At 31.0% G+C, this 288,358-nt stretch overlaps 9 protein-coding genes across 13 annotated transcripts; 2 read left to right on the top strand and 7 right to left on the bottom strand.

Annotated features, from left to right (window-relative positions):
• Nucleotides 1–59,805: 59,805 nt before the first annotated feature.
• Nucleotides 59,806–62,273, bottom strand: LOC148234405 (E3 ubiquitin-protein ligase Siah1-like). Of its 2 annotated transcripts, XM_088187721.1 has the most exons (7): nucleotides 61,799–62,273; nucleotides 61,035–61,714; nucleotides 60,809–60,931; nucleotides 60,592–60,705; nucleotides 60,325–60,517; nucleotides 60,178–60,249; nucleotides 59,806–60,108 (listed from the first exon to the last, which is right to left on the bottom strand). In XM_088187721.1, the coding sequence occupies exons 2-7, from the start codon at nucleotides 61,067–61,069 to the stop codon at nucleotides 60,106–60,108; spliced, it is 540 nt and encodes a 179-aa protein (XP_088043847.1). In that variant the 5' UTR covers nucleotides 61,070–61,714; nucleotides 61,799–62,273; the 3' UTR covers nucleotides 59,806–60,105. The 2 variants fall into 2 exon arrangements, with proteins under 2 accessions (XP_088043847.1, XP_088043848.1); XM_088187722.1 differs by lacking the exon at nucleotides 61,799–62,273 and having other exon boundaries at nucleotides 60,809–60,927; nucleotides 61,035–61,259.
• A 155-nt stretch (nucleotides 62,274–62,428) lies between these two features.
• LOC148234404 (uncharacterized) lies at nucleotides 62,429–65,427 on the bottom strand. Of its 2 annotated transcripts, none has more exons than XM_088187706.1 (8): nucleotides 64,175–65,427; nucleotides 63,949–64,071; nucleotides 63,732–63,845; nucleotides 63,465–63,657; nucleotides 63,326–63,389; nucleotides 62,985–63,266; nucleotides 62,800–62,913; nucleotides 62,429–62,730 (listed from the first exon to the last, which is right to left on the bottom strand). In XM_088187706.1, the coding sequence occupies exons 1-8, from the start codon at nucleotides 64,207–64,209 to the stop codon at nucleotides 62,600–62,602; spliced, it is 1,056 nt and encodes a 351-aa protein (XP_088043832.1). In that variant the 5' UTR covers nucleotides 64,210–65,427; the 3' UTR covers nucleotides 62,429–62,599. The 2 variants fall into 2 exon arrangements, with proteins under 2 accessions (XP_088043832.1, XP_088043833.1); XM_088187707.1 differs by having other exon boundaries at nucleotides 63,949–64,067.
• A 412-nt stretch (nucleotides 65,428–65,839) lies between these two features.
• LOC148234403 (uncharacterized) lies at nucleotides 65,840–67,868 on the bottom strand. The gene is made up of 8 exons (XM_088188402.1): nucleotides 67,691–67,868; nucleotides 67,465–67,587; nucleotides 67,248–67,361; nucleotides 66,981–67,173; nucleotides 66,842–66,905; nucleotides 66,501–66,782; nucleotides 66,316–66,429; nucleotides 65,840–66,246 (listed from the first exon to the last, which is right to left on the bottom strand). Exons 1-8 carry the CDS (start codon nucleotides 67,723–67,725, stop codon nucleotides 66,116–66,118), a joined length of 1,056 nt encoding a protein of 351 aa, XP_088044528.1. The 5' UTR covers nucleotides 67,726–67,868; the 3' UTR covers nucleotides 65,840–66,115.
• Nucleotides 67,869–69,460: 1,592 nt separating this feature from the next.
• LOC148234402 (uncharacterized) lies at nucleotides 69,461–72,199 on the bottom strand. Its single transcript, XM_088188490.1, has 8 exons — nucleotides 71,207–72,199; nucleotides 70,981–71,103; nucleotides 70,764–70,877; nucleotides 70,497–70,689; nucleotides 70,358–70,421; nucleotides 70,017–70,298; nucleotides 69,832–69,945; nucleotides 69,461–69,762 (listed from the first exon to the last, which is right to left on the bottom strand). Exons 1-8 carry the CDS (start codon nucleotides 71,239–71,241, stop codon nucleotides 69,632–69,634), a joined length of 1,056 nt encoding a protein of 351 aa, XP_088044616.1. The 5' UTR covers nucleotides 71,242–72,199; the 3' UTR covers nucleotides 69,461–69,631.
• A 777-nt stretch (nucleotides 72,200–72,976) lies between these two features.
• On the bottom strand, nucleotides 72,977–75,715 carry LOC148234401 (uncharacterized). Its single transcript, XM_088188488.1, has 8 exons — nucleotides 74,723–75,715; nucleotides 74,497–74,619; nucleotides 74,280–74,393; nucleotides 74,013–74,205; nucleotides 73,874–73,937; nucleotides 73,533–73,814; nucleotides 73,348–73,461; nucleotides 72,977–73,278 (listed from the first exon to the last, which is right to left on the bottom strand). The coding sequence occupies exons 1-8, from the start codon at nucleotides 74,755–74,757 to the stop codon at nucleotides 73,148–73,150; spliced, it is 1,056 nt and encodes a 351-aa protein (XP_088044614.1). The 5' UTR covers nucleotides 74,758–75,715; the 3' UTR covers nucleotides 72,977–73,147.
• Nucleotides 75,716–76,492: 777 nt separating this feature from the next.
• On the bottom strand, nucleotides 76,493–79,231 carry LOC148234400 (uncharacterized). Its single transcript, XM_088188489.1, has 8 exons — nucleotides 78,239–79,231; nucleotides 78,013–78,135; nucleotides 77,796–77,909; nucleotides 77,529–77,721; nucleotides 77,390–77,453; nucleotides 77,049–77,330; nucleotides 76,864–76,977; nucleotides 76,493–76,794 (listed from the first exon to the last, which is right to left on the bottom strand). The coding sequence occupies exons 1-8, from the start codon at nucleotides 78,271–78,273 to the stop codon at nucleotides 76,664–76,666; spliced, it is 1,056 nt and encodes a 351-aa protein (XP_088044615.1). The 5' UTR covers nucleotides 78,274–79,231; the 3' UTR covers nucleotides 76,493–76,663.
• Nucleotides 79,232–80,008: 777 nt separating this feature from the next.
• Nucleotides 80,009–82,135, bottom strand: LOC148234399 (uncharacterized). Its single transcript, XM_088188491.1, has 8 exons — nucleotides 81,755–82,135; nucleotides 81,529–81,651; nucleotides 81,312–81,425; nucleotides 81,045–81,237; nucleotides 80,906–80,969; nucleotides 80,565–80,846; nucleotides 80,380–80,493; nucleotides 80,009–80,310 (listed from the first exon to the last, which is right to left on the bottom strand). Exons 1-8 carry the CDS (start codon nucleotides 81,787–81,789, stop codon nucleotides 80,180–80,182), a joined length of 1,056 nt encoding a protein of 351 aa, XP_088044617.1. The 5' UTR covers nucleotides 81,790–82,135; the 3' UTR covers nucleotides 80,009–80,179.
• A 1,256-nt stretch (nucleotides 82,136–83,391) lies between these two features.
• On the top strand, nucleotides 83,392–104,956 carry Pink1 (PTEN-induced putative kinase 1). The gene is made up of 10 exons (XM_088187654.1): nucleotides 83,392–83,690; nucleotides 89,596–89,707; nucleotides 90,231–90,589; nucleotides 91,003–91,182; nucleotides 100,507–100,626; nucleotides 102,841–102,992; nucleotides 103,066–103,209; nucleotides 103,277–103,392; nucleotides 103,831–103,926; nucleotides 104,001–104,956. The coding sequence occupies exons 1-10, from the start codon at nucleotides 83,449–83,451 to the stop codon at nucleotides 104,184–104,186; spliced, it is 1,707 nt and encodes a 568-aa protein (XP_088043780.1). The 5' UTR covers nucleotides 83,392–83,448; the 3' UTR covers nucleotides 104,187–104,956.
• A 1,209-nt stretch (nucleotides 104,957–106,165) lies between these two features.
• On the top strand, nucleotides 106,166–287,279 carry Rdl (Resistant to dieldrin). Of its 3 annotated transcripts, none has more exons than XM_088187698.1 (10): nucleotides 106,166–106,414; nucleotides 209,218–209,315; nucleotides 219,941–220,008; nucleotides 235,433–235,659; nucleotides 264,830–264,912; nucleotides 276,332–276,469; nucleotides 278,988–279,272; nucleotides 281,129–281,301; nucleotides 282,708–282,839; nucleotides 286,409–287,279. In XM_088187698.1, the coding sequence occupies exons 1-10, from the start codon at nucleotides 106,332–106,334 to the stop codon at nucleotides 286,571–286,573; spliced, it is 1,452 nt and encodes a 483-aa protein (XP_088043824.1). In that variant the 5' UTR covers nucleotides 106,166–106,331; the 3' UTR covers nucleotides 286,574–287,279. The 3 variants fall into 3 exon arrangements, with proteins under 3 accessions (XP_088043824.1, XP_088043822.1, XP_088043823.1); XM_088187696.1 differs by having other exon boundaries at nucleotides 106,176–106,414; nucleotides 282,705–282,839; XM_088187697.1 differs by lacking the exon at nucleotides 276,332–276,469 and adding an exon at nucleotides 273,305–273,442 and having other exon boundaries at nucleotides 106,176–106,414; nucleotides 282,705–282,839.
• The last annotated feature ends 1,079 nt before the right edge of the window (nucleotides 287,280–288,358 follow it).

The raw sequence follows: 288,358 nt of genomic DNA, 5'->3' as shown, positions 1-288,358 counted from the left end.
TTTTCTGCGAACGCCAATTTTTGCTATATACAAACCTAAATTGCAAAATCTTTAAATCAGGTTTTGTTGCCAATTGTTCAATCTTGCATAATTCGTCATTTTTAACGCTCCATCTAGCACACGAACCGAGATACAGCTGAAAACGTAAGTAATTTTTTTGGCAAAATTACGATAAAATTTTTTTATTTTTTTTAGGTTAACTCAAAATTTAAACGAGTTGAAAGTTTAAAATTTATAAATTTATATTTTTTTCCGATAGTACTTTAACTAGGCTTCCATATGCGAAAAAAATTGCAATGTTGCAAAAATCACCATTCGGTTTTTATGGCCACACCTTTAAACATTTATAGTTAATAATATTTTATAGCGTTATTTTTCAGCTGTTTTTTTCTGCGAACGCCAATTTTTGCTATATACAAACCCAAATTGCAAAATCTTTGAATCAGGTTTTGTTGCCAATTGTTCAATCTTGCAGAATTCCCCATTTCTAACGATCCATCTAGCACACGAACCGAGATACAGTTGAAAACGTAAGTGATTTTTTTCGCAAAATTACGATAAAATTTTTTTATTTTTTTTAGGTTGTCAAAATTTAAACGAGTTGAAAGTTTAAAATTTATAAATTTATATTTTTTTCCGATAGTACTTTAACTAGGCTTCCATATGCGAAAAAAAGTGCAATGTTGCAAAAATCACCATTCGGTTTTTATGGCCACACCTTTAAACATTTATAGTTAATAATATTTTATAGCGTTATTTTTCAGCTGTTTTTTTCTGCGAACGCCAATTTTTGCTATATACAAACCCAAATTGCAAAATCTTTGAATCAGGTTTTGTTGCCAATTGTTCAATCTTGCAGAATTGCCTATTTTTAACGCTCCATCTAGCACACGAACCGAGATACAGCTAAAAACGTAAGTGATTTTTTTCGCAAAATTACGATAAATTTTTTTAATTTTTTTAGGTTAAGTCAAAATTTAAACGAGTTGAAAGTTTAAAATTTATAAATTTATATTTTTTTCCGATAGTACTTTAACTAGGCTTCCAAACGCAAAAAAATTGCCATGTTGCAAAAATCACCATTCGGTTTTTATGGCCCCACCTTTAAACATTTATAGTTAATAATATTTTATAGCGTTATTTTTCAGCTGTTTTTTTCTGCGAACGCCAATTTTTGCTATATACAAACCTAAATTGCAAAATCTTTAAATCAGGTTTTGTTGCCAATTGTTCAATCTTGCATAATTCGTCATTTCTAACGCTCCATCTAGCACACGAACCGAGATACAGCTGAAAACGTAAGTAATTTTTTTCGCAAAATTACGATAAAATTTTTTTATTTTTTTTAGGTTAAGTCAAAATTTAAACGAGTTGAAAGTTTAAAATTTATAAATTTTTTTTTTTTTTCGATAGTACTTTAACTAGGCTTCCATATGCAAAAAAAAGTGCAATGTTGCAAAAATCACCATTCGGTTTTTATGGCCACACCTTTAAACATTTATAGTTAATAATATTTTATAGCGTTATTTTTCAGCTGTTTTTTTCTGCGAACGCCAATTTTTGCTATATACAAACCTAAATTGCAAAATCTTTAAATCAGGTTTTGTTGCCAATTGTTCAATCTTGCATAATTCGTCATTTCTAACGCTCCATCTAGCACACGAACCGAGATACAGCTGAAAACGTAAGTAATTTTTTTGGCAAAATTACGATAAAATTTTTTTATTTTTTTTAGGTTAACTCAAAATTTAAACGAGTTGAAAGTTTAAAATTTATAAATTTATATTTTTTTCCGATAGTACTTTAACTAGGCTTCCATATGCGAAAAAAATTGCAATGTTGCAAAAATCACCATTCGGTATTTATGGCCACACCTTTAAACATTTATAGTTAATAATATTTTATAGCGTTATTTTTCAGCTGTTTTTTTCTGCGAACGCCAATTTTTGCTATATACAAACCTTAATTGCAAAATCTTTGAATCAGGTTTTGTTGTCAATTGTTCAATCTTGCAGAATTCTTCATTTTTAACGCTCCATCTAGCACACGAACCGAGATACAGCTGAAAACGTAAGTGATTTTTCTCGCAAAATTACGATAAAATTTTTTTATTTTTTTTTTGTTAAGTCAAAATTTAAACGAGTTGAAAGTTTGAAATTTATAAATTTATATTTTTTTCCGATAGTACTTTAACTAGGCTTTCATATGCGAAAAAAATTGCAATGTTGCAAAAATCACCATTCGGTTTTTATGGCCACACCTTTAAACATTTATAGTTAATAATATTTTATAGCGTTATTTTTCAGCTGTTTTTTTCTGCGAACGCCAATTTTTGCTATATACAAACCCAAATTGCAAAATCTTTGAATCAGGTTTTGTTGCCAATTGTTCAATCTTGCAGAATTCCCCATTTCTAACGCTCCATCTAGCACACGAACCGAGAGACAGCTGAAAACGTAAGTGATTTTTTTCGCAAAATTACGATAAAATTTTTTTATTTTTTTTAGGTTAAGTCAAAATTTAAACGAGTTGAAAGTTTAAAATTTATAAATTTATATTTTTTTACGATAGTACTTTAACTAGGCTTCCATATGCAAAAAAATTGCAATGTTGCAAAAATCACCATTCGGTTTTTATGGCTACACCTTTAAACATTTATAGTTAATAATATTTTATAGCGTTATTTTTCAGCTGTTTTTTTCTGCGAACGCCAATTTTTGCTATATACAAACCTAAATTGCAAAATCTTTAAATAAGGTTTTGTTGCGAATTGTAGAATCTTGCATAATTCGTCATTTCTAACGCTCCATCTAGCACACGAACCGAGATACAGCAGAAAACGTAAGTAATTTTTTTGGCAAAATTACGATAAAATTTTTTTATTTTTTTTAGGTTAACTCAAAATTTAAACGAGTTGAAAGTTTAAAATTTATAAATTTATATTTTTTTCCGATAGTACTTTAACTAGGCTTCCATATGCGAAAAAAATTTCAATGTTGCAAAAATCACCATTCGGTTTTTATGGCCACACCTTTAAACATTTATAGTTAATAATATTTTATAGCGTTATTTTTCAGCTGTTTTTTTCTGCGAACGCCAATTTTTGCTATATACAAACCCAAATTGCAAAATCTTTGAATCAGGTTTTGTTGCCAATTGTTTAATCTTGCAGAATTCCCCATTTCTAACGCTCCATCTAGCACACGAACCAAAAGACAGCTGAAAACGTAAGTGATTTTTTTCGCAAAATTACGATAAAATTTTTTTATTTTTTTTAGGTTAAGTCAAAATTTAAACGAGTTGAAAGTTTAAAATTTATAAATTTATATTTTTTTCCGATAGTACTTTAACTAGGCTTCCATATGCGAAAAAAAGTGCAATGTTGCAAAAATCACCATTCGGTTTTTATGGCCACACCTTTAAACATTTATAGTTAATAATATTTTATAGCGTTATTTTTCAGCTGTTTTTTTCTGCGAACGCCAATTTTTGCTATATACAAACCTAAATTGCAAAATCTTTAAATCAGGTTTTGTTGCCAATTGTTCAATCTTGCATAATTCGTCATTTCTAACGCTCCATCTAGCACACGAACCATGATACAGCTGAAAACGTAAGTAATTTTTTTGGCAAAATTACGATAAAATTTTTTTATTTTTTTTAGGTTAACTCAAAATTTAAACGAGTTGAAAGTTTAAAATTTATAAATTTATATTTTTTTCCGATAGTACTTTAACTAGGCTTCCATATGCGAAAAAAATTGCAATGTTGCAAAAATCACCATTCGGTTTTTATGGCCACACCTTTAAACATTTATAGTTAATAATATTTTATAGCGTTATTTTTCAGCTGTTTTTTTCTGCGAACGCCAATTTTTGCTATATACAAACCCAAATTGCAAAATCTTTGAATCAGGTTTTGTTGCCAATTGTTCAATCTTGCAGAATTCCCCATTTCTAACGCTCCATCTAGCACACAAACCGAGAGACAGCTGAAAACGTAAGTGATTTTTTTCGCAAAATTACGATAAAATTTTTTTATTTTTTTTAGGTTAAGTCAAAATTTAAACGAGTTGAAAGTTTAAAATTTATAAATATATATTTTTTTCCGATAGTACTTTAACTAGGCTTCCATATGCGAAAAAAAGTGCAATGTTGCAAAAATCACCATTCGGTTTTTATGGCCACACCTTTAAACATTTATAGTTAATAATATTTTATAGCGTTATTTTTCAGCTGTTTTTTTCTGCGAACGCCAATTTTTGCTATATACAAACCTAAATTGCAAAATCTTTAAATCAGGTTTTGTTGCCAATTGTTCAATCTTGCAGAATTGCCTATTTTTAACGCTCCATCTAGCACACGAACCGAGATACAGCTAAAAACGTAAGTGATTTTTTTCGCAAAATTACGATAAATTTTTTTAATTTTTTTAGGTTAAGTCAAAATTTAAACGAGTTGAAAGTTTAAAATTTATAAATTTATATTTTTTTCCGATAGTACATTAACTAGGCTTCCAAACGCAAAAAAATTGCCATGTTGCAAAAATCACCATTCGGTTTTTATGGCCCCACCTTTAAACATTTATAGTTAATAATATTTTATAGCGTTATTTTTCAGCTGTTTTTTTCTGCGAACGCCAATTTTTGCTATATACAAACCTAAATTGCAAAATCTTTAAATCAGGTTTTGTTGCCAATTGTACAATTTTGCAGAATTCCCCATTTCTAACGCTCCATCTAGCACACGAACCGAGAGACAGCTGAAAACGTAAGTGATTTTTTTCGCAAAATTTCGATAAAATTTTTTAATTTTTTTTAGGTTAAGTCAAAATTTAAACGAGTTGAAAGTTTAAAATTTATAAATTTATATTTTTTTACGATAGTACTTTAACTAGGCTTCCATATGCAAAAAAATTGCAATGTTGCAAAAATCACCATTCGGTTTTTATGGCCACACCTTTAAACATTTATAGTTAATAATATTTTATAGCGTTATTTTTCAGCTGTTTTTTTCTGCGAACGCCAATTTTTGCTATATACAAACCTAAATTACAAAATCTTTAAATCAGGTTTTGTTGCGAATTGTTTAATCTTGCAAAATTCGCCATTTTTAACGCTCCATCTAGCACACGAACCGAGATACAGCTGAAAACGTAAGTGATTTTTTTCGCAAAATTACGATAAAATTTTTTTATTTTTTTTAGGTTAAGTCAAAATTTAAACGAGTTGAAAGTTTAAAATTTATAAATTTATATTTTTTTCCGATAGTACTTTAACTAGGCTTCCATATGCGAAAAAAAGTGCAATGTTGCAAAAATCACCATTCGGTTTTTATGGCCACACCTTTAAACATTTATAGTTAATAATATTTTATAGCGTTATTTTTCAGCTGTTTTTTTCTGCGAACGCCAATTTTTGCTATATACAAACCTAAATTGCAAAATCTTTTAAACAGGTTTTGTTGCCAATTGTTCAATCTTGGAGAATTTCCCATTTCTAACGCTCCATCTAGCACACGAACCGAGATACAGCTGAAAACGTAAGTGATTTTTTTCGCAAAATTACGATAAATTTTTTTTATTTTTTTTAGGTTAAGTCTAAATTTAAACGAGTTGAAAGTTTAAAATTTATAAATTTATATTTTTTTCCGATAGTACTTTAACTAGGCTTCCATATGCAAAAAAAATTGCAATGTTGCAAAAATCACCATTCGGTATTTATGGCCACACCTTTAAACATTTATAGTTAATAATATTTTATAGCGTTATTTTTCAGCTGTTTTTTTCTGCGAACGCCAATTTTTGCTATATACAAACCTTAATTGCAAAATTTTAAAATAAGGTTTTGTTGCCAATTGTTCAATCTTGCAGATTTCCCTATTTCTAACGCTCCATCTAGCACACGAACCGAGATACAGCTGAAAACGTAAGTGATTTTTTGCGCAAAATTACGATAAATTTTTTTTATTTTTTTTAGGTTAAGTCAAAATTTAAACGAGTTGAAAGTTTAAAATTTATAAATTTATATTTTTTTCCGATAGTACTTTAACTAGGCTTTCATATGCGAAAAAAATTGCAATGTTGCAAAAATCACCATTCGGTTTTTATGGCCACACCTTTAAACATTTATAGTTAATAATATTTTATAGCGTTATTTTTCAGCTGTTTTTTTCTGCGAACGCCAATTTTTGCTATATACAAACCTAAATTGCAAAATCTTTAAATCAGGTTTTGTTGCCAATTGTTCAATCTTGCATAATTCGTCATTTCTAACGCTCCATCTAGCACACGAACCGAGATACAGCTGAAAACGTAAGTAATTTTTTTGGCAAAATTACGATAAAATTTTTTTATTTTTTTTAGGTTAACTCAAAATTTAAACGAGTTGAAAGTTTAAAATTTATAAATTTATATTTTTTTCCGATAGTACTTTAACTAGGCTTCCATATGCGAAAAAAATTGCAATGTTGCAAAAATCACCATTCGGTTTTTATGGCCACACCTTTAAACATTTATAGTTAATAATATTTTATAGCGTTATTTTTCAGCTGTTTTTTTCTGCGAACGCCAATTTTTGCTATATACAAACCCAAATTGCAAAATCTTTGAATCAGGTTTTGTTGCCAATTGTTCAATCTTGCAGAATTCCCCATTTCTAACGATCCATCTAGCACACGAACCGAGATACAGTTGAAAACGTAAGTGATTTTTTTCGCAAAATTACGATAAAATTTTTTTATTTTTTTAGGTTAAGTCAAAATTTAAACGAGTTGAAAGTTTAAAATTTATAAATTTATATTTTTTTCCGATAGTACTTTAACTAGGCTTCCATATGCGAAAAAAAGTGCAATGTTGCAAAAATCACCATTCGGTTTTTATGGCCACACCTTTAAACATTTATAGTTAATAATATTTTATAGCGTTATTTTTCAGCTGTTTTTTTCTGCGAACGCCAATTTTTGCTATATACAAACCCAAATTGCAAAATCTTTGAATCAGGTTTTGTTGCCAATTGTTCAATCTTGTAGAATTCCATATTTCTAACGCTCCATCTAGCACACGAACCGAGAGACAGCTGAAAACGTAAGTGATTTTTTTCGCAAAATTACGATAAAATTTTTTTATTTTTTTTAGGTTAAGTCAAAATTTAAACGAGTTGAAAGTTTAAAATTTATAAATTTATATTTTTTTCCGATAGTACTTTAACTAGGCTTCCATATGCGAAAAAAAGTGCAATGTTGCAAAAATCACCATTCGGTTTTTATGGCCACACCTTTAAACATTTATAGTTAATAATATTTTATAGCGTTATTTTTCAGCTGTTTTTTTCTGCGAACGCCAATTTTTGCTATATACAAACCTAAATTGCAAAATCTTTAAATCAGGTTTTGTTGCCAATTGTTCAATCTTGCAGAATTGCCTATTTTTAACGCTCCATCTAGCACACGAACCGAGATACAGCTAAAAACGTAAGTGATTTTTTTCGCAAAATTACGATAAATTTTTTTAATTTTTTTAGGTTAAGTCAAAATTTAAACGAGTTGAAAGTTTAAAATTTATAAATTTATATTTTTTTCCGATAGTACTTTAACTAGGCTTCCAAACGCAAAAAAATTGCCATGTTGCAAAAATCACCATTCGGTTTTTATGGCCCCACCTTTAAACATTTATAGTTAATAATATTTTATAGCGTTATTTTTCAGCTGTTTTTTTCTGCGAACGCCAATTTTTGCTATATACAAACCTAAATTGCAAAATCTTTAAATCAGGTTTTGTTGCCAATTGTTCAATCTTGCATAATTCGTCATTTCTAACGCTCCATCTAGCACACGAACCGAGATACAGCTGAAAACGTAAGTAATTTTTTTGGCAAAATTACGATAAAATTTTTTTATTTTTTTTAGGTTAACTCAAAATTTAAACGAGTTGAAAGTTTAAAATTTATAAATTTATATTTTTTTCCGATAGTACTTTAACTAGGCTTCCATATGCGAAAAAAATTGCAATGTTGCAAAAATCACCATTCGGTTTTTATGGCCACACCTTTAAACATTTATAGTTAATAATATTTTATAGCGTTATTTTTCAGCTGTTTTTTTCTGCGAACGCCAATTTTTGCTATATACAAACCCAAATTGCAAAATCTTTGAATCAGGTTTTGTTGCCAATTGTTCAATCTTGCAGAATTCCCCATTTCTAACGCTCCATCTAGCACACGAACCGAGAGACAGCTGAAAACGTAAGTGATTTTTTTCGCAAAATTACGATAAAATTTTTTTATTTTTTTTAGGTTAAGTCAAAATTTAAACGAGTTGAAAGTTTAAAATTTATAAATTTATATTTTTTTACGATAGTACTTTAACTAGGCTTCCATATGCAAAAAAATTGCAATGTTGCAAAAATCACCATTCGGTTTTTATGGCCACACCTTTAAACATTTATAGTTAATAATATTTTATAGCGTTATTTTTCAGCTGTTTTTTTCTGCGAACGCCAATTTTTGCTATATACAAACCTAAATTGCAAAATCTTTAAATCAGGTTTTGTTGCGAATTGTTCAATCTTGCATAATTCGTCATTTCTAACGCTCCATCTAGCACACGAACCGAGATACAGCAGAAAACGTAAGTAATTTTTTTGGCAAAATTACGATAAAATTTTTTTATTTTTTTTAGGTTAACTCAAAATTTAAACGAGTTGAAAGTTTAAAATTTATAAATTTATATTTTTTTCCGATAGTACTTTAACTAGGCTTCCATATGCGAAAAAAATTGCAATGTTGCAAAAATCACCATTCGGTTTTTATGGCCACACCTTTAAACATTTATAGTTAATAATATTTTATAGCGTTATTTTTCAGCTGTTTTTTTCTGCGAACGCCAATTTTTGCTATATACAAACCCAAATTGCAAAATCTTTGAATCAGGTTTTGTTGCCAATTGTTCAATCTTGCAGAATTCCCCATTTCTAACGCTCCATCTAGCACACGAACCAAAAGACAGCTGAAAACGTAAGTGATTTTTTTCGCAAAATTTCGATAAAATTTTTTTATTTTTTTTAGGTTAAGTCAAAATTTAAACGAGTTGAAAGTTTAAAATTTATAAATTTATATTTTTTTACGATAGTACTTTAACTAGGCTTCCATATGCAAAAAAATTGCAATGTTGCAAAAATCACCATTCGGTTTTTATGGCCACACCTTTAAACATTTATAGTTAATAATATTTTATAGCGTTATTTTTCAGCTGTTTTTTTCTGCGAACGCCAATTTTTGCTATATACAAACCTAAATTACAAAATCTTTAAATCAGGTTTTGTTGCGAATTGTTTAATCTTGCAAAATTCGCCATTTTTAACGCTCCATCTAGCACACGAACCGAGATACAGCTGAAAACGTAAGTGATTTTTTTCGCAAAATCACGATAAAATTTTTTTATTTTTTTTAGGTTAAGTCAAAATTTAAACGAGTTGAAAGTTTAAAATTTATAAATTTATATTTTTTTCCGATAGTACTTGAACTAGGCTTCCATATGCGAAAAAAAGTGCAATGTTGCAAAAATCACCATTCGGTTTTTATGGCCACACCTTTAAACATTTATAGTTAATAATATTTTATAGCGTTATTTTTCAGCTGTTTTTTTCTGCGAACGCCAATTTTTGCTATATACAAACCTAAATTGCAAAATCTTTTAAACAGGTTTTGTTGCCAATTGTTCAATCTTGCAGAATTCCCCATTTCTAACGCTCCATCTAGCACACGAACCGAGATACAGCTGAAAACGTAAGTGATTTTTTTCGCAAAATTACGATAAATTTTTTTTATTTTTTTTAGGTTAAGTCTAAATTTAAACGAGTTGAAAGTTTAAAATTTATAAATTTATATTTTTTTCCGATAGTACTTTAACTAGGCTTCCATATGCGAAAAAAATTGCAATGTTGCAAAAATCACCATTCGGTATTTATGGCCACACCTTTAAACATTTATAGTTAATAATATTTTATAGCGTTATTTTTCAGCTGTTTTTTTCTGCGAACGCCAATTTTTGCTATATACAAACCTTAATTGCAAAATCTTTAAATCAGGTTTTGTTGCCAATTGTTTAATCTTGCAGAATTCCCTATTTCTAACGCTCCATCTAGCACACGAACCGAGATACAGCTGAAAACGTAAGTGATTTTTTTCGCAAAATTACGATAAATTTTTTTTATTTTTTTTAGGTTAAGTCTAAATTTAAACGAGTTGAAAGTTTAAAATTTATAAATTTATATTTTTTTCCGATAGTACTTTAACTAGGCTTCCATATGCGAAAAAAATTGCAATGTTGCAAAAATCACCATTCGGTATTTATGGCCACACCTTTAAACATTTATAGTTAATAATATTTTATAGCGTTATTTTTCAGCTGTTTTTTTCTGCGAACGCCAATTTTTGCTATATACAAACCTAAATTGCAAAATCTTTAAATCAGGTTTTGTTGCCAATTGTTCAATCTTGCAGAATTCCCTATTTCTAACGCTCCATCTAGCACACGAACCGAGATACAGCTGAAAACGTAATTGATTTTTTGCGCAAAATTACGATAAATTTTTTTTATTTTTTTTAGGTTAAGTCAAAATTTAAACGAGTTGAAAGTTTAAAATTTATAAATTTATATTTTTTTCCGATAGTACTTTAACTAGGCTTTCATATGCGAAAAATTTTGCAATGTTGCAAAAATCACCATTCGGTTTTTATGGCCACACCTTTAAACATTTATAGTTAATAATATTTTATAGCGTTATTTTTCAGCTGTTTTTTTCTGCGAACGCTAATTTTTGCTATATACAAACCCAAATTGCAAAATCTTTTAAACAGGTTTTGTTGCCAATTGTTCAATCTTGCAGAATTCCCCATTTCTAACGCTCCATCTAGCACACGAACCGAGATACAGCTGAAAACGTAAGTGATTTTTTTCGCAAAATTACGATAAATTTTTTTTATTTTTTTTAGGTTAAGTCTAAATTTAAACGAGTTGAAAGTTTAAAATTTATAAATTTATATTTTTTTCCGATAGTACTTTAACTAGGCTTCCATATGCGAAAAAAATTGCAATGTTGCAAAAATCACCATTCGGTATTTATGGCCACACCTTTAAACATTTATAGTTAATAATATTTTATAGCGTTATTTTTCAGCTGTTTTTTTCTGCGAACGCCAATTTTTGCTATATACAAACCTTAATTGCAAAATCTTTGAATCAGGTTTTGTTGTCAATTGTTCAATCTTGCAGAATTCTTCATTTTTAACGCTCCATCTAGCACACGAACCGAGATACAGCTGAAAACGTAAGTGATTTTTTTCGCAAAATTACGATAAAATTTTTTTATTTTTTTTTTGTTAAGTCAAAATTTAAACGAGTTGAAAGTTTGAAATTTATAAATTTATATTTTTTTCCGATAGTACTTTAACTAGGCTTTCATATGCGAAAAAAATTGCAATGTTGCAAAAATCACCATTCGGTTTTTATGGCCACACCTTTAAACATTTATAGTTAATAATATTTTATAGCGTTATTTTTCAGCTGTTTTTTTCTGCGAACGCCAATTTTTGCTATATACAAACCTAAATTGCAAAATCTTTAAATCAGGTTTTGTTGCCAATTGTTTAATCTTGCATAATTCGTCATTTCTAACGCTCCATCTAGCACACGAACCGAGATACAGCTGAAAACGTAAGTAATTTTTTTGGCAAAATTACGATAAAATTTTTTTATTTTTTTTAGGTTAACTCAAAATTTAAACGAGTTGAAAGTTTAAAATTTATAAATTTATATTTTTTTCCGATAGTACTTTAACTAGGCTTCCATATGCGAAAAAAATTGCAATGTTGCAAAAATCACCATTCGGTTTTTATGGCCACACCTTTAAACATTTATAGTTAATAATATTTTATAGCGTTATTTTTCAGCTGTTTTTTTCTGCGAACGCCAATTTTTGCTATATACAAACCCAAATTGCAAAATCTTTGAATCAGGTTTTGTTGCCAATTGTTCAATCTTGCAGAATTCCCCATTTCTAACGATCCATCTAGCACACGAACCGAGATACAGTTGAAAACGTAAGTGATTTTTTTCGCAAAATTACGATAAAATTTTTTTATTTTTTTTAGGTTAAGTCAAAATTTAAACGAGTTGAAAGTTTAAAATTTATAAATTTATATTTTTTTCCGATAGTACTTTAACTAGGCTTCCATATGCGAAAAAAAGTGCAATGTTGCAAAAATCACCATTCGGTTTTTATGGCCACACCTTTAAACATTTATAGTTAATAATATTTTATAGCGTTATTTTTCAGCTGTTTTTTTCTGCGAACGCCAATTTTTGCTATATACAAACCTAAATTGCAAAATCTTTAAATCAGGTTTTGTTGCCAATTGTTCAATCTTGCAGAATTGCCTATTTTTAACGCTCCATCTAGCACACGAACCGAGATACAGCTAAAAACGTAAGTGATTTTTTTCGCAAAATTACGATTAATTTTTTTAATTTTTTTAGGTTAAGTCAAAATTTAAACGAGTTGAAAGTTTAAAATTTATAAATTTATATTTTTTTCCGATAGTACTTTAACTAGGCTTCCAAACGCAAAAAAATTGCCATGTTGCAAAAATCACCATTCGGTTTTTATGGCCCCACCTTTAAACATTTATAGTTAATAATATTTTATAGCGTTATTTTTCAGCTGTTTTTTTCTGCGAACGCCAATTTTTGCTATATACAAACCTAAATTGCAAAATCTTTAAATCAGGTTTTGTTGCCAATTGTTCAATCTTGCATAATTCGTCATTTCTAACGCTCCATCTAGCACACGAACCGAGATACAGCTGAAAACGTAAGTAATTTTTTTGGCAAAATTACGATAAAATTTTTTTATTTTTTTTAGGTTAACTCAAAATTTAAACGAGTTGAAAGTTTAAAATTTATAAATTTATATTTTTTTCCGATAGTACTTTAACTAGGCTTCCATATGCGAAAAAAATTGCAATGTTGCAAAAATCACCATTCGGTTTTTATGGCCACACCTTTAAACATTTATAGTTAATAATATTTTATAGCGTTATTTTTCAGCTGTTTTTTTCTGCGAACGCCAATTTTTGCTATATACAAACCCAAATTGCAAAATCTTTGAATCAGGTTTTGTTGCCAATTGTTCAATCTTGCAGAATTCCCCATTTCTAACGCTCCATCTAGCACACGAACCAAAAGACAGCTGAAAACGTAAGTGATTTTTTTCGCAAAATTTCGATAAAATTTTTTTATTTTTTTTAGGTTAAGTCAAAATTTAAACGAGTTGAAAGTTTAAAATTTATAAATTTATATTTTTTTACGATAGTACTTTAACTAGGCTTCCATATGCAAAAAAATTGCAATGTTGCAAAAATCACCATTCGGTTTTTATGGCCACACCTTTAAACATTTATAGTTAATAATATTTTATAGCGTTATTTTTCAGCTGTTTTTTTCTGCGAACGCCAATTTTTGCTATATACAAACCTAAATTACAAAATCTTTAAATCAGGTTTTGTTGCGAATTGTTTAATCTTGCAAAATTCGCCATTTTTAACGCTCCATCTAGCACACGAACCGAGATACAGCTGAAAACGTAAGTGATTTTTTTCGCAAAATCACGATAAAATTTTTTTATTTTTTTTAGGTTAAGTCAAAATTTAAACGAGTTGAAAGTTTAAAATTTATAAATTTATATTTTTTTCCGATAGTACTTGAACTAGGCTTCCATATGCGAAAAAAAGTGCAATGTTGCAAAAATCACCATTCGGTTTTTATGGCCACACCTTTAAACATTTATAGTTAATAATATTTTATAGCGTTATTTTTCAGCTGTTTTTTTCTGCGAACGCCAATTTTTGCTATATACAAACCTAAATTGCAAAATCTTTTAAACAGGTTTTGTTGCCAATTGTTCAATCTTGCAGAATTCCCCATTTCTAACGCTCCATCTAGCACACGAACCGAGATACAGCTGAAAACGTAAGTGATTTTTTTCGCAAAATTACGATAAATTTTTTTTATTTTTTTTAGGTTAAGTCTAAATTTAAACGAGTTGAAAGTTTAAAATTTATAAATTTATATTTTTTTCCGATAGTACTTTAACTAGGCTTCCATATGCGAAAAAAATTGCAATGTTGCAAAAATCACCATTCGGTATTTATGGCCACACCTTTAAACATTTATAGTTAATAATATTTTATAGCGTTATTTTTCAGCTGTTTTTTTCTGCGAACGCCAATTTTTGCTATATACAAACCTTAATTGCAAAATCTTTAAATCAGGTTTTGTTGCCAATTGTTTAATCTTGCAGAATTCCCTATTTCTAACGCTCCATCTAGCACACGAACCGAGATACAGCTGAAAACGTAAGTGATTTTTTTCGCAAAATTACGATAAATTTTTTTTATTTTTTTTAGGTTAAGTCTAAATTTAAACGAGTTGAAAGTTTAAAATTTATAAATTTATATTTTTTTCCGATAGTACTTTAACTAGGCTTCCATATGCGAAAAAAATTGCAATGTTGCAAAAATCACCATTCGGTATTTATGGCCACACCTTTAAACATTTATAGTTAATAATATTTTATAGCGTTATTTTTCAGCTGTTTTTTTCTGCGAACGCCAATTTTTGCTATATACAAACCTTAATTGCAAAATCTTTAAATCAGGTTTTGTTGCCAATTGTTCAATCTTGCAGAATTCCCTATTTCTAACGCTCCATCTAGCACACGAACCGAGATACAGCTGAAAACGTAATTGATTTTTTGCGCAAAATTACGATAAATTTTTTTTATTTTTTTTAGGTTAAGTCAAAATTTAAACGAGTTGAAAGTTTAAAATTTATAAATTTATATTTTTTTCCGATAGTACTTTAACTAGGCTTTCATATGCGAAAAATTTTGCAATGTTGCAAAAATCACCATTCGGTTTTTATGGCCACACCTTTAAACATTTATAGTTAATAATATTTTATAGCGTTATTTTTCAGCTGTTTTTTTCTGCGAACGCTAATTTTTGCTATATACAAACCCAAATTGCAAAATCTTTTAAACAGGTTTTGTTGCCAATTGTTCAATCTTGCAGAATTCCCCATTTCTAACGCTCCATCTAGCACACGAACCGAGATACAGCTGAAAACGTAAGTGATTTTTTTCGCAAAATTACGATAAATTTTTTTTATTTTTTTTAGGTTAAGTCTAAATTTAAACGAGTTGAAAGTTTAAAATTTATAAATTTATATTTTTTTCCGATAGTACTTTAACTAGGCTTCCATATGCGAAAAAAATTGCAATGTTGCAAAAATCACCATTCGGTATTTATGGCCACACCTTTAAACATTTATAGTTAATAATATTTTATAGCGTTATTTTTCAGCTGTTTTTTTCTGCGAACGCCAATTTTTGCTATATACAAACCTTAATTGCAAAATCTTTGAATCAGGTTTTGTTGTCAATTGTTCAATCTTGCAGAATTCTTCATTTTTAACGCTCCATCTAGCACACGAACCGAGATACAGCTGAAAACGTAAGTGATTTTTTTCGCAAAATTACGATAAAATTTTTTTATTTTTTTTTTGTTAAGTCAAAATTTAAACGAGTTGAAAGTTTGAAATTTATAAATTTATATTTTTTTCCGATAGTACTTTAACTAGGCTTTCATATGCGAAAAAAATTGCAATGTTGCAAAAATCACCATTCGGTTTTTATGGCCACACCTTTAAACATTTATAGTTAATAATATTTTATAGCGTTATTTTTCAGCTGTTTTTTTCTGCGAACGCCAATTTTTGCTATATACAAACCTAAATTGCAAAATCTTTAAATCAGGTTTTGTTGCCAATTGTTTAATCTTGCATAATTCGTCATTTCTAACGCTCCATCTAGCACACGAACCGAGATACAGCTGAAAACGTAAGTAATTTTTTTGGCAAAATTACGATAAAATTTTTTTATTTTTTTTAGGTTAACTCAAAATTTAAACGAGTTGAAAGTTTAAAATTTATAAATTTATATTTTTTTCCGATAGTACTTTAACTAGGCTTCCATATGCGAAAAAAATTGCAATGTTGCAAAAATCACCATTCGGTTTTTATGGCCACACCTTTAAACATTTATAGTTAATAATATTTTATAGCGTTATTTTTCAGCTGTTTTTTTCTGCGAACGCCAATTTTTGCTATATACAAACCCAAATTGCAAAATCTTTGAATCAGGTTTTGTTGCCAATTGTTCAATCTTGCAGAATTCCCCATTTCTAACGATCCATCTAGCACACGAACCGAGATACAGTTGAAAACGTAAGTGATTTTTTTCGCAAAATTACGATAAAATTTTTTTATTTTTTTTAGGTTAAGTCAAAATTTAAACGAGTTGAAAGTTTAAAATTTATAAATTTATATTTTTTTCCGATAGTACTTTAACTAGGCTTCCATATGCGAAAAAAAGTGCAATGTTGCAAAAATCACCATTCGGTTTTTATGGCCACACCTTTAAACATTTATAGTTAATAATATTTTATAGCGTTATTTTTCAGCTGTTTTTTTCTGCGAACGCCAATTTTTGCTATATACAAACCTAAATTGCAAAATCTTTAAATCAGGTTTTGTTGCCAATTGTTCAATCTTGCAGAATTGCCTATTTTTAACGCTCCATCTAGCACACGAACCGAGATACAGCTAAAAACGTAAGTGATTTTTTTCGCAAAATTACGATTAATTTTTTTAATTTTTTTAGGTTAAGTCAAAATTTAAACGAGTTGAAAGTTTAAAATTTATAAATTTATATTTTTTTCCGATAGTACTTTAACTAGGCTTCCAAACGCAAAAAAATTGCCATGTTGCAAAAATCACCATTCGGTTTTTATGGCCCCACCTTTAAACATTTATAGTTAATAATATTTTATAGCGTTATTTTTCAGCTGTTTTTTTCTGCGAACGCCAATTTTTGCTATATACAAACCTAAATTGCAAAATCTTTAAATCAGGTTTTGTTGCCAATTGTTCAATCTTGCATAATTCGTCATTTCTAACGCTCCATCTAGCACACGAACCGAGATACAGCTGAAAACGTAAGTAATTTTTTTGGCAAAATTACGATAAAATTTTTTTATTTTTTTTAGGTTAACTCAAAATTTAAACGAGTTGAAAGTTTAAAATTTATAAATTTATATTTTTTTCCGATAGTACTTTAACTAGGCTTCCATATGCGAAAAAAATTGCAATGTTGCAAAAATCACCATTCGGTTTTTATGGCCACACCTTTAAACATTTATAGTTAATAATATTTTATAGCGTTATTTTTCAGCTGTTTTTTTCTGCGAACGCCAATTTTTGCTATATACAAACCCAAATTGCAAAATCTTTGAATCAGGTTTTGTTGCCAATTGTTCAATCTTGCAGAATTCCCCATTTCTAACGCTCCATCTAGCACACGAACCGAGAGACAGCTGAAAACGTAAGTGATTTTTTTCGCAAAATTACGATAAAATTTTTTTATTTTTTTTAGGTTAAGTCAAAATTTAAACGAGTTGAAAGTTTAAAATTTATAAATTTATATTTTTTTACGATAGTACTTTAACTAGGCTTCCATATGCAAAAAAATTGCAATGTTGCAAAAATCACCATTCGGTTTTTATGGCCACACCTTTAAACATTTATAGTTAATAATATTTTATAGCGTTATTTTTCAGCTGTTTTTTTCTGCGAACGCCAATTTTTGCTATATACAAACCTAAATTGCAAAATCTTTAAATCAGGTTTTGTTGCGAATTGTTCAATCTTGCATAATTCGTCATTTCTAACGCTCCATCTAGCACACGAACCGAGATACAGCAGAAAACGTAAGTAATTTTTTTGGCAAAATTACGATAAAATTTTTTTATTTTTTTTAGGTTAACTCAAAATTTAAACGAGTTGAAAGTTTAAAATTTATAAATTTATATTTTTTTCCGATAGTACTTTAACTAGGCTTCCATATGCGAAAAAAATTGCAATGTTGCAAAAATCACCATTCGGTTTTTATGGCCACACCTTTAAACATTTATAGTTAATAATATTTTATAGCGTTATTTTTCAGCTGTTTTTTTCTGCGAACGCCAATTTTTGCTATATACAAACCCAAATTGCAAAATCTTTGAATCAGGTTTTGTTGCCAATTGTTCAATCTTGCAGAATTCCCCATTTCTAACGCTCCATCTAGCACACGAACCAAAAGACAGCTGAAAACGTAAGTGATTTTTTTCGCAAAATTTCGATAAAATTTTTTTATTTTTTTTAGGTTAAGTCAAAATTTAAACGAGTTGAAAGTTTAAAATTTATAAATTTATATTTTTTTACGATAGTACTTTAACTAGGCTTCCATATGCAAAAAAATTGCAATGTTGCAAAAATCACCATTCGGTTTTTATGGCCACACCTTTAAACATTTATAGTTAATAATATTTTATAGCGTTATTTTTCAGCTGTTTTTTTCTGCGAACGCCAATTTTTGCTATATACAAACCTAAATTACAAAATCTTTAAATCAGGTTTTGTTGCGAATTGTTTAATCTTGCAAAATTCGCCATTTTTAACGCTCCATCTAGCACACGAACCGAGATACAGCTGAAAACGTAAGTGATTTTTTTCGCAAAATTACGATAAAATTTTTTTATTTTTTTTAGGTTAAGTCAAAATTTAAACGAGTTGAAAGTTTAAAATTTATAAATTTATATTTTTTTCCGATAGTACTTTAACTAGGCTTCCATATGCGAAAAAAAGTGCAATGTTGCAAAAATCACCATTCGGTTTTTATGGCCACACCTTTAAACATTTATAGTTAATAATATTTTATAGCGTTATTTTTCAGCTGTTTTTTTCTGCGAACGCCAATTTTTGCTATATACAAACCTAAATTGCAAAATCTTTTAAACAAGTTTTGTTGCCAATTGTTCAATCTTGCAGAATTCCCCATTTCTAACGCTCCATCTAGCACACGAACCGAGATACAGCTGAAAACGTAAGTGATTTTTTTCGCAAAATTACGATAAATTTTTTTTATTTTTTTTAGGTTAAGTCTAAATTTAAACGAGTTGAAAGTTAAAAATTTATAAATTTATATTTTTTTCCGATAGTACTTTAACTAGGCTTCCATATGCGAAAAAAATTGCAATGTTGCAAAAATCACCATTCGGTATTTATGGCCACACCTTTAAACATTTATAGTTAATAATATTTTATAGCGTTATTTTTCAGCTGTTTTTTTCTGCGAACGCCAATTTTTGCTATATACAAACCTTAATTGCAAAATCTTTAAATCAGGTTTTGTTGCCAATTGTTCAATCTTGCAGAATTCCCTATTTCTAACGCTCCATCTAGCACACGAACCGAGATACAGCTGAAAACGTAAGTGATTTTTTGCGCAAAATTACGATAATTTTTTTTTATTTTTTTTAGGTTAACTCAAAATTTAAACGAGTTGAAAGTTTAAAATTTATAAATTTATATTTTTTTCCGATAGTACTTTAACTAGGCTTCCATATGCGAAAAAAATTGCAATGTTGCAAAAATCACCATTCGGTTTTTATGGCCACACCTTTAAACATTTATAGTTAATAATATTTTATAGCGTTATTTTTCAGCTGTTTTTTTCTGCGAACGCCAATTTTTGCTATATACAAACCCAAATTGCAAAATCTTTGAATCAGGTTTTGTTGCCAATTGTTCAATCTTGCAGAATTCCTCATTTCTAACGCTCCATCTAGCACACAAACCGAGAGACAGCTGAAAACGTAAGTGATTTTTTTCGCAAAATTACGATAAAATTTTTTTATTTTTTTTAGGTTAAGTCAAAATTTAAACGAGTTGAAAGTTTAAAATTTATAAATTTATATTTTTTTCCGATAGTACTTTAACTAGGCTTCCATATGCGAAAAAAATTGCAATGTTGCAAAAATCACCATTCGGTATTTATGGCCACACCTTTAAACATTTATAGTTAATAATATTTTATAGCGTTATTTTTCAGCTGTTTTTTTCTGCGAACGCCAATTTTTGCTATATACAAACCTTAATTGCAAAATCTTTAAATCAGGTTTTGTTGCCAATTGTTTAATCTTGCAGAATTCCCTATTTCTAACGCTCCATCTAGCACACGAACCGAGATACAGCTGAAAACGTAAGTGATTTTTTTCGCAAAATTACGATAAATTTTTTTTATTTTTTTTAGGTTAAGTCTAAATTTAAACGAGTTGAAAGTTTAAAATTTATAAATTTATATTTTTTTCCGATAGTACTTTAACTAGGCTTCCATATGCGAAAAAAATTGCAATGTTGCAAAAATCACCATTCGGTATTTATGGCCACACCTTTAAACATTTATAGTTAATAATATTTTATAGCGTTATTTTTCAGCTGTTTTTTTCTGCGAACGCCAATTTTTGCTATATACAAACCTTAATTGCAAAATCTTTAAATCAGGTTTTGTTGCCAATTGTTCAATCTTGCAGAATTCCCTATTTCTAACGCTCCATCTAGCACACGAACCGAGATACAGCTGAAAACGTAATTGATTTTTTGCGCAAAATTACGATAAATTTTTTTTATTTTTTTTAGGTTAAGTCAAAATTTAAACGAGTTGAAAGTTTAAAATTTATAAATTTATATTTTTTTCCGATAGTACTTTAACTAGGCTTTCATATGCGAAAAATTTTGCAATGTTGCAAAAATCACCATTCGGTTTTTATGGCCACACCTTTAAACATTTATAGTTAATAATATTTTATAGCGTTATTTTTCAGCTGTTTTTTTCTGCGAACGCTAATTTTTGCTATATACAAACCCAAATTGCAAAATCTTTTAAACAGGTTTTGTTGCCAATTGTTCAATCTTGCAGAATTCCCCATTTCTAACGCTCCATCTAGCACACGAACCGAGATACAGCTGAAAACGTAAGTGATTTTTTTCGCAAAATTACGATAAATTTTTTTTATTTTTTTTAGGTTAAGTCTAAATTTAAACGAGTTGAAAGTTTAAAATTTATAAATTTATATTTTTTTCCGATAGTACTTTAACTAGGCTTCCATATGCGAAAAAAATTGCAATGTTGCAAAAATCACCATTCGGTATTTATGGCCACACCTTTAAACATTTATAGTTAATAATATTTTATAGCGTTATTTTTCAGCTGTTTTTTTCTGCGAACGCCAATTTTTGCTATATACAAACCTTAATTGCAAAATCTTTGAATCAGGTTTTGTTGTCAATTGTTCAATCTTGCAGAATTCTTCATTTTTAACGCTCCATCTAGCACACGAACCGAGATACAGCTGAAAACGTAAGTGATTTTTTTCGCAAAATTACGATAAAATTTTTTTATTTTTTTTTTGTTAAGTCAAAATTTAAACGAGTTGAAAGTTTGAAATTTATAAATTTATATTTTTTTCCGATAGTACTTTAACTAGGCTTTCATATGCGAAAAAAATTGCAATGTTGCAAAAATCACCATTCGGTTTTTATGGCCACACCTTTAAACATTTATAGTTAATAATATTTTATAGCGTTATTTTTCAGCTGTTTTTTTCTGCGAACGCCAATTTTTGCTATATACAAACCTAAATTGCAAAATCTTTAAATCAGGTTTTGTTGCCAATTGTTTAATCTTGCATAATTCGTCATTTCTAACGCTCCATCTAGCACACGAACCGAGATACAGCTGAAAACGTAAGTAATTTTTTTGGCAAAATTACGATAAAATTTTTTTATTTTTTTTAGGTTAACTCAAAATTTAAACGAGTTGAAAGTTTAAAATTTATAAATTTATATTTTTTTCCGATAGTACTTTAACTAGGCTTCCATATGCGAAAAAAATTGCAATGTTGCAAAAATCACCATTCGGTTTTTATGGCCACACCTTTAAACATTTATAGTTAATAATATTTTATAGCGTTATTTTTCAGCTGTTTTTTTCTGCGAACGCCAATTTTTGCTATATACAAACCCAAATTGCAAAATCTTTGAATCAGGTTTTGTTGCCAATTGTTCAATCTTGCAGAATTCCCCATTTCTAACGATCCATCTAGCACACGAACCGAGATACAGTTGAAAACGTAAGTGATTTTTTTCGCAAAATTACGATAAAATTTTTTTATTTTTTTTAGGTTAAGTCAAAATTTAAACGAGTTGAAAGTTTAAAATTTATAAATTTATATTTTTTTCCGATAGTACTTTAACTAGGCTTCCATATGCGAAAAAAAGTGCAATGTTGCAAAAATCACCATTCGGTTTTTATGGCCACACCTTTAAACATTTATAGTTAATAATATTTTATAGCGTTATTTTTCAGCTGTTTTTTTCTGCGAACGCCAATTTTTGCTATATACAAACCTAAATTGCAAAATCTTTAAATCAGGTTTTGTTGCCAATTGTTCAATCTTGCAGAATTGCCTATTTTTAACGCTCCATCTAGCACACGAACCGAGATACAGCTAAAAACGTAAGTGATTTTTTTCGCAAAATTACGATTAATTTTTTTAATTTTTTTAGGTTAAGTCAAAATTTAAACGAGTTGAAAGTTTAAAATTTATAAATTTATATTTTTTTCCGATAGTACTTTAACTAGGCTTCCAAACGCAAAAAAATTGCCATGTTGCAAAAATCACCATTCGGTTTTTATGGCCCCACCTTTAAACATTTATAGTTAATAATATTTTATAGCGTTATTTTTCAGCTGTTTTTTTCTGCGAACGCCAATTTTTGCTATATACAAACCTAAATTGCAAAATCTTTAAATCAGGTTTTGTTGCCAATTGTTCAATCTTGCATAATTCGTCATTTCTAACGCTCCATCTAGCACACGAACCGAGATACAGCTGAAAACGTAAGTAATTTTTTTGGCAAAATTACGATAAAATTTTTTTATTTTTTTTAGGTTAACTCAAAATTTAAACGAGTTGAAAGTTTAAAATTTATAAATTTATATTTTTTTCCGATAGTACTTTAACTAGGCTTCCATATGCGAAAAAAATTGCAATGTTGCAAAAATCACCATTCGGTTTTTATGGCCACACCTTTAAACATTTATAGTTAATAATATTTTATAGCGTTATTTTTCAGCTGTTTTTTTCTGCGAACGCCAATTTTTGCTATATACAAACCCAAATTGCAAAATCTTTGAATCAGGTTTTGTTGCCAATTGTTCAATCTTGCAGAATTCCCCATTTCTAACGCTCCATCTAGCACACGAACCGAGAGACAGCTGAAAACGTAAGTGATTTTTTTCGCAAAATTACGATAAAATTTTTTTATTTTTTTTAGGTTAAGTCAAAATTTAAACGAGTTGAAAGTTTAAAATTTATAAATTTATATTTTTTTACGATAGTACTTTAACTAGGCTTCCATATGCAAAAAAATTGCAATGTTGCAAAAATCACCATTCGGTTTTTATGGCCACACCTTTAAACATTTATAGTTAATAATATTTTATAGCGTTATTTTTCAGCTGTTTTTTTCTGCGAACGCCAATTTTTGCTATATACAAACCTAAATTGCAAAATCTTTAAATCAGGTTTTGTTGCGAATTGTTCAATCTTGCATAATTCGTCATTTCTAACGCTCCATCTAGCACACGAACCGAGATACAGCAGAAAACGTAAGTAATTTTTTTGGCAAAATTACGATAAAATTTTTTTATTTTTTTTAGGTTAACTCAAAATTTAAACGAGTTGAAAGTTTAAAATTTATAAATTTATATTTTTTTCCGATAGTACTTTAACTAGGCTTCCATATGCGAAAAAAATTGCAATGTTGCAAAAATCACCATTCGGTTTTTATGGCCACACCTTTAAACATTTATAGTTAATAATATTTTATAGCGTTATTTTTCAGCTGTTTTTTTCTGCGAACGCCAATTTTTGCTATATACAAACCCAAATTGCAAAATCTTTGAATCAGGTTTTGTTGCCAATTGTTCAATCTTGCAGAATTCCCCATTTCTAACGCTCCATCTAGCACACGAACCAAAAGACAGCTGAAAACGTAAGTGATTTTTTTCGCAAAATTTCGATAAAATTTTTTTATTTTTTTTAGGTTAAGTCAAAATTTAAACGAGTTGAAAGTTTAAAATTTATAAATTTATATTTTTTTACGATAGTACTTTAACTAGGCTTCCATATGCAAAAAAATTGCAATGTTGCAAAAATCACCATTCGGTTTTTATGGCCACACCTTTAAACATTTATAGTTAATAATATTTTATAGCGTTATTTTTCAGCTGTTTTTTTCTGCGAACGCCAATTTTTGCTATATACAAACCTAAATTACAAAATCTTTAAATCAGGTTTTGTTGCGAATTGTTTAATCTTGCAAAATTCGCCATTTTTAACGCTCCATCTAGCACACGAACCGAGATACAGCTGAAAACGTAAGTGATTTTTTTCGCAAAATTACGATAAAATTTTTTTATTTTTTTTAGGTTAAGTCAAAATTTAAACGAGTTGAAAGTTTAAAATTTATAAATTTATATTTTTTTCCGATAGTACTTTAACTAGGCTTCCATATGCGAAAAAAAGTGCAATGTTGCAAAAATCACCATTCGGTTTTTATGGCCACACCTTTAAACATTTATAGTTAATAATATTTTATAGCGTTATTTTTCAGCTGTTTTTTTCTGCGAACGCCAATTTTTGCTATATACAAACCTAAATTGCAAAATCTTTTAAACAAGTTTTGTTGCCAATTGTTCAATCTTGCAGAATTCCCCATTTCTAACGCTCCATCTAGCACACGAACCGAGATACAGCTGAAAACGTAAGTGATTTTTTTCGCAAAATTACGATAAATTTTTTTTATTTTTTTTAGGTTAAGTCTAAATTTAAACGAGTTGAAAGTTAAAAATTTATAAATTTATATTTTTTTCCGATAGTACTTTAACTAGGCTTCCATATGCGAAAAAAATTGCAATGTTGCAAAAATCACCATTCGGTATTTATGGCCACACCTTTAAACATTTATAGTTAATAATATTTTATAGCGTTATTTTTCAGCTGTTTTTTTCTGCGAACGCCAATTTTTGCTATATACAAACCTTAATTGCAAAATCTTTAAATCAGGTTTTGTTGCCAATTGTTCAATCTTGCAGAATTCCCTATTTCTAACGCTCCATCTAGCACACGAACCGAGATACAGCTGAAAACGTAAGTGATTTTTTGCGCAAAATTACGATAATTTTTTTTTATTTTTTTTAGGTTAACTCAAAATTTAAACGAGTTGAAAGTTTAAAATTTATAAATTTATATTTTTTTCCGATAGTACTTTAACTAGGCTTCCATATGCGAAAAAAATTGCAATGTTGCAAAAATCACCATTCGGTTTTTATGGCCACACCTTTAAACATTTATAGTTAATAATATTTTATAGCGTTATTTTTCAGCTGTTTTTTTCTGCGAACGCCAATTTTTGCTATATACAAACCCAAATTGCAAAATCTTTGAATCAGGTTTTGTTGCCAATTGTTCAATCTTGCAGAATTCCTCATTTCTAACGCTCCATCTAGCACACAAACCGAGAGACAGCTGAAAACGTAAGTGATTTTTTTCGCAAAATTACGATAAAATTTTTTTATTTTTTTTAGGTTAAGTCAAAATTTAAACGAGTTGAAAGTTTAAAATTTATAAATTTATATTTTTTTCCGATAGTACTTTAACTAGGCTTCCATATGCGAAAAAAAGTGCAATGTTGCAAAAATCACCATTCGGTTTTTATGGCCACACTTTTAAACATTTATAGTTAATAATATTTTATAGCGTTATTTTTCAGCTGTTTTTTTCTGCGAACGCCAATTTTTGCTATATACAAACCTAAATTGCAAAATCTTTAAATCAGGTTTTGTTGCCAATTGTTTAATCTTGCAGAATTGCCTATTTTTAACGCTCCATCTAGCACACGAACCGAGATACAGCTAAAAACGTAAGTGATTTTTTTCGCAAAATTACGATAAATTTTTTTAATTTTTTTAGGTTAAGTCAAAATTTAAACGAGTTGAAAGTTTAAAATTTATAAATTTATATTTTTTTCCGATAGTACTTTAACTAGGCTTCCAAACGCAAAAAAATTGCCATGTTGCAAAAATCACCATTCGGTTTTTATGGCCCCACCTTTAAACATTTATAGTTAATAATATTTTATAGCGTTATTTTTCAGCTGTTTTTTTCTGCGAACGCCAATTTTTGCTATATACAAACCTAAATTGCAAAATCTTTAAATCAGGTTTTGTTGCCAATTGTACAATTTTGCAGAATTCCCCATTTCTAACGCTCCATCTAGCACACGAACCGAGATACAGCTGAAAACGTAAGTGATTTTTTTCGCAAAATTTCGATAAAATTTTTTAATTTTTTTTAGGTTAAGTCAAAATTTAAACGAGTTGAAAGTTTAAAATTTATAAATTTATATTTTTTTACGATAGTACTTTAACTAGGCTTCCATATGCAAAAAAATTGCAATGTTGCAAAAATCACCATTCGGTTTTTATGGCCACACCTTTAAACATTTATAGTTAATAATATTTTATAGCGTTATTTTTCAGCTGTTTTTTTCTGCGAACGCCAATTTTTGCTATATACAAACCTAAATTACAAAATCTTTAAATCAGGTTTTGTTGCGAATTGTTTAATCTTGCAAAATTCGCCATTTTTAACGCTCCATCTAGCACACAAACCGAGATACAGCTGAAAACGTAAGTGATTTTTTTCGCAAAATTACGATAAAATTTTTTTATTTTTTTTTAGGTTAAGTCAAAATTTAAACGAGTTGAAAGTTTAAAATTTATAAATTTATATTTTTTTCCGATAGTACTTTAACTAGGCTTCCATATGCGAAAAAAAGTGCAATGTTGCAAAAATCACCATTCGGTTTTTATGGCCACACCTTTAAACATTTATAGTTAATAATATTTTATAGCGTTATTTTTCAGCTGTTTTTTTCTGCGAACGCCAATTTTTGCTATATACAAACCTAAATTACAAAATCTTTAAATCAGGTTTTGTTGCGAATTGTTTAATCTTGCAAAATTCGCCATTTTTAACGCTCCATCTAGCACACAAACCGAGATACAGCTGAAAACGTAAGTGATTTTTTTCGCAAAATTACGATAAAATTTTTTTATTTTTTTTAGGTTAAGTCAAAATTTAAACGAGTTGAAAGTTTAAAATTTATAAATTTATATTTTTTTCCGATAGTACTTTAACTAGGCTTCCATATGCGAAAAAAAGTGCAATGTTGCAAAAATCACCATTCGGTTTTTATGGCCACACCTTTAAACATTTATAGTTAATAATATTTTATAGCGTTATTTTTCAGCTGTTTTTTTCTGCGAACGCCAATTTTTGCTATATACAAACCTAAATTGCAAAATCTTTTAAACAGGTTTTGTTGCCAATTGTTCAATCTTGTAGAATTCCCCATTTCTAACGCTCCATCTAGCACACGAACCGAGAGACAGCTGAAAACGTAAGTGATTTTTTTCGCAAAATTACGATAAAATTTTTTTATTTTTTTTAGGTTAAGTCAAAATTTAAACGAGTTGAAAGTTTAAAATTTATAAATTTATATTTTTTTCCGATAGTACTTTAACTAGGCTTCCATATGCGAAAAAAAGTGCAATGTTGCAAAAATCACCATTCGGTTTTTATGGCCACACCTTTAAACATTTATAGTTAATAATATTTTATAGCGTTATTTTTCAGCTGTTTTTTTCTGCGAACGCCAATTTTTGCTATATACAAACCTAAATTGCAAAATCTTTAAATCAGGTTTTGTTGCCAATTGTTCAATCTTGCATAATTCGTCATTTCTAACGCTCCATCTAGCACACGAACCGAGATACAGCTGAAAACGTAAGTGATTTTTCTCGCAAAATTACGATAAATTTTTTTAATTTTTTTAGGTTAAGTCAAAATTTAAACGAGTTGAAAGTTTAAAATTTATAAATTTATATTTTTTTCCGATAGTACTTTAACTAGGCTTCCAAACGCAAAAAAATTGCCATGTTGCAAAAATCACCATTCGGTTTTTATGGCCCCACCTTTAAACATTTATAGTTAATAATATTTTATAGCGTTATTTTTCAGCTGTTTTTTTCTGCGAACGCCAATTTTTGCTATATACAAACCTAAATTGCAAAATCTTTAAATCAGGTTTTGTTGCCAATTGTTCAATCTTGCATAATTCGTCATTTCTAACGCTCCATCTAGCACACGAACCGAGATACAGCTGAAAACGTAAGTAATTTTTTTGGCAAAATTACGATAAAATTTTTTTATTTTTTTTAGGTTAACTCAAAATTTAAACGAGTTGAAAGTTTAAAATTTATAAATTTATATTTTTTTCCGATAGTACTTTAACTAGGCTTCCATATGCAAAAAAAATTGCAATGTTGCAAAAATCACCATTCGGTTTTTATGGCCACACCTTTAAACATTTATAGTTAATAATATTTTATAGCGTTATTTTTCAGCTGTTTTTTTCTGCGAACGCCAATTTTTGCTATATACAAACCCAAATTGCAAAATCTTTGAATCAGGTTTTGTTGCCAATTGTTCAATCTTGCAGAATTCCCCATTTCTAACGCTCCATCTAGCACACGAACCGAGAGACAGCTGAAAACGTAAGTGATTTTTTTCGCAAAATTACGATAAAATTTTTTTATTTTTTTTAGGTTAAGTCAAAATTTAAACGAGTTGAAAGTTTAAAATTTATAAATTTATATTTTTTTACGATAGTACTTTAACTAGGCTTCCATATGCAAAAAAATTGCAATGTTGCAAAAATCACCATTCGGTTTTTATGGCCACACCTTTAAACATTTATAGTTAATAATATTTTATAGCGTTATTTTTCAGCTGTTTTTTTCTGCGAACGCCAATTTTTGCTATATACAAACCTAAATTGCAAAATCTTTAAATTAGGTTTTGTTGCGAATTGTTCAATCTTGCATAATTCGTCATTTCTAACGCTCCATCTAGCACACGAACCGAGATACAGCAGAAAACGTAAGTAATTTTTTTGGCAAAATTACGATAAAATTTTTTTATTTTTTTTAGGTTAACTCAAAATTTAAACGAGTTGAAAGTTTAAAATTTATAAATTTATATTTTTTTCCGATAGTACTTTAACTAGGCTTCCATATGCGAAAAAAATTGCAATGTTGCAAAAATCACCATTCGGTTTTTATGGCCACACCTTTAAACATTTATAGTTAATAATATTTTATAGCGTTATTTTTCAGCTGTTTTTTTCTGCGAACGCCAATTTTTGCTATATACAAACCTAAATTACAAAATCTTTAAATCAGGTTTTGTTGCGAATTGTTTAATCTTGCAAAATTCGCCATTTTTAACGCTCCATCTAGCACACAAACCGAGATACAGCTGAAAACGTAAGTGATTTTTTTCGCAAAATTACGATAAAATTTTTTTATTTTTTTTAGGTTAAGTCAAAATTTAAACGAGTTGAAAGTTTAAAATTTATAAATTTATATTTTTTTCCGATAGTACTTTAACTAGGCTTCCATATGCGAAAAAAAGTGCAATGTTGCAAAAATCACCATTCGGTTTTTATGGCCACACCTTTAAACATTTATAGTTAATAATATTTTATAGCGTTATTTTTCAGCTGTTTTTTTCTGCGAACGCCAATTTTTGCTATATACAAACCTAAATTGCAAAATCTTTTAAACAGGTTTTGTTGCCAATTGTTCAATCTTGGAGAATTTCCCATTTCTAACGCTCCATCTAGCACACGAACCGAGATACAGCTGAAAACGTAAGTGATTTTTTTCGCAAAATTACGATAAATTTTTTTTATTTTTTTTAGGTTAAGTCTAAATTTAAACGAGTTGAAAGTTTAAAATTTATAAATTTATATTTTTTTCCGATAGTACTTTAACTAGGCTTCCATATGCAAAAAAAATTGCAATGTTGCAAAAATCACCATTCGGTATTTATGGCCACACCTTTAAACATTTATAGTTAATAATATTTTATAGCGTTATTTTTCAGCTGTTTTTTTCTGCGAACGCCAATTTTTGCTATATACAAACCTTAATTGCAAAATCTTAAAATAAGGTTTTGTTGCCAATTGTTCAATCTTGCAGAATTCCCTATTTCTAACGCTCCATCTAGCACACGAACCGAGATACAGCTGAAAACGTAAGTGATTTTTTTCGCAAAATTACGATAAATTTTTTTAATTTTTTTAGGTTAAGTCAAAATTTAAACGAGTTGAAAGTTTAAAATTTATAAATTTATATTTTTTTCCGATAGTACTTTAACTAGGCTTCCAAACGCAAAAAAATTGCCATGTTGCAAAAATCACCATTCGGTTTTTATGGCCCCACCTTTAAACATTTATAGTTAATAATATTTTATAGCGTTATTTTTCAGCTGTTTTTTTCTGCGAACGCCAATTTTTGCTATATACAAACCTAAATTGCAAAATCTTTAAATCAGGTTTTGTTGCCAATTGTTCAATCTTGCATAATTCGTCATTTCTAACGCTCCATCTAGCACACGAACCGAGATACAGCTGAAAACGTAAGTAATTTTTTTGGCAAAATTACGATAAAATTTTTTTATTTTTTTTAGGTTAACTCAAAATTTAAACGAGTTGAAAGTTTAAAATTTATAAATTTATATTTTTTTCCGATAGTACTTTAACTAGGCTTCCATATGCGAAAAAAATTGCAATGTTGCAAAAATCACCATTCGGTTTTTATGGCCACACCTTTAAACATTTATAGTTAATAATATTTTATAGCGTTATTTTTCAGCTGTTTTTTTCTGCGAACGCCAATTTTTGCTATATACAAACCCAAATTGCAAAATCTTTGAATCAGGTTTTGTTGCCAATTGTTCAATCTTGCAGAATTCCCCATTTCTAACGCTCCATCTAGCACACGAACCGAGAGACAGCTGAAAACGTAAGTGATTTTTTTCGCAAAATTACGATAAAATTTTTTTATTTTTTTTAGGTTAAGTCAAAATTTAAACGAGTTGAAAGTTTAAAATTTATAAATTTATATTTTTTTCCGATAGTACTTGAACTAGGCTTCCATATGCGAAAAAAAGTGCAATGTTGCAAAAATCACCATTCGGTATTTATGGCCACACCTTTAAACATTTATAGTTAATAATATTTTATAGCGTTATTTTTCAGCTGTTTTTTTCTGCGAACGCCAATTTTTGCTATATACAAACCTAAATTGCAAAATCTTTTAAACAGGTTTTGTTGCCAATTGTTCAATCTTGCAGAATTCCCCATTTCTAACGCTTTATCTAGCACACGAACCGAGATACAGCTGAAAACGTAAGTGATTTTTTTCGCAAAATTACGATAAATTTTTTTTATTTTTTTTAGGTTAAGTCTAAATTTAAACGAGTTGAAAGTTTAAAATTTATAAATTTATATTTTTTTCCGATAGTACTTTAACTAGGCTTCCATATGCGAAAAAAATTGCAATGTTGCAAAAATCACCATTCGGTATTTATGGCCACACCTTTAAACATTTATAGTTAATAATATTTTATAGCGTTATTTTTCAGCTGTTTTTTTCTGCGAACGCCAATTTTTGCTATATACAAACCTTAATTGCAAAATCTTTAAATCAGGTTTTGTTGCCAATTGTTCAATCTTGCAGAATTCCCTATTTCTAACGCTCCATCTAGCACACGAACCGAGATACAGCTGAAAACGTAAGTGATTTTTTGCGCAAAATTACGATAAATTTTTTTTATTTTTTTTAGGTTAAGTCAAAATTTAAACGAGTTGAAAGTTTAAAATTTATAAATTAATATTTTTTTCCGATAGTACTTTAACTAGGCTTTCATATGCGAAAAATTTTGCAATGTTGCAAAAATCACCATTCGGTTTTTATGGCCACACCTTTAAACATTTATAGTTAATAATATTTTATAGCGTTATTTTTCAGCTGTTTTTTTCTGCGAACGCCAATTTTTGCTATATACAAACCTAAATTGCAAAATCTTTAAATCAGGTTTTGTTGCTAATTGTTCAATCTTGCATAATTCGTCATTTTTAACGCTCCATCTAGCACACGAACCGAGATACAGCTGAAAACGTAAGTAATTTTTTTGGCAAAATTACGATAAAATTTTTTTATTTTTTTTAGGTTAACTCAAAATTTAAACGAGTTGAAAGTTTAAAATTTATAAATTTATATTTTTTTCCGATAGATCTTTAACTAGGCTTCCATATGCAAAAAAAATTGCAATGTTGCAAAAATCACCATTCGGTTTTTATGGCCACACCTTTAAACATTTATAGTTAATAATATTTTATAGCGTTATTTTTCAGCTGTTTTTTTCTGCGAACGACAATTTTTGCTATATACAAACCCAAATTGCAAAATCTTTTAAACAGGTTTTGTTGCCAATTGTTCAATCTTGCAGAATTCCCCATTTCTAACGCTCCATCTAGCACACGAACCGAGATACAGCTGAAAACGTAAGTGATTTTTTTCGCAAAATTACGATAAAATTTTTTTATTTTTTTTTTGTTAAGTCAAAATTTAAACGAGTTGAAAGTTTGAAATTTATAAATTTATATTTTTTTCCGATAGTACTTTAACTAGGCTTTCATATGCGAAAAAAATTGCAATGTTGCAAAAATCACCATTCGGTTTTTATGGCCACACCTTTAAACATTTATAGTTAATAATATTTTATAGCGTTATTTTTCAGCTGTTTTTTTCTGCGAACGCCAATTTTTGCTATATACAAACCTAAATTGCAAAATCTTTAAATCAGGTTTTGTTGCCAATTGTTCAATCTTGCATAATTCGTCATTTCTAACGCTCCATCTAGCACACGAACCGAGATACAGCTGAAAACGTAAGTAATTTTTTTGGCAAAATTACGATAAAATTTTTTTATTTTTTTTAGGTTAACTCAAAATTTAAACGAGTTGAAAGTTTAAAATTTATAAATTTATATTTTTTTCCGATAGTACTTTAACTAGGCTTCCATATGCGAAAAAAATTGCAATGTTGCAAAAATCACCATTCGGTTTTTATGGCCACACCTTTAAACATTTATAGTTAATAATATTTTATAGCGTTATTTTTCAGCTGTTTTTTTCTGCGAACGCCAATTTTTGCTATATACAAACCCAAATTGCAAAATCTTTGAATCAGGTTTTGTTGCCAATTGTTCAATCTTGCAGAATTGCCCATTTCTAACGATCCATCTAGCACACGAACCGAGATACAGTTGAAAACGTAAGTGATTTTTTTCGCAAAATTACGATAAAATTTTTTTATTTTTTTTAGGTTAAGTCAAAATTTAAACGAGTTGAAAGTTTAAAATTCATAAATTTATATTTTTTCCGATAGAACTTTAACTAAACTTCCATATGCGAAAAAAATTGCAATGTTGCAAAAATCACCATTCGGTTTTTATGACCACACCTTTAAACATTTATAGTTAATAATATTTTATAGCGTTATTTTTAAGCTGTTTTTTACTGCGAACGATAATTTTTGCTATATAAAAACCTTAAATGCAAAATCTTTGAATCAGGTTTTGTTGCTAATTGTTTCATCTTGCAGAATTCGCCATTTTTAACGCTTCATCTAGCACACGAACGGAGATACAGCTGAAAACGTAAGTGATTTTTTTCGCAAAATTACGATAAAATTTTTTTATTTTTTTTAGGTTAAGTCAAAATTTAAACGAGTTGAAAGTTTAAAATTTATAAATTTATATTTTTTTTGATAGTAATTTAACTAGGCTTTCATATGCAAAAAAAATTGCAATGTTGCAAAAATCACCATTCGGTTTTTATGGCCACACCTTTAAACATTTATAGTTAATAATATTTTATAGCGTTATTTTTCAGCTGGTTTTTTCTGCGAACGCCAATTTTTGCTATATACAAACCTAAATTGCAACATCTTTAAATAAGGTTTTGTTGCCAATTGTTTAATCTTGCAGAATTCGCCATTTCTAACGCTCCATCTAGCACACGAACCGAGATACAGCTGAAAACGTAAGTGATTTTTTTCGCAAAATTACGATAAAATTTTTTTATTTTTTTTAGGTTAAGTCAAAATTTAAACGAGTTGAAAGTTTAAAATTAATAAATTTATATTTTTTTCCGATAGTACTTTAACTAGGCTTCCATATGCGAACAAAAGTGCAATGTTGCAAAAATCACCATTCGGTTTTTATGGCCACACCTTTAAACATTTATAGTTAATAATATTTTATAGCGTTATTTTTCAGCTGTTTTTTTCTGCGAACGCCAATTTTTGCTATATACAAACCTAAATTGCAAAATCTTTTAAACAGGTTTTGTTGCCAATTGTTCAATCTTGCAGAATTCCCCATTTCTAACGCTCCATCTAGCACACGAACCGAGATACAGCTGAAAACGTAAGTGATTTTTTTCGCAAAATTACGATAAATTTTTTTTATTTTTTTTAGGTTAGGTCTAAATTTAAACGAGTTGAAAGTTTAAAATTTATAAATTTATATTTTTTTCCGATAGTACTTTAACTAGGCTTCCATATGCGAAAAAATTTGCAATGTTGCAAAAATCACCATTCGGTATTTATGGCCACACCTTTAAACATTTATAGTTAATAATATTTTATAGCGTTATTTTTCAGCTGTTTTTTTCTGCGAACGCCAATTTTTGCTATATACAAACCTTAATTGCAAAATCTTTAAATCAGGTTTTGTTGCCAATTGTTTTTTCTTGCAGAATTCCCTATTTCTAACGCTCCATCTAGCACACGAACCGAGATACAGCTGAAAACGTAAGTGATTTTTTGCGCAAAATTACGATAAATTTTTTTTATTTTTTTTAGGTTAAGTCAAAATTTAAACGAGTTGAAAGTTTAAAATTTATAAATTTATATTTTTTTCCGATAGTACTTTAACTAGGCTTTCATATGCGAAAAATTTTGCAATGTTGCAAAAATCACCATTCGGTTTTTATGGCCACACCTTTAAACATTTATAGTTAATAATATTTTATAGCGTTATTTTTCAGCTGTTTTTTTCTGCGAACGCCAATTTTTGCTATATACAAACCTAAATTGCAAAATCTTTAAATCAGGTTTTGTTGCCAATTGTTTAATCTTGCATAATTCGTCATTTCTAACGCTCCATCTAGCACACGAACCGAGATACAGCTGAAAACGTAAGTAATTTTTTTGGCAAAATTACGATAAAATTTTTTTATTTTTTTTAGGTTAACTCAAAATTTAAACGAGTTGAAAGTTTAAAATTTATAAATTTATATTTTTTTCCGATAGTACTTTAACTAGGCTTCCATATGCGAAAAAAATTGCAATGTTGCAAGAATCACCATTCGGTTTTTATGGCCACACCTTTAAACATTTATAGTTAATAATATTTTATAGCGTTATTTTTCAGCTGTTTTTTTCTGCGAACGCCAATTTTTGCTATATACAAACCCAAATTGCAAAATCTTTGAATCAGGTTTTGTTGCCAATTGTTCAATCTTGCAGAATTCCCCATTTCTAACGCTCCATCTAGCACACGAACCGAGAGACAGCTGAAAACGTAAGTGATTTTTTTCGCAAAATTACGATAAAATTTTTTTATTTTTTTTAGGTTAAGTCAAAATTTAAACGAGTTGAAAGTTTAAAATTTATAAATTTATATTTTTTTACGATAGTACTTTAACTAGGCTTCCATATGCAAAAAAATTGCAATGTTGCAAAAATCACCATTCGGTTTTTATGGCCACACCTTTAAACATTTATAATTAATAATATTTTATAGCGTTATTTTTCAGCTGTTTTTTTCTGCGAACGCCAATTTTTGCTATATACAAACCTAAATTACAAAATCTTTAAATCAGGTTTTGTTGCGAATTGTTTAATCTTGCAAAATTCGCCATTTTTAACGCTCCATCTAGCACACGAACCGAGATACAGCTAAAAACGTAAGTGATTTTTTTCGCAAAATTACGATAAAATTTTTTTATTTTTTTTAGGTTAAGTCAAAATTTAAACGAGTTGAAAGTTTAAAATTTATAAATTTATATTTTTTTCCGATAGTACTTTAACTAGGCTTCCATATGCAAAAAAAATTGCAATGTTGCAAAAATCACCATACGGTTTTTATGGCCACACCTTTAAACATTTATAGTTAATAATATTTTATAGCGTTATTTTTCAGCTGGTTTTTTCTGCGAACGCCAATTTTTGCTATATACAAACCTAAATTGCAACATCTTTAAATCAGGTTTTGTTGCCAATTGTTTAATCTTGCAGAATTCGCCATTTCTAACGCTCCATCTAGCACACGAACGGAGATACAGCTGAAAACGTAAGTGATTTTTTTTGCAAAATTACGATAAAATTTTTTTATTTTTTTTAGGTTAAGTCAAAATTTAAACGAGTTGAAAGTTTAAAATTTATAAATTTATATTTTTTTCCGATAGTACTTTAACTAGGCTTCCATATGCAAAAAAAATTGCAATGTTGCAAAAATCACCATTCGGTGTTTATGGCCACACCTTTAAACATTTATAGTTAATAATATTTTATAGCGTTATTTTTCAGCTGTTTTTTTCTGCGAACGCCAATTTTTGCTATACACAAACCTAAATTGCAACATCTTTAAATCAGGTTTTGTTGCCAATTGTTAAATCTTGCAGAATTCGCCATTTCTAACGCTCCATCTAGCACACGAACCGAGATACAGCTGAAAACGTAAGTGATTTTTTTCGCAAAATTACGATAAAATTTTTTTATTTTTTTTAGGTTAAGTCAAAATTTAAACGATTTGAAAGTTTAAAATTTATAAATTTATATTTTTTTCCGATAGTACTTTAACTAGGCTTTCATATGCAAAAAAAATTGCAATGTTGCAAAAATCACCATTCGGTTTTTATGGCCACACCTTTAAACATTTATAGTTAATAATATTTTATAGCGTTATTTTTCAGCTGTTTTTTTCTGCAAACGCCAATTTTTGCTATATACAAACCTAAATTGCAAAATCTTTAAATCAGGTTTTGTTGCGAATTGTTAAATCTTGCAGAATTCGCCATTTTTAACGCTCCATCTAGCACACGAACCGAGATACAGCTGAAAACGTAAGTGATTTTTTTCGCAAAATTACGATAAAATTTTTTTATTTTTTTTAGGTTAAGTCAAAATTTAAACGAGTTGAAAGTTTAAAATTTATAAATTTATATTTTTTTCCGATAGTACTGTAACTAGGCTTTTATATGCAAAAAAAATTGCAATGTTGCAAAAATCACCATTCGGTTTTTATGGCCACACCTTTAAACATTTATAGTTAATAATATTTTATAGCGTTATTTTTCAGCTGTTTTTTTCTGCGAACGCCAATTTTTGCTATATACAAACCTAAATTGCAACATCTTTAAATCAGGTTTTGTTGCCAATTGTTCAATCTTGCAGAATTCGATATTTCAAACGCTCTATCTAGCACATGAACCGAGATACAGCTGAAAACGTAAGTGATTTTTTTCGCAAAATTACGATAAATTTTTTTTTTTTTTTTTTAGGTAAGGTCAAAATTTAAACGAGTTGAAAGTTTAAAATTTATAAATTTATATTTTTTTCCGATAGTACTTTAACTAGGCTTCCATATGCAAAAAAAATTGCAATGTTGCAAAAATCACCATACGGTTTTTATGGCCACACCTTTAAACATTTATAGTTAATAATATTTTATAGCGTTATTTTTCAGCTGGTTTTTTCTGCGAAAGCCAATTTTTGCTATATACAAACCTAAATTGCAACATCTTTAAATCAGTTTTTGTTTCCAATTGTTCAATCTTGCAGAATTCGCCATTTCTAACGCTATATCTAGCACACGAACCAAGATACAGCTGAAAACGTAAGTGATTTTTTTCGCAAAATTACGATAAAATTTTTTTATTTTTTTTAGGTTAAGTCAAAATTTAAACGAGTTGAAAGTTTAAAATTTATAAATTTATATTTTTTTCCGATAGTACTTTAACTAGGCTTCCATATGCAAAAAAAATTGCAATGTTGCAAAAATCACCATTCGGTTTTTATGGCCACACCTTTAAACATTTATAGTTAATAATATTTTATAGCGTTATTTTTCAGCTGTTTTTTTCTGCGAACGCTAATTTTTGCTATATACAAACCTAAATTGCAACATCTTTAAATCAGGTTTTGTTGCCAATTGTTCAATCTTGCAGAATTCGCTATTTCTAACGCTCCATCTAGCACAGAAACCGAGATACAGCTGAAAACGTAAGTGATTTTTTTCGCAAAATTACGATAAAATTTTTTTATTTTTTTTAGGTTAAGTCAAAAGTTAAACGAGTTGAAAGTTTAAAATTTATAAATTTATATTATTTTCCGATAGTACTTTAACTAGGCTTCCATATGCAAAAAAAATTGCAATGTTGCAAAAATCACCATTCGGTGTTTATGGCCACACCTTTAAACATTTATAGTTAATAATATTTTATAGCGTTATTTTTCAGCTGTTTTTTTCTGCGAACGCCAATTTTTGCTATACACAAACCTAAATTGCAACATCTTTAAATCAGGTTTTGTTGCCAATTGTTCAATCTTGCAGAATTCGCCATTTCTAACGCTCTATCTAGCACACAAACCGAGATACAGCTGAAAACGTAAGTGATTTTTTTCGCAAAATTACGATAAAATTTTTTTATTTTTTTTAGGTTAAGTCAAAATTTAAACGAGTTGAAAGTTTAAAATTTATAAATTTATATTTTTTTCCATTAGTACTTTAACTAACCTTCCATATGCGAAAAAAATTGCAATGTTGCAAAAATCACCATTCGGTTTTTATGGCCACACCTTTAAACATTTATAGTTATTAATATTTTATAGCGTTATTTTTCAGCTGTTTTTTTCTGCGAACGCCAATTTTTGCTATATACAAACTTAAATTGCAAAATCTTTAAATTAGGTTTTGTTGCCAATTGTTCAATCTTGCAGAATTTGCCATTTCTAACGCTCCATCTAGCACACGAACCGAGATACAGCTGAAAAGGTAAGTGATTTTTTTCGCAAAATTACGATAAAATTTTTTTATTTTTTTTAGGTTAAGTCAAAATTTAAACGAGTTGAAAGTTTAAAATTTATAAATTTATATTTTTTTCCGATAGTACTTTAACTAGGCTTCCATATGCAAAAAAAATTGCAATGTTGCAAAAATCACCATACGGTTTTTATGGCCACACCTTTAAACATTTATAGTTAATAATATTTTATAGCGTTATTTTTCAGCTGGTTTTTTCTGCGAACGCTAATTTTTGCTATATACAAACCTAAATTGCAACATCTTTAAATTAGGTTTTGTTGCCAATTGTTTAGTCTTGCAGAATTCGCTATTTCTAACGCTTCATCTAGCACACGAACTGAGATACAGCTGAAAACGTAAGTGATTTTTTTCGCAAAATTACGATAAAATTTTTTTATTTTTTTTAGGTTAAGTCAAAATTTAAACGAGTTGAAAGTTTAAAATTTATAAATTTATATTTTTTTCCGATAGTACTTCAACTAGGCTTTCATATGCAAAAAAAATTGCAATGTTGCAAAAATCACCATTCGGTTTTTATGGCCACACCTTTAAACATTTATAGTTAATAATATTTTATAGCGTTATTTTTCAGCTGTTTTTTTCTGCAAACGCCAATTTTTGCTATATACAAACCTAAATTGCAAAATCTTTAAATCAGATTTTGTTGCGAATTGTTAAATCTTGCAGAATTCGCCATTTTTAACGCTCCATCTAGCACACGAACCGAGATACAGCTGAAAACGTAAGTGATTTTTTTCGCAAAATTACGATAAAATTTTTTTATTTTTTTTAGGTTAAGTCAAAATTTAAACGAGTTGAAAGTTTAAAATTTATAAATTTATATTTTTTTCCGATAGTACTTTAACTAGGCTTTTATATGCAAAAAAAATTGCAATGTTGCAAAAATCACCATTCGGTTTTTATGGCCACACCTTTAAACATTTATAGTTAATAATATTTTATAGCGTTATTTTTTAGCTGTTTTTTTCTGCGAACGCCAATTTTTGCTATATTCAAACCTAAATTGCAACATCTTTAAATCAGGTTTTGTTGATAATTGTTCAATCTTGCAGAATTCGCTATTTTTAACGCTCCATCTAGCACACGAACCGAGATACAGCTGAAAACGTAAGTGATTTTTTTCGCAAAATTACGATAAATTTTTTTTATTTTTTTTAGGTTAAGTCAAAATTTAAACGAGTTGAAAGTTTAAAATTTATAAATTTATATTTTTTTCCGATAGTACTTTAACTAGGCTTCCATATGCAAAAAAAATTGCAATGTTGCAAAAATCACCATACGGTTTTTATGGCCACACCTTTAAACATTTATAGTTAATAATATTTTATAGCGTTATTTTTCAGCTGGTTTTTTCTGCGAACGCCAATTTTTGCTATATACAAACCTAAATTGCAACATCTTAAAATCAGGTTTTGTTGCCAATTGTTTAATCTTGCAGAATTCGCCATTTCTAACGCTCCATCTAGCACACGAACGGAGATACAGCTGAAAACGTAAGTGATTTTTTTCGCAAAATTACGATAAAATTTTTTTATTTTTTTTAGGTTAAGTCAAAATTTAAACGAGTTGAAAGTTTAAAATTTATAAATTTATATTTTTTTCCGATAGTACTTTAACTAGGCTTCCATATGCAAAAAAAATTGCAATGTTGCAAAAATCACCATTCGGTGTTTATGGCCACACCTTTAAACATTTATAGTTAATAATATTTTATAGCGTTATTTATCAGCTGTTTTTTTCTGCGAACGCCAATTTTTGCTATACACAAACCTAAATTGCAACATCTTTAAATCAGGTTTTGTTGCCAATTGTTAAATCTTGCAGAATTCGCCATTTCTAACTTTCCATCTAGCACACGAACCGAGATACAGCTGAAAACGTAAGTGATTTTTTTCGCAAAATTACGATAAAATTTTTTTATTTTTTTTAGGTTAAGTCAAAATTTAAACGATTTGAAAGTTTAAAATTTATAAATTTATATTTTTTTCCGATAGTACTTTAACTAGGCTTTCATATGCAAAAAAAATTGCAATGTTTTAAAAATCACCATTCGGTTTTTATGGCCACACCTTTAAACATTTATAGTTAATAATATTTTATAGCGTTATTTTTCAGCTGTTTTTTTCTGCAAACGCCAATTTTTGCTATATACAAACCTAAATTGCAAAATCTTTAAATCAGATTTTGTTGCGAATTGTTAAATCTTGCAGAATTCGCCATTTTTAACGCTCCATCTAGCACACGAACCGAGATACAGCTGAAAACGTAAGTGATTTTTTTCGCAAAATTACGATAAAATTTTTTTATTTTTTTTAGGTTAAGTCAAAATTTAAACGAGTTGAAAGTTTAAAATTTATAAATTTATATTTTTTTCCGATAGTACTTTAACTAGGCTTTTATATGCAAAAAAAATTGCAATGTTGCAAAAATCACCATTCGGTTTTTATGGCCACACCTTTAAACATTTATAGTTAATAATATTTTATAGCGTTATTTTTCAGCTGTTTTTTTCTGCGAACGCCAATTTTTGCTATATACAAACCTAAATTGCAACATCTTTAAATCAGGTTTTGTTGCCAATTGTTCAATCTTGCAGAATTCGCTATTTCAAACGCTCCATCTAGCACACGAACCGAGATACAGCTGAAAACGTAAGTGATTTTTTTCGCAAAATTACGATAAATTTTTTTTATTTTTTTTAGGTTAAGTCAAAATTTAAACGAGTTGAAAGTTTAAAATTTATAAATTTATATTTTTTTCCGATAGTACTTTAACTAGGCTTCCATATGCAAAAAAAATTGCAATGTTGCAAAAATCACCATACGGTTTTTATGGCCACACCTTTAAACATTTATAGTTAATAATATTTTATAGCGTTATTTTTCAGCTGGTTTTTTCTGCGAACGCCAATTTTTGCTATATACAAACCTAAATTGCAACATCTTTAAATCAGTTTTTGTTGCCAATTGTTTAATCTTGCAGAATTCGCCATTTCTAACGCTATATCTAGCACACGAACCAAGATACAGCTGAAAACGTAAGTGATTTTTTTCGCAAAATTACGATAAAATTTTTTTATTTTTTTTAGGTTAAGTCAAAATTTAAACGAGTTGAAAGTTTAAAATTTATAAATTTATATTTTTTTCCGATAGTACTTTAACTAGGCTTCCATATGCAAAAAAAATTGCAATGTTGCAAAAATCACCATTCGGTGTTTATGGCCACACCTTTAAACATTTATAGTTAATAATATTTTATAGCGTTATTTTTAAGCTGTTTTTTTCTGCGAACGCCAATTTTTGCTATACACAAACCTAAATTGCAACATCTTTAAATCAGGATTTGTTGCCAATTGTTCAATCTTGCAGAATTCGCCATTTCTAACGCTCCATCTAGCACACGAACCGAGATACAGCTGAAAACGTAAGTGATTTTTTTCGCAAAATTACGATAAAATTTTTTTATTTTTTTTAGGTTAAGTCAAAATTTAAACGAGTTGAAAGTTTAAAATTTACAAATTTATATTTTTTTCCGATAGTACTTCAACTAGGCTTTCATATGCAAAAAAATTGCAATGTTGCAAAAATCACCATTCGGTTTTTATGGCCACACCTTTAAACATTTATAGTTAATAATATTTTATAGCTTTTTTTTTCAGCTGTTTTTTTCTGCAAACGCCAATTTTTGCTATATATAAACCTAAATTGCAAAATCTTTAAATCAGGTTTTGTTGCGAATTGTTAAATCTTGCAGAATTCGCCATTTTTAACGCTCCATCTAGCACACGAACCGAGATACAGCTGAAAACGTAAGTGATTTTTTTCGCAAAATTACGATAAAATTTTTTTTTTTTTTAGGTTAAGTCAAAATTTAAACGAGTTGAAAGTTTAAAATTTATAAATTTATATTTTTTTCCGATAGTACTTTAACTAGGCTTCCATATGCAAAAAAAATTGCAATGTTGCAAAAATCACCATTCGGTGTTTATGGCCACACCTTTAAACATTTATAGTTAATAATATTTTATAGCGTTATTTATCAGCTGTTTTTTTCTGCGAACGCCAATTTTTGCTATACACAAACCTAAATTGCAACATCTTTAAATCAGGTTTTGTTGCCAATTGTTAAATCTTGCAGAATTCGCCATTTCTAACTTTCCATCTAGCACACGAACCGAGATACAGCTGAAAACGTAAGTGATTTTTTTCGCAAAATTACGATAAAATTTTTTTATTTTTTTTAGGTTAAGTCAAAATTTAAACGATTTGAAAGTTTAAAATTTATAAATTTATATTTTTTTCCGATAGTACTTTAACTAGGCTTTCATATGCAAAAAAAATTGCAATGTTGCAAAAATCACCATTCGGTTTTTATGGCCACACCTTTAAACATTTATAGTTAATAATATTTTATAGCGTTATTTTTCAGCTGTTTTTTTCTGCAAACGCCAATTTTTGCTATATACAAACCTAAATTGCAAAATCTTTAAATCAGGTTTTGTTGCGAATTGTTAAATCTTGCAGAATTCGCCATTTTTAACGCTCCATCTAGCACACAAACCGAGATACAGCTGAAAACGTAGGTGATTTTTTTCGCAAAATTACGATAAAATTTTTTTATTTTTTTTAGGTTAAGTCAAAATTTAAACGAGTTGAAAGTTTAAAATTTATAAATTTATATTTTTTTCCGATAGTACTTTAACTAGGCTTTTATATGCAAAAAAAATTGCAATGTTGCAAAAATCACCATTCGGTTTTTATGGCCACACCTTTAAACATTTATAGTTAATAATATTTTATAGCGTTATTTTTCAGCTGTTTTTTTCTGCGAACGCCAATTTTTGCTATATTCAAACCTAAATTGCAACATCTTTAAATCAGGTTTTGTTGCCAATTGTTAAATCTTGCAGAATTCGCCATTTTTAACGCTCCATCTAGCACACGAACCGAGATACAGCTGAAAACGTAAGTGATTTTTTTCGCAAAATTACGATAAAATTTTTTTATTTTTTTTAGGTTAAGTCAAAATTTAAACGAGTTGAAAGTTTAAAATATATAAATTTATATTTTTTTCCGATAGTACTTTAACTAGGCTTCCATATGCAAAAAAAATTGCAATGTTGCAAAAATCACCATTCGGTGTTTATGGCCACACCTTTAAACATTTATAGTTAATAATATTTTATAGCGTTATTTTTCAGCTGTTTTTTTCTGCGAACGCCAATTTTTGCTATACACAAACCTAAATTGCAACATCTTAAAATCAGGTTTTGTTGCCAATTGTTAAATCTTGCAGAATTCGCCATTTCTAACGCTCCATCTAGCACACGAACCGAGATACAGCTGAAAACGTAAGTGATTTTTTTCGCAAAATTACGATAAAATTTTTTTATTTTTTTTAGGTTAAGTCAAAATTTAAACGATTTGAAAGTTTAAAATTTATAAATTTATATTTTTTTCCGATAGTACTTTAACTAGGCTTTCATATGCAAAAAAAATTGCAATGTTGCAAAAATCACCATTCGGTTTTTATGGCCACACCTTTAAACATTTATAGTTAATAATATTTTATAGCGTTATTTTTCAGCTGTTTTTTTCTGCAAACGCCAATTTTTGCTATATACAAACTTAAATTGCAAAATCTTTAAATCAGGTTTTGTTGCGAATTGTTAAATCTTGCAGAATTCGCCATTTTTAACGCTCCATCTAGCACACGAACCGAGATACAGCTGAAAACGTAAGTGATTTTTTTCGCAAAATTACGATAAAATTTTTTTATTTTTTTTAGGTTAAGTCAAAATTTAAACGAGTTGAAAGTTTAAAATTTATAAATTTATATTTTTTTCCGATAGTACTTTAACTAAGCTTTTATATGCAAAAAAAATTGCAATGTTGCAAAAATCACCATTCGGTTTTTATGGCCACACCTTTAAACATTTATAGTTAATAATATTTTATAGCGTTATTTTTCAGCTGTTTTTTTCTGCGAACGCCAATTTTTGCTATATACAAACCTAAATTGCAACATCTTAATATTAGGTTTTGTTGCCAATTGTTCAATCTTGCAGAATTCGCTATTTCAAACGCTCCATCTAGCACACGAACCGAGATACAGCTGAAAACGTAAGTAATTTTTTTCGCAAAATTACGATAAATTTTTTTTATTTTTTTTAGGTTAAGTCAAAATTTAAACGAGTTGAAAGTTTAAAATTTATAAATTTATATTTTTTTCCGATAGTACTTTAACTAGGCTTCCATATGCAAAAAAAATTGCAATGTTGCAAAAATCACCATACGGTTTTTATGGCCACACCTTTAAACATTTATAGTTAATAATATTTTATAGCGTTATTTTTCAGCTGGTTTTTTCTGCGAAAGCCAATTTTTGCTATATACAAACCTAAATTGCAACATCTTTAAATAAGTTTTTGTTGCCAATTGTTTAATCTTGCAGAATTCGCCATTTCTAACGCTATATCTAGCACACGAACCAAGATACAGCTGAAAACGTAAGTGATTTTTTTCGCAAAATTACGATAAAATTTTTTTATTTTTTTTAGGTTAAGTCAAAATTTAAACGAGTTGAAAGTTTAAAATTTATAAATTTATATTTTTTTCCGATAGTACTTTAACTAGGCTTCCATATGCAAAAAAAATTGCAATGTTGCAAAAATCACCATTCGGTGTTTATGGCCACACCTTTAAACATTTATAGTTAATAATATTTTATAGCGTTATTTTTCAGCTGTTTTTTTCTGCGAACGCCAATTTTTGCTATACACAAACCTAAATTGCAACATCTTTAAATCAGGTTTTGTTGCCAATTATTCAATCTTGCAGAATTTGCCATTTCTAACGCTCCATCTAGCACACGAACCGAGATACAGCTGAAAAGGTAAGTGATTTTTTTCGCAAAATTACGATAAAATTTTTTTATTTTTTTTAGGTTAAGTCAAAATTTAAACGAGTTGAAAGTTTAAAATTTATAAATTTATATTTTTTTCCGATAGTACTTTAACTAGGCTTCCATATGCAAAAAAAATTGCAATGTTGCAAAAATCACCATACGGTTTTTATGGCCACACCTTTAAACATTTATAGTTAATAATATTTTATAGCGTTATTTTTCAGCTGGTTTTTTCTGCGAACGCTAATTTTTGCTATATACAAACCTAAATTGCAACATCTTTAAATTAGGTTTTGTTGCCAATTGTTTAGTCTTGCAGAATTCGCCATTTCTAACGCTCCATCTAGCACACGAACTGAGATACAGCTGAAAACGTAAGTGATTTTTTTCGCAAAATTACGATAAAATTTTTTTATTTTTTTTAGGTTAAGTCAAAATTTAAACGAGTTGAAAGTTTAAAATTTATAAATTTATATTTTTTTCAGATTGTACTTTAACTAGGCTTTCATATGCAAAAAAAAGTGCAATGTTGCAAAAATCACCATTCGGTTTTTATGGCCACACCTTTAAACATTTATAGTTAATAATATTTTATAGCGTTATATTTCAGCTGTTTTTTTCTGCGAACGCCAATTTTTGCTATATACAAACCTAAATTGCAAAATCTTTGAATCAGGTTTTGTTGCCAATTGTTTAATCTTGCAGAATTCGCTATTTTTAACGCTTCATATAGCACACGAACCGAGATACAGCTTAAAACGTAAGTAATTTTTTTGGCAAAATTACGATAAAATTTTTTTATTTTTTTTAGGTTAAGTCAAAATTTAAACGAGTTGAAAGTTTAAAATTCATAAATTTATTTTTTTTTCCGATAGTACTTTAACTAGGCTTTCATATGCAAAAAAATTGCAATGTTGAAAAATCACCATTCGGTTTTTATGGCCACACCTTTAAACATTTATAGTTAATAATATTTTATAGCGTTATATTTCAGCTGTTTTTTTCTGCGAACGCCAATTTTTGCTATATACAAACCTAAATTGCAACATCTTTGAATCAGGTTTTGTTGCCAATTGTTCAATCTTGCAGAATTGGCTATTTCTAACGCTCCATCTAGCACACGAACCGAGATACAGGTGAAAAGGTAAGTGATTTTTTTCGCAAAATTACGATAAAATTTTTTTATTTTTTTTAGGTTAAGTCAAAATTTAAACGAGTTGAAAGTTTAAAATTTATAAATTTATATTTTTTTCCGATAGTACTTTAACTAGGCTTCCATATGCAAAAAAAATTGCAATGTTGCAAAAATCACCATTCGGTGTTTATGGCCACACCTTTAAACATTTATAGTTAATAATATTTTATAGCGTTATTTTTCAGCTGTTTTTTTCTGCGAACGCCAATTTTTGCTATACACAAACCTAAATTGCAACATCTTTAAATCAGGATTTGTTGCCAATTGTTCAATCTTGCAGAATTCGCCATTTCTAACGCTCCATCTAGCACACGAACTGAGATACAGCTGAAAACGTAAGTGATTTTTTTCGCAAAATTACGATAAAATTTTTTTATTTTTTTTAGGTTAAGTCAAAATTTAAATGAGTTGAAAGTTTAAAATTTATAAATTTATATTTTTTTCCGATTGTACTTTAACTAGGCTTCCATATGCAAAAAAAAGTGCAATGTTGCAAAAATCACCATTCGGTTTTTATGGCCACACCTTTAAACATTTATAGTTAATAATATTTTATAGCGTTATATTTCAGCTGTTTTTTTCTGCGAACGCCAATTTTTGCTATATTCAAACCTAAATTGCAAAATCTTTGAATCAGGTTTTGTTGCCAATTGTTTAATCTTGCAGAATTCGCTATTTTTAACGCTCCATATAGCACACGAACCGAGATACAGCTTAAAACGTAAGTAATTTTTTTGGCAAAATTACGATAAAATTTTTTTATTTTTTTTAGGTTAAGTCAAAATTTAAACGAGTTGAAAGTTTAAAATTCATAAATTTATATTTTTTTCCGATAGTACTTTAACTAGGCTTTCATATGCAAAAAAATTGCAATGTTGAAAAATCACCATTCGGTTTTTATGGCCACACCTTTAAACATTTATAGTTAATAATATTTTATAGCGTTATATTTCAGCTCTTTTTTTCTGCGAACGCCAATTTTTGCTATATACAAACCTAAATTGCAAAATCTTTGAATCAGGTTTTGTTGCCAATTGTTTAATCTTGCAGAATTCGCTATTTTTAACGCTCCATATAGCACACAAACCGGTCCACACATCTGGTCCAGGGGCTTTGCCAATTTTTGTGCGCGCTATATACGAGCTTATCTCCGTCTGATTAGTCTGCTCCAGCCTTTCTTCGGTCGGGGCACTTAGGGCTATTCTGGTCTCGTCGGTCAGTTTGTCGATCAAGGCGATGTCCGCGTATCTGTCGGTGGGGCTGAACTGTTCCTCGAGTCCGTCGGCGAACGCCTCCGCCTTATCTGCCGGCGAAACGGCGGAAGAGCCGTCAGGCCTTTTGATGGGCGGGATCGATTCGCGTTTGACTCGAAGGGATTTGGCCAGTTTCCATATGGAGTTGTCCATTGTGGTCAGGGAGACGATTTTGTCTGTCCACTGTTCGTTGCGAAGCTCAGCCAGTCTCCGCTTCACCTCTCGGTCCAGCCGGTTTGCTTCCTTTTTGTCTGACGGGTTGCCGAGTCTCTGCCAGTATCTCTTCGCTCTGTTCCTCTCTCGGATCAGCTGCCTGATGGCGCGCGGGACGAACGGCTCTGTGCTAGGGGCGATGGGCGTCGAATTTGTGGCCATCGCTTCTCGAATCTCGTTTGTGAACCTATCAACAGCCGCCTCGAGCTCCTCGGGCCCAAAGAGTCCAACAGGGATAGTGATGGTCGTCTCCAGGGTTTTCCTGAATTTTTCCCAGTCCGTGCGATATCTGACGGGTGCCGAGAGAGGAGATTTGGTGAGGTTCAACGCCATCAGAATAGGGATAAATGTGCACTTTTGGTCCCGCCTTATATTCCCGGTCGGGTGCGCTAAGGTATCCCCACTCCGCGCGTTGCTTGCGGCTGCGGGGATGCGGCGTCATTGTATGACGCCGCTTAGTTCGGGTGCAAGACTCAGCGGGAGTTTACTTTCGCGTATGCTGCGTCCCGGACGGTCGTCTCGGGATCGCCATAGTACTCCCCCTCTTAGCAATTTACAGTTGCGAAATTCAACCAAGAGGAGAAATTATGGCTCGTTCTAACTGATGTGGTCTTCGTGCGCAGCGTGGGTCGGCGCAGATGAAGCAGAACCAGTTGGTTGATGATTGTGTGGACGTATGTACAGCGAACTGTACAAAGTGGCCCTTACGAAACTCTCAGCTAACGAAAAAGTAGGGGTTCGGGGTCCGTTTGTCACTTGCGCATGACATGGTCCTCCAATGGTGTCCTAATGTGCATAGTTCTACCTTAAAATATAAAGAATAATATTATTACTGTAATTAAAAAATATATTTCAAGATACTGCCTGCGTCGTTGTCTGTATTTGTGTAGAGCTCGTCTGTCGTTTTGTTGAAGCTGTTGCTGGATGATCAGTCTTCCAAGCGTTTTGGGAATTTCACTGTTCTTCCGCATCTTGTCTGATTGATTACGCGTTCAGGCGGCTTCTCGTTCCGTGGAGTAGATTCCGCTGGTAATTCTTGAATAGGCGCCGTATCTTGATCCGTTGTCTGGATGTAAGCCGGTTTCAAGCGGTCGATTGAAACGGTTTTCGGCTTTCCTCGAATATTCACTGTTACGCATTTGTCCGTTCTGCTAATAACAGCGAATGGTCCGTCGTATGGTGGCTGTAGTGAGCCTCGTGCTGCGTCATGCCTCACGAAAACGTGAGAGGTCGTGTGCAGGTCCTTGAAGACGAAGGTATAACGTGGTTCATGCTGCTTGGGCGGTGTCGGTGTCAGTTCGGCCATCCGTTGTCGTAGTCGTTCGGCATAATCAGGAGTCGGTGACGTGTAATTATGCGTGCGTGGAGCCAAAAATTCTCCTGGTAATCGGAGAGGTAGTCCGAATACTAATTCTGCTGAAGTCGCTTTTAGATCCTCTCGCCAAGCGGCGCGGATTCCCATCAAGACTGTGGGTAATGCCTCAGTCCATTGCTCGTCTTGATGGCACATGAGGGCGGCTTTCAGCTGTCTGTGGAGCCGTTCGACCATCTCATTTGCCGCGGGATGATACGCCGTCGTCCTTATGTGTGTAGATCCGGTTGAGCGGGCCAATTCTTTAAGCAGGGCGCTTTCGAATTGCCGGCCTTGATCGGTGGTTATGCGAAGAGGTGTTCCGTAGCGGGAAATCCAGTCGCTGAAAAGCTCCTTAGCGACGGTTTCTGCAGTGATGTCGTCGATAGGAAAAGCTTCAGGCCAGCGGGTGAATCTGTCGACGCACGTTAACATGTACGTTTTTCTCTCCGATTGTGGAAGAGGGCCGACTAGGTCGATATGGATGTGTTCGAATCGTCCCTCCGGGGGCGGAAAACTGCCGATCGGCGTGGAAACATGGCGAGAAATTTTCGATCGCTGGCATTGTTCACACTCTCTAGCCCATCGCTTGCAATCGGTGCGCATACAGGGCCAGAATAATTTCTCTGCGACGAGTTTGGTTGTTGGTCGTCCTCCAGGATGCGATAGGTTGTGGCACAATTCGAAAGCTTGTTTTCTAAATTGGAGCGGTAGATATGGTCGCTCGTTGCCGGTAGAGCTATCGCACAAAATTGTCGCATCGGATCCAGGAATGTTGACGGTCCGCAAATTGGTATATTTTTCAATTTCCGGATCTGCAGATTGTTGGCGCGACAGATCTTCATAATTTAAAGACTGCACACTTTCTATTCTGGATAATGCATCCGCCACGACGTTATCGCTACCCGAAATGTGTCGGACGTCAGTTGAGAACTGCGCGATGTAATCGGTGTGACGGAATTGTCGAGGGGAAGCTTTGTCGGGCTTCTGTCTAAATACATACGTCAGTGGTTTGTGATCGGTATGTATTGAAAATTCTCGTCCTTCGATCATGTGACGAAAATGTCTCACTGCTCGATATATGGCTAGCAACTCTCGATCGTAAATGCTGTATCGAGTCTCCGTTGGTGAGATTTTCTTCGAGTAAAAGGCAAGTGGGTGCCATCCATCCGGTGTTTGTTGTTGAAGCACTGCGCCGATAGTTCTGTCCGAGGCGTCAGTGAAAAGTCCGAGTGGTAAACTTGGGTCTGGATGCACTAAGCAGGAGGCGTCTGACAAACCTTGTTTACATGCCGTGAAGGCTTTTTCCAAATCTTCACTCCACGGCACCGGGTCGTTGTTGGATTTACTTCCCTTCAGTTGATCCGTGAGGAGTTGTCGATTCGCGGACGCACTAGAGATAAACCTTCGGTAGAAATTTAACATCCCTAGGAAACGTCGTAGTTTCTGCATGGTGTCCGGGCGGGGAAAATCTGCAATGGCTGCAACCTTTTCCGGCAGTGGCCTGATGCCTTCGTGGGAAACGCGATATCCCAGGAAATCAACTTCTGCTTTTCCGAAAACACTCTTCGCTGAATTGATTAGCACTCCGTATTCCTTGAGTCGGCCGAATAGCTGCCGAAGGTGTTCCTCGTGCTGTTGGTGGTTTTCGGATGCGACGAGTATATCGTCGATGTAGACGAAGCAGAAGTCGAGTCCTCGAAGTGCTGAGTGCATAAATCGCTGGAACGTTTGTGCTGCGTTGCGTAGGCCAAACGACATAAAGGGGAACTCATAAAGTCCGAACGGTGTAGATATTGCAGTCTTCTTAATGTCCTCCGGAGCCACAGGTATTTGATGGTACGCCCGTACCAAATCGATTGTGCTGAAGATTTTCTGGTTCGCCAGTGCGTGGGCGAAATCCTCAATATGTGGCACGGGATAGCTGTCGGGTATTGTTCTTGCATTCAGTGCTCTATAATCTCCGCAGGGTCGCCACTCGCCAGGAGTTTTCTTCGCGACCAGGTGAAGAGGCGATGACCATGGGCTGTCAGATGGTCGAACGATTCCGTCGTTGATCATTATCCGGAATTCCTCTTTGGCGATGTGGTACTTCTCCGGAGCTAGTCGTCGAGGGCGATTTGAAACTGGAGGGCCTGAACTGGTCCGGATGTGATGCACTGCTGTATGTTTCGGCTGAGGTCGCAGCGATGTCAATCCAGCTGATTGCGTAATTTCCGGAAAACGTTTCAAAATGTCGTGATACGTCGTCGTTCCGGAAATAGCTTTGATCTGCGGCAAACTATCTGTGCCTTGTACAATGCATTGAATGTTGAATGCAGTTGTACCGTCGACCAGGCGAGCACGTTTTAAATCTACAAGTAGATTAAAATGGTGCAAAAAATCAGCTCCAATGATGGGTTTCGTTACGTCGGCAATGATAAAACGCCACTGGAAATCTCGACGAAGTCCTAAATCGACGAAGAGTTATTTCCATCCAAAAGTTTGGATGATGGAACCGTTAGCTGCGAAAAGGTCGTACGGAATAGCTGGAGTACGAAGTCCTAATTTGCTTCTCGGATACACGGACAGGTCCGAGCCGGTATCGATCAAAAACTTATCTTTTGTTACTTTGTCGGTAACAAACAGGCGGCTTGACTTCGGCCTGACATCGTCCGCTGCCATTGACGAATGCCGAATTAGTTTTCCGACCTTTTCGAGCATGGATCCTTGCAACGGCGTGCCTTGTCCCCGAAAGTCTCGTGGTAGTAGCACAGTCCTGAATCGTTGCTTGGGCGTTTTCGCGAAGAGGAGCGACTTCTCGGGCTGTTGTTGTAAGCTCGGCTCTGGCTCGAGCTTCTTTGACGGTCTGCGCTGACGACCATCTTCTCCAAAATTGCAGTCATCCGGGACAGCTTTTCCTCGAGCATGTCCAATCTTGACGGAGTGGTTGGTGGAGGCGGTGCACTGACGGCGGCAGTCGTGTTATATCCGCAAGGTTCAGCGTCCATTAGCTTGTCGGCGATGGCGGCGAGTTTATCGATGCTCGTGTCGTCCAAAATCAGCATCATCTGACGCACGTGTGAAGGAAGACGGGCCATCCACACCGTGCGTAGGCCTAGCACGGAAAACTCTGAATCGGCGAGTCCTTCCAAGGGCCGTAAAAACTGAGATGGTTTCCTGTCGCCCATCTCCTCGCGCTCAAGGCATTGCCTCAACTTCGTTTCGCGTGATGATGAAAGGCGGCTGATCAGAGCAGCCTTTAACGTGTCGTACGCGTGCGCGGCCGGTTTATTAGTGATTATGTCACGTACCTCTTGGATGGTGCGAGGCGGCAACGAAGTCAACACCTTGTAGTACTTCGTTTCGTCTGCCGTAATTCGAGCATGGGCCAGTTGTTCTTCGAGCATGATGAACCACAGGATAGGGTCATCGCTTGTGAAGGGCGGAGGCGTCACGGACACAGCATCGGAGTTGGCGGTTGGAGCACTGGTGTTGGTTGGAGCACTGGTGTTGGTCGGAGCATTGGTGTAGGCTGGAGCTTCCATCGTCACGTTTTGAGAAAAATACGCTTCTCGGAAAAAATATTATTATGCGTTGGTTCAAACACTGCCGTTAACTATACGTATTTAAAAATACGGATTACGCAACAGAAGGGTGCGTTAAAAATCACGTCGGGGTCACCAATGAAGCGGTCGTGGTTACGCTTCTATTTTTGTAGTCTTCGGCGGGTCCGGTTGACGATCTGTGACAGGACGTTTGTACAGCGAACTGTACAAAGTGGCCCTTGCGAAATCTTCCAGAAAGTTCTTGACGCATTTTGACGGTGATCCTTCGACAGTCGTCGATGTTAATCCTCGAGCGCGTGTCCTGGAGAAGGTTGCTCAGACAGGAGGCGAGGTGTAGAATCAGAGTTCAAAAGTTGAGCGAAGATGAGTTCTGAGCGGCGAGTTGTAGTCCAGTTGAGTTGCTGTAGAGTCGGGTGTCCAGAGTCGAATGATAAATGTGCAAGTCAAAGTATTGGTGGTGTGTGTTCTGCGCATAGCGCGTCGTTCACAGTCGAATGTATTTGTGTCTGAAAATGAAAGTAGAATTAATCCGGCCTTTCAGCCTTCATGTCAATTTACATAAGTGTGTGTATAATTAAAAGAATAATGGTGTGCTAATGGAGTGTGCGCTGCTTTAAGGCGGCTTGTATCTGAGGATGTCTCTCGGCTGGGGGTGTCCGTATGGGTCGTCTCTGCTGCTCAGGTTCCTGATCGTGTCGTTTGGGATCGTCGGCAGGGTCTTATGGAACCTTGTGGAGAGTTCCTTCATGAACTCCATGATTAGCCTGGTGTTGGTATCCTTGCGGATATCAACGTTCCTGACGAACCACGGAGCGTCTGTGGCCTCCCGCAGCATCCTGTTCTGGACAACTTGAAGCCTGTCGATTAGTTTTGCACGTGCATAGCCCCAAACAGGCGCCGCGTATGTCATGACCGGTCTTATCATCATCTTATATAGGAGGACTTTATTTTTCACGTTGAGCTTACTGCGTCTGCCCGTAATCGGGCGGACGGCAGCAAGCCCTCCGAGTGCTTTTGTTCTGACGTGCTCGACGTGGGGTTTCCACGTCAGTCTACCGAGTCTCGCTGACCCACGGGATGTCCTCTCCGAACATGGTGATGGGTTTCAATGTACCGGTTTTCTTTTTAGGCCTCCTGGTGAACATTACGGCTGCGCTCTTTTTGGGGTTTATGGAAATCCTCCACTTTGCGAACCATCGTTCGAGGATCTCACATATGCCTTGCAGTTTGTGAGATCCTCGGATGGGGATGTCGGCCATGTAGCAGGTGAAGAGAAGCGGTCCCAAGATCGAGCCCTGCGGCACTCCGGCTTCAATCGGTCGGGAACCCGACAGCGTCCCCTCGTTTCTCACTCGAAAAGATCTGTTTTTCAAGTACGAATCCAGAAGTTGACAGAGCGGCAGAGGGATACCGCCCTCCAGCAGCTTGTGCAGCAGTCCGGCGTGCCAGACTTTGTCGAAAGCTTTTGCGACGTCTAGGAAGATTGCGCCCGTGGAGAGTTTCAACGAGAATCCTTTGTTGATCTTCTCCACGACCCTCATCAGTTGATGGACCGACGAGTGTTTCGGACGGAATCCGTGCTGCACCGCCGGGATGATATCCCTCTTATCCGCAGCGTCACGCAGTCTGGACTCAATGACTCGTTCGCAGATCTTCCCCGCGATCGAGAGGAGACTGATCGGCCTGTAGTCGGAGGTCTTCGTGCCGCCCGTTTTCGGCTTCCTGATGAGAACCACCTGCGCCTCCTTCCATTTCTGTGGAAAGTGTTTCAGTGTTAGTGTTGTGTTGATTATGTAGGTGAGAGCGAGGATGCCTTTGTCCGGGAGAGACTTGAGCGCCCTCGCTGATACCTGATCTGGCCCCGAGGCCTTTCCAATCTTCGTGCGGCTGATGTAGGCGCAGACTTCAGTCGCGTTTGTGGGCTCCAGTCGTTCGTCTGTGCTGGCTCGTAGGGCGTTCTGCGTTTCCTCCTTCAGCTCAGCGTTGAAGTTCGGGTCGCAATGGTTTTCCGTGGACGTGAACTGGACCCTCAGCCCGTCCGCGAACGCCTCCGCTTTCTCTTCGGGCGAGACGGCGGTCGAGCCGTCCGGCCTTTTGATAGGCGGAATCGCTGCGCGTTCGGTTCGGAGAGACTTTGCTAACTTCCAGATAGAGTTGTCCTCCGTGGATAGGCTCTCTATCTTCTTGGTCCACCTGTCGTTCCGTAGCTCCGCTAGCTGGGCTTTCACCTCGCGGTCCAGTCTGTTTCTTTCACGTTTGTCAGAGGGGTTGCCGAATCTTTGCCAGTTTCTTTTGGAACGGTTCCTTTCTCGGATCAGCTGCCTGATGTGGAGCGGTACCGGCGGTTCCTTTGTGGGGTCAATCGGTGAAGAGTTGGACGTGACCGCCTCCATGATCTCTTCCGTGAATCGGACCACCGCAGCGTCCAGTTCCTCTCCGCTTTGCATCCCCGCCGGGACTGTGACGATGTTCTCGAATGTCTCCCTGAATTTGGCCCAGTTGGTTCGCATTCTCGGCGATGCCGTCAGTAGGGCGTTCGACAGGACCATCGTCAACAGGACGGGATTGTGATCGGACGAGAGCTCGTACAGGCTGGTCATGGTGTAAGTTCCGAGAAAGTTTTGAAACATGGCAATGTCCAGAACGTCAGCGACCCCCGGAACGATGTGACTGTAGAACGTGGGCGTGTCCGGCGCGTCTACGGTGATCGTGTACGGCCTGCGCTGAATGAAGTCACGTTGCGATTCGTTTTGAGCGAGTTCCATTGGGCGTGCTTCGAGTTGAAGTCTCCGGCGATGACGGTCGGGATCGACGAGTCTGAAAGAAGGAGAAGGTCGTTCGTGAGTAGTAATCTGTTTGGGGGGTTGTAGATGGATACTAGCCTCAATTTTTCTCCTTGCTCCATTTCGAGGACCACAATTGTGGCCTCCGCATGTAGCAAGTCCGGAGTCAGCTCCTTGTGGTGCTTGAGACCTATCCTGACGTAGACGGCTGTGCCTCCTCCCTTCCTGTCGGTGCGGTCGTCTCGGTGGAGTACGTAGCCGGGGATGTTGACGCGGTAGCCTGCCCTCAAGTGGGTCTCGTTCACCAGGATCACGTCTAGGTCGTGGTGCTTCACGAAAAGCTCCACGTCGTTGCGCTTGTTCAGCAGCCCGTTCGCGTTCCAGAAAACGAGTCTGAGTTGATCGGCTGGGGCTAACGCGTCCATCTATTTTTTGCCAAAGATGGCCATCAGCTGCGTAAGTAGAGGGAGAACCTCCACCAGCATCGGGAGCGCGCTCTCCAGTGTGGGAGCTAGCTTCGTCAGGTTTTCGAGGGGCTTAGCTGGCGGCGAAGCTCCTCCTGTTCCTACAACAGATGGTTTAGCGGTCTGGGGTGCTGCACCCTTCGCGATGTTCGCGTAGGACGCAGCATGCGGGGCTTTTGCGCACCTCCTGTAATTAGCAGGATGGTCGCCTCCGCAGTTGACGCATTTCGGGTGCTGTTCCTGCGTCTTTTTGCAGTCCCTCGTTAGGTGAGGGCCTGCACATTTGACGCAAGCCGGGGCCACGTTGCAGAAACTGGCACCGTGTCCAAACTTCTGGCACCGGTGACACTGCCCGATGTGCCCTAGTCTTCTTTTAAGCTCCTCGGCCCTGATGCTGAGGCCGAGCAGGTGAGTGATATTAAAAATTGACTTACCTGCTTCAGTCCTCTCCGCTTGGACTAGGATCATTGGGGCGTCTTTGCCTCGGACCTTCATTCGGTGAACTGACTTCACCGGATGTGTCAGCTTTAGCGCCTTAAGTAGTTCGTGATAAATGTGCACTTTTAGCCCCGCCTTATATTCCCGGTCGGGTGCGCTAAGGTATCCCCACTCCGCGCGTTGCTTGCGGCTGCGGGGATGCGGCGTCATTGTACGACGCCGCTTAGTTCGGGTGCAAGGCTCAGCGGGAGTTTACTTTCGCGTATGCTGCGTCCCGGACGGTCGTCTCGGGATCGCCATAAAACAAAGCCTCAAGTACATCATTCGAGCCCCCCTGCATCGTTGCATTCATTTAAGTTGGCACCGGTAACGCACAGGCAGATCGATACTGTTACAAATCATGTGCAGACAATCGAAGAAGATTGTTTCCTTGCTCACAAACAAACGGCTTCCCAAAAACCTGATCCTTGTAGGGATACGCGTGCTGGTTAGTTCTTAGGTCTGAATCCAAAAACACGTGTGCTTGTGTAAAAGCTTTATTGAGCTCGGTGTGGTCCGACCGCTTCGTAACGACGATCGGAGCCGACTGGTATCAAAATTTGAGGCTTTCCCGAACGCTGTATGACGGCGTTCGCGAACGCGTACAAACGACGAAACGGGCGTCAACAAGCGTGTTATAATTTGTAAACACCATTGATCAAAAACAAACAGTTTGGTTATTAGGGTTCTTTTTGTGTACGATATATGTGATTTTCTATACATCTAAGAAATGTTGTCGATTTATACATTTTTATAACAGGATGTAGGTCAGATGACGAAAAAATGCGTTGCAGATTTATATATTAAAAATGTCTCAGTGTGGACGCACGTGCATGTGTGTGTACGTGTGAGCACGTGGGCCAAAACGCGGGCCGGCCAATTGTTTTAAGTGCATTATAAGTTTTGTTTACTTCATATTACCAACAATACGATGAAAAATGTTTGTTTATTGATATAATTAGAATGTTTAAATCATGTTAATCTAATCATACATATATAATTTTAAAATATAAAAATTCAGGCTGTAATGATGTGTTAAACAGAGTAAGTAGCCAAAAAATGATATCGCTAAAAACACATGGCGTACAGCGAGTATTTAAGAATTTACCGGTAGGTGGTCTAAGGGTTAACTATATTTCAATGTTGCAAAAATCACCATTAGGTTTTTTCAAGCTCACCTGTAAGTAATTTTAGTTAATATTATTTAAAAATAATTAATATTTTTTCTGAGTTTACCTTAAAAATTAGGAAATGTAAAATTTTAACTTTGTATATTAATTAAATTTTTTGGTAATACTTGAAATTTGCTTAAATTAGCGAAAAAACATTTTTAGGGGAATTTAATAATAATAAGAAAAATGTTTTACAACTTTAGGTTTATAACAAACATATGTCTTTTATTTGTTTATGGCCGACTTTCTTTCAGTTTATGACGTGCGTCAAACGAGACGATACATAATTTTGACAGATGTCGAATATATGCAGACATAATATCGACCAAATCGACGCAGAGGATTTTACCCCTGAGTAGCGTAGCTAGAGTTTGTGCCCCTGAATTTTTCGCCCTCAAACACATCAAGCATACTCGGGAACAAACAGAAAAGGACGTGAAGGCAAAATGTTTGTTAGGTTTACCGACCACTTCTTCAATCAATTTCGGCAAGTTTTGCTGCGTGGTTTTCAGCCCGCCTGTTTCACTGCTACTAACCTGTCTCACCTAAACGGTGACAACATTCTCGATGCGGAAATGCAATTTGACAAGTAGTAGTCAACGATTGAAAATTAAATCCAAATAAAAAAATAATTTACACTAAAGTAGTAGTGCAAATAAATAATAAAAACGCTATAATGTCCACTGCTCTAAAATAAAAATTCCATCTTTTTAGATATATTTATTATGTAACAAGTAAACATGTAATAAATAATGTTTAATTATACTTGTACAAACAAATACTCTGTAGGCAAAAAAGAAAACAACTATACCTTTCCGTTTCCCAAGAAAATGTGCAATATATGTCTCGACGTTCGAGTCGCTATCAGCAGTGAATTAGAAAAATAATTATGATCAACGATTATACTCAGAGCTACGTACTAAAAGTTTTTCGTTTCAAATTAAACATTTTAAAAATTAAATTAAACATTTAGATATTTTTCTTATAAATTGATTTCATTGTACTCACATGTACATTATCACAATAAATTTATAAAGCTTCTTTTGCAGCAGCTGCGTGTTATTTCATACTTATATTAATATATTATTTATTACGATTTACCTAAGTAAAAGTGGCTGCAGAATCGATTGCATATAAATAACGTCCAGCAATCGATTTGATGGATCCACCTGCAGATTCGTAAGAGCAAATGCCGATCTTCAGGGGCATTGTGCTAAAATTTACACGTTTACATTGATTTTTAAAAGGTTTAATTTGAAATAAATAAGGTTTAGTTTGAAATGAAAAAGGTATCATTTTAAAATAAAATCGTTTAATCTGTGCGTATAGTGGCTGAAAAGCAGCTACATTTAATATTTTTTCAGTGGTCACGTTGTATTACATATTTTTTTTTTAAATCGACGATTTAAATAAATAATTTGAATAAACAATTGTTTGCAGAGCTTTTCGGTTTATAACAGAGTATTGTCATAGGGTCTTCTTCGAACACGTTGGGCCGTACAAATTTAGTTTCGGGTGATAGAAGATACACATCATCTTAATGCAATGCAGATGAAATTTACACACTGTACAATTATTACTACTTGCAAACCTTGTCACTAAAACCGAAAGAAATTTGAAGTTAGATGCAATTTATGCGTAAAATAAATTGGTAGGTTGGCACTCACCTGAGGTTTTCTGTTTATGCAGAAAATGGCACTGTGTTTGGCACAGTTGGCATCGGAAGACATCTTATTGACCTACGAATGATAGATAGTACATATAGCGTTGAACGTTGGGAATATCGAGACGGAGTCGTTTTAAGTGCTCGTTACCAAGTCGGAGACACCTTCCACACTAAAGTTCCTCCGGCTGGTCAAAGGCATCTGACATCGAGGACATTTGCTCCCGGGAATGGAATTCTTACAGGCAGCGCATACGCTGTGGCCCGTCGTGCAAATAAATATGGGCCGGCTCATGATTTCAAAGCACGCGGGGCATTCGAGAGACTTGCGCACCTCCTTTATTCTGTCTCAACCAATTAGTCGATAAGTTTAATATATGGTTAGAAATAACAAATTACCGAAACTAATCGGAAGCACCTCAAGTTGTTTCCACAGTGGTACGGCAAGGAAGCGGATTTTGTCTGTTTGGGCTTTAAGGGCTTCATTTTAGCACACGGAAACTTGCGAGGAGGCTTCTGGGGGGTACACTCTCTACGAATTAGTTAATAATAAGTTTAATATGTAGTTTTGTCTTTACAAATTAGTTAATAAGTTGAATATTCAGTCAGAGAATGAGAGAAACTATGTAACCCACCGTGAGTGAGCAAGGTCGTTCCCGTCGAGGTCCAGCACGGAAGTGGTTTTAATCTGCTCGGTCTTCGGTAGCTTTATTTTGGCACACGGGGACTTGTTCAAAGGCTTCTGGGAGGCACTCTTTCTACGAATTAGTTAATAATAGGTTTAAAAAGTAGTTTTGTCTTTCCAAAACAGTTAATAAGTTTAATATTCAGTCAAAGATTGAGAGAAACCATGTAGCTCACCGGGAGTTGCCCAAGTTGTTCTCGTCGAGGTTCATCACGGAAGTGGATTCCTTCCTGCTTTGCCTCTGGGAGCACTTGTATCTTGGAACTTTGGTAATTTCTCAGATGCTTCTGTTCTGGGGCGTATTGGGTCTGTTGGAAATCTCGAAAGCAAATTTCACAAGTCTAGCGAGCGCAGTTTGCTCAAAGTACGCGACGATCTAATTTTACACATTGTCAGTCAGTAGCGGCGTGAGGCTAGTCGTTTGACAGGGGCGGATTGGCGCCGCGTAAGTTTGTATTACCGATTTATGCGCTTGAATGAATAATATAAATAAATTGTCTTACAAAGGCAGCCATCGCGCTTTAGGAATTTTATATTCTTTTGCATTTTTACCATCCACTGGAATATATAAGTGTTTGTTTTATTATTTTGCTAACCAAAGTATATTATCAAACATATGCCATTTATTTGTTTATGGTCGACTTTCTGTCAGTTTATGACGTGTGTCAAACGTGACGTTTCCTAATTTGACAGATGCCGAATATATGCCAACAAAATAACGACTAAATCGACGCATGGGATCTCACCCCCTAGTGGCGTAGTGTTATAATGGTATTCGAGGAATTGTTGCAATCACTGCCGCCTGGCACGGGACGCGCTGCCGATATAAAAAGAGGGGCACGTTCGGCAGAATTCACTCTCTCCCCGGCGACCGTCGGAACGACTCTCCCCGGCGACCATCGGACAACCACACTCTCTCCCCGGTGACCGACGGACACACAGACTCTCTCCCCGGCGACCGACGGACACACTCATTCCCCGGCGACCATGACGAGAGGAACACTCCGGAACACCAACCAAGGAGCCCGATCCAGCAACTCGACCGATGGAGAACGCAAGCCAGGAGGAGTCCAGACAAAATGTTTGTTAGATTCTCCGACCACTTCGTCAATCAATTTCGGCAAGTTTTGCCGAACCAACAGCGTGGTTTTCGGCCCGCCCGTTTCACTGCTACTAACCTGTCTTTCACCAAAACGGTGACAACATCTCTCGATGCTGAAATTCAATTTGACAAGTAGTAGTCAACGGTTGAAAATTAAATCCAAATAAAAATATAATGTACACTAAAAGTAGTATTGCAAATAGATAATAAAAACGCTATAATGCCCACTGCTCTAAAATAAAAATTCCATCTTTTTAGATATATTTATTATGTAACAAGTAAACATGTAATAAATACATATTAACACGAGTTACTAGTGTTTAATTATACTTATATAAACAAATAATCTGTAGGCGAAAAAGAAAACCACTTCACCTTTCCGTTTCCCAAGAAAACGTGCATTGTATGTCTCGACGTTCGAGTCGCTATCGGCAGTGAATGAGAAAAATAATTATGAAAAAGGTTTAATTTTAAATTAAAATCGTTTAATCTGTGCGTATATTGGCTGAAGAGCAGCTACATTAAATATTTTTTCAGTTGTCACGTTGTATTACATATTTTTTTTTAAATCGACGATTTAAATAAATAATTTGAATGAACAATTGTTTGCGGAGCTTTTCGGTTGATAACAGTGTATTGTCATTGGGTCTTCTTCGAGCACGTTGGGCCGTACAAGTTTAGTTTCGGGTGATAGAAGATACACATCATCTTGATGCAATGCGGGTGAAATTTACACACTGTACGATTATTACTACTTGCGAACCTAGTCACTGAAACCGAAAGTAATTTAAAGTTAGATGCAATTTATGCGTAAAATAAATAGGTATGTTGGCACTCACCCGAGGTTTTCTGTTTATGCAGAAAATGACACTGTGTTTTAGTGCAATTTATTCCAAACTTGCACGCGGGGATAGGCTTAATATTACGACTGCTAAAAGCGTCAACAGATGATGCTAAAATCGAAAGAATTCTTCTGTAACATACTAGCCTTATTTGTAAAATAAATTCATGAAACGATCTTAACTCGAGGATGCCGAAGGTTTGTTTGTAGACTTTCGTCTGTGAAGATATGTACAATCCAATTTGAGGCAGGCCGTTCCAAAACGGCATAAAGTGGAAGATTTAGCTACCGCTGCAGGTTGTGTGTCCGAAAAGTCCATAGGTCCTATTGCATCCAGTTGTTTGTGAAGAAATGGACATTCTAATTTGATGCAGGCAACTCCAAACCAGCATGGCTGGAGACTTTCGCCTGGCACTGCTGTTGGTGTCGTATCGGATTTACCACTAGAAGTGGCTTTGATGTATCCTAAAACGATTACATATCAGTTTCATAATAGTGGCAGTATCAGACACAGCGATCCTTACCATCTACTTTATTAGGTGATAAAGTCTTCTTCGAACAGTTGGCGTTGGAAGTCATCTTATTGACCTACGAACGATAGATAGTACATGTAGCGTTGAGCGTTGGGAATGCAAAGACGGAGTCGTTTAAAGTGTACGTTACCAAGTCAGAGACAACCTCTAGACTAAAGTTCCTCCCGCTGGTCAAAGGCTCCTGACATTGAGGACATTTGCTCCCGGGAATGGAATTCTTACAGGCAGCGCATACGCTGTGGCCCGTCGTGCAAATAAATATGGGCCGGCTCATGATTTCAAAGCACGCGGGGCATTCGAGAGACTTGCGCACCTCCTTTATTCTGTCTCAACCAATTAGTCGATAAGTTTAATATATGGTTAGAAATAACAAATTACCGAAACTAATCGGAAGCACCTCAAGTTGTTTCCACAGTGGTACGGCAAGGAAGCGGATTTTGTCTGTTTGGGCTTTAAGGGCTTCATTTTAGCACACGGAAACTTGCGAGGAGGCTTCTGGGGGGTACACTCTCTACGAATTAGTTAATAATAAGTTTAATATGTAGTTTTGTCTTTACAAATTAGTTAATAAGTTGAATATTCAGTCAGAGAATGAGAGAAACTATGTAACCCACCGTGAGTGAGCAAGGTCGTTCCCGTCGAGGTCCAGCACGGAAGTGGTTTTAATCTGCTCGGTCTTCGGTAGCTTTATTTTGGCACACGGGGACTTGTTCAAAGGCTTCTGGGAGGCACTCTTTCTACGAATTAGTTAATAATAGGTTTAAAAAGTAGTTTTGTCTTTCCAAAACAGTTAATAAGTTTAATATTCAGTCAAAGATTGAGAGAAACCATGTAGCTCACCGGGAGTTGCCCAAGTTGTTCTCGTCGAGGTTCATCACGGAAGTGGATTCCTTCCTGCTTTGCCTCTGGGAGCACTTGTATCTTGGAACTTTGGTAATTTCTCAGATGCTTCTGTTCTGGGGCGTATTGGGTCTGTTGGAAATCTCGAAAGCAAATTTCACAAGTCTAGCGAGCGCAGTTTGCTCAAAGTACGCGACGATCTAATTTTACACATTGTCAGTCAGTAGCGGCGTGAGGCTAGTCGTTTGACAGGGGCGGATTGGCGCCGCGTAAGTTTGTATTACCGATTTATGCGCTTGAATGAATAATATAAATAAATTGTCTTACAAAGGCAGCCATCGCGCTTTAGGAATTTTATATTCTTTTGCATTTTTACCATCCACTGGAATATATAAGTGTTTGTTTTATTATTTTGCTAACCAAAGTATATTATCAAACATATGCCATTTATTTGTTTATGGTCGACTTTCTGTCAGTTTATGACGTGTGTCAAACGTGACGTTTCCTAATTTGACAGATGCCGAATATATGCCAACAAAATAACGACTAAATCGACGCATGGGATCTCACCCCCTAGTGGCGTAGTGTTATAATGGTATTCGAGGAATTGTTGCAATCACTGCCGCCTGGCACGGGACGCGCTGCCGATATAAAAAGAGGGGCACGTTCGGCAGAATTCACTCTCTCCCCGGCGACCGTCGGAACGACTCTCCCCGGCGACCATCGGACAACCACACTCTCTCCCCGGTGACCGACGGACACACAGACTCTCTCCCCGGCGACCGACGGACACACTCATTCCCCGGCGACCATGACGAGAGGAACACTCCGGAACACCAACCAAGGAGCCCGATCCAGCAACTCGACCGATGGAGAACGCAAGCCAGGAGGAGTCCAGACAAAATGTTTGTTAGATTCTCCGACCACTTCGTCAATCAATTTCGGCAAGTTTTGCCGAACCAACAGCGTGGTTTTCGGCCCGCCCGTTTCACTGCTACTAACCTGTCTTTCACCAAAACGGTGACAACATCTCTCGATGCTGAAATTCAATTTGACAAGTAGTAGTCAACGGTTGAAAATTAAATCCAAATAAAAATATAATGTACACTAAAAGTAGTATTGCAAATAGATAATAAAAACGCTATAATGCCCACTGCTCTAAAATAAAAATTCCATCTTTTTAGATATATTTATTATGTAACAAGTAAACATGTAATAAATACATATTAACACGAGTTACTAGTGTTTAATTATACTTATATAAACAAATAATCTGTAGGCGAAAAAGAAAACCACTTCACCTTTCCGTTTCCCAAGAAAACGTGCATTGTATGTCTCGACGTTCGAGTCGCTATCGGCAGTGAATGAGAAAAATAATTATGAACAACGATTATACTCATAGCTACGTATGTACAAGTTTTTCGTTTCAAATTAAACCTTTTAAAAATTAAAATAAACAATTAGATATTTTTTTATGAATTCATTTTATTGTACTCACGTGTACATGATGAAAATAAATTTATAAAGCTTCTTTTGCAGCAGCTGCGTGTTAATTCATACACATATTAATATAATATTTATTACAATTTGCCTAAGTAACAGTGGCTGCAGACTCGTTTACATATAAATAACGTCCAGCAAATTGAATCGATTTGACGAATCCACCGACAAATTCATAACAGAAAATGCCGTTCTTCTGGGGCATTGTGCTAAAATTTACACGTTTACATTGATTTTTAAAAGATATAATTTGAAATGAAAAAGGTTTAATTTTAAATTAAAATCGTTTAATCTGTGCGTATATTGGCTGAAGAGCAGCTACATTAAATATTTTTTCAGTTGTCACGTTGTATTACATATTTTTTTTTAAATCGACGATTTAAATAAATAATTTGAATGAACAATTGTTTGCGGAGCTTTTCGGTTGATAACAGTGTATTGTCATTGGGTCTTCTTCGAGCACGTTGGGCCGTACAAGTTTAGTTTCGGGTGATAGAAGATACACATCATCTTGATGCAATGCGGGTGAAATTTACACACTGTACGATTATTACTACTTGCGAACCTAGTCACTGAAACCGAAAGTAATTTAAAGTTAGATGCAATTTATGCGTAAAATAAATAGGTATGTTGGCACTCACCCGAGGTTTTCTGTTTATGCAGAAAATGACACTGTGTTTTAGTGCAATTTATTCCAAACTTGCACGCGGGGATAGGCTTAATATTACGACTGCTAAAAGCGTCAACAGATGATGCTAAAATCGAAAGAATTCTTCTGTAACATACTAGCCTTATTTGTAAAATAAATTCATGAAACGATCTTAACTCGAGGATGCCGAAGGTTTGTTTGTAGACTTTCGTCTGTGAAGATATGTACAATCCAATTTGAGGCAGGCCGTTCCAAAACGGCATAAAGTGGAAGATTTAGCTACCGCTGCAGGTTGTGTGTCCGAAAAGTCCATAGGTCCTATTGCATCCAGTTGTTTGTGAAGAAATGGACATTCTAATTTGATGCAGGCAACTCCAAACCAGCATGGCTGGAGACTTTCGCCTGGCACTGCTGTTGGTGTCGTATCGGATTTACCACTAGAAGTGGCTTTGATGTATCCTAAAACGATTACATATCAGTTTCATAATAGTGGCAGTATCAGACACAGCGATCCTTACCATCTACTTTATTAGGTGATAAAGTCTTCTTCGAACAGTTGGCGTTGGAAGTCATCTTATTAACCTACGAACGATAGATAGTACATGTAGCGTTGAGCGTTGGGAATGCAAAGACGGAGTCGTTTAAAGTGTACGTTACCAAGTCAGAGACAACCTCTAGACTAAAGTTCCTCCCGCTGGTCAAAGGCTCCTGACATTGAGGACATTTGCTCCCGGGAATGGAATTCTTACAGGCAGCGCATACGCTGTGGCCCGTCGTGCAAATAAATATGGGCCGGCTCATGATTTCAAAGCACGCGGGGCATTCGAGAGACTTGCGCACCTCCTTTATTCTGTCTCAACCAATTAGTCGATAAGTTTAATATATGGTTAGAAATAACAAATTACCGAAACTAATCGGAAGCACCTCAAGTTGTTTCCACAGTGGTACGGCAAGGAAGCGGATTTTGTCTGTTTGGGCTTTAAGGGCTTCATTTTAGCACACGGAAACTTGCGAGGAGGCTTCTGGGGGGTACACTCTCTACGAATTAGTTAATAATAAGTTTAATATGTAGTTTTGTCTTTACAAATTAGTTAATAAGTTGAATATTCAGTCAGAGAATGAGAGAAACTATGTAACCCACCGTGAGTGAGCAAGGTCGTTCCCGTCGAGGTCCAGCACGGAAGTGGTTTTAATCTGCTCGGTCTTCGGTAGCTTTATTTTGGCACACGGGGACTTGTTCAAAGGCTTCTGGGAGGCACTCTTTCTACGAATTAGTTAATAATAGGTTTAAAAAGTAGTTTTGTCTTTCCAAAACAGTTAATAAGTTTAATATTCAGTCAAAGATTGAGAGAAACCATGTAGCTCACCGGGAGTTGCCCAAGTTGTTCTCGTCGAGGTTCATCACGGAAGTGGATTCCTTCCTGCTTTGCCTCTGGGAGCACTTGTATCTTGGAACTTTGGTAATTTCTCAGATGCTTCTGTTCTGGGGCGTATTGGGTCTGTTGGAAATCTCGAAAGCAAATTTCACAAGTCTAGCGAGCGCAGTTTGCTCAAAGTACGCGACGATCTAATTTTACACATTGTCAGTCAGTAGCGGCGTGAGGCTAGTCGTTTGACAGGGGCGGATTGGCGCCGCGTAAGTTTGTATTACCGATTTATGCGCTTGAATGAATAATATAAATAAATTGTCTTACAAAGGCAGCCATCGCGCTTTAGGAATTTTATATTCTTTTGCATTTTTACCATCCACTGGAATATATAAGTGTTTGTTTTATTATTTTGCTAACCAAAGTATATTATCAAACATATGCCATTTATTTGTTTATGGTCGACTTTCTGTCAGTTTATGACGTGTGTCAAACGTGACGTTTCCTAATTTGACAGATGCCGAATATATGCCAACAAAATAACGACTAAATCGACGCATGGGATCTCACCCCCTAGTGGCGTAGTGTTATAATGGTATTCGAGGAATTGTTGCAATCACTGCCGCCTGGCACGGGACGCGCTGCCGATATAAAAAGAGGGGCACGTTCGGCAGAATTCACTCTCTCCCCGGCGACCGTCGGAACGACTCTCCCCGGCGACCATCGGACAACCACACTCTCTCCCCGGTGACCGACGGACACACAGACTCTCTCCCCGGCGACCGACGGACACACTCATTCCCCGGCGACCATGACGAGAGGAACACTCCGGAACACCAACCAAGGAGCCCGATCCAGCAACTCGACCGATGGAGAACGCAAGCCAGGAGGAGTCCAGACAAAATGTTTGTTAGATTCTCCGACCACTTCGTCAATCAATTTCGGCAAGTTTTGCCGAACCAACAGCGTGGTTTTCGGCCCGCCCGTTTCACTGCTACTAACCTGTCTTTCACCAAAACGGTGACAACATCTCTCGATGCTGAAATTCAATTTGACAAGTAGTAGTCAACGGTTGAAAATTAAATCCAAATAAAAATATAATGTACACTAAAAGTAGTATTGCAAATAGATAATAAAAACGCTATAATGCCCACTGCTCTAAAATAAAAATTCCATCTTTTTAGATATATTTATTATGTAACAAGTAAACATGTAATAAATACATATTAACACGAGTTACTAGTGTTTAATTATACTTATATAAACAAATAATCTGTAGGCGAAAAAGAAAACCACTTCACCTTTCCGTTTCCCAAGAAAACGTGCATTGTATGTCTCGACGTTCGAGTCGCTATCGGCAGTGAATGAGAAAAATAATTATGAACAACGATTATACTCATAGCTACGTATGTACAAGTTTTTCGTTTCAAATTAAACCTTTTAAAAATTAAAATAAACAATTAGATATTTTTTTATGAATTCATTTTATTGTACTCACGTGTACATGATGAAAATAAATTTATAAAGCTTCTTTTGCAGCAGCTGCGTGTTAATTCATACACATATTAATATAATATTTATTACAATTTGCCTAAGTAACAGTGGCTGCAGACTCGTTTACATATAAATAACGTCCAGCAAATTGAATCGATTTGACGAATCCACCGACAAATTCATAACAGAAAATGCCGTTCTTCTGGGGCATTGTGCTAAAATTTACACGTTTACATTGATTTTTAAAAGATATAATTTGAAATGAAAAAGGTTTAATTTTAAATTAAAATCGTTTAATCTGTGCGTATATTGGCTGAAGAGCAGCTACATTAAATATTTTTTCAGTTGTCACGTTGTATTACATATTTTTTTTTAAATCGACGATTTAAATAAATAATTTGAATGAACAATTGTTTGCGGAGCTTTTCGGTTGATAACAGTGTATTGTCATTGGGTCTTCTTCGAGCACGTTGGGCCGTACAAGTTTAGTTTCGGGTGATAGAAGATACACATCATCTTGATGCAATGCGGGTGAAATTTACACACTGTACGATTATTACTACTTGCGAACCTAGTCACTGAAACCGAAAGTAATTTAAAGTTAGATGCAATTTATGCGTAAAATAAATAGGTATGTTGGCACTCACCCGAGGTTTTCTGTTTATGCAGAAAATGACACTGTGTTTTAGTGCAATTTATTCCAAACTTGCACGCGGGGATAGGCTTAATATTACGACTGCTAAAAGCGTCAACAGATGATGCTAAAATCGAAAGAATTCTTCTGTAACATACTAGCCTTATTTGTAAAATAAATTCATGAAACGATCTTAACTCGAGGATGCCGAAGGTTTGTTTGTAGACTTTCGTCTGTGAAGATATGTACAATCCAATTTGAGGCAGGCCGTTCCAAAACGGCATAAAGTGGAAGATTTAGCTACCGCTGCAGGTTGTGTGTCCGAAAAGTCCATAGGTCCTATTGCATCCAGTTGTTTGTGAAGAAATGGACATTCTAATTTGATGCAGGCAACTCCAAACCAGCATGGCTGGAGACTTTCGCCTGGCACTGCTGTTGGTGTCGTATCGGATTTACCACTAGAAGTGGCTTTGATGTATCCTAAAACGATTACATATCAGTTTCATAATAGTGGCAGTATCAGACACAGCGATCCTTACCATCTACTTTATTAGGTGATAAAGTCTTCTTCGAACAGTTGGCGTTGGAAGTCATCTTATTGACCTACGAACGATAGATAGTACATGTAGCGTTGAGCGTTGGGAATGCAAAGACGGAGTCGTTTAAAGTGTACGTTACCAAGTCAGAGACAACCTCTAGACTAAAGTTCCTCCCGCTGGTCAAAGGCTCCTGACATTGAGGACATTTGCTCCCGGGAATGGAATTCTTACAGGCAGCGCATACGCTGTGGCCCGTCGTGCAAATAAATATGGGCCGGCTCATGATTTCAAAGCACGCGGGGCATTCGAGAGACTTGCGCACCTCCTTTATTCTGTCTCAACCAATTAGTCGATAAGTTTAATATATGGTTAGAAATAACAAATTACCGAAACTAATCGGAAGCACCTCAAGTTGTTTCCACAGTGGTACGGCAAGGAAGCGGATTTTGTCTGTTTGGGCTTTAAGGGCTTCATTTTAGCACACGGAAACTTGCGAGGAGGCTTCTGGGGGGTACACTCTCTACGAATTAGTTAATAATAAGTTTAATATGTAGTTTTGTCTTTACAAATTAGTTAATAAGTTGAATATTCAGTCAGAGAATGAGAGAAACTATGTAACCCACCGTGAGTGAGCAAGGTCGTTCCCGTCGAGGTCCAGCACGGAAGTGGTTTTAATCTGCTCGGTCTTCGGTAGCTTTATTTTGGCACACGGGGACTTGTTCAAAGGCTTCTGGGAGGCACTCTTTCTACGAATTAGTTAATAATAGGTTTAAAAAGTAGTTTTGTCTTTCCAAAACAGTTAATAAGTTTAATATTCAGTCAAAGATTGAGAGAAACCATGTAGCTCACCGGGAGTTGCCCAAGTTGTTCTCGTCGAGGTTCATCACGGAAGTGGATTCCTTCCTGCTTTGCCTCTGGGAGCACTTGTATCTTGGAACTTTGGTAATTTCTCAGATGCTTCTGTTCTGGGGCGTATTGGGTCTGTTGGAAATCTCGAAAGCAAATTTCACAAGTCTAGCGAGCGCAGTTTGCTCAAAGTACGCGACGATCTAATTTTACACATTGTCAGTCAGTAGCGGCGTGAGGCTAGTCGTTTGACAGGGGCGGATTGGCGCCGCGTAAGTTTGTATTACCGATTTATGCGCTTGAATGAATAATATAAATAAATTGTCTTACAAAGGCAGCCATCGCGCTTTAGGAATTTTATATTCTTTTGCATTTTTACCATCCACTGGAATATATAAGTGTTTGTTTTATTATTTTGCTAACCAAAGTATATTATCAAACATATGCCATTTATTTGTTTATGGTCGACTTTCTGTCAGTTTATGACGTGTGTCAAACGTGACGTTTCCTAATTTGACAGATGCCGAATATATGCCAACAAAATAACGACTAAATCGACGCATGGGATCTCACCCCCTAGTGGCGTAGTGTTATAATGGTATTCGAGGAATTGTTGCAATCACTGCCGCCTGGCACGGGACGCGCTGCCGATATAAAAAGAGGGGCACGTTCGGCAGAATTCACTCTCTCCCCGGCGACCGTCGGAACGACTCTCCCCGGCGACCATCGGACAACCACACTCTCTCCCCGGTGACCGACGGACACACAGACTCTCTCCCCGGCGACCGACGGACACACTCATTCCCCGGCGACCATGACGAGAGGAACACTCCGGAACACCAACCAAGGAGCCCGATCCAGCAACTCGACCGATGGAGAACGCAAGCCAGGAGGAGTCCAGACAAAATGTTTGTTAGATTCTCCGACCACTTCGTCAATCAATTTCGGCAAGTTTTGCCGAACCAACAGCGTGGTTTTCGGCCCGCCCGTTTCACTGCTACTAACCTGTCTTTCACCAAAACGGTGACAACATCTCTCGATGCTGAAATTCAATTTGACAAGTAGTAGTCAACGGTTGAAAATTAAATCCAAATAAAAATATAATGTACACTAAAAGTAGTATTGCAAATAGATAATAAAAACGCTATAATGCCCACTGCTCTAAAATAAAAATTCCATCTTTTTAGATATATTTATTATGTAACAAGTAAACATGTAATAAATACATATTAACACGAGTTACTAGTGTTTAATTATACTTATATAAACAAATAATCTGTAGGCGAAAAAGAAAACCACTTCACCTTTCCGTTTCCCAAGAAAACGTGCATTGTATGTCTCGACGTTCGAGTCGCTATCGGCAGTGAATGAGAAAAATAATTATGAACAACGATTATACTCATAGCTACGTATGTACAAGTTTTTCGTTTCAAATTAAACCTTTTAAAAATTAAAATAAACAATTAGATATTTTTTTATGAATTCATTTTATTGTACTCACGTGTACATGATGAAAATAAATTTATAAAGCTTCTTTTGCAGCAGCTGCGTGTTAATTCATACACATATTAATATAATATTTATTACAATTTGCCTAAGTAACAGTGGCTGCAGACTCGTTTACATATAAATAACGTCCAGCAAATTGAATCGATTTGACGAATCCACCGACAAATTCATAACAGAAAATGCCGTTCTTCTGGGGCATTGTGCTAAAATTTACACGTTTACATTGATTTTTAAAAGATATAATTTGAAATGAAAAAGGTTTAATTTTAAATTAAAATCGTTTAATCTGTGCGTATATTGGCTGAAGAGCAGCTACATTAAATATTTTTTCAGTTGTCACGTTGTATTACATATTTTTTTTTAAATCGACGATTTAAATAAATAATTTGAATGAACAATTGTTTGCGGAGCTTTTCGGTTGATAACAGTGTATTGTCATTGGGTCTTCTTCGAGCACGTTGGGCCGTACAAGTTTAGTTTCGGGTGATAGAAGATACACATCATCTTGATGCAATGCGGGTGAAATTTACACACTGTACGATTATTACTACTTGCGAACCTAGTCACTGAAACCGAAAGTAATTTAAAGTTAGATGCAATTTATGCGTAAAATAAATAGGTATGTTGGCACTCACCCGAGGTTTTCTGTTTATGCAGAAAATGACACTGTGTTTTAGTGCAATTTATTCCAAACTTGCACGCGGGGATAGGCTTAATATTACGACTGCTAAAAGCGTCAACAGATGATGCTAAAATCGAAAGAATTCTTCTGTAACATACTAGCCTTATTTGTAAAATAAATTCATGAAACGATCTTAACTCGAGGATGCCGAAGGTTTGTTTGTAGACTTTCGTCTGTGAAGATATGTACAATCCAATTTGAGGCAGGCCGTTCCAAAACGGCATAAAGTGGAAGATTTAGCTACCGCTGCAGGTTGTGTGTCCGAAAAGTCCATAGGTCCTATTGCATCCAGTTGTTTGTGAAGAAATGGACATTCTAATTTGATGCAGGCAACTCCAAACCAGCATGGCTGGAGACTTTCGCCTGGCACTGCTGTTGGTGTCGTATCGGATTTACCACTAGAAGTGGCTTTGATGTATCCTAAAACGATTACATATCAGTTTCATAATAGTGGCAGTATCAGACACAGCGATCCTTACCATCTACTTTATTAGGTGATAAAGTCTTCTTCGAACAGTTGGCGTTGGAAGTCATCTTATTGACCTACGAACGATAGATAGTACATGTAGCGTTGAGCGTTGGGAATGCAAAGACGGAGTCGTTTAAAGTGTACGTTACCAAGTCAGAGACAACCTCTAGACTAAAGTTCCTCCCGCTGGTCAAAGGCTCCTGACATTGAGGACATTTGCTCCCGGGAATGGAATTCTTACAGGCAGCGCATACGCTGTGGCCCGTCGTGCAAATAAATATGGGCCGGCTCATGATTTCAAAGCACGCGGGGCATTCGAGAGACTTGCGCACCTCCTTTATTCTGTCTCAACCAATTAGTCGATAAGTTTAATATATGGTTAGAAATAACAAATTACCGAAACTAATCGGAAGCACCTCAAGTTGTTTCCACAGTGGTACGGCAAGGAAGCGGATTTTGTCTGTTTGGGCTTTAAGGGCTTCATTTTAGCACACGGAAACTTGCGAGGAGGCTTCTGGGGGGTACACTCTCTACGAATTAGTTAATAATAAGTTTAATATGTAGTTTTGTCTTTACAAATTAGTTAATAAGTTGAATATTCAGTCAGAGAATGAGAGAAACTATGTAACCCACCGTGAGTGAGCAAGGTCGTTCCCGTCGAGGTCCAGCACGGAAGTGGTTTTAATCTGCTCGGTCTTCGGTAGCTTTATTTTGGCACACGGGGACTTGTTCAAAGGCTTCTGGGAGGCACTCTTTCTACGAATTAGTTAATAATAGGTTTAAAAAGTAGTTTTGTCTTTCCAAAACAGTTAATAAGTTTAATATTCAGTCAAAGATTGAGAGAAACCATGTAGCTCACCGGGAGTTGCCCAAGTTGTTCTCGTCGAGGTTCATCACGGAAGTGGATTCCTTCCTGCTTTGCCTCTGGGAGCACTTGTATCTTGGAACTTTGGTAATTTCTCAGATGCTTCTGTTCTGGGGCGTATTGGGTCTGTTGGAAATCTCGAAAGCAAATTTCACAAGTCTAGCGAGCGCAGTTTGCTCAAAGTACGCGACGATCTAATTTTACACATTGTCAGTCAGTAGCGGCGTGAGGCTAGTCGTTTGACAGGGGCGGATTGGCGCCGCGTAAGTTTGTATTACCGATTTATGCGCTTGAATGAATAATATAAATAAATTGTCTTACAAAGGCAGCCATCGCGCTTTAGGAATTTTATATTCTTTTGCATTTTTACCATCCACTGGAATATATAAGTGTTTGTTTTATTATTTTGCTAACCAAAGTATATTATCAAACATATGCCATTTATTTGTTTATGGTCGACTTTCTGTCAGTTTATGACGTGTGTCAAACGTGACGTTTCCTAATTTGACAGATGCCGAATATATGCCAACAAAATAACGACTAAATCGACGCATGGGATCTCACCCCCTAGTGGCGTAGTGTTATAATGGTATTCGAGGAATTGTTGCAATCACTGCCGCCTGGCACGGGACGCGCTGCCGATATAAAAAGAGGGGCACGTTCGGCAGAATTCACTCTCTCCCCGGCGACCGTCGGAACGACTCTCCCCGGCGACCATCGGACAACCACACTCTCTCCCCGGTGACCGACGGACACACAGACTCTCTCCCCGGCGACCGACGGACACACTCATTCCCCGGCGACCATGACGAGAGGAACACTCCGGAACACCAACCAAGGAGCCCGATCCAGCAACTCGACCGATGGAGAACGCAAGCCAGGAGGAGTCCAGACAAAATGTTTGTTAGATTCTCCGACCACTTCGTCAATCAATTTCGGCAAGTTTTGCCGAACCAACAGCGTGGTTTTCGGCCCGCCCGTTTCACTGCTACTAACCTGTCTTTCACCAAAACGGTGACAACATCTCTCGATGCTGAAATTCAATTTGACAAGTAGTAGTCAACGGTTGAAAATTAAATCCAAATAAAAATATAATGTACACTAAAAGTAGTATTGCAAATAGATAATAAAAACGCTATAATGCCCACTGCTCTAAAATAAAAATTCCATCTTTTTAGATATATTTATTATGTAACAAGTAAACATGTAATAAATACATATTAACACGAGTTACTAGTGTTTAATTATACTTATATAAACAAATAATCTGTAGGCGAAAAAGAAAACCACTTCACCTTTCCGTTTCCCAAGAAAACGTGCATTGTATGTCTCGACGTTCGAGTCGCTATCGGCAGTGAATGAGAAAAATAATTATGAACAACGATTATACTCATAGCTACGTATGTACAAGTTTTTCGTTTCAAATTAAACCTTTTAAAAATTAAAATAAACAATTAGATATTTTTTTATGAATTCATTTTATTGTACTCACGTGTACATGATGAAAATAAATTTATAAAGCTTCTTTTGCAGCAGCTGCGTGTTAATTCATACACATATTAATATAATATTTATTACAATTTGCCTAAGTAACAGTGGCTGCAGACTCGTTTACATATAAATAACGTCCAGCAAATTGAATCGATTTGACGAATCCACCGACAAATTCATAACAGAAAATGCCGTTCTTCTGGGGCATTGTGCTAAAATTTACACGTTTACATTGATTTTTAAAAGATATAATTTGAAATGAAAAAGGTTTAATTTTAAATTAAAATCGTTTAATCTGTGCGTATATTGGCTGAAGAGCAGCTACATTAAATATTTTTTCAGTTGTCACGTTGTATTACATATTTTTTTTTAAATCGACGATTTAAATAAATAATTTGAATGAACAATTGTTTGCGGAGCTTTTCGGTTGATAACAGTGTATTGTCATTGGGTCTTCTTCGAGCACGTTGGGCCGTACAAGTTTAGTTTCGGGTGATAGAAGATACACATCATCTTGATGCAATGCGGGTGAAATTTACACACTGTACGATTATTACTACTTGCGAACCTAGTCACTGAAACCGAAAGTAATTTAAAGTTAGATGCAATTTATGCGTAAAATAAATAGGTATGTTGGCACTCACCCGAGGTTTTCTGTTTATGCAGAAAATGACACTGTGTTTTAGTGCAATTTATTCCAAACTTGCACGCGGGGATAGGCTTAATATTACGACTGCTAAAAGCGTCAACAGATGATGCTAAAATCGAAAGAATTCTTCTGTAACATACTAGCCTTATTTGTAAAATAAATTCATGAAACGATCTTAACTCGAGGATGCCGAAGGTTTGTTTGTAGACTTTCGTCTGTGAAGATATGTACAATCCAATTTGAGGCAGGCCGTTCCAAAACGGCATAAAGTGGAAGATTTAGCTACCGCTGCAGGTTGTGTGTCCGAAAAGTCCATAGGTCCTATTGCATCCAGTTGTTTGTGAAGAAATGGACATTCTAATTTGATGCAGGCAACTCCAAACCAGCATGGCTGGAGACTTTCGCCTGGCACTGCTGTTGGTGTCGTATCGGATTTACCACTAGAAGTGGCTTTGATGTATCCTAAAACGATTACATATCAGTTTCATAATAGTGGCAGTATCAGACACAGCGATCCTTACCATCTACTTTATTAGGTGATAAAGTCTTCTTCGAACAGTTGGCGTTGGAAGTCATCTTATTGACCTACGAACGATAGATAGTACATGTAGCGTTGAGCGTTGGGAATGCAAAGACGGAGTCGTTTAAAGTGTACGTTACCAAGTCAGAGACAACCTCTAGACTAAAGTTCCTCCCGCTGGTCAAAGGCTCCTGACATTGAGGACATTTGCTCCCGGGAATGGAATTCTTACAGGCAGCGCATACGCTGTGGCCCGTCGTGCAAATAAATATGGGCCGGCTCATGATTTCAAAGCACGCGGGGCATTCGAGAGACTTGCGCACCTCCTTTATTCTGTCTCAACCAATTAGTCGATAAGTTTAATATATGGTTAGAAATAACAAATTACCGAAACTAATCGGAAGCACCTCAAGTTGTTTCCACAGTGGTACGGCAAGGAAGCGGATTTTGTCTGTTTGGGCTTTAAGGGCTTCATTTTAGCACACGGAAACTTGCGAGGAGGCTTCTGGGGGGTACACTCTCTACGAATTAGTTAATAATAAGTTTAATATGTAGTTTTGTCTTTACAAATTAGTTAATAAGTTGAATATTCAGTCAGAGAATGAGAGAAACTATGTAACCCACCGTGAGTGAGCAAGGTCGTTCCCGTCGAGGTCCAGCACGGAAGTGGTTTTAATCTGCTCGGTCTTCGGTAGCTTTATTTTGGCACACGGGGACTTGTTCAAAGGCTTCTGGGAGGCACTCTTTCTACGAATTAGTTAATAATAGGTTTAAAAAGTAGTTTTGTCTTTCCAAAACAGTTAATAAGTTTAATATTCAGTCAAAGATTGAGAGAAACCATGTAGCTCACCGGGAGTTGCCCAAGTTGTTCTCGTCGAGGTTCATCACGGAAGTGGATTCCTTCCTGCTTTGCCTCTGGGAGCACTTGTATCTTGGAACTTTGGTAATTTCTCAGATGCTTCTGTTCTGGGGCGTATTGGGTCTGTTGGAAATCTCGAAAGCAAATTTCACAAGTCTAGCGAGCGCAGTTTGCTCAAAGTACGCGACGATCTAATTTTACACATTGTCAGTCAGTAGCGGCGTGAGGCTAGTCGTTTGACAGGGGCGGATTGGCGCCGCGTAAGTTTGTATTACCGATTTATGCGCTTGAATGAATAATATAAATAAATTGTCTTACAAAGGCAGCCATCGCGCTTTAGGAATTTTATATTCTTTTGCATTTTTACCATCCACTGGAATATATAAGTGTTTGTTTTATTATTTTGCTAACCAAAGTATATTATCAAACATATGCCATTTATTTGTTTATGGTCGACTTTCTGTCAGTTTATGACGTGTGTCAAACGTGACGTTTCCTAATTTGACAGATGCCGAATATATGCCAACAAAATAACGACTAAATCGACGCATGGGATCTCACCCCCTAGTGGCGTAGTGTTATAATGGTATTCGAGGAATTGTTGCAATCACTGCCGCCTGGCACGGGACGCGCTGCCGATATAAAAAGAGGGGCACGTTCGGCAGAATTCACTCTCTCCCCGGCGACCGTCGGAACGACTCTCCCCGGCGACCATCGGACAACCACACTCTCTCCCCGGTGACCGACGGACACACAGACTCTCTCCCCGGCGACCGACGGACACACTCATTCCCCGGCGACCATGACGAGAGGAACACTCCGGAACACCAACCAAGGAGCCCGATCCAGCAACTCGACCGATGGAGAACGCAAGCCAGGAGGAGTCCAGACAAAATGTTTGTTAGATTCTCCGACCACTTCGTCAATCAATTTCGGCAAGTTTTGCCGAACCAACAGCGTGGTTTTCGGCCCGCCCGTTTCACTGCTACTAACCTGTCTTTCACCAAAACGGTGACAACATCTCTCGATGCTGAAATTCAATTTGACAAGTAGTAGTCAACGGTTGAAAATTAAATCCAAATAAAAATATAATGTACACTAAAAGTAGTATTGCAAATAGATAATAAAAACGCTATAATGCCCACTGCTCTAAAATAAAAATTCCATCTTTTTAGATATATTTATTATGTAACAAGTAAACATGTAATAAATACATATTAACACGAGTTACTAGTGTTTAATTATACTTATATAAACAAATAATCTGTAGGCGAAAAAGAAAACCACTTCACCTTTCCGTTTCCCAAGAAAACGTGCATTGTATGTCTCGACGTTCGAGTCGCTATCGGCAGTGAATGAGAAAAATAATTATGAACAACGATTATACTCATAGCTACGTATGTACAAGTTTTTCGTTTCAAATTAAACCTTTTAAAAATTAAAATAAACAATTAGATATTTTTTTATGAATTCATTTTATTGTACTCACGTGTACATGATGAAAATAAATTTATAAAGCTTCTTTTGCAGCAGCTGCGTGTTAATTCATACACATATTAATATAATATTTATTACAATTTGCCTAAGTAACAGTGGCTGCAGACTCGTTTACATATAAATAACGTCCAGCAAATTGAATCGATTTGACGAATCCACCGACAAATTCATAACAGAAAATGCCGTTCTTCTGGGGCATTGTGCTAAAATTTACACGTTTACATTGATTTTTAAAAGATATAATTTGAAATGAAAAAGGTTTAATTTTAAATTAAAATCGTTTAATCTGTGCGTATATTGGCTGAAGAGCAGCTACATTAAATATTTTTTCAGTTGTCACGTTGTATTACATATTTTTTTTTAAATCGACGATTTAAATAAATAATTTGAATGAACAATTGTTTGCGGAGCTTTTCGGTTGATAACAGTGTATTGTCATTGGGTCTTCTTCGAGCACGTTGGGCCGTACAAGTTTAGTTTCGGGTGATAGAAGATACACATCATCTTGATGCAATGCGGGTGAAATTTACACACTGTACGATTATTACTACTTGCGAACCTAGTCACTGAAACCGAAAGTAATTTAAAGTTAGATGCAATTTATGCGTAAAATAAATAGGTATGTTGGCACTCACCCGAGGTTTTCTGTTTATGCAGAAAATGACACTGTGTTTTAGTGCAATTTATTCCAAACTTGCACGCGGGGATAGGCTTAATATTACGACTGCTAAAAGCGTCAACAGATGATGCTAAAATCGAAAGAATTCTTCTGTAACATACTAGCCTTATTTGTAAAATAAATTCATGAAACGATCTTAACTCGAGGATGCCGAAGGTTTGTTTGTAGACTTTCGTCTGTGAAGATATGTACAATCCAATTTGAGGCAGGCCGTTCCAAAACGGCATAAAGTGGAAGATTTAGCTACCGCTGCAGGTTGTGTGTCCGAAAAGTCCATAGGTCCTATTGCATCCAGTTGTTTGTGAAGAAATGGACATTCTAATTTGATGCAGGCAACTCCAAACCAGCATGGCTGGAGACTTTCGCCTGGCACTGCTGTTGGTGTCGTATCGGATTTACCACTAGAAGTGGCTTTGATGTATCCTAAAACGATTACATATCAGTTTCATAATAGTGGCAGTATCAGACACAGCGATCCTTACCATCTACTTTATTAGGTGATAAAGTCTTCTTCGAACAGTTGGCGTTGGAAGTCATCTTATTGACCTACGAACGATAGATAGTACATGTAGCGTTGAGCGTTGGGAATGCAAAGACGGAGTCGTTTAAAGTGTACGTTACCAAGTCAGAGACAACCTCTAGACTAAAGTTCCTCCCGCTGGTCAAAGGCTCCTGACATTGAGGACATTTGCTCCCGGGAATGGAATTCTTACAGGCAGCGCATACGCTGTGGCCCGTCGTGCAAATAAATATGGGCCGGCTCATGATTTCAAAGCACGCGGGGCATTCGAGAGACTTGCGCACCTCCTTTATTCTGTCTCAACCAATTAGTCGATAAGTTTAATATATGGTTAGAAATAACAAATTACCGAAACTAATCGGAAGCACCTCAAGTTGTTTCCACAGTGGTACGGCAAGGAAGCGGATTTTGTCTGTTTGGGCTTTAAGGGCTTCATTTTAGCACACGGAAACTTGCGAGGAGGCTTCTGGGGGGTACACTCTCTACGAATTAGTTAATAATAAGTTTAATATGTAGTTTTGTCTTTACAAATTAGTTAATAAGTTGAATATTCAGTCAGAGAATGAGAGAAACTATGTAACCCACCGTGAGTGAGCAAGGTCGTTCCCGTCGAGGTCCAGCACGGAAGTGGTTTTAATCTGCTCGGTCTTCGGTAGCTTTATTTTGGCACACGGGGACTTGTTCAAAGGCTTCTGGGAGGCACTCTTTCTACGAATTAGTTAATAATAGGTTTAAAAAGTAGTTTTGTCTTTCCAAAACAGTTAATAAGTTTAATATTCAGTCAAAGATTGAGAGAAACCATGTAGCTCACCGGGAGTTGCCCAAGTTGTTCTCGTCGAGGTTCATCACGGAAGTGGATTCCTTCCTGCTTTGCCTCTGGGAGCACTTGTATCTTGGAACTTTGGTAATTTCTCAGATGCTTCTGTTCTGGGGCGTATTGGGTCTGTTGGAAATCTCGAAAGCAAATTTCACAAGTCTAGCGAGCGCAGTTTGCTCAAAGTACGCGACGATCTAATTTTACACATTGTCAGTCAGTAGCGGCGTGAGGCTAGTCGTTTGACAGGGGCGGATTGGCGCCGCGTAAGTTTGTATTACCGATTTATGCGCTTGAATGAATAATATAAATAAATTGTCTTACAAAGGCAGCCATCGCGCTTTAGGAATTTTATATTCTTTTGCATTTTTACCATCCACTGGAATATATAAGTTTTACCGTATTTCATTTCAAATAAAAAAAACTATTGAATTTATTTTCGACAAATTTAAAATTTTCATCTTTTTAATTTCGCGGTATGTGTGATTAAAAAACCGCAATTTCCTTTGTACTGCTAAGCAGTACCATCAGCGCTCTCTGTCTGGTCTGTCCTGCCGTTTTTATTTCGCTTCATTATTAATAAGCAAAATGTTTTACATTCAAACAGTACGTATTAAAATGCTTTCAATTTACAAATTTACATGTCATGCTCAAGGATCAAGGAGCGGGACTTTACTTTCGCGTATGCTGCGTCCCGGACGGTCGTCTCGGGTTCGCCATAACAGTTTCGAATAATGGTAGCGATTGACGCTGTGTCAATCGCTATACTTAACTCATTCGTTTTTTTGCACCGTCGAAGGAAGTCGCATCGAATCTGTCAATTTTTTTGATACAAACTCTGGATATCCGGGTCAGTTTATAACCCTTATACTAGGTAGTACCTGCCCATCTGTTAAGATGATTTCGAACGCAGATATGGCATTTCTTGCAATTAGTCTTGCGGTTTCTACATGAAACTGAGCCCGATGATTATAGAAAGACTTCGAATTTATATAAATAACATGTAATATAATATAAATCGTAATTTATATAAATAACATGTAATTTTAAATCTTAAATAGAATACTACTGCAGCGGCTCAATTTGTGTCTAATTGCCATCCGTCACCTCCCGTTGCCAAAACAGTAATGTACATTATTGACACATTAAATATTCAACTATTTCAATAAGGAATAATTAAAATACAGTAACAAGCTTAATCTAGTCAATTTAAATTAGCAAAAAGTTTTAATCCTTATTATTTGCGAAAGATAATTAAAAGTGAAGTAGTATGTTATTATTATATTTTAATCTATACTAGTCTGCTTATTTTTGCCTGGGGCGTTAAATAAGTTAGAACCGGCATTGCGGCATTAATTTATGCACGTTGTCGCAAATTTGAGTGCAAATAGTTAAATAGTGACCTTATATTGTATACTGCTATATGATTCAAATGCACGTCACATAATCGAGTTACATAAATTAAATTATATAATTTATTTTAAAATAAAGTTTTTTTTTTAATATTATTGTATGGTTGCTATTACAGAGTTTGTGTTAAATATTGTTAGGTATTATATTTAAATCAAATTTTGAATTATGAATTTAATTTGAATTATGTAGAATTATGTGCAATGGCAACCCCTGTACCATTTACTGTCAGATCGGTTGCGCCGCGCAGTATGTGAAGTCTCACAAGCACTGCCGCCGTCATGTCTGTCAGATGCCTGATCCGTTCTTGGAACAATGCGTGTTGGTTGTTAAGGCACTTAACGAAGGGGCGCAAATACAACACCATTGCAACAGTTTTGCCGCAGCAGAGTCTAGCGCGCAATGTCCCCGGAGCACAGCAGGCTGCGTCGTTGAGCTCCTTTGGATCAGTCGCCAAGAGGATACTCATTGATGATGGATTGCTGAAGGCGTCGGCAGATTGGAAGAAGCGCTTTACGACCAGGTATAACTAATTGTCATAATAGGTTATTGCTAGAGTTGCCAGTAGAATTTTCTTATTTGTAATTATTTTTCTCGTTAACTATGAATCGTAACTTGAACACTGAGGCATACAAGTATTTTTGGGACACGGATAGATGTAATGATTTTCCATAGCTTTGTACACCAAATGTTTTGATAGGATATGTGGAAGAGATGAGGCATTTATGTGACACTTGCACATGTCCACAATTGAAACTTTAATTTATTTATTAGAATTTTGATCATCATCTCTTGATAGGTTTCCTTAATGTGCTATGAAGACTTTTACATAATATTTACACATCACTACTGTGCAAAAGTTTAGGATCACATGTTACTGTAACCGGAGACTAATTTTAGCCAACAGATGTTTCTTTGGTGTGCATAGACACAAAAAGCTAGGTATGAAAACATCCACCTCGATCTGTTAGAATTAAGGAGTCCAAATTTACTGTAATTTTCATTTACCGGTAATCTGGTAATTTTTTTACCATTTACGATTTTTTCATAATTTTTCAGTAAGACGTTACGTTAGGCAAGTTTTTAGGTTAAATAACGTTTTAGCGTATTTAATTTATTGTACTGCTTTTAAATGGCGATAATGGATTTTTTTTCATAACGTTAGTTGACATTTTAGCTTCTTAAAAAGTAGCAAAAAATAAAAATGTAATTGTCTAATATAGTTGTCATACTGCATCTCGCTCACATGCACGCGTAAATAATCATGAGAGAAAGAAAGGGAGATATAAATATATTTATGTATTAATTCATTATTTCTTATAATAACTTTAATTTAATTTTTTAATTTTTGAGAAGCCAAAAACATATATTTAAATTTCCTAAACTAATATAATAAAGCCTCAATAAATTATTGCACTAGGTTCATTTTAGTTTATAGGTAAACATATATGAGCATACATATATTTATAAAAATAGAAACATAAAAATAAAATTATGAATACAGCCAAACTTGGTTATAACAAGTATGAAGGGACCGGTTAAATTTGCTCGTTATAACCGTTACTCGCTATATCGAGCTAGGTACATGTGCCTAATTATGTATGTGCCGTTTATTTACTTGCACAAATACGTTATTAGAACATGCTTAGTATGTCTATATATAAAATACACAAATTTAACAAAAAATATTTACTAGTCAATCCAATCAAACGTAAGTCAAATAAAATACGCATGAAAAAAAAAGAATACAGATTAGGAAAAACTTTTTAAAGCAAATTTTTACATTCAATTACATTAATTCTTAACAACATCCAAAATACGTTTCAAAGTTTTAATTTGAGTCTGTCGTATAATGTTTTTTAAAACAATCAATGCATTAAAAGTTTCTTCGTTGGTTTCACTATAATTTACAAAAAGTGTCCTATTAAATCTATAATTCTACAGTATCTTAAACTTCAGTTGTCGTCGGCACTGGCTTGGCGATATCTGGTTTTTAAATTATCAGGAAGGAATCGTAAACAATAAGAATATTATCCCGCTCCTTTCGATGCATAAATTTAAAAAGTTATTCAGAACAGTTTTGTAACATAGTGGGCATTAGTAAAATTCAGTAAGCAATGAAAAAGAATAACATAAAATACACATTTCACAAAAAAGGTATAAATGGTAATTTTATCATTTATAAATTAAATACCGACTGAATAATATTTACTTTTTCATTTTTTCAATAAAATGACCCTAGTCACTAGGGTCACTAGGGCCTAGTGTCATATGTTCCAAAAAAAAAAAGATCTGTTGCTCTTTTGAGCACAGAATTTATTGACGATAGATTAACAGCAGATGACGTAAAAAAGAAGCCGGAGATTATTCTACATTATAATCATACGAAGGGTTCTGTCAATACCACTGATAAAATTACAAGGCAGTATTCTTGCGTAAGACCAACGAAAAGGTGGCCTTTCAGGTTATTCATGGAATATATTTCTTAATGCATTTATTTTATGGATAACCAAGTTTCCAGATTGGAAAAAATCTGATAGAGGTCGCAGAAAACTTTTCATTCAGGAGCTTGCCATCCAGTTGGTATCGAAAAATGTAGATATCAGAAAGAACCAATGCAATAATTTTAAGAAAACGGAACGTGCTGCATTTGAAGTTTTTAACCCTTACACTGCCGACTGGTAAATTCTTAATTATTCGCTGCACGCCATGTGTTTTTAGCGATACAATTTTTTGGCTACTTACTCTGTTTAACACATCATTACAGCCTGAATTTTTATATTTTAAAATTATATATGTATGATTAGATTAACATGATTTAAACATTCTAATTATATCAATAAACAAACATTTTTCATCGTATTGTTGGTAATATGAAGTAAAAAAACTTATAATGCACTTAAATCAATTGGCCGGCCCGCCTTTTGGCCCACGTGCTCACACATACACACACATGCACGTGCTTCCACACTGAGACAATTTTAAAATATAAATCTGCAACGCATTTTTTCGTCAACTGACCTACATCCTGTTATAAAAATGTACAAATCGACAACATTTCTTAGATGTATAGAAAATCACATATATCGTACACAAAAATAACCCTAATAACCAAACCGTTTGTTTTTGATCAATGGTGTTTACAAATTATAACACGCTCTTATGTGGAAGAAGAATTTGCAATTGTTTGTTGTTGAAGGTTGTCATATTTCTTTATATATAAAAATAATAAATAATAAAACTTGATACGATGCTACAATTAACTATATTTAATTATATGTATAATTTATAATACACCCATACCTCGCTATACGGCCGCTCTTTATACGACCTTTCGCTATAACGGCCCTCTTCAATTAAGGCACGTTTTCGATTTATGGCCTAAAATGTTTCGTTATAACGGCAAAAAAACTTTTTTTCGATGTCGATTTTTTAAAAAATTTAAAAATAGATTTAATTTGCATAATTTTAAAATGAATGGGGAAGCAGCTAGCACCGATGAGGCCGCATCTAAGGAATATCCGAACATTTTAAAGGGAATTATTGAAAGAGGTGGTCATAAACCTGAACAAGTGTTTAACGTAGACGAAACAGGGCTTTATTGGAAGCGAATGCCTGATTGCACGTACATTTCAAAACCGAAAAATCTGCGCCTGGTTATAAGGTGTCTAAAGAACGATTAACTTTGCTACTTGGTGCAAATGCCGCGGATGATTTTAAGCTAAAGCCACTTTTAATATATTTGTCCAAATATCCAAGGCCTCTTATAAAAATCAATTACCCGTCATATGGAGATCCAACAAGAAAGCTTGGATGACTAAAGCTACTTTAGAGGATTGGTTCAAAAATCACTTTTGCACAGAAGTGAAAAAATATTTGTGAGACAATAACTTAAGCAACAAGGCTTTGCTAATTTTGGATAATGCACCAGGGCATCCTACTAATTTATCCGAACTATCTGAAGATGTCATGATTGAGTACCTTCCGAAAAATACAACAGCTCTGATCCAACCAATGGATCAGGGTGCAATAGCCACTTTTAAGGCATATTATCTACGCCGAACTTTCCGACAACTTATAAGGGAAACCGATGGTAGATCTTCAATTAAAACATTTTGGAAAAACTATAACATCAATGATGCTGTTGACAGCATCAGTGAATCATGGAAGGAATTAAAATTAACAACAATGAACCGTGTTTGGAAAAAAATATGGCCAGAATGTGTAAAAAGTACTGATGCAGAAGTTAATTGCCTTCCTGAAATTAGACAAAACATTTTGGATCTAGCACATGATCTCGGCTTTGAAAGTTTGAACGAACGTGATGTGCTTGATCTACTTGAAGCTGATAGGGAACCCCTTTCATATAAGGAACTCATTCAGTTGCAAGCAGAACCGGCATTTGATGAAGAGACAGAGCCTGTTGTATCCAAACAGCTAACATAAAAAAATTGTCAAAAGCTTTTTCCTATTTCGAACAAGGAATAAACATCTTCCTTGAAAACGATCCTGACGTCGAACGTAGCGCTAAAGTTTCTCGAGGAATTAACTCAGCCATTAGCTGTTATTAATCACTGAAGAACGAAAGAAACAAATAGGCAAGACAAACAACGTTGGACAATTTTTTTAAGCCAGGCCCATCCTTACCAGCGAAAAATGAGAACGACAGTGATCTGCAGGTTACCATTTCTTCATCGTCTTCAGATTAAAGCCATTTTAAAAAAAATTATGTATGTATTCATACACATATTTTATGTAACATGAAGTTGTTTCATTTTGGTTTATGGATTATTGTTGGTTTTTGGAGTCTGTAATTATTTTATGTACAAATGTATGTACTTGTTATGTATGTATTTTTGATTTAAATGAAATAAAAAGATAAAATGCATTTTAAATGATAAACCATGTTACATATTTAACAAATTTGGAACTGATCCCATAGAATTTGTATTAGAATAATTGATTCGTTATATGGCTTTTCGCTTTGCGGCCAAGTTTCGTGGAACGTATCTAGGCCGTAAAGCGAGGTATGGGTGTAAATACATTTTCTTCTTCTTCTTCCACGGCGCTACAACCGGTGATCGGTTTTGGCCTTTCCACCTAATTTCTTTTAGGGCTTCTAGATATATCTTGAGTTTTAGTATTACTTCTGCTATTGTTTGCATTTTTCCTGGTTGTAATATTGCACATTACAGGTTCCAAAATTGAAGTTCAGTCGTTTATCTAGATTTCGATCTTGAACACACTTGAAGACCGTGCACTGTATCCGCACCTCACATGTAAGGGATTAAGTTCGTTGCTTAATTTGCCAGTGTTGTCCGTTCGTTACTTAATAAAACAGTGTTGCTAGAAACAAAATAAAAGATTAGGAGCGTTACGAATGTTTTGTGGATTTACCGGTAATTTACCGAGCTTTATTTCCGAGCATTTACCTGTAATGGACTTCCTAGTTGGGAACAGTTAAATTCCAATAACCAATGTAGACAGCTCTACAAAAATATAAATAGATCTTATACCACGTATAAGCGGCTGCCAATGTAGAGATGAAACTGAAGCGTACAGGTTGTACCTAGTCGTTTCGATTGTAGGTCTTTGATTGAGTCGGTAAATGTAGTGTACAGGTTGAATATTGTTGCGTTGATAGTAGATCTTCGGTTGCGTCGTGACATCAAAACTTTTTCTCGAGCGGGTGTCCTGGAGGTGATTGCTCAAACAGAAGGCGAGGTGTAAGTTTGAGATCGAAGAAGTTCTTGGAACAAAGTAGCAGTCCGACTGTGAATGTGTAGTAGAGTCGAGTGTATATAGTCAGGTTTTGTACTATGTAATAAAGGTGATCCAAATTCAATTTCTGAACATTTTTTTACACCAAATCTGCGTAAATTATTCGCTGTTCATGGTCTCTGGACTTTAGTTGTTATCTGAATTTTATATGGGTGTAGGTGCAAGTCCAGATGCAAAATGTGCCAAAGGGAGCCATAAGAAAAGCCAAAAAGCTGCGAACGCCGATGAATTGACAATTCCAGGTCTTTGACCACACTTTTACTTACAACAGCAATATTCTTGGCTGAACGAGCGCCACGATGATGCACAGGCCTATCTACAAGGCTTCAAGTCTTCAATTTTTTTCACTATGTTGCAAACTGTTCACTCAGTAGAACGATGAAATTGACCATATTCTTTGCGTTAATTTTGATACACAGTTCGTACAGAATTGGTATTTTTGTAGAACAATTTTAATGTGTTGTTTTATTCAATTTTAATTCGTAACAGTAAATGTATTGTTACAAAGAACATTTGCCACTTTGAACACGCGTGATTATTGACAGCTGTCTGATTTACAGTGTTGTCAACATAGGAAACTCGAATTGGATCATTCTGTATATCAATCATCACAATGTGTTTTTTATCAATGCCATTTTATTTTCCAGATTGTTTTTCGGTGCATGTGGCCCAACATTTGCATTTGTCGGGTTATCATTAGCAGAAGGCGGACTACTGACACAGGAAGATGAGGAAGAAGACTTGTGTTTGAGGATTCAGGTTTGTGTTACATATTACAATATTAATATAACATAGCATATTGGTAAAACTAAGGTACTAAGTCCTTTCCCTGAGCAGAATCAAATGTTACAATTCAAAAATAAGCTATGACTTAAAATACCTGTCAGTGCTGCAGAAGATATTTCTTGATTGATATTAAAATTAACACTTTGTATGCGAGCCGCCATAGTCGTAATTAAAAAATAATTTGACTTTGCTTTAGTTAAAAAATCGTTTGACTGTTGAAATGGTAAAGTGGTTTTCTGCTCTAAATAGTAAATAATTACTACAACGAATGGGAGTAAATGAAAGAAATTCCAATATCACGGTGAGGTTCTCGTCTCCTGCATATAAAGTGTTAAAAACAAATGGGTCCAATTGCTAGTTTTTGGTTATTTGTCCAGAGTATTTTTTAATGCTGGTGGATTGCTTTGGGTGAATGGTTAGCAATAGATTTCTAATCATTGGGTAATATATTCATTTTAATTTCAATTTATTTATATAATAAAATAATTAATTTTAGGATGTTGTGTCTAAATTTCCGTGGAAATTTGATCTACGCACTCCTGACCAAGAGTTTTATGCCGAAAATGTGAAGTTGAAAGATCTCGATTTAGGATCGTACATCGCAAAGGGATGTTCGTCTGTTGTTTACAGTGCAAAGTTGAAAAACGACTATTACGAAAATGATTTCACTAATTTGATGCATCAAGTTGAATCAGTAAACGAAAATGAATACGACGACTATCCTTTCGCTGTGAAGATGATGTTCAATTACGACATTCAAAGCGATTCGATGCATATATTGAACGCGATGTATAAAGAGATTGTACCCGCACGAGTTTGCCATATTGAAGAAACAATAACGCATTGGAACCAAGTGTACGTAATTCTATTGATTTTTTTACAATGCAATGTTAATGCTTGTTTTTTAATACTGCCGTAATAGTTTTTTCCTAGATTCCCAACCTAAATAACTTTTTGTAAAAAATATTGCCTATAACTAGTAGTAAATTTTATTTTGAGTTGGTTTTCATTCTATTGAAAATGAGGTCGTAAATCAAGAAAAACATTCAGTTGTTTTTTTAAATCCAAATTGCCAGAAATATGTCAAAAGCTTCAAGTTAAATCAACTATTTGTTTAAATTACTTAAATTAAATTATACCAAGTCTGTGTAGTTCATATTATATAGATATTTAGTAGCTCATTTTGTTTAATATCTTTCATGGAATGTGAAAGATTTGTTGCCCAGACTCCAGCGATTTAATATAATTTTATTTAAATATTTTTACAGCTTTAAAAAACGACGGCTGAAGCTGCCTGCGCACACGAACATTGCTGCAATATACAACGCATTTACTGATTTCATCCCCGAAATATCTGACGCAATGGATAAATATCCTGATGCTCTTCCGACAGCCATTAATCCAGAGGGCTACGGAAGGAACATGACTTTGTTTCTACTAATGAAGAGGTATATATTATCTAACATTATGGTATGTTTTAGATAACCTTACTCCACTTTTTAAATGGTTACACTGCCCTTTTTGTAATAATTTTATGGTTTAGAATTAAAACAATTAAAAAGAGTCAATTTTACTTCTTCTAGTTAATTAAATATTTTTCTTTTAAAAAAATGTTACATTGAAAGAAACAGGCGGTAGTCGGAAGGGGCGAAGTCTGGTGAATACGTGGGCTGCAATAAAACTTTGTAACCAAGTTTGCAGATTTTATCCCGAGTAAATCTAGCCGAGTGTTATGTTGGTCAATATTTTTGTTTTTACTAGAGATGGTCTCATTTCACTCAATTGAGTGAAATGAGACCATCTCCTTGTTTTAACTTGTTTTAACACTTTAAAATAAGTAATTCCTTTGAAATCCTACCATATACAAACAGAAGCAATTTTTAGTGTGCAATCTGGATTTAGGGGTTGAAATTTTCTCTTTCTGCATAAAATTGTTTTTCTTAGTTACGTTCGAATAAAGGTCCCATTTCTCATCCCTAGTGATCTGGTTTTAGAGAAATAGCTATAATTATTTTTTCCGCAAAAGAGTACATGTATTGATCCTCATTATTTTATAGTGATTGGATAATTCATGGGAAACCCAAACATCCTCTTTTGTCAATGTTTTTTAAACATATTTGTGTAGTAGACCACGAAGTACCAACCATTTTTGATAATTCTTCTATGTTTACCGTTAGATATGCTTCAATTTCAGCTTGCGTAAGTATTTCATCCCTTAACACTTAACCAGCGGGTCGTTTTTTTTCCTGCATGATCTGTAAAAATGGGATGTTTCGCGAGAACTTTACGCAACACAGATTTATAACAAAATATATGATAACTTTTGAATTAAACGGAATTAAAAAACAAAAATTTAACAAATGTTCTGCATTGTATTGGTTCATATGTTAAAATTATTTTTTCAATGGTTTTCAATATGTGGGTTGCATAAAATAATAATTAATATCATAAGATTTGCTTTTTTCTACTTTATTACATCTCTAGTTTAAAAAATAAATAATAATTAATTATGTAAATAAAATGAACTATGTGAATTATCATATGTAAATTATATTTCAGTCTTCCATAGGCTAAATTTGTTATGCCATGCTTTGTCACGCTTTAAAAGTAATTTACGATCCTGTTTTATTACTTTAGCTTGTTGATGCAAAGAGTTCTTTGATTGTCCCCCACATGTGAAGTTGTGGCGACAATAAAAATATTTTCGCATTGAAATATTTTTTTTCTTGTAGTACAAACCTTCATTCATATATGTCATCACAAAACACTTCAGTGTTTGCGGGTAGAAACAACTGGATCCGTCCTTAAACATCAGAAATCGTAAAAGGTAGTTATAACCCTTCCCGCTGGTTACCACCAGTGGATGAAATCGGTAAATTTACCCCACCTGCCGGTTAAATGCTAAGTTGTGTGATCCACTTTCAGGCTCATCCATAAAATCAAAAATATCAAATTATATTTTTTAAACCATTTAGCAGTGTATATTTTAAACCATCTCACCATAAACTGCACATATAATTTTTCTAGCAGCTGTTCCTTTACTTTTCATATGAAATTCATTGAATATGCAGCTCCGTAGCAGGGTCGGGACTCGACATTTTGTCACTTGTGGCAAAAAGACAAATTTGCGCCCCTATCTAGTACTCGAATTTAAAAACGAAACGGATTTATTGATAATTATATTATATAAAAAAAAATGTCATAAAACACAGTAATAGTACAATAGTTGTAAAAATATAAAGTTTTGGACATCTAAAAATAAAATGACACCAGCAAAAAAACGGAATGAAATTAATATTATTTTTTAATTTATTTTATAATTAAAATTATATTTTATATAGTTGACAAACTATATTTTTCAACGTAATTTATTAAACAGTTTACAACAAAAAAGTTATATAACGACATTTGAGATGGTCACATAAAATATATTACATAGAATATCATAAATTTTTAAGTTATTTGATTTACAATTTTTCGGTGATTCAAACTCGCAAAAAAATATCTAATCTTACAATAGAAACAAAATAATATATCTTACTCTTTACCTTTAAAATTTTATTTTTTGTGCTTTCTTCAAACAAATTTATCATTTGTTGTATTAACACATTGTTGTCGGGACACGGATTTTTCCGTTTTTGCGGAACTGCTGCTGGATTGCGGGACCCGTAAAAATCCGTTTTTTGTAGTCTGTTGCTAGAAGTCGGCTCACGTGTTTGTCCGTGTAATTTAAACTGCATTTTTTTTTGTTGTCAGCAGCTAGATGTCACTGCTTTGATATTTAGTAAAGACGTTATTTTATTCGTCGTCGCATTTATTACATTTCCACCAAATGTATTGTACTAATTTTGATATAGAATTTTTATTCCGTACAAAAAATTAAATAACGAACTATAAACAATTCCTGTTATCCCAAATATCTTCTATTATGTTCAATTCTATTCAAGATACTTCGAGGAATTAATTTCTACCTGATGTAAAAGAAGGGATGGTTGGGAGTGAGAAAACAAAACAAATTCCAATGAAACTTGACCTGGGGTAGATAACAAGCAACGGTCATTGCGACATCTGTGACTTGTTATAAAAAAAAAAGACATCATTACAGTTACGCGTAAATGTTCGGTCGTTCGGTTGTCTAAAAAATAGTTTTACACCCCGAAATGTTTTCACCCGATAAAAATAAATCTGACGATGAATTTTGTGTGGATAATTTATCTGATTATTGATAATTGGACCAAAAGTGTAGCTATGTATCTTTTGACATACCTCTACACAGAGGTACGTGTTTTTAGAGATATCATACGTTGAAAAACTATTCATAAAAACAGATTGTGCCATATTTTAGTTTTATTTAGTGTTTAATTCGATTTTTTATTACATACATTTTTATAGTACTTTTATGTGCAAAATAAACGCAAGTTTCCAGTGAATATAAAACTGTCAACCTCCATGTTTCTTCTTCATTTGATAGTACTGTTTATGGTAAGTCTATGTTTAAAATTTCATAATTTTAAATTGTATAGTATAAAAGTTATGGCGAGTTTCCGAAAAAAAACGCGGAAATTCTTCGTTTCCGAAAAATTCCGCGGCTGATAAAAAATGGCCCGCGCCAGGCTTGAAACAATGCGCGAAATCACCCGACAACAATGTGTTAAAATCAATCTGTTTTGTAAAGTCACGCTTAATCGATAAAATTGCCATATTTTATAATTTTCTGCACTAGTGAATATCTTAAATATGTTTTTATAATTTTTAATTTACTGATGCCTGTTCCAGCAGAGGCTACAATGGCTGTTAATGTTAAAATTATCATTAACGCAATATCCAAATTCGGATAAGACTATTCGTTTATTATTCTTACTATATCTTAACTTGTAGCTGTCTTTTGATCTAGAATTAATTCCATTGCCTGATTTGTAAACAAATTGTTTCTGATAATAATTCATCAGAATTATTATCGTTAAAATATTTTAAGGCAAAATCATAAACTGCTTTAATGTAAATTTTAATTAAATATTTACAAACATCTGATAGGTTCTCTGTTCGATTCCGAAAAATGTAATCTTGCTAGTATTTTTACCAGGGCATCAAAATGTTATTTTATTCGTTCCGGAATAAATATCGGTTTTTACGGTCTTCGGTACAGGTCCGAGTGATTATTTTTTAAATGTTTTTATTTTTTCTACCCTATTTTAAAACATTTTATGTTTTCTATTGTTTGTAAGCAAACTAAATTAATTGATACAATACTATATTATAAATAATAATAATTAATTAAGGTATAATAATTATAACTATAAGTATATAATATATGATAACAATATAATTTATTCAACTGTGGCGACAGGTAACAATAAGGTTACAATTCCCGTACGATATATAAATAGACGGGACAGAAGCTCCAGAGAACAGTCATTACGAGACTCGACTACTGGCTCCGCTCACGCCCTCGCCGCTTCCGCCGACTACCTGCCGCAGCCCCGACTATGTGCCGCCATCGTCAGCCACCGTCGCCGCTGACAGTCGCCGCCGCTGACCACGCGGCCCAGGAAGCACCCGGCGCCGTCACGCACCCGTAGGGCTATGCCACTGCGACACCGAGCTCCATCACGACAACCCCCAAACTGGTGACAACCCGACGTGAACACGCAACCTTCTGATCATGACGAGCCCCGTCAACAACGACTCGACCCCGCAAACTGTTCAACTACCGACGTGAATTTTGGTAACAATTTTGCGTTCTCATCCAAACTGGAGACAAAATCAGGATGTCTCAGACGGAAGACGTGAATGCAAAAATTCTGGACGGGGCCGGTACGAGCACGGACGCCATCACACTATCCTCCTGCCGCAGCCACGACCATCGCCTTCTTTGCCGACCACGCTATCCTCCTGCCGCAGCCACGACCATCGCCTTCTTCGCCGACTACGCTGCATCGCAACTCAGCTGCGCAGAGCTTCCTGTAGACGCGGCCCTGGAATTAGAAATCAGTTCCTCGGCCGACCGGACATCCGGGTGCTACACAGCTCCGCAGTCACATGGAGACTCTTCTCCATCGCCACAACAACACATCTTCGCCGACCACGCTATCCACCTGCTGCAGCCACGACCATCGCCTTCTTCGCCGACCACGCTATCCTCCTGCCGCTGCCACGACCATCGCCTTCTTCGCCACAACAACACATACGAAATCATATCGTAATTTCATCCAAATTACTCCAGGGGGAGTACTGTGGCGACAGGTAACAATAAGGTTACAATTCCCGTACGATATATAAATAGACGGGACAGAAGCTCCAGAGAACAGTCGCCCGATTACATTACGAGACTCGACTACTGGCTCCGCTCACGCCCTCGCCGCTTCCGCCGACTACCTGCCGCAGCCCCGACTATGTGCCGCATCGTCAGCCATCGTCGCCGCTGACAGTCGCCGCCGCCGACCACGCGGCCCAGGAAGCACCCGGCGCCGTCACGCACCCGTAGGGCTACGCCACTGCGACACCGAGCTCCATCATGACGACCCCCAAACTGGTGACCCCCACACAACAAAACATGTAATCAAAAAAAAATTGTATATTCATGGTTGAAGTATACATGGTTCTTAGGTATATTTATTTATAATTAAAAAATATGAAAGTTTCCTCTAATTATTAACACTTAACCGGCGGGTCGGATAGTATTTACCGATTTCGTCCACTGGTGGTAGCCAGCGGGATGAGTAATAACTACCTTTTACGATTTCTGACGTTTAAGGAGGGGTCCAGTTGTTTCTACCCACAAACACTAAAGTGCTTTGTGATGACATATATGAATGAAGGTTTGTACTACAAGAAAAAAAATATTTCAAGGCGAAAATATTTTTATTGCCGCCACAGCTTCACATGTGGGGGACAATCAAAGAACTCTTTGCATTAACAAGCTAAAGTAATAAAACACGATCGTAAATTACTTTTAAAGCGTGACAAAGCTTGGCATAACAAATTTAGCCCATGGAAGACCAAAGTATAATTTACATATGATAATTCACATAGTTCATTTTATTTACATAATTTATTATTATCTATTTTTTTAAACTAGAGATATAATAAAGTAGAATAAAGCAAATTTTATGATATTAATTATTATTTTATGTAACCCACAGATTGAAAACCATTGATAAAATAATTTTAACATATGAACCAATACAATGCAGAACATTTGATACATTTTTGTTTTTTAATTCCGTTTAATTCAAAAGTTATCATATATTTTTGTTATAAATCTGTGTTGCGTAAAGTTCTCGGGAAACAGCCCATTTTTACAGATCATGCGGGAAAAAAAACGACCCGCCGGTTAAGTGTTAATATATTTTCCTTTCAATTATTTCGACTGTCTCCTAAAATAAACTAAGCCAGAGAAAGCCATTACCTATCGCCTTATTAGCGACCCTTACTTGAGCACAATTGCTTCCCATCAGTGACGATGGTCCGCTGCCAAATCTCAACCTGAGCCTCTCGATCGCCCTAAGGCGCCCTAAGCAGCCTCCAGGTTGCTGGTGATTGTGCCGGATTCTGCTGTTACCAGCTAAAACCTCTCCCCAGCCCTCTCCTGGACGGCCGGTACTATCTTTCCGATATTGCACGTCAGCTCATCCAGTTTAGAGACTATCCCGTTAGGGCCGCTATCTTTCGCTGTCTTTCAGCTTCTTCTTTTACCTTCAAGACATCAGACGCGTAGTCCCTTCATGCCTCCCAGTTATGTCGGTTCTCCAGCATGGATTGGGCCATAGTGTCTGCTGATGCAGGCCTTCCTATGACCCTCTCCAGTGCCGTTCTGTTTGTCAACCACGTTGTGCACTTGAAGATGGTATGCTCTGCGTCGTCGTCTTCAGAGGTGTCGCAGTGGAGGCACGCGGCACTCGCTGTCTTACCGATCCTCGTAGTGTATTGACCGAAGCAGCCGTGTCCGGCCATTTCTTGCGTCAGATGGTACGACAGTTCGCCGTGTTTTCTTCCCGTCCAGGCTGTAAGGATACCGACGAGTCTGTGCGTCCACCTTCCCTTGGTGGACTCGTCCTATCTACCTGCCATGCTGACACTGTCGCCCTTCTGGCGACATCTCTGTCTTGCCCGTTGTAGATCCTTCGCTCGAAGGCCTGTAGCCCTTGGTGCTGTATCCACTTCTCACACCCGTATATACCAAGACATTGTCTTACCAGTCTTATATAGACATGTTTTAATTATTCTAGATATATAAAAAGACTTTAAAAAAATGTCTAAATGGGTGCAATAAATCAATAAATAAAAAATAGAAATAATCTTTGGTGAAGATCGAGTGATATTACGAATGTGCTTACGATATAGGCGTAAAACTGCCATGAATTGGTATTTGCGAAACATTTGACGAAGTAGTTTATCCAAGAATATGTGGCTCAAGGAAGGGGGTTTATTCAGTCATATACTTGTCAAAAAACTGTTATTAATCGAAGAAATGACACTAATACACATGAAATGGGCCAATCGACACAAATTTTTTGCAGATTTAGATTAAAGAAGATTGATACTTTCTTATCAGAAGTAAAAAAGTTAACAGTAAAAGAATAAAAAATAAATGGTAAAAAAATTATACGAGTCAGATTGAATGCACTATGCTCGTCGTCAAATACAGCAAAAAATGTTTCCAGTCATTTATGAGAAATTCAGAAAACCAAAAGATGGTTGATTGATTGGGTATTTCTTATATTTCGGAATGGAGGGTATCAGCTGCATCGATGAATCGTGAAGGCGATGAATTACAAAATTTTCTGAAAATTTTATCCACCCATTTGATTGAATAGCACGTGTGCTCAAATTTTCACTACAACTTCATGGATGTTTTCTGCACCCTGCCATTGGACGAAAATAGTCGGTAATGTTTTTTTTTTTTGATCAATTTGATCAGTGCAGTAAAGATAAGATTAAAAAATAAAATAAAATTAATACTTTATTAAAATATTTCAGAATATAAGGAAAAATATGGAAAAAAAAACTCTTGGACTGGCCTGGAATAGTGATTTATTAAACCAATAGAATATCTTTTGGCCATAATTAAGAAACAAATTTTAATGCATAACTCAACGAGCAAACAGAAACTTATAGAAGTGATCGAAAGAGTTTGCCACGATAAAATATACAATTGTGTTAACATGTGTGCGTCGAACATGGCTTCTATGTCCATATAAATATTATTGCCACGCTGTGAACACGGGAGCCGTGTTCAGTGAGTGACTCAAAATTATTTAACGTCGCTAATGTTGCTCATATTTTATCTCACCGACATAAAAATACTTAATACTTCATAGGCCGTGAACTTTCGCCACCACAAATTACCAAATGTTGAGAGTTTTTTGTGAATTCGCGGAAAAGCCATAAATTAAAATGGTTGTAACTCGAAAAAAAACATTTTTTATTGAAAATTTTATATTGTCTAAATACAGTGCAATTCTTTGTACACTGTTATTAAAATAAACACTGAAAAACAATTGTGCAGTTGATCATGATCGGACCCCAAAATATTTATTTGTATAATAAGTCCAGCCTATGAAGTGTTAAATTTCAATTGCTGCCACCTGTAATTTTCTGGTTATGCGCTTTGTTGTGATATACTTGCATTAAGCTACACTTACACTCGCATAAATACAATAGAATATGTATGGTAAATAAATAATTATCATGATTTTTGTGTTTGTGAATATTTTAATTTTTTACTATCGTACCATTATGTAAAAAGAAATTGAAAATGTTATATAAAATGGCGATTGTGTATAAACTAGTTTTTAGTGTACTTGACCTCGCAATTTGCAATTGCTATATTTAAACAACCCATGATTGTTCCATGCCCAAGATAATACTACAAAACAAATTTCAAATTATTTTATAGTATCATACCTTTTTATGTCTTCAAAATTTTCATAATTTGTCAACCTTCTTTTGAATATGTTGATTTCATGCTTTTCCGACTTTTAGCGGCATTGAAGGCTTAAAGGGAGTGCAACCAAACAATAATATTTTACGTAATTACTGTTTATCAGTGGTAATACATAATTTAAAAACAATTCACCACATGATTTTAAAATTCATCAACAGTTAACCGTCGGGTCAGGTTGTTCCTACACAGTTACATTGGCTGATGATAATCCACGGGATTGGTGAAATCTTTTTTTTGAGCTCTGATTGACTGGTTCTGTAGTATCTATTACAAAAACAAAACCTATTGTGCTGCCTATTGATGGAATGATTGTACTGTATGAAAAAAAACATAACGAACTTATTTTGTCCCTTGAATAGAGATCAACGCGTCTTTAATGCCCATACACATGGAGAACGTACATAAAATAATTTTAACTTATGTACCAATTCAAGTCAAAACTTTATACCAATTTTTAATTCAAAAGTATATACTTTATCTTTTAATTTTGCATTGCGTGAAATACTCTCAAAACTGCCCGTTGTCAAGCAACAGGCGGCGAAAACACGACCTGTTGAATAATTGTTAATATAAGTATTTTAATTTATTTGTTTGTGAAGGGTTTTTAATTTTTTTTTATATGTCATTCTTCAATGAACTTTTGGTGTTTATTAAAAGTATAACATATCTTTAGTAATATACGAAATATGATTATTTTGAGAATGTTGCGTTTTTCTGCATGCATACATTGAGTTATCTTATATTTGTATAAAAAATCTTGTAAAATATTTTACTTTTATGCATGTTATTTTTTCAATGGTTAATTAGTTATATTTTTTATTTTTAGGTATCAGTTTACGCTTACTGAATATCTTGAAAATATACGCAGTCCAAGAGATTCAGTTCTTCTGTTGGCACAGTTGCTGGAGGCGATCGTTCATATGAAGAGACATGGAGTAGCTCACAGGTTGTTTGTTTAATTACATTTTTTAACACTGATTTTTCGAGAATAAACATTTTTACGTCGTGTTTAAACACTAGAACAGGGATGGCGAATCTTTTTCCCAAGTGGGGAAAATTTGATATTTTTTTTTATTAAATCCATGTGGCGGGTCACATAGTTTGAGTAATTAAAAAAAATAAAATATAAAGACTTACAAGTTTTATTAACATTAAAATTTACAATCAAAATTTCAATGAACTTTTTATAAATAAAATAAAGAAAGAAAGAATAAATCATTTAAAAAAATAAATAAATAAATCATCTAAAAATTCAAGCGGGCTCAATAATTTCACACACGGGTCACTGCGTGACCCGCGGGGTACTCATTCGCCATCCCTGCACTAGAATGATGTATCAAAACAGTTTTGCTTTTATACTAGGCGATATGAATGCCAAAATGGTCAAAGATAATGGTTTGCAATGCCTATTAATGGTAGTCATAGCTTATATACAAATAGTAATAATAATGGATTAAAACTGATAAATTTTATAATCTGGCATTATATGGTCATCGGTGGAATAATGTTCCCACAAAAAAATATTCATAAAAGTAAGTGGCGCAGCTTAGATGGAAACGTACTAAACATATCAATTCCTTATAGCTTATAGACATCACTTTAACGATGCAAACGTTGATAAAAATCAACGTTTGCAAATAATAGCAAAATTGAAACAAGAATTTTGAACGCCAGAAAGTTAATACCCTCATGTAAACACAAATATAATGTAAGCCATCTAAAAAACTTAAATGACCAAAACGCCTACAGATTACAACTTAACCATAAGAGTAACAATGCATTTGAATACTTCATGAATCAGAATAATACCAAGCCAGGGAAAAGACCATATTAGTTTTATGAGGAATGTCAAAGAGCGACATTTATAAAAAAATAGGCAAACCTCAAAATGCATCGAAGAGAAGTGAACACATTGACGAAAATAACAAATATATGAAAACATACAGCTCGATCTGTTGGAACAGCTAAACTCCAATATCAAATGTAGATAGTTCTATAAATATATAAATTGCTCGCGGAAGGTATTCAAACCTGCCGATGTAAGTATTTTGAATAACAGCTCAGACATCCTTAATATATCAATTTAATTTTCAAGGTCGTCGATGCCGGCAAATTATTCCTACCATCTCGGCGGATATATTCTAGACAGGTTTTCTTTTACTAAGGATTTAGGTTTAACTTTCGAAGAACAATGTAATTTTAGCCGGCACAATGCAGACTGACAGCAGATCATTAAAAATGCTCGGTTTTATCTTTAGAAATGCGCGAAACTTCATGATTACAGAAACCAACTCTATTATTTGGATTCCAAGCGTAATGAGTTATTGTAATGAATTGAAACTGGAAAAATTACAGCGTAAATTCCTTCGATATTTATACTTGAAGGAATACGGGTATTATCCGTTCTTGTTTCCCAGTGCTTTTATTTTGGGAGCGCTGGGATACGTTTGTCAACTCGCAGAAATGTTTATATAATTAATCACTTCTGGAAATTGCTCAAAGGTATCGTAGATAACCTTTCGGTGCTCGTACAGCTCCAAATGTGGGCTACGGAAGGTGGTTATAGTTCTCGGTCGCGTCCACTGTTCCTGGTTGTAAAGTCTAGAACTGGAGCACTTGCCAACTCTTCTCTGGCAAAGGCCGTTTGTCTGCTCAATACTGTGCATAGAGATATTGACATTTTCTCGTGCACGAGAAAATGTCAATATGTCCAAATTGTAATAATTTTATACTTTTGGCAATTGTGACGCATTAGGTTAACCTGTCAGGTCATGATGGTCATCATTTTAATAAATAAAAAAAAATACGGTCTGATCTCTTCTGGTAGCTGCTCAGTTGCGAACGTCATATAGAACACGTCAGAACAAGACGTAAACTGGAGTTCAAACTCAAGTGGACGATTTTGATATACCATCAGTTAAAAAATAATTAATCTCTAGGTAATGACGGAATTCCAACAGAGCCCTTTAAGTATGTTCTCCATTGCATGCATCAGATAATTAAAAATGTGAGGAAATACAAAGTACTCCCTGAGGACTGGAACAAGGGAGTAATATACCCTTGTACATAAAAAAGATTATACTAAATATTAAAAGAAATAAGGGATCAAGTCAAATGTTGTAAATAATTTGTTGGATTGATATTTTTTTACGTATTACAGAGATTTAAAAGGAGATAATATACTGATCGAAGAAAGATGCATGGGCGGGTCGAACTATATTCCATTGTTGGTGGTCTCTGATTTCGGATGTTGCTTGGCTGATAAAAAATACGGTTTAAAGATACCTTACAAAATGGACGGTATCAGTAAAGGTTTGTATTTATCCATTATATTATATCTTATACTTGAGTAAGAGATTATTAATAATTTATCAATTTGTTACAGGTGGCAATATAAGACTGATGGCCCCCGAAATTATAACTCAGGAACCAGGAATGTTTGCGTTCCTAGATTATAGCAAATCAGATCTATGGGCGGCCGGGGCATTAGCCTATGAAATTTTCGGATTTATGAATCCGTTTGATAATAGTATGTAAAATAATAAGATAGCATTGATTAAAACTGTATTTTTTATTTGTTTTATTTTCGTTTGCAGAGTCTGGACTGTCTAATTTTTCTTATGATGATAGCGAAATACCGGATATGGGTGGTAACGTACCAAAGGGTATTGTGCTCATGATAAAAAATCTACTACTCCGAAATCCAAAATCGGTATTGTAAAAAAATATTTTGTGTATTTTGCGTGCTATCAGTAAGCTTAAAAGAGAAACGTGTCAAATGTTTGACACAGACAGCTCCATTTGAACGGTGGAAGCGACTGACATAACCCACTGGAACGTTCTGGTGTCGACTACCCGCAGTCTGTTAATTTTAATTTTATTCTAGTAACTCTTCTTCGCTTATTCATTTTTAAATTTAATTAAATGTATCAGTTAAGTTTTTTATTATGATTTAATTTTGTGTTATGTAAGTTATTTTCTATATTTTTCTACTTGCATAAATAAATATGTAAAAAGTTCACAAATGATAATAACATTTCAGATGTTCAGTTTAATGTCGTAACATTCCCTAATAAGCTTACTGTTAATTTTTACAATAAAATTTGTCCACCATCTATAGTCTATTGAATATATTCAATATTGTTTTTAGCGTTTTGAACCTGAAATAGCTGCAAATGTCGTCATGATGTTCCTCTGGGCCCCTCCGCATTGGTTGTATACAAAGATTTTTCCAAAGACGGCAGATGTGAATATTTTTGTTTAATCGTATATTAACTGCTCTCTGAATGTACTCAAGTAATATTTTAATATATGTTTTAGATTCTAGACTGGCTATCAAACCTTACGGTGAAGATTCTATTGGAAGGAAAGATATTTGACGATGCTTCAGAAATGAAATCATATAAATATTCGAATCCCGAGTTTATGCTAATAGGCAGCTTTCTGATGAGGGTTAGGTTATCTGAAGTCAAGACAGCTCTGAAATGGATCCAAGCGAATAACTGATTTACTTATTGTTTTTTTGCTCGAATATGAATCGAGAATGACATATTTTTGTAAAAAATAATTAAATGGTTAAGGGCAATAGTCATGCTCTAAATTATTTTAGCTCTAGCTTTTTAAATTAGTCAATATTAAAGCTTAATTTGGTTCACATTGTTGAATGTGTGATATTGATTGTGTTATATTTGATTTTGCAGATTCTAAATTAAATATTGATATTTTTGTACACATTAGAGTTTTTGATGTTGTGTATATGTGTATATATGAACATGTTTTATTTTTATTGTATTATATATATGGTGTTTTAATATTTTTTGATTGTACTAAAGATTTTCAGGAATTTTACAATCAAAATAATATAGTTTAATCCTTTCTCCGGCAATTTGCTTTGTATACAGCTTTTCCTTGAAAAATTATATATTTTTATAGTAGAAATTTAATATTATACAGTAGACTCCCAGAAACAACGGTAGATAAGGAGCGTGTACTCGGGGAGATTAGAAAATACAAAATGGGATACATACGTTTTTTCTTCGGATATGTGCAAAATCAACAAAAATACGATTAAAAAGTTGTTTGCTGAAAAATATTAATTAAAAGTACTAACTGGAGTGGGAGCGTGTTGTCTGGGATGAATCACGGGTATTCTCGGGGATAGTGCTCTCAGGGTGCGTGTTCTCGGGGGGCTACTGTACTCGTTGTTAAAATAAAATATATTTTTTTGAAAAGTGTAATACAAACGTCTTAGAAATAAATAATTATCTTGCAAACTATTTGATTTTTATTTGCTCTTAAAATGTATAAGAATCTTAAACAAATTTTTACCTTTGACTTACTATAGAAACTAATTTCTTACCACAATAACACAGTGGAAGTTTTAGAAGTTGATTTACCATTTTTCTCAAATATTATTTCAGAATTATTATTTCTTCACTATAAATGGCTTATTCTCACTATTAAGCATGGAAATGAATACAATTAATTTATATATGACGCATTTAAACCTTTATCTTACTCACCTCTTCTCACTTAACTTTTGCTAAAGCTAGAATTTGTTTGCTCAAATTAACTTTTCAATCATAAATATATTCAATAAAGTTGATTAACTCTCAAGAAAGCATATCGTAAAAGTTTGATGATCATTATTATGTTTTCACATTATAATTATTTTTTCAGTTATAAGAGGAATCAAATAAAAGTATGTATGGATATACTAATAAATAAAAACCCATTATTCATATTAAGTACTTTATTTATTTATTTTTAAAATGCGTATACATAAATATATATTATAATACTTAACCTCAAAAATCCGATTCCTATAAAGAGGTGCGCGCGCAGCACGCCAACAAGTGCGCGATATCAACACAAACAAGTGGTGCGCGCGCAGTACATTATGAAATCGGCACAACAATCCCCGAGGCAACAAGTTGCGCGCGCACTGCAACGTCTACTTGTCATCGTAGACACATGGCGTAGCGGACGCTACGCTGATCGGCGCTATGTTCGATACAATAACACATAAAACAGACATATGATTTTAACACAACTCGAGACGTTCACGTGGTATTATATCATTGTTATTATGTATGTATAACTTATGTGTGTGTATGTAAAAAAAAAACACTTATTACGTTGTCGATATGTATATTGATAAATAAAGATATATTCAGCAATTTACACGTTGTTTAATTGTTTTTAAGAGATGTTGTTCGGTTGGTGTCTAGTGAGCGACTGTCTGCTCTTCGCAGCGCCGGCGCTCTGAAAGCGTCGAAAATTTACTAATGCGCAAGCGCAGTAGCGAGGGTTTTCGCCATCAGAATGGGCTTTAACGCTTATCGCAGGGGTGGCGAGGGTGGGGGTGTGAAAATGCAGCGTCACAGTCTTAGCCGAGGTTTTTCCACGCGGCGCTGGTGTAGTGACGTTTTTCTAGGGGATGAGGGACTGTGGAGGCGGGTGGGGGTTGTTCGCGTCACAGGCGGAAAAGTGCTCACAACGCTGGCGTGGCCAGTGGCGACCGGACGTCAGGACTGTCGCTGCCTACGGTCGCGTCGCTACTCTAGTTTTGATCGCGAGTTTTGATCGCATGACAGGCACGGCGTTTCATAGCGCAGTTCGGTGAGATGCGGCGCTCGTGAGGCACACATTATGGCGGCCTGCGGGGCAACGCTGCTCGCGCTTACCGTGGCCCTCTTGCCGCACGTGCACAGGGGGCCATTCGTGCACGCCGGGTGAGTCGAATCACCATCGTCATCAATCACCACCATCATCATCAACAATCATCGACGAACGGAAAAGTTCTGCGGTGGCAGCAAACATGCGAAAAGCGACGCGAAAAAGTTTTGATCGGGGGGGGGGCGTAACCCGAACGGCGCGCCAACTTTACATTCGGCGCAAACAACAAACAGCGAGCTATGCGAACGGTTGATTTGAACCGACGATCATCAAATGCATCATTCATCTGCATGTTTAGATATACATATATTATAAAATCAGAGTTTTTACACTTTAAATAATTTCACACGTAAACATAAACGATTAAAATTAAATCAGCAATGTGAGATACACTAAAAGTGTACATGGAAAAGTTTCTACGCTATGATGTAGTTCAATCGTTTAAAATTCGCATCGCGGCACGCTAACCAATGGCGTTCGCGCCGGAAAACCGTGCACGCCCCTTTTGTGTGTATACGCTGGTGCACACGAGCGTCGGTGTGCCGTCATTGGTCGATTTGACTGTCGTTAGAGGCGGCCTGCGCCAATGCCGTTACAGAGCTGTTTATTACGGTCGGAGGATCGACTTTGCAATAAATTTTCAACAGCACTGAAAATATCGTGTTTTTATATTTAAACTCACTGTGAAGTTTGCAAAAATAAGTAAATAAATCAAAACCTTCAACGGTTATTACAATAGAACAGTTTAAAACGGATGTTAAAAGAATTTATAAACTTTTAAAGTTTGTAAAAGTAAGCTAAACAAATATCCAAATATCACATTATACTCGTATTTCATTTTTTTACTATCTGAATGGCAACTACCAAGCAATTTTCATCAGTATCACAGCAAAATCGAAAACATTCACAACTCGGAAAATCGACTTTAAAACTTATGTTTAAAGATGTAATAAGCTTTACATTGCAACGAATAGTTCACAAAAGTCAGCTACAATAATAATCACTAAGTAAATAAAAAATATTTTGATGAATAGATATAATTGAGTTTTGCGTGTTTATTACGCGTTAATAGTGACTATAAAAAACATAAACAACTCTGATAAATCGAGTTTAAGCTTACGTTTAATTTTTTAATAAACTTTGCATTGCAGCGATCAATTAATAATTAAATATTTTGCAATACACAATTTAATATTATTAGCTTATTACACTTTAAACCCCGAGTTTTACTTGTTCATTATCGTTTAAAAACCACCAGCAATAACATCAACAACTCGGATAAAACGAGCTTAAAACTTGTATTTAAAAAATTTATAATCGTTGCATTGCTATGATACAGTTGAAGAAGTAAACAACAACAATAATCACCAAGTAAATAAGCAAATATTTGGCTATGCACAATTGAAGATTACTTGTTAATTAGAAAAGTCACTAATTGAAAAATAAATAACTCAGATAAATCGAGTTTAAGCTTATGTTTAATATTTATATAAACTTTGCATTAAAATGCTTAATTTACAAAAGTAAGCAGCTATTATAATCGCTAAATAAATAATCAAATATTTTGCTATGCACAAGATAATATTACTGGTTTATTACACTCTAAAAGTCACCAGCGAAAACATAAGCATCTCGGACAAATCGAGTTTAAAATTTGTATTTATAGTTTTTATAAACGGTGCATTGCAATGATTTAATCGCTAATGTAAACAAAAATAATATTTAAATTTAAAATAACTAATATTTGATATACACAATTCATTTTTGAGTTTCAAACTTACATATACAGAATTTATAAACGCTGCATTGCAAAGAAAAGTTTGCAAAAGTTTATTAAAATGATAAACGCCTAATAAATAAATAAATATTTTGCTATGCACAATTTTTTTTTTTTGTTTAATATGCTTGAAAGTCACTAGTAAAATTATCTACAACTCCGATAAATCAACTTTACAACTTGTGTTTTATTTAAAGCTTGCATTGCAATTAATAATTCGCGAAAGTAAACAATAATAATAATCGCTACGTAAATAAACTAAGATTTATGCTACGCACAACTAAATGTTACTTGTTTATTATGCTTTTAAACTCACTAACGAACAACTTAGTTAAGTCGAGTTGCAAGGCAATGCATAATTCGCAAAAGTAAATAACAATAATAATAGCTACGTAAATAAACACATATCTTGCTATAAATAGGTGTTTATTTGTTTATACGCTTTAAAAATCACTAACGAAAAAATCAACAACTCGGATAAGTCGATATTTTAAAATGTTTTATAAACGTTGCATTGCAATGCAGAGGTTCGCAAAAATAAACAACAATAATAATAAACTTATGTCATATTTTACTTTCACTAACTTATTAAGTTTTAAAGCTCACTAGTGAAACAATTAACAACTCAACAACAATACATATTGAAAAGCAATGAAGAATTAGTATAAGTAAACTATAAAAATAATCGCTCAAGTATACTCAATTGATCGGTCTTCAAATATTTGCATTGATATCAAAGATTTAAACGCTCGGTAAAGATTGCAAATGTTAGCTGCAGTTAAATTGCTATACTCAATTTATATTTTTAAAAAGTCGATTTGCTATTGCTTTTCAGTTTTTATTAGGAATGTTTTCTAATATATTTAAACGCACAGTAAAGCTTGAGAAAACTGATCAGCAATAATAAATGTTAAAATTATTAAGTAATTACTTAAATTATATTTTATTTCATTCTAATAAATGTTGCTCAGCAATATATTTTCGGCAAATGTAAAAAATTAATAAAATAATGAGTTTAAAGCTGTTGCTAAAATAAAGATGGATTAACGCAATGTTTAGTTTGCATAATTAGGCTTCAGTGATAATCACTGAGTAAATACAGTAATTTTGTATTTTATCTGTTTATTACGTAATACATGTTTTATAATCAATTGCCTATTGCTCGAATCATGTTTATAAACGGAATTGGAAAAGATTTCAACGCACTGTACTGTTTGCAAATGGGAGCAGCAATAATAATTGCAATCTAAAGACATACCTCAATATAATCAATCTATTTATGTTATATATGTTTAAAAAATTGTAATAAATGTTTAAAATATGTTTTTATATATTTTATGAATGTTGAAGTATATTTACTTGGAAAATACGTAATAACAGTAGTAAAATAAACGAAGCAAACATTTCGTAATATTCAATTTATATTTAAGCTGATTATTACGCTATGGAATTCGATTTAAATTACATTTTCAGAATATCTTTGAAGCGATTTATTTTATTTTGTGTTGAAATAGAATTTATAGTTGAAAAGTATAAGTGAGTGTAAATCATATTCATCAAGTGAATATAATTAAAAGAATTATTCCAATTATGTTTATTATTTTCAGTTTTGATAAATACAAATTAAAGTTGTGTTTACAAAAACAATTGATAAGTAAATAAACATTCTTTTCGATTATATTATGCGTAAAGAGTATATTTGTCTAAACAGTCATATAAACATTTTCTTAATGTAATGCTAATTAAATAAAAGAACATCTTTGTATACCTATTCAAAATATATTTTAATGTTTATTACGCTCGGATAATTTTTTTTTTTTTTTTAATTCATCGCGATTTTTGCTTACTTGTATATATTTCGGCCGTGATTTTCCGGCCATAAATTATTGATCATGATTTATTCGCAACTGATGCGTTGTGACTGAATATTAAGCCTGCAAAGCGGTTAACTATTATAAGTAAGCAGTGAAACACCAGACTGAAATCAATCTATTTTACTAGTTCTATACTATTATTACAGCTTAAAATCAATAGATGTCACTTGATTTTATTTTAATTATTCATTATGTTATTAATCCGCGAGATTAGAAAAATTTAAGAAAGCCTAATCTGTGATTTTAATCGAAATTATAATTATATAAATGCAAAACACTCCATATGGGGCTCAAACAAAAGGTATCAGTTTATTTATCGTGCTTTATAAAATATTGGCACAACTATGTAATAAATCTGAACGTAAGGTGCTTATGTTTCATATTTTCTGATTTAAAATTAGTATTTATATATTTGTTCATAATATTAATACGATCGTTTTGTAATCTCTCCTCGTGATTTCATGAAAAGTCAATGTACAACAATACTTATCGAAGTCGATAAATGTCGATTGTTGTCGAGTATCGAATCAGATAAGGCACACGAAATGTAAAATATCTCAAAGCATGTTTGTGAATATTATTTCAAAAGCGTCAGTTGCATGTCGTTTTTCATACGTGGGAGTAAAACTCCCCTCACAGCACACGAGTAAAAGTAAATGGCTATTTCAGAGCTTCGTTCTATAACGCAATAATTTGATTGAGTTGGATTTCAAAGTTGAACTGTTTTATAACAGGAACGTCAGAAATTTACCAACTGCTTTGGTAATTTTCGAATCGTTTTCGCTTACTTAAATTGTTTTAGTATCGTGTGTAATTTTTATATATATATATATATAAAAATTAGCGTATAATATTTCTTACTTATATCTAAATGATTAATATTTTTAACAATTGCTATTATTAGACCTATATTCTTATAGGTTGCATTTGAACCGTATTTTGTTCACTTTTTTTGTAAGATGTGATGGCATTTTTCCATTCATGTTTATCGTTGGAAAATTCTGATTGTTTAAACATGTTTGTGAAGGTAAAGGCATAATTAATCAGGCTTATCAAAAAATATTTCCACCCCGATTAATAATAAGTTGTATCATATACAATATAACATTAATATTAATTAATGTTATATTGTAAATGATTTAATAGTAATATATCGAAACAAAGCCATTTATAGATAACTATCACTACATAATTTGCAGTATAATATTACCAAAATGTATTAATAAAGTTGTTGATATTTATCCTGATAAATATTGTATTAACATATGGATAAATATCTGTTTATTTGATATATGAGTGTGAAATTATAATAATTTAATAGTGGCTAAATTTAATAATTGGCTACGTCAGTTTCAGAGTGGGCGGGCCCAGTAGTATATCTTCGACGCCACAGCAGCGCAATCTTGTAGAAGTAGCGGGACAAACATTAAACCATATGTAGCACGCGCTGATAATTAATTTTGCAATTAAAGTAAAGCTACCACGATTGTTTACAGTACATAGGTCGCATTGTGTTTAAAATGATAAGAATACAAATTCATAATATTTTCAAATTCAAAGATATTTTATTGATCCATTTCTTCTATATTCAATGCGCAATTAAAGTTTAGCTAATTGTATAATATAAATTATAACAGAAATATAAAAGAATATATAATATTTTAATTAAGGTTTTATTGCACAAATGTGTTCATTTATCCATTCTTGAAAATTGACTTGGATCAGATATATAAGTCTGAAAGACTTAGTTTTGATTTCCATAAGGAATTCTATCGTTTCTGGTAAATTGGAATTATTAATTATTATATAATCAAATTTACGATCGATAAGTAATATTTTTTCTAAGATCATGAATGGTGACATTTATTGATTTTGAGTCGAAATAATAGTTTATATGCACATAAAACTAGTACGATAGACCAGTGGTATTAATCAGTGACTGATACTTAAGTTCGAATTTTTATCCTGTCTAGGAGATTGGAATTAGTGATTAATATATAATTATAATTCCAATCGATCATTGCAGATTAGGTTTTCCTAGATTTTTTTAATCTCACGAGTAAATAGCGTAATGAATAACTAAAAAAATTGTGCTTAGTGACATATATTGATTGTAAGCTCTGCTTATAGCTTATAATTGATAAAATATATGTCGCTCATTCACAGATCTTAATTATCTCGTGTCACACTCCTTAGTAGTCGTTGATCATTTTTATCCCGTTGGAACGCATTGGGCTAACGTCAGATCAAAATTTGTGGTCATTATACTTATTATAAATCCGATGGATCATCACAGATTAGATTTTCTTTATCTCACGGATGAATATTGTGATGAAGATATATATTGTGATTTTTATCGAAAGTGTAGTTTGCCAAAGTTGATTATTTATCAAAGCATTTTATCGCATTTTAATGCTCATGTTCATGATTCGATCTTGTGATTTATATAGCTAGATTTGTAAATCAAATTCAATAATTTGATATACAAATCTAAACAATGCATGAAGTATTTAATATGATTATATTTATATTAATGTTTAAATTGACATTTGAAATACTTGTTCGACCATAATTGAATTTACACAAAGCACAGTGAAACTAAATACACTTTGAATTTTAAATTGACTGCTGTTGGACGAATTCAAATATAACAATATATGAATAACAATCTTGTCATATCGTTCCATTAAATTCTCATTATTTGTTTGCAATATTACATTTCAAAGGCATTTAAGCTATTCGTACAAAACAAAGCGTATGTTCCAAGTCTAGCATTCGTATATGAATACCGACAATATTAAAAGTGCAACGTTAGTCTCTAGATTTACGCACCGTTTTAGTAAGTTCTTGAATTAATCTTCTGTGAATTTTAAAACAGCGGTAAAATAGTAAAATCAGCCCAACTACAAATAGGGACCACTTCGAGTGCGTCATACTTTTAGGGACGTTATCTAATTCAATACCTTATAATAAACATGTGTTGTTTGATACTTATTTAGTTTATTTAGGCATATGAACGAAATATTTACATAGTAGTACAAAAAAGTTTCGCCCTTATTTCCCGCTTTTAGCCGATAAGCATCGCGAAGAGAAGTTTCTCGTCTCATGTTTTTCCGGGGTATTTTTAAATGTAAATAAATTCCAATTTACTTTCACGATAATATAATTTGATCTACAATAAGTAAATAAATTAAAAACCGCTTTTCAGGAAAAATTAGTTTATGAGATATGAAACTTTTATTTTAAAAATAGATCTTGTTTAAAAAAATTCAAAATGGCAGTTATTAAAAAATTGAAATATTTGTAGCTCCGTTCAAAGTAAAGAGGTACAAATGTTTAGAATTAAAATGAAATTATTTTTCAAAAGAATGTTTTTTTTGTATATATAAATTTCAGCTAAATTAATTACCCAATCTGATCCGCTATCTCAGAAAAAAATTAAGCAAATATATTTAAAAATAAAAACAAAGTTATTTTTTAATGTTTGCAGACACAATAACTGCCGTAGTTTTAATGATATCGTTATGAAATTGTTAGCCAGTTTGTTTGGCCAACGTTTTTCATAAAATTTGTAATTGAAAAAGGTACGTTTTAAAAAATGAATTGAATTTAAAAAATGCTTTTTACCTACATTTTTATAATGAAACGATGACTGCCGTAGCTTTAAATATATTTAAATGAAACTTGTTTAAAAAATAGCTATAGTAATTATTTCGGTTAAGAATGTTATTCGTTCAAAATGGCGTCAATTTAAAAACTAAAAATAAATCGTAACTTTGGCAAAAAAATGTTGAAAAAAAAGAGGTCAAAAATGTTCTATAGTAAATATTAAAATTAAAGAAACAATTTTTTACATATATATACAGAAAATAATTTTTGTTAATCAAAAGAATATAAAGTATCAAAAATATAAGAAATTGGTTTGAAAAATTTAAACATATATGATTGAGTAATAAAATTAGTTTATTCTTTTACTATTATAAATTTTGCGATAAAATGATTCGACTGATTTTATAAATATATTATATGAGAAGCTATAGTTTGACTTTATATTTAAAGAATATTTAAAGAAACAATGAATAATCAATGCAAGATAAGATATGGCTTCTTATTTTGCTGTATCCTTTTTTTAATATCTTCCGTCGGTTTTAAACCCCAATTTTAACTTTAGAAAAAAGGAATATTGCACCTTTCGGTCAAAATAAAAAAATTGGCAAATAATTTGTTAATGCTCCTTCAAGAATATTCAGTGTGATTTTTTGTCCAACTCCCCTAGTTTTTATGTTTAATTATCTTAAGATACATAAATCCTGATTTACACAAGTATGAGGATCTAAAACAAGAATTTAAGTGTTAACAGCATCTCCTTAAATTTGGGTATTTATCATTGCAAATATTAACATTAAATAAATAGCTTATATTGTAACCCCTCAATGAATACGATTCAAGTAGTTAATATAAAGGAATTTTTCCCTTGAAATAATAATTTTATAATATAAAGGGCTTTAAATCACTCGAAACAGTGGTCCCAACACGCGTCAACATTCATAAAAGCTCGAGATTGCACCCGCGATTTGTTTCTTTTCATAATTTTCGGTGCAGGCTCGGAGCGCTGCGTGGAAAGAGAAGGGGGCTTAGCCCCTGGGCGTTCGCCGCGCAATTTCGCGAAAAGCGTGCCCTTTCCCCGGGTCCTTTCGGCAAATGCTCCCCGTTATATCCCACCGTAACCCCGGGGCTCGAGCCGGGCTCGAATTTCGGCATTTTCCCTCCCCCTCTCCGCGTCTCGAGTTCCAGGGCACCGAGCTGTTTTCTTCTTTTTCTTCTTCCCTTTTTTCCTTTTCACTTTCGGGACGACGATCACGTCCCGCTGAGGCTTAGTACAAAATTCCAAGAAGCCCAACAATAATATTTCAATATGCGCTTATAAAAATACTTAAGATTTTTCCTGCTTTCGCGAGACAATATTGCAGATTCAATTAAAATTCGCATACACAATTTTTTACAATTTCTGCTTATCTCATAATTTATCTTCATATATTAAAAGAGAAACTAAACTTTATGAGTATGTTTCAAACGATATCGAAGGATACTTGATTGATTAACGGTATGGTGTTCGTGTATCGAAATTATTAGCAGCAAATCTGCTCTGCATTTCTAATTTTGTGACGAAAATCTCGATATGTGTAGGTATATAAGTAAACGTAATTTAAATTGACTTTCATAGCGTTTTAAATAAAGTTTGTTACGCTTTAATTAAAAAAAATGGATAGGTTTAGGTTTTCTAACAAAATTAATGTTTTGTTTATCATACTTTTAAAATGGACGTATCACTGCTATCGCAGATATTTATCTGCATCGTTTTCGAATTGATCTTGTGACTTGTAATTTTAAATTTTGTTGGCGCATGTGCTTGCTTGAAAACAGGTAGTTTAATCCTTTTTATACATTTTATACAAGAAATCAAAGGAGCGGAACATTGCCTTCAAAAGCACCGACAAGAAATATTATTCATAGGGACAGATTGTAGTTTTCTGACGTGACTCCGTTTGTATTGAAATTTATTTGGAAATTATTGTTGATTTTATTGCATATCAACGTATAAAAAATATTATACACAAGAGAAAATATTCAAGGAATCAAGCAGTAAAGCAGTACATTTAGGTATTCTGAAAATTCAGATTGAATACATAAGGAAGAAGCAAAGAAATAACGAAAACACCACCAGCTAAATTATATAAATTTAATATTTTTATAGATTGTATTATCGGTAATTTATTTACATCCGTTGTATAAATGTTACAGCTAATGTGTATTTTTTGATAAGGTTATATTTTCACTAGCTAGGTCTAAATACATTTTCACCAGTAAATATATAATTTAACTGGTAGGCGCTAATATGCTGTTCTAAAATGTCTATGAAACTCAATTTGACAGTTGAGAAACGTCAATTTGCTGTTCAAACCCAAATCTAACATAATGAAAGTTCTAAAACTATTTATAGTTTTAGAACTTTCATTGGGTCAAGTCCAAAATACAAATTAAGCCAACTCATCTCTCAGGGGAACATAAGTGAAAGAATAATTACAGACAGACATCACATCTCACACATTGCTCCACAGTTTGTCTGCTTTTCGATATAACACTATGTTTTAAAAATATGATAGCTATCCCTACCGATATTACTATGGACTTCTAATATAGGAGAGCTGATCAAAGTATATTCAAACCGAATTTTGTTCAATAGGAGAGCGCACAAACAATTATAAAAAACAATAAAATCGTGACGGCACGATTTTATTGCCTTTGAATCTGAGAAAGGATAATTGTTTTTGCCCTCTCCTATTGGTCAAAGTTTGGTTAAGATGGCCTTTAATTGATTTTTGATTTGTAATTTTTAAAGTCCTAATATAAACGGTTGATAATCGAGCATTTTCATTGCGATGGCACGACTTTATTGCTTTGGACCTGGATTGGAAATTCATAATATGGCAACACTGATCAGCAAAGAAAACACGACTTATTATCTGATAAATATGAGTAGATAGTTTTAATAATTTTTAATAAAATATGATTTTAAAAAATATGTTGCAACCGTGGTTAATTTTTATATTTATTTGTAGCAAAGGAAGGGTTATCTCGTAACTATTATTATTTATTCAAGAAATTATATTTATTATGTTAAAAAATAATAAAATGGCGTTTTTTTCATGAGGCCTGGAATAATTGTTTTCCCAGGGCCCGGGCTTGCTCTCGACGGCCCTGTAAGAGAGGTATAGTGGTGGCTAATATATAAAAGATCTAGGTTCAAATCTTACTTTAGTGTAGAATGGAATTAGTGATTATAGTATAATTTTAATTCCTATTAATTAGCTTTTCCCAAATTTATCTAATCTCAGAAATAAATATCGTGATGAATAATTGAAATAAAATCTATAATATAGTTAATGCATAGTGACTTATAATGATTTTAAGTAGTAATAATAGCTAACAATCAATAAAAATATGTTACTAGTTTTCAGAATGATTTTTGTCTGGTGTCTCGCTACTCAATCGTATTATAGATATTGATTGTGTTTACCCCGTTATAATACAATGGGTTAATATCTGTCATGTTACAATGGATAATATACAATACATATATATTGAAAATTATTGAAGTAATATAATCGGTACTAATTTATTTTATCTAGATAATCAGTTAAATTAATATTATTTTGCTACCCGATACAATAGTATAAGTAGGTGAATGTAATATAAATATAAGTTAATATTCTAACGTGCGAATATCAAACATACATATAATATTTAACAAAATAAAATAGATTACCGTTTGATCCCTTTATGATTGAAATTTATTCTGTTTATTTAAAAATTTAATACAAACAAGCAATAAGCACCTGCTTTTAATACGATTTAATCTATATAAAATCTTCTATGACGTAGGAATAATTGTTTATTTTTAATGAATAATATAGAGATTGAATTCTGTATATGGTTTTGTCTCATGTATATATGAAAGTGTAAAAGTTTATCAGTAAGGTTTTTGCTTCAATACTGTCAGATTGGTAAGAAAGGAAAATATTTTTTTAATATTATTGTACACAGAACATCTTTTTCTTAAATTGGTTTCAAGTGAATCTAGTATAGGAATAAAGGATTTTATCCTAAAGAGTTCATCTTAGACATTAGAATCAGGTGCACTTATTATTTTTATCCTTCAGTTCTCTAATCAACATTTAAAAAAAGTAGTTTTTACTTGTTTTTCAAGCACTTTAAAATCTACTCTCATTTTCTTGAAGCAGCTTGTACAAACATGAACAAGTACTCAATAACAGATCTAATTTTTAAATAACTTTATTACACAAACTTTAACTTTAACTTTATTTACAAACGACTAAAATTAAGGCGTGACTTTATAATTATATATACCACTGTTTCATCGCAAATTCTATAAATAAAATCACTGAAATCGTTTACTAGGAACTCAAACTGATTTTTAAAACATATATTGCCAACTTTTACCTTTCCGTTTCTTTAAAAAACGAAGGTTTTAACGAGCGCATCATATCATGCGCTTGGCGTTAGACAGTAGATTTACTTGCGCATGATATCATGCGCTTGGCGTTGAAAGGATTAAACACTAAATTAGCCATGTTTCCACTGAGTGATATTTAAGATCAAAGAAGGTTTAAAGCGTATCATTTGCTAAACCGTATTCAGGTGCTACATATATGATAATTAAAGTTATTGATCAGATGTGAAATGTCAGGAATGGAGTATAATGAAAAGTAGAAATCTTCAGCCTTTTTCAAATCAGCCACAATTATTTACGTCCTTAGCTTTCTTTGTCGTTTTCATACCGATTGATATGAGTATGTAAACATGGATAAAATTTTGCTAATAGTTCTAAAATATAATTGCTGTAATTTAAAGATCTAAATTGTTGTAATTATTTATCTTGGCTGGAGATCTCTAGATTTTGAGGTCTATTTAACATATAAGTAAATCGAGGCCCTACTACTTATATTTATCGTTTATTTATTTAGTCTTAAAATATCAAATCAAAATAGGATAACATTTTTATGTTATTGATTTAACTCTTTACATCGACTGTATGTAATAATTAATATATGCTTTATCCACCAAAAGCGAATATGCAATGCAATACAAATACACTATAAAATAATAATTTATTTCTTGAGAACATTTACAACGATAGTATCTAAATGTTTTATACAATATAAATAACACACGACGCTGATCCCATAAAATTGTAATTAAATATGTTATGTTATTTATTATATTGACGAACAACTACGAAACTGGTTATATCCATTATTATTTTATTATTATGATGTAAAACGCGTCATTGTTGCGGTTTTTATGGCGCAGAAAGCCATCGGACGGTTTTGCTTTGCGGTTTATTGTAATTAAATAAATAAAAAATAATAATCATACTGTGCTCGGGTTTAATAGGCCATTACAAGGGTCAAGGAAAAGCAATTAAAATTGTGTCCATAGATTATTGCGAGCGGTAGGCGTAAAGCGAATCATTAATTATTATCGAACCTGGATGATTAAAATTTGAACGTCGGAAATATTAATATTGTCTTGGGTCACTCGTTATACAATAGCTGAATTATTTTTTGTTGCACAAGACCAGTGGTAGTCAGTGACTAATACCTGAAAGACTTCGAATTTGTATCGAAATTAGGGATTATTATATAATTATAATTCCGATCAATCACAGCAGATTAACATTTCATAGGTTTTCCTAATCCTACTGATAAATATTTAAAATAATATATGCTCATATATCAAGAAAAGCAGATCCAGACAATACATTAGAAATAGTGTATTTCCTTGATAACTTGTCTCATTTCTCGAGATGTTTGCACGTTTCTCGACGATTCTTATACGTTTTTTTTTATATCTATAAACTTGTGATGTTATCTGATTATAAACTATAAGTAGTTTATAATCAGATAACATCACAAGTTTATTCAGAGCATTTAGTTGAAAAATGGACAGGGATTTCTGAGTACCTATCCGAAAATATTGTATTGTAAATATAAGTTTACAATTAGCATATTTTAAAAATCAAAAAAATTTCAATATAAAAATATTACAAATATACTGTAATAATAGAAATACACACTTAAATATGAATTGAGAAGCACTAATTAAAGGCAAGTTAATTAAGTATTTTACAAAAATAGCAGAATAATGTTAAAGTTGATGACTTTGTTGAACCTATAGTTATTTAAATTTTATCCGTAATAGTAAAAAAGTAAGTAACATATAACCTAATCTGAAGTAATCAACCGGAATTCTAATTTGAGTATTTAATAATTTTGATTTTCCAGACATAATAAAAATTACACTCGAACCGTTGATGTATCGTAGGTAAATTACGAATGAATAAAAAATATGAACCTGACCTTTACCCGTGAAATTTAATTGTTGTTATATGTATGTACTTTATTCTACTGTATATTGCATATTGTTTTTATCAAAGAACAGCTTGCTTTGGACTTTTATGAAAAACAAATTTTAATCAAAATAAAAGCTATCCATACAATTTTACAGACACGATAAAACTTTACTTTTGCCCAATATGCTAAAACTTATTAAATATATTTTCTGTTGTTATTCTTTTATTGGTTTTATTTCTCTCAATAAGATAAGAAGAGAGATGAAAATATGAAAAGTCAAGGAAAAATTCAATGCCTAGTTCATAATATACATACATATATATGTTTACATCTGTAGCTATAAATATATGAGTTCACGTCTGTGAAGTTTGAGGCGTTGCTTACAGTTTATAAAACGTGGTTGTTGACTGGTAAAACTAACATAAACAACTACTTGTTTTGCAACCAAAATATTTACATGTTATAGTACATAAATTTATCTTTCAACTGATTGAATTACAATTCATAATTATCATTAAAAGTTTTACTTTAAAAAACAACTTGCATTAAATATTTGCTATCCATAGATAATGCCGATTTTGCTTTAATACATAAAACATATTATGAATATATTATCTTATGGTCTAGAGTCGCTCGATATGGCTCGTAATTCGAGATGCGCGTGCTTGTGGGTCGTCAAAAGTTTTTTCTCTGGTCTTGCTCAGCGTGAGTAATGGCGTTGGTCGCAATTACGAGAATTGGATTTTTTCCCTTCTCTCTTCTGAGGTATCAAAGCGTCGCGTGATGTAACCACCCACCCAGTCGGAGTTGGAAAGTTCAAGAGTCGGGGATTATTAGGGAATATATCTTAGCACGATGAGGTCCTTCAGATGCTTGATTTTTCACTTTGCACCTTCAAAACGCATTCTAGTGGTTTTATACATAATAGATATATATATATATATTTTGTATTAAAATATTTTTGGAACTACCAAGTGAGACTAAATTTATAGCAATTACTTATTGCAAGCATTTGCAAGATAATTTTTCTCGTCGGCGTTATACAAATGTACGTGGCGATTAAATATTTTGGCAGATAAGGACCACTTGGCCACATAACATTAAGGGAATGTGCTTAGTATGTATCTGAATAAGAGTTACAGCGTTGCTGAATCTTTAGTTGTTTGAATTAAGACTCACACGAGGGTCATTTTATAAGATAAGTAACAAACAATAACATAGTCTATGTCCATCCAAAGGTCTTAGATGTTTCAATCACCTCTTCTTAAATCAAAACCAGTTCATAAACGCAAACATAGTGTACTCACTAAACTTCCATCTAGAACCTTTACTTCAGAACGTAACTTTTTGTACCAGATACTTTCGACTTGGTATATAAAAGAGTTCAGCAAAATCAAAGACTTAAAAATAAAATCATTCTTAAATTATTGACCCATGCATTCTTATCTTTTTATTGACTAGTCAATGTTCAATCAAGTCGAAACCAAATGTTTGCTAACTGTAATTCATAGAATCGGTCATAAAACTTATTTTGTCAAACAATGTTTTCGGAGTGCTAATTAAAAATCCCTGTCGCTTTAAAACTACCTGCTATGAATGAAGCTGTTAATTTAGCGGATTGAAAAGATATTATGAAATAGTTGGAGCGGTGGTTAAACGATTACACGTTAATATCATTAATACTTATTGCTACCTGTAGATGTAAAAACATCAATATATTGAGAATATTTTAATTATACATAATTTTTATTTCTAATACTGATTAATACACATTAGGCAAATTTACAGTTGCATAATACTACTACTATTGAACTAGACAATGAAATCATTAGGAGACTTATTTATTGTCCTTTTTGCTAAACTGAGAAGCTTAAATTTTTAATGTATTATTCGTCAGACGCATTATGATTGTAAATAAGAAACTCAATATTTTTTCCATTTCACATGCATTGCACAAACGCAAGATAAAAATACTAAGAAATATATAAAATAGACACTAACATAGAATGAGCGACGCTTTCACGACGCTTTCAGTTATTGTTGTTTCATATAAAATAACTCTTTTAATTCTTCTTGTAAACTGACGATTGAAACAATTAATTTTTAATAATTTTAAATTGCGATTGATTTTATCACGGACTTCATCATTTTATTTTGAGTCGAAGGTTAAAAACGAAATGAAGATATTTATAAAAAGCGAGGAGGCCTAAGTTATATAAATAATCTCGCAATTTAGAATCGAAAAATGTTACGCTCTGATATAGATGTTTTATATTTTATATTTTTATGTAATCGGCGAAAGCTATAAATATAAATAAATAAATAAATAAGCGACCACCTCGCGGTCACCTCAGCCGCAGAGACCTTTCCCATTATGCATGTAAGTACATTCACATATCCATACATAGATCATACAGGTACACAATTTTCGGTAATCGCACCCGACGTCACGCTGTGTTATGATCGTGCTCTGCCGGCAATTTATAGTCGGTTAGGTTCAACTAGCTATAAGGTGTAACCCATGAATCTATACACACATGCTCGCGCTCATGATTAAAACGTTTATTTTAACCCGGTGATGTCACACGGGGTTAAAAAGTCCGCCGGGCACGGCATATCCGACCCGTCCTTTAACGACTTCTCATTTTGACCCGCAATAAATCACGCGCTCCTGTCTAACCCTCTTGTTTATGTGCACGTACATATGGTCCGTGTATAATGCACATACACACATAGGAGGTAAGTGAGGCCCCTTTTTGAATAGTTTAACACTAAATTGAGTCAGAGTTTTAATATTGATATTTTTAAAACGAAAACCACTTTCAAAGGCGTGTGCTTAAATCTGTGGCTTGATGCGATTCATAAACTTATCATATCATTAAAGAAAAGAAAAGTTTTTTTAAATACTCTCTTTGAATGTTTCTTTTTTTAAATATTAATAGTCAAATAAAAATAGTTATAATTTCACAGTTAGTGGAAATCTAGTCGCTCTGGTCTCTGGTTTGTCGCCAGTCGAGTGATTGATGACAGGTTTTTGAAGAATGTTTGGACGAATGGAAGAGAAAGCTTATTTATGACCAATCGTGTAATTGTTTAGCTTCGCTTCAGACGCATCTATTAGTGGGAGTGTAACTTAAATGTCCGATAATTATAGAGTATACGTAAAAAAGGTTAATTCAGTGTCGCGAAGCTTAGGAAAAATGATTTATTGAGTGTATAAGTTGTGTTAATAAATGATAATTTGTGACTTTTCATAGTCTACAAGACTATTGTGCAATTCTTAAGTGTTTTTAAATTCTTATTTCAATAATATTTATTTAGCTAAACCTTAATATATAACGGTTTTATAAAATACGATAAGTGCTGTAGTTTTTATCATATACATACATATACTAGGAACTTTTTCATATAGAAACATTGTAAAAAATCTCGGTTTTAAGTTTTTAATCTTGTTTGTTAAAATTGTGGAAAATAAAAAACGAAATTCCGTTAAACAATCACAGAGAAAAATAATGCTATCAAAAATAATTTTTATTAAAAATGAAAATAATATTGGAATTAAATATGTGTATGGGATTTAATGGTTTTTGAAGACACAATAACTGCCGTAGTTTTTTTCATATCTCCATGAAAATTTAACATAAAAAAATTTCGTTTTAAATGGCAGCAAAGAAAATTATCATATTAAAGAAAAAAATTGATAATGTCAAAAATATTTTTTATTAAAAATTTAAATATTATAATAAATTATATGAGATAAGACCGTTTTTAAGAATACGATAACGGTCGTAGTTTTAATCATTTCGTCAAGTTTTTTTAGTTGCGATTATATACAAAAATTTGAGAGATCAAAATTATTGTATAATAAAAAAAAATGATTTAATAAAATGTTTATATTTTTATGGGTGTAAGAGTGTAACGGTTTTAAAGACCCAATGACTGCCGTAGTTTTAGTCATTGCCTCATGAAACTTTTTTTATAAAATAGTGGCTATACAATAAATTAAAAATGGTAACTTTGTTGAAAAAAAAGTCTTTGACAAAAATTTTTTGTCCAAGCATTTATTGTTATTTATTTGTGATATAATAGTTTCTAAGGACAGTTTGCTGCTGTAGTTTTAAGCAGATAGCCATTCACCTTTTTTAAAAAGCAGCTATATAAAAATATAAAAAATATAACTGTTAAAAAAATTCGTGAGAAAAAGTAAAGAGGTCAAAAATATATAAAATTAAAAAAATATATATTTTTTAATGGGATATAACAGTTTTAAGAACACAATAATAGTTGTAGTCTTAAACGCCATGAAACTTTTAAAAAAAGTAAGATTTGTAAATATTTTTACAAAGTTTGTTACCCAGCCTAATCTACTATATTGCTTCAAAATGGCGGCAATAAAATAAATAAACTATATATATATATATATATATATATATATATATGTATATATATATTTCGGTTTAGTGATGAATTATAAAAATTAAATTTATTAACTATAAAAAATATTTTTATACATTTTTGTATGCAGAAATTTACCAAATTAATGCGGCTTTAATGGACGGAATTTTTCATTGTTTTTTCGTCTTAGTATATTACATTTCTTTATCATTATAAAAAAAACGTTACTTTTGGGTTAAAAAATAATTTATAAAATGTCTTATAAGTCACTGAATCATTTTATTGGTAACAAACTTATATATAAATATAAGTTTCATTCTATAATACAACATGAACTAAACATTAAATTTGTCTAATGTTTGAACAAATATATTTTAGATGTCATTTGCTTTTTTATTGATATATGTATGAATATTCTGCTTATAGCAAGAATCAGAACATTATATATTTTTAAGAAAATAACGAGTAAAATGAGTTGATATTTTATGTAAATTATTATATATTGACATACGTCAAATGTTATCAAGAATCAATGGAAGAAGTTAATTAAAAATCTATTATAAATATGCTACATAGTTATATTCAAGCACATTTATAATACTATTTTTTCACTTTATATTGTTATTGTCTATTTTTGTATTGATGTAATTTTCATGTCTTATTTAAATAAAATATTTTTTCTACCATTTATATATTTTTTAATATTTTTTCCCCACTTCCTTTATATAATAAGTTTTTAGAAATCAGTCTATTTTAGATGATTTTACTGCACTGCACCTGATTAGATTTATTTATATACATTTAATAAAAATAATAAACATTGCCTTCGGGTCGTCAAAAAGTATAAAAAAATATACGACGGTTGTTCTTAGTTTAATGCATCAAATGTATTATGTATATATAGGTTCAATATCTTTAAAAAAGTCTAATACATAATATTCATAAAGCTAGCATATCTTTTTCTCTGAAACTAATAATGATATTACATGGTAAATAATTAGCTTTATAACATTCACAGCAATACATGTAAAGATCATTGAAAGCTACTAAGGAGACATTTATTTTAATACAAATTTTTGAATTATAATTTTTTTTTTAAATACTTAATATGTGTATATATAAAATAAATCAGGATTTAGACAAAGCTGAGCTATCTATTATGCTATTTAATTTAATTATGTTAAGAGCTATTAAGAGTAAACAAGTTAATTCAAACATAGATTAACCATCAACAGTTATATAATATATTGCAATGTAAAGATACAAAATTCCGACAAAAAATAAATAACATGTTACAGTAAATCTACAAAACATTAAATGTAAATGCTTAAACTCATTTCTCAAAATAAATAATCTTATATCGATAAACAACAACAAAAAACCAGTGAAAACAAGAAAACTATATTATTATCCCATGACCAAACGCTAGTTTCTGATTAGTTGTTTTTATTTGTCTGAGATTGACATAACTTTTCTTGAGAAACATCTGCAACTGAAATAACATTCTTACAATTCTTAATAAATCAATAATGGCTTTACGTTTCTAGTCTAATATTTACTATACATCTGTTTTTGTAAAATAGATAATCGGTTTTTGTTGAATAGTTTTTATTTTCACTTCTTCTTAAGTTTGCTTTCGTTTTAATGCCGCTCGAGTGACAACAGTAAAACTTTGTTGAAAATCTATCTCAATGTTCCAATCGCACAAAACGATTGAAAACACAAACCTTCAGACAACCAACTAGCTCGAAAGTTGGTCAATATTGGATTTAAATATTTTCCCCCAGTATTGGCAATGAAGAAAACAAGCAGAGTGGCTGATCAGTTTAGTACTGTTATGTTGAAACAGTAAATTATAAAATAACAATAATGTTAAATTACTGATAAAGCGTAGAGATAAAAAATACATACTCGAAATAGAAAATCATAAAGTCATTTTTCATAAACAACATGAGTAGATTCAGTCAAAATTATTTTTTATAGCTGTTGTTGAAATTTATACGTTTTCTATATTGACTAGTGATAATCAATCATTAACATACATTTATAAATTTAATAACTGTTAAAGTCTATAACAATCAATAGATCAATATCTAATAATTTGATGCCATCTAATTACATTTTTAGTAAAATACTACATTGAAATATTTTGTCTAGTTTACAATTATGTTAATTTTAACTGTTCTAGTTTTATAACTTTAAATAACCTTTAAAAGCATTAAGTAATTATAGTTTAATATACATATTAAATATGTTAAAATTATAAATACTGTTTAAGAGTCAGATTTATAGACATTTAGGCTGCTAAATGGCTAAGTGGGAACATAAGAATAAGATAATACAATCATAAACGAGTAGTAAATATCACATACATATATACATACAAACAACTATCAGAAGCGATCAAATCTGCGAAGTTTCGAGAAAGTGGGAGAATATTTATGAAGAAAACCACTTAAGCAGCGATTGTAAGTTATGATCATCATCAATGCAAAAATAATCGAGAATTAATAAAAACATTTTTTTTTCTTATAAAGCTGTCATATTATATTTATATATATTTATTTAAAAAACATATATTGTTGTAAGATGTAAATGTAAAATAAATTTAAGCACTTACATAATTTTCATAGTTGGTTTTAAAACTCTTTCATCTTATTTATTTTATTAATACAAAACTTTTTAATTACCAATTGATAATTAGAAAAAGCATAGTCTAAATTTAGATTGTTTAGAGTTATCATCACCACATGAGGTCGACCATTGTCATGGTTACAAACTACCCCCTTTCTAATTATCAATTAAGTCCTAGCCAATTCAAGGGCGTTGTTAAATTTTGTTAATTAATCACAATAACGAACGTCTGTGATAGATGTTAATAATAGATAATACACCATACACTAGGCTTAATTTTCTGCATGGATTTCAGTCTTTGGACTGTAAACAATACATATTATATTTTTAGTTACTAATCGTGCTTTTATCTTACACTCAAATCAACACAGCTTGAAACGGCAGCGGACAACTGGCGAGAAATCCAAACGTCATACCCACAACCATTCCCATGCCATGCAAATGCCTCACCACTGTTTGACTCCCATCTTCAATGCAATCTTTACATATCAATAAAAATTATGACTTTTAACTTTTCATCATTATCAATCACGCTTTAAAGACCACTTTTTATCAATGGAAAATCATTAAATAAATTGAATTTATTGATAGATATTAAAAAAAATATAACGACTCTCTAGCTTGGCCAAAATCTAACAGAAATTGGAAAGAAAACGCACCTTATGTAATATAATTGTATAGTTTAAAAACATATGCTATTTATTAGCTCAGAGAAAAATAATGTGTTTAAAATAACAACTGAGCATGTTAGTAAATTCGGTAAAATCTTAAAGTTTAGTAGTTTCACTTAAACGTTCCATTTTTGAATCCCAGGCAAAAAAAATATAAGAGCAAAGTTTTCAATAAAATCTGAATCCGGATTTTAAACTTTATTACTAATGAAGTAATGCAATATTTTACCTTCTTTAACTGACTGACTAACTGCTGTAAAACTTGTCTGACAATTGATAATCAAATCCCATTATCGGTCATTTGAAATATTATTATTTCACGAGAGAAGATCAGGTGACTTAAATAAGACAGAGTATTATTTATAGACATATTGCTTATTAAAAAATGTGAGCCTCCACAACTGGTTGATAGGCAAGCTAATTATATCTAGCCCACTGACCCAGAAAAAAAATGTATATACCAGCTGACCCTGAGGATTTTTTTTGTAATTAACATGAACAATCTGTCGCAATTAATAAGTAATTTGTAATAGCTGTCGCAAAACACTGTATTAAATTAGTACACATTGCAATGTACAATTACTTTATTGTTTGTTTTTACAGTTATTTTCGATTTATTTTCACCGGGTTCCTTTACATAATACATCACAGTGTATACGATATTTTTTTAAAGATACATCATATTATTTAAAAAAATGAAAAAAATATATTTTCATGGTCATTTAAAGTACTAAATAATTTTTTTTTGCCAAAATATAAATATTTTCATGTTTCTTAAATGTACTTAATAAAATAATTTAATAAAAAAAAATCTGAGGAGGTTAAGGAGCTGAGTCTGATAATATTTGATCACATAAACAGCTTTATGGATAGCAGACAATTAGTTTTTTTTAGAACGTCAAGCAAAAATCTTTCTATTGTAAATATGGTTCTCTCTATGGTACTCTCTGGGATTCCATCATGCAAAACGCGGATCAGCAATAAAGTATTAAAATTACTTTAATGTGCTTTCGTTACACCTAAATCATATAATCTAAGTAACTATCTAAAGCTAGAGTATCGGTGCTTGAAGGATATCATAAAACACTTATGGTTATCTGAGTAGAGCAAGTCACCACATTCATTTATACGCCGCTTTACACGCCAAAGAGTATAATTAGATTAATGTTGGACAATAACAAAAATCTTTTTCCGCCCTGAATCATTCTCCTAAATACTGGATCACTTGATTCCGCGGCCTTTTCCGGAACTTTCACTTCGTTTCCGAATAAACGAGCCCGCACCAATCGAAGCTACATCGAATTATTTAAATCCATTCATTTGATACGATTTAGAGATAACGTGATGCAGTTTTATCGCTAGATTAACGTATATTAGAACTATTTACTAAAGTCATATTTTATTCTGATTGAAAAAATATTTTATAATAGAAAGAGTAAGCAATATTTAAATAGGTAATTGTATGTAAGTACTCTTTGAGCCCTAGACTACAATACAATGCTATTATGAGGCGTAGACGCAGACGTAGTATTGAGTAAATAAATCAGAATGCTTATAAAAGAAATGCTTTTAAATAATATAGTAAGTACAGGCAGTATATTTTATTCTAAAATAAATGTGATTGAAAATATAAATGCACTTTAGGTGAACAAAACGGAGCTCCGCCCTGAAATGAAATCGCGTTTTATTGGCGAGCTTTAGTGTATTGTCAGAATGCATAAAGTATTGGCAAAATCGAGCAGCGTTTGTTCTTTGACTATAAATTGAAAAACATGATTCTCTACGCTAGAATCCTTTTGCGCTTAAATATTTATCGTATTTAATGTTTTATTCTATTTACTCATTGTATGATTTTCATTGTTGTGCAATTTTCCCATTTCATAATTTATAAATTGCTTAAAAAAGAATCATATAATTGTTTGATATATTTAACATTATTAGTTTAAGGGTTAACTACCATATTATACGCTTAGATACTCTGTTAATATTTCAGGTAACTGCGCTTTTGATAAATTAAATATGTAGGACGTGATTTTAATTTCATTTAATACTATTACTTTAACACTATTGTAAACAGCATAATTAAGTAAAAATAGATGTACGCCTGCATTTCGCATGCACTACACCTCGCTTAATTGAGTTTAACGCGGCTTCCCTCGGAGTATTATATTTACCTAGAAGGTTTTTGATATATCCACTTCATAATTCTATTAAGAGCGAGGTTCGTTTAGTGATCCGTCGCTTCTGCGCGAAAGGTGAAACTGTTTATGAAATTCCTCGCTAACTTGTTTTTTAACAGTCAAATTAGTGTTGTGAATAAAAGCAGAAATAAATATCATTCACGATAAAGAAAGCAGTGTAAAGATTTAAAAGCTTAACTATTCGAATAATCTGAAAGTCAAGCAATTAAGTTTTTATTTTTTTTATATTAATAAAGTTGTCACAAAATGATAAATATTTTTATTAAAGCACGTTTCGCCCAATTTTACCCATACGAGAACAACCCAATTAAAACTCTTTATGTAATGGACCGAATCAGTCTCTTCAAACATAGAATTAACTCTTTTAATAAACAGCAGCAATTAAACAGTGATTCCCCTATAATAAAAAATATTACAAAACACTGACTGGTCAACTGTTGCCCCCCCCCCCCCCCATGGATAAAACTAAATTGGCGTCCCTTATTCTAAGCCAAAAAACTTGGGTTATCCCATAAAAAAAATTTTAAATCTATCTGGAAAATATTTTTTAAAATATGTATACACATTTTCACCGGTAGATTTTTACCAGTAAAAATAGAATTTATCTGGCAGATGCTAGTAAAATTATATGATTTCAACTTTTCCATATGTAGTAATATATACATTTACATACCAATCATTATTTATTTACATGCATGTGATGTATAAATATTACAGTGAATATGTATTTTTCAGTGAAGTTATATTTTCACTAGTAAAGTCCAAATTTATTTTTACCACTAGATGTATATATTTTTACTAGTGAAAATATTTTTAATTTATAGGGGCTATTCAAATTATATGCTGCTTTAAAATTTCTATGAAACTAAATTTTACTGTTGCAAACGTCCTTTTACTGCTTAAATCCAAACCTAACCAGATGAAAGTTAAAAACTTTTTTAGGTCAAGTCCAAAATACAAACTAAGCCAACTTACAGACGTCGCATCTCACATATTGCTCTATATTTCTCTATAAGAATTATTGATATAAGAGCATTGGTCAAAATATATTTAAACCGAATTATGGCCAATATGAGTGCGCAAAAACAATTATCACTTCTCAGAAGGCAAAAATTCACGTCAAAAGCAATAAAATCATAGCGGTTCCGTTGCAGTGAGAACGCTCGATACTGAGCGTTCCAAAGTATATTGTTATAAAAAGTCTTAAAATGAGCTTTAGATAACCGAGCGTTTCCAGTGCGATGTGGAATATTTAATAAAATACTATGAATCTTAAAGAAATGGAAATATTAAAAAAACGACCTCCGACTGGGAAGCTTTTGCCCCACCGTAGAAAAAGTCGTAGCTTCCTTATAAGGGCGCCGCTATTTCAAAATTTAGTTAATAATAAAGTTAAACTTCTAATATACAAATAAATATAGTGCAAACCACAATTTACTCACTTAATAACTAACTATTTGCATAAGCCGCAAAAAATGGATTTATTTTTATTTAACCCTATTTTTTATACAAAATATTCACAATTTCGTAAAGTGCACATGTTTAAATTTCCCATAGTGCGCCTTGGGAAAACCTGGATTTAGCAAGAGCGTTGGAAGTCAAAGCTTAAGAGTCACTGGGGGAAGCCAAAGAAAATCTATCGATTTGCTATTAAATTGGCTATTGATGTTACTCACAATGTGCCCAACAGTTCTAGCAATTACTAGCACCAAAATCCCGATAGATTAAAATAAGGCTGCAACAATCATACACGACTTTATTAATTCACTGTAGGTAAATAGTTTTTTTCGAATAGTTAATAAATGAGCTACTCGTGAACTGACTTTAGTTATAGCTGCAATTTAATCGTGTCAAATTTGGAAATAATGTCGTGATTGTATTATATTATTTTAGTGTAGATAGAATGTCATCTTCCAATAAATACAATTCTTTGAGATTCAAAGTCTTATATTTTCTGGCTTTGTCAATGACAATACGAATATCTATAGGTGATAAAAAATGAAAAAAATATCACAAAAAGCGTTACACAAAGCACTAAAGACGTTGTCGAATTATAGCTGTGTGGAATGTAAAGCAATAGGAGCACCACATACCATCATATCTCGGAACTTCTTTACTTAACAGTATTATGTTTCATTATAAAACATATTTTAAAATAAATTGAGTTTGAAAATGTAGAATATATTTTGTTGCTTGTGGGCCGGATTAAAATAGGCAGCGGGCCCCAGTATGCCGACCCCCGATTTTAGTTACCCCATGTAAATAATTGGTTTAGTTTTCATTATTAAACGGATATGCGCTTAATTATACGCTTAATCAGGACTCCGATAACTGCACACTCAACTCATTAATATGGAATTTGATTTATTTATAAAATTATCTATATCCCTAGAGCTTAATAATTGAATAGCACGGCTGAATTCAGCAAAACGTTTATCCGTTACGAGTAATTAAATTCAGGGTTGCCTGAATTGAAAATTCAGAGTAAATGGTTGCATTGAAAATTTAAGAAGATAATACTAGAAATATATGTATAATTGTGTCGAGACCACGCGTGGTCGTTGCGACGAATTAAGTCGCGAGAATTTTTAAAAAACAAGTTTTTTCATCGATGTTATACAAACGATTGCGTATCTAAACGCACTTAAATAAGAGCATTCCAAAAAAACATAAAATAACGAAATAAAACAAATAGGTCGGTGCATAATACGATGGAATTCGTGGTATAACTTCGGCCAATAGGTACTATTTATACTATCTTTTAAATTGCTTTACGCAGACACAGTTGAACTATTTATAAGTAATACAAATAGTTTGTTTTGCCATTTTATTTTTATTTTTTTTACGTAATTCCGCATTTCCGCATTTTTAGAAAAATGTAATAAGTACATTTAAAATAGTTATTATTAAAATTTAAAAAAACAAATACGAAAAATAGAAAGCATGTTAAAGGGAATCAAAAATAATAATTATATAGTGATATAATGTATGTATTATTTATTAACACAATTTTATTTGATTAAAGTTGCATTAATTCAATAAAAAAATATTTTTAAATTTCTTTGCAATTATTCCTAGTTGTTTTTGGTTAAAAGTTTTAAATGCTGATAAAATAGTAAATTAGAAGGAACAAAATATTATAATAAAATGTCATCAAATTGAAGCAATTTTACGATTAAGAAAAGTACAAAGAGATATTTAATTGTTTTATATTTACTACTTTTTCTTTGCATTTGAATGAGTTTTTGCTCTTGAAGTTTCGTCAAAAATGTTTTTAGGCATCCTCGAGATTTTAACTTGGGTGCACTTTATTTCTTTTTGCACAATTTAACGAAACTAGTGTATATAAATAATTTGTTCCGCGTTTAGTTGATCGTTTGCGCGCGAATATATTAGTAACAATTTATTGCTGTAAGTTACATCATTTATAAATATGTTTTTAAATAAAGAGCTTATGTAGAGATAATTAGAATTAGAAATTATTATATAATTATAATTCCAATCGATCATCACAGATGATGTTTTCTTAGATTATCATAATCTTACGGAAGAATATCGTGATGAATTATTAAAATAAAATCGAGTGACAAATTTATATTGGTTCTAAGCTGTATTAGTAGTTTATGATAAATAAAATATATGTCACTGATTTTACATTCTGGTGTTTCATTACAAGGTAGTTTTTTTATTGTGTTTCCGTAGTTTAACGCCTTTGGTGTTACAACGGAAAATGTATATTAAATCAATATTGAATTAGTGAAATATTCTTTCCGATTTTTTAAATATTATTTTTCTCAACAATAAAAGGAAAAAGCATACTTAGAACTTAAGAGCAGCATATCTTATGAAATATAAACATGCGAAATATGCGGTAAAGATTGTTAAATATAAATATGTAATTATTGTATTATACATCTGTACATCTTATATCTGAGTGCAATTTGATGTGCAAATGATCCTATATATACTGATATTTGTAAACAATCGTATTGGAGTACGGTTAGCATTGTGTAATTCACAAAGCAATCCCTATTATGCTGTTGAAGACAAACTTGCATTCTGAAAGCTTTTCAGTGAGCACCAAACAGATACCTAACATAACTATTATAGATCTTGCGAACTTTGAGAGAGTGAAGTTTGAGCACTACATTCTAGTGCTAAGCGTTTAGCCTAGTTTCGACGTATTTATAGCATTAGATATTATTATACATTTACCTTTTGCTTATGAATCACAAAGTAAAATCAATTTGATTTAGATTTATATAAATTTGAAATGCTCTTTAAAACTAAGTGTTTAAAATCTTCATAATTTCTAGACCGTATTTTTAATATAATATTCGAACCAACTCATTTTTTATAGTCAATTGACAAATATTAAAAACACACGATTTAGCACGAAAAAGTTTGATTTCAATATTTTCTAAAGTCAAATTTACATTAGCACACAACAGTTTGTTTGTATTCATTCATAGTACGATGTATCTAGTGTCTACTATTATAGAACTAGAAAAGTGGTATCATAAGCATAAAGAAGGCTGGCTATGTGACTATATTTTAATGTTAGTTCTTAAACAATATTCTTTTCAATTATTTTTATAAGGAAAACAAATCTGAATTTTTGTGAATAATCTGAAAGGCTTTTAGGCCATCGGTATATAATAAATATTCTTGATTTCAAATGCCAAATCGAGAAACAAATCTGTTTGAGAAACCAAAGTTGCTTAACTTTATCGAGGGATTTTCGCAAAAGTCAAACTGTTCGTTGATAACTTTGCTCCTTATAGATTATTTTAAATGTTTCAGTAATATTTTTCCTAATATTGTACCCAATTACGGTAAAAAATTGACAGCGCTTGTTAGAATTGTAGGGATATGTACAATGCACGAGCACCAATCAACTGCACCTTGGCATTAGCATTTATCGTATTTTAGTTTATTGCGCTTTTAACGCTGATTTGTAGATTTATTCAACGTGAGATATTTATTTATTTGACTGTGTATAGCGATATATTCAGTGACATGTTGTAATTTGAATACTACACGACTCAAGTGCTCGATGCGTGTGAACTGGCAATCTATTCTGTGTACACACAATGACGCAATGGTTAAAACCCCAGTCGTTTACATACCCCATGGAAATTGTGATTAACAAAATAAGGTCACGGGGGCATGACCAATATCGTTTATAAACAAGTCTTTACGTGCCAGTCGATATGCTTTTTGAACCTATCGAAGCGCTGATCACGTGAGGATAAATACGTAAATGTAGTTTTCATGTTTGACAGTTATAATGACTGAAATTGCTCTACGTTTGATTGTCGGTCATTTAATATCAGATCGCGTGAACGGCAATAGGCGTCGAACTTGTCATTATACTATTGTAAGCATTTATTAATTCTGTTTTAAGTTTGGTTTGCAATTGCTTTAAGTCACTCATTGATGTTTAAAATTATTAGGCGACTTGTGTGCAAATTAATAACATTATTGTGCAAATTAATATTGTCATTGTACTGTTTAATGTGTGTAAATTTGGAAATATATACCAAGAAATGGTTGGTAATAAAATAAAGAGATTAAAATATTATGCAGCATTTGCAATTTTTAACCTAAAGCTATAACTGCTTATTAAACTACCCGATTTACATTTTAATTTTGAATAAAATGCATCGATTTATTATTTGTTTAAAAATAAAATCGTTCAAATCGACGATGAATAATATGAAATATGATATTATTAGATGCGAAGCGACCTCTATTTATAATCTCGCAATTTAGAATCGAAAATGGACTATATTTGAAGGTTACGCATTGTTACAGATAGACATTTGGCTTTTATTATATGAATAGCATCATAACGTTAAAATAAATGACATTTGTGAAGGCTTGTCTGTTTACATAAGTATATCACGAGTAACTTAATATTATTCCCATTAAAATATATTTATTTTAAGGTTCAAGAATAGTTTTCGTATAGATTTCAGCTGAAATGTAGCTGGAATTATATTTAAGTTTCAGTAAAAATTACTATTTTAAAACTGCTCATAATAAAGATAAAAACTGATTAACTGTTTTGCTTTAAACTGCATTACTGCTACAACATAAACAAAGAGTGTATCTTCTTATATTGAAGTCACTGTCAGCAAGTATTATCTTTTTATAAAGAACATAAGTTTGATGTAACTGAATATCTTGAATTTGCCTATTCCTAAAGAGGAACGATGGCACAGAACAAAAATTGATTAAAACCATGACGTATACATATTTTGCCACATCGGAATTAAAAATAAGCCACTCTTAGATATTTCTGTTATCGATTATTCCAGGTATGCAATCATATATTTATAATCATTGTAAAATGTCGTCAATTAGATAACATCCAAGAAACTACACATATGTATATTGCGAGTCGTCACTCGCAACGGAACGATCTAGGTGAATTTTTTTGCTGCAATAATGGTTTTAATTTATTTTTCTGTAACCAAGCTTCTTCAGCTAAATAACCGACTACATTACAATCATTGTTACGCGATCGTCGTAAACGATAGTATCCCCAAACATCAATAGATATAAAATACGTTTTATTAGCATTTATACGGTTTGATCGACATTAACCTCAATCTTCATACCAACTAAATATATACTACATGTTCACGTTTAAAACGTACCTAGTTCAGTGAAATCTAACGTATATGTGCATTAAATCGGAAGCAATGATAATGTTTATGTATTATAAAAGGAAAAACTCACTTTTTGGCCTCGGAGTCCGTCGCCGGGAATTCAAAATTTGAAGATTTCATTACGAAGATTGTTTTATGATTGTTTATCTAGTTTAATTAATGTATTCTTAAAATCCTTACACACATTATGTATATATTTCATTTTTATAGTTATAACATACCTAGTTAATTTGCAATCCAAATATTTATATTCAGTCAAATCGAACAACGCACATAACGCACATAACGAATTAATGAAAATTATTGTCGCGTAGCAACATTTTATTAATTAATAATAACTATTTAAAACTGTTGTCACGTTACTATCGGCCATTTTGTTTTAAATTTGAATACTTATTTTTCATTGGTCGAAACAACAGAATGCATTACCGGCGGCTCGAAAATCAATCGGAGAAAATTCAATTTTTATTATTATAATTAAATATATTTCCTTTGTTGCCGTGTCTTAAAATATTATATACCGTTCATACAAAGTGATACGATTTACAGAGTAGAGAATTGAGCTGAAAATGTTTAATTTTAAGTTATGCGCGTCCAGAAGCGGAAGCAGAAGCGACGGCTTAGAACAATTATATATAATATAAGATAGTGTAATATTGAAATGCAGATAAACTAAGGAGCAATATGTAAGATGCGATTTCTGTCTGTACTTATTCTTATTATCCTTTGAGAGATGAATTGGCTTAGTCTGTATTTTATACTTGACCTAATGAAAGTTTTAAAACAATAATTAGTTTTAGAACTTTCATTAGGTTAGGTTTGGGTTTGACTTTCAAATGGACATCTTATGACTAATATATTTCAAAAGCAATAAAGTCAACAATAATTTTCTAAAAAATTTTAACACAGACGGAGCCGCGTCAAAAATTACAATCTGTCAATAATAATGTTTATTGTGAATGTACTAAATAGAAAGTGGGTGCTTTTGAAGGCAATGTTCCGCTTCTTTTATTTGATGTATGTATAAAAAAGGCTAAAGGAACATATACCTAAAATACATATGTACATACATCTCAAACAACTTTTCAGATTCATTATTCGAGGTCCGTTTTTATTTTTTATATACATATATTCTCACTATGATTTTTTTAGAGTCGGGCCCCTCAAAGAGAACGGGTCCCAGAAATTTGTCACCTCTATCGTCCCCTCTTGGCAGGCCTGATTGCCACAAATTAATTACACGTTAATTTTAACTTAAGATAATCATAAGAGCTATTCGTCTTTGACTACATAATACAATATATATATTTAATTTATTTTCATCTAAGTCTTAAGCTCTAGATTAAAAAAAAACAAATAGTAAAAAATGTTTATTAGCAGGAAAAGGATTTATTTGTAAAATATAATTTATCAATTAAGTGTTTGTGTGCAAGACATGATTTTTATAGATTGCAAATGTTAAAAACTCCCGTCTAAATAATTAGTTTATCGTGTAACTTTTTCTTAAGTAATTTCCAATAGATTTAAAATCGTCCCTTAATTGTCCCGTAACGCTTATCACTAAAGTGCAATCTGAAACAAGAGAAGCAAAGCATAACAGTAGTCATTAAAAGTTAGTAGTTTTCAATTATGCCCAATTATACATTTACGAAGGCGTGTAAACGTGTCACAGTAAATATTCCTCAATTAAATACTGTATTTGACGCCCCGTTTCTCTCTATTTCACTTTGAATTAAATTAATCAATGGCTTTTCAAATCTAATTATTAATACGCTCGCAGTGACCGCAGTATCACAAGCCCTGTATTTCCAACTCGGAAGTGGTGTGCATTTCTGATGCTTCGCTGGATTTCAAAAGCATTTAATGTCCTGGTTTGTAATTTCCGGATGAATTCCGCTATGAATTAATTGAATAAACAGACAGAGATGGTTGCACTTTGATGGAGCATTGCACAATTGAACATGTGACTTGTTAAATAGTTGTGCAAATAATATATTGTTATAGGTATTGTGTGTTTTAGTGAGAGAAAATTATTATCTTTTGAAAGTGGTTTAGAAAATGTTTGTTCGTTGAAAAGCTGCAATCTAGTCTTTATGTTTACCGCTATAAATGTTTAATGGCTCTAAGAATGACGAGTAATATTTGAGGTGTTATATAATAATAAACTTCAAGCATCAGAAAGAGATGAAATGCTATATTCATTTACAATATAGTATACTACAGTAATATATGGTATATTCTATTTATAAAATAAATGTAGGAAAGACAATATACGTTATCATTATGATATTCAAATGTTAAAATATCTTATATAAGTATGATAGGCTAGTGGTATAATTCCTTGACTAATACTTAAAAAACACGGTTTTTTTTTATGTATTAGCTCTCGAACTGACTGTGTTAACGCAAATAGAGCTAGTAAGCTTTACAAATATTATTGTTAATGTTTTTTGCAACATTAAAAATAATACTTATCTAAGTGATCACATAAAGATTTAATATGCGGGTCGCATTTTAATTATCCATTAAAATAATTTTAAATTCCTTTAGTGATAATAAAAAGATAGCTGGAAGAAAATGACATATGATTGTTAACTTCAAATTCAATCTAGTATGTATTATATATTTAATTACGATTTTTTTTATTTGTAAACTAAAAATTCAACAAATCGACACAATATAATGTAATACAATATCAGAATTGAGTGGAAAAAATCTGTATAAAAAATATAACATAGGTAATCGAATATCTGTTGTTACGGTAATAAATTTATGCGGTATTTACCGTTTCTCGTCTGTTTGTTTCCACGGAAAAATATAAGGGATTAATGGAATGAGCAGCAAATGGATCAATTTCAGTCTACATTTTTAAATCGCTGAAGCCCTTCATGGATTATATAAAAAAATACATTTATATGTTTATTATTGTTTTAATAGAGAATCATTAAAATGTATAAAATGACGATGAAGATATAAAGACACGTTTATTTTTATTATTCGTTAATAAAATTTATAAACTAAATATTGAAAAATAAATACAATTTCCAATTAAAGATCGTGTCAATGGATTTAATAAAGTTTAATAAAAACGAGAGAACGGAATTAGCAAATATTTGGTTTATAACCAATATTTATATAAAAATAGGCTCGTAGAATGAAACGAATCTGTAGATGAATGAAGCACTATTGCTACTAGCAATAGTGCTACATTCATCTACACTCTTCTGAGCTATCTCAGAAGAAAAATTCGAAAATAACATGTAACAATTAATATAATTTTAAACAATATATTAGTCTTTCTTAAAGAACGTTTTCAGCAAATCGATAATTTTAAAATAATTGGAGCTTTTTGTTTAATGTAAAAACTATTTATAAAAAAAATAAAATTATAAAATTTAGAAATAATTCTTACATTTAAATATACTACTGATTTGTAACATTGCATTGAGATTATTATTAATTATTCCAATATCAGTAAATAACAACAATGTCCGGCATTAGCAACTGGTGCTGCGTAGCTTCATGTATAGGAGGGCAATAATATGTGATTTCACCAGACGGAGCTTTGATTTGGTTTGATTCGAACGTATTACCATGCCACGTAGGTTGCGTCCTCCAAAAATTATAAGCGTAATTATATCTCACCAAATGTTTCAGCGCCGACCGATTCGATATGTTCTCGTATGTACTGATTGTGTCGTTTGTAGACTCCGTGCCAGGTCCGAGCGAGTACGTGACGGGGATGCGCAAAGTGTGCATGTTCGAGCGGCGAACACGGAAACGGTCGTTTTTTATTATTATTATTTTCCATTCCATAAATTATGGCACATCGCATAAGGAAACGTCGATTGGGGTCGGGGTTTGGGTGGATTCTTCTGCGGTGTCGCTGCTTTCCGCTCATAAATAAGTCTGGCCCGACGGGCGACCTCGGTAATAACCGGGCTAAGCGGGCGCCCATAAAAAAGAGTTTCTCAGCGGAGAACACACAAATGAAACACTTCGAGACGGTTAACGCCGCCGGGGGTCGGTTATGATAAAAGCGGCCCTGGCAGGGAGCTGTCGACAGTTTATCCAAGATTTTCAACATTTTTATTATTCTCGGACAATCACTTAAACGGGGCCGCTTGTTAATCTATCCACTTCTAAATATACAACAAAACAGTAAAATAGCAACGGGTCGGGTTCCCGTAGTGGAATCGCAATTTTATTTACAATAAAAACTACAATAATGATAAAATTATAATGGACAAAAAAGCAATGTAATGCTGATTGCAAATAAAATATAATATAAAATATATATACATATATATAATAAAAAATAAACAGGGCGGTATTTTATATTTAGCCTCTCTCCCACACTTTTTTCGTTATTTAAAATATATATATACTCATATTGGTAATTCAATTGTTTATGAAAAATCACTTGAAAAAAACAAATAATATTAAGCATAAATATTCTAACTTGCTGAAATTATGTTGTATTATTTCATAAAAACTTTCATCTTATTCGACATCTTGGACCTTGCGAATGCGTGTCCTTGTTTCAACTGCTGATCGTTGTGTTTTTAACAAGTTATTTACATAAGTTTTGGATTCCACATCGCAATCGGTGGACCATGAAGTTTAATACACATTAGGTTTGCAATATATTTAATATGTATATGTTATAATTAATTTCATACAACTAAATTCTCTTTCACGCTCTGCAGAACTACATGCCACAGTTTTAAAACACTTCATAACTAGATTTAAATCTGGTGGAATACACTGTCCATTATTGACAACGTAATCTCTAAATCCATAAAGTGTTTTGGGATAAAAAATTTAAAATCGTATACATAGAATTTCTAATTCATTATCGCCAAAATCTAAGGGTAGGTGAGTTATGCTTAAGATGACATACCGGTATTATCTTTTAAAATATTACCTTAAAAATCTCGAAATATAGTTTGAGCAATGCTTACAGATAGTACTAGTAGGTAGTACAAACATACACGACGGATAGTGCGCACCAATTTGTTGTGTTGGTTGGGTGTTTGGAGAAATCGCTCTGCAAATATTTGTTTATATTTTTATCTCTTTTGGGTGAATATCATACACCAGGTATGTGATTATTTATGTTTTATTATATTCTTGAGTTGTAATTAAGAAACATGGCTTGTGTTATGATTTTTGCGTGATCATAACCTTGATTTTATATCTATACATTTCTGGGTAAAATGTTTTATTTATTTTAATGGAAAACTGTTCTGTTGTTTTTCGCTCACCAATATTTGAAAAAAATATAATTCTATATTTAAATAAAATATATGTAATTATATTAGAGAATATTAAAATCAAAAACGGTATTAGTTTAGCACTTAATCAACAGGTCGTTTTTTGCTGCGTGATTTTCGCGAAACACAGAGTTATTTTATCTCTTGCATGAAAAATGAATTTAAATATTTAATTTCGGTCATCTGCGGTTTAAAATCAGAAGACGAGAATAAAGCCAGTTAAAATATGTTTTATTGATAAATTTCCGGTTACATTTTAAGGTCTTATGTATAAATTACACAAAGAAATAATTATATTTTCATACCGGCAAAAATACATTCTCGAGCGAGTAACTGTCATACTCCGTTCTTAATCGGTAGAAGTCGCCAAATGTCAAAACGAGGTTTTAAAAACTTTTTTATGCTATAAATATTTTGCATTCTCGTAATATCAGCCTGCTCACAATGTTCGGTATACAAATTTTTTTAAGTGTACTTGAAAAGTGAATTCCATTGCAATTTAAGTGCCAGGGTGGCATCCTGGCTCAAGAAAGAGTACCAGGGCGATGCCCTCTCCCCTCTACACCACTGCTTACACATACCTGTGCATCCCTCAGGGCGACCCACAAATGACAAGGCAGAAAGTAAGAGAACGTGATGATCATGTGTTGAGCGATGTGATTCCGCAGTGGATGGTAAAAATAAATAGACTGTAGTTAGAAAAAGTTTTATGATTAAAAAAATATTTTATAATATATTTATTTATTTTGCAGTCTGCACAAAAAACAACATAATAACTAAACATGTTTTTATTTTCTCGAGAAATTTTGAAAAATAAAAAAGTAAATGTAATATATTTTTTGTGATTATAATAATACAGCATAATACTGTATATATATATTTATATATTGACAAATAGAGCACTGGATGATTGTTTAATAGAACAAACCGCAATACTATGCTGATTTGTCACAATAGACTCGAATAATCGAAGGAGCAGAACGGATCTATCTACTTCTATTGATTGCAGAGTTACGAAGGAATTTTGAGCTCCTGTATTTATACATAAATCGTAGAAAAATTGCCGATAACAACTATTTATATTTTGAGTAAGATTAAGAAAAAAACTTCTTTGGATTATTAAAAAAACTAGATTAAAGCTCGCCGACAGGAAAACTTTATGGCGATACTCGGAAAGCTAAAGAAATTTTTGCATTTGGCCGATTTCTACGCAAAATAGTTTGTTCTAATCTGATCGGGTCATGTTAGATAGCAATCGTACATCGCGTTTAATTTGGACATCTTCACTGAATTTATTTATTGGCGGTTTGATTCCAGTACAAGTTGCTAATAACGCGGATGATATTATCATAAATTCCTTCATTCTTTAGTATTTGTGAAAATTTAGGACGATGAATATTAGCAAAAGCTTTTTCATAATCACACTTACATTAACAACTTTGTACATCAAGTCATTTCTGAAACCACAACAGTGTAGCTCATGCCTTTCTCACACTTATGGCGTATTGAATTGAGAATGATTTTTAATAACATCAAGTTTATTGTTCTATTATATATTCAATCAAGCAATCAAATTTTGTTAAATTTGAGTCGTTAATTTAATGATAAGCTGATTACGCCATACGTTATCACTAATAAAAATATTTTTTCTGTTTGAATGAGTAAACGAAAGATAAGGTTATTGGACTTTTTATAGGAGGCTCATTCTCAAGCTTACAAATTAAGTCTATGTTTTTTTTTAGTATTGCTATTTTTAGACATCGTATCTCCACTTTTTAAATATACATTATTGATATTTTTCCTCAGAAGAGTCTTTGCTCTTATTTTTTATAATATACTCAATGGAAAATATTTGTAACTGTAAATATTGTGTTGTATTTTTCTTATGTAATACAAATGTTGTATTGTAAATAAATATAATACGATCGGTTACGTTCTCTGAATGAATATATTATATTGATATTTTACATAAATTCAAGTAAACGAGAACAGTTTAACATAGTGTAACGTTTATAACTATTATTCATAAACAGAAACTCGCTTACTTTTATCGCTTACATATTATATCAGCGCACCATTAACTGCACACCAGCCACACTATATATATATACAAACATATATGACAGTTTCAAAGCGTCGTAAAAATATAAAACCACTTTGAGGGTATGCGCTACCGCATTAAAGCTTTTAATGCACATGCTTCGTCATGGGTAACTGAAACAAGATCGCATGCCACTTTTCATCAATAAATAATTAGTGGTAAAAGTGCAGTTTGACATCAGCGTTTATGTATTTTGATAGGTCTGCGGTAATAATTATAGTATCTGATATGAAGGTCAAACGTGTTTATTTTCATACGAGGCAATACTCATATAAAATAGATTAAAACTTCTATTAATTATAATAACTACATTTATATATGGATTTATTATAAAATATACATGTATTAAGTAATGGGAAAATAAATGTCGTTTTAATAGCTATGTAATTATGCTTTGGCGTTGATACCCGAGTACGTTTTATGTTATATCTGTATTTATTTAGAATTGTTTTTAATTGCTTACAGATGTCCTAATGTGACGAAATTGATTCGATAAAATCAAGAAACATGGCTTGAAAGTTTTATCTCATCCACCTTATTCTCCAGACTTTGCTCTAACTATAGTCTATTTATTTTCAAGAGTCAGTGCGCAAGAACATTGTTTAACGCGTAATCAAAATGTGCTCTTAAATTTCTGCCTTGTGATTGGTCGTTCTCAATGAAACGATTGATCTTACGGCAAACGACCAATCACAGGGCAGAAATTTAAAAGCATGTTATGATTACGCGTTAAACAATGTTCTTGTGCACTGACTCTTGAAAATAAATAGACTATAGTTTCTTTAACTAGTAATTATTTTTTCATAATCGTTAATTGTTTTGAATTTTATAAAACAGTGCTGTGTGAATTACTGATCAATCAGGACGTCAAAATTATTTTAACTTTTTTAAATCACCAGAATTAAGATCAGCTGTGATAGAATTAATACAGCAATATTTATGAAACATTTTAGATATATAATTTTATCAAATTTGTTTTATATACAATAGCTAATAATGTTTGAAACGAATTTGTTATACATAAAGATCAGATCCGTATCGGCGTTTGTTTTGTGCGGATTTGCATATAAATTAAATATCTAGAAATAAATTAATGCGATTCTATTATTAAACTGATTTAAATAAAATCTTTTCGTTTTAAAACTTTTTAAGATAAGCGCTAAGCGATAATAAAGGGTGAGTCTTTTCAACATTTTGTTTCGTTCAACGAAGGAATTCTGCGAATTTCGGTCATAGTATATTCCGCGATAAACATTTTATTTACAAATGTTATTCGAAGCCGTAAAATCACTTTTTGTTGAGAATCGTCTCGCTCTTATTGCCTCGCATTTTCAAATAAAATAAAGTCACAGTGATATTGAAAGAAAAATGACTACCCGTGTTTCTCAAATAAATAAATTTTATTTGAAATACTATAACTTACGAACATTTGTTTATAATAAAATCGGGCAAATAATCATAATAAACGAATATTCAAATATTTAATTTTAAATCCTAATTCAATCCACATAGAGTTTTTGTTCTGGTGTTATTTCAGACGATCTTGTTGATTAGTTCCATGTGGTTCGGTGACAATTGCTCTCGGTACAATAGCTCCTAAGACAATTGCTCTCAGGACAGTTGCGCTCAGGGACTATTGCTATCGTGTATTTTTTAATTTGCTGCAAAATTAAATTATACTACCAAAAGTGTAGTATATTAATAACATGCGTAAAATTGTTCGTTTCAATAATTTTTTAGTAAAGATTATCAATTTAAAAATTTAAAAAGTAAGAAATGTATAATTTAATTGCTTTTTTTAACGAAGCACTTATTAAAAATCAATGAATATTTTTTTAAATTGATGCATATATGTATTGAAAAATCATTAAAATATTTACTTTGTATGAAAAGATACACACATTTAAGTAAGAATTGTTAAATTTGCGATCAAATGTCACACAAACCATCCACTAATAAAGTATTTATATTTATATCATAGCGGTCTTTCGAATGTTTATTTTGGTGAAATTCCAGTTGCCTATGCGGCAAACAAACATTTAATTGAGACTAGCTTAGTAATTCCCTGACGTTAAAAATATGTGTCTATGTTTTTATAATATAATACGCGAAACATCGATTTAAAATATTTGTTTTAAATCCATAGATCACGATTGTCGTTGTTTGAATTCTGACACGATAACTTAGTTTAAAATTTATACTCCTGATGAACATGCAGCAAATTAAAAATCATGAGAGCAATAGTCACTGAGTGCAATTGTCCCGGGAACAATTGTCGTATGAGCAATTGTCCGTTAACCGTTCCAAATATCATTCAGGATGCTTTGCTGTACGAAATACTTATTCAGCAGTCATCTCCCATCACAAGTGTATTTTTTGCAATCGATCCATTTTTCAAATAATTTTTTATCGTTGTTGAGCTCATATTTCAGATCTCGATTCATATGTTCGAAATGCTCCTTCCTCCGTTTGATGACTGAAAGAAGTTCTTGATAATTTTCCATCATTAAGAAAATCCGGTCATAAGAAGCTCTCCTAATCCATGGAACTTTTAGCATACGCCTATAAGGTTTATTAATTGTATTCATTAATAAAGTCAGTCTCGCATTCAAGCAATTGCACAATGTTTGTTATTATCTCACCGCTAACTTTAATTTATTTTTGTCTCTGGAGTGCTTCTTTAAATATGGTTTCGAAGTATTAAGTCTTACATTTCTTATATAAAGCGATCGAATGCTTTTTTATTAAGAACCATAAAACAAACTAAACAGCTTTAAAAACTTAGTGACTCTAAAATAGTGTCTTCGTGCATAATAGTGCTTCTCGTATACCTTGCTCTCATAGGCAATATGATTTAATACAGTTTAATACATTGTTTTTATTATAAATTACAATAAATATGTACAAAACACTCATAAGATTATATTTTCTACAATTAATTATTAGTTATGAAAAGGGTGTAGTTGTTTCCTTGAAACTAATAAAATCACAATGTCGGGCTCAATATTGGAAAGTTTATCTTGAACTTCGCTTTAAAATTCAGTTTTTGCTTTACTTTTATTTCATATTCAACCCTACCGAAAAAGCCTGTTCCTAAAAATATGTATGTTGTACAAAATGAAAGTTTCATAAATGAGCACTGTTTTTCATTGCAGTTTTAAGTTAAATTTGTTATGAAATTCTACGGTATTAGCAGCAAAAGCTAATTTTTAAAGCCAGTCAGTATTCGATAATAGTTACTGGGAGCGTATTTTTACGTTGAAAAAAATTCTATCGCTCTTTTGAGTTAAAACTTTTTTAATAAAACTTTAGCATGATTGAGCCATCGAGCCGCTATATGGTAAAGCAAGTCAAGATATTCGGTTTCCATTTCTGATAAAAAATATTCACAGGATTAACGACGGTTAAGTTAAACGCTGATATAACTGGTTTAATAAAACGTGATAGATTGAGAGATTTTCTCACAAAGTATCAATTGGTGAATAATACATATATTATTACTACTATCCACTGTGACATATTTCAGTCGATCTTACATCAATTTGTTAACGTTTTCTAAAATTCATTAAACATATTTTTCTGTGAGTTGAATTTAAATAAAAATTAATTTTCTATCTAGTCGAATTTAATATAGTGCAAACCAGTAACTCACATAGCAACAAATTGTTTGCATAAGCTTTTAACAATGGTTATTTACCATTACTATTTTTACTCAATTCTTTAAAAGTATTGTAGTATTGGGGGCAAAAATTAACCTTCGGTACTACCGGTATTACACAATAAAATACGGTAGTACCGAAAATATATTTTTTAAGTTCGTACAATATCTCCATAACTACGAAAATGACGATACCAATATTCTTGAAAGCAAAAGTGTAGAATAAAATTATGCTCATTGTAGGGATTTAGCTAAATAAAATAATATGCAGTGTAAATTATAAGATATATAAATAAAAAATAATAATTAATCACAGATAGATTATCCGAAACAAAATATATTGCTTAGTTTATCCCACTATTTAATTTTGCTTGTGTAATGTGCTATATAGGTTTAGCATCAACACATCTCAATATGACGCGCAAATTGAACTATATCCGTTTATAATTGAACCGCTTGTTTAATTACAGAGACCCGAGTAAAACGAAAACCGCCAGAGCGAGATCCATCGCTCGGGGTATATCACTTTTCACTCACCAAACCGAAGCCCCAATTTTTAGCGTAAAATTTCCAAAGCTCACATGCTAAATAAGTTCATAATTGGAAAAATTGCTCTTTCAGCGTAAATCCACACTCGATCGAGTATAACTCCGCAAACATTTATTCTACACCGCAGTTGTTAAAATTGGTTTTTAATGGTGTTACATTCGCTCGAATGCGCTTTATTTATATATTAAAGTGCAGGAGAGACCACCATTTAGGCTACATGTTTTTATCTCTAGGGTTTTCGTCTGAACTTAAACCAACATATCGTAACTTGAATGTAGTGGCAGAACTACGTGGCTCAAGAGCTCGTAACGCCCATTCTAAATACATATTTACATTTTTTATGATTTGAAAGTAATTGAAAGTTACTCATATACAAATATCTAGATATTTGTATATGAGTAGCTTTTCATTATATACAAATGACTTGCATATAATTAAAAATGCCATAACCAATTCGCTTTCAGTATAGAAAAAATGTCACACAATTTAATTTGCAAGGTCGTGGATGACGGTTAAATATTCCTACCATCACAGCGAATATACTCTAGACGGGTCTTCTTTTATTCAGTTTAGGTGTGACTTTCGAAGAACGTTGGAAATTTAGCCAGAACATTGCAGAGACTCACAGGAGATCATTAAAAATGCTCGGTTTTATCTTAAGAAATGCGCGCTATTTCAGGAATACTTTAGTATTGCACACTCTTTATGATGCTCTAGTCTGCAGCATATTAGAAACTAGCTCTATTATTCGGATTCCAGGCGTAATGAGTCAACGTAATGAATTGATGCTGGAAAAAGTACAGCGTAAATTCCTTCGATATGTATACTTAAAGGAATACGGGTATTATCCGTTCTTGTTACCCAGTGATTTTATTCTGGGAGGGCTGAGATACGTTTCTATATCAACTCGCAGAAGTTTTTATATAATTAAGCACTTCTGGAAATTACTCAAAGGCATCGTAGACAGCCATAAGATGCTTGAACAGTTCCAAATGTGGGCTCCGGTATTAAATTACATTTTTAACTATGTCTTTCTAGTAAATATTAATGAAATTATTATGACAAAAGAGAATTGAGATTTTCGACTTCGTTCTTCGAGAGTGGAAGGATGTCTTGAACTTTTCAATTACTTTTTGGAAGAAATGGTTTTTTTTTATTTATTATTTTTAGATACAATTTATTGTACGCCTAAGAGCTCTTTTAGAGACGAAATCTTCGCATTCATTAATCCGCTCCATTCCAATAAAAAAATATATTTATTTTACAAATATCCATACAAAAATATTCCGATTATTTATTCATCATATTTTAAATGCATATAATTAATGTTATGTAAAAGCAATTTTAAATTAATCTCCAATGCATGATGCTAATTATCCTCATAATTTATAACAAAGCTATAATAAAGCCTAATATTATTCAAATGTAGAGAAAATAAATATTTTACAATTTAAAACTAAAAAATCAGCTTTATATGTTTTATTTTAATGTCATACAACATTAATTTCTCATCTATGGTTATTAAACGATCGATAAAAGGTGACATAGCTTCTTTTTCCTAACCTTTTGAATATGTTGAATCGAAATGCAGGTTTGAGTAGCATTTGCTTCCACTCCTGCGGCCAGGACATCATCGTTTATCTTTGCTTGTCTCCACATCCAGCACTCTTTTTAATATTGTAAATTTCGTTCGAATTTTTTAAATCTTCATTAACGTTTACGGATATCTTTCGAATCATCTACCACTTCACAAATGTTTTTAGTGGCTATAGATTCCGTAGTAACATTTAAAGGTAAAAATTCTGTGGAGTTAAGATTGCACCAACACGGATTTAACAAAAAAAAAACTCGGGTATCACTGCCAAATTAAAAAAAAACGACATTTATTTTATGATAACATATTATATGATATTACAATCATTGAATGAAATTCTAATATGTATTGTGTTTTTGTTTCAGGTGAGTAACTTTACTGCTTTCATCTTCTTATCATATGGGTAATGTATTAAAATTTAATGTTTATTATTGAAGAATTCCATAATAGCACACTTGATATATTATTAAATAAATATAATAATTTTGAACCCTTAACATTGAATACGCGATATTATTTATAAATATAACTATTTGTAATAGAAACACAGTTGTTTTGTAAGAGGCAACGTTCTGAATGTAATTTGTTCTTTCACGCGAAGAATATTTTAAGTTTGCAGAAAACTTTATCTGGTTAAATATGCAACTTAAATTAATTGCATTTTTCTTTAAGCTTTAACCAACTGTTAGTCATTATTTATTTTAATTTTAATAAATAACATATTATATGAATTATTAATAAACCTTTTTCATCTATTGTTCAAATATTATGCTCAAAGGTAAAGTTTGAGTAATTAAATATGAAGAAAGATCTTAAAGCGTTATTCAACTCGTTTTTACGATGCACCGTTTTAACCGATTGGTTTTTATTTTAACTGCATTTTAACTTTGTATAGTGCGCCGCAAACCAACTACGTCTTCGTTTGCATAACTTAAGGCGCAACGATTTTTCAGAACTTATGCCGTAAAAATGTATATTATTTTAATGCAAATATTAATATTGCCATCTATATAATTTAAGGAAAACCACACATTTACATAGCTTAAAATGAGTTATCAAATTAATTAAGTAATTAATTTCAATATTGGATAGAACAGTGCAGCGAATTAAATTTGCATCGAGCTATTTGCGCAAATATTACGCAAACCTTCGTGTTTCTGTATTATAGAAAAAAATGTTATTGTATATCCTATAATTAGACCAAACATTGTTATTGTGAAAAATTTAAATCCTTCAATCATACTTCTACAACTAATAAGTCTGTTCTTATTTATATCTACTCTCATTTTTTATATTCTAATTTTTGCAACATCGTCTTATTTAATTCATTAGGAAAATATAAATTTGTTGCTTTTTCTCATATAAACCTATAAGTTAGGTAACAATATTTTTTTAGATATAAATATGTCTTGAATTTAATTAGGCCTTCGTTACGCATTTTATTTACATTATATTAATACAAAGTATACATTTATTCAAAATATGAATATTAAATATATGCTAGAAAAGTTAGAGTACCACTAAAATAAGACATTTGCTTTAAAATCGTTTTCACGCAGTTTCCAGTTGCAAGTTTATTTTTATGAAAAGCTTTTATCGCAAACTTTTACAAGCTCACATAAAATTTGATCGGCCGATGGCGGGCTCGAGTTTAAACGAGCGCCTTTACGGTCTTCGGGGGCGTCATTATGTTACACAAGTGCGACTCAAAAAAAGCAAAACCCTTCACACAATAAATCATACACTGACCGCTGTCATCTGGACAATGATAAAATAATGCATGCACATAAGCAGGCGTCTGTTTCGGGTCGATTTACCCATTAATAATTTGTCATTGTTTCGAACGAACGAACTGAACGTCAATTATTTGGGACAGGGTGTATTCACTGTTCGTCGTTGACCGCTGCGGCGGATTATAATTTGATTAATCGCCGCTAAGACTCTTGTAATTATTGGAATTGTGTTGACGAATGCGCTTAACTATCCGATTGGTTCGGTTGTATTGTAAATATATACAATACAAACGATCAGATGATAATATTTAATGTGTATACATAATCTATATTGATGTCATAAATAATTTTATTAATATAAGAAATAATTTAATTTATCTTTTGAGTCATAAATTTCTGCACTGTGATTAGTCGTACGCCGTGAGGGATGAGCCGGTACGTGTAAATATACAGGGGAGTATTAGTTTAGTCATCTATATTCAGTTAAAAATACCATTGTTATCGCTTCTTTCACATTATTAAAAAAAAATAAACGGCTTCCTCAAACTTAGTTTTGTGCCATATTTACTATTGGCTTTTGAATCTAGTTATGTATGTAACTTTTTCATAGATATGGACGAGAAATTTATTGAAAACTTTTTATTGAAGCAAAATAATAGCGCATTATTGCTATGGTTAAAATTTTTAAGATTGTGAATTTGTTTCAGTGTTTCTTACCCTATTCTCAGCGACAACGCAAATTTTGCATATACTATATATATATATATATCAGTTATTTGGTGGTAGGAGTATGGCAGATCAGGTATAGCGTGTTGAGCTTGCCTTCAAGAAACTTTCGTTATTTAACTGTTATCCAAGGGGCTTAGTCTGGAATATATTTTTTGCTATGGTAATTTTTGCGCTTTAAGGAATATTGTTAAGAAATAAAAATGCCGCATTGTTAGGTTTACCCCTAATATGATCGCTAAATATATTGGGGGACTTCCCCTTCGTTTTTTCACCCTTCATGCCAATGCTTTTCAAACATTTTATTTAGATAATTTTACGGTCCGGTAGATAATTTTCATAACTAAATAAATGTTTTATTTTTTATGCTGTTTTAAAATAAAATAATCTATAGTAGTTATTTTATATAGTTTAATCAAGTCTTAATAAACACATTTTAGAAAATAAAAACAAATTGTGTATTTAAATTTAAAGAGACAGATGTTAGTACTATAATAAAACAATTGTTAGTCGAAATAAATTTAAAAATTTAAAATATTAATATCTCATAGTGAAAATGTTGACCCTCAATTGTTGACGATGCTAATTGCAAAGTAGCGTAACGTCACAGACTAGTAACTCTGGAGTTGCGGGCTCGAGCCCCAGCATCGACACTCGAATTTTTATTTATAAAAAAATGCACTATTATTATAAAACCAGTCCCAGATGCAGTGACTTTAATTGGTAATAAATAATATTACACATAACAATTTATTATTAATAATATACACAGACATTCAGTCTGGCGGTTAATACTTACTAGTAGATATTATTTATATCTAATTGACTTACTCAGTTGATACAGATTTACTCGGTTGTAGCGCACTGGGCTTACTCTTACCAGGTTAGAGCGAAAGATTCAATAAATAAATATAGCTACTATTAGTATATTGATATTTATATTTTTTTATATTCGTCTTTCTTAGAGACAAAGTAAAAATAGTGCAGCGTCATCGCACATAACAAGGGCGTGAGTTACAATCACTAAGTGGATTTATAAACATCCACGGCAGCTTTTAAATATGAATATTATATTTATCTACTACTGAAATATTTATATTATTTACTATTCGCTTTACCTGGAATTTTCCTTAAAATATCCGAGGCATCGTCAGCGCAAAAACAGCTTTCGAAAAGTCTACGTCAGTTTTGACATATTTTGACTATTTATTTATATTTATATAACAGCACGATAGACAAGAGTCCTGCGTTTGCATTCTATATGAACTTTTGTAATTTTTCAATTTTAGTTAGTAATTATTTTATAATTGTAATTCCGATCAATCATCGCAGATTAGATTTGCTTAATCTCACAAGTAAATATCGTGATGAATAATTTACATCAAGCTAGGTCGTACTTAATAAATATAAAACATTCTTTATTAATAAGCTACTTCAGCTATGATAGTAATTAAAAAACATTAGGGGCTGTATATGATTCCCAGGTATGAAAATAAAAATATACTAATGAAGGGTGAATGTTTTTGTAATATACTGATAACATATATATAATAACGTAAAAATAATTTTTATTAAATTTACTTATACAGTAAATGGATTACATAAGATAAGTCCGTCTACAAATGTAATAAAAATAGCACCTTAATTTGATTCGCCTATCTTAACCTAATGTCCAACTTGTTTTTAACTTAATGCAAATCTATTTACACAGTAGTGGTTTAATGTATGTATGTTGTTTTGAATTAAACCACGTCTTTACCGTTTTATTATGTGTCAATACAGTATTAAATCAATTAATAATATTCCTTATTAGATATTTTCATAAAAAGTTAAAAACTAAAATATTCATGAGCAATAAGCTAATTTATTATACATTCATTATATTACTATGCCTGACAAACTTTATTACTGCTTTGATATTTATCGAAAATAAATGGACTTTATTTTTAAATTAATATAATCATATAAATGTACTTTAAATGTTTAATTTAAATTTTATTAGCGAATGTATACATTTTTATCAAAGTACACTTTCTTGAACTAAATTGGGGTTCTTGCTCCAGAAGCTGCTAGTTGTTTAAAAATTATGTTAACATTCAAGGTATTTAACTGAGCTTATTTATTTTGTATGTTGTGAGAGCGTTAAGAGCTTTGTAATGTGAATAGTCGTAAATGCGCTTACTTTATTGAATGCCGTAGACTGGGCAAAATTTTGTAGTTCAATTAATTAAGCTTAAGGAAATAGAATTGTGTAGCAAAACTCTTGGTTAAATTTAGGTTTGTATGTTTTTCGATTACGTCACAATATAATTGGCCATATAATTATATAAATAAATAAAAGTACGGCGGATATATAAAATCAATTCGGAGTACCTGACTTGATTGAACTACCTACTTCAAACATACGTGTATAATCATGCTATAAATAATAAAAGAAAACGTTTGTAGATATATCAACTAATGTCAAATGTAATATTGATGTTTAAAAACAATCATATATAGCTTGTTAAGAGATTCATTATTATTAAAAAATAAATTTTGCTATAAATTCATTTACGAGTTTAACTCGCGTGCTTAGACGTATGCCGCGAGGGATGAACCGGTACGTGTAATTACACAGGGCATTGTTGATTTGTTGTTTTTTAGATACGGTTTTCGAGATTATTATTAAATCGCCGTTTTCAATTTGCGAACATTGATTATACATTTTGACTCTATCGATGAGCTTTTGATTCCAAACAACATGAAAAATTATTTAAATTTTTATAGTAATAGGTTTATAAATGTTTTATTTATTATAATCATTGCTTTGCTACAAGTATTTTTAAATTTTATTGTTTTCTAAAATAAATAATGTTTTATTTATTATTATTTATTATTATTTTTTATTTATTTTATACAGTCCTGTTCTTTTTAGTGTTGTTTATTTTTAATCACGGGCTTAGTGTTGTTCATTTTTTGTAAATCTCTTTATGTTGTAACATAACAGGCGTAAGCCTAACGCGTTACAGCGGGATAAATATATTCAATAATTACTATGTAAATAGTGAGACACAAGATTGAAATCAAAGTCTGTAAATCAGTAATATTTCATATATCACTAAAAATGATTTTATTTTAAAAAAATATGATTTTTATCCGCGATATAGAGAAAATTTAAAAAGATTGATTAGATTTATTATAATTATATAATTATTATTTCACAAGCACTTTAGAAATTACCGTTAAACTTTGCTAGTATATGTTTGCACTTGAGAAACATTTATTATATATTTCAAAAAGCTTCTATATAATATTTTGAATATTATTTTATTTAAAAAAAATGCATTTTTAAATAATGTTTTTTTTTTCAAAGCTGTGAGTTTTTGAACCACTGGTTGTTTAGCCGCTTAAGACGCGCCATTATTCGTCAGATTTCCCCCCGGGTCTTTTCAAACGCTCTCGTGTGTGGTATATTAAATTAGGTATAAATATCGGCAATTAGGGTTGGCGTGAACGCGTGTACGTATTTTTTCAGAGTAAGCAGCGTACCGTTTGGCCTATATTGCGTACCGGCACGCCAGCTCTGGCCCCACATTAATATTCATTACTCATGCATCGCGTAAATTTGCATTTACCTACATACATATATGCATGCACGTATATACATATAAACGTATGCATAATAACATACAGAGTGATTCTTACTTTGACGGATAAACTAATTTTTCGAAAATTTATTTAAATGTTAAACAAAACTTTAGTAAAATCGTCATTTCAAAACATCAAACAATTGCACATTAGTCACTCAGACTTTCAAAAGCCATCAATAATTATCTATTACCACAATAAAAAAATCTTTAAAACCTTTTATAATAAGCTTTGAGACATATCTTTGTCTAAAAAAATACTCATGGTTTTGCTTTTTTTGTGGAGCTAAACAATAACACGATTGCGTCTAAATTGTAGTTCTATTTTTTTGTCTAAGCTTTATCAAAGTTCTCTCTTATAAGTTTGCATTAAATGGCAAATAATATTTATTTAATATAATTATTTCACTTATTTTTTTAGTTCTTATATATTATGATGTCAACAAAAAAAAAGCTATTAGAAAAATTAACTTTATATTTGGAGAGAAAACTGTAGGGTGTTAATTTAATAAAATTCGTATTAGTTATTTTCATATTAAAAATAATGAAGCTAATCCACAAACAACTGTTTGGACACTTGCAGCAGAAGTTTCTCCTGCAATCGTTTCACGACATCAGGATGCCATAGAAAATGTGAATTTGACCGTAAGACAAAAACAGTATGTTATTCGTTAGTTTCTGACAATCTGTCCCTTTGAATAATATTTTTTATTGTGAAAGTACTACTTATAAAGTGGGTGCTTTTGAAGGCAATGTTCCTCTCCTTTTATTTCTTGTATAATATGTATAAAAATGGCTAACCTGAAATACATCAGTTATATACTGATGTATTTCAGGTATAATGTATATCTCAAACAAGTGTAGCTTAGTTCAGATTCATTTTTTGAGGTCTGTTTTTAATTTATTTATACATATATCCTTGCTATGATATTTCCAGAGTTGGGCCTAGGGAATTTGTCCCATCTTCCCCCTCCTTCTTGGCAGGCCTGATTACGCTGTAGTAAAATATAAATATCAAATAAATACGGTCATTGCCAATATTTTGTCGAGCAACATGGTCTAAAAGATCTAAAAGGTCAGACACACCTGTCCTAGACTATAAAATAGAGACTAAGAATAGACAAATTTATAACGTGTATAGGAGAAGTTGTATAGTCGGTGTTGCTTGGAGTTAAATTAGTACCAATGTCCCCATAATAGAACGGCTTTCGACAACATGCAAGAAAAGCCTTCGGATGTAAATCGCTGAGGAACAGCGATAGCATAGAAACACTTAGTCACTGGAAATGTCTAGGGAAATGTTGTTATCCGATACAATTAGATGCTTGGATGATTCACCCCTTTCAAAACACCCTGTGTTTAGCAAGGGGCGCGTGCGTTATTGCTAATAGTGGCTTGGATACTTTAAACCGTACCGTTTACAGTAATATCGAGCGCTGCCGATGCGGTTTGGGAATTTCACACGTACGGTGTATCAGGCACAATACCCATTTTGTTTATTGGCCGTATTCGAGTTATTTGCCTAGTTTACGGTCCGGTAGTTTCAATTATGCCCATAGGCTTCCCGATAAGCAGAAACGAATGATGTTTATCAAGATTAATATAATATGAAGCAATTGTGGCACTAAAATTTGATTAAGGCAATTCAACAATTTATAATATTTCAATATTGGTTTCTTTTAAGCGAATTATTTATTTTTGTCTAGCATATAAAGCTAGAATGTTTTAGAAATTAATCTTAAAGTTTTGCATGAATCTGATAATACAATTACTTTCTGAATAACGTAATTTAATATTGTTTTATTGCTTAAAAATTATATAAAAATACACATGTGAGACACATGAAATATAAAGAAATTTAATTACAAGGTCTCACTAATCGTAACCCTAATAAGTACTACTAAATTTGCCTAATGGAAAAGCAATGCGCTTCATTTAGCGGATAAGAATCCTTCGGATGATAATTTCGTCCACATTACTTATTCAGTACATCTTATACGCTTAAAGAATTTTCGTATTCGTATCCGAAACTAACAATAAAAAGTACTTTATTGTCATATAAAAAACGAAACACGCTTATTTATGTTATATAATATTAATTATTTATCACGGCTTTATAAATGATTACATAATTTTAATAAGCTATATTATATTTAACTCTTATGTTTACACTTCCTTTAAAGTAGTAGTACTTGAGCTTTAAATATAACTGAAGGATCTAAAGAGCTTGACACCATCGAGACCAAAATTTTACAGAATAAAATCCATTCGTGAGCATTAACCATTTTAATAAATAAATCTGCGTCGCGAATGATCAAGTCGTTTCTGAGGATCGTGGTTAACTCTGAATTTTGAACTTGACGTGAAAAAGGATGCGGCGGCTTCCTAGATTGATGATCGACGTAGCTTCCCTTTGTGTGAGTTAAAATCTACTTTCTGCGCTATAAATGTACTTATGTACGCTTGGTTAAGATTGGAAATGTTGCTTTGCGCTGGCTTATCTCGACGTGTGGTATTTGGGGGTAAAATTATATTTGTTCATTTCTGTCGTCTCTCTTATAATATAAGAATTGTTACATAAGCGTTGGATATGAAACTAGTGGAGATTTTCTCACATTGCATTTGCTGTTTCGAGTTTGTAAAGTACTAAACGGCTGTTGTTGATATATTTAGAATCTTTAGGCCTAAAAAATCACTTATCGGTGATTTGGCATTAAAATTTATTGCGCTTTTTACGCGTATTTTCAATAAGTTATGTATTAACAGTGATCTATTGCAATCGATATCAAAGACTGTTAATTATACTCAAAAACTGTCATGTTATATTTATTCATTTATTTATTGAAAGTCCACAGTTGCAACATGACAGGCATTAACCCAATGCGTTACAACGGGGCAAACCTAATCAACAACTAAGTAAGACTAAAATGATCTATTTTCTTAATTAAAAACTAATATTACAGTTTATAATTGATATATGTCACTAAGAATTATTTTAATTAATCATTACGAAATCTATAGAAACGTAATCTGTGATGATTGATCATAATTATGATTGTATCATTTCGATCTCTCAGATGCGATAAAAATTAGGGTGCTAATGGGATTCTAATCCATGTCTATTGTGCTAATGATTGATTTTAATATTTAAAAACCATTGCTTAGAGATCAATGAAGTTGATTCGGATTTATTTCATTGTTATAAACTGAATATAATCGAACGGATAAGTTAATTAAAACGTAAATTTTAAATAAACAAAACGCAAGCGTGTTACAAACTGAATAAAAATTACCTTATATATTCACCTGCTCTAAATTAATACTTTCAGAAATCCCTCGGTGTCGAAATTGAGCTTAAAATGTTTTACCCGCATCGCTTTAAAACTCCATCGTATTTGTATGTCAAAAAAAAAATGCTTGAAGTAACTAATATTTGAAAAATATGTTCTACATTGCAATTAATACGACCGTGTAGTATATAAAGTCGAGAATTCAGCTGCAGAACGAAAAATATCAGATTGAAAAATAATTACCAGTTTTTTTTAATCATTTCAATTCGTACCGCTTGCATATGAGTTTGATGCAATTTCAACCTATGATTTTTCATATGTAGGGGCACACAATTTTCAATTACAACTACGATAAAAACATCAATTGAATGTCACTGCCACTAATATAACCGTTATCTTTACATCTCTTCTTCTTTCTTTGATACATACCGTTTGCTCTCAAAAACATATACGGGTTATTGAATAACAAAATAAGAGAAAATTGAGCGTTTGGGATATTCAATTTTAAAAATCCGTTGCTTTGCTCTTAAGCCAAAATATTAAAACATTGCGTTATTTTATCCTAGATAATTCGTTTATTTTATACCAAATTTACATAAAATTTACATAAAGATATACATTGTGATGATATTATAAAAGCATGAAAAATGACGTTCTTAAAAATTAATTTATAAAAAAATCTTGTTTCGATAAGTTTGTGATTAATATTGTATTTTTGTGATTAATATTGTATTTGTTAATCCAAACATAAAAAATATTTTCTAGATATTTTATCTTTACTTTACAGTATCCCTGATATGTACGATAATTAATATAGCTTATATGATTAGCTTAAAATTTTAATTATACACATTTAAGTTTGCAGTATTTTTTTTTATTAAAATGATGCTGAATATGTAAATTTGCGTTTGAAAAATACGCATTAAGTTTTATAATATTTTTTTGGGTCATAATTTAAAAAGCAAATTGGCCCAACACTTTGACTTGAAAATGTTCATAGTAATGAAGCTAACGAGCCGTTAAGACCATCGAACTGAGTAAATACGCTTGAGACTACTACAAATACCAACTTTTCACATGTTTTATATATTTTGTGATAATAATGCACCAATTTTTGTTTATGAATAATTTTAAACTCAAGGGACTACTTAACATAAAATTACTGACTTTAATGTATACATTTAATTACCTATTAAATATTATATAATATGTGTCCAGATTCTAACAGCTTTAAGCTAATGCATATACCTTAAGCATATACATAATATATATGCTTTAATAATGAATCAACGTATATGGCAAAAATAATTTAAAATATAGATTTAAAACTATTATATTTTTTCATAAAAGACTGTAAAAAAATACGAAAAATATGTTGAATAATATTATACATAACAATTATACTTGCCTTATAAAATTTAATGTTATATAATGTTTTCATTTATATAACATATTTTTGTTGGTAAAATTTATTTATTTATTTCATCATTGAAGTTATAGTGGAGAATACTTTAATAACAGCATAATAAAAAAGACTGTTAAAATTGTCTTAATCATATATTCGTATTCTCAATTATAAATATATTTTTTTAAATCTCGGGATTCATCGCGATTTATGCTTACTTGTTGTATTCAATATTTCGGCCGTGATCACGAATTGCTTGCGACTCTTGTGATATATATATATATTCCATATTTTCTATTATTATAAATAGTAATAAAATTGTTTTTTAAATTATATTTTATATATGATAATAAAAGCTGTAGTGATAACCACTATAAACGTCTACACAAATATTTAAGGCAGTTTTAAAATTGATAAAAATGGTATTAATATTAATCTACAGCTGACGTTTAGATATAATAAATACCGTTGCTGCACTATCCATAAAAACGGATAAAATAAATAAAGTCAAACATTGAAATAAAAATAGTTACGAAATATTGTTAATATGAAAAAAATCAAAGAGGGAAAAATTTATACATATTAAATTGCAATATTAAAGTCACAAATAATCTTGAAAAACGAGGTGTAATAAAAAATACAATATGAACAAAGCAATAAGCTTAGAGCAAATTTAAATTAATCTCCTTCAAACTACTCTCCGTGGCTAGAGATGCACTTATCTTAACTTTGATTCCATGATTGAAAGCATTTCTGAAAGGATTTTTTCAGAAGGGTCTTCAATTGCTTCTTTGTGGCCCTCTGAATGTCGGGAATGGGGGTAAACGTTTTTCTTTTAGCACGGTTTTTATTTTTGGGAAGAATTATAAGTTGCAAGGTGCTAAATCAGTAAAATAAGGTGGATGTGGACAGACAGGAACCTTTTTTTCGGCCAAAAATTTGCGGTTCAGAAGTGAGGTGTGGCATGGCGCGTTGTCGTGATGAAGAAGGAAGCCATCGGCCCATTTTTATGATCTCTTTCTCCGTTCCTCGTTTTGTAAAGGTTGCAGTACGCTCTTGTTATATTCGGAGTTTACAGTGGTTTTTTCTTGATACGAACTTTTATCGTACTATGTCCTCACTATCTAAAAAAATAATTTGTATGAAGTTAAAGTTCGACTTTGACTGGCGTGCCTTTTTAGGGTGAAGAGAGTCACTCATTTTCAATTGGGAACCCTGCATTTTCATCTTAGCGTCATAGCTATATACCAAACTTTTATCTCCAGTTATAATTTTGACCATGAAGTCCGAATCTGCACCAAGATGATCCTTCAATTCCGTGCAAACAGACACATGATTTTTCTTCTATTCGGCAGTCGAAAGTCTGGGGAAAAAAATCGCACTCACTCATCGCAAATTATCTGTTAAAATGCTTTGCACCCGTACGAGATGTCAAGTTCTTTGGCAAACTTTCGAATAGTCAATCGCCTGTTTGAATGAACCATTTTTATACTTTTTTGCACGTTTTCGTCTGTTTGAAGTCAAGGGACGTCCCACTGTTGCTCGTCTTCAACCGACTCATTTCTGCTTTTAAATCACTCATACTACTTGTAAACAGTTTTCAGAGTCACAACATTATCGCCATAAGCTTCTTTGGTATTGGTTCTTTTTTTCAACTTAAAACAAAACTTAATGTTAACGCGTTGTTCAAAATCCATGATGCGCAACAGACACGGTAAACACGATCTCACTCTTCCGGCTCTGGAAGCCGGCTGACAAGCCACAACTTGTTTAAGCTTGACACTGACTATCTTAACGGATCAGGCTATCGGACTTAATATTTCAAATACATATAGAGTCAGCAGTTACTGCTATAAAAATTATTTATAAAAGTATTTTTTGATCACACTATGTTGATTAATTGCTTTTCGCTTCCATCTGATTTTAAGGCTACAAGACGCCTCTGCTTGTATGTATGTGTATTTTTAATGTCAATTTCCTAACTTCCCATATCGACTGTCATATTGCGAACGTGATATTTAGTCAAAATTAACGTTGTACGAATTGACGTGCATAAATCACGTAACGGAAGCCAGAGCGATAGTGATTCGCATTGTACGTTTGCTACGGCACCGTTGTTGCTGCTGTGGTTCCGCCGCTTTATATACCACGCAGCCATCGTCCATTTCCGTTTTGAAAGCTATATTTAATCCATTGTTGATTCGCGCCGTTGACATTTAATTAAAGAGGAGCCCTATCTGATTTTTTTTAGTCGTGCTATGCGGTCGAATCGAACAAAATGCGGAATGGGTGGCCGGGCGGGGGTTCCGTATCGGCAAAGGGGTGGAAGCAAACGATAGGAGGTTTTCAAATGTATTCAAAACATTATTGACAGATGCGACGGTGGCAAAACGAATAAATTTGCTCCTGGAACATGCTTCTAGCGGTAAAGCTGCATAAGTTTGTGCACTGGCTAGTTGAATAAAAAAATAGCTAAATATATTCAGCACGAAGTTTGCTTTGAAATGAACGATACTATAGATTAGTAGTACAACTTTAGACGATCAAAGCCATTGTTTATCAGTTGAATGTTCATTCACTAGAACTATGCAATGGAAAGCGTTTGCTTAGGAAGATAACTATTTAAACTAAAACAATATAGAAAGCGGTTTATAAAAGGGGCTTAGTTTTGTTATGATAGCTGGTTAAAATAATACGTATTTGTCTATATTAAATTTTTGCTTTTAAGTAAATACATTAAATATATAAATTTTCTTTTTTACTTTTTGAGTAATAAAAATATTTTGAATTAAGGGTATGTTATATCGTAGCCTAACCTAGCCTTACCTAACCTAACCTAACTCAAATATTTATATAAATCCAATTAAAAATAACATGTTTGTATTAAGATTTACAAAATTAAGTACGTATGAATTTTTTTTTTTTAGATTTGAATATAAAATGATAAACTAACCAAAAAATATTTTTTTATAACTTGTATGAAAAAATTGTTTCATATCTTCAGATATGTTAAAAAACGATTAAGCCAAAAAATATTGCTATATTTGTAGTATTTTTAATAATTTTTAATTAAAAAAATATATAAAAAAAACACATTTTATTAATTGCGTATTATTTTACAATAATGCAACTAAAATTTTAATATATAAGTCGGTATGATTACCGTCTTATAAGCCACGATCCGATGATTGGGCTGTCTCCGTTCTGAAGGCTGCTGATCTCCTACTTTTTGTCTTTGCCTTAGTCATGATGTTAGGACTACACCATTAGATACTGGGCGAAATCTTGATGTTTCCTAAATTTAACCGGCCCATTTACCTTACACTCTCGTCGTTTGCATCAAGTTTATTTCTGGTTGAGTCTGACTTGCCTGGAGCTTATAGTTAGCTCTGGTGTATGCTTGGCTTGTGAGGAGAGGAATTCATGTGCTTTCTGCATTTTTGCAAAGCACTTTCTGAAGAAACGATTTAACTTTAATAGTCTCAAATAATAATTTGTAGACATGCTTAAGTTTAATTTTGTAAGCTCACTAGAAAAATCAATCCTTACAATTTCTTTTTATTTTATTTATTTTTATCGTATCAGAAATATATAAATGTATCTTGAAAGTCAAAAATAATTTGTAAAAGGAGGCAATAGTATTAGAGTTGAAGGCTCAATTTTATATCATTGAAATTACCCATTACCTCGCGTATAAGCTCTCAATGTGATGCTTAGATTCTAAGAAACAGTTTAATGCTCTTCCGGCAAGAGAGAAAATTTATCGTTTCGTAGAAAGCTTATTTCGAAGTTATTAGTAATTTTCAGAACACCAAATACTCCTTCTCCTTCAACTACTTTCAAAGGCTTTGTTACCGATGCGAATCATAATTGATTTATTGGGTATAACGTTTTAAAATCCATTGTCAATAATTTATCAAAATAATTCTTTCTATTTCTGAAACGACTGTACATTCTTAATGATCATTATTATACAATTAAAAATAAACAAAAAATGTCTAACCTGATTCTATGAAAATAAAATAATAATAAAAATTATAGGAATTAAAAATCCAGTATTATATAAAAAGAAACGTAGTATTTGTTATTATATTTACTCATTAGCTATAATCAATTATTAGCGCGTTGAGCGCAACGTATAAAAGTCATTTCAGATTTTCATCTAATGAAGTGTCAGATCAATCGACACGTTCTACGTTATTAATCTATATTGAAAATTAATTAACGTAATAATAATTACCCTGTCAGCGACTTACTAATACACAATAATAAAATTATCTCAACGATAAATTTTAATTACATATCAAGCGAGCCACACAATGTTCATGATTTCAACTCGTATCTAATATTTGATGGCGTTATACGTACAGCGTATAATAATGTGTGTATTATAGATGCTTAAATAGAGATAGATAACAGCAAAACTTAATTTTCTTAAATGACCCATGATGTTAGTTACAGGTGAGGATTATGTTGAGGAAATTGAAAAGGAAAACTTTCAACGTGTGCATTGAGCGTTTGCCCTGTGGGCTGTTGTATGAAGCAAAGTTCAATAATATATTAATGTACTTTACGCTGGGTAAGTAGTCTTTGCCTACTTGCGCATGTACACACGTTCATTGTAAGGTCCGACTGAACTTTGAAACGCTTTTTGCAACTATTTTTTATATTTATCATATTTATATTATTCATAATATTTTTATTTATCGGTCTTTTTATTTGTTTATTAGGTTGTTTTATGTAATTTGTAAAATACTATATATTTTTGACTACAATTATATTAATCGAAATATGCTTTATTTAGAGAAGTAGCCTTTAACCAACGTTTAATATAAAAAAAATTTTATATTATAACTGATTGTTTATAAAAATCTTTATGTTTATTGCTTGCGAATTTATCACTTGATTTATAAAATTAAGTATTTCGTAGAAATAAATTTAATAATCTGTAGGATAAAGATCAATTTTTTAATCCTTATTAATTTATTTTTGCAACAGTAATTAGTAAAATATGAGGTTTCGCATTATTATGAAGCAATATTGCTTCAAGTCTGTTTATGAACATCAGATGTTTTATAGTTAATTTTTAATGCATGGTTTAAATACATCTACGATATGATTTCGCTACTATAATTTGCTTAAAATACCAATATAATTTTTTAGAGCTTTCTTGCTGTCTAACTATTATATTTATGTATTCTAGTTATCGCAGAAAATTTATTTCCTATATCAGGTAATGATTCTCTTGAATAATAATTTAGCATTCATACATTCTTGCACCTTTTCTTTGGCATCTAGATGTCTTGGAATGGTTGCAAGATAAACCAATAAATTTTTTGAGTGTCAATAGTGTGTTTTAATGACAAAATATTTATAATATTTATTTATTTATTAAAATTATGACAGGTTAACCTAATGCGTCACGATTTCTAAAAGGATAATATATATCAATTTTAAAATATATACCATATACTTATGAATATATTTAAATTCATATACGCACACAATGACATATAAGCAAGAACACAAACACAAGATGAATTAACACAAGAATTGTCTCACTCAATTGAACCAAAACTCCACATGTGCACGAGAAAATGTCAATATCTCTATGCACAGTATTGAGCAAACAAACGGCTTTTGCCAGAAAAGAGTTAAGAAGTGTTTCAGTTCTAGACTTTACAGGCAAGAGCCTACATTTGGAGCTGTTCTAGAAACGAAGTGTTGTCTACGATGCCTTTGAGTAATTTCCAGAAGTGTTTAATTATATAAACACTTGTGCGAGTTGATAAAGAAACGTATCTCAGCCCTCCCAGAATAAAATCATTGGAAACAAGAACGGATAATACCCATATACCTTTGAGTATAAATATCAAAGGAATTTACGCTCTCCTTTTTCCAGCTTCAATTCATTACAATGACTCATTACGCCTGGAAACCAAATAATATAGAGCTAGATTCTAGTATGCTGCGGACTAGAGCATCATAAATAGTGCGCAATATTCTTACAGATTCCAGAAGTAACGCGAATTTCTTAAGATAAAACCGATCATTTTTAATGTTCTGCTGTGAGTTCAGCAACGTTCATCGAAAGTCACACCTAAATTCTTAGTAAAGGAAGACCTGTCAAGAATATATTCGTCGAGATGGTAGGAAATTTTTTGCCGGCATCGATGACATCAAAAATAAAATTGTGTGACATTTCTTTAGATGAAATGTAATTGGTTATACAAGCCCAGTTCTATAAAGAATTGAGATCTTCCAGCAAGTCGAGAGAACCTGAAATCTGAAAATTTTCAAGTCACCTGCATATAATGAAAAATTTGAATGATGCATTGTTGTTGATATGTCATTAATGAAGAAGAGAAACAGCAATGAACCAAAGTTGGATCCTTGAGGTACTCTAGTATTGCTATAGAAGTTCATGATTGCGTCCTTTATTCTTACCCTTTGCGGCCTGAATGTCAGCGCTTGAGAACGCTACTTTTGCACGAGCCTTTTAGCTTCTCAACGAGCTTGTCTAACTCAAAGATATTTTCGGAAGTGAAAAAAATCGTAATATGGTGTAATCTATTTTAGGTGTGCACTTTTTTAAAAATATTTTATAGTATAATTTTTGTTTCTATAATTAGGTATACCTGTCCAGTCATGATTTTATTTGTAATATAAAATAAATAATTTAAATATTTTATTAGTCACTATTCGATATTCAAATATTTAGAAAATGTAATGCAATACAATAATAATTATGTAAAAAAACTGTTTATTGCCAATACAATACTTCAGAGTGGGAACAGACTTTTTGTCTATCACTTATTTAATAATAATTATTTTGCATAACGACTATTATTTTAACTATTATTTTCTGTATTTGTAAAGGCACCGAAATGCCGTGGTTTAAATGACTAAAAATTTGGCATTAGGTCTATTTACCTAATTGTCACGAATCAGATTTATAACGCATTCAAAACTTTTTTGCTACATTTGCTTATATATTGTGGCCATTATTTTTACTTATGTATTGTGTCACAAATTTTAACTAATTTTTAAAATAATAAAATAATAATTTGTAAGATATATACTGTTTTATCACAAAAAAAAATAATGAATTAAAAGCCACCCAAATAAATAATTATTATTAATAATAATATTTTCTAAAAATATATAATAATAAATTTTTCTATTTTATGACTTATCTTAATATTTTTCTCAGTATGTTTTTTATTATCAATGTCTATTTATACATATATTATACCAAGGATAATTTTTTACTACACATCATATTTTTTTGCACATAATGCCCTTTGGGTTTTTGCTTGTTTCTTGCAGAGTACTACATTTGAAACGTTCTTTTATAGACTATTTGATTTGATGTTTTATTACGTTTTGCATTTATGTCTTTGGTAGGGTATTTCATTTTTTTATTTTTTTTCAAAATATTTTAAAGTAAGCTTATGTTCAATATAAACAATACACCGATACCACAATGATTATATTTAGTTAAAATATAAAAGAGCGAATAAGCATTGTAAATATATCATATTTATAATAATGTTATTAAAATACTTCAATTACATAGCAAGTCAATTTAAATGATCATTTTATAGATTTGGTTTGATATAAAAATAGTCATACTTTTAAACGTATTTTCTCAGTTCGACGCGTGTGCTCGCATAAAGCTGGCTATTTTTCCTCGATCACCTTATCGGCGAGATGTTAAGAGGCAGATCGCTTACCACCGGGCCGATAAGTGTCCTTTCGATATCATAAGGAGAATCGAACGTAGCAGCGACAATATTATCGTATCACTAAAAGGCTCTCTGGAGTACTTATGAAGTGGAAGTGTGTTTGCGAAACCGCTGTGTGCAAACACTAACCGAGATTCTTTCTCAGCGAGGTAATGACGAGCATGATAAAAACCTAACAAGCGCTCATAAGTATAGATTTGATTTAAAATCACTAATTTTTATAATTAGAATACTTTTATAGAACAGTCTGTGATGACTAATTACTAATAAAAAATGGCTTTTAACAAAGTCATACGACACAAAGGAAAACATTCTGAACCAAATTATAAAAAGCTTTGTTTGTAAACAAATAATTCTGCACCCCAAAATATAGCAAAAGTAAAGTGCGCAACAAATATTATTTACATTGAATTATAACATTATGAAACATATTGTACAATAATAAACATTGTTCACAATAAATTAAGTCTAATTAAGCCCTACCAGACCACGTCGTCTTTACAATTACAAATAAACAAACAACGCAAAATGGCTTCAGCTTTAATAAAAAACAAAAATTGTGTAGGCGTATAAAACTCCCTCAGTAAAAATCAAATGGCTTGCTAAATTGTTTATATAAAAAAAAATATACTAATATACATATATATTATTATTTAAATTACTAGTACTTAAGATTCTATATTTCGGCCACGATGCTCTTCCGATAGTCACAATTTTTCAATAACTGAAAAATTTAACTTATATAAATACTCGCAAACAATAAAAACAATACATATATCATATTTTAATGATGTTGGGGTATTTGACTCGATTGTATGACTAGTCAATATGGTCGAAGACGACGCAGCTATAAAATCTGCGTCGGCCGAGATAAGATCTAGACTACACCCAAAATTGATATTCGAAAAGTCAGCAAGAAAGATGAGAAAGAGACGCCTTAAACCATGTACCGTGTTTAATTTTTCCAAAAACCTTAACAATGACGTAATATCACACGTTTATTTAAAAAAAGCTTAGTGTAGTTTTCTATGATTCGATCCTGTGATTTATCGGGATTTATTTATTTAATTTTCTAGATTAATCGCTTAAATGATTTGTTTAATATTTTGGCAGTTATGTATATGTCATGTTTGTAAATTCGAAGAAAATTTCGCTCTTGCCCACCTCCATTTAAACCTAGTCACATAACGATGCACTTAAGGTGAGACAGCACTAATGACATTAATTAACCGGTTTGTACCACTTACGTCACTTGTGTCCGTGCGAATGAAATATTTTACACGTGTGAATTTTCAAGTGCTCATAGATGAAATGTGTTTCCAGCACTTTCAGCAAGTTTCTGAGAGTCCTTTCGTCATCATGGCAGATGTTTCACTGCCGAAATATCAAATTGACAAAACACGATTTTAATAAATCTTTTTTATTAGAAATAATTAATATGACTATGTTTTTTGATTGGTATATTGGATGGATATTGAACGACAGTTTCTCATGATTTGTGATCATCTGCCGAAATATCGAAAAATTCGCCAAAGATACTTTCTTGTGTTTTTTTCATATATTTTAATACTTACTATGTAATTTATATAGAACCTAAAAATAAACGTTTGTGATATCTGTCATTATAACTTTTGATTTAATTAATCTCTACAACCTGTTGACGGGGAGGGATAAAGCTTTAGATTTGTTTATGTGATTAACTCTGGCAAGATCTTCTCTGAGATTTATACATATTGCATTTTAATAAATGCAGTGCGGAATATTTGGCACCATATAACAAATTTGTGATTTATGTATTATACATACATGTATTATTCTGTACTGTTGGTTTTAGCGTGTGTGTTTCCAATTTACGGAATATTACAGCTATAATATATTGGTAAAGCTCAAAGTTTTAGGTGGTACGATAAACGTATCGTGTTGCACTTAATCGAGTTTTTCATAATTAATGAAAGTGCACAAACACATATTGATTTATGCATAGTAATTTTTATTAACAGATACATATTATGGCTAAGCATATATTATTAAAATAAAAGATCATTCCATGTACCAAAACAATAACGGGTTTATTTAAATAGTTGACCATTGTAAGTAAATGGAAATTTTGCTATGCATAAGTAAATATTTCTATGCATATATAATATAATACAGTTATTATACAAGTGCCAACAGCTGCATAAAGTTCTCACAGTAGTTATTATGTCAATTTTTTTTACATTGACATTCACAATTGTTTTTTAGTTTAGAATATTTATTTAAAAAAACTGTAAACATATATAATAAAATTCACGAAAATATATTATAATACATAATATATCTTCAAAGAGTATGTTGCATATAATATAGTATCAGAAGCATATATAATGGTCCTTTATATCTATGGGTCAACAAGTAATATTTTTCACGATATTCTTGACAGAAACTTGGAGCTAAACCAAACAGATACCAGAAAAGCGAGCGAATCTTTGTGTTATTAAAATATCTCGACGCACAGATAGTAAAGTGGCTACGATACAAAATATAATAGGTAATATAAAATACCGACATAAAATAGGTATTGCAAAATACCGACGTCTGAACCGCGAACATATTTAAATTTCGAGACGACCTATTAGGATTGGCGAAAAATCAATCTTAAAACAATCGTTTATAAAGTTAAATTTATAAGACTAAGAAAACAATTTTAGCTGAAGATATTACAATTCACGTAAATTTTACTTTCATTATTATAATTACAATAATTAGTTAATGATGCATATGTAACAATAATAGTTTATAAATATATATGTAGTTGTTATCTCAGAAAATCATATGTTTTTAACTTTTTAACAGCAAGTTTCAGATTTCTATGTAAAATGTCATTTTAATCGACAATTTCCAAAAGCTGACTATTTGTGAATAACATGTCTCAATAAATCACGCTTTAAAAATTTGACGTATGTCTAAAAATTAACAATTTTGCGTTCGGCAAAAAATTACATTTATTACTTTTCTCTCAAAACACATGATTGACATTGAAAGCATATTGATACATGCATTTAATAAAAAAGTGCTTGTCATATAATATTTTTAATCTATTTTGAAAAATAGTTTGTTGATATCATAAATATTTTTTTAAATAAATAATTGATAAATATCTATAAAATTAAAATTGTAAAACTCAAAATTTTAATTATTAAAAAATAAATACTTTTCAAAATTAGCGTGTATGATATTTTATATATATATATTAGATATTTATGTGGTATAAAGTAATTTTTATTTAAGAAAAGCGATTTCTCTGCTTCATTTAAATTGGCAACGTCACAAATGAGCGCGGACAAATGGGCGTGCGTCAAAAGAGCGCTGCATTATAAGCGCTGCGTCATAAGAGCGTTTATCAAAGTAGCGCTGTAACAAAATAGCGTGTGTAAAATTCTCAGACAACCATATGAGTAAAATATACAAAAATACTAAGAGAAAATCAAGTAATGAATATCTTAGAAATTAGGTATACAAAACATATGTTAATTGTGAGAAATTTCAAAAACTAAAAATTCACGAGATATAGGCGATAACTGTTTAACTGATTTTTTTTGATTAAATATGCACAAATGATAAGTAAATATATACATATATCTTATATGCGTATATTATATTTTGTTTAGACCGAATTATGTTTTCATCTTTTAATTCTTTTCTAAAAAATATTACTTATATTTTCGTATGAACGTATATGTATATATATATTTTAATATGTATTAAATTATGTTAATTATTTAATTAATTATAAGGTCGTGATTTGCATCACATTTATTTGTAATGCAAAATTATTGTATCGCCCATTTGTCAGCCGCCCATTTTGAATCGCCCATTTGACCGTCTCCCAATTGACCGTGTCTCTATAGTATGTATGTATACTAAACACAATAATTTGTTAAAATACTAAATTAACCTAACGTAGTGGCACATTTCTGACCATAGATATGGAAATTTTCGATATACAAACATATATCATGTGTATGATTAATAATAGATAAATTTTTTTACAGTTTAATATATAATACAATAACCGTTTAATTAATTGAAATATATTATATAATATTCGTACTCAGTCGTTATTCGAGTCGTCTAAAATAGATACCCAAAAACCAATCGTAATGCTGTGAAAATTTATTATATTTTATTTATCGCATATAATTAAAAAAATAAGTTATCGAAAAAAGTTTCACGATATTTTTATTTGTATTTGCTTATCGTCAAATAGCAAAATAAGGTCTAACGTCAAATAGCAAAAAAAGGTCTATACCTGCCCTATAACTGTAAATCGAGTCGATTTAATGAAACATTACAGAACAAATGTAATGATAAATTCAAAATCAGCGTTTCATTTTAGTACAAAATATATGTATATCGTACGTGTGGAGATGATGAGCTATACTTGAGTATGTACGTAATAATTAATTAATAAATAATAATGTTTTCATTGACTAATCATTTTAATCGTCATTAAGCTCTGTTACATAAAATACTAATTTTACCGCCTATATCTCGTGAATTTTAATTCTTTGTAAATTTCTCACAATTTACTAATATTTTATATACCTAATTCCTAAAATATTCATTACTTGATATTCTCCAAGTATTTTTGCGCTCTTATGACGTGCTCTCTTTTTTAAAGCGCTCATATGACTCTGCGCATTTGACGCTCGCTGTTTTGTTACAGCGCTACTTTGGTAAACGCTCTTAGGACGCAGGGCTTATAATGCAGCGCTCATTTGACGCACGCTCTTTTGACCGGCTGCTCCAATATTAACATTTTAGTATAAAACTACTAAAAGATATCATTAATTTACAGACTTTAATTTTAGTCTCGTGTTTCACTACTAACTTTATGGTTGTTGATTGTGTTCACTCCTTTGTAACGCAATTCATACTTGGTAGTTGTTGATTTTATTTACCTCATTATAAAGGCTGCCATATTATAACGGAAACTTTATCATAAATAAATTTTGTAATAATTATTTACTCTGTACGTCGAATATATAAATTTTGAGACGTAAATTATAATTTAATATTCAAAGCTTTATTTCCTGATTTGTATAGTAAAGTTTTTTATTATACACTAATTTTAACGGTTAATTAATTTTAATTAATTATAAGAGTATCATATTCACATAATATATTATCGCAGTCGCTAATTATCTACCTTAGTGTATTGAAACTCGAGCTCGTGTCTAACATTGTGTTACATTTTGTTAAAGGAGTAGCTTAAAAATATAGCAATTTAATAACTGTTTTGAAAATCTGCTTACATTATTTGGAGTACGATGGTCGAGTGTATGGAAAATATTGTATAACCAGTAAGGCGTCTAACAAGCTGAGATTTTCTCCGCGATTCTCTTCAATAAATGGTCTCGAGGGAACCGTGTGCCGTGTATAATCCTATAAAATGCACGTCTTGTATGTTCTTCGAATAATACAATTTATAAGATGCTAGAGAAAAGTAAAGAGATTTCTTATAACATATAAAAATTAAAATAGAATGATCCGAATACATACATAAGAGAGGCTTTCGGAAAGAAAGGATACGAAGCTAGAAAACATGTGATATTCACTGAGGAAAAAAGGGATTATTTTATTGTACAATGACATTTTCGTTATAGTTCAAGCGCAATGGAATTTAATAACATGCTTTGAGCGCATCAATACAACTATTTATCCAATGCATGATAATAGTCGAAAGCAATAATAACATAATACAATATGAATCGAACCTACTTCTTATAGCTGATTAACATGAGAATATTAAGAAGCTGGATGAGCACTTTCCTCGCCAAAACTGGCATGAAAATGTTTCAAAATCAATGCTATAAATTCTTCATAATGAAGAGGTTGTCTACAGCACAGCACTTTTCAGTAATTTGAATAAAGGCTTGGCATTGAATTAACTTTCTGCAATAACACAGCAAATCCTAACCCAAACCTTTTTTATAAAAAGATGCTGAAATTGCTACGGACGAAAGTGTTATAAAGAATGCAAATCACTGATGTATAATATTAGTAATTTTTATTAATATTTCTTAATGACAAAGCCAAGATCTTATTAAAAGGCTTTGCATTTTAAAAAAAATTATTGAAAAGTAGTGAGAATTTCACATTTTCTCAAACCCTATAGTGCGCAAAAATAAAAATGTAGCAGGTTTTTTTAATGAAATAAAGAAACACGTCTTTTTATGTTAATAATATTATATATAAATGGATGTTTTGAATTTATTTGCTTGATGTATAAGCAATTAGCTAAGTTAATAATTAAAATAATAATGAGTCTGAAATCGTTTGAACACTTTTAAGTCATCGCCATACAATGAAAAGTTTTATAAAAGGAGTTTTTAATGGCCATGTTTATGTCGTTTATAAATAATAGGAAAACAGTGTTCTAAGGTTAAAATCATTTGGAACTCTCTTAAAATATGTCTCACAAACTGACAACGACCATTAAAATCAAGTAAATAGAAAATCCTACGCTCGGTAGTTTTCGCAGAAAAAATTAAGGCATACCTTGTTTAAAGCTATTTAAAAATTCATTAATATTCACGTAAACTCCTGTATCAATGAATTTAGTGACCATCGTAAAGGATGAAATATTTGCGACCGTTGATTGTGTGTGATAAAAATCATGCTGTTGGTCCACTAAAATTTGTTGAGAGTGATTGTAAATATATTTGTGATGAATTTTTTTAAATAATTATGCGGTGCAATCGATCTATAATGTTCAAAATATCACCTTTTTTAATCGAACTGATTTGGCATGACGTTTCGGGAGATAAATATAAAATGATCTTAAGAGAAACATCTGGGTTGATTTCCCAGCATCTTAAATTAAAGATATTTTAAGTCTAAAAGCATGACTTTACAGGTAATACAAATTAAGGATGTAAAGATAAAGTGGAAATTGGATGATATTGACCAAAAAAAGATCAAAAATTTTGTCCACTATATTGCATCACTCTTAACTCAAACTGAGCTGCCCGATTAAAGTCAATGTATCTCTAAAACGTTTTTGTATTTTAAATTTTGTAATTCTGGTAAATTTTAATGTAATTCCTATGACAAAAGAGCATTGAGATTTTCGCCTGCGCTCTCACCGCCTCAAACTCTTGGAGAGCGGAAGGATGCCTCAAACTTTTCCATAATTTATAAAAGAAATGTTTTCTTTTCATTAAATTTATTATCTTTGAGTACAATCTATTCTATACTTGAGAGCTGTCTCTGAAAAAGCACTGATCAAACTACGTAGAAATCTTTGCATTTATTAGTCCGGTTCAATCTATTTAAATAACAAAATTATATGTTGTTTCTAAGTATCCATTCGTAAATATTCCGATCATATGTATATAATTAATATTATGTGAAAGTAATTTGAACATAAACACCAGTGCATAATGGTAATTATTCTTAGGCACGAATGAAAAGTAATTTAAAGAGATTGCAATAAAGATACCGGTTATACCGTTATTGTGGCAAAAATTTACATTCATTACTACCGGCATTACAAAATGAAAACCATATATTTTTATTTTATTTTTTTAAAATCCGTGCATATTATTAATTGAAAACGATTAGAATTACGAAATAGTTTTATCGTAGTAGGATATTAAGGTATTATAATATATTTTTTTTAGTCACATTACCTATGCAAAAAATCCAACCAAATCCAAATTTTAAATAAAATTAGCTCAAATTTAAAAAAAATAATTTAAGCGTATTTTAAAAAAAGTGTTTTTATTGGAAATCGAATTATTTTTTCGGTAAATTAATTGAAATAATAATAATATTGGCAAAACTGGTATTATTGCAATCCCCAGTCATTTATATCAAAGCTTAGCAATCTAGAAAATTTCGCACAAATATTATTGAAATGTAGAGAGAAATATTATTTTCTCTCGAACATAATTTAAAGGTGAGTGAAAATCTTTAGCCAGAGCATTTCCACTAAGTAATAAGAAATTTCCGCCGGTAATAAAAACCTGATATGGTAATTTTCAATTTTGATTTTCAGCAGCACAAATCCACAAAGAATCCAGATCAGACAAAAAGAACACTTTCAATTTATCGTCATACAACAAAAAATATTAAAAGGTCATGTCTGTGTCGTTTATGAATAATATCACACTTATTATGAAACAAATTTCCACAGATAGTTGAACGAGACGTTTCAACTTTTTCTGGTGATAAACATTCACTAATAAAATTTGTTGATTACTTGTAAAAAAAATCGTCCCAAGACTCTTGATAGTAATTTAGGTACAAGTTAATCTTAAATAATATTTTCATGTCTCGCATATAAAAGAATATAAATAAAATATGTGAATAATATTTTTGAATTAAAAGCGACTTAGTTTGATGAAAGCTGATTGAACAAATATCGATTAGTGTTTAATTACCATAGACCACCATATTGCCCCGCATATACAGTACGATCACGCCATTGTTCGTAATTGCCTTATTCTGATTGACGTTTGCTTGCCATGTAAGTGTCATGTCAAATAATTGACGTTATATTGAAGCTCCAAACTAAAGTTTTTAATAGTTAAATACAATTCGTAGTAAATTGGCGTTTTAAGTAATGCGCGTTTTGACAGACCGTAACAATTACTAAGTAAGTAATGAGACACAGTGTAAATTTGTATCATCTAGTTTATTTAAAATAAACTATGAATATAGCTTACAATAAAAATACATCACTATGCATATTATAATTATTTATATTGTGAGATAAGAAAAATCTATGAAAATCTAGAGACCGATTAGAATTATAATTATATAATAATCATTAATTCTGGTCTCCTAAACAATATATAAATTGATTAAAGAGGTTTTAAATCATTTTGTTTTTTACACTAAATCTAGTAGTTTTATGCAGTTTAAATATATGACTATATGTTAAAATAAATTTTATTTTATTCAGTATTTCCCTTACTTTTTTGTACAATATGTTCCAAAGTAAATCGCATTCCGTTGATAAGCAACGATGCTACTTTGTAAATATATGATAATTTTTACATATGAACAATTACATTTTTGGCGTGTACATTGTATTGTATTATATATAGTTCATATTACATAATCATGTTTATTTTCAAAAAGCGCTTCGCCTTTACATCTTGCTCTTCAAAGACCATCAAAGTTCAATTTATCTTTTATTTACGTTACGTGTACAAAGGTGCTTTAAACATTTACTTACGTTGTTATGCCGCAGAGTTGTACGTGCAACTTTGTTATAATAGATTCGTCAAACCGTCCTTTTTTGGGTTTGTACGGTTCTTCCGAGCTGTATTATTAAAAATGCTTAAAGGAATTCCGTTCCAGTTTGTTATGTTAAAATTAAAAAAATATTCAAATACGAGGTAAATAATACATCGTAATAAAAGCAATTTGCATAATAAGAGTCCCTGTAAGTAAAAAATATTTTCATAAAGTGCATTCCTAGCGTTTGGAATGTAATATAATTTTAAAATTGAATATCTAGTATGCTAACGGATGAGTTTTTTCTCCCATAAAACTACACATGCAAATTAGGTTTTATTAAATCTCTATATTTAAACTTTAAACTTGTTAAACGAGTTTAAAATATTCGAACATAACTGACTGAAATTATCGCTGCTTATCTTAAATACAAATCAAAAATAAACATATTAAGTTGAGAAAATATTCTTAATAATGACGGAACTATACAAGAAAATCTTGAGCTTGTAAAAAATTAAGACGTTAATAATCCGATGTTTCTAGACCATTTAAAATAGGTATCGCGCAAACTGACTAAAAAATAAAAAACCATATTCACGAAGTTTGTTCAGCGCTTTTTTTATGCAAAATAAACGATCCATTTTCTAATCAAGAGTAAAGCCCCAAAGCGTTTCGCTAAACCAAAATTACATCGAAATGTTTATTTTGATTATTAAAATTATTAATTAACTAAAAAATACTTGAAGGTCATAAACCATAATTATTTTTCTAGCAACGTAATATTAACGCTTACACAGAATTTTCGCCTTGCAACGGGTATTAAAGCCGTTTTCAAAGCAAAGACTCTCATAATCTTTCAGCGTTCTCTCTCTCTCTCTTATCTCAAATCCGCACTCTCAAAAAAGGCATCTAGGTTTCGTGCAAAGTCACATTCTAAACTATGTATAATATTAACTATACACCTAGGTATAATATAATACAAAATACACGGCGCAAATCCAATCTCTTTCGAAGAGCGTGACGTCAGAGTATGCAACAAACACAGAAGCAAACTCACGAGCCCTCACAGTTTATAAGCTTGTATTGAGTATTATCGTATTAAGCTAGAACGTCTCGGAAACGTATTACTAAACACGAAGCACTTCCCGTTGTCTTATTGAGTTTGTGCGAATACTCGATTAGACGGTAGTGCATTTCATACACAGCGCTTATGCCTTTGTATAATTTTGATGAAAATAACTGTTATTTTTTGTGTTAACATTAAATAATATAAATGCATGTGAATGTCCTTTCATTGGCATTTACCAGCGCTCAAAGAGTCCAACGGGCTTAAGTTAAAGCAAGTTATATCAGAAAGCTGCATCTTTGCTGGAGACGGAGTATCAGATTACTGCTTTGCGAACCCTTAAAATAAGCTCATTATATTTTTTTTAAATGCGACTAGTCCTTAGCTAATATTTTTATATGTATTATTTATTATAGTATAAACATAGTCCTTAGATACTAAGTTTTTAATCATTCCATCGTAAATAAACACCTCTTGTTAAGATTCGCGTTAAATGGAAATTTTGCGAACGAAAAATTAAATTTAACTGGCATGCATTCAAACGTTGTTTGCCTTAAATACATTTCCAATATTTTAACATCACAGAATCGGACGGAGAGGCAAGTATTATATTCCGCACTGTTTTTCAAACTTTGCTTTGTTTCAGTGAACATCACTGATTAATACACATATAACAAGTTATTCATATGAAACACTAGGCGCAATAGGGTATCCTTGAATAAATATTAATTACCAACAACAATTAGGACAAATTATCCTTTCATGTTACCACACAAAGTTTAGAGAAACAGGTTATTATGGGGACAGTTGAACTAAAACGAGCAAGAAGTCGATCTCCTACAATATGGATAAACCAAATAAAGGAGTAAACTTGGTCCTCTTTAAACACTGCAATTAACATGGCTCTAGACTGGTACGTATTGTACGCCAAGTTTCAGAGCGATCAAAGGATCAAGATGCTCAGCATTGCGCCCGCGATAAAGAAGAGACTTGAATTAAACAAAGTTTTCTAATTAAACTCTTTAAGCTGACGTTTTATTTATTTGCTCAATTAACGCTTTTATATATCGACATTTTATTTAGATAAAATATAATTATTTTAAAATGATATTAGTAACACATTTTAATTTTACATAAAAAGCATTCAAGATAATTGCACTATGTTAAACGAAAACATAAATAAAATAATGATCACTTTCAAATGCACATATAGATATTACAGTCAGTGTATATATGCTGTTAAAATAATAACAGTTATGCAATAACATGCCCGAAGTATATTGCGATAAGCAATCAAACATATAACGTAGCTTTAAATACATAAGTATTAAAGACACTTATGTAGCGATTCATACATAGCACATGTCAAGAGACACGGCAAACGCGCGTCTGAAGTACCGCGAGTAGCGCCTGCGGACTTAGCAGCCGTCACTCTCGATTCCACTATGCCTCAACATTCGAACCATTACTTCTCTTCGTGGACTTACGCTTGTGCGCTTCAAATATATTTCACTTTCAACCTTACGTTTCTACTACTGTACTTCCACTTTAAATACAGCCGAGCTAAAAGAATCTACACATGCCTAAAAAAGCACTCAGTTAATTTTATAGTTTTAAAACATAATTTTAAATAAATTAAAATAGTAACTTTACTATTTTAATTCTAATAATTTTGTTGATTTCAAATAAGTATATAAAAACGTCAATTATGCTACAATATAAATAGAGATTTTTATTCCCAAAAAAAATCGTTAATCCCTCAAAGATAATACTCGCGACTGTGTTAGCAAAGTTTGTTACCAGGGCAACAAATTTGAATTTTCAGATAGGGTGCGACTAGGGGATTCCTTACGCAAATTTTGCTCAAGATTCACTAAAGTGAAATAATAATAATAAATAGATCTATTAATGAACAATAAGATGATTCAACGTGTGACCATCGCGTGATCTAAAACTTCTGCTTGTGATAAGTTGTTCACCGGGAAGGATGTATCGGAACGATAAAGGACACAATTGGATTGTCGTTATTGCTGTACGATTATCAAGATTATTATTTCAAATTCTTTTGCAAATATTGATCATAATTTTTGTCTCAGATTCGCTATCGATTCTCAAATCACGAAAATCAATTGGAAACTGACTTTTAAAGCTAAATGTAGTTGTAATGGTGATATGATTAATAATTAATATAATCATAATCTTGCTCTGGGTGTTAAGTTTTATTTGTTTTAAACACTATTAGTGTTTGATGTATTTTTGAAGACTGTTTGACTTATTATCAGCGTTCATTTAAATTTTGTGTGTATATGTTTTTATTTACTGGCTTTTAAAATTATATAAACTGCAGCCTCAAATTATTACGACTAAATATATTTACATATAATAAGAAAAATTAAATAAAAAAATTGGGATAATAACGTAGTAATTTATAAAACATATTCACTGCTTTAAACCTAGCCTGTAAGTGTGATTTCTTAACCTTTTAAACGCCGCGAACTATTAGTGCGGCACTGCATTAAAGACCGGAAATTTTCTAGCAAAAACAAAAGCTATTGAAACTTTATTTTTCGAAAATGTATCGGTGGTATATAATAACAACGTATAAAATAAATATACAATATGTCATTCAGCTGTCTTTTGCTCAGAAAAACACAATATTTTTTTCTCTTAAGCCTGAATTGTCATGATACAAAATTTAATAATTCACAAAAAAAATATAAGTTAAAAAATAAATAAAAGCCATGGTTGTTATATGACTTATAAAATAACTTCAAAAATACATGCCAAGCATAAGTTACAACTGTAATTTGTTATTCTCATTAGTAACAGAAAAAGTTCGCGTGGCACAACCCTGAACAGCGACTCTAATTGCACGGCAAACAAAATTTTGATTTAAATCTCTCTAATATCACTTGATTATTATAATAATAAACACTGAATTTTAGCTAGTAAAATAAGTACAAAGTGAAGCGCGTTAACGCGCTCATTTTATATGGCTGGCTCATACGCTCAGATATATAGAGTGCGTTAACACGCTTAAGGCGTTGAAAGGGTTAAGCCCTTCACAATACCCACTACTAATACTGTGCTTTTTATGTTTAATATGTCAATTAATTAGCAGATACAAATAAATATAATATATAATTAGCCAAGCTATAATTTGCAATCAAGTTTTTGTTATAGTTAATATTAAAAACATCGATTCGCACAAAGAGATTTTTTTTATATATCTAATTAAAATTGTTTTAAAGTGTCTTGTTATTTAGTATTTAAATGAATCTTATAGATTAATAATAATGACAAAAGTAATTTACTTTCTAATTTAATCAATCCAAGAATGATTATTATTAGTTATGACTTAATTATTATTACGCGACTCGAATTAGATTATTTTTTGCCTGTAATATAAAAATACAATACCTTTTGTAAATCAGCGTCACCACAATCATTATTTTCGTCTTTAATGAGCTAATCAAGGGTTTCCAAGAAACAAATTTTTACCAAAAATTAAACCGGATCTTAAAATACTGCCTAAAAAATATGACACACAGAGAAGGATACAAGAATAACACGTAACACTGTCCCGTTAAGAGTCGTACTGTTTAAAATTGGTGCCAATTTTTCGCAACAAATCATGTTTCGCTATTTTTAATAAATAACGGCAATTTATGGTCCAATTTTTTAAAGCTATTCAATGAAACTTACAATGTGTTTTATAGTAATAAAAACAACAACAAAAATCTTATAACAATTAATATCACGGTTTATCAGTTTGTCAGACATTTTTAAAGATAAAGCTAAAAGATATTACAAAAATATTACATTTACTCTACTTTAAAAACATAAGCTAGACTTTAAACTGTATATAATAAACTGACAACTATTTGCACAACAAAATATTATTTAAAATATTTTAAAAGCTTGATTCCACATTTAATTATTTTAATCATTATAACAATTATAAAAGCATTTCGTGTTAAAATTGTATTGTGAAAGCATAACTTTATCACTCAGTTTGCATATTTAGTCATATTTTGCTCCAAGCTTGTTTCTACGAAGTACAATACAATATAAAACAATGCCGAGCTTGATATAAAGAATAATGAAGCACATGCTAACAGATTGGGGGCTCACTCTATTTTTTTGCCAATTATAAGCATCTGTACATATTATACGAGAAAAACACGATTTTCAATCAAGTGGGATCATTGGGGTCGATTGAAAAAGCTTTACGTTTTGTTATATTCCTGGAAACTTTCAGGTATTTCATATTTGATTCAATCGTTTCTTTGATAATTAATTTAACATAACTCTACATATAGTATTAAGCAGTTTATGGTTTTATTTATAGAGGAAAATCTTAGTATAAAAATATTTTCTGTGACAGGATATTATTAATCCTACGGAACTAAATCAATCCACGAACTGTATATAAAACGACAAAAAATTGCCTAAATAACATAACAACGTGAATTTAATACATAATAAAAAAATCAGGTTAAACGTAATGTATATGACTATAACGTCAATTTAAAGTTTGTGTAAGCGGTTTAATTTAGGTCAATGTAGATTGACTCCATTCTAACGTGTTAAATTGCAATTAAAATTCCTAACTAGTTTAACATCAAGCAAGGGAAGTAACTCGTAGGGCGGTTTGTGATTAGTTAATGAATTAGGGTAGTGTTCCTTAAGTGCATTTCACCAACTTGAATTTATTTAAAACATATTCTACCAGTTTTACTAATTAACGATTCAAGTCAAGTACTAAAGCTGTATGGTCTATTTAACTGTGTTAATAACATCTTATTAGAGTGCCACCCTTTGATTTGCATATTTTGTACAACCTTCTCCACCGATGCGTACTTATCCTGTTCGAACGAGTGATTACAATAAATACAAATTATGAGTGCATTGGTGACAGAACTTCATATAGCGTTAAAAAAACGCATAATCATCAAACTAATTATATTCCATATATATCTATATAATGATATAAGATATGTTTTTTTTAATATATATTAAAGTAATATCTAAATTAAAATTAATGATAAAACAGTCAAATTCAGACAATAATTAAAAAAAATTTGCAATTCATTATTGAATTCTAAAACACAGTGTGATACAAAAATAGTTAAAAATCATATATTACCACAAATCAATATTATTATTGATACTCTCATTAGCATTCAATACTGATAAAACGGAAAAGCATAAAATTAATAAACACTTTTGTAATATTAATAGCGTTACCATTAGAAAAATATATAGTTGAATTTAATTGTTTCAGTGCTATAATTGATTGGCCACTAAACTTTATTAGAATGTTTTACATTTAAGTAACCTTCAATTCATGCTTTAATAAACTCTGATATGATTAAATATATAGTATTGCCTGAATTATATATTCAATTTGGTCACTATGCATTTGTATTTCAACCCACCCTTCTTAGGATTGCGACATAAGTCATGTAGTTTCAGTACTATTCAGTGATTAATATTCATGTTGAAATAGGAGGAACAGACGGAATCAAGAGATTCAATGTGTTTGAGACATTCTCCTGTATATAAATTGGTTTGATTTGCAATAATATTCAATAGTGTATTTAAATTTAGATCGATAATTACATTGTATGATTTTGTGGGATTTGAGTTCACGACTTATAAATTACTAAGTAATGAAAAATAGCATTGATGGTATTTTTACGATGTTTATCCCAAGAAGACGACACTAAAATTTAAAATTGCATTCAAACGTCACCCTATTCGTCTGCTTGAGTTTTATTTCATCGCATAAAATCCAGAAAAACAAAGTCGTGCAAGTGGAATTTATGCAAACGTCGATATTTGCCATCTTGAAAATGTACCGAGCTTGCGGTATTCCAGACAAAGTTAAATAGCGGTTAAACTGAAAATCAATCGGTTAAAGCGGTGCATCGTAAACACGAATTTAATAACGCTGAAAGTTTGTACTGGTAAATGTTGCAATATCGTGTATTCCTGGAATGTATTTGAAAAGCGGCGTAGAATACCACATTTAATTTAATAGCCAAAGAGCTTGTTAAAATCTCGGAAGGATAACATTTTTTGTGATTATTATTTAATTAGATTGCCAGTTTATAACAGTTTTATGCTACAGATATAACTATTTTTATGAAACGTTTCATTTAAATATGAAATTTTGGTTTTTAACCAGTTCATGTTTACGAGTATTTGTAAACATTTTTACAATATAATCAAACAAGCTATAAGATAATTAAATTAACAGATAATTATTAATAATATTTATACGGTAAGGTATACTGCTTGTTTTTCATCATAGTTTACGATAACTGAGATTCGTGTGTTAGTGAGGATTAGAGCTTCCAAATATTTGTTTTATTGAATAGTAAACGATAAAATATTTTAATATATTTGTGAATGTATAAAAAATCGAAAAATACAGTTTTATTATTTAATACAGGTTTATACACACAATTCTATGTTATAAAAAAGCAATAAAAAGTATCAAGACCATTTATTGTACAAAAAAACGATCAAATTAAACATGTACAAAGTTAAATTTTAATTATACCTGCTGCTGAAAAGACTATTATTTTAATGAATTACTTCAAATAGACTTAAATTTAAACATTATTCGTATTGATTTAGATGGGTTAAAAACTAAATAGTAGCCATTAAGAAAGTCCACAGCTGTACAATATTAACTCGGAAATTTAATAAGTTTTGCATTATTTTGTATGTCAGCTATTAGTTATTATGGTTATGTTTGTTATAAATTAAATAAATATAAGAAAATAAATTTTGCAAAATAAAAATGGTACAAAAAAGCTACGAAAAAATACTTGGTTTTGTTGTTTTTTTTAGAAATTCAAAATTTAAGAATATCCTAATGCGGCAATTAATAACTCGAAATATTGGCACAAATTTGGATTCAATATCTTTATAGAAAGGCCTGTAGTCGCTGTTAAAGTAGTCGATTGTCGATCGACCACTTTTGTGTTTGTGTCATACTGTCACTTTTTTCAGATCCCGGAATTCTCTTACATTTTAGGCGGAGGTGTTTTAAGAAAAAATATTTCCATCGATGACTTGAGAGTGGCGTTCGAGTAGGAATGGAGATTTTGTGTGCACATTATTTTAGTAAGGCACTGAAGGCATCTACCAAGTTTAGCTTGGTTATGCGGAGCTCGGATGACTTCAATAAATTAATGGTTTAAATTTATCGTGTTCTGTACGATACGCTAGTACGTAGCGTCATCTAGAATCCAAGCGAAGCGAAGTACTTTTTGTTATTGGAAAGATTTTAAAGAAAATTTCTGGGATATCTCTGAACACGGTTTTTTGCTAGAAGCGTTGTGATACGATTCATTGCATTTTCAATGTAGTATATAATTAATGAGGCAGTTGCTAAGGTGCAGCGTTGATAACCCATCGGCCGCGAGTTTTATAGTACCTTAGAAATCAATACAAGTAATATTTAATTTAAAGTCTATCTCAAGTAGTTAAAAATAAAAATATTTTTAAACGTTCTGAGTTGCAGTATTTTTGTCTGCAGGTATAATAAAAAATAATTTTATTTTTTTATATCAGAAAAATATTTGTGTATAAACGCATCAACATTATTTAAACTATATTTTTATATTCTTAAGGACGTAGAAAAACATTTAAATATTTATAATTTTGCCGTAGAGAGTCGCGATCGCGTCCTGAATTATTATTCGTTACTACTTTTGCACGAGCCATCCAGATTCTTAGCTTATTATACACTAGGATGCTTACAGCAATAGCTATAGCGAAATATATGAGTCGGTAGTTATATATTTTAGGTGTGCACCATAAATGTTTTTTTAAATGTTTATTAATATAATGACCATCATGATACATTAAGACAACCTGTCAAATGACGATGGTCTGATTTTGTAATAAAAATAATAATTTTCGTAAAATATTTTCATAGTATTTTTAGTATCAGAAAATTGTATTTGGACTGAATACAAAAAATACTTAGTATGTATATTTAATATATAATAAAATAAAATAATATAAACAAAACCAGCAGCTGCTCCTCGTGGCTGACATTAAATAGAGAAATGCACAATGCTGGCGTATGCTTTCTCGGTTTATTGAGTTTCAAATTAAAGATATTGATTAAAAAATGTTGCGAACTAAAGTGTCAAGTGTACACGAATATCTGTTGAATCGTCCAAGTAAAATGCGTTCTTCCTAACAAAGCCGAAAATTCTGAAAGATTTTTCGCAGACGTTGATTACGTGCAGAAAGAACTTCCACTTGCTCTCAAAAGTATAAATTTCGAGATTTTATTAATTAACATTAAAGAGCAGACGGTTTACTGAAGTCATCGCAACCTTTTAAAATATAATCTAGAACTAAATCAGGCTCTGAAAAATGTCCAGTTTTCAACTTCTCAAAGCCAATTTCCTTGATGGTTAATATAGCGACTGAGCTGAAAGCTACAAAGATTCCTCAAAAACAGAACGTTTTTTCATCGAAGCTCATCATACAATTTTAAGTTTTTCTACTTGAAAAATCAATTCTAAAAAAAATATTTGAAAACATATAGTTATTCTAGTCACCATTGAATTATACACTTCGACAAGCAAAACCTTTTTAAGAGTAAACATATAAAATTTATAATTTACCTCACAGTATTTACCTTAACACGTGAGCCGCGCACGCTGTTCCAGTTAACGTGCTTAAGTTAATGCGATTACATTTCGATTATATTTACGTTTTAAAGCAATATAATTCACTGTAATTAAAGCACATAGATTGAGCTTAGAATTCGTCGAGAGAATCCGTAAAAATAGTCTAAAGCTGTAAGGCCGACATAGACAAAAGGCAGACATAGACAAAAGATCGACACGGACAAAAGGCCGATATATACAAAAGACCGTGATGATATATCATTGTTCAAGATAAAGACAAAAATAATGATGTCTATAGATTTTGCATAGGTACATACGTATTTAAAATATATTTTATTGTATTAATAATATAAAAATATAAAATATATTTACTAAAATGCTGCTCTATTTCTTTATAAATATTGAATGATATTTATTCTTGCTTCAAATTCATAAAATTATTTTATCCGTTCGAGTTGGCAATAGCACGGATATATTAAAAATACTTGAAAATAACAAAGAGTGCATTTTAAGCAGAGAAAATGAAACTGTTTCATTTTTACTGATCACCCCTCGTTATATCGATAAAAAATTAAATTTATAAAAATAGTTTCAAATAATAAGCAACCACTGCAATTTTGAAAAGAGTGGTAGTTTTAAATTCGCTAAATTTACAGCTTCGTTCAAAGCAAGTAGTTACAAAAGGGACAGAGATTTCCGATTAACATTTTGAAAACATTGTTTGATTATGACCCACTCTAGGTTTACGATTAGCAAATATTTCGTTTTGATCTCCTAGAACGTTTTCCGGCCAACATAAAATTTAGAATTAAAGGATTAATGACTTATGAACGATTATAATATAAGGTCTTTGGCAAGGCTAAATGTAACAAGAGTCAATATTTTATACTATAAGATATTGTCATTTTTTTTTTGTAAAATACGAAGAAAACTATCTTGTGAAGAAAAATTACCGTAAATTAACATTCAAGTACTATTTTACTCAGAAATATAATAATATATGTATGTCTTAATTTATTAAAAATTCTCGTCAAATTCAGATCAATTTCTAATTTTTCAAGAAACATATAATAGATAAAAGAATAAAGTATTGCAATCCCTAATTATGTAACTAAAAACCCAGTCGCTTTATTTGTTTTTCTGGTGCTGTCGTATTTTTAATTAGTTAGTTTTTCTTCATTGATTAAAGCACCGAGAGCTTCAAGAGAGTTTCTTGAGAGAAATAATATTATATATAGCGAATTAAAAAGATGATTATTCTAATATGATAATATAGATCCGCAGTTGAAAAAATAATACATATAGTCACATAAGTAATAAGTCATATTTGGCAATTACAGATTTTTTACAATGATATATATAGTCTTGAAATGTAATTTTCGTGATTTCACAAAAATTCATTTGAAACTTTGGTGCATTCTTTTCTGAATTCGTAAAACTGCAAATATCAACCCTATAGAAATAAAAAAAATTAGAATAATTAAATGTAGAATCATTTTTTTAACATATTTAAAATATTATTCTGTTAATTTTGTTTTGGGTAATCCGTTAGCATGTGCTTCATTATTATTTCTACCAAACTTTGCATTGTTAAATTTTGTACTGTATTTCGCAAAATCAACCTAAAAACAAAGTATGACTATACTAGCATAAATGATTCCACAAAAACGCTGTGCAGATTTTTTATTTATTAATATATTATCGCAAACTTTTACACCCCTATTGAAATAATAAAATTTAAATACGTAAGTGCATTTATAATTGTTATAATGACTACATCAGATGTTTTAAAATAACTTAATGTGAAATTAAACTTTTAAAATATTTTAAAATAAATTATTAACATTACAATATAGATTTAAACCAATTGACGACTTTTCAAATTAACTACGTTTTTTTACAATACCAAAGTTTTTTTATTATATATGAATATATTTACTTGTGATAATTTTAAAGTTCTCAAGAGTCATTGAGGAAAATAAATGCATGATCGCTAAACAGGTCAAACAAATTTAAAAAATATATAACTTTGAAAGTCGTGTCTAACTGCATGTCTAACTTTGAAAGTCATTTTCAATTGATTTTCTGTGCATTTATGAATCTAAGATAAAACTTATCGCTATTTGCAGAAGACATGTTTATGTCTTAAAAATAAAGTGGAGTAACGATCTCGATAATGTATATTAAGAACAAAAAACCAATACTGTTTTGTGTTTTTACACATGGCGTTACGTCCCTTCCGGCGAACAATTAATCACAAGACAGAAATTTAATATCACGTGATGATCACGCGTTCAACTATGTCTAATAATATGTATATTTATCATTATTATTATTTTAATGGTAATCTTAAAAACAAAATTGCCGACATGACATCCCCTAGTCGCGTCCAATCTAAAAATTAAAATTTGTTTTCTTGTTTACAAACTTTGCTAACACAGTCGCGAGTATTATCCTTAAAGGATTTACGATTTTATGCGGAATAAACATCTCTATCACAGTGTAACACAATTTACGACTTTATATATTTATCTAAAAGCAAAAAAAATGTTATAAATATAACAAGGATCGTAATAGTCAAGTCTTTTTCGAACGTGCATAATAAATGGCAATCGGTCATGGCATGGAAATCACAATTGCACTCGTGTTTTTCAATCAAATTGTGTCGATAAAAACGGTGAATCATTAATGCTTCCTTACCTCTTAACAAGTTTTAACCTCGCAATCGGTTAATTTGTAACGAAGGCAAAGTTAATGCCGTGTCGAAACGTGAAAGCAGACATTTCGTCACGAAGGTGCAAGTACCGATTAAATATTGACGTGGAGCGTTTTGTGTGCAGTGTACGTAGTACACACGTGTGCACGTGTTTGTGTGAGATTGGATTTATTTATTTAGAATGAGACTTCGTCACGAGAGACTAGATATATATTAATATTTTGGCGCCGAGAACCGTTTTCGTTGCACGTTCCTTGCATGCATACGCTGTACGTGGACTTAAGTATTTAAGCACTAACGTATCCACTACAACCGTTAGTGATGTTCAATTAATGTTGAACAGCATTCAAACTGTAACTCCACAATTGGAGAATCATATTTCAAAGTGTACATATATGTATATATAATTAGATTTAAAAATTCTGAAATAGCATGTCCGGTTTGACTTTTATGCGAATTAGCAGTAATAAAAAAATAGGGCAGTATCGCGTGCAGATTGTGGTGTAAATAAGAAAAGACTTTTCCTTAGCTTAACTCAATATACAATTGACAGCATTGTGAAATTTTACTTAATACCTATTTTTTATCAAGTAATATATTTATATAAATTGTTAAAAAAATTCTATAATGTGGAACATATTATATTATAATAATAAGTCAATTAAGTCATTTAAGATCAACACAGACATTACAAATTTTATCAACGTATTAAGATAGGATTTGGCTAATGAACTCAGTCCAATTCTTGCAATTTCCATCTTGAAAATTAACCTAAGACAAAGGTGGATAATGATGAGCTGAAAGCTGTATTGGAAAAACTCCTTTTAAGAAGCAAGACTTAAAGTTACTCTTTGAACAATAGTTAGATAAAATAAAAAGGATAGATTGATGGGTGCTGCATGAATTAGACGTGCGTCAAAGAAGAACTCGTCTAGAAATTTTCCTTTCTTTGCTATCACGGCAAAAATACGAATCATATATACTTCATATTACTACGTGTGATGAATAATGCATTACTTTTAACAAGCACAATGTTCAAATAAATATAATAGAAAGTTTTTAAAAGATGCAAATAATGATACAAAAACGCACATATTTGCTCAGAATTGCGTAACTTACTACCTGCACTATTTTGTCAATTGAGACAGTGACTTAAAACGGAATTACGTATTAATAAATATTGTTTTAATTTGTTGTAAGTCAAATAAATTATAATGTTATTTCACATTGAAATTAGTGTTTTACAATAGCGAATTATTTTATTTTAATATATTCAAAAATTGTTTATATAAATATGTATAGTAAAAATTTGTATGGGCGTACACTGCGCCACACATATTTTTTATATATTTAAATATTTTACTTGTATCTAAAACATTATGCATATGCACATTTACTATACTTAAAATTTTACACCATAGCTTTACTGTCAAACAACCAATCTATACTATATTTGCGTTAACACAGTCAGTTCTAGAGCCATCCATTTCAGAATTATTCATAATTTAGAAATACAACTGCAGCACATTTATAACAGTGTCCAAAATCATTTTCCGCCTCTTAAATTCTATATACTTTATACTAGCGAAAAAACTGATTGGCGCTAGTGAAATTAAGTTTCTGAAACTCAATTTATGCGAATCGTAAATTTTCTGTTCTAACCCAAACCTAACCTACACGAATCAAGCAATATTACAACTACATCAAGCAATATTACAACTTACTATAAGTAAGAATATGATGAAGCATATCTAAATCAAATTTTGACGAATATGAGAGCGCAAAAAACAAGTATCCCTTCTCAGAAGTCAAAATTCCATGTCAAAAGCAATAAAATCGAGCCGTCGCAGTGGTAACGCTAAGTTATTCAACGTTCATATTAATACTTTTTATAGCAATATTACAACTTGCAATAAGTGATTTTCAAATGAAGCATATCTAAACCGAATTTTAATTAATAGGAGAACGCAAAAAAAAATTATCCCTTCTCAGAAGTCAAATATCCACGTCAAAAGTAATAAAATCGTTTCATCGCGGTCGTAGTGGGAACGATTGGTTATCTAGCATTCATACTATGACTTTTATAATATTATTACAAATTAAATGAGGAACATATAAACCAAATTTTGACCAACAGGAAAGCGCAAAATCAATTATCCCTTCTCAGAATTCAAAAATTCACGTCAAAAGCAATAAAATCAAGCCGTCACCATCGCAGTGAAAACTCTCGTTACCGAGCATATCCAACACGATTTTATTGCTTTTGACGTGACATTTTGACTTTTGAGAAGCGATAATTGTTTTTGCTCCTTCCTATTGACCAAAATTTGATTTGAATACACTTTGATCAATACTCTCATCAGAAGTCCATATAAATATTAGTAAGGGTCAGTATCATATGTTTAAAACAATGTAATATCGAAGTGCAGACAAACAATCGTGCGACATGCGAGATGTGACGTCTGTCTGTACCTCTTCTTAAGCCTATTTTTATAATTGGCTTAGTTTGTATTTTTGCCTTTACCTAATAAAAGTTTTAAAGCTATAATTAGTTTTAGAACTTTCATTAGCTTTGGGTTTGAATGGAAAATATACGAGACATTTTAGAGTAGCATATAATTTCACTAGCGCCGATCAGTTAAAATATATTTTCGCTAATATAATAGAAATATATATCTACTAATGAAAATGTATTTGAACTTAACTAGTGAAAATATAAATTTACTTAAAAATACAACTATTTATACATTGCATGTAAATAAATAATGATAAGTATGAAAAAGTTCAAATCATATAATTTTACTAGCACCTGCCAGATAAATTGTATTTTTACTGGAAAAAATATATATCTACCGATGAAAATCTATTCCGGTATGACATATTTTTAAGAATATTTTCGAAATAGATTTTTTTAGATTTTCTTTTGAAGGATAACCCGAGGATTTCTGGTTTAAAATCAAGGATGTAATTTTTTTTCCATGAAGAGGGGGGCAAAATTTTATTTTAATATTTTGATTTCGTTAAAATTCATATTATCTATCTCATTAAATGACATGCATTTTTCTGGCCATATTTAAGATGTGACAAATGACTTTCCTGATTTTGGACCCTATTATAAATGTGTTGCAGCTGTTGTACATTTCACACCTTGAAAATTTTTCAAGAAACGATCCTCTTATTGACTCGAAAACATTTTATTTCACGTTAAAAGAGTCAGTTAAAAAAGTATACTATATATCAAAGATGTTGAGTTTGCTCATTGGGCTCACGTACTTGACTAAAAATATCAGCCTGAATATATTGATGTGCAGTTGACATTTGGAGATATGGAATTTAGGAACGTGTCAATCAGACTACTACTAAGCGAAAGTACATTTTAGATAAGACATTCCGAAAAAAATATTGCGTTTGATATATGCTCTGATATTTATTCCCATTTTTTCAAGTGAATGTGAACGCGGGTTTTCGTAAATAAATCTAATTATTACCTTAATAAGAGCTTCGTTCAAGACCAATACTGTTTCGGCACTTTGTTCCTCAATCTCGCCGGACCATCTTTGTCTCTTTTTGATCCTTCAATAATACGTTGATCTATGGTTTCTCAGATTTCATTCGGCATAAACACCAACACTAAAAAAATGAATGGAAACGATAATTGGACAAAACTTTGGATATCACTGTGCATCTTTATTTAAATATATAATGTTTTAAAATTTTATTTTACATTTAGTCTTTTGTTGTATATTTGTATTTGTTCGTTAAACTTTAGATTTGAAATGTGGCAAAATATATGATAAATTTTGTTTAATTTAATGCGCTTCATGGCAGAGTAAAAGCTGCTTTAAATTTAATTTAAATGATACTATAATATAATTTTCTTTAGTAAAAATCATAGTAAGAAATGAGTTCCGGCACTTTATTGCTTAAAAAAACTGCTTGTAACTAATCAACAAGGTGGTCGCCAATGACACCAGAAGCAGAAAAATAATAATAAATATGGTTTGAAAATCACCACTGGAAACGTATGCTTTTAATCTCCATCCAACCGATAGAATCAGTGACACGCGGCAATGGATTCTCACCTCGGGCTCTTGAATTTCCAATTCCACCCCCTATTCCATCCACACCATTACTCGTATCCACAATCCGGTCGCTATTGTTGCAACGAGTATCATAATTAAGTTATGCAATTTACGTCCGTACCTTGCACACGGCCGAACCCACCGCAATGCGACATACCACATACATTTATATCCTTTATGTACCAACAATGCTCAAGAACATCTACCCTTAAACCACCGGTGAGTGCTGGGGTTGGATGCTGTTCCCTTCACGTCTGCCTTCTATACACTCGATGTGTAGATAGATGGATGTATAGCACGAGCGTTTTTCACCCTCCGGCGCTATGCACCGAGCAATTAATTCGCGTAATTGTTCAAAATTTGCAACCCGTTGAACGTGTCATAATTCTCCACAGGTAAAGTTGTGCCAGCGTTGAAAAGGTACATGACACAGGTATTATATTTTAAGCTTATTAAATATTCCATCCTCACATGCTATTTATGTATCCTCGAACATTTGTATTTCTCATATATTTTTCAAATAATGCAAATGACTTTTTAATATTAAAAAAAAATGCTAAAATTTTTTATCCGTAATTATTTAATTGCTTGATATTTTATTTTCTTAAAATTGCTCACAAATATATATTTATTCAATATATGCGGCGAGGAATTTTTGCGAAGAATGTTTTTAGACGTTAGAATCTAACGTCTAAAAAACATTATATAGAAATTATATAATATTAATATCCCACGAAATTCTTTCAAGGTATGCTGCGATGCTAAGCATTCCGATTTTCATTCTTTGTGAATGCGAATTTTGCCTTGTAGTGTATCTTGTTATTTTTAAAAAGGCTATGATTGAAACATGCCGATTTAAGTATAGTTTTTTATGCTCAGACAGTATTTAATAAATATCACAGTTCAATTTTCTTGTAGCGCAAATAATCCAGGCAATATGTCTTTATTGTACCTCAGATACAATTCCAGGATATTAATCAGACGTACATAAGCATTGATTTATGTCCTACATGGTCCATGGCAGGCAATTGCTTTGTTCTGGCAAAAGAGATTTATTCAAATTACACCTGCAGTTGATATACAGTTTGAAATTTTGCATCAGTAAATTAAATCTATTCGATTGCCGTTAAAAATAATAGATTGCCTCAAAGTTGCTATTATGCCCACATGCTTATAATGATAATATTTTATTAAATTACTTGACTTAGCACTTACATCATAAATTATTTACAAAGTTCCATGTCACTAAATTGCTTTAATTAAATTTCATTTCACACGTCAACTTCGAAATACTCAAATTTCAGTTTAACACCTACACTAGAACTGATCAAAGGTATAAAATTTATTTATTTGCGAGATTATCATCTCGGCGGAATTCTTCTCAAAAGGAGTTTAGAGTACAGCGAATTTTAATTTTATGATAAGGCAGCAAAAATATATTTTATGTCTTATACATAGGGTAATAATATAAATCGCGATACGATATTATTAAAATGGATATGATTAACTTGACTGTTTATTATATTTCTTGATAATAAACGTGTATATTTTTTGTCAGTTCAACGATAGCAATTTTCTGTAAGGCTAATAAACATCGTGAAACAATCGAGAAATTTGGCAATTAGTGATGAAACATCGTAGAAAAACAATTAAAGAGATTAAGAGTGAAGTGTGAATTTAATTTGGTTCATTGCAATCAATTTTGACTGACGATCTCGACATGCGCCGCGTCGTAGCGAAATTCTCCGGATTTATGGCATTTTGTAACACAAAATAAATCAGGACAGTACAAAGAAGTACTAAAAAAATTTAATTTATTTATTGATAATATTTTCAATAATCCTTTATTATATTTTCGCAGTGTTAGTTAGTTGAGTGCCATTAATTATTTATAAATTCAATGCTAATTTTTTTTATGTCTATAGCAAAAATGTTATGCATTGTAAAAGGTAGTGAAAGGTCATTCGTTTTTACTGAAATGTATTAAAAAGTATAACATTGTAGTTTGGGTCAAACCCATAATAAAATATTTTCTAGAACATCTTTACAATATAATATGAATTCTACATATTTTGATATTCATAGTTGTTATTAAATGCCACATATATATTGCTACAAAATTTATTTATAAACTACTAATTTATTTAATATTATAATAATGCATTTACGCTAATCAATTAAACAAGTTAAATAGATCAGTTATAATCGTTATCAAAATATTTATAATCGTTAGCCAAATCAGAATATATTTTTTGAACTATACAAATGTTGATCTTTACTTTTCTAATATTCCTAATGTTTATAAAATACAAAATTTATTAACTATTTAGGTGTGCAACCTTAAAATTGTTATTATTTTTTGTAAATAAAATTTAATAGAAGATTTAAAAACAATGAATTATTTTTAACTTACAGCTATACACCAATTTAATTGCTCTGTAATTTTTTTACATGAGATTCGTCTTCACCTAAATCAGAATTATTTTTTCTATTTTTAATAGTATTTTTTTTTAAATACTATAAATGTGTTTTTTAAATTATTTTTTTCTTTTAGTGTAATCTCTATTTAGTCTCGTTTAAAATCAGATTAATATATGTTATTATTATATTTAATTATTATAGTTATCATCACTATAATATTACTCTTAAATTCCTATTTATTATATTTTTTAACGAAGATGATTTTCTTAAATAGAAGCTCAATATATGTACTGTTTACTTTATATCTATATTTACTTTTCGAGTATATCTAGTTATAGGTAAAGCGAAAAGATTTGACATTTATTTTGTATATACAAAGAGCTTCTTAGTTTATATTCTCTATTATTATAAATTAGCGTAAAAATCAGTTTTGTTTGTCGCTTTGCAGTTCCAATCGCGGTTTTTTGAGTTAAAGTCACCTGCCGTGAACGTTGGCTTATTATAATTAAAAAGTTTATATAAGTCTACAGCTGAGTAGTTAGGTTTAAGGGGAGTATATACAGAATGAATTATAACCGAGTCCTTAGTATCAATTCGCCATTCAATCGTTGTTACTTCTAAGTTAATGTAACAATTTTGAGTGGTTTCATTGTGATTTATATTTAACTTTACGAGTATCGCGGTTCCACCTCCAGCTTCAATAAGACAATCGTTCCTATATTTTTAAAATATATTCAACTGTTTGATAATAAAAGTAGATTACTATAATAAAATGTTTAATGATGCTAATAATAACCAATTTAAAATATGTGAAAATATTTAAACAATTACATAAAATACATATCTTCTTAATTGGAATATTTCTATCAAATCAAATGACTGATTTTTCTTAATGATAGTTTAAGGTTTAGTAACCCTGAGGGGTGTGAGTTAGACGCAATGTGCGAGATCGTTATACTCCGAGTGGTGGTGGAGACGCTGGCGGAGGGATGATCAGTGGAAGATCCTCAGAGTTCTGATTGGTGTGACAGCGACAGTATAGCAGAGATTGATCCCTCTCTGCTGCGGTGCATCTCAGTATGTGAGTGTCCATGACCGTATGTTGTCCGTGGGCAGGCAGTGTTTGCCTGTGTATTCGAGTATCCGCCGGTGTCTGCCTGGTTCTCATTGAATACCTCAGTTTTAACTATTTAAAGCTGCAAAGCTTGCTGACCAATCACATTCATGCAGCGATCATCCAGCCAATCGTTGCACTCCCTTCTTAGAGCAGTGAAATATGTATACGCTTTTAGAAAATAATATTTACTTGATGAACATCTCCGATATCGCATTGTGCAACACTAATATTGTAGCCTCACGGTGCTTTTTGTCTTCAAATGATGTTATGTTTCCCGTGACCGTTTCGCAACAAAGAAATATTCTGTCAATGCACCGGAGAATCCTCGCGTGTTATTTATGTGACCTTTTGCGTGTTCCCATCCTTGTTGATGAATGATAATTTTTGGTCACAGTCATTAACTCAAATTTCAAGAATAAGATCCCCACGGAGGAAAATAGAGTTCTCTATCTTAATAATAAGAAAAATGAATTGGAAGAAAGATGACGTCTTGATTGCAAAATATTAGTCTTTGGAATGAGATGATGTGTTTCGTGCAAGGACCGCGAGGGTTACTTAAAACTAATCAACAAAGTGGTTACCAACGTCTGGAATTAAAAATGACACCAAATGAATATGAATAAATGTTTAAAGACTTTGTAAAATGAAAGCTAAATATATGTACTTTTTACTATAAAAAACCCACTAAATAATCACCTCACCTATTTTTGAGCATAAATGATTATTTCCGAGTATTTAAATTGTACAATACATAATACATACAATACATAAATACCACTCGGGAATTTATTAAAAGCTTTTAGATTTTCAATTGCGCATATACATGTCAAAAACAATTGTAGATTTCGCCGTAAGGGTCGGCGCATTCGTGCGATTTTTATTTACTTCATTTTGTGCAATTATTGACATTATTTGCACGAATCAAGTTGAGCATGCATGCAAAAAATAACGAACTACAGTTTTTTCACAAACAGTGTTCAAGTTTTTGCCGCTGTATTTTACATTTTCCGAGAGGTAAAAATGGAAATTCCATCATTATGATTGTTTGCATGCGATGTGGCAAATGATTTTTTAGATATCATAGTTAGGGTTTTATATTACATCTGTATTATTATTATTATTATGTTAGTAAGGTTAATAAATATTTCATATTCAATTTATATCAAACAATGCACACTATCAAAATACCACCAGTTATTATGTACTTTATAAATTTTGTCGCATTGTAAATATGCATTTTTAGGCACAATATACTATTCATTGCCACACACAATAGACTTCAACGGATAATACCTTGAACAATTATGGATATTATATACATTATAAATATATCAAAACTATTATATATATATATATATATATATATATATATATATATATATATATATATATATATATATATATATATATATATATATATATATATATATATATATATATATATATGTATAAATATTTTACATAACTAAAAACAACATGCTCATTACATTTTCTATATATATAAAATTAAATCCGTTAAGCCTATTATGTAAATATAAATACTCAACTATGTAAATTGTTCTGCTTAATTGCGTCGAATCATCTAATTAATGAATTTTAAATTAAAGCTAATTAAAAATGAGCTTCCCTCTGCAAGTGTATAGAAAGTGTCATAATACAAAGTTCGCTTTGCTTATATTATATTTAATTCCTTTTAAAAAGCTTGCTTCGCGCAGCATATTTTTAATTAATAACGCGGTATGTACTTGGAATCGTATTATTTATTGCAAGTGGCTATGTTTATATGCGCTTTAAATAATAACGTGAATATGAGCTACGAGAATATATAGTAGATTAAGTGTTATTTACTTTTATTGCGTTCTAAAAATTGGTTTTGATACGATCGTCTTTCTACTGTAACTATACTAAAATTGACCTATAATTATTGCGCATGCAATGGCAACTATTGTCGTGTCTCATGATACGCATATAAACGATTTATCATCACTGCAATACAAGTCATAATAATTACGTTAAATTTATGTCACATATATTTCATATCTGTAATAAAAGTCTAAAAGTTTTGCTTTTGCGGGAGGATATAAAGTTACTTTGTAAGCATTTTTCCAACGTTCAAGATGGTTGTTTAAGATTTATTTATTATCTACGAGGGATATTAAAAAGTTCAGAAAACCTCAATGCATTTTACATTTACCATATCTTCAATGCATTTTATAAGCATGAGAGCGAGCTATTTTATTTCAAAATTATGTCTCGCCCGTATTGTAAATCTTCAGTTACAATGGAGTAAACACAATAAACAACTACTAAGTAATGACACACCAAACTGAAAATTGGTGACATGTATATAAATATTATTATTCTTTAAATTTATTTTCATGGGTAAATCATAAATCAGACAAAATGAATACCTGCAAGTACTAACCACGAAATCGTTGACATCTATATAATTAAATTTAAATTATTATGTGTATTATAATTCATAAGCAATATATGCCACTAAGTAGTTGAGTCTGGTTTTTAATAATAGCGTATTTTTATAAATAAAAAATTGAATCTGCTGCCGTGACTCGAACCCGTACTACACTACTCCGATCTTACGTACTATTACCTATTATAACAACACGTTTTAGCTCAATTTTATTTTATGCGAATTTAATAAAACATAATCTGTGATTATAGATCGGAATTATAATTACATAACAATCCTTAATCGCAATTTTCTAGATAATTTCATAATTCTTATTTATACAAAATGTGTTACGCAACAAAAATATAATGCATGTAATACGATATTTTAATTTCTCATCCCCACGAATACCCGCATTATGCGGTATCTTTTATGGGCGTTGACAGATGTTCATGTGTGATTGCATTTTATAGCTCATTTGATCTTCCTTTTCAACAATATTTTCATAAGTTTAACATATTATCACATTAAAGCATATAAAAATAGTATGTGTAAATTATAAATAAGTTTTTTTAATCTTAATCAATTTATAATTTACCCTTACGTGAATAATTGCGAACCTGAAAATTTTAAAAGAGAAATATAAAAACCCTGTATGTGGTATTAATACAACATTATAACTGATTATTTACTATAATGTTTAAAGTATTTTTAAAAGGTATTTGAAACAATATATAAAAATTAAAAACTGTTTAATAAATGTTTATTAAAAAATAATATATGATAAAAGGTATTTTATGGAATTGTGCTATATATAATTTATATTGGGTAAGTAGTAAATTATTAATAACTAAGTTTTTGATGATAAAACAAATTTAGTCTTCTTTTTTGGTAGTTAATATTTCCAGATGATTAATTAATATATTGTGAGAGTACTTGATGTGCTGATATGTATCGATTTTTTTTAAAACGGATAACTTTTGATTATAAAACAGTAAGGTTTTTCGTATCCATATTTCTATTCACCTCTAAAATTTTTGTGACACTTTAAATTTGTTACGCTTGCTTATTTATATTATGATTAATAACCAGAAATGGACTTGTAATCAGTTAAATATACATCTTTACTATTTTTTAATATTTGTAAAATTATGTGTTTTTTTTCACATAAAATTTTTCTTTGCATATATAAAATTTATTCGGTCATTTCTTTCAACTCGAAGGAATTTTGGGCATCTGTTTTTATATACGAAAATTGGAGAAAATGTTTAAATTAGAGTTGTAGCTACTTTTCGTTTTTTCTGTATTTCTATTAAGATATAAATAGATAAAAAACTTTAGAATATTTAAAAAAAAAGTTTGCCGGCAGGCATATTTTAATGCAAAACTCTGTGGAAAGCCTCTATACATTTTTGCAATCTGCTGATTCCCACGCGAAGTAATTTTCTGATTAATAATGTAGTTCTTAGATTATTGAGGCAAATTATAGTAGTTAAGAAAATCGTGCACAATATTTTCCATTTAAATACATTCGAATTCAATTAAAAGTTTTCAAAAAAGATTGCATATTTTTTAACATCTGGCACGGACCCACACTTTTATGCACCATTAAAAATATTTTCACAAAAAAGGCTAATGGCTCTTTAAAAATCTGCAACTTTACAAGAAATTAGTATAATATTCAACTATACAAGTTTTCTTATTTGAATTATGTAATTTTTAACAAATAATTATCTATTATAAGAATAAATAAGATGAAAAATAAAATTACTTAAATTATGTACAAATATGTTGATAATAATAATAAAGCAACTAAATAATATTAAAAAATAGCTAAAGTAGATAAATATACAAAAAAAACTAAAATTATTCGTTCTTCTCCATACAATATTTTTTTTTCAATCAAGAAATTCTATATATAGGCGAAGGAACATAATTATGCTTACCGCAAGTTACGTAAAAATAAGTAAGTAGCAAAATTAATGAAAGAGTTGAAAAGTCTACGATTTTGCATAATTTATTAGTTTATGGCTAATATAAATAAACAATATATGTATTATTGCTTTTTTAACTCACAAACTTTTTTTTATTTTATAATATAATTAAATTATGAAGGGCAGTGAGTTTCTTGAATTACTTCATGAATTGATAAAAAAAATCATTTGATGACAATTGCATTTTGTACTATAAGTGAAAATTTTCGAAACATATATTTTAATTAAATGTCGAATCGTAGATTCAGTATGTAAAATTAATGTTTAAATTATAATTATATGCGCATTTTTAAATTGCATTGTAATTTTCGAAAATGAATCTTTCATTTAAGTGCTAAAAAAATAATAATAAATTTAGTTATATTTTTTTAATCACTTTCTTACTTTTGAGATACCTGTATAACGCAAATAAAATATATCAACGTACTAAGAATGAATACACAGATTAATGTTCGGCGAGTAATAAACATCCAATCGCCCGACTATCGGATGCATTTTCCAATTTAACGGTATATATACACCCACTCGCGTATATATTGTAGTTACGATGACCACGTGGCGTCGATAGTGACAGTGAGTAAACATCGAGCACGTGGGCCGTAGTAGTGTCGTTGTGAGTGCACTGCACTGTGCGCTGCATTATCAATGTATGCGACGGGGTGGCAGCGGGTGGCTATGTGGGGTTGATTCATTCATGAAGTGCTCTTCTGTAGTGGAGGGTGTACGTGTACTCCGTCTATGTGTTAGTGATGAAAACCATAAGTCGACAACTATCCGGTCGGAGAGCGTAATAAATAAATGTGAAGTAAATTTCTTAAAAATCTGTCGGCCAATTTCGCTTAGTATGATATTATCTCAATTAGATGTAAAAATTGCACAGTGAGCTCACAAGATATTAGGTAGTGGTTTTCTATTATTCTTCATATGTAACTATTTATTTAGAAATAGTATCGCAGATATTTAAAAAAATCTATGTTTTTCATCAAATCAAGGCTCAGAATCACAATAATGAAATAGCGTAGATCATAGATATTTTTTTTTAACTAATTAACTTGACCTGAAAAATAACCATTACAAGTGACTATGTTGGCATTGTAAGCAAAAAATAGTGATGAATTTTAAAACATTCATAATATATGTGTTATTCTACTTTTTTTGCGAGTGTGTTGGGCTTAGATAAACAAAATTCCAACATCGCTATACACCTCAGATAATTCAGTTGTTATGGTATTAGCATATTTTCATAGTTAATTAGTATGACAAAAAGTGTCTCTATAGGATTCAAATGTTCATCGATAATTTTCAATATTTGTTATTAGATTTGATTTTATTAACGATGTAACTCGTTTTACTAATCATTAGTATTATTAAAACCTAAATATTCAAAATTAAAACAGTATAAAGATGTATGGAAAGTATTATATTTAGTATACGTCAGTTATGAACGTTTTTTAGCGGAATAGCGCTATCCGTAATATCTAGACTGGTAACCCAGAGGCCGTGGGTTCGACCCATGGCAGCATACTTAAATTCGTATTAATAAAAAGTGCTATTATAAAAAATCATCGAAAAGCATTAGGTAACTTTTTAAGATTTGATTTGAATTGTTATAGAATAATATTTTGTCAATTAATTTTAAACGTACGGAACAGAAGAGCAGTGCTCAAGCGGAACGGGGTACAAATAGACCCCATTAAGATCTTCATTCTAATGAAATATATAATTCCAAATAATGTCCTTATTGTAAAATTTTGTTTTATAAATTACAAAGTATAGTAATTGACCGCGCAGTGCGAAATTTTTGTATATTTTATTTGATTCGCTTAAAAGCCAATTAGCCATTTTTTATGCAAATCGAAATTTAGTTAATTATGTTACTATTACGCACAAATTTTGTTTCATATTAAAATAGCAGACAGCTATTAAAAGTAAAAAGAAAATAAACGTCAGAGCTTAGATACGATTTAATTTATAATTATTACAAAGTTTCTTAATAACTTATATTTGTTTATATATTTATCATTATCTGTTCCACGTTTTAGTAAGCTTATAATAATACAGAGTTTAGTGTATAACGTAATGGAAAGCATAATGCAATTCGGCCCTTAACTGTCTCTGACCCAGACATTTCGTGTTTTCGGAAGTTTATATAATGGCAATCTCTGCATTATATACCAAAAAAATTCTTAAAGCTGTCTACCTTATTTTTATGCGTTCATCGACCAAACCGTTTCCGACCCCTGCCAGTTGCAGTCTATGGCCGCTGCATCTGTGTTGGTTTATAGTAAAAGTTCTATTTTTAGTTTTAATCAATTGTGTCTCCCATTGACGAGGGGTGTGTATGTACACGGTAGTCTACCCCCCGTAGGTACTGAGAAATAAATCCATACGCGGTTCAGAGCAAATCCACGATGAAGGTCAACTCTCGCTTTCGATTACAAACAAGTTCAGACGTCACGTGGCCGTTAGCATTCGACGTTGATGCCATCTAGTTGTGAAAAGCTAAACTATTGCACAAAGAGGTCGAGCGTTTTCACACACACATACACATTACTTCTATCTAGAACACAGGTGTTTTAAAAGTACAATACCAAAATTAAAGTGCTAATTTTTATTAATTTTTTTTTTTAATAAAAAATATTACAGATTCATTCTACTAATCTCAGGTGTATTTTACAATGTTATATGACGTTTAAAAGGTCATGAAAATAGGAATATGATTCATTTTATTGGTCAGATTTGAGACATTGTGATATACACTTTTATCACGCCAGTGCAATTATCTTTATACCGTTGCGGCATCATTCTTTACAACACTTTATACCATCAAACTCTTAAATTTTGTGATAGCAATATCAAAACCATCTATGAGAATAAAATCTTATATATGCGAGCGTATAAGTAAAATTCCTAAGGTATTAATTTTCTGTTACTTCTGATTAAGATATAAACATATTCATGATCACTGATTATTTACAAGTGTTTCTAGATAAATAAAAGAGCATTTACATCGATATATATAAATTTAAATTTAGATAGATAAAATGGTTTTTAAATTGTTTAATAAACGTAAATCAAAAATAATATATACAGAAAATACTTCATGAAGTAACACAGATTATGTATTATATATTATTGTTTGTGTTACATATAATTGATATTGTGTACATAGTAAAAAAATATAAGCTCGATCTATTTGCGAATTAAATAGGTGAGAGTATGAAAGGAGTAGTAAATTAACCAAACTATGAATTAGATGTGATAGTTAATTAATGTTATTAAATAGTATGTGATAAAAGATGGGTGCAAAACATAATAAGTTAATACAATATAGTTATTAGTAGATATTAGCTTACAAACTTTAAATTTAAATTTATTAAAGAAGATTTTTAAAACGTTTGATTTGTGAAATATAGTTAATTTGCTCTTAACATTTGTATGTATAAAAAAAGCATTCAAAACAGATAAATAAATATATTTTTTTAGAACCTACTATCAAAGAGTATTCAATACAATCTGTGAGGACTTTATTTTTTTGCTCGAATCAAACTTTTTAATAATTTAAAAAATATGATATCAATAATTGCTTAATAATAGTTGAATATTAGGTAAAACATTTAGTATGTAGACAATAATCTTTTACAAATAAAAATTTAAATAAACACCGTTAATTTTAATTTGTGACTATTATACTGCTAAATGTAAACTTGTGAATCCTAATTGACTTATTTATACGCTATATATGAAAATACATAATACAAATCGCTATTTAAACGCTAATTCTCACAATCGTCCTTCATAACTAAACTCTATAGCAGCTTAACTATTTCGTAGAGCAGACAAACTTTTGGATAGTGAACTTATTTAATAAAGCCTGAACGAGCAAGTTTTTGATGGGTTTACAACTCAGCTAATCGGAACAGAGCTTTATTTTGATTAAATGTCCGAGCGAATTATTCTGGCAGTAAAATTAGACTAATGTTGTTTTTATAGATACTAATAAAACGTAGAGGTTTTTTGACACTGCTAATATTTTTGTGACTTTTACGCCTGACCATTTTTATATACGAATGATCAGAAACAGAATTATAATCAGTTAAACATACATTTTTACTATTTCATTAATATTTTTAAAATGATGTACGCTCTTCCACGTAAAAATATGTAATTCATTCATTTTTTGCTCACAGTAAAATATTGTGGACTTCTTCATTTATTAATAAGAGATAGAATAAAAATACCAGCAAGAGGAGTATAGATACTATATTAGTATTCTCATTAAAATTGTATATTTTATGTAAAACTATTTATCCATTATAATTTTAAGGTAAGAACAAGAAAATTAGTAAAATTATTTACATATATTTACATATATTTCGAAAAAATTAGAAGCATATAAAATAGACAAATTCAAAAAAGATTTTTAATATGTTAACAAATGAAACATTATATATTGAAAGGCAAACACTTTTGTTATAACATTATACGTACGTATTTTATACGTACGTACATATTACACGAAATGTATACATCTCATAAACATAATTGTGCATACCGCAAATGGCGTAAAGAAGAGTATCTTTGCTACCTGAAGTGGGTTAATCGAGGAGTGGGTTTTGGTGGGTTTATTCTGGGTGTTCAAGAGAGAGACTCTCGGTTCGAGGACCGTTCGCTTATAAGCGCCGATTTCCATCACCCCTTGCGACAATATAATTGTCGCTTCGTTACTCAATGACTAGGGGGTTGGTTCGAGGGTCCGCAGCAAAGTCTTGATCGCGCTAACGACAAGGGACCTGTTTGACGAGTAAACAAAAATTGAGTGTGCTCTTTGAGAGTTAAAATCGCCATTTTTTCAACCGACCCTGTCGGACAACACGGCTCGTCAGTGGAGTCAACAGTGTGAGGATCACTTCAATCGCGATGAAACATAATATTTTTTTACAATGGGACTTCAATAGAAGTGCCAGAAGTAGATTTGTTAATATATACTAAAAATATTTTTTATTAATAACATGTGGCAACACTATACATAATAACAGTCAGTTGGTAACTAGGGTCCGCGCGACATGGTAGAGTGTTCAAGGTTTCAGTCGAAGAAGCCTTGTGTTTGATGTTTATTTGAACTGCTTGCATCAGTTCATAATCTAAGTAAGTATAATGTCCGTTCAGTTGTCTGTTTTTTTTAATTACTGCTGGAATTTATGGCCAACTTGTTTTGTGTATAATTTGAATGATATATTTATAAACAATATATTGTTTGTTGATCTTTATGCAAAAATTAAGAAATGTCTCTGAAACGGGTTCAACGATGATGCGAAGATGCGAATGGAGAAGTGGCTGCTTCTCTGATCTTTGCTGATCTAAAGTTAAGTCGGCTTAGTTATTATAGTCTAGTGAATAGATTTTTATGATTTTGAGCACTGTTTTTTTGTTGTTTAAATGTTGAGCGACCTATAAATTATAACGAATTTTAAAGGTAGTTTAAACCTCGACAAAATATTATTTAGTTAAAAATACGCAAATCTATATACATGGTAAACCACCTAAGAATATATATATACATACATATATTTATAAATATATTTAGTAGGAGCTGTCATTACGTTGTTGTGCTTTGTAATATTGTCACAAGCTATTGCTTTCACGTGTTTATTCGATCGAGAAACATTAGATGAGCCGTCGCGATAAATAACTAAATACGAAGGCTAAACCGTAAATTATGTATTTATGCTATGTAATTGTATAATCGAAGGCAGAAGTAATCATGCGGTAATGAATAAAAGCGACAGTGTTGTTGTTGTATCGATTATATATAAATTTACTTAAAATATGAATAGGTATAAATTAGATTAAAATTATTGGCAAATTAACAAAAAAAGGTTTTATAATATATTTTTAATCTTATGATGTATTAATAAATTAAAAATACTAATAATATTTATATAGTCATATTTTGATAGCTTCAAGCATCATTTTTTGTATCTGTCGATGCTAGAGAAATAAAAATAGCTGTGTGGATTACTTTAATTATTTTAATTCATTAAAATGAGGTAATAGTAAGATTTTCTGGACAAGCAAAATCTGAGAATTACCAGCACAATAGATCAGTGGTATACGTAAATATTTTATAACTATAAAACCTGGATCCCATATAACGCTAGTGGTTTATACAATTTCCATCGTGTGTATGAGATCAGAACTAGTGATTATAATTATAATCCTTAGATTAGGTATTCTTAGATTTTCTTAAGCTCACGGATGAACTTTGTGATTAATAAATATAATAAAATCAAAGTTAGTCAGGCTATATTAAAATAATATAATAATTAAAATAGATGTCACTGATTAACATACTTTTATTTCAGACTGGTGTCTCACTACTTACTATGTAGTTGTTGATTGTGTTTACTTTGTTGTAATACATTGGGCTAACGCTTGTCATATTGCAACGGAAAATTAACAATTAATAAACAAATTTGTATATAATTCGCTTACACTTCCGGATGCGAGCATTACTCTGATGTATGCACATACAATAATTCTGTCATTATTTCTTCAACTGAATATTTTTATAATATTTTTTCAATACTAGTTTCTGATCTACAACTTTTTTTGAAATTGCTTTAAATTATTACTTGATCATTTGTATCATCTGTACCAATCGATATATTTACATATTAAAATATTATTTGCATTCAGTGTACATTATAGGAGAAAATTGGCATTATTAGAAAAAACAACTTATTATAAGTATAGTTAAATAATAATCTGAAAATATTTAACTATATGTATAAGTTAATCAAAGGTATTTTTTACAATAAGCTTTGCGAATAATATAAATTTACGACAACAAGAGAGTTTATTTATAGCTTCTCACCTGCGGAATGTGAGAAAAGTATGTTGTATTTATAAACTTTGCCATTGAACATAAATGTCAAATTAGTGTGCAAAATATTGTGTAAATTTATAAATGTAACATTTTCTTGGAATATTATGTGGAGTATTTTCCAACTTTTTCTCTATTCAAACATCACACGACGCAGAAAGTCCGATTTATTCAATAATCTTATTACTGAAAGACAATGCTAATTATCTCTGGGTCTGGCTGGAGCTTTTTCTCGGAAATATTATCAGAGTGCAAAATGAATATATTACGTAATGGAATTTACATTAGAACTTATATATATATATATATATAATATATATATATACATACATATAAATAATATGTATCATAACACACATAGATTACGATAATTCTAATATTTTTTTTCAATTTACAGAAGCGGAGGGGGTGGCATGTTTGGTGATGTCAATATTTCCGCCATATTGGACTCATTTAGCGTCAGCTACGACAAAAGAGTAAGACCAAATTATGGAGGTAAGAATTTTTAACAGCGTACACATGTTATAAATATGTATGTATATAAATAACCAAATATATATATATATATATATATATATAAATACATATTTCGTAAGTTTATTTATATTTGTTTATTTAAATTGTTGAATTTACCACCATAGTATGTTTTAAGACTACACAATATGATGTACCGTATATATATTTATACCAATATAATATATACCTAATACATATACATTGCTTAGAATACAATCACATAACTGCAACTTAACTATGTTAACTATGTATTATCGAGGATCTGACAGTTTCGATTTCAATTGCGTTAGGGTCTAAATAGCAAAATTTTAACCAATAAGCGATCGTGAAATATATCAATATATGTTCACACACTATTTATATTTCGAAAAGTTTTACCTTTCGTTTATTCTAATCGATAGAACTTAGCTCAAATATTTGTGATGTAAATTATACTAAAGCTATTGACTATTTTTTAGATTATAAATGATATGTACTATAAAAGCAACATACCTGTCGAAACAAAGGTCAAAAGTAAAGAAACATGTAATTTAATTTATGATAGTAATTTATTTAAATAAATACATTAATTAGTGTGAAAGTGTATTTGGCTCTATAGCAAAATTTTTTAAATATTTTTTTATATACATAAAATATCTTATTTGCCAATATATGCAAACTATCATTATAAATATAAGTAAAAAATACATTGCCGCATGAAATTCTGGTTGCGATTGTGACGAATTAAATCCGGTCCATTACCAGTCCTGGCCCAGTCTTTTCGGGGCTCATTCGGCCCGCGCATCCGAGATATAACGATTTTTTGTATTATGGTTTAGGTCGGTGCGTAGTCGGGATCGCTGATTTAAAACGATGCGGATATATTGCTATCTGAAATAATTGCCTCAATTTTTAGGACGTTTATATTTTTCTCCGAAATTTCAACATTTCCAAAAAATTCTCAAGAAGTAATTCCCGATGCTAAGCTCGTAACGTATTGCGGACGGACACACTGCGGACTGCGGATAAGAAAAACGAGCGCCGCACAGTAGTCCGTGTTTTTCATCGCAATCACACACTATCACCGCTTGTTTTTCCAGCGCTCCACAATGCGGTAAACAAACTTGTATCAAGTCCGTATCACGTGTTCGGTGAACGCCCCTTCTGTGCTCCGAAAAATCAATAAGTCTCGCCCCCCTTGCCGAAATTCGAATGCGAAACCGTCTTGGACGTTGCGCGCCACACTTTCGCAGAACAAAGGGAATCGCACACACGGCCGATAAAATGAGATAGAACCCTGAATTACTGTGCCTAGGCGATGCACTGACTGTGCTCTATAATTGAATTTTGCCTAGTCAGAGATCCACATAACGGTTTATTTTATTTTATTTATTTTCTGTTGAAAATGTTTCCAAATAATGGTCCGCGGCGCGGTAAAGATCCCTAGGGGAAAAAACACTATACCAATGAAAAATAAAATATAAGAAAAAAATCTTCTGTATCATTTGTACTTTTATTTCCAGTTATACTATATACTCTTTAATATAGACAATGTTTTTCTATTGAATTATTTGCATCTGCCAGCACATATGAGTTTTTTTAGATGCTACGCTCGTAGCATTGCTAAATAAAATTGATTACAAGATTCATATTATTTATTTATTCAAATTAAATTTTGTAGCTCAAACTGGAATTCTTCGAGCATAGTTGAATTATCAACAGCAGCCTTCAGTAGCTTAATGAAATATTTGCGACTTACAAATTTCTGCTAGAAAAAAATCTAAAAAAAATAATAAAAAAAACAAGATTTAAATTCGTCGTCAGATAAATTTTATGGTGTAGCTCTGTAGAAACCCCCATACATTACGCGAAGTGATTTCTTCTTATCTGATTGTTTATGTAAAGCAAAGATAAACCGATTAAATTAGCTGAGAAAATTGTAAACAATTTTTTGCCATTTAAATACTGCCGACTTTTATTTACTACTTTTAATCATCACCCTTTTTATGCAGCGATATAAAAATGCCGCATTTAAAAATATTCGTAAAAATTATATTTTAACAAAAAAAGACTATGATAATTCTTGATTTGCTATTTTCATCGGGAAATTCTTAAGAAGAAACTCTAATATAAACGTTCCTAAAAAAATGCGCTGGGATACTAGAATATATATGAACTAAATATCCACATAGATAGGAACTTTTTATAAACGTTTTTGTTTAAGAGCTTAAAAATATTTCTCATAATCCTTCGCTCGAAAACCTCTAGCCGCTGAAAGCCGCTGTTGTTCAGATTGCACGTTTCATATACATAGTATATATTTAAGCAAGCCATGGAAACACCTGTTGGCTATAATTATACTATAAAAAAATTTGAGCTCACCTAGCATATTATAAACTATATAAGAATAAAAAAAATAGCCCAGTTATTGCTTTTAATAGTTTTATTTACTAATTCTTCTATATCGGAGTTGTATCCATATCTTTTGAACTGCATCACCCGATAAAAATTGTCGTAAAAAATATTTATTTTTGATTTAAATATAACCCTTATTACCAAAGTATCGATTACAACTATATTTTCTACGCAAAAAATAGTATATTACACTCAATGTGAAAGTTTAAACTTATTTTTTCAATAACAGTGCATCATTATATGGTTTAGCTTAGCATTAAAGAATTCTACTATTTGTATGCTTCACATGGTAAAAAATAAACGTACTATTTAAATGCTACGTCATGAACAAGGAATATTTGTAGAGTACATAATATTTCCCATTAAGCAGTTATACATGTATTAAAGTCCAGTAAAGACAAAATGATTTCACTGCTTTATACAAATCTATCTATTAGGCGAATGTTAAATCGTTAAGTATGTATTTAAATACTTTCTCTCCATATGACAATACAGTGTTTCTAATTGAATCGCTATAGTATTAAACAACTTTCGCAATCGTAGGATGCGCATAATTTAGCGAATTATATCCCAACTCTTGCAAGCATACGATCTAATACAGTAGAAAAGGATTTATAAATTATTTTTTTTTATTTTTCAATATGAAGTTTTTTTTAATATATTTACTGCCCCCTAAGGAAGCTTAACATGTTCTTGATTTAACATATTGATGTTAAGTAATGTAATCAAAATAGTACCACACAGTATTATTTTTATCGCCTTTGATTTTTGATTATATGCCAAAAATATTTAAAAAAAAAAATTATCTTATATATTATTTCTCACTTTTAATAAATAATGTTTTTTTTTTGAGCAAGCAACATTTGTATATATAAAAATATAACAGAAGTTAAATCCATTAGCTCATAATAAAATGGCGGTTTTCGTTACGTTTCTATATGAACTTTATACTTATTTAAAATTAATATACAGCATTAAATAATTTTTAAATAACTTTTTCTTATTGTCTTATTAGTGGTTTCTAATACTTGTATATTTATATTTTGCTGAAATTTATCTTACTTATTGATAATTCAGTACATGAGAATTTCTATTGACTAATATTTATTTTTCTGTAATAAAATTGAAATAGATCTATACATTTGCCTTGTGTTTAGTAATTTCATTAATTTTTTTATAATTGATTAACGAAAAATTTTGTATAATACCCAACGATCACACAAGAATTTTTATTATGTTGTTCTATATAAAAAGCCAATTTGTGAGCTATAAGTTTTTTGCTAACAATTTACAATTAAAATCAATCATAAGATTGTAAAAGATTATAAATATTCTTTAAGAAAATAAATAGTGTATTTAAATTATGTAAGCGAAGTAATCGCTAATTTTTAAATACAAAGATAAAATATTGTACGTTTGTAAGAATGACGCCAATACTTTGCAATTAAATAACCATTGATTTTTAAAATAACATAAAAAGTCCGAACAATATTTTTTCATTAACAGCAGATCTCATTTTCAATGGTAATATCGCCAGTTAATATTTTATATGATTGACTGTCCGATAAATATGCTAAGAGTATACGATAAATACAGCAAATCTCTTCTCTATTATATTTATCAATGAGTATTTTTCTTTGTAAAATAAATACAAAATATGCTTATTTAATAAGAACGTCTTGTTTTAAGCACATGATATGAAACAATTGAATACAAATTATTCGTCAAAGAAATAAATGTTAGTATATATCTTAGATAAGTAATCCCCAGACTCAAGCATCTGTGTCTTTATTTGTAGAAAGTCAGAGAGAATATTTATAGGTAAAAAAACACCTTCCGATCTTGTCACATTGTCACTTAAATTTGTTTTAAAATAAAAAATGGAAAAATATGAATTTAAAACTTATTCAAACATCGGTTACAAGACGTTAATTTACTGGTTATTTGAATTTATACATATTTATATTGGTAATGGTAATGCGTGTTTTAATTTGAGCTTCATAAACAGCATGCGTAATGCCATTTTCTCAAAATATTTTTTTTAACTGCTCTACTTGGACAAACAAGCATTTGTTACAAATCCTTGTAATAAATCAAGCATCGAAAAATATTTGTAATTCTTAATGGTATTCGAGCTAACGCCGTCAATACACGACAATTAAGATAAACATATCAATGGCTCTTGTGAAAATTAAATAAACTGTGACCTACAACATTGTTTCTTTGACTCGCTTATAATTTTAATTGATTCATTCGCAAAATCAGCAAATACTATATAAAACAATAATACAAGATATTTTTACATTACTTTGATTGCTCAGAAACTCGGAGAAGGCGTATTAGCATTCTCAGTAGTCGTAGGTTTCACTTTGCTGAGAATTCTATTGATTTTTCGGCGGCTGCCAGCTACTCGACGAGGGTCTTGTCAAATATGGGGCACTCTCCCGCGAACATCTGGATTTTCGGCGTGACGTCATTGAACCCGAAAATTTCGATACGGACCCCGTAAAAGGGGGCGAAGCTTGGTGCGCGCACAACTCGCAGGGGCGTGCAAATTTAAAAATTCATGAGGACCAAATTCATTTCGCAGCCATTATGTACAGTGAGAATATTTTAAAAATATATACACACGCATGCCTATGGGTAGTTGCTTGCTGATTATGACGAAAAAGTCTGTGTGAGGTCATAGTTTGATTGATTTAAATTTTTTCTGTGATACAATTTAGGATGTATCAAAATAAGCTTATTCTATACTACATATTTTTTTAAATATTGTTTATGTAGGTACTTTATTATTATATTTATTGCCTTTGCAACAAGATAAAAAATCATATTAAGCAATTGGTATATATTTTTTTAAATATATAAACCAAAGGCTGAAACTTGAGCAAAACTTGCGATAATCAATGCCAAACTGATTTAACGTCAATTAAGTTAAAATCCATAAACGCACGTGAATTGCCACATTAAAAATCTTTTTCATATATTAATAGCTCTATATTGTAGCTGAGGAATTTAGTTTTAAAAATAAAACGCGATTGGGTAAATTACTAAAATTCTAATATTTTTAGTTTTTTTTTATGCATCGGCATCTAGACTCCAAACTTTAATTTACTAAACATAGACTTTGCTATTGTGGCTCTAAAATGAATATTAAACAGAATAAAAGCATTAAAAATTGCTAGGGGTGGAGTAACACACTTATGAAATAAAAATCAATTTTTGTTATTCTAATGGTTACCCTAAATATTAAAGTCTTAGTCTTCAGTGTCTTTCAATTTTTCTATAGCTTCCTTGCGAAACATATCAATTTATTTTTTTACGCATTGTCCTCATCAATAGGCAATATCTAAACATGTTTCTATATAAGTATGTATTGACTAAATTATCTAGCCATAAACACCACTTAATTTTGATTATGAAACATATTCGACGTGAACCAATTTGGGTGTCTTGTTTTAAGCGAACTACAGAATCTATCAGCATATAGTAAAATTATGCGATACAGCCACTAAGTTGTTTGCATTTGTCCTGCGATTCACGTTTCATGGAGACGTCGATTTTTTCTTTAATGGACGATCAAAACGCTTTAATTGTGAAGCACGGCAGCTTTCAAACGATAGCAACGACAAAGGCTTGGCTTACTCTAGAATCTACGGTGGTGGCAATTGCTAATTGAAATTAGTATAAAAGAAAAATATAATAAAAGGCAGTCTTAGCTTTGAAATTAAAGTCTCGAGTGCGGCTACAAAAAATATTTTTCTTGAATGTGTGCAGAGGCTTTCAGATTGTGCGAGAAGATGACTCTCAGATAACGCGCCTCCATAAAAGAAGTCGACAATCCAATTAGTTAAAAACTTTGACTACAATTCCCTGCATTTTTTAAAGCAAAGAACTTGTATATTTAAAAAAAATATCATATATTACATTTTTTTACGACTCTAAAGTAGTTTCAAAGTTTGGCTGCGTAAAAATATGATTTGGCATTCTTTATATACAGAGAAAATAACATAAGATTTTAATTTAATTTAATAACTTTGGCGCCAATATTGACATAAGTCATATTTTTAATTTAAATCAAATAAATTATGTCAATAATAATTTTGGTGACAAATTAGATTTAATTTATACAAATGTAAATAAATGCACACCAATTAAGAGCGAATTCACATTTGTGCTGTAAGATAACTATAACCCAGCACTATGATAAAGTTAAATGTAAATATAAATAGCATAATTACGAATGAGGTGGAATGCGTGAGCGATCGGAATGTATTCAGATGGTCCTTTGAAAATTGTGAAATAATATAATTATTGCTTTTGACTATCGCGACGCATTGGAGTAACCTGTCTTAATTTAATCTAAGTAAATAATTAAACTCTTATTTATATCGTATATTTCAACACTTAATCATAGATGATGTTTTTTAAAGAATCATTTTTATTTGGCAATACAAATTATTATGGCAAATTAGATTTGAAACTGATTGAGACAAAAATACAGTTTTATATTAATCAATGAGATTCAGAGAATAAATATATTGTCGCTTATTAAGCTACTGCGCTCCATCAAATACTAGTTACTATTTTCTCAAAAGCAGTTATTTTTATCGGTATGAGAAGGAGGTTGGCGCTACAAAATAATTATTTGAAGCTCGCTTGTTTTTATTATATAATATTGATTTATGTTTATATTTTCTCTAATTGTGTCTTGTTTGTTTTTCTAAGTAACGTATAGGGCTTCATGGTCGACTTCTTAATTGCCAGTGTTAATTTTGTTGACAATCAACTGTCAACGTTCAGTTCGAAATCTCCTTTGACATTTTTGAGAAACAGGACCAGGATCGTTGATCCATCTCTGAGGGTATGAATAAATTATCACTTAAATTTATATCGGTTATTGGCAGCCAAGGTCTCGATCAAATTAGCATGATTGGCAGTCGTCTACTCAACCGGCTCGGGGGGAGATGCGGGAGGGAGGGTGTTTGTTCAAAGTTTACGTTCACGGTGACGCGTCACGGGCCATGGATCAATCGGAGTTGCGTAGAGAGGGGCGCCAAGGAGCAAAATTTCGGAAACCAGGACTCCCAGGATTCCCAGCGTCTGCGTTCAATCGGGTGTCCCCCGAACCCGAAACCTGAGTTTTGTGCCCGGATCGATTGTTTGAGTTGCGTGCGTTGCTAAGCGACCGGCCAGCTTCCAGGTCAGAAAACGGGCCTTTATCCCGCGATCTCTCACTTATTTCGCACACAGGACCCCTTTTTCCTCGCTCCTCTGCGGGACCTCTCACAATAGCCAGGCCGATGTTTTCGTTTAGCGGCAATTATCTTTGAATTATGCTCCGCCTGGATGCGTAAGGGAAAAAGTGTGCGCACATCGGGTACGCTTGAACTACTTAAAGCGTTTATATGTTTGCCACGAAGATAAGATAAACTCGTGCTCATGAATCTTTGATGCCAGTATGTCTTTAAAAAGTCGCGCACGGTAAATATTAGTATCGTTTGACAAAAAATAATTTCTAGATTTTCTTTAATTGTTTTTGTTATAAAATGTAGTTCTAATACTACATAAGTCTAGATTTTAATTAAATATTTGTAGCTCAACATTTGGTGAAATAAGATCTCGGCAATATCTTTACCAATTCACTGATTGTAGAAAATTAATTTAATTTCCGAATAATTTATGACATTATCTGTAACAAAACATTCATTAAACCATCGCGTGATTATAGCTTCAGAAACTTAAGCTTTCTTATAAGTAGCACCAGTAAAATGTTTATTTTTTCTGTTTAGTACAAGCGGCTAGATACTTTTGCTAATGTGGTTCAATTAAGCATTACTGCAAAGCAAGAGCGTCATACTTTAAAAGCCCCTACTTTGCTACGTACGTTTTAGTTGATAGTCTTTAACGTGAAATACCAGTTTTATCAGCATTAAAAACTTAATCCGTGGTGTATCCATCCTCTTCAATGATTATTTAAGGGTATTTATCCCTTAGTTTTTAAATCAAGTGTATAATATATTTATAGAAAATTGGAAAACCATTCTCATGAATTGAATTTTTTTAGAAATGTTAAAGTGTGCCGATTTTTTATATATTATTTAACTGTATAAATGTTTTTTTAATACACTATTTACGACAAAATTAAGAACCTTTAAAAAACTGCACTTATTGCTATTATATGCTTATGATACAAAATAATGAATTTTAATACAGCGAAATACTATGTTTCGTAGCTATTTAGAGTTAAAGTTTTAGCCTAATAGCAATAAACATATTTTTAATTTTTACATATATTTTATTTGATATCCATCTCTTAATAACTATTGTAAGTTAAATGAATTAAATGAATAAAAACAATAAAAAATAATTTATTTATATTTTTAAAATACTAATGGGATATTTGACTCTGTTTTACTGAAACTAAATTATCTATATCTAGTTTTATTGTAGTAGTTGGTATCCTTTGTGAATTTTTGAGGTTTTCATGTAATTTATCTATGAAAATGATAGCTCACAAATGTGGGCACTACCTAAGAGCAATGGCATGAATAAAGTGTGATTGTGAAGCGAGGAATATTTTTCTCTCTGAAAACATGTATTGTGAAAGTGCAGAAAGGAAGCACGATTCAGTTGAATCCTTGATTACATTCCCTTTGAAAATTTGCAGGTATTGTGTTTATGTCGTCTGGAAATAGAGTCGAGCATTTGTTCCGCAAATTAGGAAATCTATTGTCAAACTCTTGAGTAATATAAAAATCAAAAGTGCATGTTTTGCTGTTTATAGTACTATATCACTAACGTATTAGGAGTTTTATTTTTTTGTATCATTTCAGTGATAATTTTAGTTTAACTCATTCAAATGAGCGCTTGAATCTGTAAGCATATTTTTCATCTCTTTGATTCAATAAAAAAACATGATCTCATTTCGCAATATAAGAAATCTTTGCAATATTTTATCATCAGCATCTATACTTTCAAGGAGTTCCTAGAATTGCTGATATTTCAATCTTTTAATAATTAGCAAATGACAATTTAAAATTTAATAATTATTTTGTGCTTTTTTTAACTAACCATTGCTCTTTTATCTAACCACTAATAAATATATTAGATATGTTGACAATTAACATTGAATTACATATCAATAAATTTACTCGTGTATTAAAGTCATTAAGGATCCACTTCTTTAATAATATCATATTCGAAATTAATATAGATGAAATTAGCAACTTTACTCTCTGAATCTTTTTGAATAGATTTTCCCATTTCAATGATTTGTCAGTATATAGTTTTTATTTGCCACGATTTCAATACATTACTTATTAAATTGACTATTAGTGAATGGTTTCAACTTTTTTTCAATCAGACTTTTTTTATTTGTTGAGGTGACAATTTTTTTCAGTTGCGCAATTTTGTATTTATGAAATGGTAACAAATACCATAAATAATAAAAATGACCTAAATTGTTTTTTAATATTATATGGTAATTAAAAATTAGGGTAATAAAACTTATGCGTCTACTTAATAAGTGGCTTAATAATTTGAACTTAATCGTTGCTGAATGCAGACTTTAAAATATAGTTGCTTAGAACGATGTTTCGAATTTGCAATCTCAAAAAAAGTGATCTGTATTGTAATAGAACAGATGCTAAAAAATCTGGTTTGATGAAGTAAATACAAAAAAGAGCATCAAACCCATTTTTAAATAGATAAGCATGTGTGATTTTTATCTATAACTGTGAATATAATATCTAATCAGTCTGAAAATTGTGAAGAAAGTGTTTCTATATTTTTAAATTTACATTTAAATATTTTTTAAATTTATAAATTAAAAAAGTAAAATTCTATATTAATTAACCAAGATATTTATATTTTAAGGATAACCTTAGGTACAAATTACAAAAAGCAGGTATAATAATTAACATTTTATTTTTTATTTTTACCACATATTTATATATACATACTCATATATACACATATTTAAAATATAACATAAAATGGTGGTAGATTTTAATATATTTTGATATTATGTATTATATTTTAATTTAGTATGTACTCATAAAATTATTGTAGTGTTGGCAATATTTATTAAATATATATATAAAAACGTTTACTCTTCGATATGGAGTTTAATGGAGTTAAAGTGGTTGGAAAGGCATGAGTCTCAGGGGCCAGGGGCAGTGTGCATAAGATTTGATGTCAAATTTCAGGTCCGCCAGTGGAAGTTGGAGTCACCATGTACGTGCTGTCCATCAGCTCCCTGTCTGAAGTCAAAATGGTACTGCAAAAAATATAAAAAATAAAAAAATAAAAATAAAAATATTAAATCACTCCCCGCCCCCTCATAATATCACGTCTAACTGTACCTATCGCTTTTTATTTACAATGCGCGCGTGAGCATGTGGGTATGTATATTATACACATGAGCACGCGCGTATAGATAATATACACATACACATGTTTAAATGTATATTTATCAATAATATATAAATTTGTGTATCACACTCCCACACCTCACCAAAAAAATAGTAATCTGGCATTTTAAAAATCTTCACTTTTACGGATTCGCCTAATTTCGAGTTTACGTACGTTGAAAAATATTCTAAATTTTTTGTATACAAGTGTGATGTTATATATTATGTAACCGTTTGTTTATTTTTATAACTCATTTATATATATATATATATATATATAATATATTAACCAAATCACGATTCATTCGTATGTAAGTATAAAAATTCACGTGCATTCATAAATATTGATAAAAATACACTTTAATAAATCACTTATAATAATATATGTTATGTATATATACATAATTATGAATGTATGTGCATTTCTTTATAAAAATAATTTCAAATATAGTAGAATCGGTATTAAATTACTATATATTTTTATTACTATTATTATATTATTAGTATGACATATTATATAAATTATTGAATTGTTGCGAGTAAATTTATTATTAACCTAAAAATATTTTATATGTATTTTTAACATGAAAGGTACAAAAATACGATATAGCAGTGTAAAGTATTACATATAAGTCGAAAGAGGAAAGTGTCCGTTTATTTTTATTTGATAATATGGAAACGTTAAACGAATTTGCGCTTTTACGCCATCGACAAAAATATCTTTACAAATTGCCGAATAGCTCGAGAAAAAACATTGGCATATTTACCAAATGTATTTTTCATTCGTTACAGCTATGGGTTGTCAACCATTTAAGTGTCATTGTTTTAGACCCCAGAATTATATGCTTACACGTATCTTTTGTATTTGCATATATAACTTAATTTTATGCTGTTTTTAAATACCATCATTTAAAGAAAACAAACTCTAAGCTGTTAAAAATATTTTTTAATCATAATATATGCCAAATCTAATTTATTACAATGTAAATCAAATACCCCAATTCTGATTAACTAGGTTAGGTTATGCCTTGCTTAATATATATTAATCCAGAATAATTAAGCAATGTTTAAACTTGTTTTATACGTTTTTTAACGAAACCATTATTCAACTATTAAAGAACTATTTTGTATTTTATATACAGAAAGTTGCATTTAAAAATAATAATAATAATAATAACAAGTTTTCCAGTATATTTTTTCTTGATCGATAGTCACTAAAACAAAATTATTTTTAATATATTATATATTGAAATATGTTTCTCACCTTATTCTATGGAATTATTTTTAAATTATATAAGGATTTATACCACTTTTTTTAATTATAAATAAGGTATTTTAAGAATAATATTTTAAAATATTCCAGTATTTTTTTATCGTGGTAGATTTTACATATCTTACTTATATATCTTTCAGCATATTCTATAAGATTTGCTTTTATGTGTCTTAGTCTAGATTCTAGATGAAGACTAAAATTCTAGAATTTTAGTTATATTTTCTATGTGACTATGTTCTTTTTATCTATTATTAAGATGATTTTAAGGGCAATGTTAACAAAACCATATTTTCCAGTATATTTTTATACATGATTGATAATAACTTATATATGTAAATATTTGTTATAAGACATACTTATTGGTTGTGAAAGAAAGATATACGTACATATAAAGAATTTTACTTACGTACGACCTACGTTTCGGCTAGCATATTGTCGGCATGGTCACGCCTCTGTTTTATATACAAACATTAAAAATAATATTTGTGTATGCACGAGACAGGCGTACAATTCCAGTGACGTCACACGGGCACTTTCCCTTTCCTTTCAACTGACGATCCGTCGCTCGCACTTGCGGCCGCGAAAGCAAACGATCGAGAGTTTCGAAAAGCTCCTTGCAAAAGCTCGTTCGCTTTGGCCGGCCCCTTTAACCACAAATGTGTAAAGCTGCGAGGGGGCGAGACAGAGCACAGTCACGACCTTTCACCCTCGATTATTAAAGAGCATAGTGCTTGCATGTGCCTGCTGGATATGGTAGCGTGACTACAACTCGCTCGATCGTAACGTAATGCATATACATATGTATGTATATATGCATACATATATGTGCATATGTGATTCAAATATACTTTACGGAATGCATTCTGAGTGTCGACTTTTCAAAGCAAACGCTTGCCTTTTTAGTTGTAACCGTATCAGATTTATGCAGCACGTCTTTTGAAACTTCGGCACTCGTCACACAAATTTTTACCGCAAAAATAATACATCTTATTTAATAATAATAATATATATATATATATATATATATATATATATATATATATATATATATATATATATATATATATATATATATATATATATATATATATATATATATATATATATATATATATATATTTATACATAAATATATTGTATGTATTTGTACATATACATATACATATGTATGTATTATTTATTAATCGAGATGATGATGGCGTGTTATACGCTTAGGCAAAGTATCATACGCCATCATTACATGCCGAAAGGTATGCATTGATGCGCAAAAAAACGTTGCATTCACTTAAATAATCTTACAGAACTCAATATGTTTCATTCGTGTTTTTACGATCCTCAAATATATCATTTTCATAGCACCCAGAGTAAATCTAGAATATTTTATAACTAATTATCGAGATGTGGTATTAGCATAATAAAGCTTTATACAAAGAATTTTTTTGAAATTTAAAAAGCTGACACTTATAATTCCGTATAGGTATGTCTTAAAATCAATTTACATACAAATGTATTTTAAATATTCTTAAAAAAATAGGAATATTTCAGTATGATTATAATATTATATAGAAATAAAAATTTACGATATCAAATGATAAAATAATAAGTGTTATAAATATGTAAAAAAATATAATCAAACATTTATTTATTGATATATTTATAAAAGTATTTTAATTTAAATAAAGCTAATTGTTTAAAAGCTTTTACCTACCTTAAAACATAAGGATACTAGTTTATATTCTATTAAATATTATAACATGTGTATATATATATAAAAATATACACATCTATTAGAAAAATAAAACAGTCTAAAGTATGATTATTTTTTTCGAATATGAAACGTTTTTGTGACAATTTTGTATACGAGCATAAATTAAGTGGTTGCAAAGTCATTGCGCATGCTAGTTAGAATATTATGTCGACTACGCTTGTTTGCATTCTTCGCTTTTTATAGATCTTTTACCATGTTTACAGAGAGCAGTTTATAATAAGTAGTTGTAATATTACGATATTTTTTGTATGGACTTTTAGGAAGCTGCGCATTGAATCAGAGTCCATCATGAAAAATAAACTGCTTTATTTATTTATAGCATGGTAGATGTTTAGATCTTCTTGCGGAGAATGTGATTAAGCATAATTTGTCAGTAACTAGTATGCATTATGATGTATTAAAAATATATGTACAAATAAATATAATACGTATGCTACAGATATCGAAAGCGTCTTGGTTCGACACAATGCTCTGTAAATTACAGATAATTCGCAGATGTTTAGTTGTAAAATAGTAAATAAAAAAACCATCCACTATATTTTAAAAAGGCCCATATCATGTATATATTATATGTTTTTTACGTTTTTTCTGTTATGTTTGTGTTGCAACTTTTTTCTACCAGCTGTACGACCAGAGTCCAAAAATATATATTGAATATACACACACATATATATATATATATATATATATATATATATATATATATATATATATATATATATATATATATATATATATATATATGAATTTTTCAGGCTGTATCTAAGCAGGCGATGGGCAACGTCACTGTCACGACACTTTGATTTGGTTTTCATTCAAATCGCGTTATACAGGCTGAATTCCATGAACTGTAACGAGATGTACAAAGAGACGATTGTGCTTTTCAGGTCCTCCGGTGGAAGTCGGCGTCACCATGTATGTGCTCTCGATCAGCTCCGTGTCCGAAGTGCTTATGGTACTCATTCTGAATACTCATCTTCAACTTCATTTTTTTCATACGCTGAATTTTTTTTTACCCAACCATCTCTATATTGATTTCTTAAATCATCTACCAACAAATGAGATAAAACAGAACTTGTTTAAAATACGAAAGCAAGTTTGCGTCTTGTGTTTTTTTTATGTTGTTTGATACATGTTTTTTAATTTGTTAATTTCTCATTGTCGTTCTCGGCGTGATTGTTGGCTGTCAAAAATTGACAAATCAATGCGACATCTCATCTATCAATACACTCAGATATCATTATTGTTCTTACAGATAGTGCCTCTAACAACTTTGTGTTGATAGCTGAATTGTCACTGAGCCTTCTCTTAGATATTATATGTGTTATATAAGATCGAAGGGCTTTTCAGGAATGCAGATGCTGTCGAAGAACAAAATAAAAGGAACCTTGCTGCGTTCCTCGTCGCAGTCCTGAATACAAGGCTGTGTGCATGGCCAATCCTCCTTGGCCTTAAAAGAGTACTTAAAATGCTATGGCATTGCATTTCTAATCTTTAATACAAACGGAATGCAACGCTCAAAGCTGGCCATAAAATATGTGTTTACCTATTGTTTTATATATTATTTATATTTATATATTTATTTTACTTTTTACGAGCGTTAAATCTATCAAAATCCAACTTATTTATGTTCAATAAGCAAAATATATGTGTGCCACACACAAATATATATATATATATATATATATATATATATATATATATATATATATATATATATATATATATATATATATATATATATATATATATATATATATATATATATATATATATATATATATATATATATATATATATATATATATATATATATATATATATATATATTTCGCTTGAGTAGTTTTGATGTGGATGTATGTATATTAATCGTATTTGTATTTGCTGTACATTCAGTTTCAAATTGACTTGGAACACTGAATCGGTCTTGAATTATTATTATTATTATTATTATTTATATTTTTTTTTTATTATAAATGTTGTCATGTGCTGGACATGTCGATGTTGAGTACCAAGTGACCCTTGGTTACTGGTTGTACACTCGCGGTCTTTCACAACACATAAATGAAAATAATAATGGATTAAATCAATATATTATGTTTTAACATATTTATATTGGAATTATGTCAGTGCTAGAGATTCCAATTATTCTGTTGCATTTTAACCAATTATTAATCTGTGAGAAAACAATTTATTTTATAAATTAAAAATTATTATTACAGCCTACTATAAATATATGATGCTAATCATTTTAATTATTTATCACGATATCTTATTTTTCTTGCCTCTCATACAAGATAAAAATGTTAAAATACTGTGCTAATACAGTATAAAAAATATATTAAAAAATCATAAAAAAAACACATTTATTTTAACGCTATATGTTAGAGACTATCGTGCTATTATAAAAATGAAAGTAAGGCAAATTGATACTCTTAGCTGAGAAAACGAGATAATTATTAATAATTTTAAATTTTTCGTGTTTTTAATTGCTTCTTAATTTTGTCTTGATTGTTCCAGCTACTGAAAATACCTTAGTTGTACTAGATTTGTCTAATTCTAGAAATATGAATTATATCCGTGAGATTAAAAAAATCTAGAAAATCCAAATCTATCATTTGATCTGCATGATTATATCATAATCTCTCAAACAAGACATAAATTATAAAATATTAGTGTCTTTACCGTTTTTAAGCGAACATACAAATTTATTAAAAACCGCACCTTAATTCGAACATAGGTCTTTTAGGTATAAGTAACTGTCGTGCAATACAATATACTAATTAAAATAAATCACATTCATTTTTCAAGTGAATGAACTAATTTATCATAATTTTTACATTCATTGAAAAAATAACTACGCATTTATCTAATTATTGAACATGTTTAAAAAATATTATTTGGAAATTATCTATTTATTAAAAATAGATTTGAATTATTTGCACTGGCAGAATTTTTGTACAAGATGTATTTTATTCAAATTAGAATCAGAATCTTGAAATCAGATTTTAACATATGTTAAAATAATAGAAATCACTATTTCAAAATAGTAGAAAAAGACCAAATATTTGTAAATATTTAAGTTGGAATCTCTAGTTTTGCTCTTTAAATAATGATACCTGTGCGGAGTTTATATAAGCAATCTAAGCGCAATCTAAATATTTTAGTTTATAAACCAAAAAATAGTAGTAATATAATATTTTATGTATATATATATTTAGAGGTTCGCAAATATATATTTTTTAAAAGTTGGATTACATCGCGTTTGAGACTTACTGTTTGATATTTCGTCAATGATAGATCTGCTATGTTCACAGTTTCTTAGAATTCGTGATCATGGCAGGGCTATCACTACCGAAATGTCACAGCAGTAAGATATAGTATACATATGTGACGTCGCATAGTGTAATTTTTGTTTGTATTCTTTGTGTTTTAATGGAACAACTTATTAGGATCGGTGTTCAAAAATTAAATTATATACATATTTGTAGTCGAAGTTAAAATTATTAATTTGTGACTGGATGTGCCGCTAAGGGGAACCAGGTGAACGACCCCGAGTGGAAACCAAATCAAGGTCTTTCAGAATGAAGAAGGTCTCAAAAAATAGATGTAAGGTCAAACGAAGGTCACAGTATGACGTGACCCATTGCCCGCCTGTCATCGTTGAAAATATACACACAGACGTATACAAAATGTCGCCAAAGTGAAAAATAAGACAATTAATTATTTTTAAAAAAATCGTGCTATTTTTAAAGTTGAATGAATAAAAAAATAAAAAATATTTTTTTATAATATATAAAAAAAATAGCTCGATTTCTTATTGTTATTATTTATGTATTTTATTATTAATATATATATGTATGAATTTATTAAATATATAATATGCATACATGTTTCTCTTTCTATGTCATTGACTTGTGAAAGCGGATGACTTTCGATAAGCTTCAGGAGCGCCGTTTTTCTATCTCTCTCCTTTCAGTGTGTGTAGAAGACCTTCTTAAAGGACGCACTTCATCTAACTACATCTACTTATATTCTATCAAAAAAAGCACGGCTTTGAAAGACGAGGCTCTTGAATCATGTCGAACAATAAATTACATATAAAATTTAATATATGTATAGTGTATATTTATGGTTTAATCACCCGTTATTACTTCACACGTCCGCCACTAAGATATCGTGGAAGGATTTTTTTCGTATATATTGACAAAACTATTGCGAAACAAGGAGCTCAATTCGACTGAGACATAGTGCATGCATGTTGCTGTAGTAAAAAACGCTTATTTTATTTTGCTAGTAGTAATTTTATTATTTATTTATTATAGGATGTTGTGCCTATAATTAATAAATTATCATATTAATTGTAAGTATGAATTAACAAATTGTGTGAGAGGTTAATTTGAAATAATGCATTTTATCTACTCTTAATTACAGCATAATCAAGTATGAATAAATTACAATGTGTACACGTATTAAATTATAAACAATGAATTCCATGAATTTTAATTGCATAATAGGTTAAATTGGCTATGCATGTTAATCGGATATACAATACATAAAAGTATATGTGCAATCACATAATATATTTACATCCAATTTTCACTCTAAAATTGCGTAAAATACATATATAATTCATATATTAACTTTATCTAATAAAAGCATAAAAATTTGCTTTAAATTATTTTGAATGGTATTAATATAATATTAATAATCGCCGTACGACGACGATAGCTGGACAGCTAGGTAGGTAGCCTAAACAAAAAAACGTGTTGATATAAACATGCCATCTATTAGGCAGTTATAAATAATCTTGCATTGTGGTTTGAAATCAAAAAATAAAGACATACATCACATATTACATGTTGAGTATGTCTTTATTTTTTTATTTAATATGTCGTGGTCATTAGACTCTTGCATTAATACATCACTAATGTGCTGTTTTTATAAACAATTTTTATTATGATGCGCCATTATAAATATTTACAATGTTCGTGAAAGGACCAAAATACAATCTAAACCAACTAATAATTCATGAGAGATTTTTAATCATTAATATCTTAATCATGAACATTCCTTTTTAGTGCCTAAAATTAACTATGAGTTTATCACATTTTTTATAAACATAATCAAGCAGGCGATAATTTCGAATAAAAGAAACACACTTGCGACTGAGCCCTGTTAAATTCCTTTTAATTTTTTACTAGCCTTACTACTATTTTAATTTTTAAAATATACCATAAAAAATAACATATATTTTAAATGTACGTGTGAATTTCGCGATATTTCTTCAATCTACAGAAGCAAATGACACGCGAATTATGCAAATCGTATTTGCTCAAAACTCACATCCAACGTGTTTTGCCAAGTCACTCCCAGGTTTGGAGTAATTTATCAATGCCAGACGCATATCCTGGATGATACATACATACGTACGTGTACACATATACAGGTAAACATAAACACATACACAAAGACCAGATGTGACCACGCAAGTTTCTCGGAGCACTTTTGCGTTATACTTTCCTTTTGTGCGCGCCCGAGTAGATTCGCGGATAGTGGCTGCCATCTGCCGCGGTATGCCGTTGGGAAAATCTTTTCAAGTATGCGACATAACATTTTCTCATATGTTCATTTTTCCAGCGGCGGAAAATTCCCATTTTTCCGCCCAAGAGGCGAAAAGCGTTTGCGGCTGCGGGGAATTTCTCCCAAAGCATTCGCGATATTTTTCATTTCACTCGAAACCTTTCGATCGGGTGCAATAATCTTTGCTTTTCCTTTCTATATTAAATTATTGCACATGTACGCATTCTGAAATTTGGTGCAGAAATTATTATGTTTTTCACCTTTATATCATATACTGATTTATATGTTATATTTTAAGCTTAGAGAATATTATATGTCCGATTAGCTTTATTATATCTCTATCAAAAAGCAATACAATTGATCAAAATATGTGCCTCAACTAACGGCATAGTTTTGCATTGCAAGAAGTGGTCCAATAAGACACATTGAATACCTTGTGTATGAATATGTGCGTTTTGTCATTTCATATTCATATAAGAAAAACACGCGTTAAACTGCGTTTTTTCTGAAGCTTATTTATTTATCGCTTAAGCCGAATATGTTACTAATATTATATTAACTAAAATATCTAAAATTTCAGAAGCTCAAAACTTGATTAAAAACAATCATTTCAAGGCAGTATTTACATACACATGCAGATATTTTTCTATAAATATATACCACATATTATTTATTCGTAATAGTGAAATCACTTACTATAAAACTGTAAATCACGTATCAATAAAATAAAAATGTATTTAAATATTTTTTAACACTTCACGGTCAATATACGCGGTAATATTCGCATGGCGCCCAATTGAAATTTTGCCATTTTGTTTGATGTTTGCACAATGTACCGACAATCAGGTTTTATTTAACTACTAACAAATACAATGAAAAACACACACTCACTTCCAATAGAGATATACACTAATAAACACTTATTTTAATATTATTTATAACATATTATATATGCTATCACTAATGAAAATTTTAATTTATGTTTATGTGATGATTTTAAATTCTAGGATTGGTATTCCAGTATTCATAAATGGTAATTTTTTTGCAACTATTGCCATAACTAATAGTAAAGATAACTATTTTTTAAGATTCGGTACTCTAGGATATCTTTATTTTCACTCTGATATTGTCTGGAACAAATCATCAACAATGAACTGGCACATTTTCAAAAATTTTCGAACTTCCTGGAGAGTCATATTTTGACCAATCCAATGTCGCACCAGAGATAACTTATTTTGAAGACTGATAAACGCATGACTCGCTGACTTCTGGTACAAAATACAAAAACTTATTCAGAATCACTATGATCATTGATGTCTTCTTCATCTTCGTTAGAAGATTCAGTAATATGATCTTTAAAAGCCGGTAAAAAATGTTCAATACATGTATTATCACAAAATGGTTGAAAAACATTGTGTTATTGTATGTCGAGTCCTTTTTTTAATATCTTGCATACCACCGGTTATTAATATGATACCTGAGAAACTGGTATCAAATCATGTGACGATATATCGACATTTTTCGCTGTCAACAGTATCAGAATCATACGAATATCGCCGCGTAAATCGACTGTAAAGTGTTAAAAATAAATAAATTATTGTAGAAGACAAAAAGATTAATATTTGTCGTTTTTATCATATTTTGTATCGCTTTTATTTTTAATGATTCTAAATATAAATTTAATTTTTATGTTATTGATACGCGTTTACTGATTTTACTTATTATTACATTAAAGATCCGATAGAATCGATTGATTAAATTTGATTAACTTATAGTTGATAATATCACTTTATCTTTATCCTACTTTTTTATATCGTGTTGTTAACTAGACTTGTCGTGAATAACCCGTGTTTTATTTTATTTTGTCTTGCACATAATGTTGAAACACAGTCCATCAAACTGGCGATGGACTCCAAATGTCGTACTGCAAAACAATTCCCATACTATGCATATGCCTCACCACAGTTGACTTCAATGCAATCTCTTTGTTAATGTAACGTATATCAGTGTCAATAATGTTGTTAATCAACGAATGAAAAATCTGTTAATCGAAATTTTATAAACTTCTTTGTCAGTCGATCATTAGTGCCATCTTCTCCGAACACACAGCGAATGTTTTCGGTTGTTCCAGGCAAATATATAAAATGACTCTACGGTTCGTTATCTATACCAGAAAAATAAGTGGAAAGTGTCTCTTATGCAATGGTATAGTTTGAAACAGATGTTATTTCCTTTCAAACACACGTTTCTGTTACTGAACCACGTCACGTGAACATTTTGAATAATCTTTTGTCTTTTCTTATAAATATTATATTTTTAAATATTTTATTTATTATTTGTTTTTGCTTCCGTTTATAATTTAATCGCATCAGTATTTTCCCAGCAGAATAATCGAAACACAGACACTATGCTAATAATATTCGACCGAATGAATATTCTGTAGTTTATGGAAAATTCATTCATGTCATAAATCTAGATTTAAACGAATAGTTTGTTTCAAGGGTACCAGGACGGCGATGTGCTCAGATATAGAGGTGGTCGGAATAATCGTACGGCGATGGCTAAAAAAAGGGGCTAAAAGGGGCCAAACTACGCTCACGGTTGGCGTCGCAATGCGTCTCTGGCGTCGAGCCAACTAAATCGCGAACCCCAACTAGGGATAGGGCGCCCTCTACAGCAGCCCACCTCCTTTGACACTTTCAAAAGTAAGCTGCTTCAATCGACGAGGTGCAAATTTGACAGGTTTGACCGATCGTTCGTCTCGTGTGAAATACAGAGCTTAAGAAAAAATCGATCATACACTAATTTAATCTTTTGTTATAAACCAGCCAACATGATTAGCCTCGCAATTCGCAAACGTTGTATCGCCTTGTTATTTAAATATTCTATATTTTGATATTTTGTAAAATAATATATCATTTTGTTTGATAATTTTTAGCTTTGGTGCTAATACATTTCAGTGGATAAATACAAATAAAATTAAAAACAAGTAGGGCAACACAATAATTATAATAAATTAAACTTATATAACCATAACCGTTATCAACTAAGTACAAGGTCGAAATAGCGTAGTCCGAAAAGTCTCAGATTGGTAACCCAGAGGCCGTGGGTTCGAATTTTTATTTATAAATATGAACTCAAATTTTACTTTATAAAAATTGAAATTAATTATATTACACATTATAATTAACCATTAATGATGTATGTAGATGTCACTGATTGTGTCTGATTGCCTTACACAGTTAGTACTATAGATCTACCCCGTTGTAACGCATTGCGTTTATGACTATCAGATACTGAAAAAAACTATTATTAATTATTTATCGATTTTAAAGCTGCATATGATTTTATAAATAGAAATAGACTTTGTACATCCAAATACATTTTCACTAGTAGATATATATTTCTACTAGTTAAATATAATTTAACTGGCGCTAATATGCTGTTCTAAAATGTCTATGAAACTCAATTTTACAGTTTATATCTGTCAGGACATTTCCATAAGAATGTATCACATTAAAATTGCACGTGTTTTTCTTTAAAAGCCGATCTCAATTGGTCGCTTCTTCTGGGGGGTAAAACGTAAAAGTTGATCTCTGTAGATCTTTTGGTGGTGAGGCGTAATGAAAATTTTTATTAAGTGCCCTTTAACGACTGCGCCCTTTTCGAACGCGAAATTCACTATTCGCGTTGATGGCGGAAGCGTTGTCGTAAAACTTGAAATATCTAGCGAAATTTCGCGAAATTTTACGACAAGAACTTTGCAGCTAAACGCCGAGCTGCGACGTAATTTAGGAAGCTCAATTATGTATTGAGCGAGAGAGGAAGAAAAAACAACAACAACTTGTTTTTTTGACTAGAAAAATAATCTTGAATATTCTCCAGACAAATATTGTTTCTATGATCCGCAAGTCAAGCATTTACCACAGCTGATCAATCAATTCTTCGGATCAACATATTATCAGTTCCCGATTTAAACCAGTCCACTTATGCAAGAACGTGCAAATGTGCACGAACGAGGGTATTAGTTAATGGTAATTTTCACTTAACCAGCATAAATTTAACATAATTTAATAACAATTTGATTGCCCTAATTGTCACATAAATACATTCAAAAGTAATAAAACGATGTTCGTGCATAATAAAAATTATAGTTACATTGAGCACGAGATTTAGAGTTTGTGATACACCCACCATGACCGTATCGTACAGAGTGTACCAGAACATTAACTCTTTTATACGCGTATAATGTGGCTCTTTTTTTGCCTCTCCATTGTTGTCGTCGCAATTCAGTTTATTTAATGAAATTTTTACAATTTCCTTTCCCGATGGAGCGTTTCATGCGCCACTTCACATATATCATACATACTGTACGTAAATAGTTCAAATTAATTGCACGACTTTTCACGCTATCCGGTCATAAGTCGGGCACGGGAGTCCTTGTCGTTTGGTTTTTGCCGGTCACGACACACGCGAGCGGCCGTGCCCCGTTTCTGAGTCACCCTGTACTGCTGCATGACGAATGGATAATTTCATGAAATTGCTGAAAAAAATCTACGCTCATAACGACCAAACTTTCGACCTACTCTTAACTTTGCAATTGCATTGTTTCCTAGCAAATTATTGAAAACTTTTTGAAAAATGCTATTTTGTAACTTAAATTGGAACGATATTTTAGCACGTTTCGTGGTTACAAATTTTTATGTTTTTAAATTATGAAAGTTGTAGAAACGTGACGCTAGTGTTTCAAATCATTTCGATAACTTAACACGAACAAAATTTTGTATAATAATATTATACTATAATAATAATATACGCTGAACGACGACGACAGCTAGAACTAAATGGATTTAGATTTTTTTATGCACATCGCCAAAGTTTGCGATAAAACATCGAATATGCATACATTAGCTCGTAGCGTCCTCGAATATCCTCCATTGGTTAGTTGAAGATAATTTAAAGAAAATTTTACTATGAGATTTGTACTTGTATAGACCGTATTTGCTACTTGAAATATTAATTCGGAGTAAATGTTGAATAGCAAATTTGAACATTTTTAATTTATTCTCAACTTTAACATTGGCTGTTTGTTTCTAGTACAGATTTTTAATTATTATTAAATAATAGAATGTCTTTTTTATAGAGCATTGGGATACATTTCACTGCACTACTCTTAAAGCTGCGAGGGCCTTAAAGAGTCCCTTATTCTTGCACGTCTCGGGCTTGTGAACGCACCTCCTCCGTGAGCCATCCAGATTTTTAATGAACTGTAAAATGTTATGTGGAATGATGCTCATCTATTTTAGGTGTGCAGCATAACTTGTGTCATAATAGTAAAATTTAAATTAAAAAAATCTGTACAAGTTTTAGATGTTACCTTTCTTAAAAGTTGTTTAATCTTCTAAGCACATAAACACGTCTGTATTAATATCTATACATATATACAAGAACGTTTTTATTTAATTGAGCTTCTCTTGTTATTTAAAATGTTTTATGAAATAAATATAAAAATTATTAAAGCGATGATTAGTCGCGAATTCATCATAATGGCAGGTTCGTCACTGCGACGAAACCCGGCTTTAAAAAATAAATATCAATTCAGCCTACGGCTAAAAATAAATCTTTAAGTCTTTATATATTTTTTACATTTAAGATAAACATGTTATTAGAATATTATACATGCACATTCGTTTGTCTGCCTCAATATAAATTTCACAAACAATACAAGATTCTGATACTAGAGTTTGATAAATGTGTGGATCGCGAAGCTAATTTCTGTCCCTTCACTATACAATTTTATATATGTACGAATGTGTCAAATCATTTTGTTCGTCGGCTCTGCGACACAGCGCTTAATTAAATTTTCAAAACGATGCGCACGAATACTGGGTGGCAAATATTATATAAAAATGAGAGAAAATATTATCTAATATAAACTCGCTGGTATGAATAGATCGATGCATTATTTTAATTAGTTTATCTTTATGCTTATATTATACTTTATAATTAATATGATACTACATGTTTAAAAAATCACAAGGTGCTCATAAATTAGTATTTCAATTTCTTAGTAATTTTGTGCAAAATGTGTTTTAGTATTGTTGCTTTATATTGTATATAAATATATATATATATATATATATATATATATATATATATATTATTAATTAAATAAATATATACGATATATTACGGCAACACATTATTCACAAAGCAATATATTCTGTTTATTATATACTCGTACTTATATATTCGGTAAGTAATAGCGATAATTTTATTAATAATACAATCATAATCATTATCATCATTAAAATATTCTTAACAAAAATAGCATTATGATCTATATTAAGGATAATACAAATATAGTTTTTTTATTAAAAAAAATAGCATGATCAAAATTTTGTATTTTAAAAATTTTGAATTTAAAATAAATGATTCGCTCAACTTTGCTGATTATAATAGTTTATGATTCAATCCTTTTGTATAACAAGGATCGTCGGTTTTTCATTAATTAAATTAAGCTGTCGTTGTTGTTTTAAATTAATTAACTCAACTGAGATATAGTTTCGATGTGCGTAGCTTTCCTTATGTGTTTATTATCGAATATATTTATATAATATATCAATATCTTTGATGCGTGTACTAATATGACTTTGCTCTGTAGGACTTTACCCTGGATTTTTACTTTCGGCAATTTTGGACCGACCCACGGCTGGCGTATAAGAAACGGCCAGGGGTCGAGACATTGTCCGTTGGGTCAGAATTCATCAAGAACATATGGGTGCCAGACACGTTTTTCGTCAACGAAAAACAATCCTACTTCCACATAGCAACCACCAGCAACGAATTCATAAGGATACATCATTCCGGCTCCATCACTAGAAGCATAAGGTGAGTTCAATTCATCACAAAGCGTAAACTATCTCCATTGTATAAATATTATTATGTACATGTACCTAAACTTTAGCCATAAAAAAACACTTATTTCGCGTAGCCGTTATAATGTGTGCCTTATAAAACCGGGATTTGACAAAGGCGTTTAGAATTGAAAAGCTTGGGAGGCATTGGATGAAGCAAAATAATGTTATTATTACTATTAAATTGACTATTGATGTCACTCACAATGTGCTCAACATTTCTAGCTACCGTTTTTACAGAAAGCACGATAGATTGAGATAAATCTGCATAATCATTCACATCGGTAAATTTAATTTATTATTAAATGAGCAAACTGCTCATTGTCGTTATTTTATTTTCGTGAAATTAGTTTTAGACTTTTTAACTTTAATAAATATTATGTCGACGTATAGTGTAGTATGTTATTATTGCGTAGACATAATTCGACTAAAAAATAATTTAAACTCACGATATTCGTAATCAGCTAGTCTTTTCTTTTCTTTTCTGTTTTTGAAATTATAACTACATAGCGTCACAGTGGAATGCGAAGCAATAGAAGCACCCCCATACGTTCATATCTCGAAACTCCTCAACTTGATGTTTGGTGCATACCCGCAATAACACGGTAAATTGGGAACGTGCTATTTGGGTGCGTGTAGTTGGGGGACTAGAAAATACTCATACTTTTTTTGCAGTACATACGTACAAATCAGGCGCATGTGATGAGATGTTCTCCCTTTAGCTCGCTCACACATAAAGTAGCCGGCACCCAAATAACATGTTCCCAATTTGCGTGTTATTGGGGAGTCTACTGTACTTTGAAATTTTAAATAGTTTTAAAACAGAAAATCTATTTCTAGCTCGCGATGGATTAGTTTGACAATTTCTGCTTTATAGCAACATATCATTAATTGCAATAAATTTAAAAAATTGCTTTTTTCTCTTTAATTAACATTCTATCTATAAAATAAAACGTCTATTAAATAAATATTTTAATATAGCATACTCAAGCTTTCTTATTAGCTTACCAATGAACCGGTAAGTTATTTGTATACTTTCAGTACAAGGAGCCAGATTTTTTATTTATGTGGTTTAATTATTTTATCTCTAGAAGCATTACTGCAAAGCATGAGAGTCATAATATCCATATCAACTTTAAAAACCCCGACTTTGCCACGTACGTTTGAGTTAGTAGTCCTTCGCGTGAAAATACAGTTTTGTCAGCATTAAAAGCTTGATCCCTCTTAAATAATTCTAGCCAGCTTTAAATGATATTTCTGAGCATCTTTTATATAAACAAATACAATTTCTGTCATAGTTTAATGGTTATTTTAAGTGGCACATACACAATATTAAAATTTAGATATGCTATCATCGTTATCGTTAATTAGAAGAAATGTTAAAAATGCGCTTATTTAAATTATATCATTACATTATATAAGTGATCCTTTTATTTTTAGAAATTAATAAACATATATTACATTTAATAACTGTTGTTAGTAAAATGGATTAGAATAAAATTGAACATAAAAAAAATATTACACTATTGAGATATTTGTCCCTGTTTATTATTATCCAGTTCCATTGAAGTAATTTCAATCTTTCGTGAGTTTTTACGGTGCTCGTTACAAATATTTGTTTTAAATATGTTTTTCATGTGATTTATCTTTGAAAATGTAGCTCACAAATGTAGGTACTTCCTAAGAGTGATAACATGAATAAGGCGTGATTGTAAAGCGAGGGATATTTTTCCCTCGGAAGATATGTATTGTGAAGGTCCAGTAAGGAAACACGATACAATTTCTCTTTCAGTTAAATATCTTACTGCAAATATTTGCCATCCATTTGAAAATTTGCAGGTATTGTGTTTATATCGACTGAAAATAGAGTCGAACATGTGCTCTCAAAATCGTGAAACCTATTTTCTAATTCTTGTATTGAAATTAAAATTAAAGGTGCATATTTTTCACAATTAAATAATAGTAACATATGGTTTGAAACATTGCAGTGATAAGTTGTATTAACTCATTCAAATGAGCGATCAAATCTGTAAGCATATTTTTGATCTCTGAAATTCCATAAAGACTTAATTCAATCAAATAAAATCTTTTTAATATTTTATTTTGATCTAGCAACCTTGCTTTTCATTATCAGCATTCTTACTTTCAAGGAATATTTGGAATTAGTGATAGACCTTGACTAAATTAAATTTACAACTTAAGTGATAATTTGTACGACAATTTTTTGATATACGATTCAATGGTTCAGGTGATACGTTTGTCTTCTATTAATTTGTCCTTTTCTTAATTAACCATTGCGCCATCAGTATATAAGTTTATCAGATATATTGACAACTGATATAGAAAATAGTTTTAAAATTTGTGTTCAACTCGTTTAAATTTGTGAGCGTTGTTAAATATAAAAAAATGTAATTTGTACCCATTTATATTTGGCCAAAAATGTGCATTGGTATATAATATATTTTTTTCATATTTCATCAAAATCAGATTTGATCCAATAAAAATATATAAGACTCAAGCTATCTAAAAATAAAAATAGAGCATCTAGCGCAATTTTATTAATGAACAGCTCCGCTTTTATTGCATTTAATAAGTGGTTTAAAGTGTTCTTAGAGGTACGTCGACTGGAGTATTGTTTGAAGTGGCACTGGAAAAAGTTTTCGAGTTGCTGCATGACGGCGATATTACCACGGTTATAAGTAGATAGTTGTGCGGCGTGGTCTTTGTAAATTGTTGGATGCATAAAAGAAAATCTTCTGCATAAAATGTTTTGAATAATATTTTTTTCAAATTAATTTCTTAGTGCTATAGTAACTAAACCAAATATTTCATAATTTAATATTTATGCTTTTTTAGTATAACTGTGTTACTCTGCTTCGAAATATTTTGTTCCATTGTATGTGTAACTGATTATTCCATTGTATACGTAAATTAATAATCAAACTCTCGAAATATGTCCAGTGGTATTTAATTAACTTATGTATATTCAGCCTAGATTGCAAAGTCCATTTTATATGATTCTAGCAGTTATGTTTTGTTATATACATATACATAAACCGCTTCTATCAGTTATTGAAATCATATGATATATCTGGAGATGTATGGCGACTGACAAACATGTGTAATGATGTTGCAGGTGGTTTTCTTATATGCTTATAAATAAATGATATTCGTTATAAATAGATAGTGAATCAGTTGTTTCGAAAATGTTCATTTCAATTCGGCATTCTGGTTTTTCAGTGTTTTTTATTTCCCGAAAAATTTGAATTCTAATTTTAATTCTTAATTTTCTTGTTTTTTTAATACAATAAATATAAATATTATATAGTATGTGATTATAATAATACATATATTATTGTAGGTATCTTTACATTATTGATAAACAGAGAGCTGAATGATCGTTATAGAGAAGAATGTTATAATGGACGCGAATAATCAAAGGATCAGAAACGATCAATCTACTTCGATTAATTACAGAGTTACGAAAGAATTTTACGCTCATTGAGAAAATTGTCAATAACAGCTGTTGCTGATTTAATTTTTTTTTTCATTCAAAATAAATATTATTTTTGGATTATTGAAAAAACACCGAAAGGCAAATTTTATGACGTAACTCTATAGAAAGTCCCTATAATTTTTTTCAATCTGCCGATTCCCACGCAGAGCTTTTTCTTCTAATCTGAATATTATTGTAATTCTTAGATTACTAAATCAAAGATAAGATTTTCTTGTTATTCAAATATTTATAACCTCTATTAAAAGCTACTAAGAAAGCATTCATCTGGCACGGATCTACCTTTTTATGCAACATTATAAAAAAATGCAGCGGTTGTAAGACATTTTAAAATGTTAAATTTAATTTTTATCAAAAAAATGAGAATTCCCTATATGCCATTTTTTTAGAGTAACACTACTTTTGATGGTAGATTAACATATCAATTGTTATTTTTATTGAAACAATAGCCGATTTGGAAATAGTTTTAAGACTCTTATAAAATATAAAAACGATAAAGTGAATGTCAAAAACCATTCCACCACTTAAATGTGATATAAATGTATACAAATCCCTAGCTTATTATTATTATTATTATTATTATTTTCGAGTGGTATTGGACTGAAACGTGTTAAATTTCGAATCGCGTCATCGCAGTGAGATTTCCACAGGGACCTGTTCAGACTTCTCAATTTTAGCTTAACTTCTGAGCGTCCTCTGAGATTACTGCGGTATGTGTATATTTTGCACAATTTTTGTAAGGAGTGAGGCTCTAAAAATAAATTACTATACGCAGTAAAGTAAGCTAATGCTGGAAATTAAAAGAGAATCGTTCTCAAAACATATACATTGGCTCATACAATCATCTTCCTCTAATATCTTTTTAAAATACTCATTTAATGTATATATCGTATTTTAAATACGAAAAAGTAAATATGCAGTAGAAAACTTCAAAATTTTACATGCATATTTTTGTGTAAATAATATTAGTCCATAAGGATTTTGTCCTAAAATTTCATGGAAAACATAAGTAATGTCAGTATCAAAGCCGATTTAATATTTATTAAAATAAATTGAAACACAAAGCTTCATTAGTAGTAAATTATTTTATATAATTATATAATATTCCCTATTAATTAAGTATTAAGAATTCTTAGTGTTATTCAATAATATCTGATTAAAAAAATCTTATTTATTTATTAATTGTAAAGCTGAAATTGTTATTAAGTGATTAATTAATTACTGATAAAATTCTTTATTAAATAGTAATTTACTTTGCTTTGAAAAACATATAATCTAAATCTCTATTAATAAAGAAATGAGAATTATTTACTAATAAAAATCCTTATTTATTAATTTATTAATACGCTGGAATATGCTGTATTTATTTTTTTATTTGTATGCATTGCTTTGTAACAGAAATACAAATTTTCAGTTATTCATCAATTAGAGTGTATATAGCCGAAACAATAAATAACCACCATATATTTTTTAATTATTAAATTATTAAGAAATACCTAGTTAAGAAAATAAAAAATCGTATTATGTTTTAGCAACATACATGTTTTTTTTAAGAATTCATGAAAGAAACTTCCATGATAAACTTTATACTTTGCGATCGATTTTTATTTGATTGGCATATCTATATTTAGTAATCTATAAAAAAACAATATAAAAATTTCTGCCTCCCCTCGTTTCAGCAATTTATCAAATATTATGCTCTATCAAAAATAAACATTTTGTTTGTGGATGTTTGACCAAATTTCATGTGAAGCATTAGTGAACTAGAACTAAAGTTACATAGAGCTTTTGACGTGGAACCATTAATTAGTGATAAAATTATTATTTAATAATCTATTGTAAGCCGAAATAGTTATTAATTTGGTTTTTAAAAAAATATAATCATAATTTCCGTTAATATAGAACAGAGAATTTTTCCATTAATATAGAACAGAGAATCATATTTTTCCATTAATAAAAAAAACGATATTTATTTATTGTAAAGCTGAATTATTATTTTTTTGTAATAAAAAAAATATGTCATATTCTCCGTTAATAAATAAACGAAAATTCGAACTATTGCTCCATCGTTTTGGTATTTATAGTACTAATGAGATTTTATGATCCATGGAAAAAATGCGTTAATCTAAGAATTTCATATACTATTTATAACGATATGTTATTTATTAGTAAAATATTTATTTCTTTTCTCATTCACGTTTATTTTATAAAGTAGACTATTTATATTATTAACATATTTTTTATCAGCCGTTATTGAATCATTTCGCTTCAACGATCCGTAGTGAAGTTCGAACTATTATGTACCCGATTGCATCTACTTATTTTACACTTTGATGGTTTTTACCGCAAGTGAGCCTTTGACACAAAAATAACTTTCTTTGTAGCGAAAATATAAAAGGGTAGAGTAAAATGTCAATGCTTTTCACTTTCGTTATTCAACTTATAGAGTAATGGTATTCAGTGAACTATGTGCATTTATTTGCGATCAAAATAAAATATAAATCTAAAATATTTATAGTGCAATGGAAACATTTCCCAAGCACCTTCCATGGTACAATATCTTATAAGAACCATTCACTCGAGAGCTAAATCCTATTACGATTCATTAATGAGGGTAGAACAATAGTAAACCTTCGAACAATACTTTATGAATGTGGCAATGAAGCTCTTTCTCGAGAATTTAATTAACCGTAATTGTTCCATTTTTAATTAGCACGTGAAACGGTACAATACGCATATTAAATTATTTATCAAATAAAATTCCATCACATACTGAATACACTTTTATTTTATTAAATATTACATGTCAATTTCATTGTTTTACTAGATATACGCCATTGCTTGAAATTATAGCAGATTCGCACTAATGTCTACCGCCGATTTATCGTTTAACAGGGGCCGATCTATATACCGTAATGGCGGTCGTGTTCGTTTGTCTGGTTAGAATGAAGCGCTTGCTGATTAGAATCTAAATCCAATTAAGCTCGGCCGGATAAATCAGATCAAACTTGTATACCGTTTGACTGCGAAAATGGACGTGTAAATTGTACAGAAATCCCATTGATTTAAATTACTATATTCGATCACTGTACAGCCATTTAAACATACATAATATATTATTTCAGGGAAAGTACAAAATGTATTCGCTTATGTAGTTAATTTTTTAATAATATAAAAATCATATATTACATAATATAAAAATCATATATGCCATATATTTTGAATGCATTCGTGCTCATATTCTAAATCGTAAAAATCCATTTTTACTACCCATAAATAAAATTTCGCATTGAAAACAGTCATATGCTTAGACTATAAAATTCAGGAATCGAGAAATACAGCGAAAAGATGCATAAATCTATTTTTTCGAGAAGTTCTTTAATTGTCTAAATATATATGTATAACTACAACAAATATTTTTGACGATTATTGAAAACGCTCGTTGGCTTCGAATTAAGAGCAAAGGTATTCCAAATATTTCAAAGTTTTCTCGTAAAATATATATGTGACTATTCTCAAAAGGGAATAATTTATACGTTCATGCTATACAATATAGTTTAGTTAGAGTTTACCCACTTCGACCGTTAAACTTTGCTTAATTGTTCATCATTCATCATATTTGTAGTTTAACTTAGTTATTGAAATATATTTTAGTGTATTTTTTTTCGTATTTTTAAATTTTAAAACCTTACTGAAAAAGCTTTTATCATTTTTAAAACTTGAATGAAAGTCTTACTACTACTAAAAAGGTGTTTTAAAATCACAATGATTTTGCAATAAATATTTAATAAGATCCAATAATGGAATTAAATATTTATTAAATGCTTGAAATATCTACATAATATTACCTCAAATAAAATAATTTGATATGAAACTCTTTTGCTATTAGGCTTATTTAGGTGGTAAAAACTAATAAGTATTTTTTACAAATATATATATATATATATGTATATAATTTTATTGAAATAGTTTTTTTATAATAAATATTTATTTAATAAATTCTTCTTATATTAAATATTGTTATAACAAAAATAAAACGCTAAAAATGTCATTTTGACAAATATATACATATTATACAATAGATATTCATGTAATTTTATAGAATTATTTTTTTAATATTTAAATATTTTTTAATAAATTCTCCTTGTATGAAACATTGTTATAACAAAAATAAAACACATTTTAAACACAAATTTTAAAGGATAAGCAAATTATAAAATTTTTGAAAAAAAATATAAAAATTAAATTTTAGGTAGCATAAAATGTTTATAAACTATTTTTTTAATATATTTTATCATTTTCTGAACAAGAAATTACACAATAATTTTATTTATTTTAAAAGTCAAATTTAGTGCATTTTGCTACCTGCTTTTGTTCACTCGATTCCAGTAAATGTCATAGTATAGTGTATATTTATAAATAGCTTGTGTTTTACGAAGTTAAATTAAAAATAAACAATTGTATCCATAGGATAAGGTCCATATGTGGGCTAATTTAATTGGATAAATTTAATCAATTAGCTCAAATTAGGTTTTACTAATCTCACGTACAATTATCAATGTGATGAATTATATATAGTGAATGTGCAACAATGACTTAATAATTTCTATGTTATAATAAAAATATTGTCTTAAATTCAAATTATCATAAAACGATTTTTTCTTAAAACTTAATTTGTACGAATATATTTTTAATAGTTTTTATATTAAGGGTTTCAGAGTATTTCCAAATCGGCTATAGTTTTAATAAGAAAATTAATTGATGTGTTAAAGACCCATCAAAACTAGTGATTGTTCTCGAGAATTTTTTGACTAAAATTTCTTATTTCCCGAAACATTGCTGATTTATCAAAAATTTAATTGAGGCTATTTTTTTTTTTTAATATTTTTACGAATATTTTTAAACGCATAATAGCTGCATTTATACCGATGTATAAGAAAGGGTGGGTCTGGGACTCTCGGTTTTATTGCTTTGATAATCTCAGAACCACATTAAAAATAAGATAAGAAGAAACTGTTCCGCGTGAAATCAGCAGATTTCAAAAAAATATACTGTAATATAATAATTACATACTATACATTACATGTATTTTCTCAAAAATTCTTGAGAAAATTGAGAAGCGAAAATAATAATTCTCATTTTTCGAGTACTAGATAAAGTCATGCAATATCTGAGAGATCGTAATTATTGATTTTTATCTATTTATAATTCAAATCGATTATTACTGATTAGGTTTTCTTAGATTTTCCTAATCTCGCGGACATTTTATATATTTCTAAAATTAGAAAGATCATATTTTATTAGTATTAGTAAGCAATATTTTAATAATATAATCTCACTATTTTATGTTTACTTTATGTAAGGCATTGAACTAGCGCCTGTCGTGATTCTACAAACGATTTACAATAAATACATAAATAAATTTTCATTTAATATAAATATATATAAACTTCCAATTGTATTTTTATAAATGTATTTCAATGTATGAAAAGGCAAAGTAACTGTTGTGAAAATTATCTCTATCTGTATGTGCAATAAAATGGAAAAAATTATCGACCCTTATATAAAAGCTCTGGTCTGTGCTCTTTGACGTTTACGTTACAATATAAAGATATGTATGTGGGAGGAATCTTTTGCCTTTCAATAACATATTATTTACACATGTGAAAATATAGAAATACGATGTAAGTAACGCCTTTTAAGCCGTCTTTGAAGGTTGGCAATTCATGTGTCGCCTACGCTACACAATAAAGTGGTAATTTTGTTAATTATTAAATATAATTATACAAATGTATTTTATTAGTGTATAACTTTTTTTTATTGATTTTTAATTTACTATATATATATACTATTGTTTGGTAACACAATTGAGAAACATAAACACATAAGCAATTCAAGCCTTCACCAATCTTTGTCCAAGAAGTTGAAAACATTTAACTCTTAAAAACGCTATTGAACAAAAAAGTCTATAATTTAAAAATATTTTTTCCCAGTCGTGTAAGTCAGTATATGATACTTAATAGTTTTATCTAATCTAATGGAGTAATAAAGTGATGAATATTGAAATTAAAATCGTGCTTAGTGACGTTCATCTTAGTAATAGTTCATAATTATTAAAAGATATGTACCTTATTTATATACTTTGATTTAAGATACATGTCTCACTATATATATTAAATGATTTTCATTTTTAAATTTTTTTTTTTCAGTCTTTGTTAATAAAAATTATAACGTTTTTAGTTTAATATAAGAGACATTTTAACATGGCATAGATTTTCAAAAAGCACTGTTCTGATGGAAGAGGTAACTTTATAGTTCTTTAATTTGTCTACATCTGTTTTATAGATCTTGAGAAACCATTCAACCATTCGATTGCATAAAATTGCAAGATAATAGATATGTTAGATTTATAAGTTTTTTATAATCAATCAGCTATAATAAGTTTCCTGTTTTGTATGTACAATACAAAACAGGAAAAGTAACTGTACGACAATTATACAATGGCCTGGGGACCCCCTTTATCCCCATCAATACATTCAACACGCTTTCATGATCGTAGTGGTGTTTTTTTCACGCCTAGCTACTGTCAAATTTGACAGGTATAAATAGTAGAACACAATGTTTTCAACTGTCAACTATGGCGATTGTAATTTATAGTTATAATTACTGATCACGACATTTGCGGTAAAAAATTGTGTATATAGATCATATAATTCATAAAATTATATGGTATTGGCATATATCAGAGGCGGCTTAAATAAATAATATAAATATCTCTAGCTTAACACTAAATCAAGCTAGTCGTTAATATATAAATAGTAATAAAATACATTTTTATTTATATTGAACACATTATATATTATTATCTTATAGCAAAATTAATATTATTAAATCTATGTACAATTTTACGATTTTAAAGACTTACGTCCAGATGAAATATCACACAGCCTTAATATTTTCATATAGCCATTTCCCTACACGCTTTATGTGCTTGGGCAAAACATCGTCTCTGACGATTATTCTTTCGAATGCCACACACCCTCGAAGATTATTTTTCAGTAGGACTCTTTCAACCATCAATAGGATCACCGAAACGCAGCATGACTCATTAAGATCCTTGGCCAGATCAAGGCTTGACTTCTTTCTTGACCTCTAAGATGAGACCACTAAATAGAGCTCCGATTTTTTAGGTCCTTCACTATTTTTTCAATTTTTTGCTCACATAATGGATTTCACCAGCTGATTTTTAAGCAGTTTGTGTTTATTGGTAATGAATAATGATTTTTTGTCGATTCATTACACTAATTTTACCCATTTAAATAAAATATATTAAGTGTATTCACAGGTGAGCAGTACTTTAAAGACTGCTGTGGCAGGGTTAAACGACAAAGTTTAGTTTTTTTAAATATGCACGGAGAGAATCAAAAACTATTTCGAAACAACCGTTTTGCGTCGTACTTAAGATACAAATACTTGAAAACCGAACTTTTTTTGCATATTGAACTATTGCTGACACTTTTAATTGTTTTTCAACCCATGAACGTTGTAGAAACGTCAAATAAAATTGTATAACTCATCCAATGAATGAACAAACCCAAAGACTTATTCACAGTACTGTATCTACTATTTCTAAAGCTCACTTACACTGTGAATCATACCTCTCTTTTTTGTATATTCACACATTATTTATTTTCGCAGTTTGCTTTATATTATATTTATAAAATAATTTTTGAAGAAAGGTTATAAATAAGGAAATGAATTAATCGGTTTATATTATTATACTTCAAAGTTAATTTTATGAATTAAGAAAATTATTTAATAAATAATTGAGATTTTTAGTGTGTTTATTTTATTCTGGGGATACTCTTTTAAAGTGTCAATATTGCTATAACTTTTAGTTATTTTTAATATATTTTATTATATGTTGATCCTAAACTTTTTCGGATTTGTTGTAGTCATTTTTGACTGCTACAAATTAAAGATTAATATAAAATGCTCTTACTATTAGTAAGAGCATATTATATTAAATTATATGTATATTTACAAATTAAATGAAAAAAATCAGCATACAGATGATATAAATAAAGGGAGGATTGCATTACCTATTTTATAAAAAGCTATAAAATAATTAAAAATACAAACAAACATATTTTTTCAGCGAGCTATGATAGTAGCAAAATTAATGTCAATGTTCAATGATAGTTCAGCAAAAATATTGATGTTTAGGACAGTTGTGGCAAAAAAATTTTTTTACTATTGGATAAAATATGATTTAATTTAGACCCCCCCCCCCCATTTCTCATTCTGGAGTGTTTTAGATTATTTACATGCTCAAAGATTTTTTTATTGAAAAATGCATCAAATTATTGCCAGATAGATTTAGTAACAATCTGTTTCTATTCAAGTTAAGAGTGCTGTTCTAAGAGAGGATTTTAATGTCACCTTTCATCAGTATTCGTAACGCATTCAGCGCTATCCAATTAAAGTTTGAAAAGCAAATGGATCGTGCAGTGGCAGCAAATGCAAATCTTGATCAATATTCATATTGTGATCCAATTTTCAGTCAAGGCGACAGAGAAAACGATTCCAGACCGTTGCCTCTGCGTAACATAATGACATCGAGCTTAATTTATTTATGCAAATCGCGGTGTTTAAAAAGGTCAAATGTAAGGGTAAACAAGTTTTAATAATGCGTAATAAACGTTATGAACTAGAATTTATGGTATGACTTTAAAAAAAATAATAACAAATATGAGTATTTTTTAATTGAATTTCAACTAACTAAAGTATTTTTACAAAGCATGTTCTATTAACTATGAAACTGTGTTTTAAATATAATTTGTCTAATTATTTAGGAATCACTAGTTGTTTTTATGAAAAAAATGTGTATTTTATTAAATATTAAAAATCTATACTTTTATATTACATTATGTAATATGTTACATAAATGCGAAATAGATAATGGCATAAAAGAGGGGTAAATGATCGCCGAGATTTGCGAAGGGTTTCAAAAAACATCAAGGCGGGATGATGGATTGCTATTAAGAATGAATGCCCCAGTGCCGTAATAAATCTAGCTATTCGAAAGCCTCGGTTAATGTATACAATTTCTGTTTCTGATTATGGCATTCCACATTTTGTATTTCTGAATGGAAGCGCCATCATCCCTGGCATAGTTGAAAATCTCCTCCGTGTTATTTATTTTAATATTACATTTATTTTGTGATCTATAAAATAAAAAACGTGTATCGGAAAATTTAAGAATTTGAATAACCAGCTGTCGATTACTGCCACTGTCATTTGGTCAATATTACGCTTGTATTCAGATGGGACTTGTGTATTTACATATGTATGTATATAACTGATTTTGATACAAGTACGATCCTGATGAACGACGATTCAGAATAATAAATATTAATGGAACAGTCTAGGTATCTATAAAATTGATACAATTTAAATTTAATACTAACATTGTAATCAACTCTAAACATACGTCTTCATATCCATTAAAAATAATGTATATATAATATTAATTCTATACACAAATATTTTTTTTTACATAAAAAATATGCTATATTTATATTCAGAATTGCGGAAAATATTTTGAAGACGTGAAACTTCTCGACGGTAACCACTAGCGGTATATTATTAAATTGTGAAGAACTATCAACGTTGAAAACTTTTCTTGTCGAGACTCTCGACATTTTTGAATTAAAATTGTTCACATGAAGTGCAAGCACAAAGACGCATACCGTTGAAAATATTACGGGAAAATCTCTACTGCAAATAATACTAACTTACTAGGCAGAGTGCTCTTAAAATATACTTCTTATCTTTCTTATAAAGCACACACTACAAACATGTTGTCCACAAACCACAATTTTATGTACCAATCTTCTTTACAAAAATATAATCATTTAATTAATCACGTTTCATAAACGAAAACGTTGGACCATACCAAGGATTAAATTATTACGCTTCGTTTTAGGGACACGTATAAAAATATTGTAAAGCTTTCACATACAACACGCACGCGTACAGTAGGTGTTTTTACATTCTTTGAGCGAGTGAAATTTTCAAAGGGCGCAAACAATGTATACTATATATGTATTATACATATGTATAGTTCAGACAGAGCATAACGAGAATAAGCCCCATTTGTGTTTTTTTCATAAACTATATACAAAGCGAGAATACGTTAAGTGACGTAAATGTAGTTTCAAGTTATTTAGACATTTTTTTTATAATTCATCTCAATGCTATGTTGATTTAAATGTTAATATTATTTGAATACATTTTTTGATGTACGGCAAAAAAATTACGTTATGACAAAACTACAACTGAATGAACGGTTTTTTTATATTTATTATTATAATTAATTTATAATAATATTTTAGTCGTACAGAGATCAAGTTCAACTTTTGAAGACCGAATGTGATCTGGCTTCGAATGTTGTTATCTATATCGATTCAGCAGAAGATCCTCTTGAATGCCAATTTAAGTTCAACGCTCTTGTATTCTAATTAGCTTTGATAAAATTATTTTTTTAAATATACTTTAGGGGAAATAGAGGAGATTAACGTCTCCTTGACCAATCTGGATAATTTTGTGTTGAATTAAAATATTTTTTATTTTCTAATGAATATTTTAATAAAATATCTTTACCAGTGGAACAGATGCTTTTGTTATAAATTAAAGACCTTGGAAAATTTTGAAGGCTCAAAGTAATTGCTACTAATGTTTTTGACTGTATAAATTCAGTAAAAGCTGGGATAATAGTATTGCGGTTTATATAAAATTGGAAAAATAAGAGAAGATCGACGATTTTGGGTTGAACTGCAATATTTATTACTTCTCAATAAAGATTTAATTAGTCATATAGTGAAATCCATGTCAAAGCAATAAAATTGTGCCATCGCAGTAAAAATTCTCGATTGTCAAACGTTTAAAACTAGACTTTTTACAACAATATTGCGAGTGAGAATCGAATAAAGCACATGTAAACCGAATTTTGACCAATAGGAAAGCGCAAAAAACAATTATCATTTCTCAGAAGTCAAAAATCCACGTCAAAAGCAATAAAATCGTGCCGTCGCCGTTGCAGTGGGAACGCTCGTTACTGCAACGGCGCCGATACAATTGTATTGCTTTTGACGTGAATTTTTGACTTCTAAAAAGTGATAATTATTTTGCGCTCTCCTTTTGACCGAAATTCGGTTTTAAAATACTTTGATCAGCGCTCTTATATTAGAAATTCATAATAATATCGGTAAGGAGAGCTATCATATTTTTAAAACATAGTGTAATATCGAAATGCAGACAGACTGGAGCGATATGTGAAATTTTATGTCTGTCGGTACTTATTCTTCCACTTACTTTCCCTGAGAGATGAGTTGGTTTAGTTTATATTTTGGACTTGACCCAACGAAAGTTCTAAAACTATTTTTAGTTTTAAAACTTTCATTAGGTTAGGTTTGGGTTTGAATAGCAAGTGGACGTTTCGCAGCCATCAAATTGAGTTTCATAGACATTTTAGAGCAGCATATTAGTTAAATGAAATTTTCATTAGTATCTACTAGTGAAAATATAACTTAAAAATACACATTCAATTATACATCTTGTGTAAATAAATAATGATAAGTATGTAAACAAATATATATCATATTAATAGCAGCTGCCAGATAATTTACTGAAATTACATATTTTAAAAAATATTATCTGGATAGATTAGGGACTGTTTTTTCTATATATTTTTTAAGAATAAGCACATAAAACTAAATGTATTATTTATTTATTTTGCTGCATTAAATCTAGTTGTCAAATTACCGATAATACAATTTATAAAAACATTAAATTTTTATAGTATAGATGGTGCTGTTGTTGATTTTTCGTTATTTCTTTGCTTCTTCTTTAGGTATGACCTGAATTTTCAGAAGGAATTCCTAAATTTACTTCTTTTAAATAATTATACAGATTAATTCGTTGAATATTTTTTCTCATATCTAATATTGTTTAAACGTTCAACAAATTGTAACACAAACAAAGCTGCAACAAAAAACTACAATCTGTCCCTTTTAATAATAATGAAAGTGGGTGCTTTTGAAGGCAATGTTCCGCTCCTTCATTTTTTTTGTATAATACATCAGTATATAGATAATCTCAAACAATAGTAGTTCAGATTTATATATCTACTAATAATTAATTATCTAACAAAATTGTTACCCACAGGAATCAAGTAGATAATATGATTTCTCTTGGGGACTGTGGTCAGATAATTTTGGCTGGCGGTCCTTAGGTTAACGACCCTTAGTTTAAATTAAATTGACAACAAGTTATAATTATATATTCATAACGTAGAATATTTCGCTGAATTGAATAAATCATATGTCATATGGCATATATTGTATATGTTAATATATGTAGAGAGATGATTTTACGCTGTATTTACGTTATTTTGAATGGTGGTAATATGATCCAAGCGTTTACGAATAATATACATGCTTACATGTACGTGTACAAATATATCGCCCACCACTTTCAGCGTTATTTAAATTTGTTTACATGTGTACGATGTAGTATGTGTAATGTATTACTAATTCTATACACAATATTTTAATAAGTAAATCGTTGATACACACTTTAAGGTGTAGCGTGTATATTTATTTTCAAAAAAGTTAAAAGTAGACTTACATATTTGTATGCCTTGCGTTCTAAACCCTTCGCGTGTACTTAGTATATGTGTATAGCAGCACAAATGAGAGAGCGTACATTGCATTCGTAATGATAAAGGGGAGCTTGCAGCCTTTAAAAACAAAATGCGAATGACGTGAATTCAAAATCTGACCCTTGTCGAGGGATGAGAGGTGAGTTCAAACCCGAGGTCGACCGTTCCAAGTTTTGCCATATCATTCGAGTCACGGAGTGGATATGGCCAGCTTTTAAACCAGCAAAGTTCAACTTCGCGTTCCTATATTGAATTGGCTGGTTGTGATTATTTTTCAATATAGTCTCGATTTCAATATAGACACGATCTTTTGATATGCTTTGAAACATAAAAGCATTTTAATTTACTATGATGCATTTTAATACTATCAGAAAAAATTGTTAAAAGTTTATATAATAAATATAACAAACATAATAAATATATTTTGCGTAAGATATTTATTTATATAAGTAAGATATCTTTTAACATACAATTTAATATTGACAAACAGCAATTTAAAAGGGGAAATTATTTTATAATGAATAATATTCTTGAAGTAATTTTAAAGCATCGAGTGTTTCGTCACTCAATCTTGATCTAATATTACAACTGAAAAAAGCACATTCAGCTTATCGGGGAAATTGTTATAAGATATTTTTTTACCGTTAAGAGGTGATTTTCCATTTTCATACAATATCATTTATCTTTTTATTACAGATATGAGATATGACAAACAATGTTTAACTTTTGGTTCAACTGTCACCGAACTCTTAGTGATTAATAAACTGCTGTTTCATTGTTTTTTGTTCAATTGATATTTTCAAGATTCTCGGAAAAATAGTTTGTATAAGAGATTTCAATATTTTCAATCAGCTCATATTTTCTTTAATATTTCAATAAATCGTCATCGAATGAAATGGACTTCGTTTCATCTTATATGTGGTTCTAGGATTAGGAGAAATATCTACATATATATTCTTCCTTAAATCGCTCGCTCACTGCTGATGATCGTGACCATGACCAACCTTGTGCAGAATGACCCTCCAACTTTTTTTTATCAGATTCCGTGTTTTATCAGTGATTTCCTATGGCAAATAACTCTTTTTTGCTTATTTTTTTATCTGTTTCCAAAAGGTGTTAGCGTCCTCTTCTAAATTTATTTCAAACTAAGACACAGTATCTTTAACAACCTTGCCAAAATCTTTTATTTCTTGCAATTCAATTAAATTAATTTTTTTTTCAGTTTCAATCTTATATTTGTCAGGAGCAATCTGCACCTGGACAAATTTTTATATTTAATGTAGTTGATTTTCATATAGTATTAATCCTTATATAATCTAGTAAAGTAAATGTACATAAACATATTATATGTTCTTTAAACAGAAATTATTTTTAAGGCAGAATTCATATGTGATATATAATTAATAATAATATATATGAGCATATAATTTGTTTTAAAACAAATCTGATACTATTTTATTTTTTTATTACATACATAATTGACTGTATAGTCCATCGTTACATAATTATTACAGCATTTTACGTAAAGTATAATTAAACACTTGAAAAGCTTTACACCCGAGTGCCAACCACACTTATTGGTTCGATAGAGCGTCCGGTGACAGTTAATTTAACAAGGGTTAGTTAATAGCAGGTTAGTGTTGCACTTAAATGCATTAGTATTTAACCACTTAAACGCCAGCGACTCGCTGATGAGTCAGTTGTTGATTAATTTTTTTTTAAATTAGTATTGTATTATCTTAATTTATCCGTAAACTAAGTTATTTATATTTATTTAAAAAAAAAAGCGTGAATAGAAATAACAGGCGACTCATTAATTAGTCGCTGGTGTTTAAAATGTTAATGAATTTTTCTACATATTATGAGAATGTTTTGCTATGTCTTAGGATCTTTTATTTAGACTTATATGACTTAAAAGTATGTATAAGTTATTACTATGGATTGCAATAATATCGGAATTTTCAATACCGGTATTAATGGTATTGACATTATTATTGTTTGTTTCAAAAATCAAAGCATTCGAATAGCCCAGCAACTACTGTTCCGATATTTTAAATAAAAATTATATTAAATAAAACACTCATTATAAATGATTTTGATATGAATGTGATTGTGCTGTGGTAAAATTTATTTTAGAATATCTCAATTATATTTATTTTCGAAAAATTTAACTCTCATATACTTATTTATTTCTATTCATGTTAAAAGTATCATTCATTATATTTGAGTTATAAATGTTAATAAAAAATACGTAAATACTGCATAATCCTTGAATTGTATTTTTTTTGTGGGCTTTAATAATTAAAAACTTTTTCTGTTTACTTTCAATGATGTAAGGTAATAAAAAATAATTATATTTAATTGTTTTTCATATTTATTTACTTAATAAAATTAAAGATAAATCAAGTTTATTGTAAAAATACACCCGTCTTTTAATTATAACTTATTCGAGTACAAACTATTTTTAGTTGGTAACAGAAAAACGTTTCGCAAATTTTTCAAATACCTTTTTTATTTAAATATAATTATTGAGACTTACTTATTGCTAATATTAAACACCTATATTTAATGAAGCAGTTTCCGTGGACTATTAGGGTAAAAATATGCTTGAATGGAGATAAAAATATACAAATACTAAAAAGAATTTTATGTATGCAATACCTATTTTTTCACTTCGCCAGCCATCCCTAAAAACCGGACTGGCAGGCCGCGACGGCGCGCTCATTTCTCTGTTACTTAACATAATTACTGGGAACTGCGAGCTACCGTTAGACTTGCCTGAGATAAAACAAATGTATTCCTTTTATGTTGGCACATCACGCATATCGTACAAAAATATCGAACATGTTAAATTCAATTTTTAAAAATTGCGCTGAAATATCGCATTTGTAGAGTGGCACGATTTTTCGTCTCTCTGTGATTAAAAAGGATTATATTATTTTACTTTCATATCCTATTCCAATAAAACTACTTAGGTTAATCCCCTTCAATGATTATTTATTCTCCGCTTCTGCTTTCAAGCAATATCGACGTTTTTGCAAAGTTTTTAACAAATAAGATCCATAGATTTAAAAATAAATATACTTTCGTCAACTACCGGTATTTTATTTTGTGATACCTATTTTTGCCCCAATACCGATATTACTGTTTTCGGTACTACCGTTATTCCAATCCATAGTTGTTACATATTTTTATTTTAATAATTGTGAATCTTGTAATATGACAGGCATTAACTCTGTGATAATACAACAGGATAAACATAATCAACAACTATTAAGTATGTAGTGACTGTAATCAATGTATGTAAATCAGTGACATATATTTCATTAATCATAAACTATTATATGCACTCAGATTCGATAAAAATTAAAAAACGTTAGGGTCCATATCGAATTTGAACTTATGTCTTTTAGATGTTAGTCAGCATAGATGCTTATTAAATATATTTTTTTAGAAATACTAAAAATGACAATGTATAAATATTAATCTACTCATAATATAATAATAGTTCGGGCTCTTATTCCCACTGAATTTATATAACTAAGTTACTGTATATCGTTAATGCGCTCGTTTATGACACGTTAAACGTCATTTACGTTTTAGTACTGATCACGGCGGTTGTAGATAAGTTAGTCACGTACAAATCCGATTTACGTCTACGCCACGTAGTACGAACCGTGACTAACTCTAACTGTGAGCTTTCGAGAAAGACTCGAGTGCAAGGGTTGAAGGCTCCACCGGCAACAATGTAGATACACTCACATTTCTTTAGACTTTTTCACAGTTCGTTTTTCACAAATCCTCCCCCGGGCCCCGCGCCGTCCCCTTTGTTTTGCAACCTCCCCCATTCCCTGCGCATCCTCATGCTTTTGCTCTTTGGCTTCGTTTCGCTCGTGAAAATGCCTTTGACTCTGTAACGCGTTGTATTTTTGTATCAACCCATCCAAAGTGTACAACCTCGGAGTGAACTGGCGCATGTATAAAAAAAGAATACTATGCTGACGCGTGACATATTTTTACACGGACGTTTTAGAAACACGAAAAAATATTAAAACGCGTCATTGTATTTGTAGGCTTATTGCCATTTAAGTACAGGTTTATCAATTTCAAAGTGTCATCTTAAACTAACTGAAATTATCAAAGTCAAACAAAACTTTGATAAATCAATTTTTAGACCGTGTAATTTCTGTGTATTTATTTTTAAGCAATTTAGTAATATTACACAGTGAATTTTTTGCTGGTTTTTCAAGTTAACACGATTTCGTTTTTAATGCTCTGAATTTTATCGCGAATATTCTTAGTAAATTTGTATAATATAATTTTTAATTGCGGAGATTTAGTTTTTTGCTACTGCTGTTTTCAATTTTAATTAATTTAATAATCGATGGAGTTAGTTCAATATAATTATTAAAAATGTTATGCAATGATACCAACTAATGATTATGGTTGTTAAATATTGAATACGTCAACAATAGCTTTAGTGTTCTTTGGGGCATAGTTCTATCGTCTAACCACTACACGGGACTCGACAATACTCTTGAAACCCTACCAATCAACATTTTTATAGCCCCTGCCTCACCTTCCAGTGCATCGGTTGAATAGTGGAGATTTTATTTTTATGTTATTCATTATAGTCACGTGGCGGATGATCTAATGCATTATCGACAATCACTCTTAGCAAATATTAATGGACCAACAGCATGGTTTTCGTCAAACGCAATCCACGGTCGCTAATATTTCATTGAAACAAAAATTCCCGTAGATCTTTATAGATTTTTAAAAAAGTAGCGTTTTTCCGGGAAAACTATCAAACAAAGATCTTTTGATTACCTAATTTATTTAAGAAATTTCTGATACTTTGAGAGTTATTGTTGCTAGCTCTTTAAGGAGTATTCGATCCTTTTTGAAGTTTCACAGAGTCTATGAATAATAAAAACTGCTGTTTTTATTATTCATTAATTCATAAATATTGTTCAAAGTGTATAAAAGCGATTTCCGACTTGTTTTTTTTTGTAGAAAGCTAGCTGCTGACAATATTGTTTACCTTTCATCATAAAAAAATCTAAAAAACGACACAACATGGCACTTTTTATTGAAAAACGTACACAATTATCAGCACCTAGTTTTCTGCAAAGAAAACAAGTCGATAATGGATATTACCATTGGATTTTTTAGACGTTTTTAAGACTTAAAAATTACGTTCCATTAAAATTTTTCTCCACATTTCAACTTGAAACCATTGATGTTTCTATTATTTATAAACGACATAAGCACGGCCATTATTAACTTGAACTTTTTATTGTATGCTGATGACTTGAAAGTGTTCAAAAGCATCCGAACGATTTCCGACTCATTTTTGCAGACCATTCAAAATTTATCGTTTATCTTTAAGTAAATATTGCCTATATGAAAATTAACTGGATAGAGATTTCAACTATAGACCTCAAAATTACGTTGGAGTGAACGTGGAAATTATCTCTACATTTCAATACTATTTGTGTCAAGTCTTTTAAGATGCTTGGCTTTGCTAAAAGGAATGCGTTTCAATTTGACAGTAATCAATCAGTGATTTTTATAACACGTAAATCAAGATCCTATATTTAAAACTCTCGTGAGTGAGAAAATCTAGAAAAAACTTTTTAGATAAATATATGAGGGAGTTCAGTTACTATCATTTCCTCTACTCCAGATTTTATTATTAGCAATTTAAGATTATCATAAAAATTTGTGATTCAATTCGTACCTTTTTTTTAAATTATACAGTATATTTTTATTAAAAATAATGTTAATATTTGCAAGGTTATGATTTTCGTACAATAATAAATTTATAAATAATACCGATAGAACACATTTTTTTGTTTAACATTTAATCGAAATTCCTCGATTTTTAAAGCCTTTGCTTTAAAATCACTTCTTCTTCTTTAATGTTTATACTTCCTACACCATTCTGCTGTATTTTTACTGTCTACAACATAAATAAATTGGCTATGAATTTCAGTGAAAGTTTCTTCTCACTTCAATATTAATAAAATGGCTTTCATTTTAACTAGCCTTTTTGAACATCTAAGTTTCATTTTCGTTCGCCCTTGAGGTTTAAATGAGAACATATTTCATCGCTGGCATGTATTTGAAAGCTTATTAGCTTGTTTATAACTCTCGTGGTAATTATAAAATTGTTAAATTGCTCTGATAGCGTAAAGCACTCACATTAACTAAAAGTCCTGCATTGCTGACCCATAGAACCGAATTTTCCGACAGACAGAGTTCCGCCACGTCATTAATGCACTAAGCGGCTTTTCTCTAATTCCCTCTTACTGAAAGTACACTAACTAGCGCACATATGTTAAATACTGACGCGTATGTGCGGTTAATTTTAATGTCTGTCAGAATGCATAGGGTCATATGTGAGCAACGCTAAGCCCCGGGCTTAAGACCCTGTTTCATCGTTCTCTAAAGTAAGTTGCGAAAAGTTAGAAAATAAATTTTGAAAACCCATACACAGTGTTAAAATGTGTAGCACAGCCAATGAACACCACCGATAATTTTCTATTATGCGGTACAAAACCTCAACTAATCACATAACCACGTCTCTATATTGCTGCCGCAAAATATAGCTAATTAAAGGAAAACCTCGGTGTCACATGCTACGTGTTAATTGTAACATGGGTTTATATTATCGGTTATTCATATTTGTTTATACTGTAAGATCATATGGCAAAGAATTGTGTTTTACATCAAAATGATAAAAAAGTATAACATCACAATAACCCAATTTAAGATTGTTTTGCGCCTCACATATGTGATAATATTACCCAATATTGCAAATGTTACTTTTATTATTGTTACGAAACCAAAGGTCCGCTTATTGCTTCTTGGCCATTTTTGCTACAGCTGTACAATTGCTTTTTATTTGTTTCATACCTCTATATATATTATAATATTTTTATTTTTCAAATCATAAGTGCTTTTTTTACAACGAATATTAGATCAAGACTTTAAACATTATTTTTATCCCGACAATATAATAATAATGCTTTTTCTGAATGGAATACGGAAATAAACATTTAATTGGCTTATTTTATAAATAATATTGTAGATAGTGAATTCAGTGATGCAAATAACTCTCATAGAATTTCTATAAATAAAAATAGTTCATACCGACACATTGTCCACTTATTGTAAAATGAAGTTATTATGATATGATATAACGGCGTTCCATTAAATATTCAGGTCGAGTTCAATTCGTTTTTATTATGAAATCTGTTTCAGCGCTACTGATTTGTATGACATAATTCAGTTTAGAGATAACACATATCAGCATAAAACTGTATTTAATAATTATTGAGCTCAATGACATATTGCACTTTAATAACTTATATTATTAATTGTTTTATTGTATTACAACCCAGATCTCTATTTAAAATATTGGACAGAAAATTAAGTCACAAAACTTTAAAATTAATTTTACTACTCTCAAATACCAATCATTTAATTGTTTGTTATTAAAAAGTAAATATTAACCTTATTAGTTTGTTGTGTAAGGTTTATATTATAAAATAATATGAATCAAAATGTCATACCAAAGCATAACATCATTAAGTCAATGGGAAATTTTTAAAAATTAAAACACGGAATGCAACTTTTAATCAAAAAAATTAAGAAATTAGTTCATTTTAAGATCAAACCCGAGGAACCTTTTTTATGTCAATGGCCATTTGTATATTGATAAAATCATCCGCGGGCCATTTAAATTTCTCCGAAAAATTAATAAAGGGAGCGTAACCTGAAACTGTTTACTGGCAGTGCTTGTAGTCAAGGTTATTAAAAAAATACATGGAATAATAATTAAATTTCATTTGTCAGAATAAACAAAATATTATTAAATTGGTAAATTTATTGAATTTTGAGGCTCACTTCTGTTTTACACAATCAACTTTAACTGTACGAAAGCAATAAATTAAAATAGGTTTAAAAAACGAAAACCTTTACGAAAGCATAATAAGCAAAAGCTTCTGGTTTGTGGCAAAAAATTATATATTAAAGATCAGGCTTTAGAAGTTTGGCAGTGAGTCTTATGGAGCAATTAATTAAAATTTGCTATTTATCTATTTATCTGGAGGACAGAAAAAAGTTCAACTATTTAAGTTTAGTGTTGTTTTATAGATTCGCTCATAATCGAAGGATAATTAGATACAAAACTATATTAAGAATCTGGATGTACAAAATCAGCATGAAATTCTCGAGAATTAACTACTATCTATTCTAGATAATCCTGAAAAATTGCTGGATATTATATTGTATTTTATATTTCTAATTCGAAAAACAGTCGTGTCTTTTTATATTATATTAGTCTTTCAACAATTTTGCGATATTTCATGATTAATTATTTATCGTATTCTTTTTAAGTTTTCTTCTAAGGTGTCTTATTTTTTGGTTTACATGAGTATGAAATATTTATTATACATATATTTACGCTTCAAGATGAAAAATATTTTTGTTTGTTCAATTACGGGTGTTGAATAATTCATAAGAGTTTATAATATAAATATTGTGCTCCAATACCTCAATATACTTCATATGCTAGAGGTGACGTATATTTTGGTCAGCACGTATACGTATGCTTTGATAAAACGACAGTAAACATATTGACCAATAAGATCAGTCGATTGGGATATAAAAATCCAAAGCTCTGGATATAAATATAAAAGAAGCCTTGAGAATCTCTGAAACAAACAACAGTAATTTGTAACGAATAGTTAAAAATACATGATAGATCTTTGCTTATTTACCTAACCTTTAGGTAGCAATTTCATAAAAACAACAGTTCTAAATGCTTGATGTTCCTACTACTTTTATAAAAAGAAGACCTGAAGGATCTGTTAGTCCTCGCAGAGCTCGAGTTGCCATAACGTACAAGTGCTTGGGTCCAAGCGGAATTTTCAGCAATGAGTGGGCGTCGCACCTGTTCAGAGAGATAGGGGGCGTCGACGGATTTCCGGTCGGCGTCGCCGCCCACCGGAAGCACGTCTACCACGCCCACCGCTATGATAAGTTTGACTACGAATTTGATTAAGACTTTTACTGCCCGAAACTTTGTCCCGATCGGCTTATTGTTAAACGACGCTATAAAGCATTTAACAGTTTCCACATATTTAAAAGTGCAACTCGTTCCTTAACATGATATGTGCACTATAAATGTATAACAGATCAAAATTCATAATACCATCAATTTACTTTTATTATAACACTATGCTGAATTGAATTTTGATAAATTTCACTTGAATGTCACTTTTAGTATAAAATAATAAATAAATAAAAATTATTTTTATATTCTTTGATTTCTTCAGGTCGGGTTTAACCATAAAATAATAACCTTTGAGGGGTCCTTCTCTAATCCAGTACGACTACACTTACCGACTCTCCTATGACTATAGCCATCCTGCTCCTTAATACGCTGGCATTTCACATTACTCTATTTATGCAACAAGGAGCTGATCTGATTCATATTATTTATTATTTAATTTAATATATAAATAAATGATGTTAAAAAGTATAACTTAAAGTTCGGTGAAAATATCCCTGTAATATCAAATTTTACATATAACATAATGTCTAGTTATATAATATAAAGTATCACCATATTTTTATAAAATATAATTATATATAAATTACATGTATATATTATACTATATATATATTTAAAAAATACGTATGTGTTTTTTTCGCGCTAATTTTTTTTTTTTTAAATGATTCTCTATATTTCGCCAAGATTGTCCCAGCATCATCAGAAGTTTCCACATTTTTTTGAATACCCTTTTTATACATCGCGCAGGGAAGGATTTTCTTATTCGCACTTTTTTTTATTGGTTTTAATGTTAAAAACACGTTATTTTGAATATTATTACCCTCACTGCTCCGCGGATAGGAGCGTTCTGAAAAAAAAATTATCGATCGCTTGTCATATTGTTACAAACGTTCGATCGTTAAAAAAGATATACAGCACGTTACTGTTATTATTATTAAATTGTTTATATTTTACGCGATATTATATTTTTTTTTAAATTACTTACGTGTTTTTTTCGCGTTCATCTTTTTTTTTTAATGAGTCTCTATAATTCGCCAAGATTGTCCCAGCATCATTTTTTGTGGAAAATGTGAAAACACTTAATGATGCTTGGACAATCTTGACGAAACACAGACTCATTAAAAAAAAAAAATTAACGCGAAAAAAACACGTAAGTAATTTTTTTAAATACAATATCTTTATATATTTTTTATATATATATATATATATATATATATATATATATATATATATATATATATATATATATATATATATATATATATATATCATATATACACATGTGTATAAATAAATGAGTCGATAGCGGGTGTTTTAGCTATAGATTCATGTTTATCGGCACACTTCCGGTTTGACCGGAACCAGTTTTCCTGACTGTTTTGCTGTTTCCAATATCAGCCGAAACGACCGCAATTACCCGAGCGATTGATTTTATCTTTCTTACTTAAACCAGTAGTGTGCATTTATAAATATATACATATTATAAGCAAGAGTAATTACATTTCGTTTAATATATATTTTTAAGTTGATAAATAATATAATATTAATTCTGATAACAATTTATTATAAACTCTTGAATATAACTTATACCTCTGAATGTCTTTCAGCATCTTACAAGCGTGATAGACCATTGGTGTTAGTTGGTAAAAAATATCTAAAAGACCTGAGTTCAAATCCCATATTTCTAACTTGTGAGATCAGAGTGACTATTAACTATCTATTAAGTTTCCTTAATAGATAGATAATGGACACTCTGATTAAATACTATAGGCATGTCGTTAAATCTAACTTATTTAGTTAACTATCGAACAACAAATTAATCTTATTTAAAATAAATTAATTAATAAACATTTAATTTCATTTAATTATTTAATTATTAAATGAGTATTTTAAATTAAATAATTTAATAATCATTAAATACTAACAAATTTATTTAATAAAAGTTAGTTACAAAATAAAATTATTTGAAATTTTAAAAATTATATAATATAATATTGTGCCATTATTATAATAATATGGAAAATTAAAATAAAACATTAAAATATTAGTTAACAATTAATAATAAAAAAGGCGATGAATTACATATTTTGATTTAAGTCTAGTTTCTCACTACTTACTTGGTAGTTGTTGATTGTGTTTAACCCATTGTAATGCGTTATATCAATGCCTGTCATATTGCAATGATAGATTTACAGTACAGGATCCCGTACGACATTTTTAGAAAAAATCGTAAATATGAAAATAATTATTCAAATTTTAATAAAAACAATAATACAAATATGTATGTGTATACTCACTTGTTTTTTTCACACACTGCACTTGTGCACACGATTGCAAGATGTCATCGCGATGTGCTTATATAAATATATGAATACAAAAATTTCGCACGATTGGTAAATATAATTTGTTACATATTATTTTAACAGTGTTTTTATATTAGATTATAACTCAATATTCTGAATTAATAAATCACCTACCCAAACATATGATAACTTACAGTTACATATTTATATAAAGTGGTACACTTACGTGCGCTTATTTTATTATAGATGTTCATATTTATAAACCACGCATACCAAACATTTACAAAGTAATACAACAAGTTAACCATGGGAAATTTAATTCATTAGGAACGAACTGAAAATATCCGGCGTCGTATAAGCTTTTACCTCCTCACCCTCACTCCCGCGGCTATTTCCTGTCCGATGTATTTACATAGAGAATCGTTGTCTTTTTTGGTGCAGTCAGCCGTAACGTTTCTGCCGCAAAAATGTACGTATAACTGATTATATATATGCCATATATACGAACCAAACTTAGTTAAACTATCAGAAAAGTCACATTGATTACTCAGGAACCAGCTGTAAAATCGTTTTCTTTATTAAGTAATAAAGAATGCAAGCTTGTAATAAGTTAGTCGTTTTGCTGGTTTTGAGTCATCTTTGCGAGACAGATGTCCGGCTCACCAGATACGTTGTATTTTAATATACTTGACGACGACAAACCCCTTACACATATCATTTAATTTGTTGTTGTCCTTCGTCATGCTCTTTTACTCGAAAGCCTCCAGCCACTAAAAGGCACTGGTGCTCAGTGACACATAGGTGCGCTTTAGTTTTTCTGGATATACAGGAGCATTTTAAATCTCAATTCAGTCTGAAATTAGTCTCCTTCCTTTACATTACATTAATAAGAGATCCCAAAATAACATATTCCTTAACACATTCAATGCAAACATAACCATTGCGAATGCCGTCTTGATTTAAATGACCTTTTATTACCATAGATTCTGCTGCGTAGTAGCTTCTGTAAAGTCACGACAGCTTCATAAACCAATGACTTCATCTATTTGATTTAAATGCTTAATATTTAGTCTTAAGTATTTTTTATGATGTTTACGTTATACAGAGGTTATCAAAAAGAACACGCATTCGAGAGCATTGCCTTGTCTCAGTCCATTGAAAATAAAATTATCTGAGAATTATTTTTGTATTACATGGCATTCCACTTTTTTTATTGATAATTTTGCAATAATTTATTTATTAATTAAAATAAATTTCCCATATACTTTGTCTTGCGAGTCTCTCTCAAATTAATGAATATATACATAAAAGAATGCGATGACACAAGTTATCTCTAACTTTAAAGAATTATGCATACATTAAAAATTATAAGCTGCAACAATTTCAATTTACCTAATGTTTATAAGTATTCAATACATATCTAACATATAAATATTATACAGTGGAGATATTTTATATAAAATAATGTTTATAAATATAAAATTTATGGTATTAATCTTTAAACTATTTATTTTTTAGGTTAACCATCACAGCGTCGTGCCCCATGAATTTACAATATTTTCCGATGGACAGACAACTATGTCACATTGAAATAGAGAGTTGTAAGTAATAATAATTATACGACAAATATATATATATATATATATATATATATATATATATATATATATATATATATATATATATATATATATATATATATATATATATATATATATATATATATTAGGGGTACCGGAAAGAAAACCATTATTTTAAACATCATAGGTCTTATTGAAATTTTATTTTCATATTATTTTACATATTATAAAATATAATCCCCATGGTTATCTAGAACTGTTTGCCAGCTTTTAGGCAAATTTTGGATTCCCGCTTTATAACAATTTAGTGGTTTCGAATTAAAATACGAATTTAAATGATTTTCGACTTCCTTCAGATTTTCAAATTTTTTGTCCCTAAATGAATGTTCCATAAATCTAAAGAGATAAAAATCAGAAGGAGCGAGGTCTGGCGAATATGTAGGATGCTTCAAGACTTCAAAATTTAAATTGCATATTTTTTCACGGGTCATCTTTGCACTGAGAGGGTGCGCGTGGTCGTGTAACAGAATCACTCCTTTTCGGTTTATCAAATTCGGACGTTTCACTTTTAATTTCTCATTCAATCTTTTGAGTTGTTGACAATAAATTTCTGCAGTTATCGTATCACCCAGTTTTAACAGTTCATAATGGATAATTCCACGAATATCCCACCATACACACAATAGGACTTGCGAAGGGTGAGGTCGGGCTTAGGGGTCGGAACAGGTACTTTCTTCTTTGAAAGCCATTGTTTTTTTCGCACCACGTTATTGTATACTATCCACTTTTTGTCACTAGTCACAATTTGATCCAAATATGGGTGAATTTTGTTTCTTGACAACAGTGAATCGCACGTGTTCATTCGCTCCTCTTTGTTCGCTACGGACAGCGCACGGGGAACCCAAACACCCATTCGATTAGTTTTGCCGAATTTTTTTGTGTTCTTGCACTGTAGACCACGAAGCAGCAAGTTTTTGGGATAAATCCTCGATACTTTGACGAGGATTTGATTACAAAATGACCTTCAGCAGTTCATCGTCGAATTTCGAAAGTCGTCCTGATTTCGGAACGTCTGTTAAGGTCCTATCGCCAGATTTAAATCGCCGGAACCAAAACTGGCATCTGTTTGCTGTTATTACTGCTCCATAAATTTCAATAATGGTTTTAGCTGCCTTAGTTGCTTTCCAGCCTTGATCGAAAAAAAAGTAGCATGCAATGCCGTATGTATTGTTCGATTGCTTCTGGTTTGCTAATTTTACCCTTAAGATTAAAAAAATATTTATGGCGCAAAAAGAAAGCCGAGGAACAATACTATAGAAAAAAAACATACAAAGATGCTCACTCCACCGTGTCCAGGGTCAAACTGATCTCAAACAAGGAATGTAAAAAAAATGGAATCTTTTCCGGTACCCCTAATATATATATATATATATATATATATATATATATATATATATATATATATATATATATATATATATATATTCATCGCGATTTTCACTTACTTGTAATCTATATTTTGGCCTTGATTTTCCAGCCATGATCACAAATTTTTCGAAATTACTTACTTAGTTACGGATAATTCGTGATGATGGCCGGAAAATCACGGCCGAAATATAGAATACAAGTTAGTGAAAATCGCGATGAATCCCGAGATTTATAATTATAATAATTATACTCGCGAAAATCTCAAAATCTATATTTAAATATATATAAATATATATATATATATATATATATATATATATATATATATATATATACATATATATTTATACATATATGATTTTTTAATTTTTCTTTTAATGTTGTACGGAATTAAACCCGCTGCTTAGATTTTTGAGATGTGAGTGCTTGCGTATTGCTTCTTTTCTTACACGCATCTCTATTGCTGACGCGACGTTACGACCACCGATGTTGGGTCATCATCCAAACCCTCACATCTCAAAAAGCAAAGTAACACGTTAAATTCTGAATATATGTATATATATATATATATATATATATATATATATATATATATATATATATATATATATATATATATATATATATATATATATATATATATATATATATATATTATATACATATATACCCTCTCACACAAAGTGTCTGACATTTTTAATTTTGTGTGTTGCACTTGTGCACAAGATTGCGAAATGACATCTCGTACAACCGAAAAAAAATATTAACATTGTATAATAAATTATACGTGCGTTTATAAAAAAATGTGCGTGTGAGATTAGTTCAATGCGGCGGAAATGGGAAAATAATGTTTTTTTTCTTCTCTTAAATTCGATAAATTGCGACGGTCAGTTTGAGAAGCAGTGGAACACGCGACGCAATGTGCGACGAACAACGCGACGCAACGTAGGCGCTATGTTGTTGTTTTTTTTAGTTAATTTTGTTGTGTTTTCCGACACGAGTTATTTGTCAAAAGTTTTGGCACCGTAGTATTGTTAATGTCATGTCGTCGTACCGCGTTATATATGTGTGGGTCGTGTTTGTACATAAACGCACACATATGCATTTATGTATGCTCATGATACGTACGAAATCAATTTTTGAAGAAAAAATAACACTGTGTGAATCCAACACTAAGCTAGAGCAGCTATGCTTGATTATTTTTTTTCCTATCGACACATTTATATGTATGTATATGAGCAACAAGCAAAACACTTAGATATATAATATCAAGAATATATTATTCTCCCATTTACGCCAACATATATACATACATACACACATACATACATATATACACACATATGTGTATATATGTATGTATGTGTGTATGTATGTATATATGTGTGTGTGTGTCACGTGTTTGCTTCAAAGCCACCAAGTGCTATATGATGAAAAATATTATGATATTACGTATATTTTCAATGCAATGTTCTTGTTACGACTACGTGTGTAAATATTTGAATCAAACGCTTGACACTTAGGTATCTTAAGTTCCTTTTATATTTCAGGAAAATTTGTGCCTCGTTATGCATTTTCATATTATGTAATAAAAAACGTATCGTTTGCGTTTAATACAGGACGAATATTATTAGTTCGTCCATATTAAACGCACGCACATGCAACGAAAACGTGTAACGTCGCATCTGAGCCACTTCCCAAACTTACCCTAGTGTTCCTAAAATAATAATTGAGAAGCAACTTAAAGAAATGAATTATAATTGATGGTCCATATATTTATTGTTATGTATACATATATATTGATTTTTATTGTTATTATTGTTATTATTATTATTATTGTTATTATTATTATTATTATTATATACATATATATATATATTATTATGCAGTGTGTGTGTTGATATATTTAATTTAAGCATCTTTGAAACTATCATAGAAGTATTAAATTGTGAGATTGACTGACGTTTCGGCAAGTATATCCCTTTCACGATTTTGATTATCACAACGGCAGGAATATTCGTGCCGAAACTTCGAAAAAATAATTAATTTTTAAAGTTTAAATTACACTAATATTATTATATATAGTATGGGTGTCCAGATTTTTAAATCATAGACCAGATAAGATAGTTTCATAGACCATCAAGCTTAGTATCGGCTAACATACTGTATGTCTATCTGGTTTGGTTTTGGTTAATGTCGGTCTCCTTCTCGAATACAGCACCCGCGGAAGGCAGACTCTGTCCCTAGGATAGCTGTGTCTGTGTGACCACTGAGCGGTACAAAAAATGATGAGACATTTTCGCTACAATAGCTCTATTCTAGCTCAAGCTCGAAAAAAGCGCTATTTAGTATATACATATATTTATATATATATAATGTTATATATGCATATATAATTTTATACATATATATGTACGCATATAGATATACATATACAGAATAAAAGATATACATATGTATATAGAAAAATTGGCTAGCCGACCGAATCGAATATTATTGGTACCGCAACGCGTATTGAAAGCGTCATGACGCTTGCGTCACGCTTGCAGCGACGTACTGCATCAAAAATACTTGATAGAACCGTACTTGCAGACGGATTGGCCGACACCCAGAAATTTACTTTATGTTCTTGTCTTACGTTTCTGTTTCATCTTAAGTTTATTTATATTTTAAATTATTTTTAAATTATTTTTTACGACACTTTCCTTAATATATATATATATATATATATAAATATATATACATATATTTTTTTTCGTACTCAACATTCAGTACTTGTAGTGATGACGAAACATTTCAATTGTATATCGACTAAATAAAAAATAAAATAAATAAAAAAACGAAAATCGCCGCATTGTGTGCGCCGGGGTCTAACAATATAAGGGCGCCCTTAGACTTTCAGTTTCACAAGCGACGACGCGGGACTCATCCACACTTGATTTTAAAAAAAAAACACGATAAAAGAGAGAGAAAAAAGTACAACATCATACCTCAATCTCATTTTTTGGTCCATGTTGTCGTTATCATTAGATGAAAAGCATGCAGGGCCCCCTATAAAGCACGCTTCCCCTTTTGAGTCCCTTCATAATATATACAGGTTGGCCCAAAATATATTTTAAAGCTAATAGTAATTATGTCTATTTCAAACTAATGCTTTAAAAAGGAATACCACATAAAGATGCTGATACCTAGATAAGTATCAATGCTACAAAAAACTGTTCAAATATATATTTCGAAAGATCAATTTCTCGTGGTACTTTAAAACTATACTTATATTTAATATTCTGTAGCATTAAACTTTCAAGTTATATCAGCGTCGTTCTGTTGGGGTTTTTTGGCCACTCTGTATATTTCACACTACACTGTTTGTGATCGATGCATGATTTTTCGTAAATATATATATATATGTACATGTACAGAGAGGACTGAAAATTGATCGACATTTAATCATCGTCATATCAATTCAAATTTTTTTGGGTCCTTTTGTATATGTTTTTTATATATTATTATTTAAAAAATCGATTTCGTTTGGTTTGGCTGGCTAACCAACGCTTTGTAACGCTATCAAGCTTTGCACGCTGAGTGAGTGGTCACATTTTGGATAATAAGTTTCTCTTTTAAGATACATATTTTCTTATTATTTTTTCTTGTTGTGGTTGTATATATTTTTTATTACGTAACCTCCCATGTGTGTCATTTGATTGGATGTAGTTGAATTTTTCATAAAAAAAAAACATGTTAATTTACGCATATTATTTCCTGTCTTTGAAAAACAATCTACATAATAATATATATTATAATATCAAGTATTTTATTATATTTGTCAGCTGTGATACATTAATGAAAAAAAATATAAAAAACTAAATAACATTTACATAGTGTTAATTAACGATTATATTAAATGCCAATGTAGCTTTATATTTTTTATATCATTCACAGTACAGTGACCAGTCTCGAATGATTCTGAGGGTGTTAAATAAATATATAATATTCAAGGTTGGTCATTGAATTCAACATTGTCGTTAATGAATGACTCTCATATATCACAATCATGATTCAGCAATCGCAAATTTTGTGTCTTTTCGTATGCAGGATTCGTGATTGTCAACATCGAACGGCTCGCTCGTAATACCCATATTCTATATGTTACAAACAAATATATTCAATACTTCTCATATGCGTATTTATATACATACTTCGCGTGTAATTTATTAGACTCTAGAGATATATCGTTATCAAGTATTAGGAAGTATCTCGAAAATACACGAACCATCAAGATATCCTTAAAAATGTATATATGTATTTATATACAAGTACCTATTGTGTATGTGCATGCGTTTTTTTTTTCATTTGATAATTTTGTTACTTGAAGTACCGACGCCGATCGCCAGATTTAGATTTTGCTATTCAATAATGAAAAAATATTTTTGTAACAGTTTATTTATAAGGACTGATTCGTATATCTACACACGTGATGATCTATCAAATTTGTATGTAATATTTTGATTAAAAAAATATATAATTGACAAATCACGTGTGTAAGCCCAAATTCGGGTGAGTTGAAAACTACATTTTTCTGATCGAAACTTATTTTATATATTGTATAATACTTAAGTTTAAATTTATTGCTATTTTTTTTTAAATACTATAGAAAACTTATTAGTACATATTAAGACTATTTTAATTACAGAAAATTCTGTATCATGTGTGGTTTATGAATAAAATTGCAATTTGAAGAATCTTATATTATATATACTTTGAACCACTCTTTTATATTTTAAATATTTTTTATGAAAAGATTCAGTTTACTAATGTTTTCCACAATGTAAAAAAAAACTCTAATGAAAACCTTCAGTGTAAATAACTTTAATGAATTGAAAATCATATAGCAATGCCCTTCCACAATGACCATTAAAAACTGTATAAATTCGAAAAACACACATGAAAACCTTGAGTGTTAATAGACTGACCCCAAAATTGACAATTTAAAAAAAAATATATAAAACTATAGTTAACTTAAATTCTTTAAAATTAAATAATTTAAGAGTCGTAAAGCAACGCATTGGTACTTCAATAATGTATTACAAAAAACTGAATATTTCTTTGCAACAAAATAAAACTTGAATATAAATAGGTTATACTGACAATTGTCAACTTTAGAGATAGGATATAAAGCTATAGTTTACTTAAATTTATTAAAATGAAATATATTAAAACTCGTATAAGCACTTCATAATGCTCCACTAAAACTTACATATTTCTTTGAAAAAATAATTAACATATACAACTCTTAGTATAAATAGGCTATGCTCAAAATCGTCAACTTTTTAGATAAATGGTATAAAGTTGTAGTTATCTTTATTTAATTGACAATGTTTCATTCAAAACTGTTTACGAAAAAAAATACAGTATAAGTAGGCTGTACCCAAAATTGACAATTATAGAGAAATGTCGCAATGTTCCAAAAAAACTGTTAATTTCTAAGCAAAAACAATATTAAAATATTATGAGGCTATTTACACTATATACATTGAGGTTAAAAAATATATGAAACTGTAGCAAACTTTAATTAATTTAAATTAAATAATTTAAAAACTGTATTTCCGCATAAGCACTTAAATAATACTCTATTAAAAACTGCACATTTATTAAAAAAATATATATTTTTACTAATGAAAACCAGGCGCGTACGGTGAGATACATTCACTTTTGCTCGCTCGCGTGTTAAGTGACAAGAGTGAGTGAGAAGTAGTGGGCGTGCGGAACGCATGTAACGCACGCCCTTGTCTCTTACTCACTCTTGTCACTTAACACGCGAGCGAGCGAAAGGGAATATATCTCATCGTATGCGCCTGATGATAACCCTAAGATTAAATCGGCTATATATACAATTGTTAATTTAAGAGAAATGTTATTAAACTATACGTAACTTAAATTCATTTGAAAATCGTTTAGCAATGCATTAGCTCTTCGACGATGCTTCATTAAAACCTGCATATTTCTTAGCCATACAAATAGGCTAAACCTACAAATATCAACTGTAGAGCAATAATATAAAAATGTGGTTAGCTTAGATTTATTATATTTTGATAGTTTAACACTTGAACTATGTTCCATTTAAAACTGAATTTATCAGAACTTTTTTTCTACATCTTTTAAGTTTTACTAAACCACTTACTTAAATCTATAGTGTTGTTTTTGCTGCCGATTAGTGTAAAGTAAACGATATGCCAGGAAACTTATTGTTGACAATTATCATGAAACTCCCTAGTTATTCACTTGTAAGTTACCATTTTTTTATTTATAGTTATTTATTAACAAGTTAACTACAATTATATTTGTCCTAAAATAAGTGTACTGATATTTAGTGGCGCTGGCATTTTTATCATCAGTTGTTAGTTGTTTTCCACAGCCGTGATGATGCTCTCTTAAATTTGATTAAATTTAGGAAAATGGTAGAGATCTTAATGGTACTTGTAGATAAGTGTAGCATCCGATCATTGTTCATTTTTTAGACAGGGAAAATATTGTGTGATATATCACTTTTGATCTCAGGGTCGTATTTGAATATCCATAATTCGTCTACTGCTATTGCGTTATCCAAGTTATTTCGCGCAACTTCAACATCTGCTCTGTAGCTACCGTACAGTTACTTACTTTTGGGACATGACGATAGATATAAAATGCATAAAAAATCATAATATTGTATTTTTTATAAACAACCTAAGCTAGTATTTGGCATTTCGATCAGAAAATCATAGTTTTTTAGTCCACCCTCTACGTATGGCAATCCATCGGCGTCGCATTAATCAAGAACGTCACAAAGGTGATTAGGCTGAGCGAGCCGGTCGACAGACAGAAAGTAGTAGTGTGTTGTTTGTTTTTGTTGTTTCTTTTTCTTTTTCTATAACTCGAGGTGGACAGGTGTCATGTTGTAAATGTAAATGACGGCATTTTATGTGTTTGCTCTTGTTTGGCTCTGGAGTCGGATACACAATGCGCGATATTCGCTACTTCTGGCGGGACGGACTCAGTAGCGTGGGAATGAGCAACGAGGTGCAGCTCCCGCAATTCCGAGTCCTGGGGCACAGGCAGAGGGCGACAGAAATAAACTTGACGACAGGTACGGCCGTGAGGGCTGATGCGGCCGAGTTAGCTTCCACCGCGAACCCTAACCATACAATACTATCCTTCCTGCCGCACGGCACACGGCTAGCATGCGAATGGTTGCTGCATCCCTTTATTATATATATATATATATATATATATATATATATATATATATATATATATATATATATATATATATATATGTGTGTATGTGTGTGTATGTATATGTATATGTATGTGTGTGTGTATATATATATATATATATATATATATATATATATATATATATATATATATATATATATATATATATATATATATATATATATATATATATATATATATATATATACTACTTACTTTTATCATATATGTATATTTGATATACAGTCAAAGAAAAAATCCGCGCCCGGAACATTCGAACATCTCCGAACTTTTATGTATATACTAATCAGGCGGTCAAATCGGCTTCTTTCCTACTTATAAAAAACAAGGCTGCACCTTATTACTTCGTGTATATGTATATGTACATGTATGTGTATGTTTGTATATATACGTATATATATATTTGTATATATACACACGTATATGTTTCAGTCTATGTGATAAAAATACGATTATCTATTATATCTAAAAGTAAGATTTGCACAAATTTATTTTTTATTAATTTTATAAGTACCTAGCGGCAAATCATAATATATAAAGCATATCACGTTTTACAAAAATATTAAAATAAAGTTAACAGAAACAAGACCGTCATGCAATTAATATGCATTTATATTACAATATATTTTTATAAATCTTAATTAGTTACAAAAATATATTACATTTTCTACTAGAGTTGATAATCTTACATATCAATAAAGTAATTTATTTTAATTTAAGGTTTTCATGTACCACAAAATTTATAAAAATACCATTCAAATTAATGAAGCAACCCAATCAATGTTTCATTTTAAAATACTTTTAGCTTTTCTAGATCCATATACACGCATAATCCTTGATAGCATTAAAACACCTAATACCATCCAATAAATAGGCAGTGAGTACAATAAATGCTTTTACAAAGCTAGCCTCTTACTCACGTTTTTAAATTAAAGGATAAATTAATGGCATTTCAGCGAAATATTCAATGTTTTAAATAATCTCAACCCCTACAGACCTAATTTATTTTCGCTTAACATAAAAAATATTTTTTATATATTTTGGTACATTTAGGTGCAAGGAAAAAAAGTAATATTTAATTTATATTTTTATATTCACTATTAAATATTGTGCATAGTTATTTATGCACAAACCATCTTAAGCGTTGCAATTGAAAAAAAAAATTTGATTTTTTGATGTGCATAATTATGCACCCCAGGTCTAAAAGATCACTCCACTTTCGAAATATCGAGTATAAGATATCTGATAATTTTGATCCCTAATACTAAATGATTTTTCGCCTCGTCAAAAATACAGTATCGATTATCAAAACTTATAGTTATACTTTTCAAAGCTAATGTAACTTATATATTATGAATTATTTGAGACATTTAAAACACACAAATTTGTAGCCTGATTCAACTAATAATCTTGCAAAAATACTTTTTTGAATCATAATTTTTTCAAAATTTATGTGTTAATAATCAAGCATTATTAAGATTAAAATATATATTACCATAACTGAAAAATTGGATTTTTAAATTTATTTGAAACACAATCGAATCAGATCAATATATCATATTATAGTATTTGATTTGATGTTAATAATATATTAAAAATAATTGCTAGATGCTGATATTTTTATTGTAAAATTAAAGAAAAAACAGCAAATATTCTAATTTAATATTCATAATTGACGTGGGATTAAATTTTTAGCTAAAAATAATTTTTAATTTAAAACTGGCTTATTTTTATAACGATAACAACAAAATTTTGTTGAAAATATGTCACTGAGGTACTTATGCATTTAAATAGACTGAAAAACACTGATATATGTATAAGGAATACATAAACTTATTTTCTACATGAAATTCTTTTATTACAATAAAAAAAAATTGTGTAACAATTTTATTAGTAAACAGCTTTCGTCAAATGTATTATACATTAATTCATAAAAATTACATTTGCTCAATATGATTTTTATAAGCCATTTTGCCTACATTCTGGTGTGATTTTTAACATAATCTAAATGGTCTATCTGACTTTTTGAGATCAACTTACTTATAGGCTTTCGATACGACTCATATGATTTGTTATTTAGCTGTTTTTTTGCCTCACAATGTCGATTTTTAAGAGTTAAAATTACCAAACATATCACTAATTGATGCTATGATTAATATGCTTAATCTACTTATCAATTTAATTGTTGAAAATCTAAGATGCTATGATTAAAAAACCCTATTTTAAAATTATTTTAATAAACATTATTTATTAGTATTTTAAATAACAATGCAAATGTAAGGTTACATTGTCGACTATTGCTTGTTTATTATTAGTACTCAACAAAGCTATTCCCAGTACTCAATAACTCGACACTGTTTTCTTTTAAAAATTAAAGTACCTAATATTTTTATTTGATCTTCGTATATTTATCACATCGTCTTGAACACGTATGTACTTTTTCGTTGGTTTATTATAATTTGTCGTTTTTTTTAATTTTATTACTATTATTATTATTTTTATAATTATAATTTTATATGTATTATATTTGTTTTTGATTTGAATTATCATTATAATTCTTTGAAATTTAAAAAATAAAAAGAGAAAAAACAGAAAAAATCATACATATATATACATATATTTTGTAATCGTTATGAACACGCTAAGGTAAGTGTAGACCCCAAACTCGATAATACTAAACGCAAAACCCACTAAAATGGGTCCGGGGTTATTCATTTTCTTCAACTATTAAATACAGTCGGCTACACCATGAGGGATATCCGCTATAAATGGAACGAAGGCCCCAACTCGGTGGGTGTATCCAACGAGGTGTCACTGCCACAGTTCAAGGTGCTCGGCCACAGACAGCGAGCCATGGAGATCAGCCTCACCACAGGTAAGTCACGAAACACTTAAAAATTTAAAAAATATTAAAGAAGGTCCGCAGTTTTCATATAACAGGTAACCATCAGATTGACCAATATGAAAACTGAGGCCGCGTCCATCATTTACTTGAGTGCGATTGAAATTTTTTTTATTATTGTTTACATTCGATCCATTTTTAAATTGTCTAAAAACACAAAATGAAATGACAACAGCGTATCATGCATATATATTTTTAAATTAATTGAACGAACTAAGTGACTGTTTTGATGACACAAGCCACTAAAATACAACCAAACGCACGTGCATTTAACCATATACACAATAGGATGCTTAAATTTGCATACATATTTTGGAATAACTGAAGTTCTAAAAGAGCCATTGAATAATTTTATCAATGAATACTGTAGTATAGGGACCAATCTCTATAAATATTTTAATTATGTTATATAGTAAAATGTTTTTTTGCAAATTATACAAAAATATTTTAATAGAATACACTTAATTATGATTTTATCACACCTAAGCAATATAATAAAACATATTTTAATAATTTAAAAAAATATTCAGATTTTATATATCTACTTAATTTGTTATAAAAATACTAAATAACTAACTTAGAACAAATTACGAATAATATGTGCCGTATTTTACGGTCAATTAACACTTGCCTTTTCAACCCTTAGCTTAATTATTATGAGGATAGCGGAAAAAAATATTACCCAAGTACATTAATTTGCTTTTGAAGCTTTTGCAGTTTACATAAAAGTGTAAATTTACGTTGTGTTTCATAATAAAAAAAATATTGTCCTTAATGTATTTTATCTTGTATATTACCAAAAAGATAATAGCCACTGATATGTGTCTAAAAAAGGAGCTTATAAATTAGGTGGCCATTATGAGACAATGGTTATTTTAATGCTTATTTATTTATTAATATACAGACACATATGTATATAATGTGCAAATCATTTATATACATACTAACTTACATTAAACTTTTTTTTTTTGCAAAATGAAGACAAAACTTATTTTATTAAAATATTTGGTATTAAAAATTAATGCATTTTAAAATCTATACATCATACGTTTATTTAAGTCTATTAACATTAATTCTATATTAGATATAATCAAAATAAGCATAACTCTGCTTAAATTTCATTGTTTTTATACGTTTTATTTTGCATATTACTATTATATTATATATCATAGCTATTGATGTGCGTCTGAAAATTAATTTATAAATTAGTTTAACTTTCGTTGGCTTTGAAGGACAATTATATATAATATTTTTTTATTTTATTCTGAATATTTGAGTCTTCCAAAACTTGTATAATTTTATATTATGTGAATAAAATAGTATATATGTATATATGTACGTGCGTTTGTGTGTCATTTATATTTATAAATATGAGCTTTGTTATATATTTATATATTCTTATCAGTTTTGCGACAAACGAAGAATGAAATACGCTGTAATAAAAGAGCTTGTAGTTCTTTTTTCCGGTCAAAATTTATTTTAAAAATATATATATAAAAAATCAATGGTTATAACTACATAAATACACATCTTTGTAGGTATACTATTCAAACCATACGATTGCCCATTAAACATTATTGTAATAAAAATGAAGAATGATAATCATCGCATTTTTTTATATAAACTAGAAGCTTACATGATTTATTAGCGTCGACGTTCTACGTTCTCTACTACAATTGAAATATAGGGTTTAATAACAATATATTTTTTTATTTAGGGACACATATGTATGTATATATGCATACATATATTTAAAAGTATGTATTACTTCGGATGGGAGCTTTAACGCCAGAACTAATGCACAGCACTATCCACACAGAGCTTTTCAATTTGTTGTGCTTTGAAAGCACATTGCAATTTACATAACGAACAATAAATTTACAAATAAAATCAAATTAATATATTTACACTTGTCTATTGACGATTCGATGTTGTGTACATTATTTAAAAAGTGCAATTTATATTATTTATTTATTTTATGTATACAATACATATAAGAGTGCTCAGTTCTATTTCAAAATCAATATATAAATTGTCACGTATGTGTTATTAATTAATATTCATTCACTGCACTTATTCGTTTATGTGTGAATGTGTGTTTGTGTACGCCTATAAATGTATAATATATAAGTATATGTATGCTATTTCGCATTCATGCATATAAATGTATATTTTGTATCATCGCTTAAAAATTAATCACACATAAGTCTATACCAATTTATCTATTAAATATACATGCTATAAACAAGTATTAAGTTTTAAGCGATGCAAATGACTTTTTCTTACATGAATGAACAGGTAACATGCAGATGAGAGATAGTGTCATTAATTAAAAGTAAAATAGTAACACCGGTGCTCGATTAAAATGTTAGAGAATGATCGCATTTCCAGTGCCGAATCGTTTCTCTTTCAGATTAAACAAGCACATTTTTTCTTTATTATTTTGTAATCTGTCGACTTATTGTTATATATCGTTTGATCGCGTGTTCAGGAAACTATTCGAGATTGGCGTGCGAGATCCAGTTCGTGCGATCCATGGGATACTACCTGATCCAGATCTACATTCCGTCTGGACTGATCGTCATCATATCTTGGGTGTCGTTCTGGCTGAATAGGAACGCTACACCAGCTAGAGTGGCGCTCGGAGTGACTACCGTGCTCACCATGACCACCCTCATGTCATCCACGAACGCTGCCTTGCCGAAGATATCCTACGTCAAATCCATCGACGTCTACCTGGGCACCTGTTTCGTCATGGTCTTCGCTAGTTTGCTAGGTAACGTTATCAAAGCCGTATTGTCACCGGTATACCGGTATTCGAACAAATTCAATACTGAAATACAGTTATTGATTCAATAAAAACACCTGTGTTTCGGTATTATTACTTTAACCTATTATGTAGAGTTAATTTTTCTATTTTTAAACTGGAACGCTTTTTACAAATTAAATTAGTAAAATTTCTAATCGTAAAATATCATTTAACAGCATCACTAACATAAAATTTCATTTGCGCGAAACCTTAAAAGGATTAGTGATCCTTATTTAGCTTATTGATAGTAAAGATGTGGTTAAAAATTAATGACAAACTCAATGTAATTTGCCATTTAAAAAGAATAATAATTAAATAAAAATGCTTATTTAATTAAGTATATTATATGCTTCTTATATTTTGTACTTTTATCATCTTTAAAATATAATATTAATATTTCGCTATTAACTTTAAAAAATAGTGAATGATCTAATCGTGATAATAATAAACGCCTTTATATGATATTATCAGAACGGAGGATACAATGTTAAATTTCATTAATATTTTTTTTATTCTGTATCTTTTAAAAAGTATAAAAATAACATACAGACATATTAATAATAAATAAAAATGCCAAATAACTATTCCTCATACATCAACGTAAATTATAACTCATCAGAAAAAATGTATAATTAAATAATATCGTGATTAACTTAATATATAAAGTATATTATAATATTCTCATTACTTCGTTCTTTTACCATTACTTTAAAATGTGAATAAAAATTTGCTTCGGTATCGACAAAACTACCCGTGATAATTATAAACGGGTTAAAACACTCAAATATTACTTTTTTAATCTGTAACACCTTTATACGATATCATAAGAACGGATGATACAATTTCAAGTTAAATAATTAAAAATTTTAAACGCAATGTGGCATTTAATTTGACAACTAATAATAGTTGTCTTTAAAACATTTCTTAATTTGCCTTTCGAAAAATATAAAAATACATACAAACATATTAAAAATAAATAAAAATGCTTAAAAACTATTCTTCCGACTTCAACATTAATTTTACTTACCAGGAAGTGATTAATTAAAAATGTAAATGTATTTTTTCATAATTTGATAATTTAATACTATTATTTCGATATTAACTTTAAAAAACACCGAAATACCAGTATTGAAAATTTAAGATAATAAAAAACGTGTTTAAGCATTCAAATATCACCTTTCCTTTCGAATTTTTGATCTTTTTCTTGCTAACATCACTATTTAATTAGGGTATTTAATTTTTATATGCAAAAATATATTTTTTACTAAATAAATATTTTTAATCAAATTAATAATATTTTTCTGTTAGTTTATGGGTATTTTTAACGTATATTGTTTTATCATGGGTTTTGAGTTTCACTTTGAGATAATGATTCCATACATAAAAATGCGCGAACATGGTCTAGTTGTAGGTCTTTAATGTCGGTCTAAGGCTACTCATGGACCTGTGATGCAGAAGGATGAATCTAAAACGGTCGATCAATGTCGAAGTGCGATTCGATCTAAGCATAGACGAAATCCCAATTTGCACTTTATTGATTTATATACAATTCAAAACAAAAACCATACGTGAAAATGCAACAAGGGTCTCATGATATGCCTAGATCCAATGTGTTTCGCATTCACTCGAATGTCCGATATTTTGGCTTTGCGATTCTATAGTATGTATCATATGTGTTTTTTAATGTAATCTGTTTTGACCGAAACCTTGAATATTGAAAATACATACAAGTCCTTCTGATCGTAGGTCTGTGAGATGTTTTAAGTTAGGGGTGAAAGTTTCGGGGTGCTTTATCGTCAGAACATTTTTAATGTTCGTTTCAGAATACGCTACCGTCGGCTATATGGCCAAGAGAATTCAGATGAGGAAGCAACGGTTTTTAGCTATACAGAAGATAGCTGCTGAGAAGAAGATGCAGGCGGAGGGGCCACCGCCTGGTGACCATTGTGCCAAAGGAGGCACCATGAGCAGACAGGGACCTCCGGGTCGCGCATCTGTAAGTATCAAATAAAAATGTCGTAGTAGCAGAACATCTTGTGTTGCTCTTAAAGTATTGTTCAATTACTATCACATAAGTTTAAGAACTTTATTACCTATCTAATACGAGGTATCTTGAATATTTAATGCCTTATACCTTCTATCTTGTTTGTCTTTGGCAGATACCTTCAAATAATTATTAAGTGGAAAATACGAAATCTAATATTATTATAAATACATTGAAAAATAAAATATGTTTTCTATGAATTTATACAAATATTAAAGCAATGTTTTTTAGTATATTTATATAAATTTAACATTAATATATTAAAAGGGTATTGTTGTAATTAGGTAATAGAGTTAAAAATTTTGAGATCTATGTAAAAAAAATTCTAATGGTTTTAATCTAAAACTATCACTTTTGCCAAGTGAAACCCCATAGATATTATCTATTATATCATATATTAAGTAAGTTAAGTTAAATACATATTTTGATGGTCTTAAGTGTAAATTATTTGACGTTACAAAAACACAAAACTGATGTTTTAAATCTCTTGTTTTTGGTCACAATTTTACGAGTTTAACCTCTCGACGTTTATCCATAAATATCATTCGGCATCAACAGGAGCTTAACTTGGGTTTACTTTATTTATCTTTAAACAAATCAAAAAACAATTGCTGCGCTTTCTTATAGCAGTAAACGCGATTTTCACTACTAATCCCTTTGCAGTTAAATGTTTTTTGCGCAGTTATATTCTTGTTATAAAAAGATTTAAGGCGACCAAATGCTTAAATATATTATTATCCCAATTTTTTAACACAGCTATAAATGAATATTTTTACATTTACATTTTTTTCTCTTTGTTTAATTGAATTTTACAAATTTTTTAAATGTATGGCATAAGTATGGTAGTAGTGAGGAGTAAAATTACATTATTAGGAATTTTTACATCTGCACTTAAGATCATCGATTCATGTTATATTTTAATATAGTATATTAAGATTGTAATCATAAATGTCTCGATTTTATATTTGTAAAATAATTTGTGAATATTATATTTCGTATCTGTAAACTTGGAATCGTTTGCTTAAATTTATTGTACTCGAAAGCGCAGCCGATCAAGAAACTCGTTAACAACTCACTTTGAGAAACTTCTAATTGAATACTAAATCGATTCAAAGAGACAACAAGTTGGACGTGCATCGAATGGTAATTTGAACTGTACATTTAATAAAAGTAAGTTAACAAGGTATATTTTAATTAACAGACGTTAGATCTTAGTTCAATTGAAAAAGGTTATGTATCGTTTGAATTGAAATGGTTGCGTTTTAATTCATTTACAAAAATAAGGCATTTCATACGCAAGCAAAATTCGTTGTACATAAAAATGCAGATACTTGTTAGTGGAACGCTTGTTCCAGGAGGTGCGATTCAAAGTTCATGATCCGAAGGCGCATTCAAAAGGGGGCACCCTGGAGAACACGATCAATGGAGGCAGAGGCGCCGAAGACGAGGCACCACCAGCTCCGCCAGCTCACCTCATCCATCCCGGCAAGGTATCATCGAAAACCATAATAATATACTAACGAATTCAATATTAACAAATACAAGTGGCCTTTTAATAATAAACACTTAATCGAATGTTTAATTCCATAATTTAAAACATCATTCAGATATCGCAAAAATGGGCAGTTCAGTTTAAGGTTCGGTCAAACGTTTATTTGCGAACTGCGAATTGCTTTGCGATATGTGTACATTTCTTATCTATACTCATTTTATACTGGCCGCTGCGATTAATAACATATTTGCAATGTGCGATTTTTTTTTTATTTCTATGTGAAATAATGCGTTTTTTACAATTAATCGATGCGACTTGTTTATCGATTTTATTATATTTAAAACGCTTAAATGGTAAGTATTTTATGTACATGTGTGACAAAATTCAGGTATATCTACAACCCATTAATGTATTTATACAAAATATTCATTCGATATTTCCCATCCTTAAACTGTATTGCCCATTAGCGATAAATTAAATTTTTGACTTCAAGTAATATAACAGAATTGGGCATTTACTGAATAACATCAAATAACAACTATTAATCATATTTTTATTTTTTTTTATTTGAAAGTCAACTCACTAACAGGCCAGATACAGTAATTAATTAATAAAGAACTCAAGTGTTTTCCAATATAATCACTAAATACCAAAAAATGTTATTCTTAAATTTAAACTGAGTTCTCATTAGGTAACTATTTTTAATAGGATTTAAAAAAAATAAGTTATTTGTGCATAATTTTTGGTATGATTAACTAAATCATAAAATATAATACAATTAATTTGATTCCTAATCGACATGATTTTACTGAAATCCAACGTTAAGACACGAATATTACTGCGACTATAATACATATTAAATTAGAATTAAAGCGCAAATATTATTGCATTTTATAAAATATGAGTGGCATAGATCTTACATCTTACAAAAATAATGTTTAGAGAGAATTTAAAAAATATTTGATATGGGATAAAACAGATTTTGTGACCACTATATGGATTTCTAAAATATTGATCTTACAAAAAATCAGCAAAGTTTGTTATTAAGCCCGATCTTAAAATAAAAGAATAGCTCCACTAAAAAACTATGTAGTATTGGCCATTTCATCTTCCGAGGGCAGAGAAATTGAAGTCAAAAACATCGTTTAAACAGGCGGTCGAAAAAGTATAGTGCCGGTTCTGACCACGCGCTTGTTCATTTAATATGTAACCTTCTTTCTTGGCCTTGACAATAATACATACAGCTTAGTCTTAACAATGAACTTAGAAGCTATTTTTTTAATAATACATAATTAATCCTACAGCTCAGTCATTCTAGCACGTATCCGTCATCGAGTGTTTCAACAAGGCTGTTCTAAGGCTGTCTTTTTCAGTCCTTCTTCAGAACCACACATTTGATGCAGCTGTGTGACGTGCTCGACTAATGATGCACAAAGAGAGCGACCGAAACGCGCGAGTTGTGCAGGTTTGCAGGTCCTCGAGCAGGTTGTACGTGTACAGATTTCAGTCGACCTCAGATTTACGAGTCATGTTCTGCACGAGCTGCCGTCGAAGGTCTTAGAAAGTACACTGCTGATCCTGACCGCCATATTTGGGTTCTTCTGCTGCAAACTCAGCACTTCCATGGCCATTCTTAGGTCCAGGCTTAGCAGCTTGGAGATCTTGAGATGTTCGGCGGAGGCGCCTGGAGCGAGTCCACTTGCTTTATCGCGAACTCGCCACCGCGTCGCTTTAACGCGACCCAAACATCACCACCCTCATCTTTATGGTATCATCTAAATTCTAAAACATCGTTTAAATAAAAATTAAGCGGTCGGAAAATATAATGCCGATTATGACCACGCGCTTGTTGACCATTAATTCTTGGCTTTAACCGTCATACTTACAAGTTGGTCTTAGCAAATAATTTAAATACTAATCTTCTAATACTACAGCATTAATCCTACAGCTTGGCCACTGTTGACACGCATCCGTCTTCGAGTATTTCGACAAAGCTTGTCCAGGGCTGATGAGGTGATTTTTTCGGTTATTCCATAAAACCGTACCTGTGTGGTGTGCAAGGCCAAGTATTGAAGTATTGTTACTCAAAGAAAACGCGGGAGTTAACGATGCGGCCAAACTAGGAAAAGATGGTGTGCGGGTCCTCGAGCAAGTTGTACGTGTACAGGTTCCAGTCGGCCTCGGACTTTCCTCGGACGACCTCGATTGGTGGCTTGAGCGTCTTGAAGGTCTTGAAAAAGTGCCAATCCTGACCGCCATGTTTGAATTCTTCTGCTGCAGGCTCAGCACCTTTATTCTCAGGTCCAGGCTTAGCAGCTTGGAGATGTTGAGGTGTTGAGCGAGTGACTTCGCCACCACGTCCTATATATATCCTCATCTTTGTTGTTTTAATAATTAAGTTGTCGATAAATAACTGTGCCGCTTTTTGACCGTTTATCTCCCTTCTCGGACTTAGCCATCGTAGCTACAACATGGTCTTAACAACTAACTTAAAGGCTAATCTTTTAATACTACTGGATAAAAATTGTTCACAAAAATAAATTGAAACAAAATAAAAATTTAAATTAGATATTGTTCTATCATATATTTGGGATATTGCGATATTTTACTACATTTTTAATTTATTTCATAAAAATGTAGTATGTACAAACATATGCATAGAACTAAAAAAAGTTATTTGATTATTAAACATTGAATCAAAATAAAAATAAAGTATATTTTATCATACATGGCCACAATAACTTTGATATCTTGCTAAAGTTTATTATACAGTATGATCCGCCATCTTGTTCCAAAATGGCGGCTATTCAAAAACGTAAAAAATCGCATTTTAGTTCTAAAAAATTTCTAGAGAGAAAAGTAAAGAGGTAAAAAATGTTTTATAGTGTTTTTATCAATTAAAATATATATTAGGTAGACTTAAATATTTGACAATTCAAATACCTTTACACATTTTCATGTACATAAATTTATCTAATTCTTGCTGCCTCTGCCGGACGGAATTTTTCAACTACCAAAGAAGGTATAAAATTCTGTTTACATATATTTTATATTAAAAATTACATGAAAACATTTAAAACATCATACCTACCAAACCAAATTTTTATTTTTACCATATTCCAGTTTTTTCATGACCCATGCCATTTCATATTTAAAGTCGTAGACTTGGCAGTCATTTCGTACCACTTTGTAGTGTGTTTTGCTGTAATATCCAATATTGATTTGTAATTTGAATTGAGGTTTTCTTTAAGTATGCTTTGTACGAAACTTGGCTTTATAATTTTTTAATGATAGTTAATAGTTATATTACATTAATTTTGATTATCTTTCATATGCCACTCATATAGAAATATGTACTATTTCATTAGCGTTCTTCGTGGATCTAGGTGTTGAATGAATTACCGTGGTTTTGTCAAGTGAATTATTTTGGAAAACGCTTGAATCATACAATTTTGCTCGTTGAGATATAAGAGATGCGTTAAACGTAAGGGCGTAATGACCTCTCTCGTATCACGACGGCAGCGACGTTCAATCAGATGTTTAACCGCTACCTAATGCATATTTCAGGACATCAACAAGTTGCTCGGAATAACGCCATCAGATATCGACAAGTATTCGCGCATCGTGTTTCCGGTGTGCTTCGTGTGCTTCAACCTGATGTACTGGATTATATATCTTCATGTTTCGGACGTGGTGGCTGACGACCTGGTGCTCCTGGAAGAAGACAAGTAGAGGCGCCGGCGTCGCCGTCCCCTCGGCCCCGCCGCTTCTAATGCTCACGTGCTACCTGACAGAAAATGAATAACCCAATACCCAAAACCCTCCCGAAAATCGCCTGCTAGCTAACATTTTTTGCCGTAGTTAATCAATCACACACACATATTCACATATTATATTATACGCGACGCTTTAAAGGAAAGAATTGCACTCAAAAACTTATCAACTCCAATGTGACATATGTAACATTTGAGCTAATAATATATGAACAGTAATTGTTCAGGTTCAATTCCGTCTTAAGAAACGCCGACTAATATATACATATGAGTATCTAAGTTCTATATATGAATCTTTATATACAGCATTCGATATATTGAGCAAAAAATACACATATGTGTCATATAATATATGAATATGTAACTGCATGTAATATCATGTTGAGATTCGTAAGTAATCGAGTATTAAACTGATTGTAAGTCGAATAGAAATGGGGTGAATATAGTGTATGTATATAAGATAATGGCGAAACTCTTTTCTATCATGACTTAATATATAACAATAATCAATCGCTTACGAGTCTATTAGGATGTACGAGTATGTTATACATGCTGACATGCCATCTACAATACATTGACATCTATACATACACACATGAATACATGAATTTATTTTAAACGAGCATGATCGTTGCTTCCTAACTTTGGGGTACACAAAAAAAAAACAACGTAATAGGAACTTTTTTTAAATTATATTTAAAAAAAATTAACAGTGACAAAACCAATTTTATAAATTTGTAATCTGTGATATATTGCCCTTAAAATTAACGTTTAACAAATATACCGGGATAGATCCCTGCGTTTTCATTTTCTAATTGTCCCGATATTCTGAATTCGGGACCTAATTTTTTTTATACTAATTAATTTAAGAGAAATAACGCTTAGCTTATATATATATTAGTGCCTACTTTCAATTTAATTCGACGGGGACTATATTTCCTCTTACACTATGTATATAAGATACGAAATTGTTTTCGAATTTTTATTAATCTCTTTTCACGACCTATTAATATACTTACGCACTGATTTGTATGAGAAAAATAAAATAATACTGTCTCACGCTCCATCTCCGAATAAAAAATAAACACAATTGTGATGTTTGTGCTCTTCGACAATGTATTATACATATATTATGTTGTAATACACTAGATCGACTTGTAAGCGTGTTTAATGAAATCGCTTGATTCTAATTCTTGTGATTTTTTAATTAATTTACACCAAATATTTAGTGTAAGTGCACAAACATTCACACTGCCCAGTTGTCACTAAGTTATAGGGTATGTAGTATAAGTGTATTACAACACTTTACTATTGTCTATTTTATTTGAACGTTAGTTGTTTGATTTTCGTCTCAATTAAATACGACTGCGGAGTAATCGAAGTATAATATTATAATGAGATCACGACGGGCTGTGGTAGTTTAGTAGATAATTTCGGACGTTTCTCTTTGTCAATTAAAATTTTGTAAGTTTGGTAAAAGTTAAGAGACGTTTGTGTACCCCAAAGTTAAAAAAATTTGGCGATAGTTATATTAAATAGAATATTATTTATCGTTTTCGTATTGTATATTATTTCTGTTAATCCGTATGGGCTGTTGGATATCGATATTTTGGTATAACGAAAATAAATAAAATAAAATGTGATAAAAACTATTCAAATAATAATTTAATATTATTAATATATGATATTAAAACAATATTCTATATGATACAACAACCTAAAAGTTGATAGTCAACAGTGTATA

The sequence above is a fragment of the Plectrocnemia conspersa genome, unplaced genomic scaffold, assembly GCF_051122295.1.
Source record: "Plectrocnemia conspersa isolate PC_06_02 unplaced genomic scaffold, ASM5112229v1 ptg000006l, whole genome shotgun sequence".
Taxonomy (NCBI): domain Eukaryota; kingdom Metazoa; phylum Arthropoda; class Insecta; order Trichoptera; family Polycentropodidae; genus Plectrocnemia; species Plectrocnemia conspersa.
Note: the sequence above shows the minus strand (reverse complement) of the source record. Positions and strands in the feature narration are given on the sequence as shown.

Coding starts and splice junctions, on each gene's coding strand:
- LOC148234405 (XM_088187721.1), bottom strand. CDS start 61,069: ATGAACCTCGACGAGAACAACTTGGGCAACTCCCG. Junction 60,932..61,034: donor AACAACTTGGGCAACTCCCG/GTGAGCTACATG, acceptor ACTAATTCGTAG/AAAGAGTGCCTCCCAGAAGC. Junction 60,706..60,808: donor AACGACCTTGCTCACTCACG/GTGGGTTACATA, acceptor ACTAATTCGTAG/AGAGTGTACCCCCCAGAAGC.
- LOC148234404 (XM_088187706.1), bottom strand. CDS start 64,209: ATGAACCTCGACGAGAACAACTTGGGCAACTCCCG. Junction 63,390..63,464: donor TAGAGGTTGTCTCTGACTTG/GTAACGTACACT, acceptor TATCGTTCGTAG/GTCAATAAGATGACTTCCAA. Junction 63,267..63,325: donor ATCACCTAATAAAGTAGATG/GTAAGGATCGCT, acceptor TAATCGTTTTAG/GATACATCAAAGCCACTTCT.
- LOC148234403 (XM_088188402.1), bottom strand. CDS start 67,725: ATGAACCTCGACGAGAACAACTTGGGCAACTCCCG. Junction 67,362..67,464: donor AACGACCTTGCTCACTCACG/GTGGGTTACATA, acceptor ACTAATTCGTAG/AGAGTGTACCCCCCAGAAGC. Junction 67,174..67,247: donor CACTGTGGAAACAACTTGAG/GTGCTTCCGATT, acceptor TGGTTGAGACAG/AATAAAGGAGGTGCGCAAGT.
- LOC148234402 (XM_088188490.1), bottom strand. CDS start 71,241: ATGAACCTCGACGAGAACAACTTGGGCAACTCCCG. Junction 71,104..71,206: donor AACAACTTGGGCAACTCCCG/GTGAGCTACATG, acceptor ACTAATTCGTAG/AAAGAGTGCCTCCCAGAAGC. Junction 70,878..70,980: donor AACGACCTTGCTCACTCACG/GTGGGTTACATA, acceptor ACTAATTCGTAG/AGAGTGTACCCCCCAGAAGC.
- LOC148234401 (XM_088188488.1), bottom strand. CDS start 74,757: ATGAACCTCGACGAGAACAACTTGGGCAACTCCCG. Junction 74,206..74,279: donor CACTGTGGAAACAACTTGAG/GTGCTTCCGATT, acceptor TGGTTGAGACAG/AATAAAGGAGGTGCGCAAGT. Junction 73,279..73,347: donor GCATAAACAGAAAACCTCGG/GTGAGTGCCAAC, acceptor TTTCGGTTTCAG/TGACTAGGTTCGCAAGTAGT.
- LOC148234400 (XM_088188489.1), bottom strand. CDS start 78,273: ATGAACCTCGACGAGAACAACTTGGGCAACTCCCG. Junction 78,136..78,238: donor AACAACTTGGGCAACTCCCG/GTGAGCTACATG, acceptor ACTAATTCGTAG/AAAGAGTGCCTCCCAGAAGC. Junction 76,795..76,863: donor GCATAAACAGAAAACCTCGG/GTGAGTGCCAAC, acceptor TTTCGGTTTCAG/TGACTAGGTTCGCAAGTAGT.
- LOC148234399 (XM_088188491.1), bottom strand. CDS start 81,789: ATGAACCTCGACGAGAACAACTTGGGCAACTCCCG. Junction 81,238..81,311: donor CACTGTGGAAACAACTTGAG/GTGCTTCCGATT, acceptor TGGTTGAGACAG/AATAAAGGAGGTGCGCAAGT. Junction 80,494..80,564: donor CAAACCTTCGGCATCCTCGA/GTTAAGATCGTT, acceptor TTTCGATTTTAG/CATCATCTGTTGACGCTTTT.
- Pink1 (XM_088187654.1), top strand. CDS start 83,449: ATGTCTGTCAGATGCCTGATCCGTTCTTGGAACAATGCGTGTTGGTTG. Junction 103,393..103,830: donor TACTCCGAAATCCAAAATCG/GTATTGTAAAAA, acceptor TATTGTTTTTAG/CGTTTTGAACCTGAAATAGC. Junction 103,927..104,000: donor TTTTTCCAAAGACGGCAGAT/GTGAATATTTTT, acceptor TATATGTTTTAG/ATTCTAGACTGGCTATCAAA.
- Rdl (XM_088187696.1), top strand. CDS start 106,332: ATGGCGGCCTGCGGGGCAACGCTGCTCGCGCTTACCGTGGCCCTCTTG. Junction 279,273..281,128: donor GGTCTTCGCTAGTTTGCTAG/GTAACGTTATCA, acceptor TGTTCGTTTCAG/AATACGCTACCGTCGGCTAT. Junction 282,840..286,408: donor ACCTCATCCATCCCGGCAAG/GTATCATCGAAA, acceptor TGCATATTTCAG/GACATCAACAAGTTGCTCGG.